The sequence below is a fragment of the Ovis canadensis genome, chromosome 3 (assembly GCF_042477335.2).
Source record: "Ovis canadensis isolate MfBH-ARS-UI-01 breed Bighorn chromosome 3, ARS-UI_OviCan_v2, whole genome shotgun sequence".
Lineage (NCBI taxonomy): Eukaryota > Metazoa > Chordata > Mammalia > Artiodactyla > Bovidae > Ovis > Ovis canadensis.
Window position 1 is genome coordinate 38,486,364 of NC_091247.1, and position 288,358 is coordinate 38,774,721.

Genomic DNA, 288,358 nt, shown 5'->3' on the forward strand with positions numbered 1-288,358 from the left:
GCAGCTCTGTGTGACAGAAGCTTAAGAAACATACCTTTTCCTTTAAAGGTATGTTTATTCAAGTACGGATCCCAGTTACACTGGTGATTTTTTGTGTCATGCCAAGTCTCAATTAACTTCCGTCTATTGGCAGGAATGACATTCCCGTTTGAAGTTCTCATTTCAAACTGTCCAAATAAGAGCTTAGAAAACACATTTTCATAGATCACTTTGTTTTCACAAATCTGTTCTCCAGTGTCTCGGATAATTCTTCAGATGATTATGAAGATTGTGTAATTGTGGTTGTTTTGCTCTAAACAGAGGTTCTTGCCCCCCTGCTGCAGAACTGCCATGTATGCAGGCTACTAACTAGAATTCAAGTGACATGTGTCTGCTTGTGACTATGACTATAAAAACACGCTAAACAGTGATTTTGGCTCAGGAGTTACCCTTTGTTTTTCAAGACACATACTGTGTGCTGACTTTGTTTCAGACCCTCTGGGAGGTGCTGGGGATACAAGGGGAACACAAAGATCTGGTCCTATCCTTGTCTGTACTCTAACATAGTGGATGGAGACAAGTGAACAGTCACACAAACCACGGTCAGATGTCAACTGTGACAAGTCCTAAAGAGAGAGATCCAGCAGTAAGGACCATCTCATAACAGGAAGAAGGCAACTCAGTCATGGAAGGCGTCCCTGTACCATGATACCTGTGCTGAGGTCTGAAGGATGACAAGAAGTCAACTAGATGAAGAAGGGAGGGGAAGAGTGCACCATGCAGTGGGAACAGCATGTGCAAAGGCCCTGTGGTGAGAGAGCCTGACAAGGGCAAGGGACTGAGAGCAGGGCTGGGTGGGGAGAGGAGAGTGTCTGGCATGAGCTGCTGCTGCACAGGCAAGGGGGTGGGAAGGCGGCAGGTAAGGCAGGCCTGGGAACACAGTATGTCCTGAGCAGCCACGGAACACTTTTCCATGTGGTGACATGTTGATTTGAACTTTGGCAGGACTGACCTTGGGAAGCAGGAGATTAGCTTGCAGGAGCCCTCTGAGGAGTCTGCTGCAGTACATGATGGTGTTTATGGAAACAGAGCAGGCTGTGGCATATGTAAGTCTTGAAGGCATGTGGCTAAGGAGCAAGATGATATCAGGATCGAGGGTGACCCTGAGTTTCTGGCTCGTACATCACACGGACAGCTGGATGGACAAGTTAACTTCTGGTTCTCGGGGGTGAGAATTACTTGGTTGGGTGCTGGACAGGTTGAGTCTGTGATTCATCCAAGAGGCAGGTTGGAAGAGTTCAGAGGAGAGAACTGTCCTGGAGATAGTCTCTCATAACAACAAACAAACCCTCAGTGGGCAGGTCAAGACAAAAAGGCACCTCAGGATGCACTTACCTTTATGTGCAATTTGGCTTTTGTTAACAAACTCAACGTAGTGTGTCGATTTGATTCTGGACCAAGTGGCACCAGCCCCTTCAACTTTTCCAGGCACAAGCGAAGGTGGGCCCGTCTACAAAAACAAGATCAAAGAAGCACTCGAGACTTTCATAGCTGGCCAGAAGGCGCCTGGGAGAACAAGCTCTAACAGAGTATGAAGTTGCCCAGACCCACTGATGGCAAATGCCACCAGGGACTTCTGGCCAAGCGAACATCTTTTGAAATTAGGCAACTCTGATAAAAACCAAGGAGATGCAAAATCCATGGTTTTCTAAAGTTAAGTCTATAACACACATCAAGGGTAAACACTGATATCTATACACTATACATGCCAGTGAGAGAATCCTTTGAACCCATATATCTCTTTCCCCTTTCAGGATCACTAAATAATGACAACTATATCTTGCTGTATATAATATTTATCCATGTGAATGACAAATGTGTATGGTTATTTGTTACAATTTTATTAATAATAGCAAAGATTGAAACCCAATCATCAATAGGGACTGGTCAAGTGAATTATGGTGCACCCACACAGTAGAGTGCTATGCAGCTATGAAAGACAATGAGAACATGCTCTATGCATTACGAGGAAAGAGCGCTCAGATATGTTGTTAAGAAAAGAAAAGCAATATACCAAACTATGCCTATAACATGCTATCTTTGAGTAAAAATGGAAGAAAAATAATTTCTTTATTCATGTTTTCTTGTGTGACATAAAGAAAGTCTGAAATGATACATAAGAAACTAGTAACAGCGACTGGGCAGAGAGGCATCAGGGCTAGTCGGACAGAGAGAAAGAGAGGGAATTTTTACTGAATAATTTGTTACAGGTTTTGGTTTTTCAGCCATTCAAAAAGTTAAATGCATTTTCTCAAAAATAAGGAAAAAGCCCATCAGTGGTATTGCTATACCAACAAGCATGCTGAGAGCTGGCAAGGTCCACCTGTATGACTTGGAGCGGGACAGAATGGGAGGAAGGCCGCCTGAGGCAGAAGCTGCAGACACTCAGTGAAGAGACAGCATTTACCACAGACCAGAAGCACAAGAGTCTCTACAATTTTGGAAATGAATACTTCACTGAAACCCTGGAGCCTAGCAGATTCTGGAATGTAAGAAACAGCCGAGGTTCAGAGGTCTTGCTTCAGTGAACCTCCACCTCCTCAAGCCTTCGCAGGCCATTCCAGTCCACAGGGCTTCCGCCTTTTCCTGAGTCCTTTTTATACTATTCACTGGGAAATTCACTGTTCTGCCTGAATTTTTTGGCATTTGTGACTTAACCATTCATTGCTAACTCCTTAGAAAGTTGGGATTACAACTTAACTATTGTTGGGTTGCCTTGATGCCTTCCCCTCTCATATATATGCTTAATACATGTCTGTTGCATAGATGGTGTCTTCTGTTCCACTGGACCAAGTTTCTCGGGGCTTGAGTGGTTCTGAGCCCCCACCTCATCTGCTTCTGAGCCTCCTTCCTCATCTAGCTCTCGAGGTTACCCTGAGCTCTCCAAGGCCCCCTAAGCCCTGATGTCCAGGGGTTAGGAGCTCGAGGAGTCCAGCATTCATTCCTGAGCTAGGAAGATGTAGTGGTACAAATTCTGTACTGTTTTATAAGACTTCTGCTTGCTCTGAAAACCTGCCCGCGTGGAATGGCCGCAAACGAAGAGTCACATAAGACGTTTGCTCCTTCAACTACTACATGAGGAGAAACACAAACACAGGACCTGTGTGTAAAATGTACTTGTTCACCTCTTCATAAAAGAGCCCTGAAAACAGACCCTACTATTAGAAACACTATGAAAAACTATGATTAGGCATATATAGTTATCTAACTTATTCCCACTACAAAGTTTACAAAGTTTTTAAAAGTTCAAAAATTAAAATTAGACCTTTTTTCAGCCTGCTCACTGCAAACTCTGCATGATTCTCTACAGTGCCATGGTAGTCCTTCTATGATGCGGGTTTATCTACAGATATGAGTATGTGAATTTTTAAGGAAGCTTGTTTTCTGATAAAAATAATAAAAGTCATCTTTCCATGCAGTGTCATTTCTAGTTATTCAGGGAGTCGGGCCCAGAAAAGACCATTTCACTCCCCAAATGTGGGTGGCCAAAGAACTATCCCAGTTGTGAAACTTGAAACCAGCCATTTGACCAATTCAAGCTCAGAGTAATACATGTTCGTTCAGTATTTGCTGACCTAGTTTTATGAAAATAGGACCGCAGTGCTGCTGGATTTTTGTAGAGATCCAAAGCCAGCTGGTGTCTTTGGAGTGCCTGCCTCGGCCTGCTCCAGCGCCTCACTGCTCCAGCCCCACGGCTGTCCTGCCCACCATGCCGCACACACATCCGCAGGCTGGTGCCTGGACAGACCTCAGGGGAGGGATGAGGTATGTGAGGAAGCCTCAGTTCTATCATAGAGCAGTGAAATTCAATTCTTGAGCCAGACACAGAAAAGCAAACAGACCCCTCTGTAGCAGCTTCCACTGAGGGTTCTCGACTCCAAGACACACCCCTACCCCCAAGCTGGGACCCAGAATCCTTCAGCCAGCCGTGAGCACCCATGGAGCTCCTAGATCTCAAACACGTAGAACAAGCTCCTGTCTCAGCTTTCTGTCCTCAGTCCTGACCCCTCCCCTGCCCAGGGCTCTGGCCTTCTGGAAGGAGCCTACTGTCCCACCGTGAACCTGGCCTAACCCCCTTTTCCAGGAATTAGCAGGTTTGGCTACATCGCCTCAACAGGAAGCCCCTCGACACTTCCATCTGACCCTTACTTGGATCCCCTCTCATCACATATTCAGACAGACCTCTTCCTGTTGTCAGGAGCTGTCTCCCAGCTCCCCAGCCCCACCCTGCCACCAGCAGGAAAGGGTGGTCAAATCCTGGCCCCCCTCCTGCCCCAGCTGCCTCCTCTTTTTGCACTGATCCAACTGCTTTGTAAGTGATGGACTTTGACAAACCTCATCTGCTGACTCTTCAGAAATATTGCTCTCATTATTGTGAATAGGTTGATATACCTTTGGTCTACAGTAGTACAGAGAAACCAATCTTTGGATGCTCAGAGTCAAGTGTGGCCTATAACTAGTGATAATTAAACTAGATGCAAACTACAGCTTCTCTTTGGCGTGCCTTTTTTTAAATATCTCAAATTTTATTTATTTTTGTTTTTAATTATTTTTATATTCTGAATGTGTCAGTCTATACAACCATAATACAACTATACAACCAAATATTAGCGTAATGATTAAGGGTAAAGGTTTGGGACTCTGGCCTTGCCACTTATTTCCTGTGTGACCTTAAGCAGATTACTTAACTCCATGCAGCATCCGTTTCCTTGGCAGTAGAGGAGGATGACAATGCCCCCTGCGAGGCCTGTCGCGAGTATTGACTGAGATGGGTATGGAAGCCCAGACCAGGGTCTGACGGGAAGTGCTCTGTATATGGTAGCAGTTATTCTTTCAATCCTAGCTTCCTTTGAGGAAGGATAATTGCTGGGAGCAAACACAGATAATTATAACCCTATCATATTCCTTTCAAAGTCAACAGGGAACTCAGAGTGTCTCACTGGGTAAACAGAGGCTGCCTGGTCAAAATCCAGTTCACTCAACTCTTCCTTAAGGAAAACGGACATCTTTTATCATTAACAGATTTAGTGGGAAATCTAATCCATTTTCTATGGAGATACAGATCTTGCTTATGCCAAAGGTACTATTTTTTTTTTTTTAACATTTAAAAAATTAGCAGGGACTTTACAAAGCTAACCCATGCCAAAGGAAAGACTCACTTGGGGCCACCCCCATCATCTGGAGGCAGGACTGGAAGGGACTCAGCAGTGTGGAGGGAACCATCTAAATCACATGAAGACTCCTGCCTACATCTCAAGTAAAAATTGGGGCAAATATGTACTGACCTTGGAAATGCAAGCACATTTCCAAATGTGTTATCTATACCCAGAAAACCTAAAATATTTCATGTACAATAGCAAGGAGAAAGGAAAGCATGTCTAAGTACAGACTTAAAATAGTCTGGGAAGGCTCTCTGGGAAGAAAACTATAAAACTTTTCTGAGAGACATAAATGGAAAAAAATAGCACATCCCTAGATATGAACCCTCAAGGTAAAAATATCAATGTTATCCAACTTTTTCTACAAATTTAACATAATTCCAGGAGAAAAAAAATCCCCACAGCATTCTTTTTAATGCTGGGAAATTAAACTTAATCTAGAAGAATAAAGAGACTGCCAAAATTCTTGGAAAAGAAGAATGAAGAGGACTATGCTATACTAATCATTAAGTTGTATTACAAAGTATCAATAATTAAAAACAGAATATACTAATATAGGAAAAGGTGGACAAATCAAAGGAAGAGAAGAAAAAATTCCCAGAAACAGACTTAGGAATAGATGTGAATTGAGCATATAATGGAGCTAACACTGCAAATCCCTGGAAAAGAACAGATTACTCAGAAAATAGTAGGGGAGTGGGGAATAAATATCCAAAGACATTCTAAATATATTAAACATTTAAATATAAAGTATACTTGGATATGACTTAGTTCTGTTGTTAGTTTTCCTTAACTCATGTCAGCCATGAATTATGGAAAATTAAACCTGCGAGTGAATGAGGTCATCAGTGAAGTGGGCTTTGGCCTTTTGGGGGCACTTCCTGCCACTCAAGCTAGGCACTGACAGAAGGTACCTGGGTTCACCAGTGTGCTCTCAGACAATTCTGAATGCTGCTTTTTTCATTTCTGCTTCCAGACTCAAGCTACTTTGATTCTATCCACACCTCTCTCGCTCAGGTGAGCAGATTTGTAAATTGATGGAAAGATGCAACAAAAAAAAAGTAAGTCTCCAGGCAGAGATGATGCTATTTGCAGACAGTGCTCCTGAATTTACTGTTATCCCTAAAGTTCTTCCTGACTTGTATGTAGCCAAGACCAGGAGGAACGGCATGAAAGCAGGTGTGCAGCTGCGTGTGTGAGTGTACTGAGAGAGAGGCACTGTTATTAGACATTACTCTTCTTTATGCAGGATGTAACTGAACTCTCTCTGCCAAATTTTCACAGTGAAATGTACGACACAAAAACGTACCAGGCTGGGGCAGAGCGAACAGGATGGTAGCCAGTGAAGAGGACAGATAAGTAATGAGGTTCATAGACAGAAATCCTGAAATATACACTTGGTTGTTTCATTCACTTATTAACCTCTAGCATCTCTCAAAGGATTACTATGCACTGCTACCTTCCTAGGTGCTGGTGATAGAATGCTGAGTGAGACAAAGTCACTGCCTTCGAGGTACTAAAAGTTTAAGTTTACTTCAAACATATAAACAAATTATTGCAGAATCACTTATCTCAGCTACCTTCAGGCTGTGCCAAATAATAGCTCTCACTGAAAGTTCTAGAATGGACCCTCCTTTGCCCTCTACCAAACATTATTTTTTTCTTTTCCCTTATCCACATCTTGTTTGACTTAACTTCTCCGTAAGGGTTTTCAAGCTTTCACAGCTTATTAGAAGCTTGTTTCCCTTTCCAAATAGATAAAATTCATTTATTCTTTCACTTGCATGCTGCAGACCTCCTATGTATCTATTTGTTCTGTTTCTTCCATTACCAACTAACAGAAGTGACTGTCTTCCATTTCGTCTTAATCCACTCAAGTCTACAAATAATAAAGCACCTGCAGATGCTGTCCTAAAAGTAGAATCTGATCTCTTTGATAACTCACATGCCTCCTCTTTGAGGAAAGCCATACTTAATGAACATGATCCACTGGACCTCACCGAGTACTAGTTTTAATTAAAACTGGGCCTAGGACTATTACCAAGGAAGAAAATAAGGTACATAAACCATATCTATTTCCTCTCCTACTTTTGTGTGGACACAGATTTAGCCAAATAAATAGTAAATCCTATAGGATAACTGGAGGGTGAAGTGAAGTGAAGTGAAGTTGCTCAGTCGTGTCCGACTCTTTGTGACCCCATGGACTGTAGCCTACAAGGCTCCTCTGTCCATGGAATTTTCCAGGCAAGAGTACTGGAGTGGGTTGCCATTTCCTTCTCCAGGGGATCTTCCCGAGCCAGGGAAGGTTGAATAACTGGTGGATGAATAGAGATAATTTCCAATATGGGTATGTAATATGGGTATGTATGAGCTACATTGTGATTTTAAGAATGAATATTTAGTATAGACTAAGAAGAAATAAATCTTACGGTATCAAAAATTACTCCCCTAAAAGTGACTACAGGTCATGGAGATCATAACCTTCTCCAGATTTTGGGTTGAGACCAAAACTTTACTGGATTACAAAAAAATCCAGGGGAAGAACACAAGTCACTCTTTGAGGGAAAAAAGTACTCTCCTTCTTTTTCTAAAATGGTCCCTTTATAAATATTGCCAAATGCATCCTTATTACTGACTTAAGTGGAATCTTGGAAGGTTTTGAAGATCTTTCATAACTGTGATGGTAACCTTTGTAAAATACACAAAGATAGCCATACATCCTCACTGCATGGGAACATGACACTAAGAGAGCAATGCGTAAACAGTACTTCATGCTGACTACATTTTAATACAGTCAGTTCTATATTAAAGTATTAAGTACATAATTATCTATTTAATATTTCCTTTATAGAGCCCAATTTTTAAAAAAACACAAAATATAGATTATACTTAGTACCTGCTAGCTCTATCTCACCCTTCAACTATTAAGGACAAGAAGTCAAGGAGTGCCTCCAGTGTTCTGGTAGGGAACTGGAAATTGGCTGAATAACTAGCATGTCTCTTCTACAAGTTCTTCCAAGAGGCACAGTCCAGGAGAATGGATTCTAGTAGCACAAATCAGGGTGTACCTCCACACTATCACCAGAGAGATCTGTACACTAATACCTATACCTTTCCTTTGTAATGACCAGGCTGTGTCCTCAGGCCCCTGTGGCAACAAAACAATGTGGATTTGTAACAACATCCTAGAGTGAAATGTGAATGTGGTCAAGGGTGTCCAAAAGCGGAAGAGTGGTGCAATTCACACCACAACTCAGGCCCCCACCCCTTCCGTGGGAGTCTGGCCATTTGAAAAGCAAGACTCCAGAAGAAACAACTCCAGGGAACTGCAGTCTATTAGCATATCTTGCCAAGAGAGACCTGACTGGAATGGCTTCTCAAGTCAGACCAGATGCCATGAAATACTGTTTGACCAGATAAAAACAACAGCTTAGGTCAGGCTGCCGAGTCCTCCTCACAGAGCACACACAGAAATCTTTTGTCATGGGGTCAGAAGACTCTGGCAGAGGTAATCTCTCTAGACCAGCTGCTTAATTCCAGAAAGGCCTGCATGTGTGTACCATTCCAGAAAAAATGGGTGTCTACAATTAAAGGAGATGCTAGAGCCTTCTTTTGAAAAGGAGCCCATTCAAGCACCTGACTCCTGACCCACCGGCTGCAGCGTATTTGCATTCACTCAGCCTCCATTTTGCTGAGCAGCGTATTGAAGGGCATTCAAACCAGAGGAATTACCAGCTAAGGAAAAGAGACAACACAATTATCATCAATAAAGGGCATATCACAGCAACCAAAGACTAAAAGGTTTCCCACATCCCAATAATAATTAATTAGTAGCAGTAGCAGTGGGAAACCAGTAGCAATTTTAAAATATATACACATAAATCCAGGAATACCTTTTACAAGGCATGTGTAAGATCTACATGGAAACACAACAAAACTTGGCTTAGAGACATAAAAGAGATCTGAGTAAATGAACACACACATCAAATCCTGGATGAAAAACTCTAATATGTAAACATGTACTTTTAAAGGTTAATTTATACTGAAATTATTTAGTTTGAATTTTGAAAATCCCCAAAGAATTTGGGGTACGGAAAATTGAAAGACTAACTATAAAACTCATCAAGAAAAATAAACTGGTAAAATTAAAAAAAAAAGGAGAAGGAGGGTAGAATAGGGATTTGCTTCAACAGATCCTGAAGTGTATGAAACCACAGTGATTAAAACTGTACACTAGTGCAGGAAGACAGACAGTGGAACAGAAGAACAAGTCTAGAATCAGACTCGGCCATAAACAAGAGTTTAGTACACACAGAGGCAGCAACTTAAAACAGTGTGAGAACACCGATTCTGTAAAGGTAAATGACAAACAGGGAGACTGTATGACATCTGAAGGGACACCACCTCTTTTTTGGCCACATGGCTTGTGGATCTTACTTTCCCAACCAGGGACTGAACCCACGACCCTGCACTGGGAACACGGAGTCTTAACCGCTGGACTGCCAGGGAAGTCCACCAAGGGGCAACTTCTTTCATATACACCCTTCATATTTTAGAATCTTTTCAAAATAAAGAAAAAGATGAATGCCTCAGTAGAGAATTGGGCAAAGGTTATTTAACAGGCTTCCCTGGAAGCTCAGACAGTAAAGAATCTGCCTACCATGCAAGGAGACCTGGGCTGGGAAGATCCCCTGGAGAAGGGAATGACAACCCACTCCAATATTCTTGCCTGGAGAATGCCACGGACAGAGGAACCTGGAGGGCCATAGGCCAGGGTGTTGCAAAAAGTTGGACACAACTGAGTAACTAACACTTATTTAACAGGCAATTCACATACACAGACACAAAATGTCAAAGATAATGAAAATTGTTACACTGTCTTAGTAATATAAGAACGCAAGTGAAAACAAGTTGTGTGTTTGCTTTTTATCTATCAAATTTATAAAAGTCTAAGCTAAGATATAAACTTGCGAAGGTGAAGGAAAATATGGCCTATAATCTGCCTGGTGGGCAATCCAGCAGTCAACATCAAAAACCACAACCATTTGGATGCCAGTCATTTTACAACCATGAACTTACCCTAAGGAAATAATTATGATGTTGGATAGAGATTTATCTATAAGATAGTTTAAGGAAGCATCAATTATATTAGCAAAATACTGGGAAGAACCTAAAATAGGAGACTGGTTATATGAGTTATGGTACACCATATGATGTAATACTGATTTTTAAAAAGTATGCACAAAAGTCTAGTGGATACAGAACTTAGCAGGAATGTTGACAGCTGTTACTGCTGCAAGGTCTGTTATCAGTGATTTTTATTTTCTTTGTGCTTTTCTAACTTTCCAACTTACTGAACTATTTTAAAAATTTCTTTCCAAAAAACCATTGAAAGATACATTTCAAAGTTTCACTGATCTCCTTGGGCTGCTAGAATTATGGATGACTTAATTTTTAGTATATGATTTTCTGTATTTCTCAAGGCTTTCCCTGTGGTTCAGTAGTAAAGAATGTGCCTGCAATGCAGGGGACACAGGAGATGCATGTTTGATCCCTGGGTGGGGAAGATCCCCTGGAGGAGGGCATGGCAATCTGGTCCAGTATTCTTGCCGGGAAAATCTCATGGACAGAGGAGCCTGGTGGGCTACAGTCCATGGGCTGCAAAGAGTAGGACAGGACTGAAGTGACTGAGCACACAATCCACTGTATTTCTCAGAATTTTCTATGAGGTCAGTTTTAAAAGGGAAAGAAAGACCACACACTCACCATGGGGGCCTGGGGGCTTGGGTTCTGTTGGGCTCTGGATCCCAGCACCTAGTACCCAGCATCTATGCTGCTCCATGAATGCCTAGTCTATTGAATGAAAATTACTGCTGCCGCCTCTGCCACTACCACCTCCATCTCCACCATTCTAGAAATCTTTTAATTGTCCCACCACTGCCAAGATTATTAAACGGGCAGTTTGAATATAAGATCCTCAGAGTGGAGTCCTGATGCACACCAACTATTCAGAATCTCTAAAGAGCCACAGAAAAGGTTTAGGTGTGAAAAAAACTTAATACAAATCTAATTAACTCTGCAATGTTAAAGAGGAAAAAAAATTCAATTATTAGAATTCTTTTCCTCAATTGCTTTTTTTTTTTGAGAGCCATGGCAATCTTTTTTTTTTAATGTGATGTTAAGGAAAAAAATGGCCTAAGTGTATTAGCATTTTGCAAAGTGGTCTTCTTTTGTAGGATTCCGCTACAAAAACCAAGGAGACTGCAGCTGTTCAATTGACCATCAAACCCTAAAATCATAAGCATCTACTCTTTACAAGAGAAGAACCTGACAACTTCAACTCCCTCCCACCCCACCCTGACCACCAATTGCAGCAACCAGCGCTTGGTTAAATTAACTAAATGTGAGTTCTTACTTCCCTCTCTTCTGCTCACATGCTTTAGACTAGAGGATAAATGATCAAGACCATAGAAGACCAAATTCCAAAAAAGGAAGGACAATAAGAGAACTCGATCACTAGCCCTTCAATAGCAAATGCTGACTGGTCACAATCTGAATTATAAGCAACTGGCCCAGTGATGACTTCAAATCCAGTTTTCTAGAACCTTTACCTCCACCGCTTCCTGTGCAGACTGTCTCTGCATCTTTCTCATTAGACAAACTACATTTCTCTAGGATGGAGACCATGCTGATTTCATACCCCAGTATAAACTTACTTAATACCCCAGTACTGAGCACAAGCTCTTAAGACATGGTAGGCAGAAAATATACATTCTTGAACTGCTAAAATAAATGATAAAATTGACATCCTGTGGTATTCCTGCATAGGTGAAGCGCAAAGCTGGGTACACCTAAGAGCCCTTACGTGAAGGGATGACATTTTAATAATACAAATAAATACCTATGAGGAGGAGGAGAACTAGGAGGCTTTTCAGCAGAAACAGTCCCAGTTAACCAGTTCCCCTAAAAACCATGGAGATGTAAGAGAATCTAAAGATGAGAGAGAGAAGCCACATCAGACTACCTTTCCGCCTTCAGAAGAGATACTCTGGAGTTTCCAGTTCATGGTATGTAAATCCCTAATGCATAAAGACGGTCTGATTTCAAACATGGTCAGTCACAATCATAGAGAAATTGAAAGGGGAGGAGAAGGATGGAGAGAAGCACATGTGCGAGGCACACTCACCATCCATCTCCAGCACACACACACACCGTGGAGTAACACTCAATGTTTGGCCTGTTCCAAGATTCTCCTCCCTTGTCAGGTCTGGTCTTCCCTTTCACTGATGAAACAGGCCATTCAGATTCTGACTATCAGAGTCAGACTCTCTTCAAAGAGCGTTTGCATGAAATAACCACATGTGTTTAGAGAACCATCATCACACATCATCCTGTTCATGCAGAGCACCGAGAAAGCCCTCAATCTGGATGGGCAGCCTGTACTTCAAATTGATGGGAGTTCAGAGACCAGAATCAAGCTTGTTCAGTGATCTGAAGCCTTGGCTGAACATGAGAATCACCTGGGGTGCTTTAAAAAAAATACTAGTGCAGGATCTCAACCCAAACCAATTAAATCAGAATTGCTAGGGGTGAGGTCTGAGCGTTGGGGTGTGTGTGTGTTTTCCCCCACTAAAGTTCCACAAAGAATTATTAATTTTTTTCAGCATGATAAAAGCAAGTGGTTATGTTTTGCATTACCAGAGGTAGAAGAAAATGTGCTTTTAAAAACACTCCACAGAGAGTTTATTATACAAGATTGGTAAAATACTGATAATTGTGGAAGCTGGGTGATGGATACATAGAAGCTGATTACATTATTCACTCTACTTTTGTGTATTTGAAAATGTTTTATAATAAAAAGTTCCTCTATAAAATGAGCAGAAATAAAAATGTGTTCTCTTACCCCAAAGAGTACCTGACTGTGTGTGCATGCTAAGTTGCTCAGCTGTGCCTGACTCTTTTTGACCCTGTGGACTGTAGCCTGCCAGGCTCCTCTGTCCATGGGATTCTCCAGGCAAGAACACTGGAGTGGGGAGCCATGCCTTCCCAATTCATATCAGTGTATGTGTATACTATATTTAATGGGAAAAAAAAAATTTTTTTTAAATTAAAAGCTTTGCAAGTGATTCTAATGTGCAACCAGAGTTGAGAGTGACTAGGCCACATCATTTGAAAAATAAGGAGTCAAATCAGCAGCAGAAGGGAAGTCAGGTGAGATGTGGTCAGATGGAGCCCAGGGAGGGTGGCCTGCCTCATCTGAGTGCCTCACCATCTCCAATTTCTGCTTTGCATATATTTACCTAAATTTTGAGCATCTTTATTCACAAGTAAACTTCTGTATGTGTATGTATATATGTCTGTGTGTGTACATGATTTAAGACAGCACTACCAATTATATTCAGTAGCATGTAATTTTTGAAAAACACTATTTGTGGGAACATTACCTCTGAGTTAAAATGCTTTGGCCTTAGAATAGTCAAACGGAAAGCACTGCTGGGGAACAGCAGGCTGCAGGGGTGAGGGTTGGGGGTGTCATCTTGGGAGCCGGGGAGCCCATCTTATCTAAGGGCTTTACAGGCAGTGCTGATTAGAGGGTCCTGAGTGAACTCTAATATCAGGGGCTCACTGTGAGAAGCCAAGAGCAACAACCAAGTGTCAATGAAAAAATACATCAAAGCTCCCCCTTTCCCACACCCAGAGCCCCCAACTCACCTATTCTTCTCCATTTCATTGTGAGTCGATCTGAAAGAGGGAACAATAAGAGAAACATTATTCTTGTTTTAAAGGACTGCTCCAATGCCAACACAATTATTTTAACTTCTTTCTCTCTCAAGCTGGAGGGAGAGAAGACAGAGGAAGGGCTCTACTAAAGAAATTAGTCCCTCTGGGGAAATAGATAAATGTAAGTATCTCAAACAGCATTCAAGGAGAAGTGACAAACTGAGAGGCATGCATTCCCTAGTGGAAAAGTAATCCATTTTAAGAAAGGAAATAAAAGGGTTCTATTTATACAAAGGGAAAACAGCTGCACAATGTGATGCGAATTTGGGTTATATAATACCACAAGGCTTTCTTTAGGCTGAGCGTGGAACACCAGAAATTTGGCATCCCCACCCAGCTCTGCAGTTCTCTAGGTGTACTATATACCAAAATTGTACGCTAAGTTGTCTGACTATAGGATACAGTTTTAAAAGGATAAATATAACCCTTCTTCCCTCAATTTTTCTACTCCTTGAAGTTATTTTATTGCATCCAACCTCCCAAAAGATGCTACTGTTGAAGAGCTACCAAATGCTTTTAGGAAGGGGCTTCCAAAACTCAGTTCAATGTAAAGATGACAGGCTGGTTAAGGCAGCCCTTTGGGTGGAATCTGAGGTCCAGCTTTCCCACTGACTGATACTGTGGAAGAAATAAAAACGCTTACCATCCTGTCCTTGGTTAACTCTTTGGTAAAATGGAAATAAAAATGACTGCCAATTATCTACAGAACACATGTGGGTCAATGAGGTAGCAACTGTAAAAGTGATGAGAGGCTTGATGAAAGCACAGGTGTGTGTGAAATCAGATTATTAGTATGTTTACAGCTGACCTTGAATATAAGGTCTGGCCTATGGATTTATGGACAGGTTTCCACAGATGTCACAAGCAGTCAGTCAGTGTGGTTATCTCAGTGTCCATATCATATAACTCATCCCAACTAGTTAAAAATAAACTTGAGGAAACTGCCAGCATTATAAACGAACTGAATCTTGACCTCACTTTTGGAAATTCTCTAGAATTTAATCAGTTCAGGAGAGATGACACCCTGGCTCAGGTCAAGAATTCTGTGGGGGCAATTTAACTGGAACTTTACTGGGTCTTGGAAATAAATTCTCACAGTAGTCATGGAGAAACCCTACTTCCATGAATGCTCAACCACTCATTCACAGCAAGGGCACCACCATCACGTCCATTCACACCAGAGACTAGTTGTGGGATTTGGGGCATTCTTGAAATGGGAAATTTCTAATCCAGCACTAAACTTCTTTTCCACAAGGCTTCTGGGATACAATTTTCATTCACAAGGAAAAACAAATAATGACAGTATTTTAAATTTTAGAATATTTGTTTTCTAGATAAGGGATATATGAACCTTAAGACTGGTTAATTTAAAAGCTTTAAATTGATTCACTTGGTTACCCTTCAGTGTTTTTCAGTCCTGTTTTTCTGATGTATACTTCACTTCCTGCAATGGCCAGCAGGATATCACAGTTAACAAGAGCCTGGCCTGCAACTGCAAACCTTTGGCTTGATAGCACGTGGCATTCTGGTTTTAACAGAGAATGACAAGTTCAAAGTCTGACACATTTTTTAGATGGATGAAAATATATGATGACAGGTGGTCAAAATTTCCCTGTTTAACTGTAGACAAGGACCATTCTGAGGAGGTGGAGGAGAGAAGGGTGGATATTTGAAATGAACATGGTGTCCGATTACAGAAAAATCAGAACACCACAAGTCACCCTTATCCCATCTGGATTCTTTGAAGATACATATAAAAAATTCAGAATTCCCAAGATAATCTTTTTTTACAAATTCCATAAGCAGCATAACTCTTTCCAAACCTTGAACAGAGTTTTGGAAACTATGGATCCTATTTGATTACTTAAGAGTGTTGAACACATGGTGATTTTTACAAGGGGACTTATATCTAACGGCAAGGGCATTACTGAAATATGTTTGGTTTAGTGAAACTGAATTTGTCTTTAATAAAAGGGAGGCCATTCAAAAAAGGCCTTCCAGACTCCCTTCCAACTCTGTTGATGGGAAAACATTTATATTTTTAATTAAAGCATCATAAGAATATATAGACACCTTGTATCAAAATCATTTTCCATGTGATTACAGAAAAGATTGGATAAATCTGGACTCACTGATAAAGGTCAAATGTCATCACTTAAAAATATATTTTAACAAGAATATTAACTAAGCCAAACCAGTCCCTGAGTTAAAAAAGACTCACCCTGTCAAGTCAGCTATATGACCACTGTCTCATAAAAGAACTGGGTGACAAGGGCTAAACTTCCTCTTTCACATGAATGCCAATGCCTGCTTCACCAATGCAACAAAACACACTTTTAAAAACTCTGGATTTCAAGTCTAATTATTTAAGTAACTGATTTAAAAAATCAGTGGGAAAGAAAAAAAGATTCCATCTTCCTGTAGTTCTCCAGATGATTCCAGAACAATCAATATTCACAATTTCACTTGCTTTTGTTTTTTAACAAGCAATTAGAGAAACTTAAGATCTGCATTTTCAGTTTCAAAGAAGTTTGCTATGTAGCTAAATCTTATTTTTTTTATTGTTGTCCAAGGAAGAGTAACCCCCAGATGCTACAAGCAAAGAGCTCAGCATTTCAACCTGAATTAATAAGAATACACTGTTACCAATGGTTATGTAAACCAGAAGTAATCTATAGCTCTTACATCAGTTCAAAATTCTGACCATACATGGCCTTGGATATAAGTCTGATTCAAATCAAGGGGTCAAACTGCATTCTCTGGGGAGATGTCTCATTGCTCAGGTAAGGGTCATTCCAAACAGGTCATGAAGGAAGTGATTACATTTAAAGAAAACAACCTGGTGTTGCTTCATCTGTTTTGCTTGGTGCAATCTCCAGGTTTAATCATGGTCTCTCAGAGATCCCTGCACCACTTAAATTACTGCACGAATTCATCATTAGTCAAGAATATGGAAAACTGTGAGAGTCTCCCGCTTCTAACCATGGAAAGCAAACCAAATCCATTTACAGAAATAATAGAGCTTTCCCCCAGAGTTACAATCATTTTCCCAGGATTAAAGCTGGATATTAAAGAAAAGAGAAAGAATCTATTTCTTGAATTGAAATTCTCAACTATCATTATTTTTCTTTCCTAATCACCTTTTGGAGAAGGGAATGGCAATCTACTCCAGTATTCTTGCCTGAAGAATCCCATGGACTGAGGAGCCTGGCCGGCTACAGTCCATACGGTTGCATAGAGTCAGACACGACTGAAGTGACTTAGCATGGCAGAGCATGGCAATCACCTTTTGGGGCCAAGCTACTTCTCTTCGACAACATCCCCTTCTTATTCTCACCACTGAACATCCCCTCAACAACTTTTCTGTGAAACTTAGGAGAAAACAAAGTACTAAGGATTAAGCCTTGACTATTAATGTGAACAATTCCTCTCAAATCATGAGTGGACAAGAGTAAAAGTGAAAAATAAACTACACTTTTCCATAAAAATAAAGCAAAAGGCTTCAATGTCTTTTCAAAAAGTTATTTAAAAAATACTGTAACAAAAAGCAACGTAGATATTGTTTTATACCACTGCACACTACAAGTCAGCATTAACCTTCTTCTTGAAGGCAGTCAGTACTCATGCACAGATCTACTTGCTACCACCTTTGGATAATGCCAAAGGTGGGAGGGAAAGGAAAAACCACCAGGTAACTAATTAACAGGTTCATCCTTCCTGTGCCTTCCCATTCAAGAGCTCGGCACATATGTGCTGCTCACTCATATCCTGTGGTTATCCAATGCTAAGGACAATGGGGTGAACCAAGGATAGAAGAGGAAGGAAGAACAAGGGAGTTGAAGGTTTAAGTGGGAAACTTCTGGCTTTTAGTAGTGTGTATAATGTCACAGACACTAACCAAATAGTTATTTGCAGAGTATTCATGAGAATGGGAGATAGACAAGGATTCTAAATCAGTAAGGAAAATGTCAATGATTTTCAATCACTGGAATAAAAGGTATAATTGAATGAGTCTAATAAAAAGATTTCCTAGCTAATGTATATATTAAGGGCAAAGAGGGGAAAAAGGGGGTGCAACAGCATTAATGGAGTACTCATTTATACCAGGAAGTACATTCAGGGTTTTATTATGTGATTTCATTGACCATTAACCAAATACTTTCCAGTGAGACTTACAAAACTTTAAGAATTACAAGATTAACGTAAAAAGCTTGTGGCATGTGAATATTTTAATATCAATCTATTCCTCCATCACCAAAAAGCAGGTTTGAACCTCAATCGTTCCTCTCTGCCATTATAGAGTGACAGATTATCAGACATATCACTGTATTTAATTTACATGTCAAATATGAAAGCCTACCATCTATGCCAAATCAAGACTTTAACATATTTATAAAATCTTCACTATGATAAGTAAAACGTGGGTAATGTCCAGTATTTTCAGCTATAGAAAACTTGCCCTGAATCTGCAACTTCTGAAGGCAAAATATTGTCACTGCTGCTAATCTCACTTGAAGTTTCCACAGATTTTTTATTTCAAAAGGGAAGAAAAGCAAAATTAAGTTCTGGGGAAAAAAGTTCATAAAGAAATAGAAAACACTTCCATTTCTCTTCTCTTCTCAGTCCCCTCAACCCAAATAGAAGGGTTTCTTCCAAAGCCTTAGGACTATGTATACATTACTGAATCACGATTGCCGCTTCATTTACGGGGTTAAAACCCAGTATCATCTGCGGCATAACCTAAAAGAGAAAGGAAAATATTTACCAAATTACCTGCTACTGCTGTTATTCTTCTTGGATTTGCTCCTCCGTTTTAAGGCATCTCTGTCCTTGTTATTGTATGGTAACATGGAGGCATAACCATGTTCAGCTTCTAGAAAACCGGAGGATCCAGTTAATGAATGAACACAGAACAGTCAACACTCTCTCCCCTTCACAATATTTCCTTTTAAAAATGATTTATTTTTTATTAAAAGAAGACTGTGGAAATAATTAAAAGGAGCAAGGTGGAATTCTTAGAACAATGATTGTTTTTTTAATTGAGTGAATACCCTCAGTTCGGAGCAGGTGTAAGGAGCATTCCAGCTGCTCATTGTTGAGAAAGACACAGCAAGTCTCAAGGAGCCTGGGTTTCCCATTGGCAACGTCCAGCAGGTTGGTGTATATTAAGTGGGACCGGCCTCAGACGAAGGTGCGGGGCCAGACACTGGGAGCCAGAGCCGAGGTCGGAGGATGCGGGGCAAGGGAGGCGCTGCTCCGCCGACTGGGAGACCCGGCGCCAGGCCCACTTGGGGGCGGGCCGGGAAGAGCCGGGTGAGGTAAACCAAGCGCTTGGCTGAGGGGGCCCCGGGCATCCCATTCGCGACGGGGTGCGGAGGGGGAAGCACTCAGGATCCCGGGGGCAGTGGTCCCTTTCCACTCCCATTCATTGACTTTGGGGGCAGCGACGGCCTCCCTTCGGACCGCGCGTGGGGAAAGCTGGAGGGGTTGGGAGCGCTCGCGGGTCGCGCTCTCAGCTCCTCCAACCACCCCCGGAGAGGCTGGGCGCCGGGATCCGCTGCCAGGCCCCTCAGAGCTCCCGGGACTAGCTCGGGCCGGCCCCCTCCCGTCCCCGTGCACCTCTCTCCCGTCGCTCCAGGTAGTCGGCCGCCTCCAGCAGCATCTGGATGTTCATCCGAACCGCCGCCGCCATTCTGCACCGGGGGCCGGAGCCACGGGACCAACCCCCACTGGACACGGGCTCGCCGCCGCCGCCGCCGGACACCCGCGCCCCGCTATGGACCCCGCAGAGCAGGGCTGAGAGAGCCTCTCTGGCGACCACGCTCGCTGGAAGGGGGAGGGGACCGGCGAGCTGGGCACCACCGACACCGTGACAGAACCTACAGAAGAGCAGCAGCCGCCACCGCCGCGGAGTGTTTATCCCCGACTCACCGTCCCCCCGCCCCCAGGCCTTTCTCTTGACAGGCCCACTTCGGCTGCGTTCCTCATTGGGCGCCCCAAAGAATTCCCCGCCCCCGGACCTGTCCGATTGGGGGAAGGCACTACGGCCCCGCCCCTCAGAGTCCGCTCCTCTCCCTGGTTGGTCACGCTTGACAAGGCCCGGGCTCCACCTCCTCTTTCCAATTGGTGACAGGATTCTCAACTCCGCCTCATGCTCCTTCTCTGTTTTCCATTGGTTCTATACCAACAACCGGGCCCCCTTTTGCTTTGTTAGTATTGGCCAAGAGATACAGAAAGCAAGCCACTTTGCCTGTCTCCCATTGGTGGGACCTTCCGACACCGCCCAGCTACGATGACGTCATCTCTCCCCTGGCTAGCGATCCCTGAATGGCTAGTGGTTAGACGCCGGGCTATTCCTACCCCAAACTGGCATTGGATTGCAGGGCTGACCCGGGCACCGAGCCGCGCTGATTCACCGACCCCGCCTCGGACCTGTTGCCGTAACCTGTCTCCGAGGAAAAGTTCCGGGGATCTGCTGGACGCCCCTAGGGTGGAAGCTGGCACCGCGCGTCACCTGGGCGCTCTGCCCTGCTCGGGTTCGGGGCCAGATCTCTGGGTCTGCTGGCTGCGGCCCGGAGGTTCCAGGCTTTCCGGGGCCGAAGGCCCCGCCGACAGCCCGATAGGGCGGTGGGCCTGGGGCTCCGGCGAGCGCCACGTGGCTGTAGAGCTCGGCGGGGGAGACTGTGTTCAGTGCTCGCCACCCAGCGTTTTTTTTTCTCTCCCCAGAAAGCACTGGAATCGCGAGGCTGTATACCCCGCCCTAAGTGCTGGCTAATTACTCCCTCATGCGAGTGGATTTTAAAAGCTCAGAAACTTCCTGTACCTGCAGATTGACATTGAATTCTGAGATTTGTTTGACATCTCTTTCAGAGTCTTCCCTTCCCTTTTATTCTAGAGGAAAACATTCAAAAAGAATACTTCCTATTCAAGACGGCTATAAATGGTGTTAGTGTGTGTGTGTGTGGTACCAATATAAATGTACGTAGAACAGAACTAAAATTTTTAAGAATTGTTCCTTAAGCTATCTCGAGACCCAAGTTACACTGTTAATACACTGACAGCTCCATTATAAAAAAAACTGAAATAAAACTCTTGGTAAATTGAGACTCCTGAATATAGAAATGAGTAAAGCATGAACATATTTAACAAAGCTTTTAAACAGTTTATTGTTGCCAATATGTGAAAACAATAGCTTGTCAGGTAATTTACCTACATTATTGCTAATCCTCAAAATAACCCCACTAGATAGGTTAATTATCTACGTTTTGCACTTAAGGAAACTGATGCCCAGAGAAGCTAAATGACTTTCTTAGACATCCTTTCAGACAGAAATGGAAACTGAACCTAGATCTGTTTCACCCAAAGCCCATACTATGGGTGATAGTTTTTCTAAAAAACAGGAATTAAGAACCGGATCTCCATGAGTCACAAATACTGACACTCAAACATGGGGAAAAGAAAGAAAAACGTAATTATGATGGTAAGTTTTAAATATGTCTTTTCTAATGGTTGACAAATCCATTAAACTCAAAAGAATAAGAATAAATAGACTAGCCCAGTCCTGACATATAGAACACATATTTTCTGGTTTTAATGGTTAACTGGATCTAAAAGCTGATTCTTTACAGCAATTAATAGATACACTGAAGATAAAAGTTTTCAAAAAAGCACAAAAAGCTAGAATTGGGAATATAAGTTCATAAAAATTATAGATATAATTTTTAACTGCAGGTTATTTGTAAAACAAACCTGAAAATAGTAATGAATACAGTTTTTACTGACAGTAAAAACACATTTCATTCTTAATTTTGGATTCTGTGCACTTCCATATTTTCTCTTTGATTTTATTATGAACATTTAGCATCTCTTTATTCCTTCTCTTACCCTCAACTCTTTTTTTTCAAAAAGCCAGTCTTATTTCAAAATCATGATCCTTCCCCTGGAATTATCCTTCCCTTGATTGAAAATCACTTATAAAATTAAAAAAAGGAAAAATGGTTGAAATCTGAGTCAGATATAGCAAAGGAACCATTTAAACACCAACAGGTTTAGCTTACATTCCAAACAAAAATAAATTATATAAAATCAGAGAATTAAGACTAAGGAATGGACCTCTTTCTGTTCCCTGGCAGCGGTGGAAGAAATGATCAGAAAGCCAGTAATACCAACTAGGAATTAGTATCATGAAGAACTCCAAAGGGTGTCTGATGCCACCTACTGGACATCAAGCAGTAAGTATAAAACAAAGGGTTTTTTCTTGTTTTTCTAGCAATTACTTTATACAAATATATTACAATGAATGACCAGTTAGATAATCTGAAAGTATAGATTTTGAAGAACTGAAATCCTAAAGTGAAGAAGTGGTTATCCCCAGCATCTAGCACTTCAAAGGCATTACACAAGCACTAACAGATGGACAGGCAAAACCCTCAAAATAAGAACTTGAAATTTTAGAATGTTTGAACCTAAATTTTATGACCAGAATTTTAAGTAAAAAGCAATATGAAATACAATAAACATAGGCTGACAACAGTTTATATCCTTGAGCAGGTATCAAGCTAAACTGATAGAATTGGAAACTAAAAATATATTGAAAATGGGAAGCACAAAAGATTGTATTTGTCAAATTAAAAAAAAAAAAACCAAACCCTAGTTTCTTTCCTCTGAGGGGTTTATACTCTAGGTGGGCAGAGGATAGTAGTAAATACCAGTGCTGAATGGCAGGTTTATTAAATGCAATAGGACTTCTGACAGAGAGGTGCATTTCAGTTGAGTACCTCAGACTGCAGAGAACACAACTGTTGGTATTCTAATCCTTTAGCTGTCTAAAAAGTTCCAGAACTGCTGAATGCTAAATTAAAAAACACTATTTATAATGACATTAAAATGAATTTTGTTTTCTAAGTTTCTGAGGAACTGATTTTATTCTTCGAAGTGTAAAAATCAGGACTGTGATTTACTTAGTATTAATCCCTTTCTTTGTGGCTACTTGGGACACTCTAACATGATATCCAATATCACAAAATTAAAACTTAAAAACCTTTAAAAACACTGCTCTGCAAAAGTTAATTACAAATATTTGCTACTTTTAAAAACAGAGCAATGGCTAAACAGGGGTACATACATTACATAGAACACTATGTAGAAGTTAAAAAAGACTAATATATATGTGTGTGTGTGTATATATACATATATGTGTGTGTATATACATATGTGTGTGTGTGTGTGTGTGTGTGTGTATATAGGCATGGTACATCTCCAAGGCAGTGCTGAGTAAATAGCTGAGTTGTAAGATGATCCCTGCAGCATATTATCTGTGTAAAAAAAACAACAAAAACAAACCAAACACCTCAAACTGGGCTTTTATCCTCATTTCCAACACTAAGTCTGCTACACACACACACATATATATACATATACATATATATCAGTTCAGTTCAGTCACTCAGTTGTGTCTGACTCTTTGCGACCCCATGAATCGCAGCACGCCAGGCCTCCCTGTCCATCACCAACTCCCGGAGTTCACTCAAACTCACGTCCATCGAGTCAGTGATGCCATCCAGCCATCTCATCCTCTGTCGTCCCCTTCTCCTCCTGCCCCCAATCCCTCCCAGCATCAGAGTCTTTTCCAATGAGTCAACTCTTTGCATGAGGTGGCCAAAGTATTGGAGTTTCAGCTTTAGCATCATTCCTTCCAAAGAAATCCCAGGGCTGATCTCCTTGAAGTCCAAGGGTCTCTCAAGAGTCTTCTCCAACACCACAGTTCAAAAGCATCAATTCTTCAGCGCTCAGCTTTCTTCACAGTCCAACTCTCACATCCATACATGACCACAGGAAAAACCAGAGCCTTGACTAGACGGACCTTTGTTGGAAAAGTAATGTCTCTGCTTTTGAATGTGCTATCTAGGTTGGTTGGTCATAACTTTTCTTCCAAGGAGTAAGCGTCTTTTAATTTCATGGCTGTAGTCACCATCTGCAGTGATTTTGGAGCCCCCAAAAATAAAGTCTGACACTGTTTCCCCATCTATTTGCCATGAAGTGATGGGACCAGATGCCATGATCTTAGTTTTCTGAATGTTGAGCTTTAAGCCAACTTTTTCACTCTCCTCTTTCACTTTCATCAAGAGGCTTTTGAGTTCCTCTTCACTTTCTGCCATAAGGGTGGTGTCATCTGCGTATCTGAGGTTACTGATATTTCTCCCAGCAATCTTGATTCCAGCTTGTGCTTCTTCCAGCCCAGTGTTTCTCATGATGTACTCTGCATAGAAGTTAAATAAGCAGTGTGACAATATACAGCCTTGACGTACTCCTTTTCCTATTTGGAATCAGTCTGTTGTTCCATGTAGATGTGTGTGTGTGTATATATATACACGTATATATATGTATATATATGTGTGTGTGTATATATATATATAATATGTATATCTGGAAGGAAACACTATAAAGGATTCACAGTGAATCAGGACTGTTCAAAAGGGATTAAGCAGTCATGTTTTAAAATTTTTATTGAAAAAATGTGTTCATTTAAGAGTTGGATAACTAAAGGTTAACTTAAAAACTTAGGGAAGCTTAAAAACTTAGGGAAGTGGAATGAAGTTTAAGTCAGAAAGAGAAAGACAAATATCACGTATCACTTATATGTGGAATCTAAAAATAAATGGTACAAATGAACCTATTTAAAAAATAAAAATAGAGTCACAGATATAGAAAACAAACTTATGGTTACCAAGAGGAAAAGGAGGGAGGGATAAACTGGGGGGCTGGTACTGACGTATTCATACTGCTATATACAAAATAGATAAGAAGCCACTGTATAGCACAAGGGACTCTACTCAGTACTCCGTAATGACCTATATGGGAAAAGAATCTTAAAAAGAGTGGATACATGTATAATTGATTCACTTTGCTGAACAGCAGAAACTAACACAACATTGTAAATCAACTATACTCCAATACAAATTGAAAAAAAAAAAACACTAAGTGAAGTTGTTAAGTGAAAAATGTTACTAAACTACATGCATGTACAGGTATTCGCTGAATGCTTTACTGGGTGCCAGGCACTTGTGGTGCTGGGGCCACAGCAGCAAACAAGACAGAAGCCCTGCTTCTCAAAGTTCAAAGACATAGTAACACAGAGTGTGTCAGGGAATGAAAAACTAGAAGGAAAAGGAAACTGCAGAGCATGTGGAAAAACTGGAACCCTCACAAATTGCTAGTGGGAATATAAAATAGTGCGGTTGCTTTGGAAAACAGACAGTGCTTCAAAAAGTTAAACATGGAGTTTAACTATATAACCCAGTAATAGCACTCCTAGTTATATACCCACAAGAACTGAAAACATATGTTCATACAAAACTTGGATACCAATGTCCATAGTAGCATTATTCATAATAGCCAAAAAAGTGGAACAACCCAAATTCCCATCAACTGATGAATTACAGATTACAGTGTGACAGGTGGGGGCTTCCCAGGTGGCACAGTGGTAAAGAACCCACCTGCCAATGCTGGAGACAATCGGGTTTGATCCCTGGGTCAGGATGATCCCCTGGAGAAGGAAATGGCTACCCACTCCAGTAGTCTTGTCTGGGAAATTCCACTGACAAGGAGCCTGGCTGGCTACATCCAGGGGGTTGCAAAGGGTCGGACACGACTGAGCATGCACACACACCCACAGAACAGAGTATTATAAACTATAAAAAAGGGACGTGTGTGCGCCAAGTCCCTTCAGTCATGTCTGGCTCTGTGCAACCCTATGGACTGTGGCCTGCCAGGCTCCTCTGTCCATGGGATTCTCCACGCAAGAATCCTGGAGTGGGTTGCCACTTCCCCCTCCAGGGGATCTTCCCAACCCAGGGATTGAACCCAAGTCTGTCTTCTGCACTGGCAGGTGGGTTCTTTACCACTGAGCCACCTGGGAAGCCCTTGATACAAGATGAATCAATCTTGAAAACACTGTGCTAAGCAAAAGCAGCTAGACACAAAAGGTCACATATTGTGTGATTCCATCCATTTGAAATGTCCATTTACATGAAAATGTCCAAAACAGATACATCTTTAAAAACAGTAAGTACATTTAGCGGTTTCTGGGCTGGAGGGTAAGATGGAAGGGGAGGGATGAGGAACAGCTGTTAATGAGCATGGAGTTCCTTTTTGGGATGATGAAAATATTTTAGTGTTACTGGCGATAAACGCACAACTGTCAATATACTAAAACCACTGACGTGGTATACACTATTTATTTCTGGCCATGCCATATAGGGCTTGTGAGATCTTAGTTCCTGCAAGTTAATGCAGGGTCCTCATCACTGGACTGCCAGGGAAGTCTCTGAAATGATATACTTTAATAGGTTGAATTTTATTTCAATTAAAAAAAAGCTAAATAAAAAAGTAAAACAGGGTAAAAGGATAGAAAGGGAAGGGGAGGTTGCTGTTTTGGATAAGGTAGTCAGGAATGACCTTATTTTGGGTAGTGACCTGAACAATATAAAGAAGCTAACCATGTAAATCTGAGAGGTGGGAGGAGGGAGAGGAGGGAGATTCCAGGAGGAAAGGCAAGTAGGAAGACTCTTAAGGTAGATGCCTATCTATTTTTAAGGAACAGCAAAGAGGCGAGTAGTGTGGCTGCATGCAGTAGCAAGCCATGTGTAGAGCCACAGTAAGGACTGGTCTTCACTCTAAATGATGGAAAGCCATCAGAGCCAGAAGCAACGACCACATGTACATTTATAAGGTTCACTTTGTTGCTAGGTGGGGAATAAACTGAGGCAGAAGGGAAGGAAGGAAATCTATTAGAGATGGCTTCTGTTAGTATAGGTGGGTAAAAAATGGTCAGATTGGATGTACATCTAATCACAATATACACTTTAAATATCTTAAACTTGTGTCAATTATATCCCAATAAATATGGGCGGAAAAAGTGGTTGGATTCAAAATATACTCTAATGTTAGAGCCAAAGGGATTTCTAATGCATCAAATGTGCCGCACAGGAGAGAGGAGCGAAGAATGAGGCTAAGGAGTTTCGCTCTGTGCAAGGTGTAGATGGAGAGGCTGCTCACTGAGGTGGGGAAGCCTGAGAGAGGATGACTGGGCAGGGAAATCAGAAGTCAATTCATCTTAAATTTGAGGCGCCTACTAATCCAAGTGCATCTACAAGACTGGAATTCAGTACAACAGTCAGGCTAGAAGTATACAGTGGAGAGCCACGGCAGAAGACATTTGACGCTTTGTGCAGGGATGACTCACCAGAGGCAGACAGGAGAGTCTAGGGGTTGGGCCCTGGAGCACTCTGACATTTGGATACTTGGAAGATTTGGCACAATTTATGTTTTCTGAGAGGAGCAGCCTGTTAGCAGAAGACAAGAATGCTCCATCTTTGTTATTCTTAAAGAATCAGATGATCTGATGGATAAAAGTTCCTTCAAAGCAAGACTTGATCTCATTTCTAGATCTTTAAAGATTTCTTCCTCTTCCATTTCTTTGGAGTTAGCTCACAGAGAGTGAACCTATTGATCTACTAGGTATTCTCAGATTATTTCTTTACAAAGTATGCTGCCTTAAGGATCTCAAGTCAGTGTACTAAAATGATAATCATACTAAACACCACACTAAAATGACAATCCAAATACTCATTGTTTGATTTGGGGCATATTAGACTTCCCTTGTGGCTTAGAGGGTAAAGCATCTGCCTGCAATGCAGGAGACCTGGGTTCGATCCCTGGGTCGGGAAGATCCCCTGGAGAAAGAAATGGCAACCCACTCCAGTATTCTTGCCTGGAAAATCCCACGGACAGAGGAGCCTGGTGGGCTACGGTCCATGGGGCTGCAAAGAGTCGGACACGACTGAGTGACTTCATTCATTCATTCATTCATTCAATAAGACAGCTGGGTGTGCTTTTTAGATGTGCACAAATGTGGTCAGAAACAGTCTTTATCGCAGATACTTTATAGATAGGCTGTATTTCGGAGGGTCAGGGCATGGGAATCTACTCAACTCATTTGGTAAAAGTCTAAGCAAAATAACCCAAGTGCTTGGGGTAGTGACACTTGTGCAGTGGGTACTACAGGTTGTACAGCTGATGTAGCACATTTAACAAACTATAATTGCTACCCTTAAAAAAAGAGGCAGTAAGGTTTCCCTGATGGTTCAGTGGAAGAGAATCCACCTGCCAATGATACACAGGTTTGATCCCTGATCTGGGAAGACGCCATGTGCCATGGAGCAGATAAGCCTGTGCACCACAACTACTGAGCCTGAGCTCTGGAGCCCCAAAGGCACAGCTACTGAAGCCTGTGCATCCTGGAGCCTGTGCTCCACAAGGGAAGCCACTGCAGTGAGAAGGCCATGCACCACAACTACAGAGTAGCCCCCACTCTCTGCAACTAGAGCAAAGCCTGCAGGGCACTGAAGACCCAGCCCAGCCAGAAATAAAAGAGATAAAATCATTTGAAAAGGAGTTGGGGATGGACAGGGAAGCCTGGTGAACTGCAGTCCAAGGGGTCACAAAGAGTCGGATACAACTGAGTGACTGAACTGAACTGAATATTACATACACTGATAAGAAACAATCTTAAGATGTAGCAGTAAATGAAAAAACAATAGGTACAAAATAGAGTGTAAAGTTTGCTTAAATTTGAGTAATAAAAGACATACATACATATAAATTATATGCTTATGTATACATGGAATATCTCCAAAAGGATACACAGTTAGCTCATCAAATTATGTTCCATGTGTTTATATTAGTTACTAAAAAAAAAAAAAAAAAAAAAACAAAAAAACCACCCAAAAAACCCAAATTAAAAATCTAGCCACAAAGCCTCAAATATCAGTGAGATAGGAAACAGAATAGGTAATGGTCATTAGAAAAAGAGATTCCTTCAAATAAGAAAAAGAAAAGCTTGCCAAAAGACAAATGGAGCTAAGGTTTGAAATTAGTATTTCACAAAAGAAATATACAGGGCAAACACATTCTTAAAACATATATCTTCCTTAGAAACTAAACAAAACCAAATGCCATTATTTTACCCTTCAGACTGGAAACTTAAACAACAACAAAAAAACACTTAACACTGGTACACGTATATAAAACAGGAATGCTCATACTTTACTGGTGATGCTTGGGTTTTAGCCTTCTAACCATACATGTATCAAAAGCCTTAAGCATACACACAAAGGGTAAAGCATGCACCTTTCTCTCACCCAGCAATGGCACCTCCAAGAACTAAACATGAGCAAATAAGGCAACAAGTACAAAAGAATACATCCAACAAGGATACTACTTCATGGGTGTTGTGTTTTGCTTTTTTTCCTTTACCCCTAAATAATCTACTCATAGCTTTGATTATAACAGCAAATCTTGGAAGGAAGCCAGTGTTTACCAATAAAAGATTAGTTAATAAATTACAGTATAACCAAGTAACTACTAAAACCTAAGTTTCCAAAGAATTTATACGAGCATTTAACAGATGTTCACAGTACATGGGAGAAAAACGATTAGCAAAGAAAGCAGCATCTCATCTCTTTGGCTAGGGGCAAGAAATATATACCCATAGGAGCCTGGAAATACAAATACCAAAATGTTAATATTCTGGGGGTAGATTATATGTGATTTTTGTTTTTTTTCCTACCTTCTGATTTCTCCTAAGGTTGTTTTTTTATTTAGATGGGAATACCAGACCACCTGACCTGCCTCTTGAGAAACCTATATGCAGGTCAGGAAGCAACAGTTAGAACTGGACATGGAACAAGAGACTGGTTCCAAATAGGAAAAGGAGTACATCAAGGCTGTATATTGTTACCCTGCTTATTTAACTTATATGCAGAGTACATCATGAGAAATGTTGCGCTGGAAGAAACACAAGCTGGAATCAAGATTGCCAGGAGAAATATCAATAACCTCAGATATGCAGATGGCACCACCCTTATGGCAGAAAGTGAAGAAGAACTAAAGAGTCTCTTGATGAAAGTGAGAGAGGAGAGTGAAAAAGTTGGCTTAAACCTCAAAATTCAGAAAACTAAGATCATGGCATCTGCTTCCATCATTTCGTGGCAGACAGATGGGGCAATAGTGGAAACAGTGGCTGACTTCATTTTGGGGGGCTCCAAAATCACTGCAGATGGTGATTGCAGCCATGAAATTAAAAGATGCTTACTCCTTGGAAGGAAAGTTATGACCAACCTAGACAGCATATTAAAAAGCAGAGACATTACTTTGTCAACAAAGGTCTAGTCAAGGCTATGGTTTTTCCAGTGGTCATGTATGGATGTGAGAGTTGGACTGTGAAGAAAGCTGAGCACAGAAGAATTGATGCTTTTGAACAGTGGTGTTACAGAAGACTCTTGAGAGTGCCTTGGACTGCAAGGAGATCCAGCCAGTCCATCCTAAAGGAGATCAGTCCTGGGTGTTCACTGGAAGGACTGAGGTTGAAGCTGAAACTCCAGTACTTTGGCCACCTCATGAGAAGAGCTGACTCATTTAAAAAGACCTTCATGCTGGGAAAGATTGAGGGCAGGAGGAGAAGGGTACGACAGAAGATGAGATGGTTGGATGGCATCACCGACTCAATGGACAGGAGTTTGAGTAAACTCTGGGAGTTGGTGATGAACAGGGAGGCCTGGCATGCTGAGGTTCATGGGGTTTGAAAGAGTCGGACATGATTGAGTGACTGAACTGAACTGAATAAGGATGTACTGTTTTTCAATTTGGGAAATATGGTATTGGGACAGGGGGCAAAAAACACAGAAGACACAAAAAATCCAGTTATATTTTTTCAATATTCTAATCTTTAAAACTATGAAGAATCATGATATCTAAATCTATGTATGAAAAAAGAAACTGTGTGGGGAGATTCTTTTTTTCTAGTTATAAAAATATCAAATACAAAAGGGTAGGAATTATTGCTTTATTTGAGAAACTTACTTCCAAATCACTTTTATGTATTTTAAAAAGTCATAAAGAGCATCCAAGAAAAAAACATATACAGTTTCCATAGGAATAAGGACAAAAAAATGGGGTTGATGACTGCCCCAAACGATATTTCCTAAAGGAAAAAAATGTAATATTTAACTTTTTTTTTGAGGCTGGGTAAGTGAACTACATACATCATAAATAAAATTTTCTTACTTTACAAGGAGGAAGGACTCTGATCCTGTTTTTGATGCACATTAAATACAAAAATCCATTTTTCTGAACAAGATGAGGGAAAAAACATCATTCTTCAATACTTCAGCTCATGCAATGAAATCCAAAGGTCTGTTGAATCCACCTTTTCGATTCATGTACTGCCTATGACGAGAAAATTTATTTATTAAAAAAATTGTGGGTTTGTCTTATAAAAGAAATAATCATATGCTTCAGAAGTGAAACCTATAAACTAGTTCTAAAATGGCAACATCTAGGGCAAGAAGTATTCAAAGTCAAAATCTAAACAAAAGCATGGAAATATACTTTCAGTATTATTTGGGAAGATTCTACAGACTTAAAAAAAATCAATTGAAAATCCATATTTAAGTAACACCAAACGCCTACCACATTTAAGGAAAACAGAGAAGTTTCAAACAGGTACCTATCAAACAAATCTGATTACACACTGTACTAGTTCTCCCCATAAGACCTTATTTGAAGGTAATTTTATAGTGGACTGTTGATTCTAGTATTTCAACTCACAGCAGTCTCCAATCACACTATTCATATTTCTAAAGTAACTGAAGTATTAGTCTAAATTAACTGAAGTGATAAAATTTAGAGAAAAAGACAATGTTTGAAGATGTCTTGACTTTTCTGTTCATGCAGTGAGATTTCAAGTATGGATTGGTTTGTTTTGTGGTATTAATAAAATATGCCTATACTTAACAGATAGGTATTTACAGTTGAAATCCTTAAATAATCAATTTAGAGAAATAATTCAGAAGGAATCTATTTTAAAACCTATAATTATAATGAAATTAAAGTCTAAAGACTTGAGACTATGCTATTTTGAAGAAAGAATTACTTATAACCTAAAATATTTAAGCCAACTACCTCTTCTCTGTAATAGTTTCTGGTTCACAGGTAAATTTAAAATTATTTTAACATACAAGAATATAAACAAGGAAGATTAAATCAAGGAACAATATGGAAACCTAACTAAAGTAAGGGATTGTATGGAAAACTGCTACATTTCCTACAAACATGATTATCCCATAACAAATTCTTTCCCAAGCATATAATTTATATTAGTTCAAACATAATAATGGCAGCTATGCATACCTATACTTCCTCTTCTGAGACACATTTATGGCATAGGCATTTACAGAGCCATCCACCTTTTTCCCCTGGAGAGAAGCAAGAAACAAAAACCAAAACACACACACAAACAAACAACACACAAGAGAAAGAATATATTAAATGCCTTGATCAGAGAGCTGCATTCCACAGACCTCTTCAATGGCAAGATGCATTTAAGCATGACGTAATCCAATGACTGAAAGAATTTTCAGATCCTGATGATATCCCAGGAACTCCTAAGTGTTATAACTCTGTTCACATTTTTATAGTCACATATAAGGAAATACCAATATTCAAACCAACAAATGCTCATATGTATTATGTGCAAGGCATGCAGGGAGAGTGGATAGCAGAGCCTCACCTTTTCTGGTCAGAGAATTCTTCAAAACCAAATACAAGTTACGGATATCTCCTCTAGAAAAATTCATATTCACAAAAATTTAACTTACGACCTGAACTGATGGGATTCTCAAATCAGTCACCATTCGTATCTAATTCCATTTCTTGCACAGGCTTTGAAATTTTTATTTTTTATTTTTTTTTTAAATTTATTTGGCTGTGCCAGGCATTAGTTGTTTCAAACATGATCTTCAGTCTTTGATGCAGCATGCAGAGTCTTTAGTTGTGCCATGTGGGATCTAGTTCCCTGACCAGGAATCGAACCCAGATCCCCTGCATTAGGAGTACAGAGTCTCAGCCACTGGACCACCAGGGAAGTCCCAAAATTTTGATTTTTAAATCAAGAATCAAGATAACAGGTACTAATATTGTATCACTTGTACCTCAGACTTTCTTTTTCATTAATTTCTTTATGGGTCTTTTGATTCAGCAAAATGAACTCACCACTTTCTGTTCCTCATGCCTAAACTGCCTTCTCAACTTCCATCCAATCTTTAACCGTCTGGTTTTTGTGCATTCTTCAAGGCCAAGTCAAATGACCCAGCTGCTAGGAAGAGCTCTCTTCTCTAACTCCCACAGAATGTTAACTGTGCTTTCCTCACAATTCCCTCCATTTCTACCCTCCATTTATCAAGATGTCTGATCATGATGATAGTATCTACACCATCACCATGGGTAACATCACACTGTTGTTGTTTAGTCACTAAGTCACATCCAACCCTTTGCAACCCCATGGACTATAGCCCACCAGGCTCCTCTGTCCGTGGGATTTCCAAGGCAAGGATACTGGAGTGGGTTGCCATGTCCTTCACCAGGGGATCCGACCCACCCAGAGATCAAACCCGGGTCTCCTGCATTTAGCAGGCTGATTCTTTACCACTGAGCCACCAGGAAAGTCCATTCATCTTTTTTACTAAGTTCAGTTACTAAAGGCGAACTGATTTTTGAAAACTATTTGTAGAGTTGTATGTTTTAGCTCTCTTCTCATTTACATGTTGGAATAGAAAATTTGTCCATAAATAAACAAAACCAACTTTGAAATTTTTTAGAATGTTAAAATAGAAGGGAAAATAAGTAAACTAATTTGGCATCTGAAGAGGTTCCACCATGGATTAATGATGAAATATCACAAGATACACATTACTGAAAACTACAAATGAGGTGAGAAACTATAACTGAGAGCCCTGAAGCCAACTGCATATGAATTAACATCTTGATGTCATTAAAAAACAACTGACATCATTTGTTCTTGTGGTACTCATAATTTTTATGGAATATATAAATTCTCACCTAATTTTTCCTTTATAAACAAACATCTTCAGCACAGACTACATTTAAAAGTAGTGTGGCTCCATCTTTACATCTGATACTAAGGAATTCCAAACATAACGTCAGGCAATAGTAAAACCAAAAAAAAAAAAAAAAAAAAAAAAGAACTCTAATAAGGTCCTTCACTATTCTTCTAAAAATAGTGAAATTTAGTTGTCTCATTTTGGAAGTATTTTTATTCATCCAATATATGTATTAATTAAACCAGTTTACTTACAAAACGCTCATTGGAATAGCAAATAAGGAACTGGTATATTCAAGAAAAAAACCTGATACAGAAATTGCATTAAATTTTAAAATGGGGTTCACATAGCCATTTGTGAGAATCAAAGAGCTCATTCTTAATTTTCTCACCTCAAAATAGTCATGCCTCTGGTACTCCTCTTAGGCCACACACTGTCATTTAAAAAATACACAGGAATCCTACAGAATGACATCAGTTAGAAGCTCTTAGAGCATCTGCAATTACCCCACTCCATTCACGACATAATGGAACACAAGATTAGAGAAGTGGATTATTTCTGACACCTCCCCTCAGAGATTGCAACTTCTATTTGTAAAATGAAAAGGACTTAAAATTCTATAAAGAAAGTTTTAAAAATGTATTTTCTCTCCACACACACTCTCCCTGTCTATTCTTAATGGCTTCCTCTCTCTATCCTCCCTTCTCTCTTCATTCAATTTCCTCTCTCCCTTCATCTCCCCTTTGCTCTATTTCTCTCTACCCCATCTCCTTATCTTTCTCCCATCTCCCTGTCCACAACCTCTCCCTCTTTTGCCTCCCCACCTCCTTATTCTTTCCAATATGATGGTCAGGGCTAGAGAACAATCAAATTCCTGTCAATCCCTTTCCTTGAGTTATGAGATATGTATGCAGCTATGCAATGTCATCTCTATCTGGCAGCTGCATTTCATTCTGTTTCATAGCACTTCCCTTTCCTACAATCCTTTCTTTGGTTAACCCTATCAGCCTGACACCTCAACAGTCATCACTGACTACTTGCCTCCATTCCCACCACCACTAACTCTTGTTTCTGAATTGTTCTCAGTATTCCAGCTTCTCTCCTCAGGTCAGGCCTTCATCATCTTTCACTGCATGACTGGGCAGTTCTCCTAGTCTTTTGTTTGTCCTCCATGAGGCCCCAGGTAATCTTTCTAAACATACATATAATCTGTTGCTCCCTTGCTTAAAAAACCATTGCTTCCTCTCGTCATCAAAATAATCAACTTAAATTCCTCAGTATGGCTAAGGATATCAGCCTTCTGTGATTTGCCTCCCACTCTATTTCTAGCCCCATCTATAGTCACCAGCCCATCAACACCCTTTCTCTAGTCACTGAATTTGAACCTCCTCCAATACTCTATGCCACTTCACGCTGACAGGGCATCTCTGTAAGCTTTTCCCTCTATTTCAAATGATCTTCCTCCTCTTCTTTGTCTGATCACCTCTACTGGCCCTTTAAGATCTAATTCAAATATCCCAAGCAAATACTCCCTGAATTCCAATGGCAGCCCACAACTTCCTTCTCTTTGCTTTCAAATCCCTTCACACAGTTACTGTCTTCTAACAGAATAAGCTTGTATCATTGGAAGAAATTACAAGTGATAGTAAAAGAATATGGAAAAATGGGGCAGATCAGTTCACATTAAGAATACTTGACTGGCTACATGTTTTACTTACTTTTGTGGAGTCAAAGGAGGCAAATCCCATTAACTTCATCATTTCTATTTCTTCCTCTGTTTTGCCCTCTAAGTCTTCCTCTACAAAAATAAGTGATACATTTTAAACTCATTTTATACATAAAAAAGAAAGCTGGCAATAGATTAATAGTTGTTCCACTTTACCAGCAGAGAATATACTAAACAACTAGCTAAAGACTTGAATTTAATGAAAAATCCCTCAATTTGGATAGAATATAACTTAAGGTGCCAAGGAAGAAGTGGCATCTCCATCCTCCACTGTAAGAGACTGCTTAAAAGGATATGCTTGGCATCTTTAGGAAGGACCACCTTCAACATCAGACAGTGAAGATACTTCCAAAATAGAATATTTTCATGTTTTTAATTGTCCTTCCTGTATCAAGAGCACCAAATAATGAGTAATTAGGGTACAATTAAAACAAAATCTCAAAACCATATCCAAATGAACACTGTGTGTGTGTGTGTGTGTGTGTGCTCAGTCATGTCCAATTCTTTCACGACAGCATGGACTGTAGCCCACCAGGCTCCTCTGTCCATGGGATTTTTCAGGCAAGAATACTAGAGTGGGTTGCCATTTCCTTCTCTAAGGGATCCTCCCAACCCAAGGACTGAACGTGTGTCTCCTTCATTGCAGGCAGATTCTTTACTGCTGAACCACTGGGGAAGCCCCTAATGAATACTGTCAAAAACTTAAATAGCTAAAGATTCAAAAATCATACTTAATTTTATAATTGAATTTCTAAACAAGGCTATACATTTCCTACAGTTATTTATCTAATATTACCAGTTATCTGGCGTTCTTTGCTCTTTGTTTCTTTTGTTTCTTTCTTCTCCTCATCTCTTCTTTCTTTCAGTCGAGAAGGGGAAGGAGATGTGGATCTATGTCGTCTTGGGGACCTAATATTTAATAGGGAAAGATGTCAGAAACAGAGACATACCTGGTGACTTGTGTTGATGAGCACAGATATACATGAGTGCATGAAAGGTAAAGGCTGAACAAAAGCCGGATTCTAGAGAAAGGAATTTGTTCCTCAAAGCAGAACGGGGAAGAAAGTTCTGCCTCAGCTCAGTTCAGTCGCTCAGTCGTGTCCGACTCTTTGCAACCCCATGAACTGCAGCAGCCAGGCCTCCCTGTCCATCACCAACTCCCGGAGTTCACCCAAATCCACGTCCATCAAGTCAGTGATGCCATCCAGCCATCTCATCCTCTGTTGTCCCCTTCTCCTCCTGCCCCAAATCCCTCCCAGCATCAGAGTCTTTTCCAATGAGTCAACTCTTCACATGAGGTGGCCAAAATACTGGACTTTCAGCTTCAACATCAGTCCTTCCAATGAACACCCAAGACTGATCTCCTTTAGAATGGACTGGTTGGATCTCCTTGCAGTCCAAGGGACTCTCAAGAGTCTTCTCTAACACCATAGTTCAAAAGCATCAATTCTTCTGCGCTCAGCTTTCTTCACAGTCCAACTCTCACATCCATACATGATCATTGGAAAAACCATAGCCTGGACTAGACGGACCTTTGTTGGAAAAGTAATGTCTCTGCTTTTGAATATGCTCTCTACGTTGGTCATAACTTTCCTTCCAAGGAGTAAGTGTCTTTTAATTTCATGGTTGCAGTCACCATCTGCAGTGATTTTGGAGCACCCCAAAATAAAATCTGACACTGTTTCCACTGTTTTCCCATCTATTTGCCATGAAGTGATGGGACCAGATGCCATGATCTTAGTTTTCTGAATGTTGAGCTTTAAGCCAACTTTTTCACTCTCCTCTTTCACTTTTATCAAGAGGCTCTTTAGTTCCTCTTCACTTTCTGCTGTAAAGGTGGTGTCATGTGCATATTTGAGGTTATTGATATTTCTCCCGGCAATCTTGATTCCAGCTTGTGCTTCTTCCAGCCCAGTGTTTCTCATGATGTAGTCTGCATATAAGTTAAATAAGCAGGGTGACAATATATAGCCTTGACGTACTCCTTTTCCTATTTGGAACCAGTGTGTTGTTCCATGTCCAGTTCTAACTGTTGCTTCCTGACCTGCATGGGATTCTCCAGGCAAGAATACTGGAGTGGGTTGCCACTTCCTTCTCCAGGGGATCTTCCTGATCCAGGGATCAAACTGGGGTCTCCCGCATTGCAGGCAGATGCTTTCACCTCAAGAGGCAGGTCAGGTGGTGTGGTATTCCCATGTCTTGAAGAATTTTCCACAGTTTATTGTGATCCATACAGTTTGCCTAGGCCCTGACTATTAACAAAAAATTATTGTTTAATTATCAGTTACATTCAGTATAGCTAGGATAAAAATCTTTTTGTAAGGCAGAAAAAAGAAAACAAAAAGTATATTTGATGGTTATTAAGAATCAGAGTCCACTTCTAGAATTCTTCCAAGATCTCACACTCTTGATTATATGGTTGAATAAACTATTATCACCAAAAGTTTATAAAAAAGTAAGACTATAATATACAAAACACTTTTTTACTCCTGCTAAGTACTTTTCATGTATTATTTTTCATTTACTCCTCAAGACAACTCTACTATGTGGAATGTTATCAACCCCATTTACCAATGGGAATGTTAGGTTTAGAATAAAGTGGGATAAAGTTCCGCTGATTTCATGACACCGTTAAGTCCCTTTGTAAGCGATAACAACAAAGAGCAGAGACTACGCAGCTGTGGTAAAACTTCTGCTTTGCTGCACTTACCTGGAACGCCTTCTGTGTGGGGAGCGAGAACGGCTTCTTCTCCGATCTCGCTCCCGGGACCGGGACCTTTCTCGGCGCCTGCGTTCTCTTTCCCGAGATGTGGACCGGGACCGCCTACGCTCTAATAAAAACACAAAATTGCAGAGTCAAAAATTACTTGAAACATCTACTGGATGCTGAGCCGACCAACAGTAATATAATGTGAGCCATTTCTAGATGTCACATTTAAAAAGTAAAAAAAGACACATGAGATTAATTTTAACAGTATAGATTTAACCCAAACTTGGCTTCCCTTGGTGGCTCAGAGGTTAAAGCATCTTCCTGCAATGCGGGAGACCCCAGTTCGATCCCTGGGTCAGGAAGATACCCTGGAGAAGGAAATGGCAACCCACTCCAGTATTCTTGCCTGGAGAATCCCACGGAGGGAGGAGCCTGGCAGGCTACCGTCTACCGGGTCACAAAGAGTCGGACACGGCTGAGCGACTTCACTTCACCAGCATTTCAACATGCATTCATTTTTCCGCACTAATCAAGGAAAACCTGTGTTCGACACTTAAACAGCAGTTCTCAATTCGGATTGCGAACTTGTTAAGTACTCAATAGCCCTCTGTGGTTCGAGGGCTCATTTAACTTTTAAGATCAACCTGATTAGCTGAAGGTGATAAAAACTAACCAGGGGGCAGAATCGAGGTTCTAAGGGAAATCTTCTCCTCTCACTGCCCCCTTTAGGGGGCTGGGGCCAGAAGTCATTATGAGGTGAGCACCCTGAACGCAAACTCCTAAACGTCGATTTCCCTACTATAAACTGGGGAGGAAACCCTGACCACTTATGAACCTGGCGGCAGCACACGCTGAGTATTACGGAGTGTGGCACGTATTCTCATGTCAGCTTTGAAAGATAATATTTACCCCAGATGTCTAATTACGGGAATTCGGACGCAGGAGGGCTGGATGACTTGCACTAGGTCACCCAGAAATTGGGGGAACCATGGCCTGACTCTAAATTCCCAAGCCACAAGTACAACAAAAGTTATTACAGAAGGCTGACAAAGAGTCGGCCAAACCCCAACTGGGTTAAAAAAAAACACACAAAAAAAGCTGCCTTCAAACCGGAGGGCTGAAGCGTGTACGGCCCAGGTCTTCGTTCCCAGCAGACCCCTCTCTTCTCCTTAGAAGAAAAGGTTCCCCCCTCTCCGCAGCCGTTAGACTGGGAACCAAAGTGGGGACGAGTCTCCAACCGAGCCCTCGACCCTCAGAACCTCCTCTGAACTCACCCCTCCGTGGGGAGCGGCTGCGACTGCGACCCATTTGGAATCCTTCTCCAGTACAAGTCGACCCGGAAACGGCTGTGCAACTTCCGGGAGGGCGGGAACCTAGCTTTCACCGCCGACTGGGAAACGATAAAACGACTCGCCAGGGTTCCGGCTTCTAAAGAAGGGAGGCTGCCCCAACCTGATACCGCCTCATCTCTGCTCCTCCAACCCCTCTTTCCTGGTGGCTTCACTATCTTCTCTCCAGTCTTTCGAGGTGGGCATTAGAATGTGCTTTGTTGTTTAGTCGCTAAGTCGTGTCCCACTCTTTTGCGACCCCATGGACTGTAGCCCTCCAGGTTCCTCTGTCCATGGAATTCTCCAGGCAAGAATACTGGAGTGGGTTGCCAGTTCCTTCCCCAGGTTATCTTCCCGACCCACGGTTGAAATCTGATATCTTGCATTGTCAGACGGGTTCCTTACCACTGACCCACCAGGGAAGCCCCTGCCTCCCTGTTGGTATTCTAGAAATGTCAGGAAAAAGCCATATATAAACCACGCTAACACAGTTCTCACTCCGCCCCGCCCCCATTATTCTTTCCTACTGTCTTGTCCATAGGCAAAAAATATTTCATTTATCAAACCAATCTGAACTTACCATATGCAAAGTTTTAAGTCCACACGGGGAAGCAGTAGGGCGGGTCAGGAGGCAGAGGGAGCAAGGGAAAAGCAAGCATGGCCGAGAGCTTTTGTTGAGTTTTGTTGGAGGAACAGCAGAGGCTGGGAAGCAGGCTAAGCAGGTTCTCTAAGACTGACCAGCGGCTCTTGAGATTTAAGGGCTGTCCAGAGCTGTTGGTACCTGGCCCTGGGATCTGTGGCAGAGGAATAATGCCTTGACTTATGAGCTTGATAAAGGAAGTGATAGGAGAGTAGGGGCTTCTCACTGGCTGGCTTACATATTAAAGTCAAGACTCATAAGGGGACTCATTTGCTATCTCGCACAATTAGCTAGTCCTGGGAAGGGCAGTCTTGGCAAGGCCCCAGATGTCAAAACACCAGAAAATGAAAGCAATTAAAAAGGCATGATTAATACAGTTATTCACAAAAATATTTATTGCACACCTAGTACCAGAGGATTAAAAAAATTTTTTTTTTAACTTTTAAAATCTTTGGTTGCGCTGGGTCTTTGTTGCTCTACATGGGCCTTCTCTAGTTGCAGCCAGCAGGGGCTACCCTCTAGATGAGGTGCGTGGACTTCTCAATGCTGTGGCTTCTCTTGTTGCAGAGGACAGGCTCTAGGCTTTCGGGCTTCAGTAGTTGCAGCAGGCAGGCTCAGTAGTTGTGGCATATGGACTTTGTTGTTACACAGCATGTGGGATCTTCCTGGGTCAGGGATCGAACCCACGTCGCCTGCATTGGCAGGTTGATTACTATCCACTGTATCACCAGGAAAGTCCTGTACCAGAGGATTAACCAATGAAAAAAGCAAGTCTGTTCTTGAGTACTTGCAGTCCACTGAGGGATACAAACAAGTAAACAGTATCCAGACGCACAGAGAGGGGCTGAACAAGATCCTAGGAGTTTACATGAAGTGGATACATAACTCGTTTGAGGGGAAGGGTTCTCGAATGTTTCTAAGAGGAAATGATGTTCAAATAAGACCTTAAGGATGAGTAGAAATTAGCCAGGTCAAATGGGGTGACTTTTGTGGTGGGAAAAGGGAAAGAGATTGTCCAGGCAGAGGATACTGCCTGTGCCAGGACAAGAGGCAAGGGAGCAGATGGGCTAAAAAGTAGAGACCTACGGAGCAAGGAGTGACCATGTGAAGACCAGACTGGAAGCCTTGTAGGCTGTGGTCAGGTTACCCTGTTCGTTCAAGGGCTTTGAGGACTGGAGGGAATCACATTTGAGTTTTTTCAGAGAACATGTTGGGTGATGTGGAGTCTTGACTGGCAGGTGGGGATGCAAAACACCTGAGGAGGATGGACAGTGGTCTAGGTTGGACTCCAGTGACCTACACTAGAGTGGTTTTATCAGTAGGTGATGTAAAAGTGGCTGAATTTGAGAATTGGTAAAATTGGAAAAACTTGATTCTTAGATGTCTGCACAAGAGTTCGAAGATTCAAGGATGATATCCAGGTTTCTGGCTTGTGAGACTGGGTAGATGGTAACATTTGCTAAGATAAGGCATCTAAGTTTTGGGTAAAGGCTATATATATATCTGGACCTACTAATGTGAGGAGCTATTCTGAACACCCAAAAGGAGATGCCAACTATATGCGTATCTGGAGCTTGGAAGAGAGCTCTCAGCTGGAACCACACAGAAAAGGAAGCATCAGAATACAGATGTTCATTTGAAGCCATGAGAGTGCATGAAGCCACTCAGGGAGGCTGAGAGAAAAGGGCCTGAAGTCAGCCGGAGGAAGAGCCCAAAAGGAGACCAAGGGATAGCCCGAGAAACAGGAGTGTTATCAGGTAAGTTTTAGGAGAAGTCTGCTGTTTTTAAGAACAAACTGGTTAATTTAAAATGTGAAAATGAAAAAAAAAAAAAAGAAAAACAAACACCAATCCCCCTACATCTAACCTAAAGGATTTAAGCAACAAAGTCTTTGTTCACCCAGTTTTATGGAGTTGTGAATGACTTTTACAGGGGAGAGAATTTGTATAACCCCCCTTTTTTTGGTCTGTGTGGCTTTTGAGATCTTAGTTCCTCCACCAGGGATTGAACCCAGGTCCACCTCAGTGAACGCTTGGAGTCTTAACCATTGGACCACCAGGGGGTTCCCTGCATAACGCTCTTAAAAAGTTTGGCTTATGCAGGGCAAAATATGAGTGGAGGTAAATCCAGAAGTTTTGTGAAGATGGGAGAAACCTAAGCATGTTTAAAATAAAGAAAAAAAAAACTACAGAAGAGAAAGAGAAAACCAAAGGAGTAAAATTTCCTAAAGGGACAGCCCTGAGATTTACCTCAGGGAGAAAAAAAAGTGCCCCCTCTCCCCTGCCTGAAGATGTGGGACAGAAACTGTGCTCTGCTAAGGCTTCCTTATTTACTGATCAAGTTGCCCTCTCTCAGGATATAGATTCCATCACTGTGTACTTTCAGCACTGTTATCTTGAAGAAAAATCCTGTTTATAATACATGGCTTGAGGTTCCCTCATTCTGATGGTTATTTTAATAACTTTTCAGTGGGGCAGGGTTGCAGTGCTGTCAACACTTGTGATCATACTTACAAGTTCCCTCCCTAACCAGACAGGGCAATTTTCAATAAAGGTAAATTTGTGTATGTTGTTGTTTAGTCATTAAGTTGTGTTTGACTCTTTTGTGATCCCATGGACTATATAGCATGCCAAGCTCCTCTGTCCATGGAATTTCCCAGGCAAGAATACTGGATCGGGTTGCCATTTCCTTCTCCAGGGGATCTTCCCAACCCAGGGATTGAAGGAACCTGCTTCTCCTGCACTAGCAGAGGGATTCTGTACCACTGAGCCACCAGAGAAGCCAAAAAGTATATGTACTTTATAAAAGAACATTAAGCATCTGTGATTCCTACAAATGTACTATCTTGAGCCTTGGTTAAATTGCTTTACCTTTTCTAGTCCTGTTTTATGTAAAACCACCAGCCTTTACAAAAGCATCCTACTTTTATCTTTACAGAGGGCTTCCCTGGTGGCTCAGATGGTAAAGCATCTGCCTGCAATGTGGGAGACACTGGTTCAATCCCTGGGTTGGGAAGATCCCCTGGGGAAGGAAATGGCAACCAACTCCAGTACTCTTGCCTGTAAAATTCAATGGATGGAGGAGCCTGGTGGGCTATAGTCCATGGGGTCGCAAAGAGTTGGACATGACTGGGCAACTTGACTTTATCTTTACAAATGGATGCATACTGTTGAATCAGTAATTTCACCACCAATTAGATGTAGTTTGACCACTAGTTAATAGTGATTGATGATGTTTGAGGCTTTCTGTGTTTGTATCAGTTTATGATGGACTTTCAGACGAATTGCAAACTCTGTGGTTGGGAGGAAACTACTGTGACTTTTTTTTTTTTTTACTGTAGTTAATGGATTTAGGTCCAAATTACTTGAAGTTATGATTCAACACATCATTCTAGGTGATTGCATTCTATTATCCTTTTCTATTCTTTACATGGGTTCATCTTTAAGGGAATATAATTCCTGACAGTTTCAATGTTAACAGTCCAATATTCTAGAGCACCTCTGTTCAGTAGAACTTTTTGCAATGATGAACAGAGTATATTTGCACTGTCCAATACAGTAGCCACTAGTTACTTGTGGTTAACTAAGCACTTGGAATGTGTCTAGTGTGACTGAGGAAGTAAATTTTAAATTCTATTTATTTTTAATTAGCTTAGATAGCCACAGTGACTCTGGTGACCCTATTTTTACATCTGATGTTGAAATTTGCTTATTAATGATGGCAATCAATCCTCTTTAAAGACTTTGAAATGTGATAAAATGTTGGCTACTAAATGCTTGGTAAAAAACCAATGACTACCACTAATCATTTAATTTTGCCTACCTTGCTAAGTTTCAAGCCAAATTTATTTTTTGAAAAAGAAAGGTGTACTTTTAGATCTCTAGTAATTTAAGATGGAACTCTAGAATATTTCCTCTTAAGAACCTCTTCTTTACTGATAGCCAAATAAAAATAATTATTAGTTGGCTATTGTTTTCTAGCCCTTGCAGCTTAAAAAAAGACTTGGCAAAGGTTATAAGGCAAAAGGTGACCAACACAAAAATCTTCATATATATTAGTTTATATAAGACTTCGGCTGACACTTAATACTTTATTAGAAATATTCCAATTAAAAAGAATGAAAAGTATGCAAAGTATTTGGTAAGAAAACAAAAGCAGATCTTTACTATCATTGTGGAGTACCAGCTGACAATTACCGGTTTCTCTAGTGAGAACACAACTTACTTGTGATTTAAGAAATAATTCTTTTGTTTGTAAGCAATTTTTGCTAGGAAACAAACAAGGGACAAGAACCATATATAATTCTACTTTGATTAATTCATACAAGTGAAATGAAATAATTTTACTAATATACTCAAACTTTATCTTTACTCCCAAGATTTATAAAAATTCAGTTATTTAAATAATTTGATTTAAATTTGGTATTTATATTTTTAATATGTAAGGGTAAGGAATCTCTGATGTTACAATAAGACAGGAAAAAAACAAAAGCATCTCATTAAAGAGATATAGCCAAATACAAAAACAAGAAATGTAGTCTCTTGATACAGCCAAACTATTGTATTAAAACCATTCAAACTACAGTTCTAGGGGTGGAGATAGGGAAGGCATTTAAAAGCTTCCTTTAAATTCACCATGAGGATCAATTTTGAAAGGACAAAAGTGATTTATGAATGTATGGACATATTGCTAGGGAATAAAAACTAGCAATTAGTGCTAAAAGTTAAATCTAACTAGAAAAAACCGAACTTGGAAAAAAAATTCTGGTTTCAACTGAGTTTTTTTTTTTTTTGGTTCGTTTTATATGTTATTTATTCTTCCTCCAAATGGGTATTTATTATTTGTACAGGTACACAAAAGTAATTCCCATTTTTCTTAAAACATACTAAAAATATATATTAACCACAAAAAGTACTCACTTTGACTGGAAAGATGATGAGCGTGGCTATTTTCAAACTAGCAGTAAATGCAAGAACCAAACTTATATAAATCATGAAAAATGTACATCTCATTTTTGACAAAAATAAGTTCTATTTATACATTAATGCTTTATTATCAGCTTCTATATGATATCCTCCGACCTTATGTACATTTACTATGAGATTTCTAGTATTATGTGTAACTCAAAGGCACTCAATTCGGAGATTATAAAGTCCTGAGCTTAAGTAGGAAATAGGATTCCCAACTAAAATTTGAAAATAAATAATTCAAAGATCACAGAATATAAAAATGTTTAAAGTATAATATTTGGTACATAAGTAATCTGTGACCTAATGATAAAGTTGTACAGAATGTCAAAGAAAAGACCATAAAAGGCAAAAGAATATCCTCAGAATCAAACTAATTTTCTTCCCCTATTCAAGATCATTTGAAAGCCTGAAGCTGATTTTTTTCTTGTTAAAATTCTAGGAAAGCAAAATAAAAAAGCATGAAAATGCTTAAGCTAAATAAAAGTTCCTCAGTGTAGTCTTCAAAACCATGAAAAAAAATTTAATGATTAATAACATATATAGACTGAAGAATATCTGACTAGTAGGAGGAATCATAAAGAGCAGTTGAAAAAAAATTAAGGACAGCTTTAAATATACCAATTGAAAGAGCATTTATAATTGGCCAGATTATTCCTTTAGCATTCATTTAGTCAAATAAAAATGCAACTAACAAATGGATAATTGAGGGTCACTAACATTCAAAGTTCAAGCTGAAAACTATGTATGGTTGTAGAGAAACATGAAATTTACCTACAGCAATTTTCTGCTGATGCTAAATTAAAAAGCATGAGTTGATATCTTTATTAGCAAATGGTTTGACAGATATTCTCTTGGCTTTAAAATGCTTTTCCATATATGCATAGAAATGTGATGAGGATAAGAATAGTTTTCTGTATTATCTGTACAGTTCGTAAGGCCTTTGTCATTGTTAGTCACCTTAGATGTGAGTATCTGCAGGGCCAGTAAATTAAAGCTGGCCAAAAAGCTTTCAAAGTGCTACTGTTTCCAACTGGTGAGATCTTCAGTTTTCTGGATTTTCTGGATGATGACTATTTTCAGTTCTTTTTTCTGGCGATATATACAGGAAGTTACAGCAGATATATAAAGGGAAGATCAGAAGCCTGCTGTCCAAGTTCATCACTACTTGTTCCTATAAAACAAATTTGTTACTTTAATGATAATAGTAGTAGTATAAAAATAAAACAGAGAACCAAACTGTTGAACTAAGTGAACTAAAGGTTAGTATGGTGGTTAAAAGTTTGCATCTGGAACCTAACAGTCACTGTTCAAACCTCAAGACTTCCACCCACTAGCTTTGTGACCTCGGGCAAGTCACTGACTCTATCAGCTGCAGCTTCCTCACTGTAAAAGGGGAGAATAACCACTCCATAGGATTATACTAGGATTAAACGAGACAGTGGACACAGAGGGCTTAGCAAAGCCAGCTATATATTAAGTAACCAATAATGGTAGTTATTTTCATTACTGGAAAATTTCTGTCAAGTACCTACATATTTTAGGAACAGATACGGCCCAGAAATACAGAGATTTCTCATTTGGCTTCTGTCTGATGGCCTTTATGCACAGCAGATACTTGATGGGAGTCATTATTGTCACCAATAAGCATGGCTTCTTCTCACTCTTGTCTAAGATTTCCCACCATCTCTAATGCAAACAAGTCATTTGTCTCCTGGAACCTAATATACATTACCATGTAAAATCAATTTCAAGTTCAGTTACATCAATACACATGAGAGCAACTTGAGATTTCAGAGACAGGAGTTGATACTACACCTGGGAGCTACAAATGTAACCCTCACTCACTCATGCTACAGATCTCTGGAACCGTTTACCAGTAGGTTTTCGTGAAAAGAATAAATCCTTTTAGAGTGTAAGCAGTAGCCCTGAAATGGGAACTCCTCCATTTTTTCAATAGTTGGGATATATTCTCTGAACTAATATGCATTTGTTTCATCTTTATACATTCTGGAGAATATACTTAAAATTTTTTTTAAAAATATTTATTTTTGACTGTGCCGGGCCTTTGTTTCTATGTGTGGACTTTCTCTAGTTGTGTTGAGTGGGGGCTACTCCTCACTGTAGTACACAGGCTCTAGGCTAGTGGTCTTCAGTAGTCGCAGCTCACAGGCTCAGCCGTCACGGCTTATGGGCTCTAGAGCATGGGCTCAGTAGGTGTGGTGCACGGGCTTAGTTATCTGCAGCACGTGGAATCTTTCCGGACCAGGGATCAAACTCATGTCCCCTGCACTGGCAGGCAGATTCTTATCAGGCGTACTACCAAGGAAGTCCCTGAAGAATATACTTTTAAAATGCTGTTTAAATCTAGAATTTTATATTATTTACTGAAGCATGTGTTCCTACAATGAAGAGGGACTAAAACTGGAACATTTCAGTGACAGACAAAGGCTCAGCTAGATACAGCTTCTGTGTTAGGGGAGCAGCAAGATAAATTTGGATAAAGGCGGCAAGGAATAGAAATGTTACACGCACGCATGGACGCATGCATGCACACACACACCACACACACAAATAGAAATGTTACACACACACACAGAGTACACGCATGGACGCATGCATGCACACACACACACCACACAAATAGAAATGTTACACACACACACACACACACACTCACTCTGTAGTTTCCAAAATGGGCAAAGTGGTATTTTGTTAAGTGAACAAACACACACCACACAAATAGAAATGTTACACACACACACACACACACTCACTCTGTAGTTTCCAAAATGGGCAAAGTGGTATTTTGTTAAGTGAACAAAATGGATATGATGACAAATCAGACGAAGCATCACCTGGCTGACAGTGCAAACAGGGTTGGCAGCAAGCATGTCAAAGCACAGCTGACCTTCAGATGCTTAAGTCACCCTGGACTAGTCAACATCTGTAGCAATAACCTGAGTCAAGGCAGATTTACTAAGTCTGTTGAGGACAAAAGCTTTGATGATGTGTGTACCTGATGATAAAAGCAAGATTCTTTACCCACAACTCTTAAGAAAATTAGCATTCTGTTATCTAAATATAGTTAAGGTTGGTAGGGGACAGTAGGTCAAAGACCCAATTCTGGAGAAAGAGAGCCATGCAGATATCACTTGGGGGCTTAATGGACATACCCATTTCTGACTATTACACTGTACTAATCCCCATTTCCCATCCATTAGACACCTAATTCTTGCTTTGTTAAAACTTTTAACGCTGCCCAATGGCTCAGTTTATATCTATATGTGCACCTTTATCTTTAGAAAAGCTCCATTTTCCTTCTTCCACTATGGCATGGAAGCAGTGAAGTCCATACATCACAGCATCAGACATAGTGATGGCATCTTCCTAGTTTTCATCTGTTTCCAGACTGTTTTTTCTCTCTTCTCTGCGGCTCATGTTACTTATTTCTACTATAGCTCTATCATTTCTAAATTTCAGAATCCTTAAGTCCAACTCCTTATTAGAAATCTTCGCTTAGACATAAAGCGACTCAAGTTTAAATCATCAGCTACTGAATACTCTCTGCGGCTCATGTTACTTATTTCTACTATAGCTCTATCATTTCTAAATTTCAGAATCCTTAAGTCCAACTCCTTATTAGAAATCTTCGCTTAGACATAAAGCGACTCAAGTTTAAATCATCAGCTACTGAATACTACCTACTGTTTCCATTCTTTTTGGGCCATCAGTACTGTCATGCTTGCAACTGGTTTTGATTCCCCATCCTAGTTCTTAAATACCTCACACCAGGTTACTTTTTTTGCCCACCCCTTAAATACCAATGCTCCCTAGGTTTCCACCCTGTCATATTCTCAACATAATTTCCTGTAGGTTGTCTGATCCAATCATTGTTCCTAGCCCAGGCACTGCTGATAAATGCTAGACCCATTTATCTACCAGTGTACCAATTTTTACCTCAGTGCCCTCAAATCAAATACGCTTTAAACGGAATTCATCATCTCTTTACCCCCAAGTCATGTTCGTTTTCCTTCCTGTAATTCAAATATAAGGGAAAAGTTGCCCAAGTCACAAAGCCAGGTACTACTATCTCTGACTACTTTCTTCTTCATCCTCACACACACTTAAGCATCAAATTCTACCAAATGCACCCCTTAATTTTGAGAACCCATCAACATCTCTTCACCCCATTACTATCCTCCTTAAGTTGAGGTTCTCGTTGTTTCCAATCTGGGTTACAGCAAGAGCATTTTTTTTTTAAATTGGATATTGGTTTCTTTATTTTTTTAAAGGCTCTTTAGGTATAAACATACAAGTTACATAAAATATACAATAAGTTCTCCTACATGTATATACACTTGAGAAACCAGCATACTCAAGATAATAGACATATCCATCCCCCTCAAAGTGTCCTTAGGTTCCTGATGCTTCCTCTACCCTCTGGAAACCAACTGCCTGCTTCTGTTCCATAGTCTGCCTTTTCTAGAGTTTTCAATAAAGATCATACGGAATGTACTCTTTTTTGTCTCACTTCTTGCATCTAGCTTAATTATTTCATCCATGTTATTGTGTGTACCAGTAATTCATACTTTGTTTACTGCTGATAATTTGGATTATAGCAATAGTTTCTAGACTGTCTTCCTGCCATTATCACGCCTCTAAGCTCAAAATGGATAATAAAGACCTAAATGTAAGATCAGAAACCATAAAACTCTAAGAGGAAAACATTGGCAGAACATTGTATAAAACATAAAATCACAGCAAAGTCCTCTATGACCCACCTCGGAGAGTAATGGAAATAAAAACAAAAATAAACAAGTGAGACCTAATTAAACTTAAAAGCTTTTGCATGGCAAAGGAAACTATATAAACAAAGTGGGAAGACAATCTTCAGAATGGAAGAAAATAATAGCAAATGAAACAACTGACAAAGGATTAAATTCCAAAATATACAAGAAGCTCATAAAACTGAACATCAGAAAAACAAACAACCCAATCAAAAAGTGGGCGAAAGACCTTAACAGACATTTCTCCAAAGAAGACATACAGATGGCTAATAAACACATGAAAAGATGCTCAACATCACTCATTAGAGAAATGCAAATCAAAACTACAATTAGTTATCACCTCACACTGGTTAGAATGGCCAACATCAAACAATAAATACTAGAGGGTGTGGAGAAAAGGGCACCCTTTTGCACTGTTGGAGGGAATGTAAATTGATATAGCCACGATGGAAGACAGTATGGAGATTCCTCAAAAAACTAGGAGTAGAACTACCATATGAACCAGCAATCCCACTACTTGGCATATACCGAGGAAATGAAAATTGAAAAAGGCACATATACCTCAATGTTCACTGAAGCACTATATATGATAGCTAGGACATGAAAGCAACCTAGATATCCATCATCAGATGAGTGGATAAAGAAACTGTGGTACATACATACAATGGAACATTACTCAGCCATAAAAGGAATGCATTTGAGTCCGTTCTAAAGAGAGGTGGATGAAGCTAGAGCCTATTATACAGAGTGAAGTCAGAAAGAGAAATATCATGTATTAACCCATATATATGGAGAAAGATGGTACTGAGGAACCTATTTACAGGGCAACAATGGAGATGCAGACTTATGGACACGGGCCGCGGGGGAGGAAGGAGAGGGCGGGACAAATGGAGAGAGTAACATGGAAGCGTATACACTACCATGTGTAACAGATAGCCAATGGAAATTAGCTGTATGACTCAGGGAACTCAAACCAGGACTCTACCAACCTAGAGCGGTGGGAGGTGGGAGGGAGGTTAGAGAGGGAGGAGACACGTGCATACCTATGGCTGACTCATCCTGACGTATGGCAGAGGCCAACACAATATTGTGAAGCAATTTTCCTTCAATTAAAAATAAGTTAAAAAAACACAAACTACAGGACAAAAAAAATGATGTTGCACATATACATTTATTGACAAGAAAAGCTACATACAACAAAGTGGGAAAAAAGCAGGTTACGAAGCAGTTTAAGATAAAATTCTGGAAAAAGAATATAGGAGATGAAAGAAGTGTCATCTCTCAGCGAACCATGTATGATTTTTTTTCCTGTTTATTCTCTGTTTTTCTAAAACAAACCTCCATAAGCTACATAAAATACATACATGCAACTCCCATAGCTCTCTACAGATCTCGGAAAAAGTCCAAACTCAATCCATGGCCTGTCATGCCCTGCTCTACTCCTTCTGATCTCATTCTCTTTCAAACCTCTCAGTTCCTTGCAGGACCCATATGCTCCCTGGGCTCCATCTGAGGACTGGTTCAGGTATCCATTTACTTTTCAACTTGTCCAGAAGAGGCTTTCCTGAGCTGTCCCTCACCACTCCCCAACACCCAAAGGTTCGAGATATCTCCCTCAATGTTACAGTCTTTGAGCCCATCTCTCTTGTGCTACTCAGCTTTATAACATAAGCTTCTCTTCATTTCCTCCACTCCTAGCTTAAAACCTAGCATGTAACAGGGACACAAATGTTTGTTGAATGAACAAATCAAGGAATGCTAGGAATACAACTAGGCCTGGTGATTTTTAATTAAGTCTCTGGCTGCTTTGGGCCATGACAGTGTTTTTTTAAGGAAGTTCTAAGTTGAAGGTAAAGATAGACAATGTTCATGCAGCTCCAGAGGGTGTGAGAGAGACCAGTAGAGAATTTTAGTGGAGGCAGATTTGAACTTATTATCTATCTACCTTGTCATTTACTACCTCACATGTCAGAGTCAGCTTTTCATCCCTAAGAGTTCCAACAGTGGTTGAAGACCGTCCATAAGAATGCTGTTAAAGAAGTTCTCATACAAGGCAGGGAGGTCAGAACTGTAACTTCTAAGGCTGCTCCATGCAGTGCTAAATTCTGATATTCTATGATAGGCTCTTCAGTCTGAGGAAAACTGCTAACTTCTTTGTGTGTGTGTTTTTCTTTTTATTTTCTATTTTTTTCTTTCAAAACTGCTAACTTCTAATAATTTATGTAAACTACAGGCTCCAAACCCTTTATAAACACAGTGTGTCCTTTGAAATGATGGTTAGCTTTACTAGAAACAAACTTCCTTGATTTTTAACAGCTCTTTTTATTTTTTGAAACTGGTTTCCTTTGGCATCATGACATTTTTAAACTTATACACGCATGTGATTTATGAAGAAACAAACGGTCTCGGAGATAATTTTAGGAACACTGTAGATGTCTGTCATTTTAGAAACCCACTGTGCTAGCAGAGTAGGTTCTCTTAATATCCAGCATCTATGGAAACTTAGTGGATTGTTTTTAAGGTCTTTCTTATTAATGTATAAATAAATGCAATAATGAACACAATGGAGAAAACAATTAAAGAGTCATAACTTTTTGAAGATCATGTTCAGGATGAATAATTATTTCCGTACTGTCAACTTTTCCCTGCCCCTCCAATCAGATTGTGTTACCTTCTTTTTTGTCTTAGTGACACTTCTGCTAGAATGGAGTAAGCTTTGAATGAGTAAACATGGCACTTCCATCTTTACCTTCAAAAAACTCTCAAACCAATCTCTAAGTCAAATATTAAAATCTTACGAATTTTCAAAAAGGAGTCAAAAGACAAATACTACAATAAAAAATTAACAGAGAAGTAATGAGACATACCTGGTCCTTTTCAAGTGTAAGTATCTGATAGCCAGTTGTTCTACTGCATATTAGTTTTCCACTGCTATCAAAAGAGGCCAAACGTAATCTAGAATACACACACAAGCACAAAAATAATGACTTTTTAAAGTGCAGATTAAATAAGCCCTACTTTACTTTCTACTTTTTTCTTCCATATTCTAATTTTTAAATTTTTATTTACTTATTCTCTAGAAGTCTTTTATTTGATAATACTTTGCAAAGTTTTTTCAAACTATAAACTGATTCCATTTACATTTTTAAGCTTGTGCTATTATATATATCTGGGATATAAAAATAATTTATTTTTTATTGTGATAAAACAGACATAAAACTTACCATTTAGACCAAGTTTAAGTGTATAGTTCTTGACACTGAAGACATTTCACACTGTTCTGTTGTAGTCAATACCACCATCCAGCCAGAATCTTTACTACTTCCCCAGATGAAGCTGTACCCAGTGACATGAATTCTCCATTTCTACCTCAGCCCCTGACAATCACCATCCTATTTTCTGTCTCCATAAACTCGTCTACTCTATGCACATCATGTAAGTGGAATCATACAGCATGTGAGCTTTTGTAACTGGCTTATTTCACTTAGCACAGTGTCTTCAAGGTTCATGTTACAGCACACGTCAAAATTCCCCTCCACTTTAATACTGAATAATATTGTTTTAGGTAAATGCCATGTTTTATCTGTCCATCTGCTGACACTTGGGTTGCATTCCTCTTTTGACTACTGTGAATAATGTTGCTATGTATACAAATATGTTTGAGTCCTTGGTTTCAATTCTCTGGGGGTAAATAACCAGAAGAGGAATCACTGGGTAATATGGTAATTCTATGTTTAATTTTTTGAGGAAATGCCATACCATTTTCCACAGGGTTTGCACCATTTTAACATTCTTAAATTTCTCCACATCTTCACAAACACTTTTGTTTTTCATATTAGCCATCCTAACAGGTGTGAGGTGATGTCTCACTGTGGTTTTGATCTTCATTTTCCTAATGATTAGTGAGGCTGAGCATCTTTCCATGTGCTTATTGGTCATTTGTACATTTTCTTTGGAGAAATATTTAAGTTCTTTTCCCATTTTTGAATCAAGTTTTTTTTGTTGTTGTTGTGGAATTCAGATGTTCTCTATGTATACTGGATATTACTTCATCAGCTATATGGTTAGCAAATACTTTCTTCCTATTCCATGGGTTACCTTTTCACTTTGTTAAGTGTCCTTTGACATGTGATTTAATTTTGATAAGTTGAACAATTTTTTTTTGTTGTTATTGTTGCCTGTGTTTTGGTATCATATTGAAGAAATCACTGTCAAATTTAGTATCAAAAAGCTTGCTTCCTGTTTTCTTCCAAGAGTTATTTTATTGTTTTGGCTCATATGTTTAGGTCTTTGATTCATTTTGAGTTAATTTTTGTGCATGGTGTACCTTAAATATGACTTCCCAGGTGGCACAGTGGTAAAGAATCTGCCTGCCAATGCAGGAGATAAGAGTTTGATCCTCGGCACAGGAAGATCACCTAGAGATCTTCCCACTCCAGTATTCTTGCCTGGAAAATTCCACAGACAGAGGAGCCTTGCCGGCTACAATCTGAGGCCACAAAGAGTTGGACGTGTCTGCGCATACACACACACAAGGTAAACATGAATCCAGGACTTTTAAATAATCTGTTCAATAAGCTATTTTCTAATTTGTCAGCATCCTCTCCAGAAAAATATTGCCAGCTCAACTATTAGGCAAAGTTGGACATCTGAAATCCTATAGAAAGTTAAGGATAATATGAGACATGTTTTCCTATAAAAGTACCTTGTTATATTTCCAGTTTGGACCTTTTAGGATTAGCAGCAAGGCAATAGCTTTAAGCCCAGTATCAACCCTATACCATTTATATTTTAGCACATTCTTTCTTCCTGGTATATTAGATCTAGGTTTTATACTTTTTTTATATACTTTTGATTATTAATACACTTTATAGGAATGGAGCCTTATCACTGCCTTTCCGTTTCACTGTATATTGTATCTTACCAAAGTTCTACCACTGTTGGTATAAATTATGGTTTTATTTCATTTTTATAGTTCTTCTGAGTGAGGAAGAGTGGGGTGGGAAAACTTCATCCTACCTAAATGCTATGCTCCTTCGAGGCTGTAAACTGACAGATCCACTACATGGCTGATTCAGTGTATTGCGTTTGAAAATGATGTATCGATTGGTGTAAGTTACAAGCAGGTCAAAGCCGAAGTTAAAACCTGTCCACCGCCAGCAGTACTGAAATACAAAGGAGAAAAGATTTACTTCAGTTTATCATATTAGCAAGTCAAAAATTAAAAGATCAAAATGTCTTTTCTTTTTTTAATTCATTTCAAATATTCCTGTATCATGGTTTCCTAATTTTGTCAGTGCCTTAAGACTTACCACACAGAATATATCTGTGAGACATATAAAAGGTTTACTACACAGACATGGTATACATCAAAGCCAGCAAAAGCAGCCTTTATGATCATTATTCCTTAAGGTACTTTCTTAATATTGTCTCTTTATGATCTATTTCATCAACTCTCCACACTGTAATTTTATCCCAACTAATATGGCTTTTTACTACAATTCTAAGGAGGTATATAGGTTAGGAAACTAGTAGTCTAGATAAAGGTAGTAAGAATCCATTAAAATTTCTCCTGCTTTAAAAATACTCTGAAATACCTTAAGTGATACCTTGTGTAATCTCTCTTACATGTAAAAATCTAAAAAATATATATATGTATTAAAAAACTCCTAAGCTCACAGTTACAGAGAACAGCTTGGTAGCTGCCAGAGGCAAGGGGTAAGGAGTAATGAATGAACACTGCTTTTTTTAAAAAAAGTTTAAATTAAATTTTAAAAATACTCTAAACTAACCAACAGAATCAACAACTGAGTTATTTTAAATACCATCATGAGGGACTTCCCTAGTGGCTCAATGGTGAAGAATCTGCCTGCCAATGCAGGAGGCACAGGTTTAGATTTCTGACCCAGGAAGATCCCACGTGCTGTGGAGCAACTAAGCTTGTGCACCACAACTATTAAGCCTGTGCTCTAGAACCCAGGAACTGTAACCACTCAGTCCATAAGCTCTGAGAGCCTGTGCTCCACAACAAGAGAAGCCACTGCAATGAGAAGCCGGTGCACCACAACCAGAGAAAAAGCCCACAGCAACAACAAAGACCCCAGTGTAGCCAAAAAGTAAAGAAATAAAACCATCATGAGGCTCACAAGCTTATTCTATCAACTAATAGTTAACAAGACACTATTAAGTCAAGTGGCATGCTACAACGAAGTTGAAGTTAGGGCTTTGAGTGCCTGGTTGACACTATGAATTACAGCATTAAATCAATAGTTCGTTATTTATTGAGCACATATTTTGTGCCAGGTACTGCTCTAGGCATTGAAGAAATGGCAGTAAGTAAGTTTCAGCCCTAGTAAATGTATATTTTAATACATGTATATTTGAGTGGAGGAGGACAGAATGTAATTCCAGGAGAGCGTGACAGGGCAGAGGATGGGAGCTGGCAGCTGGGGAGCCCACTGGTTCAGGCAGGTGGTCAGGGAATGTCTAAGGAGATGCTACATGACTAGAGCCCTGAGTCAACTAAGGAGCGGACCAGTTAGCTATCTGGGAAAAAGTGACTTAGACAAAGGAACAACGAGTCCAAAGCTCTGGAGGAAAAAACATGCTTGGCATATCTGAAGAACAGCAAAAAGGGCTATGTGGCTAGGGTAGTAACTGAGGGGGACAGAAGCTGGAGATGAGTTCAGAGAGCCAGTCAGAGGCCAGAGAATATAGCGCCCAGTGTCCACAGCAGAGAAGAGTTTGGATTTCTTCTAAGTGTGATAAAAGTCTAATGGAAAGTTTTAGAGAAGGAGGTAACATGATCTAACTTGCATCTTAAAAAGATGATTTTGGCTGTTGTGTGGAAAACAGAATGTACAAGAGTAAAAACAGGGAGAGCAGTTATGAAGCTACAATACAGTCCAGGCAAGGGGAAATGGTGACTTGGATTTGGGTCACAGCAGAAGACAGGGCAAGTATATTTTGAAGCTATATATTTAAAGGAACTTCTTACAGACAACAGGTGTGGAATGAAAGAAGAATCCAAAGTTTCGAGCTTATACAACGAATGAACAAAAGGGCTATTTATGGGTTGGAGAATACTTGGGAAGGAGGAATCTGGGAATGAAAACCAGAGTTTAGCTGGGCCTATTCTATTTGAGATGCTATTAGGATTCTAAGAAAGATGTCACATGAGAAACTGGATACAGGAGTTAGAAATTGGTGTTAAGCCATAGGACTAGAGATCACTTAGGAGCCAGCCAAAGAGCAAAGACAAGAAAGAAGTCCAAGTACTGATCCTCCAGTCATATCAATGTGTTGAGAAAGAGAAGGATCTAGCAAAGACTTACAGGAATCAGCCAATTAAGTAGAAAGAAAACTAGCACAGTGTGCTCTCCTGGAAGTCACAGAGAAAATCTCCAAGGAGTGAGTGAGCAGGATACTGCCAAGAACTTTCAGAAGACTAAAAACTACCTGATTTGGTAATGCAGGATCAGTGGTGATAGTGGCACGGCAGTTTCACTTGAGTTTATTGGAGTAAATGAATTGGAATGGAGACAGGCAACTTTTTTCAATGAGTTTTGCTTTAAAATGGTACAGGGAAGTGGAGTGGGAGCTAGAGTGGAATGTGGGGCAGGGAATGGTTTAGGATGGCCGATGCTGTAGCATGTTATAAGCTACATCAGAATGATGCAGAAGAGAAAACTGACGACGCAGGAGAGGGAGGTGATGACTGTATGAACAAACCTTCTGAATATGTGAGAAGGGAAGGGGTCATTACAGGAGGAGGGAATGGACTAGGACGGCAACAGTTCATCCACTCTGATAAAAGTACAACACACGGCTAAGATGCAGGTAGACTGGTAGTATTGTTGGTAGAAGATTCACAGACTCTCTTCCGATTGCCTTTATTTTCTGAATAAAGAAGGAAGGAATGCCACTGGATGAGAATAAGGGCGGGAGCACTGCCCTTGAGAAGGTACGAGAGTTACTCCAAGTGCAGGAGGGTAAGTTCACTAGGGAGACGCAAGGATCACACAGCATTAAAGACCTGCTTGAGGCTGACATTTACAAACAAAACCTGCTGGGGCATATTTGGTGTTTTTCTTTAGTTGAATTCATTTGTATGGAAGCAGGCATGGAAAGCAGGGGTTTCCCTGCCAGCTCAGTGGGAAGAATCCACCACTCCGATATTCTTGCCTGGGAAATCCCATGGATAGAAGACTTAGCGGGCTATAGTCCATGGGGTCTCAAATGAGTCAGATGTGACTTAGCGACTAAACAACAGTAACTGGCATGGAGAGTATGGAAAGGAGGGATTTAACAAGAACTGAGGACTAGCCAGGTGAATTTGACAGAGTGAAAAAAGGAAAAGAGAAATTAAGAGTATAAGCTAGGGACCAGTTTCAAGACATAACATAAATTTAAGTCAAGTAAAGAAAGAAGTAGGGATGTGGTGAGAAGGTAATGGGAAAAAGTAAGAACAATGTAATGTACATTCCAGTGGGGTTAGAAAGATGTTGGGAGGTCAAATACTAGATGGAGAGCGCTACAAAGATACATTCTGCAAATGGTGTGCTTAAAGTGGAGATTTTGAAGGGGGTGTATGAATCAGGCATACAAAAATGGAGGATATGCTTACAGGAAATGGGTACCTGAGATAGAGTGGCACACAAGATCATGGAGGGAAGGAAGGTTCAGGAAAAGACACTAAAACCACTGAGACTGCTAGAAGAGTAGGGAGAAAGCAAACCAGTGAGCCCAGGGAGTGATGGCCATAGTCAGAGTAGTGAGTGGTGAAGAAGTATGCTTGTCAAAGGAGATATCATTCAATTATGACGAGAGTGGAACAAGGTCTGGGAGCAGCAACTAGGATGACTAAGGAATAAAGGAGATGCTATTTCTCATTCATATTCTGATCATTTATCACAACTGTTAACACAAACATGAAATAATAAATCTTTCAAAACTTAAAAGTTAAAATGAGGGGAAATCTGGGAGAAAAATAACCAAATGGTTATCTAAATTAGGCTGGCAATCTGTTTCACATATACTATAGATCGCCAGTCCAGGTTTGATGCATGAGATAGGGTGCTCAGGGCTGGTGCACTGGGATGACCCTGAGGGATGGGATGGGGGGGGGGGGGAGGTTCAGGATGGGGAACACACAGAAATAAAAAGTTTAAAAAATAATAGTAAAAAAAGAAAAACAAACAAAAAATTAGGCTGATTTTTTTTTTAAGATAAAAATTACAGTTAGGATAGAGTTTTTAAAAAATGTAGTTCATGTCTCCTTAATGGCTGTAAAATCACCTTAAATGAGTCACTCAGTTTTTAAAAATAAATTAAGTAGAAACAAAGCTTGGGACACAGCAGCTGTAAGCACCGTCTTCTGATACTTTTGTTTCCCTTGTAAGCATTTGTACTGGGTGGTAATGAAAAACAATTCTTAATGTGGATGACAATCAAATCGAAAGGTCTGAATGTCTTTCATCTAGGGTTGTAACTATAAAACAGAATCACTCAAGACTATGTAACAGCTTTCATTAAAGATATTAAGATATTAATAGGATAAACTTATTTATCTTAATTTCTGGATTACTGAGGGATCTTCTCATAACTCTTATCTAGACTCCAGAGGTTCAACAGTCTCATGAAAGGCTGACAAATCAGTCACCACTAAGCATGTAACTCCTTGCCCAGGAGATCATGATACAGAAACTAAAACACAAAAAAATGCTCTTCTGAGTTGTAACATGTATCATGACTGTTACTGAAAGCATATTTTGCACTAACAGTATAACAATTTGTATAAGACTATACAATTGAGTTACAACCCATACTTACTTCACCATCTTTGGCAAGCTTTCTACCACACCTCATGCTATTTCCCTCTAGTTCTTCTTTATTAATTTCTTGAGGCCTAGAAATATACATAAAACATGAAATCTCATAGAAAATAGGCAACTAATAATTGAAAAATAATTGTGAGTTCAAATCAACAGGAAAAAATTGCTACTAGATTCAAAATTTTGTGGTATAGGTGAAGATCAAAATGCAGGGATTAAATCTAGCCCATTACCTTTGCTAAATAAAAAAACTTTTAATCTTTAGTGTTTTACTTATTGCCTTGACTTCTAGAACACTTTTACAAGAGCAGAGTAAAACCAGAGAAGACGTGGGGGAAATCTATGAGAAAGTCTGCTTACTAAGAAAGAAAACTATTAAAGTCTAACTATTAAATAAAATATTAAATAAAATATAACTATTTTATATAAAATAGTTAACATGCAACTAACTAATAAATAAAATATATAAGATGCAACTTGGTATCATCTATTATTGTTTCACACACAACCCATTTTTTAACAGTAGAAAAACCAAGTCCAGCATTTAACAGAAAACTGCTGTAGAACTTTATCAATTAATCTTTACTTGGCCCTTTAAAAACCACAATCAACTAAGAGAAACAGTGTTATTTCAGTATGAAATAATAAAATGACACTATTACTAGCTTAGAATTCCAAATGATAAAAGTAATATAATATGTTCATTCATATACAGCATTTAGTAAGTACCAAGATACTGGGGCTATCATCATCTCATAAATATACTGAAACAAATACAACAAATAAAAATTAATTAAATGTAGATAAAATAAAACATGCCCTTGACATCCAAGAGCCCAGTCTAGTAGAAAGCTAGACTTAAGTAATAATATAATAATGTAGAGAGAACTAATGTTAAGAGCATGAAGAAGGCACAGGTTTATTGCCTGGGGTTAGAGTGGGATCATCATGGAGGAAGTATTATTTGTGCCTGAGAGGGAGTTTCTTGAGGTAGAGGTCAGGGATGACCTCTACGCAGAAGAAGGCCATTCCAGGCAGAAGAACAGGAGGTAGAAAAGGACCAGAGCATGAAAGGATACCAAATGTCTGAAGAATGTAGTGCAGGTAGAACCTGAAACGAGCATGAGAGACGAAGGAAAAGGCATCTGGGACAGACAGCTGAAGGGCCGCCCCTGCCACACTAATACGAGTTTTAAGATGAGAGAGTTTCCATGTATTTTTTCTGTTACTTAAAATTTTTTTTTATGAAAAATTTAAAACCTGTAAAAGTAAACAGCATAATGAGCCAAAAATTTTTTTTTACCATCTAGTTTCAGTAATTTTGTTTTAGTTTTACTCTCAACCCACTTCTCCCCACACTCCTCCCAACTGACTATTTCTGAGGCTGATCCTCCAGACACCATATCCTTTAATCTATAAATAGTTCAGTATGTACTTCTTAAAGATAAGAACTTTCAAAAAATATTGACACAGATTTATCACACATGAAGCAATCATCCCTAACTAATCTCAAATGTCCCTGGTCCTATTTAAGCAGGGAAGTGAAATTATATTTCTACATAGGAAGATAATCCTGTTGGCAATGTGGAAAAGAGTTTGGAAGAGAAGAACCCTGGAGGGAGACTTTACTAGATTATAACCTAGAGTCCAGGGAGTACACTGTCTTTCTCATTTTACTGGTCCTGCAGTAGCAAGAAGATGCTCAGCATGTGTGGAATAGAGTGCTTCATTAGAGGCAATACAGCCATATACTTCTGAGGGCAAGAAAACCACTTATTCTAGCTCAGACTCTTAGGTAAGACTCTATATTATAAACTCAAAAAGGGTATACATGAGAAAAATCTTGAAACAAAAAAAGAACATCCATCATATAAAAACTGAATATACAAAAGAAGTAGGTAGGATGGTTTATAAAATATTTCATACATTACAAAATTCTTCACATCCGAATTCCAATAAATAATTTACTTTCATTTTTGGGAGAGATTTTTCTTATTCCTATTTCAACTATCTTACTATATTTCTGCAAAATAAGTATGCTGTGAATATATCTGGGAGAAGATGAGATATAAATTATAAGTAAACAGAAACTAAGAACCCTGGATAACAATCTTGTAATCATTATCATGAGTTTATAGAACCCTTTCACATACACCCTGTTTAGATATAAACACATTAGGCTATTATTTTAGTAAGTTTTCTGGTATATAAAAATAAAAGAGACTGGGGCAGGAAAAAAGTTAAATGTAAAGCCCTTCTATAAACTTATAGGTGGACTGTTTCTTCATACTGCCTATACCAAGGAGCTAGTATAAAGATCAAACAATAAATGTGGAAGAACTTCTGTGAACTGCAAAGCACTACACACTGAAAGAACAGATAATTTGCTTCCTCTTAAAATGAAGACAGTACAAAAATATTTTGTAGAGGGGTCATGTGCTTTTGACAAAGGCACCTATATATCTAGATAAGTTAATTCACCTTATAGTCAAGTCTTGAAAAAACCTATCACATTAGTGAAAATTTGACAATATTACCACAAATAAGAAAATCAGCTTTACCTATACATATATATGAAGATCATGCTTTATGAAAGCATAATTCGAAGTAACATTTCAATTAGGTTAAAAGAAAACCATAACACTGAGACAAAGCACATAAATTATTCAATTTTACTAACGAAACAAATGACAATACAAATACCCCATTATACTAACTGACCAGAAAGATAAATATTTATAATACTGACAGTTAAAGAAATATAAGAATAAAAGTTGATTACATGATCTTTTCTCTAACAGCTCTTGATTTTAATACTGCTACTGTTTTTTCAACATGAGTCCATTTAAAAATTCATACCAAAATCCACACACCTGTCATCAATTAATCTACAATAATGGAGGCAATAATATACAAAGGGGAAAAGATAGTCTCTTCAACAAGTGGTGTTGGGAAAGCTGGACAGTTACATGTAATCAATGAAATATGAACACTTCCTCACACTATATACCAAAAAATATATATATATATACACTTAAGTATAAAGACATGATAGCATAAGACTCCTAGAAAAGAATAGGGAAAACATTCTCAGATATAACCCAAGCAATATTTTTTTAGATCAGTCTCCCATGGCAAAAGAAACGAAAGCAAAAATGAACAAATGGGACCTAATCAAAGTCAAAAGCTTTTGCACAACAAAGGAAACCATAAACAAAATGAAAAGACAACTGACTGAATGGGAAAAAATACTTTCAAATGATGTGACTTTCAAGGAATGTTAATATCCAACACATACAAACAGCTCATACAACTCAAAAAGAAAATGAACAACCCAATCAAAAAGTGGGCAGAAGACCTAAATAGGCAATTCTCTTAAGGAAGAGATACAGATGGCCAATGGGCACATGAAAAGATGCTTAATATCGCTAATTATTAGAGATATACAAATCAAAACTACTTTGAGGTATATTCTCATACCAGTTAGAATGGCCATCATTAAAAAGTCTATAAATAATAAATCTGGAGAGGGTATAGAGAAAAGGGAATTTTCCTACACTGTCAGTGGGAACGAAAATTGATGCAGCTGCTATGAAAAAATGGTGCGGAGATTCCTTGAAAAACTAGAGACACTATATGATCCAGCAATGGCATTCCCAGGCATATATCCCAAAATGATGAAAACTAATTCAAATGGATACATGCACCCTAGCACTATTTATAGTAGCCAAGACAACCAAGTAACCCAAGTGCCCATAAACAGATGACTGTCTTAGAAAGATGTGGTGCACACACACAAATTTATAAAGTGGAATATTACTCAGCCATAAAAAAAGAATGAAATAATGCCATCTGCAGTAACATGGATGGATCTAGAGAATATTGTACTATGTGAGCTAAGTCAAAGATAAATTATCATATGCTATCACTTATATGTGGAATCTAAAAAATAATAAAAAATAATCTATACAAAAATACCCAAAAAACTTACTTATAAAACAGAATCAGATTCACAGGCATAGAAAACAAACTTATGGTTACCAAAGGGGACAGGGTGGGGGGGTGGGTAGGGATAAATTACGAGTGTGAGATTAACAGATACAAACAACTATACATAAAACAGATAAGCAACAAGGATTTACTGTAGAGCCCAGGGAACTATATTCGACATCTTGTAATAGATTATGATGGAAAATAATCTGCATATATATAACTGAATCTTTCTGATGTACACCTAAAACTAACACAATATTATAAAATCAACTAAATTCAATATAAAAAATTTTTTTTTTAATAAACAATGCTATGATGTACCATGGGGGCTTCCCTGGTGGCTCAGGCAGTAAAGAATCTGCCTGCAATGTGAGTTCCACCTCTGGGTCGGGAAGATCCCCTGAAGAAGGGAATGGCTACCCCACTCCAGTATTCTTGCCTGGAGAATTTCATGGACAGAGGAGCCTAGCAGGCTACAGTCCATAGTGTCACAAGGAGTCAGACACGACTGAGTGACTAACACACACACACACTGTCAGGAAGCATTTAACAGGAGGCTTCCTGTGTGCTGTTTTGGATCTGTCATGAATCCTCTGTCCCTTATTAATTCCTGAATATTCAGGAATTAAGAGGAGTTGGCAAACCACTCCCCGGCACGCATTTCCTTCATTAATTTTCCCATACACTTATAAGTAACTATTTATGACCCTCTTCCTTTTCAAGAACCATATGGTAGAAGTGATTATTTACAACCCTCTCTCTTTGATATGGATTGCCTTATGATAATTTGTAAGTCTGGACTTTTTATTTTTATCTTTGCTGAAAACAGCTACCTCTTAAGACAGTATATTTACCCACACTATGTTGAATAAAACACCTTTGCTCCATCAGAGCTTGGGTCCCCGTTTCTTTCTCTCTCTCTCTCTTTCTCTCAGGCTAATTCTTGGCACGCAGAAGCCCGCTGAGCTCACTTTCTTGCCTGGGCTTCTAAGACCCTCTCGACAAGGTGCACTGTGCTTTCATCCCCTCGAGAGGGCGTCTGGTGCCTATGTGAAGCAGTGCAAGCCCATGTCAAGGGCTTTATCAGTTTTCTGTGTAAACAAGGAATATCAGCCTCTTTCTCTTTCTCTTTTACTTTCTTATTGTCGACTCCGGACCACCAGGTTCCAGTCCATTAAAGGACCCCAACAACAAACGATACACTATACTTACCCCACCTCACTGTCTTGTTCTGCTCGGAGCATAGCCAGCCACTGCTGTTTATACACAGTAGACAGCCATTCTAAAATGTAAAAACAAATATAATAAGAAATATGGAAAAACAAAAGATTTAAAATTTTAAGACACTGATAAAATTTTTATCATCTTAAAATTCAAATTTAAAATGGCAATCAGTAAAGCTGGTAATTTATATTTTACAAATATGCAACAACAAATTGCACTAATCTCACATGCTAGTAAAGCAATGCTCAAAATTCTCCAAGCCAGGCTTCAGCAATACATGAACCATGAACTTCCAGATGTTCAAGCTGGTTTTAGAAAAGGCAGAGGAACCAGAGATCAAATTGCCAACATCTGCTGGATCATGGAAGAAGCAAGAGAGTTCCAGAAAAACATCTATTTCTGCTTTGTTGACTATGCCAAAGCCTTTGACTGTGTGGATCACAATAGACTGTGGAAAATTCTGAGAGAGATGGGAATACCAGACCACCTGACCTGCCTCTTGAGAAATCTGTATGCAGGTCAGTAAGCAACAGTTAGAACTGGACATGGAACAACAGACTGGTTTCAAATAGGAAAAGGAGTACATCAAGGCTGTATATTGTCACCCTGCTTATTTAACTTATGCAGAGTACATCATGAGAAACGCTGGGCTGGAAGAAGCACAAGCTGGAATCAAGATTGCCAGGAGAAATATCAATAACCTCAGATATGCAGATGACACCACCCTCATAGCAGAAAGTGAAGAGGAACTAAAAAGCCTCTTGATGAAAGTGTAAGAGGAGAGTGAAAAAGTTGGCTTAAAGCTCAACATTCAGAAAAGTAAGATCATGGCATCTGGTCCCATCAGTTCAGTCGCTCAGTCGTGTCCCACTCTTTGCAACCCCATGAATCGCAGCACGCCAGGCCTCCCTGTCTATCACCATCTCCCAGAGTTCACTCAGACTCACGTCCATCGAGTCTGTGATGCCATCCAGCCATCTCATCCTGGGTCGTCCTCTTCTCCTCCTGCCCTCAATCTCTCCCAGCATCAGAGTCTTTTCCAATGAGTCAACTCTTTGCATGAGGTGGCCGAAGTACTGGAGCTTCAGCTTTAGCATCATTCCTTCCAAAGAAATCCCAGGGTTGATCTCCTTCAGAATGGACTGGTTGGATCTCCTTGCAGTCCAAGGGACCCTCAAGAGTCTTCTCCAACGCCACAGTTCAAAAGCATCAATTCTTCGGTGCTCTGCCTTCTTCACAGTCCAACTCTCACATCCATACATGACCACAGGAAAAACCATAGCCTTGACTAGACGGACCTTAGTCGGCAAAGTAACGTCTCTGCTTTTGAACATACTATCTAGGTTGGTCATAACATTTCTTCCAAGGAGTAAGCGTCTTTTAATTTCATGGCTGCAGTCACCATCTGCAGTGATTTTGGAGCCCCCCAAAATAAAGTCTGACACTGTTTCCACTGTTTCCCCATCTATTTGCCATGAAGTGATGGGACCAGATGCCATGATCTTCGTTTTCTGAATGTTGAGCGTTAAGCCAACTTTTTCACTCTTCTCTTTCACTTTCATCAAGAGGCTTTTGAGTTCCTCTTCACTTTCTGCCGTAAGGGTGGTGTCATCTGCATATCTGAGGTTATTGATATTTCTCCTGGCAATCTTGATTCCAGCTTGTGCTTCTTTCAGTCCAGCGTTTCTCATGATGTACTCTGCATAGACGTTAAATAAGCAGGGTGACCATATACAGCCTTGACGTACTCCTTTTCCTATGGAACCAGTCTGTTGTTCCATGTCCAGTTCTAACTGTTGCTTCCTGTCCTGCATATAGGTTTCTCAAGAGGGAGGTCAGGTGGTCTGGTATTCCCATCTCTTTCAGAATTTTCCACAGTTTATTGTGATCCACACAGTCAAAGGCTTTGGCATAGTCAATAAAGCAGAAATAGATGTTTTTCTGGAGCTCTCTTCCTTTTTCCATGATCCAGCGGATGTTGGCAATTTGATCTCTGGTTCCTCTGCCTTTTCTAAAACCAGCTTGAACATCAGGGAGTTCACGGTTCACTTATTGCTGAAGCCTGGCTTGGAGAATTTTGAGCATTACTTTACTAGCATGTGAGATGAGTACAATTGTGCGGTAGTTTGAGCATTCTTTGGCATTGCCTTTCTTTGGAATTGGAATGAAAACTGACCTTTTCCAGTCCTGTGGCCACTGCTGAGTTTTCCAAATTTGCTGGCATACTGAGTGCACCACTTTCACAGCATCATCTTTCAGGATTTGAAACAGCTCAACTGGAATTCCATCATCTCCACTAGCTTTGTTCGTAGTGATGCTTTCTAAGGCCCACTTGACTTCACATTCCAGGATGTCTGGCTCTAGATTAGTGATCACATCATCATGATTATCTGGGTCGTGAAGATCTTTTTTGTACAGTTCTTCCGTGTATTCTTGCCACCTCTTCTTAATATCTTCTGCTTCTGTTAGGTCCAGACCATTTCTGTCCTTTATCGAGCCCATCTTTGCATGAAATATTCCCTTGGTATCTCTAATTTTCTTGAAGAGATCTCTAGTCTTTCCCATTCTGTTGTTTTCCTCTATTTTTTTGCATTGATCACTGAAGAAGGCTTTCTTATCTCTTCTTGCTATTCTTTGGAACTCTGCATTCAGATGCTTGTATCTTTCCTTTTCTCCTTTGCTTTTTGCTTCTCTTCTTTTCACAGCTATTTGTAAGTCCTCCCCAGACAGCCATTTTGCTTTTTTGCATTTCTTTTCCATGGGGATGGTCTCGATCCCTGTCTCCTGTACAATGTCACGAACCTCATTCCACAGTTCATCAGGCACTCAATCTATCAGATCTAGACCCTTAAATCTATTTCTCACTTCCACTGTATAATCATAAGGGATTTGAAATAGGTCATACCTGAATGGTCTAGCGGTTTTCCCTACTTTCTTCAATTTAAGTCTAAATTTGGCAATAAGGAGTTCATGATCTGAGCCACAGTCAGCTCCTGGTCTTGTTTTTGTTGACTGTATAGAGCTTCTCCATCTTTGGCTGCAAAGAATATAATCAATCTGATTTCGGTGTTGACCATCTGGTGATGTCCATGTGTAGAGTCTTCTCTTGTGTTGCTGGAAGAGGGTGTTTGCTATGCCCAGTCATTCCAAGGCCAACTTTGCCTGTTACTCCAGGTGTTTCTTGACTTCCTACTTTTGCCTTCCAGTCCCCTATAATGAAAAGGACATCTTTTTTGGGTGTTAGTTCTAAAAGATCTTGTAGGTCTTCATAAAACCGTTCAACTTCAGTTTCTTCAGAGTTACTGGCTGGGGCATAGACTTGGATGACTGTGCTATTGAATGGTTTGCCTTGTAGACGAACAGAGATCATTCTGTCATTTTTGAGATTGCATCCAAGTACTGCATTTCGGACTCTTGTTGACCATGATGGCTACTCCGTTTCCTCTGAGGGATTCCTGCCTGCAGTAGTAGATGTAATGGTCATCTGAGTTAAATTCACCCATTCCAGTCCATTTTAGTTCGCTGATTCCTAGAATGTCGACGTTCACTCATGATATCTCGTTTGACCACTTCCAATTTGCCTTGATTCATGGACCTGACATCCAGGTTCCTATGCAATATTGCTCTTTACAGCATCAGATCTTGCTTCTATCACCAGTCACATCCACAACTGGGTATTGTTTTTGCTTTGGCTCCATCCCTTCATTCTTTCCGGAGTTATTTCTCCACTGATCTCTGGTAGCATATTGGGCACCTAATGACCTGGGGAGTTCCTCACTTCATGGGAAATAGATGGGGAAACAGTGGAAACAGTGTCAGATTTTATTTTTGGGGGCTCAAAAATCATTGCATATGGTGACTGCAGCCATAAAATTAAAAGACGTTTACTCCTTGGAAGGAAAGTTATGACCCACCTAGATAGCATATTCAAAAGCAGACATTACTTTGCCAACAAAGGTCCGTCTAGTCAAGGCTATGGTTTTCCCAGTGGTCATGTATGGATGTGAGAGTTGGACTGTGAAGAAAGCTGAGTGCCAAAGAACTGATGCTTTTGAACTGTGGTGCTGGACAAGACTCTTGAGAATCCCTTGGACTGCAAGGAGATGCTGGGAGGGATAGGGGGCAGGAGGAGAAGGGGACAACAGAGGATGAGATGGCTGGATGGCATCACCAACTCGATGGACATGAGTTTGAATGAACTCCGGGAGTTGGTGATGGAGAGGGAGGCCTGGCATGCTGCGATTCATGGCGTTGCAAAGAGTCGGACACAACTGAGCGACTGAACTGAACTGAACTGATGGCCTCATCATGGTAAATGTTATCTTCCTTCGCCTTAGGACAGACTCTACTTTAATCACACATATTTAAATCTTTAGTTAAAAGTATATTCTTACATTTAATAGTTTTCTTTTCATAGGTCATACTAATTTTCAGGTGAGAAACATACCAAAAGTAGTATTTTCAGTGTTTACAAAAGCTTTAATAGAAAACTGCATAATCGAATGTTCGTGTACTGAGTTATATAAAAGCAACTAAATAATGAGAAGTAAACCATTTCTAAATTATGGAATCAAGCACACTCAATAAAAAATTCTGACCCCTTAGGTTTAGATAATTATTATAATTAAAATTACTGTAAATGCAATAGATGTTTTCCTTCAGTAATAAGCGTATTAACTTTTCTACAAAATGAGACTCTGGAAGCTGAGATTTTAATTATTTTATATAAAAACATGGACTTACTAAAATCCTAAGTAGAACTGGCTTAGCACCGTGTTTATTTTTTTGTTCTTATTTATTCCCAACTAAAAGGACAGTTTTTCTCATTTTTAAGTGATTTGTCTATCTCTACCAAAAGGCAGGGGGAAAACCCTAGTGCAATTAAAATATGGATTTTCACTTCATAATTCTCTACTTAATAAAGGTATCCAAATGATTTGCACTGATTAGTGTCCTTTCTTAAAATCCTCCATAAATATACTTTTGAGTGTTTCTTTCCTCAAAATAATATTGTTGCTATTATAAAGAATAACTGTTAAATATCTAGGTGACAAACAATTCATCTTTAGTAGGTAAAGACTAACAGCAAAGCTTATGTGACTCAGTGTATCTACAAACATATTCAATCTTACTTGCAATGCATTTGGATTTTTAAGTTTTATTGTTTTGTTTTTTTTTTTAAAAAACAGCTCATCCCTTCCCATTAAAATGATTTCTCAACTCACTACTGCTACTGCTAAGTCACTTCAGTCGTGTCTGACTTTGTGCAACCCCATAGATGTCAGCCCACCAGGCTCCCACACCCCTGGGATTCTCCAGGCAAGAACAATGGAGTGGGTTGCCATTTCCTTCTCCAATGCATGAAAGTGAAAAGTGAAAGAGAAGTCCCTCAGTCGTGTCCAACTCTTTGCGACCCCATGGATCACAGCCCGCCAGGCTCCTCCATCCATGGAATTTTCCAGGCAAGAGTACTGAAGTGGAGTGCCATTGCCTTCAGGTTGTGCCTATAGTTTGAAATTCACTGATCTAGAGATAGAATATGGCTTTTCATGATTCACTTATAAAAATGGAATGAAAAGGTTATACATTCACATTTACAAATATCATATAAGCTATATCCCATGAAAATAATTTAAAACTCAGTTTCAACAACTTTGAATAATCTCCTTTAAAACTAAAAAAACCTTTTTTTTTTGGTTGTGCCATGGAATTTCCCGAAAGCACTTTTAACAAGTTAAAAAATGTGTGTACGTATTTTTGTCCTCCTTTCTTGCCTTAATCTAAAAGTAAAAAGTCAAACTAGAAATCTTTTCAGTCACTGGTAGTTCATCCAATAGCATCAGCCTCAAATAAGTCAACAGAACCACTCGTTCGAATGCAGTGCTAGACAACAGATACATACTGAGAAATCCCTAAAAAAAAATAAGACTGAAAAACATAGGATGAAAAGTGAAACAATTTCCTTTATGTAGAGCTTTTAATATGATTATATGCAGACATGTCTCCAAAAGGCAGAGTTTGCCAGTATCCTTTTCGGCAGTTAGTGTTCAGTGGACAGATTCTGAAAAAGTGCCTTCAAGAAACTTCCACTTAATGAAAACGAGTTCAACCATGTATTTTAAACTTTATTGGACCAAAATCCAAAACAAACTCAAAATGGGCACATCAAGGTGGCACTGGATAGCACTATAAATCAGCAGTTGCAGATGTAATTGATAACAGTCTTAAATGTAAGACTTTTCTAATAGAAAATGTAAGTCAGAATGAATTTATTTAGATAATTTCTCTTGCTTTATACAAAGGATATGCGGAAGGAGGTCTCCAAAGGCAAACTATTTGAAAATCTAAATGTCTTAGATTTACAAAACTTTAAAAAACTAACAGAAAGATAAGATACAATCCTAGCTTGCCTAGTATTTTATTGTTTAAATGAAGACGTGTATATTCAGGTATTTCCTGAGAAATCTGTATGCAGGTCAAGAAGCAACAGTTAGCACTGGACAGGGAACAACAGATTGGTTCCAAATAGGAAAAGGAGTACGTCAAGGCTCCTTTATTGTCACCCTGCTTATTTAACTTATATGCAGAATACATCACGAGAAATGCCGGGCTGGATGAAGCACAAGCTGGAATCAAGATTGCCGGGAGAAATATCAATCACCTCAGATATGCAGATGACACCACCCTTATGGCAGAAATTGAAGAACTAAAGAGCCTCTTGATGAAAGTGAAAGAGGAGAGTGAAAAAGATGGCTTAAAGCTCAACATTCAGAAAACTAAGATCATGGCTTCCGGTCCCATCACTTCATGGCAAATAGACGGGGAAACAATGGAAACAGTGACAGACTTTATTTTTGGGGGCTCCAAAATCACTGTAGATGGTGACTGCAGCCATGAAATTAAAAGATGCTTGGTCCTTGGAAGAAAAGCTATGACCAACTTAGCATATTTAAAAGCAGAGACATTACTTTGCCAACAAAGGTCCGTCTAGTCAAAAGCTATGGTTTTTCAAGCAGTCATGTATAGATGTGAGTTGGACTATAAAAGAAAGCTGAGCACAGAAGAATTGATGCTTTTGAACTGTGGGGTTGGAGAAAAGAGTCTTGAGACTCTTGAGAGTCCCGTGGACAGCAAGGAGATCCAACTAGTCCATCCTAAAGGAAATCAGTCCTGAATGAATATGGAAGGACTGATGCTGAAGCTGAAACTCGAATACTTTGGCCATCTGATGCGAAGAACTGACTCATCTGAAAAGACCTTGATGCTGGGAAAGACTGAAGGTGGGAGGAGAAGGGGACGACAGAGGATGAGATAGTTGGATGGTATCACCGATGCGATGGACATGAGTTTGAGTAGGCTCTGGGAGTTGGTGATGGACAAGGAAGCCTGGCGTGCTACAGTCCACGGGGTTGCAAAGAGTCACACACACTGAGCGGCTGAACTGAACTGATATTCAGGTAAACACAACATACAAAAATCTACTCACAACCAGTAAAGCTTATAGCAAAAAACAGCCAACAGGTTGAACTGTTATATGAAGCACATTGTCGGAATTAGATTATGAAGGTGAAGGAAAAAGTCTACATGATAAAAATTCCTATCTGGATAAGTAAGAGTATCTTATACAGAGCATTTAGGTATATTAGTATAAAAATGGAGTAGTTCAGCTCAAAGATCTTCTTGTATAATAATCTAAAAATCTAGTTCCAAAAGATGACAATTTAACTTACTGAGTATAGTATTTTTCAATAAAACTAATTATATGAATTTCTGTATTATATCTTTCCATTTTGAGCAACTTATTTTCATAAAATTCATACTTTAACATTATCATCTCTACCTTACAAAAATATTAAAAGTTTCCCCATTATACCCTCAACAGTAATTCTTGTCACTAAAAATGTTACAAGGATACCCGTAAGGGAATAAATCTATTTCACTACTTTGTTATCAAGAGCCAAATTAAACATATTTGAAAGAAGGGTGATTCAAAATTACTGCTTAAGTTTATATCATTGGATATGCAATTTTAAAGAGATTAAACATAGCAGAATTCTTTTGAGTAACCAGTAAGTTGCAGTTGGGGACTTCACTATATCTCAGATGGTAAAGAATGTGCCTGCAATGCAGGAGACCTGGATTCGACCCCTGGGTCAGGAAGATCTCCTGTAGAAGGAAAGGCAACCCACTCCAGTATTCTTGCCTGCAGAATTCCATGGACAGAAGAGCCTGACAGGCCACAAAGAGTCCACGAGGTCACAAAGAGTCCAGCATATGCTTACTTAGGCTAAGCAATTAACACACACACAAGATGCAGTTAAGAAAAAAAAAGGCGGTGGCGAGGTGGGGGTACTTTAGAACAGGAAAGGCTTGGGGTGGCATTTGAGCTCTGCTTCTAACTAGCTGTATGACAGGACAGTAATACTTCATGTATAAAATGGGAACAATTACCTTGATAATTTTAAAGAGTATGTTACATAATAGACATTAAATGCATAATCTGGCATATTACTGGGACACTAAAGAATTTACACATTTACTTTTTCTTTTCCCCTTTATAGTTCTTAGGTTAGGAATTAGAATCTAAACTTATTTGATAGAGTAAATGCAGTATTAGGCCATATGGAAGTTAGTATGTTTTAGGACACAATTTTAGTTCACACAAACTGAGTGCCTTACTACCTATCAAGTACCTAAGAGAAAAAGATGAAAAACATATGGCCCAAGAGGGCCACAGATATATTCTGTACTAGAGTAACCCAGCAAGAGATAATGATGCCTTAACAAGGAAGTGGTAGCAGATAAAAAAAAAAAAAAAAAGGTTTGAGAATTATCTAAGGAAAAAATACACAGGACATGGTGAATGGATGTGGAAGAAAAGAGTTTGAGGAGGAATAGGATGACTTCCAGGATTCTGCCATTTTTGTGAGGTTGGGCAAGTTATTAATGTTGATGACTGATAAGCAAATACAGGAAGAAAAAAATATGCAGGGACTAGGACTGGAGGGGAAAGATTAAGTATTCTTTTGAATAGATGAACTGAAGCAATTTATAGATGGCAAGCTATCAGCTGGATATCTAAGTATGAAACTCAGGGAAGAGGTGAGAACTGTATTCTTTCGATAAATCATAGGAATGCAGGAAATCATTCAGGGACACTATGTAGAATGGAAAGATCAATGAGCCAATGGCACCCTTAGGAGGTTAAGAGGTGGGCAGAGTAAGAGAAGCTTACAAAAGAAAATGAATGGTCAGAGAGACAGGGAACGAATCAGAAGAGTATATATAGTATTTCTAAACTAAGTTAGTACTGTACAGAATTGAAAGAAAAAACTAACAAACCATGATATAAAATGGTAGGGAAGTTAAAATAGGACTAACATAAGATCACTAGATTTTAAAAACAGGACAAACCTAACTTTTGCTAGAAAGTTTCAGTAAAATAATAGGGGCAAAAGACAGATTGTAGTGGGTTGAGAAAAGTCTGAAAGGTAAGAAGATAGAGACAGCAACTATAGACTACTCTGAAGAAGGTGATTTTAAGGCAGAGGAATAGTTACCATGAAGGGGACTCAGGGTCCAGATGGTAGTAGGGGGATTTGTTTTGTTTTGTTAATAACAGGTTTGACCATATTTATAAGCTGAGGAAGAACAGGAGGGGCTGAAGATACAGATTATTAAATGATAGCATAAAATTATAGGATTATGAACACAGTAGGAAACTGGCCTGAATAGAAAGGGAGTACCTCAACCTCTGGTACAGGACAGGAAGGAGAGGTGAGTAAACTAGAAATCTGAATAAATCTTTGCCTGATTACCTTGAATTTATATAAAAAACAACAGAGTTCCCATGGGCTTCTCCTTGTAACTCAGTTGGTAAAGAATCTGCCTGCAATACAGGAGACACAGGCTCGATTCCTGGGTAGGCAAGATCCCCTGGAGAAGGAAATGGCAACCCACTTCAGTATTCTTGCCTGGAGAATCCCATGGACAGAGGAGCCTGGCAGGCTACAGTCCACAGGATCGCATGAGTCAGACACAACTTAGCGACTAAACCACCACCACCCACTGATAGTGAGGTGACTGGAGAGGAAGCTTGAACAGAGGGGCAGAGGTTTGATAAACAACTGCTGAAGCAAATTAAAAACAGTGACCAAGTGAAAGTGATATAAGGAGTCGCAAGGTACAAGCTTAGCAATGAAATTTGAGTTTGCAGTGGCACCAATACAAAAGTTACAGAATGTTCTGGAGCAGTACTCAGCACAAAGTACAGGGTATTAGAACAAAGAAAGTTTAGTTTAGTTTTAGAATTTTGTAAAGTAGGACAGAAAGTTGAAGGCAACCGTGAGAGAGAGCGGTTCAGATGATCTAACATGAAAATCAGGTCTGAAAGAAGAAAAAAGGAGACCTGAAAGACTGGCAGAAAATGGAGTTTAAAATGGACTGGAAATCAAATAACAGTGTAAGAGGAATGAGACTATGAACCATCTAGAAAGTTATTTATAGCCTGCAAACTACTGGATTTCTGATGCTGAGAAATTCTGGGTTACAGAAAGATTGAAATGTAGCAAGTGCTTAATGATCAGCAGATAACTGTTACAGAAGTTAAGGTAAAATTACTCTGAGGCTAGTGAACAGTAATGATAACATGGACACATTACATTACTGAAGAAGGGTGGAGAAGCAGAGAGAAATCAAGTGTCCAGGTCTCAAATGAATGTGAAAGAAAAGACTGGGGGTCAGAAGAGAGAGAAGAGAGTATGCGCTGGATCACATGCAACGAGGATTTAGAAAGGGCACTGAGGTGGCTGGGCCCATGACTATCTGGCCTCCTAACCCTTTATTAGCAGGATGTGTTAAGAGAAAGTCCTCCACAGAGGGAAAATACTCTCTTCTGAGAGAGCTAAATAAAATGGAGGGAATATAGGAGAAGACATAAAGAGAAAGGTCTGGGAGAGATGGTAACAAGATAGGTCAGAGGTATCAATGGGGAGGGAAGCATGACAATGAGAGCATCGAACAAAACAGACTTAATGACCGCACCTAAGGTGGCTTCCCTGGTGGCTCAGAGGGTAAAGCGTCTGCCTGCAGTGTGGGAGACCCGGGTTCAATCCCTGCATTGGGAAGATCCCCTGGAGAAGGAAATGGCAACCCACTCCAGTACTCTTGCCTGGAAAATTCCATGGACAGAGGAGCCTGGTAGATGTAGTCCATGGGGTCTCGACGAGTCGGACACGACTGAGCAGCTTCACTTTCACAAGGTAAATCTAATTCATGAGAGCTGGGCTACAAAAAAGGCTGAGCACCAAAGAACTGATGCTTTCGAACTGCGGTACTGGAAAAGACTCCTGAGAGCCCCTTGGACTGCAAGGAGATCAAACCAGTCAGTCCTACAGGAAATCAACCCTGAATACTCATTAGAAGGACTGATAAAGCTGAAGCTGCAATACTTTGGCAACCTGACGCAAGGAGTCTATTCACTGGAAGATCCTGATGCTGGGAAAGACTGAAGGCAAAAGGAGAAGGGGGTGGCAGAGGATGAGAGGATGAGTCACCAACTCAATGGACATGAATTTGAATTAACTCCAGGAGATGGTGAAGGACAGGGAATCCTGGTGTGCTGCAGTCCATGTTGTCACAAAGAGTCAGACACAACTGAATGACTGAACACAACAAATCTAATTCTACGAAATAATAGAATTCAACTGCGCTCAACACAGTTAAATCCTAAAATACTACAATGTTTCTATACAAAGTCTGGATTTAATTTGGAATTAACAGGTGGTTCAGATGGTAAAGTGTCGGCCTACAATGCGGGAGACCCGGATTCAATCCCTGGGTTGGGAAGATCTCCTGGAGAAGGAAATAGCAATCCACTCCAGTATTCTTGCCTGGAAAATCCCATGGACGGAGGAGCCTGGTAGTTTACAGTCAGTCCGTGGGGTTGCAAAGAGTTGGACACGACTGAGCAACTTCACTTTCTATTAAAATTTTAATTTTTTTCTCATTTAATCTCCATTTGAATTTAATTCTGACCTAAAGATAATAGAAAATGTATATATTAAAATTTCCCAGATTACTGAACATATAACTGAATAATGTTAACACATTTGGCACTATTTCTGAAAAATGATCAGCGAATTTTAGCTAAATAATTGAAACTATTTTCACTTTTTTCAAATCTAGGATACATTCCTATTGAGAGCATATACCAAAGTATCTTGAAGATGTGAGCTATGTGGCCACTTTTTGCCCTCTCACAAACAGCATGGGATTTACTTTTATTTATACCCTGCTTTTGAAATGATAATTTATTCAGATATACAGGAAAAACTATTTGTCCATTTATATTTTAAAATGAAAAAAAGTGCCCTCTATTGTAATTTTAAGTCAGAAAAAATCATGGATGAAATCTGGTCAGAAATTTGGGATCTAAATTCTTTTCAATTTTATATTAAAGCAAAATATTTCAGACTAGAAATATTTATGCCCATCTTACATTCCAAAAATATAAAGCTTATCCCCTTGCATCACAGACACACCTAAATTAAACTACTTTAAAATGGAATTTATTTTTTAAACTCTTTAAAAATTCATTAGAGAAAGCCTTAAAAGAAGTATGATTAGAGTGGGAGTATGTAATAAGCCCTGACATCTAACGTCACACACTGCTAGTGTCTGGTGTATAATATATACTAAAACTAGTATAAAGCTGCTATACTAAAGGGGAAAATGATCTTCAAATGAAATGGTGACTGAGCAAACAAACAAATCTCAGACCCACAACCCACACAAATATAATACAAATGAATTATAAAAAATTAACAAAAAAGCACTATCTATAAACCTGCCTAGAGTGATTTTATTAAAAAATGCATTACTTTACCAGAAATGTTAACTCTCAGTTTGTTTTCCATTGAATACCTTTATAAATAAATGTACAGATTTCAACAACAATTTAAATCTATAAACACAATTATGTTAAAAACTAAGGTGTCAAAAATTATAATTTTCAGATAAATCTATACAAATTTACAAGTAAATCTTCAAATGTTACTTTCTATTTCTTAAATGTGAATATAGTACTAAATTTAATCCTACACAAGCACTAGACACTTAACTTAGAAAATTAAAACAGTAATTGTTTCACAAGTTTTAAGTCATAACTAGCAAACATATTACATCTGCTTTGACATAAAGTTTAAGACTAGGATACGAAAAAGAAAACAGCAAATTTAAGGAGTATTGATAGAAAAAGAAGTTGACCTTTAAATAACACTTCGAAAGTCAAAGTCTGGTCCAAAATAGTGTACTGGTAAAGCAAATTAAAGAACACCCACATTATAGAATACTATACAGCCACTTAAATGTTCTGAAAAGTATTTAAAGATATGGGAAGATACTCCATATTTATATATGAAACACAGAAAATTATCTACATGGTATGATTCTGCTTGGTATAGAAATCCTTACTGGAATTAAGGATAACTTCTATTTTCTTCATTATTATTTTTCTATGATATATATATTACTATTACAATCAGAAAGATTTTACTTAAAAATCACAATTATATCCTGTTCTTACCTGAAGGTACTAGAGAATCCTGTTCAATAATTCTTGCGGAGGCCAAATCACTGATAATATACTGTAACCTTAGATGTCTGAATACTGACACAAATGGTTTTCCTTGCTCAGTTTCAAGGAAGGTCATACCTTCAAAATCTACAAAACAAATAAAACCAAACAAAAAAGCTTAAACTAAATAGTTATTATTTTCAAAATTTATTAATTTATCTATTCAAACTTGGGGAGATTTAGGAAAAAAAAGCCCCTAATTGGTCCTAATTAGACCCTTGGGCTGGGAATTCAATTGATGCTTTTCTGAGGACTGGAGCTTACAGCACACAGCCCAGCAAGGGGGGAAAGGAAGGCTTGAGAATGGTGGTTAAGGGTATGATATCTTTCCAGAATCCCTTTTCCCAGGGACTGAACACTTCAGTGGAACTCGAGCCCAAATGCCTCATTCAAGGGTCTTCACAAGACACCGAGGACCCGGAACATTTCTTGGCATCTTTCTAATTTACACTTTAGTTACAAGCGATGAACATTACTTAAAACCTTAATTCTGTACTACAATACAAAATAAGATACAAAGACATTGTAGCTGTGAATCTGCAACACAGGGTAGTATTTATTGTTAAAATAATTCAAAGTTATGGATTTTTTCTTCTAGGGAGAATTTAAGCTTATTCCCAAATATACTCTCAGGGGCATTCCAATATGCTCTCATGAGTGGGAAGGAAAGGTCTGCTGCTATCAAGCATGGACTTGCACATAATCCTTAGCCTGTTTTCTGTTACAAGGTAAACTCATAGCAGTGGACTCAGCCTTGTTGCTATGATAGGGAATTAAAGAAGTAATCCTTAAGTATAACTATGCAGAAAATTTTCTAAATTTCTATTGTTCTCTTGGTCCTGACGTATATCTGAAAAGACAAATAATTAAGATAACCTAAGAGGAATATCGGGCTTCCCCTGGGCTTTCCTGGTGGCTGAGACGATAAAGAATTTGCCTGCAATGAGGGAGACTCGGGCTCAATCCCTGGGTCAAGAAGATTCCTGGAGAAGCAAATGGCAACACATTACAGTATTCTTGCCTGGAGAATCCCATGGACAGAAGAGCCTGGTGGGCTACAATACATGGCGTCGCAAAAGAGTCGGACACGACTGAGTGACCAAACAACAACAAAGAGGAATATACTAAAATATAGTGGGTAAGGGGACTACAAGTGATCTTTTTGGTCTTATTTTCTAGGTTATCTGTCACTTTTATAATTTAAAAACTGTTTGAAATAAACTTCTGAAGTCCTCTTTGAAAAACAAGGGCATCAGACATACATTCTGCCTTATGCAGTAAATGCTTCCCTGAAAAGTTTTCTTAAACTGTATACTTTTATACTACTGAGGCTGGGACAGAGAGCCTAGAGTGGGAAAACCAGAAGGCAGAGGGGACCACAGTTTTCTATTCTAGTTTCTGCCACTTAGGCTACAAAATAATTTCTCTCTTGATGGACTGTTGCAGTTAATCCAATTGGAGCTCAAGTGAGCATAAATTTATGTCAAAATTTACCTAACATCTACTGTTTCTATTGACCATCTTTGTCTTTTTAACTTCTCACCTTCTTTATCTTTTCCAGCTTTTACTTTTGTTTTTTAACTTAAATTTTCTCCTTTACTTTTTTCCTTTACAATTTCTTAAATCCCTCTTTAACTTCCATAAAGTACAACTTAAGACAGGAATTTAGTGTTTTATTCTTGAAGCAAATAAAGTTAGATTTTATTGCTATGGTCATTTATACATTTTTGGTTCATGAGCTTCAAGGAAAGACAATTAGCTAGTAAATCTTACTACATAATTCTAGAAAATTTATTTAAATAAGACTAAAAAAGCATGCTGAATTTTAATATAAGAGCCTCTATTCATCAATACACTTAAAACAATCTAAACTGAAATATAAATGCAACACATATTTGTGACAAAGAACTGGTTATCAAGAATATAAAAAGAATGCCCATAAACCAGTAAGAAAAGACAATTAAAATACTAAAATAGGAAAAAGACCCAAACAGACATTTCACAGAAGAAGAAACATATGCTGATAAACACACAAAGAGCTGTTCAATCTCTTTAGTTTTCAAGGAAATGAAAATCAATACCACATGAAATAGTATGAAATAGTTCAATAACAACAGAAAACAGGATGATATGTTGTCCAGGAGTAGTTGAATCTGGCTTGTACTGGCTCACAGGAGCTGATGGCATGCATTTCTTTCCAACTCCACATTCAGTAGTATCATGTTAGCCTGAAATTAATCATGCTAAGAAAATTTGTTATCATTAAAATTTTTTTTTAATGCTATAAAGAAGTGTTTGTTTTTTTTTTTCAGAAAGCCAGCTTACCAGCATATCACTATGTTATGCATTCATGTTAAGACATGTGTAGAATGTCATAACATTATTTTTTAAAAGCAAGGGAAAAACAAACACAAAACTAAAGACAGTGGTTGGCGAAAGCTGAAGTGACACAACAGGAAAGAAGCACATGAATAGACTGAATTATTAATGTTCTAGTACTTATTAGTTCACTGAGGTTCAATACATTTTTTTTTAAAGAAAAAGGTAATTATGCATAGGTAAAAAATGATAGTGAACTAAGAAAATCATGAACTAAGGACTGTAATTTTTATCCACTCTTTTGCTCCTGATGGCCATTAAAATTTTTTTTCTATAATCTCCTTTATCCAACCTAAATTTTTTCAGTATAAATAAGGGATTGAGTTAGATCATTCCCAACATCCTCTCCAGCTCTAAAACTCTCTATCCATAAATCAGGGTTCAATTTTAATTAAATTTCAATTAAAAAAAAAAGTTCAGAATAACAATTTTAATCACACCTTTTTTCCTCTTAGAAAACCAGACATCTGTTTCAGTCAAAAGCTGTTTTAAAGATCCATTCCAAGAAGGCACAAGTTGAAGGAACATCCACTAGATAAAAAAAAATAGGTAAGAAAAAAACCCTATAAAACTTCGTTATTTTGAGTTCACATTTTCAAACTGCTTTCTTAAAACATAGTATCTAAAAATTTAATTTCCATTTTATAACCAACTGAAAGAAGTACAACTATTACATGATATGTTCATAAGCCTTAAATTCATCATGGCATTAATCGTGGTCCAAAGATAAAAACTAGAGGAGCGTAGAAGGAATAAGCTAATACCTGAAAAATACTTATGGTTTCAAACGCACTACTGTTTTAGTATTAAAAAGGTAAATGTTCTACATGTGTGTGTACATAGATACATATAAAATATTCTATATTATATTATAGAGTGTAGATACAATACATATATACAATATATAAAATATACTAATTTTCTCAATTAACAATTAAGTTTCACTACATACTATGTGAGATTATAAAAGAAATTAAATATGGGAAAACGGAGTTTCTCATTGTCTAACTGCTGTTGAGACAGTATGCAGAGTAATGAAGAACATGAATTTTTAAATCCTGGCCCTGTCAATTAATAGAGAGGGAAATTACCTAATTTCTCTGGGCTTTAATTTCTTCATTTGCAAGATAAGCGTGATAATATGTCAACCTCACAGGACATTAGAATTAATATGGGTAAGATACTCAGAGCAGTGCCTACCTAGCACATATGAACACTCAATACTTATGAGAAAGAATGAATGCTAACAGTGGCTCAGAGAGAGACATGGGCTGTCTACTTTCCTTTAATGACAGGTTACCACATTTACTAAACTTCCTTGAGGAAAAACAGTAATAGGATCTCACCCAGAAGGTGACTCATTCCCAGGCTTCATGACCATGTTAATGTAAACTTGGTGCTAAGGACAAAAGGCTAACAGCAAAATCACGTAGTGGGGAAAGCAACAGACTGGAACTCACAGACCTGGGTTCTGCCTCATGTCTGCCATGTAGTAATCGTAAGAATTCTAAGTGTTACCATCTACAGAACAAAAGCAACAGCCCATTTGTCTCTTCAGAATTGTGAAAACAAAATTATACTAAAAATGTTGAAACCTTACAAAAGGAAAAAAAAAAAAAAAGTGAGACATATGTCTGAAGTACAAAAGACCTTTAAAAGAACCTCAACATTCTCTAGAAAAATTTGTGAAAAACTCATCATGAAGTTATTAATTCAACTGAAGCTCAATTCTGAAAACATTCCTGAAAACCACATAAAATAGTTAACATTTCTGATCATGTAAATAACATGTTAATTATTGGGGAAAAAAAACCTTGGAAAAAACAGAAATGTATTCCTAGAAGAGAAAAGTATACAGAATACAAATAAAATTACTCATGACACCAATTCCCTAAGCCTAAAGACTTAGCATTCTGGCATATGTCCTTTACCTTTTCTTACATGTATAATCACTCTCTCGCCACTGGACACTAGCTGTTTTCAGTTTTTCACTACTATAAGCAATGCTGAGTGGCTATCTTTACACACATCATATTATGGAAATACCTTTTTAAGGGCTGTGTATACATCCATCTCCACTTGCATCACAAACAAGTTAGATGAACCAATGAGTTGTTTCATGACATTTATACTAGAAAAGATAAAAGAGAAGTAGTGAGCCTCTCTTTATACAAAAGTTAAAGACCCTGGTCGAACTGAAAACGTTTTTAAAAGTCTTTTTTTATCAAAAGAAAACACGGAATTAAAAAACTACATCAGTCTTTTTGCCCAAGACAAAGAATCTTAGACAAAAACAATCAATTTGAATGTAAGGATACTTATAATTCAGACTGTATGCTGCAAATGGTTTTTTCTTGCACTGCTGGGGAAACAAAGAGCTTGCTCCGTTGACTAATCAAGGTAAAGCAAAGTTCTAATAAGTTTTAGCATGCTCTCATAAAGTAGCAGCCTCCCCTTTCTTTTGCCTTTCCCTTTCATTCAATTAAAAAAAATTCTGTCAAAATTCACTGAAGAAGATGTATCTTCAAAGTAACCTTTTACCTCTAGGCTTAAGAGAACTGCTTAGTCATAAAACAAGCTTTTATTTTATTAAGGGAGTAATATCAAGAAATAAGTGTTAGTGTAAATTTAGAATGGAAATGGTATTACTAGCTCTTTTCTTTTTTCCCTTCCCCCCCTCACTACCCTCAACAAGCCAGAAGAGCATATGAATTTTTAGGATGACCACTATGATTTATTTTCCTTTTGAAAAAAGCTCAATGAGAATTATATAAGAGAAAAAGTGTTGCTATGCCTTGACATTATTAGGTGATGATTTTCTGGTAGAATACAATAGTTCTCAAATCTTTCTATCAAAGTACCTCTTAAGGGCAGATGAAAGGAAAGGACCCAGGAATCTAGGAGATGGCTAGCCATAAAAATAACACTTCTATTAATTTTGTATTTATAAGCCCAAAGAAACTTGAATTCTCTCTTTTCCACGATGTATTTAAACATAAAAATGTTTACTTCTCTCTTACTCCTCCCTACCCTTTGCCCCTCAAAAAGTCAGCAAAATTGAAAAACCAGTAAGCCACTGTTAAGCCTTTGGTTTTGTACATTTCCATCAGAATGCTATACACTCCCAGGGACATTTGTATCCCTGTTTCAGAAGCACCACTGTCAAGGTACTGCAATCCTGAAAGTGATTATAGAGTTTCTGGCCTTTACAAGTTCATTCCCACTCTGAATTTCTCAGACCCATAGCAAATATGTTAGCTCCATTATTACAAATAAGTTCAGAGAGGAGAGACCATGACATAATCACCTCTACCTCCTTCAAAGCCCTCAACAGAGTAACTTTACACATAGCAGTCATTCAGAAATTACTTGAAGGGAGGAAGGAAGAACAAGCAAACTAAATAAAAGACCACTTTAATTGTGAATTTAATTTCATCAGTCTTAGTAACAAGTTTAAGACTATTTTCTCAAATGTAATTTCTGGATAATAAGAGATGGTGGTTTTTAAAATAAATCTTTAGATTCTTTAAGAGTCCAGCAAAAGTGAGGTAACCCTAGAGACTTTCTATAGTTTTATAGCAGCAATGAATTTTTCCATTAAAATTGATTAAAACAGTAGACATAATATGCACTGTATCAAAAAAATGCATTGTATCATTTGCAACAAAGGAAAGAAACAGATACATTCCATTAAATTTACTTTTTCATAATATATTTTTGTTTTATACAAAAATGTCTTACATACTTTTAACAAATGAAGAACAGTCTTTTAGATAATTATGAAGCTATTTAAAATTCAAATACCTGAGTTCTTTAAAAAGTTCAACATTCTGGTGAGTCATCAAATTGTTTAGAAGCCATTCAAGGCACCTGAAATTAAAACATGGAATTATTTCATTATACATTATATATTTATGATTTATTGAGTAGGACATACAGTTAAAGTAAAAACAGAGTATTAATCTTGCTAGGACATGCTCAAATATTTTAATTTAACAACTGGAAATTTAGTACTGTTTTTGTCAGCAGTTAGTATGGGAATATTCCCTTAATATTAATAAGAGCCTTTCTAATTGAGAAAACTTCATTTTCAAGTTCATGTTAAATGGTTTATGAAGGGCCTTACATACTTCTGTTACCTTCTTTATAATTTGAAAATGGGTACTGCAATTCTCAAGACTTAAAACACTGCCAGTAGTTGCACTGATATACAGTCAGCCCTCGGTATCCGCAGGTTCTGTATCCGTGGATTCAACCAACCGAGAATTGAAAATATTGGAGAAAAAAATAATAACTTCAGAATGTTCCAGAAAGCAAAACTTAAATTTGTCGCAAGACAGCAACTATTTACATAGCATTTACAGTGGATTTATAACTATTTACATAGCCTTTACACTGGTATAATAATAATCCAGAGATGATTCACAGTATACAGAAGGATGGTTATTTGAAAATACTACACCATTAAATAAGGGAGGTGAGCAACCGCAGATTCTGGTATACACCCAGGTCCTAAAGCTAATCCCCTGCGGATAGTGAGGGACGACTGTAGTGGCTATTATGCCTACTGCTTTAAAACATTTGATAGAAATGTACTGTAAAGAGGGACCATAGTTTTTATAAGCATGTATAACCCACCCACAGTCACAGAGACCACACTTTTGAAGAATTTACTAATTAGTCCAAATATAGAAAGGAACCTTTTATAGCAAATTCTATTCTTTTTTTTCCTCTTTTTTTTAAAATAGCTATACATTCTCTTAAGAAACCAAAGCAATCAAATTCCCGAAAGTGGAATGAGGGGGAACACAAGCAAGGCAACTCACTTCCTCTTTACAGAATCTAGTCCATAGGTCCCTGCGGATGTGTAATAGCCACACACAGTTTTCACATTGATTGTCTCCTTCATCGTCTCACCACACTGCTGTATTAAACCATCCTGCAAATATAAATAAGTGCTGGAAAGGCCCATTTCATACGTGAAAAATTAGTTCTGAGTATGTGCTTTCACATATTAAAAAGGAGAAAAAAAAAAAAAGGAAGGAAGAAAGAAAACCATTAAGTGCAGCAAGCCTAAATCTTTTTTGAAAGTCCAGTAAAAATTCCTAAAAAAAAAAATAATCCAGGAAGTATTCAACTAAATACTTGAACTGAAAAATGGAAGGGAGAGGGTAAAAGCAGTAAAGACAGAGATAAAAATTGCTAACTCTTTTCTGTTCTCCTCTCTGGGACCTTTGCAAACTTAAGCAGCATTCTGTTTCACCTGTTCTTTTAAAACTAAGACCTTTTTATATAATCAGACGACTATGTGATGGGCTAGGCAAGTACACAGTATGAATCAAGAGCAAGTTTTTATTAAAGTTTAAAACACCTATCAATATCTAAGAAATATACCTAAGACAAATATAGTATTGTTTTAAACTTACATTGAAATTTTAATCTAAAATGTTTATATAGAAGATTTCAAATAGCTAATTTTATTTATGATAGGGAAAGAATTCTGTCATTTTTTTTAAATTCTGTCATTTTTCACTCCAATTTCTGAGCTATATTCACCATGCAAAAGTATTACTGTTAAATAGCTAAGTCATAAGGATAATGCAGAAAGTGAATTTACTCAAATTTCTGAACTACGTCCAACATGCAAGAGTATTATTGTTAAATAGCCAAGTCACACAGATAATGCAGAAAGTGAATTTAGAATAAAACTGGAAAAGGATTAAAAGTTTAAAAAGTGTAATTATTGAAAATAAGTATCAAAAGGATTAAAACATTAAAAAGTCAAATTACCTCAGCCAAGGATATTTAACAAGCTATTAACTATTATTTCAAATAAACCAGTATAAAAATGCCACATGAAAAGAATCTTAACTTTTTTAAATGATCAAAATAAAATGTTGACTCAAACTGGGATTTTAAACCTTCTAGACTCTGCCCCTTTCCTTTTAAAACCCATCTGTGCCATCAGGTCTAGTGGATAATCCCTGCTTAACCTCGCCAGTATCCAGTTTTCCTCTCCATGCTTTTAACCTCATCTAGACCCTCCCATGGATTACTGCAATAGGATTTATAATCAACTTTCCTTTCAGCTCATTCTTCACATTGATCCCAAGCACTCTTTCTAAAATATAACTTTATCTTTCCTCGGATTAGAATTTTTCAAAATCAAGTATGCAAAGTGTTAACTTTTTAAAAGGTACTGAGGGACTTTCGTGATCTGGCCTCTGCCTCTTTTCCTCCAACCCTTCTTCTATTCTATGCTAGATCTGTGTTCCACTCAGATTCTCTAATGCTCCATTATTTTCTCATTTCTATGTCTTAGTTTTCTGCATGAAATGCTCTCTCTTCCTCTCTCTTCTTACTTCACAAGATAAACACATTTTTAGTTTTTAAGACTCAACCTCAAACACAACTTCCTTCTTTGACACTACCAGGTTAAACTGACCACTTTGCACATCCACTAAATGCTACAGAAAGTTTATCATCATATCTATAATATTGGACAGCTCTTACTTTACTTTTTGGGCCTGTATATCAACTCTTCCTCCTTGACTCTATACACATTATATTGTGAGCTTCTTGAAGGCAAGCTACTGCTGCTAAGTCGCTTCAGTTGTGTCTGACTCTGTGCAACCCCATAGACGGCACTCCACCAGGCTCCCCCGTTCCTGGGATTCTCCAGGCAAGAACACTGGAGTGGGTTGCCATTTCCTTCTCCAATGCAGGAAAGTGAAAAGTGAAAGGGAAGTCGCTCAGTCGTGTCTGACTCTTAGCGACCCCATGGACTGCAGCCCACCAGGCTCCTCCGTCCATGGGATTTTCCAGGCAAGAGTACTAGAGTGGGGTGCCATAAGGCATAGATATCTTTATTTACCTCTGGATCTCTATGCCTAGCTTGACACACTGCTCAATATACTTCTGTTGAATGAACAAATCTGTCATTCTACCAATAGATTATATACATTTAGGTGGTTTACACACAATTATTTCCTAAGAAAACATTTATATAGTAAGCACTCAAAGTTTTCTGAATCCATGAACTATATGAATAATCAAATCATAAGCCACTTGCTTCATAATAGTCAAGATAAGTTATTAATGCACAGAAAGAAGTGAAAGTCGCTCAGTCACGTCTGACTCTTTGTGATCCCATCGGCTACACAGCCCATGGAATTCTCCAGGCCAGCATACTGGAGTTGGTAGCCTTTCCCTTCACCAGGGGATCTTCCCAACCCAGGGAATGAACAGGTCTCCTGCACTGCAGGCGGATTCTTTACCAGCAGAGCCACAAGGGAAGCCCCATTAATGCACAGAAATGTATAAATGGATTTAGACAAGTATATTTGTTTCACATTATAGTCTTGTCTAGTCAAGGCTATGGTTTTTCCTGTGGTCATGTATGGATGTGAGAGTTGGACTGTGAAGAAGGCTGAGCGCCGAAGAATTGATGCTTTTGAACTGTGGTGTTGGAGAAGACTCTTGAGAGTCCCTTGGACTGCAAGAAGATCCAACCAGTCCATTCTGAAGGAGATCAGCCCTGGGATTTCTTTGGAAGGAATGATGCTAAAGCTGAAGCTCCAGTACTTTGGCCACCTCATGCAAAGAGTTGACTCACTGGAAAAGACTTTGATGCTGGGAGGGATTGGGGGCAGGAGGAGAAGGGGATAACAGAGGATGAGATGGCTGGATGGCATCACGGACTCGATGGATGTGAGTCTGAGTGAACTCCAGGAGATGGTGATGAACAGGGAGGCCTGGCATGCTGCAATTCATGGGGTCGCAAAGAGTCGGACACGACTGAGCGACTGAACTGAACTGAATAATCATTCTAAGATCTCTACATAGAAACAGCCTGCATTCATTTTACACAAATATCAAGATCCTCCTCATTTGTAGTAAAATTTTTGGTTAAACATTTTAAATGACTTATCACAAAAGAAATATTTATATATTCATTTTAAAAATTATAAAAAGCTAGGTTTTACTATTGTTTTTGGAAGGGATACCTTGAAACAAAGACACAAGTGTTATTATTTTTTGAGTACTGTGCATACTTACCAATTGCAGCATACAAGCTGCTGCCAAAATAGCAATGACTCGACTTGGCTTTATTAAGACATCATCTCGATACAATGACCCAAATGCCACCTGAAGTGCTGAAAGCAAAATACACAGATAGAATGAAATAACAATTTTAGCTGTAAGAATATTACAAGAATAAGAACAGTCTTTATACACTAAGACATATGTCTAAATCTAGTATAAATGGATAAGATGATCATCACTAATAAAACTACTGCTGCTGCTGCTGCTAAGTTGCTTCAGTTGCGTCTGACTCTGTGCGACCCCATAGATAGCAGCCCTCCAGGCTCCCCCGTCCCTGGGATTCTCCAGGCCAGAACACTGGAGTGGGTTGCCATTTCTTTCTCCAATGCATGAAAGTGAAAAGTGAAAGTGAAGTCGCTCAGTCGTGTCTGACTCCTAGTGACCCCATGGACTGCAGCCTTCCAGGCTCCTCCATCCATGGGATTTTCCAGGCAAGAGTACTGGAGTGGGGTGCCATTGCCTTCTCCAATGCATGAAAGTGAAAAGTCAAAGGGAAGTTGCTCAGTGGTGTCCGACTCCTAGCGATCCCATGGACTGCAGCCCACCAGGCTCCTCCGTCCGTGGGATTTTCCAGGCGAGAGTACCAGAGTGGGGTGCCAATAAAACTACTGGTAACGGTTATGGACTGATGATGCTTTAATAACAATGCTATACATTTCCATCAATTCTATCAAATCATGCTGGATTCTCCTACATCTAACCTTGATATCAGTTAGTGGTCAGAATTAAGACACCCTTGGAAAGAGTTTTATGAAGATGTCCCTGAGTAGATCAATCGTTAAGTACAACTGCACAGACCAAATGACAGTCTTAACCCTGGTGGTTCAGTGCTTCACTGTGGAGCATGGAATATCTCCTGTCCTGTGAGTGAGCGCTCAGTTGTGTCCAACTCCTTGTGACCGCATGGACTGTAACCAGTCAGGCAGTCCTCTGTCTACGGAATTTTCCAGGCAAGAATACTGGAGACTGTTGCCATTTCCTCCTCCAGGGGATCTTCCCGACCCAGGAACTGAACCCGCATCTCCTGTGACTCCTGCCACCACAGCTGTTTGAACCTGAGCATCCTTCTCTCTACTGCCATTCTCATGCATGTCCTGCAAGGTTTGCTTTATAAACATTCTTTGCCCATGAGGTTAGTACTGGGTACTTCCACTTCAGTTATCAGAGAGAGACGCAGGAGCACCAGGACAGGAGTGAGAACTATAGTCTGATCCTACCTCACTAAACTGCTCTGAGACCTAAAACAAGTCTCTTAAATCCTCCTGGCCTCAGCTTCCTCATCTAAAGACCATTATAGCTCTAAAACAATACTGACTACCTGATACATCTGCTTGTTCCCAGAAAAGATCTTTTTGTGTAGGGAATAATCAGTGAATACTGTTTACGGCTTACTGTTTACTGGTCATACTTCTCCTTTCTTCACTCTACATCCTCTATATCCCAGGCAGATATATTTTTAAACATGAAGGAAACAGACTGATGAAGCTGACACGACTAAGTAAGATTAGGGATACACAGAACAGAATCGATAAAGTATAGAGTAAATCAATAAAAAATCCTCACAGTGAGTGTTAAAAGGAGCTTTTTCCCTAGTTAACAAGGTTAGAAGAAAATACTTTCTGCCGAAAGGATAAAAAGGTTATGTTTCTATCATTTTTACATAATAGTAATTATGGTACCAGTTACCTTCTATATCAATATTCTGGTCAGGAATCTCCAATTCAATGGTATTCATGCTGGATTCTTTCCAAGAACCACTGAACATACTAGAAAAGTAGCCAGACTTAACAAAATGAAAAAGAAATTATGATAAAGAAACTATTAGGCTTATCAAAATACTATGTTTTTAATTAAAGAAAACTAAATTTTCATATTACTATCTGAACTGAATTCCTATGTTACTACTTGAACCAACTAAGCTTTTCACTCAGTGGAACAATTTCTGAGTATATTAGATATATATGTTCTCCTTTTCAATAGTATTCCAAATTCAAGCATAGAAATTATATATTTAAGTATCTCATAAACATATGACAGCATATAAGATGGACACAAAATAATACACTAAGGAAGAGAGAAAAGAAACTAAAAACTGTTGAGTCCTTATTCTATTCTTTTCCCCTAACTTTTTCCATTTTTGTCAACAGAAGGCATTAAAATAAGTACCTCTCTGGAATGACAGAAACATACTCCTAGGCTGGTATGACAATGAAAACTCAAAATCTGTTTCCTAGACCAAACTTAAGTTTTCACTAACAATATTAACAGTGTATCTCTTACATAATGAGACTTTCCATCAGACAGGACAAATACTCATGCAAAAGACTACTGTAAAATACAATGAGAAAGAACAAAACTTAAAAGAATTTGAGTTAAGTGACTACCTTTGCTACTCAAAGAGAAAAATAAAATACTTACTTGACATAAATATATTTTGTGTAAGCTCCACTCTTCTCCTAGAGCACAAATCTTAATGTCACTGTTTTCACCATTTAAAAATAATGTTTGATAAATATATTTGGATGTACTCTTCAGTTTTTTCCTGTTAAAAGAAACGCAAACATTATGTATGTGTAATACAGAATATTTTACTTATTTTGCATGTAACTCTAAACACTCCTTTTGCTCAATTTCTATTAAATAGAACCAATCTGCCCACGGTGTAAAAAGATAGAGATATTATATATTCAAATGTGCTTATGTATGGAAGGGCACATAAAAAACTAATAATAGTGGTTATCTCTGGAATACTCTATTCCCAAGAGGGGCAACAGTGGATAGAGAGGGGTGGAGTGGGAGGGAGACCTTTCACTATACACTTTTTTGCAATTTTTGATTTTTGAATTAAGTCAATTACCTATTCAATAAAGATAAGTCAGCATGGTGATTTTGCTTATTTCCTTGTTTAGAAATCAGCACTATGGACAATGTCAATATAGCTGCAACATAGTTCTGCAACTACAAAATAAAGAACAAGACCTACACAAGTATTTAAATAGTAATTTACATGTGATCTTACTTTAGTACCAAACAACTTTTTTTTAATGTAATTTATTTTTATTTTTGGCTGTGCTTGGTCTTCGCTGTTGTGCGGGCTTTTCTTTAGCTGCGGCAAGCGGGGGCTCCTTTCTAGTTACAGCGTGCGAGTTTCTTACTGTGGTGTCTGCTCATTGTGGACAATGGACTCCGGGACACGCGGGCTTCAGTAGGTGCAGCTCTGGGGCTCTAGAGCATAGATTCAGTTGCTGAGGCGCATGGGCTTAGCTACTCTGTGGCGTGTGGAATCTTTCCAGACCAGGGATGGAACCCATGTCTCCTGAATTGGCAGGTGGATTCTTTATCTAAGCCACCAGGGAAGCCCCTAAACTATTCTTAAACTCCTTAAAATGTGTTCTTCCCTAAATTAGACAAATGGTTTACAGCCTCAGACCAAAGATTTTCAAAACTATGCTGAAGGGAGAAGTGTGTCTTAGGGTTTACAAAGGAGAGTGAGGAGTGAATTCTGGGTATCCCATCTAATCTCAACCAGAACTGCATCACATATTATTATGCATCTGTAAATATCCTGGATTTGGGCCTAAGATTTAAAGGAAGAACTATGTAATTTTTGTTTTGACAATCTGTGATCAAGATAGTCCAACCAGTAGGTGAGGAAACCCCTAGGCAGAGGCTGATCAATATTTTTTATACTCCTGGCCAATCCTGACAGCTTTCCTAGTAAAACTTTTAAATGTAAACAAAGAAAAAAACCATTAATCATTGATTAATGAAAAATGTAAAATTAATGATTTTTATTAAATGTAAAAAAAAATCAGTAATCATTCTGACAGCGTCTTATATGTGTGTATTGAATACCTCTTCCCAACAGACAATAAAAATAGCACATGCTTTGGTGATAGACACTGAGTCCCAGCTCTAGAGCAGCTCAGTTACCTTACATGTGAAAAAAAGGTATAAATATTCACTTCACTGGGTTACTGTAAGAGATAAATAAGACAAGTAGTCTAGTGCAGAAAGGAATAAACCCACAACAGGAAAAAGGTGAGGTTGGGTTTATCACGTGATGAGAGAATTCCATGGATCTGGAAGTCAGAAAACAAACTGGAATGGTAACGAGCAGTGAAAGCCACAGCCCAAAATGTATCAGGATCTAGAATGGAGGCTGAAGCCCTTCAGAACGGTGGGGCTGGGAGGATGAGATCTCAAGAGAAAAAGAAGGCTGAAGTGAGGCAGAAAATGGGGAAACGTGTTCCCCTAGTGACCTCCACCACTATGAACACAGAGTACAGATAACTCTTGCAAACAGAATGCAAGGTTTTTCTAGAAAGAATCAGAATATATTTATCAGGAAGAATTAAGACTCTGGTGTAGGTGTTGGGAGCCCCAGACAAAGCTATCTTCATCCTGGCATTTGAGCAATCTGTAACCTGTTACTTACCAACCTATTCATAATCCTGGTTCCCAAACTGTGTGCCAAAGCACCTGGAGCACCACAGCAAACTCAGGGAGGCATGTGAAAGATCCCAAACTTAAAGGAAATCACAGCAACATCATTCAGATACTATGTGATCTACACTATTTACTTGTTTGAACCTGACTATTAAATATTTCTTTAGGGCCAGAGGTACCAAGAAAAACATTATTGAGACACGAAGGATACTGTGAACCAATAATGTTTGGGAATCTCTGTTCTAAAACAGAGCATGTCGCACCCATATACAATCATATACAACTTAGTAGACAGTCTTCCTACTCAAAGGGGAGGCTCAGTAGTAATAAATCTATTTATTCAACACACACACACACATAAACACACAGACACACAGACACACACACGCTACCCATTCTGAGGCAGACAACCAAGGATTTCCCAACATAAGCAAATTAGGAGTATTAAAGACTATTTTTAAAAAGAGAATTTGGCATCAGAGGAAATGTATAATTCAGGGAAAAGAGAACTTAAAAAAAAAAATCCCAACACTCTAATTATAACTAGCACACCTACAGAGTTGAGATTTTTTATTGTTATTCAGTTGCTCAGTCAAGTCCAACTCTTTGAAACCCAAGGACTGTAGCATGCCAGGCTTCCTTGTCCTTCATCATCTTCCAGAGCTTGCTCAAACTCATGTCCATCACATTGGTGATGCCATCCAACCATCTCGTCTTCTGTTAACACCTTCTCCTCCTGCCTTCAATCTTTCCCAGCAACAAGGTCTTTTCTAATGAGTCGGCTCTTTGCATCCGGTGGCCAAAGTACTGGAGCTTGTTTCAGTACCACAGTTCGAAAGCATCAGTTCTTTGGCACTCAGATTTCCTTATGGTCCAACTCTCACATCCATACATGACTACTGAAAAAACCATAGCTTTGACTAGATGGACCTTTGTCGGCAAAGTAATGTCTCTGCTTTTTAATACAGGGTCTAGGTCTGTCATAGCTTTTCTTCCAAGGAACAAGTATCTTTTAGTTTCATGCTGCAGACACCATCTGCCGTGATTTTGGAGCCCAAGAAAATACAGTTTGTCACTGTGTCTATTGTTTCCCCATCTATTTGCTATGACAGTTGAAATTATTACATTTATAAAATAGGATGCTATGATAAAAGATGACTCAGAAGAAGAGGGAGAAAAGAGCTCTTAGGACCAAAAACACAGTTGCTGAAATTAAAAGAAAAAAAAGACAAAGTTAAGGAAAATTTCCTGGAACATAAAGCAAAAAAGACCTAGAAAGAAAAAAAAGAGAAAGAGGTACAGTCCAAGAGATTCAAAATCCACTTAAGAGGGGTCCAAGAAAGAAAAAACAAAGATAACAGAAGAAGGGAATTATAGAAGAAAGCTTCCCCCAGGCAGTCTTTAGACTGTAAGGATCCACCAAGCACCAAGGCCATTCAAAGACCTATACTTAAGTACCTTCTAAATTCCAAAGTACCGAAGAAAAAATTCCAAAAGCACCAGAGAGAAAAAAAAAGACACCTAAAAAGAAAAGAGAATTAGACCAGTATCATATTTCTCATCAATATGGTAGGCTAGAAGACAATGAATTAATATAATCAGATATAAAAAGTTATTTCAGATTAGACTTCTACACGGAGTCAAAAGATGACTAAACTGAGAGACTAAATTTACAACTGGGTAAGCACAACATCTGCTGGATCATTGAAAAAGCACGAGAGTTCCAGAAAAATATCTATTTCTGCTATATTGACTATGCCAAAGCCTTTGACTGTGTGGATCACAATAAACTGGAAAATTCTGAAAGAGATGGGAATACCAGACCACCTGACCTCCCTCTTGAGAAATCTGTATGCAGGTCAGGAAGCAACAGTTAGAACTGGACATGGAACAAAAATACTGGTTCCAAATAGGAAAAGGAGTACGTCAAGGCTATATATGGTCACCCTGCTTATTTAACTTCTATGCAGAGTACATCATGAGGAACGCTGGGCTGGAAGAAGCACAAGCTGGAATCAAGATTGCAGGGAGAAATATCAATAACCTCAGATATGCAGACGACACCACCCTTATGGCAGAAAGTGAAGAGGAACTCAAAAGCCTCTTGATGAAAGTGAAAGAGGAGAGTGAAAAAGTTGGCTTAAAGCTCAACATTCAGAAAACGAAGATCATGGCATCCGGTCCCATCACTTCATGGGAAATAGATGGGGAAACAATGGAAACAGTGTCAGACTTTATTTTTTGGGGCTCCAAAATCACTGCAGATGGTGATTGCAGCCATGAAATTAAAAGACACTTACTCCCTGGAAGGAAAGTTATGACCAACCTAGATAGTATATTCAAAAGCAGAGATATTACTTTGCCAACAAAGGTCCGTCTAGCCAAGGCTATGGTTTTTTCAGTGGTCGCGTATGGATGTGAGAGTTGGACTGTAAAGAAGGCTGAGCGCCGAAGAATTGATGCTTTTGAACTGCGGTGTTGGGAGAAAACTCTTGAGAGTCCCTTGGACTGCAAGGAGATCCAACCAGTCCATTCTAAAGGAGACCAGTCCTGGGTGTTCTTTGGAAGGACTGATGCTAAAGCTGAAACTCCGATAACTCTGGCCACCTCATGCGAAGAGTTGACTCATTGGAAAAGACTCAGATGCTGGAAGGGATTGAGGGCAGGAGGAGAAGGGGATGACAGAGAATGAGACGGCTGGATGGCATCACCGACTCAATGGACATGAATTTGAGTGAACTGTGGGAGTTGGTGATGGACAGGGAGGCCTGCTGCTGCTGCTGCTGCTAAGTCGCTTCAGTCGTGTATGACTCTGTGCGACCCCATAGATGGCAGCCCACCAGGCTCCCCCGTCCCTGGGATTCTCAAGGCAAGAACACTGAAGTGGGTTGCCATTTCCTTCTCCAAGGCCTGGCGTGCTGCAATTCATGGGGTTGCAAAGAGTCAGGCACGACTGAGCGACTGAACTGAACTGAAGCACAAATTACCTTCGTTAGCAATTTTCTTAGGAAAATATACTTGAGGATGTAGTTCCCTCAGAAGAGTTCAGAAAAGACACAGGCTACAGAAAACAGGATCTAATCCTACAGACGGGGTCAATGTCTGTCCCAAGAGAAGTGTTGACCTATAGGACAATGAATCCAGATTGGAACAAGAGGATGAAGGGACCTGGGAGGGAGGCTTGGGTTTAAATAAGACGGGCTCCATGCAAGTGTGTTTGGAACGAGAAAAATCTGAAGACAGGATGAAGGAATTTTATTCTTTTGTCCAATGGGTGGAAGCCAGTCAGAGAAGTCTAAGAAAATAAAAAAGCAACACACACACAAAGAAACAGTATTGTTCTAATAAGCTACAAATGAAAACAGGGTTCGAATTTAAACACTTAGTGGAATGTAAAAAAAAGAAAAAAGATTCAATTTAATTATGAGGTTAGAAGATTTCTCCCAAGAGAAAAACAAGTGGTTGTGACTTTGGACCCAGGAAGTACGATTTATAATCCTAGCACACTACTTGACTCTGCAGTGAACAACGTTTACACAGCTCTAACAACAAATAACTGTTCACTAGATTTCAATTTTGAGACACTCTATGGACAAGAAACTAAAGATGTGGTTGCAGAACAGGTGAGTTTTAAGTCTTGTTAATATAAAACATGTGCTTGACAAAAGGTATTAGGTAGAAAGTGGGCCTGGAGACCAAAGCTTTTCATGGAGTGGTGGCTGAGGCAGAAATGCACACGAGACAACCTCAGGAATCATATTAGTGACAACTCACAAAATTCCTGATCTTAAAATTTTCTTACACCCTTTGTCCACACTGAGCTGAATAAACAAGGCATCTTCTGTTGGTATGCTAGTATAACACACTAGATTCTGATATACACTTTCTAATAACGATTCACTTTATTCGATTTTCCATTCCACTCTACTCACGTAATTTGGGGGTCAGCATACTTTTTCTATAAAGGTCTAGATAGTAAATATTTTCAATTTTGTGAGCCAGACAGCCTTCAAGCTAGTTTTGTTGGCATGCCAGTGGGTGGTTTCTTGCTAGCCAGTCTCAGCCTTCCACATCTTAGCAATCTTTTCTACCATCTATAGGGCCACAACTCCTCTAACAGCTTGGAAAAGGTGGCCCTATCCCAAACTTGTTTCTTCCTTGGATAGTCTGTCTCAGCCCTAGAAGTAGTGACTGCTCCCTATGTTCTCTATTCTTGTATTTTTCAGAGATCTCTTTACTTCAGTAATTTAATGGTTATATTAAACTTTCTCTACTCAAATTACTATTTAATTTCTTTCAAATGGACCCCGATATATATATTTCTATGTGTGTGTGTTAGATGCTTGCTGCTAAGTCGCTTCAGTTGTGTCCGACTCTGTGCGACCCCATAGACGGAAGCCCACCAGGCTCCCTCGTCCCTGGGATTCTCCAGGCAAGAACACTGGAGTGGGTTGCCATTTCCTTCTCCAATGCATGAAAGTGAAAAGTGAAAGTGAAGTCACTCAGTCGTCTCCGACTCTTAGCGACCCCATGGACTGCAGCCTACCAGGCTCCTCTGTCCATGGGATTTTCCAGGCAAATCCTTAGATGCTTAGTCGTGTCCAATTCCTTTCAACTCTGTGGACTGTAGCCTGCCAGGCTTCTCTGTCCATGCAATTCTCAGGCAAGAATACTGGAGTGGGTAGCCATTCCCTTCTCCAGGGGATCTTCCTGACCCTGGGATAGAACCCAGGTCTCCTGCATCGCAGGCAGATTCTTTACATCTGAGCCATCAGGGAAGCCCCATATATTTTTACAGTGACATTAAATACAGTGGTCTAAATACTAATTAATTGAAAGGCAGAGAGTATCCTATCGGATTTTTTTTAAAACAAGATTCAACTAAATGCTGTCTACAAAATACTACTTTAAGACACAAGTTAAAGGGAATCAAAACAAACTGGTACTGGCTATAATAATGTGGATTCCCCAGTGACTCAGAGGTTAAAGCGTCTGCCCAGAATGCGGGAGACCGGGGTTTGATCCCTGGGTTGGGAAGATCCCCTGGAGAAGGAAATGGCAACCCACTCCAGTACTCTTGCCTGGAGAATCCCATGGAGGAAGGAGCCAGGTAGGCTACTAGTCCATGGGGTCGCAAAGAGTCGGACATGACTGGGCGACTTCACTTCAAATGTCTTTATATTTTGTAAAGATAAGGGGAGCCAATTCATCAAGGAGACATAATATTTACTGACTGCTTCCATATCACGCACTGTGCATTGTATGCATTCTAACATCCGTCAAGTCCTACAAGTAAAGTATGAGCATCTCCATTTTAGTCAGGAAGAAATAAGGCTATTAAGTGCAAAATATAGACTAGAACTCAGAACCTGAGCTCTTAAAACTATACTACACTAATTCTCCAAAAAGGCAACTGAACAGTTTGACAGTCGGGGTCCATTTTTGTAAATATAAACATAAAACTGTATGAAAAGATTTAGAAATCAAATTACTTACAGAGGTTATTATGATACTCTTATTTTACATGTACTGTGTAGCATAAAATTTTACTCTTTTGAAGTTTCCCTTAAAAAATTACATCTATGTGACCCAATGATGGCCTTAAAAAAAGGTAGCAACGAGACTGTTTGTGAAAATATATTCAACTTACAAACTACATTTTAGTTCCCAAGTAAATACTCCGTTTTTCAACTCTTCTAAAAAAAAGGTTAAGCAAGCTGCCTTACACATATCCACGGCCAACGACTTTGAGTGCTAGAGACTCTAAAAAGACTCTGCTGCTATAACAAATGTACACACTACTGATAAATTTCACCTTTACAGTTAAAAAGAGCTCCTGTATGTAACCATTTCCCTTCCGCTGTGGGACAACAGGGGTGCCCATTTCAGGGCCTGAATGTACGTGTCTCTTACTATTCAAGGCAGCCGTATGCAAAACAACTTAATTCTACTTCCACCCACTCAAGAGAGGACCAAGGTGTATTACGGAAGGCCGGCTGGCTGGCCCTGTCTAAGGTTTAACGAGGCGCAAGCCTTGGCTTGGCGTTTCTCAGTCTCATCTTGGGGCGGTAGCACCACCCTGGCGGCGTCTGCGGTTTACAAGCCAGACCACGGGGCGTCTCCCCAGGTGCACCCCATCCGGCCCGCCTCGGACCGGCTCCCAGGTCTACCCCGTCAAGGGCTCGTCCGGCTCTTCACAGGCTGGGGAGCGCCGCAGCCCCCGAAGCCCCCAGGGCTCATCCCCAGGCCAGGCCGAGGGAGCTGCCCAACAGGTGCGAGCGCGGGCAGTGCGGGCGTGTCCCCCTCCCCGCCCCGTACCTTCGAGGGGTGTTGAGAAGCCGCTGCTGCTCGTCCCCTTCCTCCTCATCCTCGTCGGTCTCGGAATCCGGGTTACAGTAGCAGAAGGTCCCGCTGTTCCGCTTGCGCTTGTGACTGCCCGGACAGTAACAGAAGCCATGGCCCGGCGCGTCGCCACCAGTCTCGGGCCTCCGGGCAGAGCCCCCAGCTCCAGAAGCCGGCTCCGGCTGGGCTCGGGCTCGCCCCGGGTGGCGCAGCACCCGGCTGCTCAGCGAGCCCATGGGTCACAGCTCCCCGAGACGGCAGGGAGCGCACCTCAGGGAGCCCAACACAGACGGTCTCCCGCCATGGCCCGGGCACCACCGCCAGCCTCCACGGAGCCCGAGTTATCTACACCGCCGCCTTCTCACTTGCGGCCACGACCGTTGCAGCGGACGCCACAGCCTCCATCCTCCGCCCCGCCCGCTGCGTCTGGCCGCCCCTCGCGCGCGGACCGCAGGACCTCACCCCGTCGCTTTTACAACAAAGCGCGTAATGTAGGGCGCATGCGCACGGCGAGCCTCCGGAAGGGGCGGGGGAAAGCGCGCGTACGACACAGGTGGAGCCTGCGCAGAATGGCTTGAGGGCTGGAGCCGGACCGCGCGTGTGCTGTCCCACGGTGTTTACGCTGAGCTTGGGTGGTCTCTCCAACAATCCTGAGTTGCAGGCAGAGCTGCCCTTTAGCTTTAGTTTGGACATATCTTTGTGTTAGCAAGACCGGCAATTCTAGCTCATTCGTTCTTTCTGCAAAGATTCCCTAAATTCCAGATGTCTTCTGGGCCCTGTGATCTGCACGGGGCAAAAAAGACATTGCTGTTTGGTGGTCGTTTTTGGAGGAGCTCATGGAAAAGAAATGCAAAAAAGCAAAATGGCTGTCTGGGGAGGCCTTACAAATAGCTGTGAAAAGAAGAGAAGCGAAAAGCAAAGGAGAAAAGGAAAGATATAAGCATCTGAATGCAGAGTTCCAAAGAATAGCAAGGAGAGATAAGAAGCCTTCCTCGGTGATCAATGCAAAGAAATAGAGGAAAACAACAGAATGGGAAAGACTAGAGATCTCTTCAAGAAAATTAGAGATACCAAGGGAACATTTCATGCAAAGATGGGCTCGATAAAGGACAGAAATGGTATGGACCCAGCAGAAGCAGAAGATATTAAGAAGAGGTGGCAAGAATACACAGAAGAACTGTACAAAAAAGATCTTCACAACCAAGATAATCATGATGATGTGATCACTCATCTAGAGCCAGACATCCTGGAATGTGAAGTCAAGTGGGCCTTAGAAAGCATCACTACAAACAAAGCTAGTGGAGGTGATGGAATTCCAGTTGAGCTATTTCAAATCCTGAAAGATGATGCTGTGAAAGTGCTGCACTCAATATGCCAGCAAATTTGGAAAACTCAGCAGTGGCCACAGGACTGGAAAAGGTCAGTTTTCATTCCAGTCCCAAAGAAGGGCAATGCCAAAGAATGCTCAAACTACCACACAGTTGCACTCATCTCACACACTAGTAAAGTAATGCTCAAAATTCTCCAAGCCAGGCTTGAGCAATACGTGAACCGTGAGCCTCCAGATGTTCAAGCTGGTTTTCGAAAAGGCAGAGAAACCAGAGATCAAATTGCTAACATCCGCTGGATCATGGAAAAAGCAAGAGAGTTCCAGAAAAACGTCTATTTCTGCTTTATTGACTATGCCAAAGCCTTTGACTGTGTGGATCACAATAAACTGTGGAAAATTCTGAGAGAGATGGGAATACCAGACCACCTGACCTGCCTCTTGAGAAATCTGTATGCAGGTCAGGAAGCAACAGTTAGAACTGGACATGGAACAACAGACTGGTTCCAAATAGGAAAAGGAGTACATCAAGGCTGTATATTGTCACCCTGCTTATTTAACTTCTATGCAGAGTACATCATGAGAAACGCTGGGCTGGAAGAAGCACAAGCTGGAATCAAGATTGCCAGGAGAAATATCAATAACCTCAGATATGCAGATGACACCACCCTATGGCAGAAGGTGAAGAGGAACTCAAAAGCCTCTTGATGAAAGTGAAAGAGGAGAGTGAAAAAGCTGGCTTAAAGCTCAACATTCAGAAAACGAAGATCATGGCATCTGGTCCTGTCACTTCATGGGAAATAGATGAGGAAACAGTGGAAACAGTTTCCGACTTTGTTTTTTTGGACTCCAAAATCACTGCAGGTGGTGATTGCAGCCATGAAATTAAAAGACACTTACTCTTTGGAAGGAAAGTTATGACCAACCTAGACAGCATATTGAAAAGCAGAGACATTACTTTTCCAACAAAGGTCCGTCTAGTCAAGGCTATGGTTTTTCCAGTGGTCATGAAAAGATGTGAGAGTTGGACTGTGAAGAAAGCTGAGTGCCAAAGAATTGATGCTTTTGAACTGTGGTGTTGGAGAAGACTCTTGAGAGTCCCTTGGACTGCAAGGAGATCCAACCAGTCCATTCTAAGGGAGATCAGTCCTGGGTGTTCATTGGAAGGACTGATGCTAAAGCTGAAACTCCAATACTTTGGCCACCTCATGCAAAGAGTTGACTCATTGGAAAAGACTCAGATGCTGGGAGGGATTGAGGGCAGGAGGAGAAGGGGACGACAGAGGATGAGATGGCTGGATGGCATCACTGACTCGATGGACAGGTTTGGGTGAACTCCGGGAGTTGGTGATGGACAGGGAGGCCTGGCGTGCTGCAATTCATGGGGTTACAAAGACTCGGACACGACTGAGCAACTGAACTGAAGTGAACTGAACCATATGGGAGTTTGGGGTTGCAGAGTCCTACATGACTGAGCGACTGAACACCAACCATGTGCTAGGGTCACACCCTACTCAGGCTTTCCAAGAGAGGAGGACCTCGAATGTGGAGCTTTGCTAAGCCCTTGAGTTTTTATGTATGTGTGTTTTATTTTTTAATGAATTTTTTAAATCGAAGGATAATTTTTACAGAATTTTATTGTTTTCTGCCAAATATTAACATAAATCAACCATCGGTATACATATTTCCCTTCCCAGCCCTTGGGTTTGTTAAGCGGCACTTCTAGCCTGGTCTTAACTGATTACGGCAAGTCATTCCCAGGACTCTTTTTCTTCTCTCCCAGCGGCAGTGGGATGTCTGAATAGGCTCCATACCGAGTCTGTCACAGTTTAAAGTGCCTGCTGGAGGTCCAAGCAAAACTTACAGGTCTGTGAGCAAAAACTAAAGTTGTATACCTAGAGTATATAGCCATTGTTATGGACCCTGGGCAGTCAGCTTTTATTTTCTTATTACCTTCTGCTAGTTTTTAAATGAAATGTTTATAATAACAGTGAAATTCGCTCTGGTGTGACTCTTTGCGACCCCATGGACTATACAGTCCATGGAATTCTTCAGGCCAGAATACTGGAGCGGGTATCCTTTCCCTTCTCCAGTGGATCTTCCTAACCCAGGGATCAAACCCAGGTCCCCCGCATTGCAGGTGAATTCTTTACCTGCTGAGCCACAGGGAAGCCCTTATAATGACAGTATTTATAATGAAATACCACAAATGGAATACTTAAAATGAATTACTTTAATATGATAAATACCTATGGACGCATAGGTCCATGTAACTTAAATTTCAGTAAAAACTTCAGTATATTATACTAGCTTTGATTCATTCAAGTAGAACAATACAGATAGGCAGAAACTCCCTTTCCCTCTACACTATCCTCAGAATGGTTAGATCATTATTCCCATGCATGTTTTAATATGTGTACCTGTAGCAATATATTTTCTTTTGCACGTTTAGACATGTAATTTAATGGAATCATTCATACCTATCATTCTGCACCTTTCTTCTCTCTCAAAATTATACTTTTGAGACTTAATCAGTTGACCAATCTCTAGTTAATTTTCACTACTCATTGTGTGACTAACCCAAAATTTCTTTATCTTTTCCTTCACTGAAAGAGTTAGGTTGTTTCTACTTTAATGCACATAAAAGCAACAGTGAATACCATGTGCAGAGATTCCCTAAATAGATCCCCAGAAGTGAATTTGCTGGGAACTTTATTATCTATTGCCAAATTGCTCTCTGAAATGATTGCATTAGTTTATACTCCCATCACTGGTATATGTAACTTAGGGTCCCAGTGTACTCATTCAGAAATATGAACTGAGAGAGGCTGGCTGAGGTAGTTTAGAAGGGAAATGGAGAAGGGAGGAGCAGATCCCCTGCTGCACCTCCAGAATACCTTTTGTCGGTACAAAAGGATACACATGAACAGTTGTGGGCCACTGTAAGACAGCAAGTGTAGGATCATCTTAGATCCCGTCTAAAAGGACTGGGTGGCATGACTGACTTTAGCACAGAGCCTGAGTTTCTAGGGGCTGAAAAAGGAGAACTGCATTTGCTTTGCCAAAGGAACCAAAGATGAGTAGTTTATTGATGATGGAGTTGTAAAGGAACTTAGGATTGTGTTTAAGAATTAGCTTTAAACATCTGATAGCATCACACAGCACTGATCATCTACCATCACAGCACTAGTAGGTAAAGTTTCCTGTTCCCATTTACTCTCCTCCTTCCTGCTAGGTTGGGAAGGGGAGGTCTAGAAGGAAGCCAAGGTGAAAAAAGAAGCCCACCAGATCACTGTCTCCAAATGCCAGCTTCCTGCTGGCAGTAAACCAGAGCTGAACAAGGGGAGAAGCCTCAACTGTACATGAAGTTTGGAATTTTAACTGAAAACATTCATTGCTGAAATGACATTATTTTATGACCTACACAGTAGGACTTTTTAAAACCTAAGAATGACCAGAAAAGTCACGACCCTATCCTCTATCTAGAATTTTCATCTAAAGACAGGAGAAGAACTAGACCCAATGAATAAATGTAAATGGATAGTGGGAGAAAAAAACTAAGTTGCTTCCTAAGCATATTACAAAGTCGTGCTTGTTCAACTTAACAATCATTCCCCCCAGGGTGGCTTTACCGCCTCTCTAGAAAGCTTCCCATCAACATATACAATTTGTTTTAAAATTCTGGCTAAGTCATATATTGGGTTGGCCAAAAGTCCATTCAAGTATTTCTGTAACACCTTATGGGAAAACCTGAATGAACTCTTTTGGCCAACAATGTAATTTAAAGATAAAATCACCAAAAATTTGGAGTGCTTCCAAAGCTAAATAAAGTTGACCTGGAGATTGCATGCTCTGCTAGGTAGGTATTGAAGCAGCAGTACTACTTCCTATAATTAACTGCAACGACTAAATATTCATGTAAATAGCTTTCACCAATAGTAAAGCACTTGCAGTAGGCAAGAAGAAACAAATCCCTATATTTCACCCATCAAAATACAATAAATATTACAGAATAAACAAAGAAGACAAATGTTCTTATTTAATATGAAGGTTCTACTTAGTAGAACTGAGATCATCACTCATTTCTAGAGATAAATATACTATTTTCTATCATTAAGTAGAGTTTGGTATATGTTAACATTAGTTTTACAGCTGTAAGGGTAAATATGTTATTTTTCTTAATGCTGTACTTTCTAATAGAAATTGAGTCACATAAATCCTTCAAAAAGATCTCACTTCAGAATCCAGGATGAAAAAACTCAAAAGCAGAAAAGTCAAACAGAGAAAACATATACCTCATTTGAAAGACACCATATTTTATTGGAATTATTTTTCTGTGTTGTATGCAAACTGAACTTTTAAATTAAATCCAAGTACACCTTTACAATAATTCTAGAGTTGAAAGGCACAGTGCAAGTGTCAATCAACAAAATGCAAGTATTCAAATCAACAAAATTATAATGATTTAAAAATTATTTTTAGCACAAAAAGTTGTAAATTCAGAGCACTACACCATCACCAGAATATGCAGTTTGATACTTAATTTTTTCACATTCATCTTCAAGTTGGCTTAAGACCATTATTATTATTATTAACCCTGATACTGTGGAATGTTCAGCATTTATGTTTGATAGTCAGACATATATGATCTGTATAACCACAGAGTTGAATTTGTTCAAACAAGTCAGTGAGTTTGTTATACTTCAACCTGGAGAGTCTAACTGACCTTAACCTAAGATGTGATGGAGGCAATCTCCAATGCTGAACTTAGTACTAAGATCAACTAGCACTTTATATAAAAACCTAAACAAAGCAGATGTGTAGATGCTTTCAAACAATGACTATGTAAAATAGAAAAATGGATAGCTACTCTTACTAACTAGACGCTGACAATTTCAAATCAAGAAATTACTAGCCACTCTTAATAATAGAATGAGGGAATAAAAGAGATTTTAGAACAGTCTTCCAGTCTTCCACTTCAATAGTTTTCTCCAAAAAGAAAATATGAAATAATGCAATATATCCCAATTTCTGTGAAACACAAACAGGAAGAGATCTGTTGAAAACATGGAGCACATTCTTATTTCTAATTTGAAATGTCCTTTTAGGTTTTATGAGCTTTGAAATGCAAGTACAGCTTTAAAGCATCATAGTGGGTAATTATAGATGAATAATAATACAGGCTATATCCTAGGAGGCATCTGTAGGCGTTTTAATTGGAAATAAGCATTCTGAGATAATGCTAATAGCAGTGTAGAAAAATTAAGTTAAAAAGAATTCAAAGTGTAGGGAATCTTCCTGGGCTTTCTGGATTTTATTTTAATCATCTCCTCCACAGAGAATGAGCAGCACCTTCCTGTAGTCTCCGGATGTGTCACCCTGGTGGAGGTGGGGGTGGGGTGGGGAAGAAAAGCAGAGTTACAGTCAGAGAAACAGGCTTCAAAATAGAATATACAGCTCAAAGTCACCTAGGTTAACTTTTCCAGTCTTGCCTGGATTTTTCTAGGAGAGGGTTTTGTTTTTTTTTTTTAATGATATTGGTTATTTTTTATTACAAAAGAACACTTGTTCAATGTAGAAAATAAAGACATAAAAGAATATAAAAATCATCCATAATTCCAACATCTAGAGATCACTATGCCTAGCATTTTAGTTTTTGTATATCCTTCCTGACTTTTTTCTATGCATCTAGATTCCTACATGATGAGATTGTAGGACTCGTCTGTATTCTGCTTTTTTACTTAATATTGCTGATTTCCCATTATTAAATATTCCTCCACAACATCATTCCTTAATGGTTACAGAGTGTTCCATTTTACACAGGTAAAATAATTTATTTGATCTCCCCCCATTGACTGAGCGACTTCACTTTCTCTTTTCACTTTCATCCATTGGAAAAGGAAATGGCAGCCCACTCCAGTGTTCTTGCCTGGAGAATCCCAGGGATGGGGGAGCCTGGTGGGCTGCCGTTTATGGGGTCACATAGAGTCGGACACGACTGAAGCGACTTAGCAGCAGCAGCAGCAGCATTGGGTATTTATGTTGTTTCCAATTTTTCACTATTAAAAACACAGCTGTAATAAACAGACATTTTTGTACATTTTCTTAACACTTTATTCAGAATAACTTTTCATAAAATGGGAATTGCCAGATTAATGATCGTGCACTTTCCTTTAATATGGTTTGCAAAATAGCCTTCTAGAAAGAAGAAATAATTTTTTATGTAGAATTTTTCATGGTCTAAATAATAGATCAGTTTTTGTTAGTGCTTCATGGGTGACTAGAAAAGATGGGATTGGATTCAAAGTTTAATGTTTATTATTTAAACCTTAATATACTCTTGTTGATACTTTGCCTCATTGATCTGTCAAAAGATAAGGATTTGTTAAACGTATCCAGCAAAGTATCCCCATCAACATCTTCTTCTGAAGTCTCAAGTTTCTTATTTGTATATTTGAACGCAATACTGTTTGGCACCTAAAGTTTCATGGTAATTTAATTTTGGTTGTGATGTGTAGTTTTTATCAATATACAGTGATCCACTTTTTCTGTTTAATACTTTTCCCCCTTAAATTCTTTTTTTTTCTTTCTGGCCATGCTGCACAACACGAGGGATCCCAACTAGAGACTGAGCTTGTGCTCCTTGCACCGGGAGCCCAGAGTCAGCCACTGGACTGCCAGGGAAGTCCTGAATTCTTTTTACTTATAGTATAACCCCTGCTTTCCTTTTATTTGTCTAATATTCTTTTCCCTGGCTTTTTTTTTTTAAGCTTCTTATATATCACTGTATTTCTGCTGTTCTTTATAAACAACATGCAGTAGGATTTTGTATTTTTACCTAATCTGGGAGTTTATTTATTATCATAACTTATGTTTTTAACCTCATTTCTGTCTTTTTTTTATTATTTACATATTTTCTATTTCTAACCTGCTCCTTTTGGCAATTGTTATTGAATGGGCCATCTAGTCTTTATTTTTAGACTTTCCAGTGTTGTATGATATGAGTGTGTGTAAACACATATATTTGCATATTTATACATATACAAACACATAATGTAAATATATTTGTTGAGCTGTTTTCCCAAGTCAATATTTTTTACCCCATCATTTTAGGGTCTGTGTAGTATTTCATTGTATGGAATTTCCATAATTTGAGTCATCCCCTATTAGTTAATAAAAATGAAAATAATATGTAATAAACTCTGTAACCACTAAGCAAGAATTTCCTGTTCCCCTCTTCCTCCAGCCTCTTATAACCTCTAGTGTACTTTCTGTCACTATGAATTTACCTAGTCTAAATATTTCATGTAAGTAGAATCATATACAGTATTTGTCCTTTTGTGTCTGGTTTATTTCACTTAGCATGTTTCCAGAGCTCATCCATGTGTCAGAAACTTCATTCATTTTATGTATGTATCTACCACATTGTAAGAATTCTTATCTTATTAGATATGATTTGTAAATATTTTCTCCCACTCTGTGCATTAGGGAACCTTTATCTTATTATTTCCTCTAAAGAAATTCTGCTGCTGCTGCTGCCACTAAGTCGCTTCAGTTGTGTCCGACTCTGTGCGACCCCATAGACAGCAGCCCACCAGGCTCCCCCGTCCCTGGCATTCTCCAGGCAAGAACACTGGAGTGGGTTGCCATTTCCTTCTCCAATGCATGAAAGTGAAAAGTGAAAGTGAAGTCGCTCAGTCATGTCCGACCCTCAGCGACCTCATGGACTGCAGCCTCTCAGCCTCCTCCATCCATGGGATTTTTCCAGGCAAGAGTACTGGAGTGGGGTGCCATTGCCTTCCCCCTCTTAAACACTAACAACAGCTAAATAAGAGGTATAGTTTATTTTTTAAACATTTATTGCCAAATTGCCTCCTAGGAAAGTTAGACTAGTTTACAGTGCTTCCGTAATAGATGGTGAGTTTTCCCCAAGCCTTTCTCAAAGCTGGTTATGATCTCTTTAAACTTTGTTAAGGTATTTAGTGAAAAATGATGATCCGTTCTTGTTTGTAATCTATTACGTATTAGTGAAATTAAACATTGTCCATAATAGTGTCCATTTTGTGTTTCATCTTTCATAGAGCTCATGTTTTCTTTTTGTCCAAGTTTTCCTTTTGGATTTTTTTTCCTTTTTCTTAGTAATTTGTACAAGCTCTTCAGATAGGGATATTAACCCTATATTATATGTTACAAATATTTTCCCATAGCTTCGTTTACGGTCATCTTTGAATCTTACAATTGTTTTACTTACAGCTAGCTAAATTTCAGCACTGCAAAATAAAATGACCTCACAGGTTGTACAGAAATAGAAACAAGTTTCTAAATGCCTTGTAGACATAGTTAGAAACTCTGCAGTTCAAATCACCCAGTAGCTACACCTCTCCAAGCTATGAGTAGGATTCAGAATATTTAATTCACAGATCAAATCCTGACTTGACATTTACTGTGCTGGCAACACCAGCTTCTAGGGACATGAGTCTTGGTTTCACATTTCATATTCCTTCTGGTTTCCTCAAAGGCAAAATCCCAGTAATGAGGGGTTTTGAGAAATGTCAATCATTTCTCATTCGCCATGTTAGGACGAGAAGTCTGGTGCCAGGTAAAGAATAGCAATCCAGGATACCTGTCATGTTTTCCCTTATTTTCAGCAGACCTCAGCTGGCCCAGGATGAGGTTCTGGATGACTGATTCAGTAGCTTACCTTTCACTGTAAGCAGGCAGAAATGGAAATTTTGCTCTTAAGACCATTCATTAAAATATAATCTTTCTCTGTCTTGGATCCACATGAAATAATTACTATATTTAGAAGGCAGATATTTCAGTTTCTAACCAGGCAGAAAGATTCACATCCATGTGAAAAGGAGAGAGACTGGAAATATTTGAGAGTACCATCTTTAAAGGGAAGGATATCTGACAAGAAGGAGATGATAGGAAGTGTCTAAATACCTAGGTCAGAACCTGTTCCTTTCATCAGCATTTTCCCCTGGCTCGCATGACCCACCTTGATGAAGGAGTATAGAGACTTTCCATAGAGTCTCTTGAAGTTTGCCCGGATGTCCAACATGTCAATCTCCGCTCGAGAAACCATCACTCTGATAAGGGTGTCGTCATCGGTGCCCAAGCCCTAAGGAAGAAACCAGATCCCTGCATAGAGAGCTGAGCTGGTTTTCAGACAGGGCCCTTCGTTAGTCTATGAAGGCAAGATTATGTATCAGTCTTCCCTTGACGTCCTTTGGACTACAACCTTAGGGGCCTGTGGAATGTGGCTCCTCTTCACAGAGCTCAAGGCTTTCTCCAACTTATTTTTTCAACCCTCTGTGTGCCAACCAGAGGAGACCACCCTCTGCCCTTCTAGAGACATATCCTGTGTTCTCCAGCCCGCCTGCCTCACCTACAGTGATCCACCCACCATGTCATCCTTCCCTTCACAGCTTCATCATCCTTCCTACCATGTAAAATCCTCTGATGTAAAACTTCCCTTAAGGCTCTGCTTAAATATAACAGTTCCTTATGAATTCGTTTTTGATCCTCACCCCCAAACAAATATTTTTTTAAAACACCCTTTCCTTTGTTTCCTTATTATGATATTTGGATCCTCAGTGACTGTCTTACATTCTGTTTTGTTCTTATGGTGTTTTGCAAATACCTGCCTTCCTGTCAAGGCTAGAAGTTCTCTGAGAGCAAGGACAGAATTTGATCTCTCTTGCCCCTCAGCAAGAGTGCTTGCACAGAGTACCATTCATGGTTAGGCATTGGGGCTCTGAAGCTGGTCTGCCAGGGTTGGCATTCCTGTCCATTAGGACCCTGAGCAAATTGCTTAGCCTTTTTATGCCTCAGTTTTCTCATCTATAAAATGGAAGTTGGTAATGGTACGTGCTCCACTGAGCTGTTATGGGGATAAAATTATACATATAAAGCATTAGGAAGAGTGATCACACATTATATAAGTACTCAATACATATTATCTAGCATTATTATTAGCAAGCACTCAGTGAAGTATTTGAAGAATTTAACTGAATAGCTCAAGCTGATTTTGGCTACTTTGTGTGGGGTATGTAAATACACATATGAAGGTGGACATATAAGACCCTCAGAGCCATTCAGATGCCAACAACAAGGCCATTTACCTTCATGGATTTATAAAGCCTTTCAGCAAAATATGCAGATTTGTTCCTCATGCACTTTACTGTCAAGAGAATAAAAAAAATGAAAAAAATTACAGATAAAATCTACGAGAAAAAAGTGACAGTTGTTCTCATTGTTTCTACAAGGTCTGAAATAGTATCTCTTGATTGTTTTGTTGGAAAAATGTAGCCAACAATGTTTTATGAGCATAGAATATGCTAAATGCATTTTCACAGGTGGAAAGTACCCTCAACTTATTGTCAAGTTCCTGAAGAAATACTTAATAAAGGCCATTAAAGCAAAGGCACCAAAAAATTTCAAACAGATTGTTGTTATCTGTACCATATGAAATAGTTATTAGGTCTAACCATTCACAGACTTGCAAGAAGCAGTTAGTATAGGATTAACCTTTCCATGTATTGAGATATAAAGGCACAAAAGATATAAAAATATATAAAGCCACAATAAAGTACAATATTGTATAAAGTACAATAACAATCAGGCTGTATATAGTATTTCTCACTTAAAATTCTGGCTCGCATATCATGAGTGCTTTAAAAAAGTTTTTATCCCTGAAAAAAAATTTCTACAACCCATGATGACAAATTGAGAACAAGGAGGAAAGCCTGTAAACATTTGTTTCTCCACGCCCCATTTCCTATCAGCTTACCTATGGCCAGCAGAGCATCTTCAAAGCTGCCAGATGTTTCAGATTTAATACTCTGTTCAATATCCTTTTGTGTTATCCTTCTGTATTCATCAAACACTACAAACGATAACAAAATGAAATTATAAAAAATAAAAAAAGAATAGAGGAAACTAAAATGTTTACGAGAAAGAGCATTTTTAACTAGACTTTACTGGTTATTCTCTGGCATTTTTCAAGAGGAAACTAGTTAGCAACGTGGGTGAGAACCAGGGTGCCTATGACAAGTGGAATGGGCCAGAGGAGATGTGGAAGGAATGTCGTGAATCTTGGAAGACATAAGGCAAGTCATTTCCCTTCTGTGGGAATCTGTTTTCACCAAATAAAGTGGAGATTTATGACTGGAGTGTATCTGGAAAGATACACTTTCTTTTCTCATTGTTTCTTTAATAAGCAGAATGTATCTTTAATTTATCCTTTAATTTTTGCCTTGGCAATCACCTGTATATTCATCTTCCTTTCAGCTCATCAAAACTAGAGCAATTCCTATTTACATCAAGACATGGAAGCACCTAAATGTCCATCAACAAGTAAATGGATAAAGAAGATGTGATATATATAAATACACACACACACACATACACACAATAGACTATTACTCAGCCATCAAAAAGAATGAAATAATGCCATCTGCAGCAATATGGATGGACATAGAGATTATCATACTAAGTGAAGTCAGAGGAAAAAAAATATGATATCACTTATAAGTGGAATCTAAAAAAATGATACAAATAAACTTATTTATATAACAGATGCAGATTCAAAGATATAGAAAACAAACTTATGATTACCAAAAGGAAAATGCAGAGGAGGGAAAAATTAGGAGTTTTGGATTAGCAGATAAAAACTACTATATATAACATAGATAAACAATAGTATCCTATTGTAGAGCATAGGGAACTATATTTGGTATCTTATAATAACCTATGAAGGAAAAGAACCTGAAGAAGAATATATATACGTGTACACATACACATAACTGAATCACTGCTGTACAGTGGAAAGTAACACAACATTGTAAATCAACTATATTTTTTAAAAAAATTAGAGCAATTCAACCTTTTCTAACCTTAGTCACATTTGAGAATATCTGGTTGCATCTTTTAACAGACTTTAACATAACTAAAAATTCTCCCCTTTCTTAACAAATATTTTAAAATGTTAAGGGTCTTCCCATGTGGCTCAGTGGTAAAGAATCCAACTACCAATGCATAAGAGGTGAGTTTGATCCCTGAGTAGGGAAGATTCCCTGGAGGAGGAAATGGCAACCCACTCCAGTATTCTTGCCAGGAAAATCCCATGGACAGAGGCGCCTGGTGGACTGCAGTCCATGGGGCTTGCAAAGAGCCAGACACAACTGAGCAACTAAGCACACACAAACACTTTAAAATGTTATATACATTATTTTCCTCTCTTGCTCTCTCCTTTGGAGCCTACTTAGAGTGTGTGTCTGTTTTATCTTCTTAACACTGCTTTCTCTGGAATGCTATCCCACAACCCCATCAGTGATTCTCACAGGACTGTCAAACCAGGGACACTCCTTTCACTGAACATATACCATAAGGTCTAACAACTGAGTGAGCAGTTCATTCAACTAGGACCAATCAGCCTTACTCTCCTGGAAATTTTTTGACTGAGCAGACCATGAGGATGGCTAAAGGCACAGTAATTTTTAACCTCAGAGAATGTAAGCATCACCTGGGAAACCCGTTAAACTACTTGGGTGTCACTCTCAGAAATTCTAAATCAGCCTATCTGAAGTAGGGGTTCAAGAATCAGCATTGTAATCTTATTTTACTCATTGTTGGCTGTCCTGGGTTCTCGTTGCTGCACTTGGGCTTTCTCTAGTTGCAGTGGGTGGGAGTTCTTCTCTAGCTGCAGGGCTCGGACTCCTCACTGCGGTGGCCTTTCTTGTTGCCAGGAGCACAGGATCTGGGGCGTGCCAGCCCAGTAGTTGTGGCACACAGGCTTAGTTGCTCTACAGTATGCGGAATCTTCCCAGACCAGAGATGGAACCCATGTCCCCTGCATTGGTAGGCAGATTCTTGGACCACCAGGGAAATCCAAGAATCAGCATTTTTAATGAAAACCTGATTTTTGAAAACTCTGCCTTAGAAATGAATCCATGACTCCCTTCTACTGAGATTTCCCAGAACTGCCTTGATTTCCAGTCTTTCTAGAGCTGTTCGGCTCTCTTCAGTACAGTGAACTGCTAGCATTTTCCATGTATTTTTTATCCCATTTTATATTGTCTCCTCTTTTCCTATGTAATTATTTAGTGTGTATCACTTGGAATTAAAAAATCCAATTGACACATTTTCTAAGCCTCAGTTTTCTCTACTCTAAAATGGGGAAAAGAAGAGAAGCAAAAGGCAAAGTAGAAAAGGAAAGACATATCCATATGAATGCAGAGTTCCAAAGAACAGCAAGGAGAGAAAAGAAAGCCTTCCTCAGTGATCAATGCAAAGAAATAGAGGAAACAAATAGAATGGGAAAGACTAGAGATCTCTTCAAGAAAATTAGAGATACTAATGGAACATTTCTTGCAAAGATAGGCACCAATAAAGGACAGAAATGGTATGGACCTAACAGAAGCAGAAGATATAAGAAGAGGTGGCAAAGAATACATAGAAAATTCAGAAAAGATCTTCACGACCCAGATAATCACGATGGTGGGATCAATCACCTAAAGCCAAACATCCTGGAATGTGAAATCAAGTGGGCCTTAGGAAGCATCACTCCGAACAAAGCTAGTGGAGGTGATGGAATTCCAGTTGAGCTATTTCAAATCCTGAAAGATGATGCTGTGAAAGTGTTGCACTCAATATGCCAACAAATTTGGAAAACTTAGTAGTGGCCACAGGACTGGAAAAGGTCAGTTTTCATTCCAATTCCAAAGAAAGGCAATGCCAAAGAATGCTCAAACTACCACACAATTGCACTCATTTCACATGCCAGCTTCCCTTGTGGCTCAGCTGATAAAGAATCTACCTGCAATGTGGGAGACCTGGGTTCGATCATCCCTGGGTTGGGAAGATCCGCTGGAGAAGGAAAAGGCTACCCACTCCAGTATTCTGGCCTAGAGAATTACATGAACTGTATAGTCCATGGGGTCGCAAAGAGCTGGACACGACTGAATGACTTTCACTTTCTTTCTTTCACATGCTAGCAAAGTAGTGCTCAAAATTCTCCAAGCCAAGCTTCAACAGTACGTGAACCGTGAACTTCCAGACGTTCAAGCTGGATTTAGAAAAGGCAGAGAAACCAGAGATCAAATTGCCAACATCTGTTGGATCATCAAAAAAGCAAGAGTGTTCCAGAAAAACATTTATTTCTGCTTTATTGACTATCCCAAAGCCTTTGACTGTATGGATCACAATAAACTGTGAAAAATTCTTAAAGAGATGGGAATACCAGATCACCTGACCTGCCTCTTGAGAAATCTGTATGCAGGTCAGGAAGGAACAGTTAGAACTGGACATGGAACAACAGACTGGTTCCAAATAGGAAAAGGAGTATGTCAAGGCCATATATTGTCACTCTGCATATTTAACTTCTATGCCGAGTACATCATGAGAAAAGCTGGGCTGGAGGAAGCACAGCTGGAATCAAGATTGCTGGGAGAGATATCAATAACCTCAGATATGCAGATGACGTCACCCTTATGGCAGAAAGTGAAGAGGAACTAAAAAGCCTCTTGATGAAAGTGTAAGAGGAGAGTGAAAAAGTTGGCTTAAAGCTCAACATTCAGAAAATGAAGATCATGGCAAATAGATGGGGAAACAGTGGAAACAGTGTCAGACTTTATTTTTGGGGGCTCCAAAATCACTGCAGATGGTGACTGCAGCCTTGAAATTAAAAGACGCTTGCTCTAGACAGCATATGGAAAAGCAGAGACATTACTTTGCCAACAGAGGTCCATCTAGTCAAGGCTATGGTTTTTCTCGTAGTCATGTATGGATGTGAGAGTTGGACTGTAAAGAAAGCTGAGCGCTGAAGAATTGATGCTTCTGAACTGTGGTGTTGGAGAAGACTCTTGACAGTCCCTTGGACTGCAAGGAGATCCAACCAGTCCATCCTAAGGGAAATCAGTCCTGCATATTTATTGGAGAAACTGATGCTGAAGCTGAAACGCCAATACTTTGGTCACCTGATGCGAAGAACTGACTCATTGGAAAAGACCCTGATGCTGGGAAAGACTGAAGGCGGGAGGAGAAGGGGACAATGGAGGATGGCAGCACCGACTCAGTGGGCATGAGTTTGAGTAAACTCTGGGAGTTGTTGATGGACAGGGAGGCCTGGCATGCTGCAGTCCATGTGGTTGCAAAGAGTTGGACATGACTGAGTAACTGAACTGAAAATGGGGAAAATAATGTCTGCTTTCATGGTTATGTTGCAACAAACAATACTTATAATATACTAAGCACTGCACCTGGAAGACAGAGAATTAACAAAATTTTAGTTATTATGAATCCTCACTATTGTTGGTTGGTAAGAAAACTACGATGTTTTCTTCTTTCAAATAATGCTTAAAATATTTTCTTCCAGTGGCTTACAAGCACAAGTTACACCACTGACTTGTGCCTAGAAGTGAAAATTGTTAAAAATATATTAATATTTGCATTAAATCCACTTCTGAGAACATGCAGTTCCTGAAAAGTATCACCAGGGGGAGATGTGCTTTATTAATAATCAGGCAAGGGAAGGCAAAAGAATAGGGAGCTGAATCAGAAGTTGGTGGATCTGATGATGCGTGTGTGTGCAGTCGTGTCTGACTCTGCAACCCAGGGACTGTAGCATCCCTGGCTCCTCTGTCCGTGAAGATTCACCAGGCAAGAATACTGGAGTGGGTTGTCATTCCCTTCTCCAGAGCATCTTCCTGACCCAAGAATTGAACCTGGGTCTCCTACACTGGCGGGTGGATCCTTTCTGAGCTACCTGGGAAGTCCTGCATCTGATGATAGTTCATGACATTTAATAACTGGAATAATCACTTACTGTCAGTGTGGAATACCTGAAATAATTGCAACTTTCAAATATATTGTAGTATTCAAATATTCTACAGCTGTATAGTGCCTTTTCCCCAAAGAACTCAAAAGTACATTACAAAGACAAGCACTATCAGAAGCAAAACGGAAACTTTACACATAGGAAACAAAATTTGAAATTATCCACTCTTCATCTTCTGCAACATACTCCCTAAAGAAATTACTTCTATTAGCTTTTACAACTTGGATGCCAAATAAGAATAAATGTCAACAAATATTTCTATTTTAATACTTGCTGATGTACTAAAGACTTTGTCTTATATAACTAAATTTAAATAGAGCTACTTTAGAAAAAAAGATTGACTGTGGAAGTGAGTTTCCTACAAACAGGAATGCCAACCTTCTATGAACATATCTGCTAATTACTCATAATTAATCTTCCAGCAATTGACTCTCACGCATATCATTGCACTCAACAGTTTCCAAGCTAAGACATTTAAGACAGTTCAGTATAATTAGGTCTTTGCACCAAGCAAAGGAATAAAAGTTATCAGTTATGGGTAATATCATTTTCACTGTCTTTCAAATAGTTTCTTTAGAAAAAAAAGCAAGTGCCTTACCATGCAACAGATGATTTCGATTCCGAGAACAGAGAACAGTTAGAAATTTCACCTCATCTGTCCCCCATTTCTTCTCTCCAGCCTCATACAGGTCCTGAAGCCAAACAAAGCACAAGTTTAAAACGCAACAGAGAAGGTGCCAGGACATCTGTAAATATTTCCAGAACTTCAAAGAGCAGGAGTTGGCTTAGTTTTATTTTCCTGGTGACGGGGATAGAATTGGTGTTGGCAGTGAGTGGAAATGACTCAGGATTTTTCCTTAGGTATAAGCCTAATGGAACTCTATGATATCTCCCGGAGAGTCAGAGCAAACATGTGGACTTTGTGGTTTGTCTTAAGAACCAAAAGGAGTTCTTAGACTTGGGCTGTTCCATATGGTAGCCACTAACCACATGTGGCTATGTGAATTTTAATTAACCACAGAAAATTTAAAATTCAACCCCCCAGCCATACTAGCCACATGTCAAGTGCTCAATTGCCACATGTGGCTAGTGACTACCCATACTAGACACAGAAGCTGTAGAACACTTTCAACATTAGAGAAAGTTCTACTGGACACCACCACTCTAGAATGACTCGTGATTTACTTCTCTCTAGTGGCACATGGCTTCTCTCCCCACTGTTCATTTACAACCACCAGCTGGCTTGTTAAATTTCTCAAAACACCCTTCACTGATATATTTTGTCGCTCCTTGGGCTTATCTCCATCTACTCAGCTGTTTCTTCACCTCCCTCTCTGCTCCCACATGATTAAAGAGTCAGTTCTCAGGACCACGGAATTTTATCATTTTACAGTTGATTTACAATGTTGTGTTAATTTCAGGTGTTTAGCAAAATGAATCAGTTATACATATACACACTCTTTTCTAGATTCTTTTTCCCATACAGAGGACTGTGGAATTTTAAAGCTGGGAGGGCACAAAAGGTTTATCTAATTCAGTGTTTTTCAAATTTGATTCTCAGCAGGCTTGTGACTGCTTCAACCAATAAAGTCCAGCGGCAGTGACACTGATTTCTGAGGCTAGGTCATAGAGGTCAGGCAGCTTTGGTTCTCATGGAATGCTGGCTTTCTAGGTGGTCCCTCTTGAAAGGCAGCCGCCATGCTCTGGGAAGCCCACGCCACCTGAAGAGGCCACAGGTAGGAGACCCTTTCGAAGGCTGAGGTGAGGCCGGTTCATAGCCCAGACACCAGACACAAGTGATGGAGACTCCTACCCCCAGCCATCTGAGCCGCCTCTAGCTGTTCCAGTCTTCCCAGCTAAGACCTCTGACATTACAAGATTGAGGTGGTTCATTATACAGCAATTGTAACTAGAACATGTGGGCAAACAAGGAACTTTCCATCTGTCATAGAATGATACTTTTGTAAAATACCAGAAAAAATAACTTGAAAAGGGTAAAGTTTTAGTTATGGGTAGAAAATGGTATATTTTTGTGTTAGTTTTTTTAAATAACTAGTGAGGTTGGTCATTTGTTGGTATATTAGCCATTTCTATTTTTCTTTTTTTTGAGTTGCCTGTTAACGTCCAATGTCTTTTTTTTTTTTAAAAAAAACGGCATTCTTATTCAGAACAAAGATGAATAAGAGTAAGTTTCAATAACAATATTGAAACTGTAGTGTACTTATATATTTTCATATTAAGCTTACTATACATAGTGCGAAATTTCTCCCCATTCTATCATTTGATCTTTAATTTTGTTTGTGGTATTGTTTGGTAAAACAATTCTTTCTTTTTAAAATTTAGCCAAACTACCGATCCTTTTCCTTTATGGTTTCTATCTTAAAGAAAATGCATACAAAATCCCTTCCCAGTTCCACATTAAAAAAAAGAATATTTAACTTTTTACACTACCTTTATGGCTTATTTTATTTATGCTAAAAATTTCAATCTATTTGGAATTTATTATGCTGTCAGGTGAAAGTCAGGATCTAGCTTGATTGTTTCCCAAGTGGTCAGCCAATTTTTCCAACTCCACTGAGTAACCTGTGCTTTCTTCACTGACTTGAAATGCATACATTCTGTATATATTCCTGTATATTCTCCCATAGGCTTGGTTCTGCTCTTAGACTTTCTAATTATCCCATTGACTTCTCCCTATCTTACCCCAGGACCACATGCTTTAACTCATTTGTACATTTATTATTCATTTAACTATATATTAGGGCAAGTCTGTTCATACCCTTCTTGTTGAGATTCTAATCTCCACTGTCTTTCCTCTATAGTCCTCATCTTATGTGATTGTTTTGTCTTTTTTTTCCTGAAAATTGGAGGTATTTTCAGCATTGCCTTCGACAACAATGACTGTTTTGTGCAGTGTCGTTTCTGATCAGTGCCGCTTCTAATAAATGTTTATTGTGTCTTTCCTTGTTTCTTTTTAGAATATTTATTTATTTTTGGCTGCATCAGGTCTGAGTTGTGACACACAGGCTCTAGAGCACAAGGGCCAGTAGTTGCGGTGCTCGGGCTTAGTTGCCCTGGGCATGAGGGATTTTAGTTTCCCACCAGGGACTGAACCCGAGTCTGCATTGGAAGGCAGATTCTTAACCACTGGATCACCAGGGAAGTCTCCTTTCCTTGTTTCTAAGAACACTTCCCTTCCACTCATCTAGCCTTCTCTTTATCTCTTCTTGTTTTCATGTAGCTCCATTTTTAGCTCCATTACTTTCTCATTGCATCTTTTTTTTTTAAAGCTCTTGTTTAGTTAATTAAAATCTGTCCTTCTCTTACGTATGTCAGGATCCAGAGCAATCTGAAATCTGTCTCTTCCTTAAAGTGAGCCCCTGTTTGCCTCCCTTTGGGCCCCAGTTTCTTCACGGGCCACATAGTATTTGAGTTGAGATTAGTGCATGTTCATGATCTTTGGTCTTGAAATGATCAACAGTTTATCCAGACCTGGTTTTCTCCACAGAACACAGTGCAATGGATTCTTCTTTGAGCTCCTCACTTTTCATCTGGATGAATTTTAATCAGGAGGACTTGCTGCAAGTCCAGTGGAAGTGGCTGAGACACAGCCAAGTCTTCCCTGAGCACGGTTTCCAGTTTTGATGCAGATCTCTCTCTATTTTTGTATTTCTTGGTTTGTTTTTCAAAGGGAATCAAATATGTGCCATATTCTAACAAAAGCTCTGAAGGGCATTTTCAATGTGCTTTTAATACATGATGAATTTCTTTTTCAAGTAGGAATTCTGAACACTACCTGTTATTTCCTTGAGTGCAGTTTTCACCTCAAGAATAGATAAAATTGCACATTTAGCTTCTCTATATTTAAAATTTTCTACCTTTGATAATAAATTACTACCTAATTTCACCTGTCCTGATAATTCTTTTCATCACAAACTCATTTACTTGCCTCAAAATACAGTTCCATAATACCCAAAGTCTGCAAATGTCCCTTTGCTGATGTACGTTAAAGAACAAAGCCTGACTAGATTTTCCTCCTGTTTTATTTTGGAAGAAGAGTGGAAACCTTGGACAGTGGTTCTTAAATTCCTTTTTCATTGTAAGACTTGGAGGATACAGAAAAATGAGTTCTAGTCCTTCCAACTTCCCCGAGCCCATATTTGTTGTTAAATACCTTTTCACCTGGTCACTTCCAAGGAGAGCTGTGCTCCTTGAAGAACTCCTAAATATTTGTTGAACTGCATGGTTTTTTGTGTTTTTTAAAAATTAGGTATAATTGACATATAACATTATGTTAGTTTCAGGTGTAGAGCATAATAATTTTATATTTGTATATATTGTGAAATGACCCCCACAATGAGTCTAGTTACCATCTAGTACCGTATATAATTACAAAGTATTTTTTCTTATGATAAGCACTCTTAAGATCTATTCTCTTTGAAACTTTCAATATAGCATTATTGTTTTTTTTTTAAACACAATTTTATTTATTTACTTTTGGCAGCATTGTGCAGCATGCAGGATCTTAGCTCCCCGACCAGGGATCAAACTTGTGCCTGCTGCAGTGAAAGAAGGGTCTTTACCACTGGACCGCCAGGGAAGTCCCCAGTATTATTAGCTGTAGTTGCCATGCTGTACATTACACCCTCATGACTTATTTATTTCATAACAGAGCCTGTACTTTTTGGCCTCCTTCACCCATCTTGCCCACCTCCACCCCTGCCTCTGGCAACCACCAGTCTCTTCTCTGTATCTATGAGCTTGATTTTTCCTTGGTTGTTGTTTGTTTAACTCCACATATAAGTGAGATTATATAGTATTTGTGTTTTTCTTTCTGGCTTATTTTAGGTAACATATAGCTCTCTAGATCGATCCACATTTTTGCACATGGCAAGATTTCATTCTTTTTAGGGCTAGAGAGCATTCTTCTACTATACATATACACAATCATTTCCTTCATTCATCTATTGATGGGTTCTTAGGCTGTTTCTATTTCTTGGCTATTGTAAATAATATCCCTATGAATAAGGTGGTACATATGTCTTTTTGAGTCAGTGTTCTCATTTTTGAGGGGCAGACAGAAGAAGTGAAATTGCTGGATCATGAAGCAGTTCTATTTTTATTTTGCTTGAGGAAACTCCATACTGTTTTCCATAGTGGCTGCACCAATTTATATTCCCACCAACAGTGAACAAAGGTTGCCTTTTCTTCACATCCTTGCCAACACTTGCTGTTTGTTATCTTTTTGATGACAGCCATTCTGACAGGAATGAGGTGATATCTCATTGTGGTTTTGACTTGCATTTCCCTGATGACTAGTGATGTTGAGCATCATTTCATGTGTCTGTTGGACATTTGGATGTCTTTGGAAAAATATCTATTCAGATCTTCTGCCCATTTTAAAACTGCATTGTTTGGTTACTTCTATTAAGTTGTACAGGCTATTTTTATATTTTAGATACTAACTTTTTATCAGATATCTGATTTGCAAATATTTTCTCTCATTGAATGGTTGCCTTTTCATTTTGCTGATGGTTTCTTTTGCTGTGCAGAAGCTTTTTAGTTCGATACAGTCCTACTTGTTTATTTTTACTTTTGTTGCTTTAGCTTTCAGCGTCAGATTAAAAAAATCATTGCTAAGACCCATGTAAGGCAGCTTATCACCTATGTTTTCTTCTAGGAACTTTATGGTTTCAGGTCTTACTTTGAAGTCATTAATTCATTTTGAGTGAATTGTTGTGTATGGAGTAAGGTAGTCAGTTCTGGTTCATTCTTTTGCTTAGGGCTATTCAGTTTTCCCAACAAAATTTACTGAAGAGACTATCTTTTGCCCATTGTATATTCTTGGCTCCTTTTTCATAAGTTAATTGACCATACATGTGTAGGTTTATTTCTCAGATTTCTCTTCTATTCCATTGATCTGTATGTCTGTTTTAATGCCAATACCATACACTTTTGATTACTGTAGCTTTGTAATATGAATGGCATGGTTTTAAAAAATCATACAGACCTAGAGTCAAAGGGCCCAATTCCATCAGTTATGTAATCTTATACAAGTTATTTAAGTCTGAGAATCAGTCTCCAAGTCTATAAAACAGAAGTAATATCTACTTCATAGATTTATTACAAGGAAAAAAATGTAAAGTAGTTAGCACAATGCCTAGCACCTGGCAAGCCCACAAAAAAAGTGACAGTGGATATTAATGTTTCAGGAATAAACTGTTCACTAACTCTTCATTCAAATTCAGGATTCAGGATAAGAAAGCTGTGGTACATATAGACAGTGGAATATTACTCAGCCATTAAAAAGAATTCATTTGAATCAGTTCTAATGAGGTGGATGAAACTGGAGCCTATTATACAGAGTGAAGTAAGTCAGAAAGAAAAAAATCAATACAGTGTACTAATGCATGTATATGGAATTTAGAAAGATGGTAATGATGACCCTATATGCAAGACAGCAAAAGAGACACAGATGTAAAGAACAGTCTTTTGGACTCTGGGAGAAGGCGAGGGTGGGATGATTTGAGAGAATAGCATTGAAACATGTATATTATCATATGTGAAACAGATCACCAGTCCAGGTTTGATGCATGAGACAGGGTGCTCAGGGCTGGTGCACTGGGATGACCCTGAGGGATGGAACGGGGAGGGAGGTGGGAGAGGGGTTCTGGATGGGGAACACATGTACACCCATGGCTGATTCATGTCAATGTATGACAAAAACCACTACAATATTATAAAGTAGCCTCCAATTAAAGTAAATAAGTTAAGTTAATTTAAAAAACTAAATTCAGGATTCACCTGGGCTATGGAAGTTCTTTCCAGCATGCCCCCAAATGGTCTCCTAGAGGTAGCTGAAATTCACATAAGCATCTGAGAGTTGTAATACCTTCTCCTTCCTCAAAGCTTCTGGATTGAAGGCAGTTTCCTATATCTCCTTATGGAATGGGCCTCCCTGAGTCTTCAGAACTCTTAGGACTCATAAACTCCTTTCACTTCTAGTGAAAGCAAAAGGTTCTTTCCTATACAATACTGAGTGCTTCACTGTTGTTCAGTCGTTAAACTGTGTCTGACTCTTTGAGACCCCATGAAGCGTAGCATGTCAGGCTCATCTCTTCTCCACTATCTCCTGGAGTTCGCTCAAATTCAGGTCCATTGAGTCAGTGATGTGATCTAACCATCTCATCCTCTGCCCCTCGTCCTGAATGGGACAAATCTCTCTCTAAGGTCATATACTGGTTAACAAAGTCTAGATCCAAATTGTGTAGGTTCAAATCCCGGTTCTGTCATTTATTATCTATGGGAACTTGAGCAAGATATTGACTTCTTTGAGCCTCAATTTCCTTGTCCATAACATGGGAATAGCAATACTTAGTTCACAGGGTTATTGTAAGGATTTGATGACATACTTCATGTAAAGAGCTTTGAACAGTGTTGGCCCCTGGTAAGGACAAAACCAGGTCCTTACTAGGTTTTATTAGTTATTATTTTTAGTGTTATCTGGTCACAGTAAAAATACCATTAGTTGGTTTCAGGGCAGCCATCAGTGGGCTGGATACCAGGGAAGCAACTGCCTTTTAGGGTTTGGTATTAGTTTTACCCATTTTACATAGATTGTATTAAATATTCTCTTTGGGGAAGTAAAAATGTGAGGTCAACAAAGCACAGACAGGTCCCTTTATCTCCTAGTGATTCAGAAGACACTCTGTGATCCTGTGGGGGTAGCCACACCATGGTCCCAATGTTAGAAAATCTAGAACCCAGGGATGCTTATATACTGATGCCCCAAGCCAGCCCCAAGCCCCAGGTATCTCTGCAAGAAACTTCTGCTATTAAAGTCACCTGTGGGAATCTTTTTTCATAACAAATTTCGGCTTGGCCAATATTCATTGAAATATAAGAAGATGTCCACCAACTCGGCCTGGCAAAAGAGAAGAAAGAAGCTGCAGTTCTACTAACCTGGGCATCCTGTCTCACGAGAGCATCATCCAGATAATTGCTTTCATCCCTGCCTCCCTGAGGATGAGAAAAACAAACCACAGAGATTGAGAGAGGATCCAAGAGGATTTGGGTGCTCTGATAAGACAGAATGTCTGGGAGCCCAAGGACAGGGAAATTAGAAGGGGCATGAGTGCAGCTTAGGGAGAAAGGACAGATGTCCTCAAATGTGTTTGTGTTACTCCCACGGCTCTGATCTGATCAAACAGAGGGCGAGCCTGGCGTGGCTCCCTGATGCTGTGTGGGTGTCTCTGACAGCTGAAGGAGCAGGAGGAAAAATACGGCCTGGTGAGAGCACCTGCACCTTCCAGGACCACACCCCCCTTTTTCCTCCTCTTCCTCCACTCCCATGTCTTCCCAGCCAGCTGACTTAAGTCTCCCTAACTGGCAACTTTATGCTGATCAACTCTGCCACATAGGAGCTGGGAAAAGAGGAGAATCAAGAGACCCTGGGGCCAACAGTGGGGGCCTGAGGAGCACCCAAAAGTGCCCTGTCCCTCACCAACACCAGGAGGGCAGGACTGAAGGGAGAGGAATCCCAAAGTGTGGCAAAATGAGCTACTTTTCTCTGATTTGTTACACTATTTTATCGCTAGGCTATTCCAATATGCTACAATCTAGGCATGGCTCTGCAGTGGTAAATCTGGGAGGAAAAGAAAACGTGGGTAGGAAGTAAGAAAAGCAGGCTGGTTGGGACTTCCCTGGTGGTCCAGTGGTTAAGAATCTGCATTCCAAAGCAGGGGATTCAGGTTCGATCCCTGGGTGGGGAACTAACATCCCACATGCTGCGAAGCAACTAAGCCCAAGTGCCACACCTACTGAGCTTGTGTGCGCTAGGCTCCATGCCACACCTAGGGAAGCCCGCACACCACAACTAAAGACGGCATGCCACAACAAAGAGCCCCACACCACAAAGGAGACCCAGCACAGCCAAAATAAAAAAAATAAAATAAAATGAAGAGAAAAGCAGGCTGGCATTATTAAGTAAACATCAGAGACATAGCAAGGTGGGGGCTGGAGATGCTTTCCAGGCTTCTGCTTTGGTTGTTGCAAAAACAGAAACAACAGTAATAGAAAAAGATGAGGGAGGAAGAAGAGCTGGTTTGGAGGCAAAATGAGTTCAAGCATAGTTTAGGAGGGCTGAGTGGACAGAGGTGATGGCAGAATATCCACAAGGAAACAGGGAAAAGGCAGTGAGAAATGAGAGTCTCACACTCTGGAAGGAGGTCAGGCCTAAAGATAAAATTGTGAAGTTGTGTGACATGCTTGTAAATCCATCTCTCTTTTCTGGCATCCCTGCCCCCACACTGGCCCAGACCTGCTTTCTTCACAGTATCTAGAATACCAAGGTAACCCCTGCCTGGGCTCCCCTCCTCTGGTTCAATTCATTGGAACACCGCTATAATACTACTCTTCTAAGAAGTTCCAATCACATCACGACTGCTTCAAAACCTTCAGAGGCTCCCCACAGCTCTCCGAAAAAAAAGCACAAACTCTCCCCAACATGGGACCCCTGTTCATTTTCCCACCTGACTCCTAGAATTACTAGTCCAGCGGCTCAGCCAACTGTTCCCTGAACCCAATCTGTGTTTCCTGACTCCTTGTCTTGTCCTCACTGTTCTTTCTGCCTGGAATGTACCCCCACACACCTGTGCCTCTTGAAATTCCAGCAACCCTACTAGTCCTCTCTCAGCCAGCACCTCTGCCATGAAGCCTTTTCTTTGTTTCTGCAACCAAAATCTCTCCTTGAACCTTTCTTCTGCTCTGTGCCTCTTTTTTGGCACATACTTTCATGCTTTTATTATAGCAACACATGGGCCTGCTAGATCCCCTTCTGACAATATAAATTCTTAAAGCCCAGGACTGCCTTTAACCACATTCCTAACTTTCAGTGCACTGAGAAATGATTGTTTGGCGTATATTAGGTACTTGTATGCATAAATGAGAAAAAATGGGGATGCATGACTAGCTAGAGTCTCTAAAGACAGAATATAAAATAACAGAGAGGCTTCAGAAAAACACAGGGAAAAATTCCCATTTGGGAGGTTGAAAGGTTGAGAAAGGCTAGAAGAGCCGGTAGAGAGTGAACGTCTCAATAAACCATCCCCCCTGCCCCCATCAAAGGTGGGAGCGACTCACAGCGGACAGAGACACCAGCACGCGCTGGAACATGAATGACGTGTCAGAGCGGATATCGTCTTCAAGGCTCCGCCCATATTCTAGCAAGAGAGTCAAATTAGTGACATCAGAGTGAAGATCTCTGCCCAACACCAGGTCACACCCCAGAGTTTTCCGTCCTCTCCTGGACCAGCCTGATTACTGAAGCAACTCATCGTGAGGTTCTTCAGCCCATACACAGCTGATGAAAAACTAAAGTCTTGGTAAAATGGTCAAGAGAAGTTGATGATTAGAGCAGAGACAAGATGCTCTTGTTGCTTACATTGTGGGTTGAGAACGCGGGGCTGTGATCCCCTCTTTGGTGGTTCCTACTATCTAGGGGTCTGTCCTGAATGTGGTTTGCAGTGACACAGAGCTGGTTAAGCAGCATGAGGAAAGGCAAATAGGATGGAGCTTCTGAACCTGTGTTTGGGGACAAGCAGCGGACTGTCCACAGGGAGAAGACCACAGGCAGTCAGCGCTAGAACCAGACTCCCAGGTTTCCACTCTCCCACTCTGAACACCTACCAAAAAACTCTTACTATTTTGTTTTCTTTCTACTGAACTGTACATTTATTACAGAAAACTTAGGAAAAACTGAATGAGTTAAATGAAGTGGCGGGGGCGGGGCGCGGGGAGGCGTTGAACAAAACCTCATCTAATCACCCAGAAATAATCACTGATAACATTTTGGTGAATATCCTTCCTCATTTTCCCCACATCACATATTATTTTTGTTTCTTTAAGAAATGGGATCACAGCATCTCATTTTATGATTTGTCTTTTCCCCTTATTCGTATACCATACCACTCATTGTAATTTAATAACATCCTCCGATATACATTTTGATGATTATGTTGTATGGATAGCCACTCTGCTGGACATCTTTGTTTAGCCACTCTGCTGGACATTTTAAGCTAATATAGATGACACTGTGGGATCTGAACCTTTGGACATTTTTTATTATATTCCTTAGGTCAAGAAGGAGATTTTTAAGAGGGGAGTCTTGCCACTGGGGGTGGCTGCGGGACCTACAGCCTAGTCTGAAGGTAAGAAATTGAGGAGACTGCTCCTCCAGGCCACTCCCTGGAAAGCTATGATTCAGTGGTGCCACCACATTTGAATAAACATCTTTGATTCTCTGCTTGATACTAAAGAACAGCTTTTCAGCTTTCAGGGTAGTAAACACTTCACTGGATAGCCTAAGAAGAGAGGCAGGTACCCCTGAGAAGTCTCGAAAAGCCAACAGTCATTTGGATCGACAGGGATCTGCCTGACAGCGGAGCTTGTAGCTGAGGCTCCCTCGAGGTCAGTGTTTCAGTGGGTAACCTCCCGCTCCAGTCTACTTCTCAGAGGACAGGGCCGCCACCAAGGCCCCTGAGGATGCTACATACGCAGCTGGTAGGTCTGGTTTATGCGCCGGATCTCCTCGGGCGTCCGGGAGGCCAGGATCTCAATCAAGCAGCCCTCATCTGTGCCAGCTCCCTAAATGTAAAAGCCAGAGGAGAGGGTGTCATGAGTCAGGTCACCAAGTTGAGTCCCAGACACAGGAGGGATACAACCAGAAATCTGCAGAGAATAAAGACAACTCAGCTAGTTCCAGCAACAGGATTTGCTCATTTTTAACTTTCCTATCCAGATTCCAACATGTTTATTAGTCATAACAAACATTTCATGGGCTGCTTTTGGGTGTTGGTTAGGAATAGTTTCCACCCTCTGAGGATTTTGTCTTGCCTTGGTCTCCCCTGTACTTTTCCTTTGAAGGGCAGAATCTTCTGGCAAAGGCTGTTATCTCTGTTTCCCAGTGACTAGCCCAGAACCTCCCATGAACCTGAATATTCATTGACGTGAGGGAGGAGGGGAGTCATAATTGAATTTTGTACTTGGTTGCTAAAAATCGGCAGAGCCTGGTGTAGGGCACAGTGGCTCTAGCATCTTGGGAGGCTGAGAACTCTTGGCAGGTTCTGAGCTTACAGCAGCCCAAGAGGCCCTCACGGTGTCAGTCAAAAGTTCCATATCTCAAAACAGGAGCTAATATGGCAAGAAATTGTCTGGAGTTACACAAGCCCCACTCCAGTACTCTTGCCTGGAAAATCCCATGGACGGAGGAGCCTGGAAGGCTGCAGTCCATGGGGTCGCTAAGAGTCAGACACGACTGAGCGACTTCTCTTTCACTTTTCACTTTCATGCACTGGAGAAGGAAATGGCAACCCACTCCAGTGTTCTGGCCTGGAGAATCCCAGGGACGGGGGAGCCTGGTGGGCTGCCATCTATGGGGTCGCACAGAGTCGGACACGACTGAAGCGACTTAGCAGCAGTAGCAGCAACACAGCAAGCACGAGTATAATCACTCCCCAGTGGGCCACGGAGAAGAAAGAATTTCTTAACTTTTGGGGAAACAGCTTTGAAGTTACAGTCGCTAGATTGTAAGGTCCTATTTTCAAGTTGTCTTAAGGAAAATCCTTCCCCCACACCCTCCTCCTCTACACTCTCAGGCCTCTATCATGGCTTCTTGAGAACGCCCCGTGGGTCCACCTTTGCACCCCCAGCCCCAAGAGCAGGAAGAGAGGAGCACGAACCTTCATGGCCTTTCGCAGCTCCTGCACATCGTACAGCACTGTGGGTGTCATCATCCCCAGGATCACCTGCTCGAAGTTGCCACTCAGTTCCGACTTCAAGTCATCCATCAGGTCCTGGGACACAAGCAAGTGCTCTGCTTAACTGCCCCAGTAACAGAAACCAGCCACCCTCGGTGAGGTCCAGGGATGGCTGAGGTCTCCAAGACTCTCTCAGGGGGCTCATACCCTCGAAACCATCCTCATAGGAACACTAAGACGTTGGGATCTGACATTACACCCTCATCCCCTCACAGCTGTCCGGTGGAGCTTTCCAAAGCCTGCTCAACGCGTCTACAGATCCACAGCTATGTGAAAAGGCTATGAAAATACTCCTCCCCTTCCCAACTACCTATCTGTACAAGACCAGGTTTTCTTCCTACTGTAACCAACACCAGGTATCGCAACAAGGTGAATGCAGAAGCACATATGAGAATCCAGCTGTCTTGCATTAAGCAGACACCAGCAGAGACATTACTTTGTCAACAAAGGTCCATCTAGTCAAAGCTATGGTCTTTCCAGTGGTCATGTATGGATGTGAGAGTTGGACTGTGAAGAAAGCTGAGCAACAAAGAATTGATGCTTTTGGACTCTGGTGTTGGAGAAGACTCTTGAGAGTCCCTTGGACTGCAAGGAGATCCAACCAGTCCATCCTAAAGAAGATCAGTCCTGGATGTTCCTCGGAAGGACTGATGCTGAAGCTGAAACTCCAATATTATGGCCACTTCATGAGAAGGGTTGACTCACTGGAAAAGACCCTGATGCAGGGAGGGATTGGAGGCAGGAGGAGAAGGGGACAACAGAGGATGAGATGGCTGGATGGCATCACCAACTCGGTGGACATGAGTTTGAGTGAACTCCGGGAGTTGGTGATGGACAGGGAGGCCTGGCGTGCTGCGATTCATGGGGTCGCAAAGAGTTGGACACGACTGAGCGACTGAACTGAACTGAACTAAAAGAGATTTGAAAATGTAAAACAACGCTAATCATCTTACTACAATTTTTTTTGTTTTGAAATATAAAGCTATTTTTCCTGAAATTGTTATTTTTGCTAGCATGCAATCAGTTTTTATTGTTTTTCAAAATAAATTAACAAATGCTTGTCTTTAAATATCCTCAGTGTTAATTTCAAATATGGTCAATATTAATAAACGTAACCAGCAAAAACAAAAAAGTCTTCAATAATTTAAGAAGCAAAGGGATCCCGAGATCAGTGTGTTTGCTCACTTATGAACACAACTTGAATATATTTCCAAGTCAGTATTTACCTACAATATTTTTAACAGCTGCAGAAATTTCTATATGTAGATATAATACAATTTCTTTAATCAATACCTGTTTCTATTTTTCTACTATTCTTCTAAATAGGCATTTAGTTGCATCCTTGTAATCATTCATGATTAATTCTTAAGGCTCAATTGTTAAAAAGAAATGTAATAATTACTTGGACAAAGGACCAAATTCTAAACACATTTAGTCACATTTCCTCCTACATGTCAGGGAGTTTAAGAACCTGTTTAAGATCAACTAACTAGCAAGAAGGTGATTTGCTTTCAAGTTCAGATCGCAGATTCTCACAAACTTGAGTCCACAAACACTATATTTTAATCTATTGTAGCTATTTTTATGTTAATCCACATGTATCAAACAGATGAATGATAGCATTCAGTCAATCTGTTAAGGTTGCTCACCTTAACAAACTGCTGTCAGATCAGCTTAGTTCTAAAGCTGAATAAATCAATCCCAAATACGTGGCTACACTTTAGCTCACACACCACATGCATATTCACTAAATTTCTTTGGGGATGGAGAAGACTTTAAAATGCCCAGAAGATAGTCCAAGCAACCTGATGGGTAGAATCTTGTTCTCCGCTGGTGCCCAGCCAAGGTTGGCATGTAGATGGCCCCCAGAAGAGCTGAGCCAGGCCTGTCCTGCCCAGCAGCTTAATGCCTGTCTTTGGGAAGCAGCCTCATCTGACTAGCTTTTATAAATTATCCAGGAACAGAAATACTTATGTAGTTAACAGCACTCTGAGACCTGGAGGCACTCACTGATAACGATTACTCAATATAAAGATTCTCTAATCACACAGATAGGCTTTCAGTGATATAAGACCAGGTGAATGACTCTGATAAGTGAGCTGTTGGAAACGAAACTGAGACAGGGTTCCCCAGGGGTGTGGGATTCAAAGCAGAAGGGGAAACATGGTGAGTGAACCACCTCTGAATGCACAAGCCAGTAAAATACACACATATATATACACACACACAGAACCCCATTTTATAACTGGAGGGGGTGACCCTCAATTGAGGATCATTCAAAGGAATGAATATATGCCACAAATAGGTTTACGTAGAAGAGTCAGAATAGACCCTAAATCCTATGAGAGCCTATTTAGAACAAACTGGATTTAATATTTTAATCGGTTTGGAGGATCTTCGTTCACAAGTGGCCAAAGGAAGCCACCAGACTGAGAGGAGGAACATGGGAAGCAGAGCCCTGCCTGGTGCTTCAGAGCGGGGTAGGGGCAGTGAGTCCATTCCACAACTAAGTCCCTGCAAGAAATTGTGTGGGAAGAAACTAAACTTAGCCTTGAACTTTGTGAATCAAGAGCTCCGTGAAATCACTTCTGGCTATGGACAGTGGAGGAACTCTAGGACGTGTTGAAGCTGTTTGTTTGTTTTCAAGAATATCTTTAAACAAGGCAAAAGATCCATCTTTTAAAAACAGATGGCTGGGCTTCCCTGGTGGCTTGGTGGTATAGAATCTGCCTGCCAATGCAGGAGACACGGTTTCTATCCCTGGTCCAGGAAGATCCCACACACTGAGCAGCAACTAAGCCCATGTGCCACAACTACTGAGCCTGTGATTTAGAGCCCCAGAACCATAACTTCTGAAGCCTGGGTGCTCTAGAGCCTGTGCTCCAAAATGGGAAAAGCCACTGCAGTGAGAAGCACAGCTAGAGAGAAGCCCTCCTCGCTGCAACTGGAGAAACGCACATCCAGCAATGATGATCCAGCACAGCCAAAAGTGAAAATATAGAATTATTTTTTTAAAACCCAAAACAAAGGGCCACTACTTCAGGAACCAAGTAGCAAGGGGTCCCTGCTTTCCTGTTGCCTGACAGATCCCTTGTCAAGGCGGACAGCACAGGCCTACCCTGCCGATGGTGGTCTTGTAGGCTGTCCGGATTTCCTGGCGCTGGGCCGTGCTGCGATAGGCCAGGACGTTGATGATGGCATCTTCATCTGTGCCTGGTGGAGAGGAGACAGGGAGGGAGTGCGATTTGAGTGAGGAATGAGAAAGTGGGTTCCTCTGTGGACACTGGCATAACCCTAACACACACAGAGAGCTTTCTAAGAAAAGAAGTTCTTATTCGGAGTGTTTGTCTGTTTTGAAGGGAAACAGACTCTAGATTTAGTTATATGATGTTGTTGTTTAGTTGCAAAGTCAGGTCCAACTCTTTCACGACCTTATGGGCTGTAGCCCGCCAGGCTACTCTGTCCATGGAATTTTCAAGGCAAGAATACTGGAGTGGGTTGCCATTTCCTCCTCCAGGGGATCTTTCTGACCCAGGGATCAATCTCTTGTCTCTTGCATCTCCTGCACTGGCAGGTGGATTCTTAACCACTGAGGCACCAGGGAAGCCCCACTAGGGATTTACCACTAGACAAAAGGGTTAAGGTCTCTAAGCATTAGTTTCCTTATCTATAAACGTGCATGATCACAGCACTTTCCTACCAGGGCTGCTGCAAGTGTTAAATAAAACAAATCAGCGCATTACTTAGCACAATGCCTAGTGCTTGCTAAATAATCAGTACGTGTTGACCAGGATCACGTGTTTCCCCTTCTCTGGAATTTTTCTCTGAGTCTTTGGATCACCCATATTTATCATCCATGTTCTTACCTTTCGCTCCTCACTTTTACCTCTTTATTATCTCCTCTGAGTTTTGAAACAGTTCAAATTCATTTTCAAAATTCACCATTTGGCACTTCATAGGGTTTGAATTGGCAGCTGATAGTATCTACTCCTTTTTAAGATCTGTAATTGTGTTTTTCTTTTCCAAGCTCTCTTTCCTGATCTCTGATTAGAAAACTTTTTAACTTTATTAAAAGTTTTCATTTGAGTGATTCTTATGGTAGACTACTTCTTATCTTTTGGAAATGTTCACAATAAATAAAAACAGAATTTTGTGCTCTTATTTCCTGAAAAAAAAAAAAAGTCATTTGAACTTTTTGTTCTTGCAAATGTCACAGTGTGTGTGTATGTGCTCAGTTGGTCAGTCATGTCCAGCTCTTTGCGGCCCCATGGACTGTAGCCTGTCAGGCTCCTCTGTCCATGGAATTTTCCAGGCAAGAATACTGAAGTGGATTGCCATTTCCTCCTCCAAGAAACCTTCCTGACGAGGGATCAAACCCTCGTCTCTTGCATCTCCGGCACTGACAGGCAAATTCTTTACCACTGGGCCACCTGGGAAGCCCTGTGCAAACGTTACAGAAACCAACTCATTTTCCTTTTTTTTTTTACACATACATACATTTCAAAAATTATTCTTTTCCATTATGGTTTATCACAGGACATTCAATATAGCTCTCTGTGTTATACATTAGGACCTTTTTGTTTATCCATTCTAAATTGCAATACTTTTTTGCATCTACCAACCCCAAACTCCCAATCCATCTCTCCCTGCCTCCTCCTTGGCAACCACAAGTCTGTTCTCTATGTCTTCAAGTATGTTTTGTAGATTGGTTCATTTGTGCCATATTTTAGATTCCATATATAACTGATATGTTACTTGTCTTTCTCTTTCTGTCTTAATTTCCAGTTGCATCCATGTTGCTGCAAATGGCATTATTTTGTTCATTTTGTGGCTGAGCAATATTCCATCGTATATATGTACCACATCTTCTTTATTGATGAGAAACTTTTATAACCGCCCATGAATTCCCATGATGCATTATTCTACCAAACTTTTTCACTATGAATTCAAATTTAAAATGTCATAAACTTTGTCTGTTTTTTTGCAGCAGCTTTTACAGAGAGACTGTATTCTGATCCTTCAGATCGGCCCCTCATCTTTGTCACACCTGGGTGTTCATATATGTTGGGTGAGTGTTCAATATTTTTTATTGTTTATACTATATGGGGAGTTGTGATGAGTTACAGAGGAGAGTCGATTTAAATATTTCAGGGAGAAATGAAAAATACATACATTCTTTGCAAAATTGCAGATCTACAAAAATGTGAGGTGTAGAGAGGAAGCTATAGAATTTTAAGTTTACATACCTTAGGAATCTACTCTCTGTTTTTTTTTTTTTTAAAGAGGATAATAGATACAACCTCAGATATGCAGATGATACCACCCTTATGGCAGAAAGTGAAGAGGAACTTAAGAGCCTCTTGATGAAAGTGAAAGAGGAGAGTGAAAAAGTTGGTTTAAAACTCAACATTCAGAAAACTAAGATCATGGCATCTGGTCCCATCACTTCATGGCAAATGAGGAAACAATGGAAACAGTGACAGACTTTATTTTTTGGGGTTCTAAAATCACTGCAGATGGTGACTATAGCCATGAAATTAAAAGACACTTATTCCTTGGAAGAAAAGTTATGATCAACCTAGGTAGCATATTAAAAAGCAGAGACATTACTTTGCCAACAAAGGTCCATTTACTCAAACCTATGGTTTTTCCAGCAGTCATGTATGGATGTGAGAGTTGGACTATAAAGAAAACTGAGCACCGAAGAATTGATGCTTTTGAACTATGATGTTGGAGAAGACTCTTGAGAGTCTGCAAGGAGAGCAAACCAGTCAATCCTAGAGGAAATCAGTCCTGAATATTCATTGGAAGGACTGATGCTGAAGCTGAAACTCCAATACTTTGGGCCACCTGATATAAAGAACTGATTCATTGGAAAAGACCCTGATGCTGGGAAAGATTGAAGGCGGGAGGAGAAGGGGAAAACAGAGGATGAGATGGTTGGATGGCATCACTGACCTGATGGACATGAGTTTGAGTAAGCTCCGGGAGTTGGTGATGGACAGGGAAGCCTGGTGTGCTGCAGTCCATGGGGTTGCAAAGAGTCAGTCATGACTGAGCAACTGAACTGAACTGAATAGATACAACCATCCTTTTTCCAGAACTCTCTTTCAGCTCAGGGGAGAAAGTTCATCACCCTTTTGCTTTTTTACTCCATTTCTGTGAAAGGCATCACCCTTCTTCTGGTCTGTTAGACTTGAATCCTCAAAATAGCTTTGATTATTTAAACTGCTCTCTTCCTTCACATTCAGAGTTCTTGAATATGCAAAATCTAGCTCTAAAATCCTTTTTGCATTTGTCCCCTCTTTTTAATTCCTACCACAACCACTCCAGTTCAGGATTTCTTCTTAGATAACTATAAAGTTTACCACTAGTAGTCTTACCTCCTAATTGGTCTTTCCAGAGTCCTGCCAGATTCATTTTCCTAAAAGGACAAACTCTCACAGTGTCTTTCCTCTGCTTAGGATACATGATGGATCCCCACCATCTGTTGGATTTAGTACCAGCACTGGAGTCTGGCCTTTGGGACCCTAAATAGCACCCCATTCACTATTGTAAATATCCACATAACCCAGGTCTCCCGCATTGCAGGCGGAGGCTTTAACCTCTGAGCCACCAGGGCAGACCCCACATAAAAGGATATAGGCAGCCAAATCCAGAGACTTTGCTCTTGAATTCCCATACTTGACCTGACTATACTGTACTCTGTTCTCCTAACCTTTTTACCATACCAACCTATGGGTTATTGTCTCCCTAACCCCCTCCATCTCGCATCCTGATTCTGGCATTTGTTGTTTGCTGGACTATGCCTCTGGGTCAGCCTCCATGTCAGCAGTACCCTAGGACCCCTCTATGGCTCCTGCCTTCCCAGAAGTCTCCTAATCAGCCAACACCTACTTTGCCAGTACACTCCTGCCGCAAACCGTGTATTTATCTTGACTCCCTGAGGCCTCAGCTAAAATGCAAAACAGGGAGATGCTCACTTTCACCCCATTCTTTGCTCATGCAGCTCCATTCACCTGAAGCACATTCTCTCTTATCTGTTTATCAAATAAACTCATCTCCCAAGGCCCATCTCAATTTCCATATCCTCCAAGAAGTTTTGCCTGATGCCCCTAAATGAAATGTGATCTCTCTGACTCCTAATGGGATCTTGTGCTCCTCCGTCCCTATCATATTACTAACTGATCGTATTTCCATGAATGCCTTTGCCACCTAGCATCCCTGGATGATTGGACCACAGGATTAGGTTTATGGTCCTTGTCTCCCCTGACTGTCTTTCTCGCATTGGCCCACACAGCAGGCACTGAAAACGGTTGGTGGTATCAAATGCCTCCTGACTCTGAGAATTCCGAATGCCATGTGGTCTATGCTCCAAATTACAGTGCTCTTGCTATCCACCAAAGAATTAGGATACACCTGAAAAATGAGTAGGCCAAGTACTTTTTCCATTTTATTTATGAAAAAGGGAAAATTAGAAGATAGATACAAGGCAACGTCCTATTCAGAGGTAGGCAGCAGGATAGTACAGCAGCTTAAGCTCCAGTTTCAGAGTCAGAATGCCTGGACTTGCCTAGAATCCTGACTTTAACAAACACATTCTGCCCCAGAGACCTTGGGCAAGTTAGTGGATCTCACTAAACCTCAACTTTCTCATTAGTAAAACAAGCTGCTGTCAGAATTAAAACATAATCTATGCAACATATTGTGCCTGACACATAGTAGAGCTTAATAATGGTTATTGTTGCTGCTGGTAATATTGGGGCTGAGCAAGATGAATTCTTTGTGGATAAAAAAACTGGGAAATAACGCCTCATGGTCAAATGTCTTTATCCAAATCTTAAGGAGATTTTAAATACCAGGTATGAAACAGAGAGCACCTCTCTGGACAAATGTCCACTCAGGCAAGTCTGGAGGGAGGGTATAGGTCAGTGGAACCTGCAGTACCGGGCACGGCTATGTCCATCCGGAGGGAGGCCTTGGCCCTGGGGAGCTCTCAGAGGTTGGTGCACTGGAAGACAAGCCCTTCTGGTCACATACACATAATCTTGTCACATAAAGTCCTACACACTGCCCGGGGGTACTGTCCCAGACACACCTGTCACAGGAGCAAAGAACAGGGGCCTGACTCAAGGGGAAGAATGTGGACTTAGAGTTGGCAGGCCCCAGCTTAAGAAGGGCTCTTTGAGCATGACTCAAGGTTCAGCTCCACTTACTCTGTACCTTATTACATAACTTCTCTGAGTCTCAGTTTCCCGTCTGTAAAATGGGGCAAGAATAACAACTGCACCAGCTGCTCTCATTGTATCATGGGATTATTGTATCTACCCATTCACATAATATTTGTCAAAATGCTTTGTTAACCTTCTGGCACAACATGCATGCCTGGGTTAACTAGAAGACAAATACATTTCTCAAATTTGATAGATTTATAATGCTGGAATGAAATTAATTGGGGAAGTCCAGAATGAGTTCATCACATTTAAAAGTCTATAGTAAAAGCCCTCCACTCCAGTTTGCCTTGAAAAGTCACCTGGTCCCCACTGTGTTTTCTTAGAGTGAGACATACATTTGCTTGTGGACACAACACCCTCTGGGTGACTCTAGGATGTAGGACACACAGGGCATGTTCACCGCCAGTGGGACACTTACCAAGTCCTTTCATGGCCTTCCTCAGGGTCTGGGCATCTTCAGCAGCGTTGAAGCCTGAACTGGCTTTGACAGTGCCTCCCTTGGCTGCCTGAGTGCACAAAGAAAGACAGAAAGATGTGACCAAGAGGTGCCTTCCTACCAGCATGGTGGCATCTCACGCAACAAATGTTTGCTGAGCACCCACCAGGGGCCAGACACTTGTCCAGAGGCGGGGACACAGCAGTGACTGGGAGAGATGATGCTCTTGTTCCCTTGTGGCTGATGTTCAAGTTCAGCCAGAGGTAGACAGTAAAGAAGCCAATAAATTAATATTCCACCAGGCAGCCCGAGGTGAAAAGGGCGACAGCGCAGAGAGAGGTCGTGAGGGGCTGCCCTGAGGAGTGGCATTCAGGCTGAGGTCTGAGTGACAGGAAGCAGCTGACTATGCAGAGATCTGGGGGAAAGTGTTGCAGGCAGAGGTAACAGCTGAGGCAATGGCCCTGAGGCTGGAGCTGGCTTCTGAGGGAGGAGTGGAACAGAGGCCAGTGGGACTCGAGTTGGAGGGCAAGCTGGGGAGGGTAAGATAAGTGACACCATTACCTTTGAAGTATTCTTGTCTCCCCAGAAAGTGGGAAATCAAACCTGAATCCAATCAAGCCTCTTGGGTCAAACACCAATTTATGATAAAGAAGAGAAGGAGGAAAATGTTAGCCCACACAACAGGGCTGTCATCGGCACAATCCAGACTATGAGCAACACTACTTGATGAATGCTCTAGGTTCTTTAACAAATTGCAAGAAGAATTAGAAAAGAGAGAAGTGGAGGGGAAATATAGCTTGAAAGAGATTTAAAATGCACTTCAATAAAATAAACGACCCAATCAAAAAATGGGCCAAAGAACTAAATAGACATTTCTCCAAAGAAGACATACGGATGGCTAACAAACACATGAAAAGATGCTCAACATCACTCATTATTAGAGAAATGCAAATCAAAACCACAATGAGGTACCACTTCACACCAGTCAGAATGGCTGCGATCCAAAAGTCTGCAAGCAATAAATGCTGGAGAGGGTGTGGAGAAAAGGGAACCCTCCTACACTGTTGGTGGGAATGCAAACTAGTACAGCCACTATGGAGAACAGTGTGGAGATTCCTTAAAAAATTGCAAATAGAACTGCCTTATGACCCAGCAATCCCACTGCTGGGCATACACACCGAGGAAACCAGAATTGAAAGAGACACATGTACCCCAATGTTCATCGCAGCACTGTTTATAATAGCCAGGACATGGAAACAACCTAGATGTCCATCAGCAGATGAATGGATAAGAAAGCTGTGGTACATATACACAATGGAGTATTACGCAGCCATTAAAAAGAATACATTTGAATCAGTTCTGATGAGATGGATGAAACTGGAGCTGATTATACAGAGTGAAGTAAGCCAGAAAGAAAAACACCAACACAGTATACTAACACATATATATGGAATTTAGAAAGATGGCAATGATGACCCTGTGTGCAAGACAGCAAAAAAGACACAGATGTGTATAGCGGACTTTTGGACTCAGAGGGAGAGGGGGAGGGTGGGATGATTTGGGGGAATGGCATTGAAACATGTATACTATCATGTAAGAATTGAATCGCCAGCCTGTGTCCAATGCAGGATACAGGATGCTTGGGGCTGGTGCATGGGGATGACCCAGAGAGATGTTATGGGGAGGGAGGTGGGAGGGGGGTTCATGTTTGGGAACGCATGTACACCCGTGGTGGATTCATGTCAATGTATGTCAAAACCAATACAGTATTGTAAAGTAAAATAAAGTAAAAATAAAAATTAAAAAAATAATAATAATAATTAAAAAAAATAATGATAATGGGTAAACCTTACTGGAATCCTAAATCAAACAGTTTAAAAAAAAGTGACATTTATGAGGTAATTGGACAATTTTTTTTTAAGTAAGCTGAATGCTTTTATATTATTTGCCTACTTGAATTTCTTCCTTTTTCATAACGGCATTTAGGGTACCAAATTTAGGCCACTTTGCTCCTTTTCCAAGAAAGGGAGGGAAATAGATACCACCTTACATAAAAGTGGGGTGATGAATGTAGAGGGGCAGTTGGCTCCAGAGGCTTGCTTTCTAGCACTACAACCACACGGAACAGAGCACGCAGCTGCTGCTGTTCCGTGGCTCAGCCATGTCCGACTCTTTGTGACCCCATGGACCGTACCCCACCAGGCTCCTCTGTTCAAGGGATTTCCCAGGCAAGAATACTGGGGTGGGGTGCCATTTCCTTCTCCAGGGAATTTCCCTGACCCAGGGATTAAACCCATGTCTCCTGCACTGGCAGGAGGATTCTTTACCACTGAGCCACCTGGGAAGCCCTGAACATGGACTTGATATTTGATGCCATTAAGCAATTAATGTTAACACTTTTAGGTGTGATAATGTCTTTGTGCTTATATTTTATTTTTTTAGGAGTCGAATCTTATACACATTGAAAGAGTTTACAGATGAGAGGATAAGATGATTGGAATTTGCTTCAAAATTACAGGTTGGGGGAAGTGGAGACACAGAAGAAACAGGTTGACCATGAATGAATAGTAATAATAATATAATATTATTAATATATACGAGTTATGATTATATAACAATTATTGACCATGAGTCAATAATAATTGCAGGTACAAAGCAGTTCTATTTATTATTCAGTCTGCTTTTGTATGTGTTTACACTTTTCCATAATAAAATAAGAGACATGACGAGGGCAGAATGAGAGTCTTCACAAGCTGATGAGAAGTGAAAGGTGTTAGTGGCTCAGTCGTGTCTAACTCTGTCCATGGAATTTTCCAGACAAGAATACTGGAGTGGGTTGCCATTTCCTTCTCCAGGGGATCTTCCTGACCCAGGGATTAAATCCAGGTGTCCCACATTGCAGGCAGACTCTTTACCATCTGAGCTTCCAGGGGAGCACAGAAGTCAGTGAGGATTTTCCATTTTATTCTAAATGTGTTATGATCCACTGGCAGGTCTTCAGCAAAGGGCTGGAGGAGATGAACTGATTTACACATTTAAAAGATCACTTGGGCTACTGTATGGAGATAGAGACCAGTTGAGAATCTGGGCCAAGATCCAGGGATATGATGGTAAATGGTGAAATAGCAAAAAAAGACACAGACAGACTCAGCACATGTTTTGGAGGAAAGGAGGCAGAACCTGCTGATGGACTGATGTGGGAGGTGAGGAAAAAAAAGAAGCAAGTGAAACTCTAAATCATTTCCTTAAGCAGCCAAGTAAAGAGTGGTATCATTTACGCAGATGGGGAAAGCTGGAGACTACCAGATTTGAGATGGCAGTGAGGAGAAGGATTTAGAAATTCTAGTTTCAAAACGTTAAGTTTGGGATGTTCGTTAAACATCCAAGTGGAGTCTAGAATGGTTGGTTGTACAATGTACATCTAGAGAGCAGGTCTCCAGTAACACATTTAGGACATACCAGCATTTGGATGGTAGAAGACAAAATGACCTGGGGAGAAACTGAAGAACAGGCATCCTAGGACAAGCCTAGACCTCTCTAGCGGCATAGTGTTAGCAGAGAAGAACCCGAATGGATGGCCAAGAAGGACTGGCCCTCGAGGGGCCAATAAAAGGAAAACCAGAAATGTGTGCTGTCCACAGGCTGAGGAAGGAGGGAGAGGTCAGTGCCTGCTAAGGTAGGCGTGAGCAGAGGGAACAGAAAGGATGGTCAGATCTGGGAACATGGAAGGTCCTGGTGACCCTGACAAGAGCTTCAGCAGTGGAATGGAGGAGACAGAAGCCTGACGGAGTGGCAGAGGGAAGGAGGGGGCATCATGGGGAGGAGACAGCAGCTCCAGATACCGAAGGTGAGGACTAGCATCACCAGAAATCAGCATGCCTTAAAGTGAGACACACTCTGACGTGTATGAGGGATAAAAAGTTAGTAGAGGCCAACAGATTCTGCAAATACAGACTAAAAACTAAAAATGTCAACAAGAAAAACATGGGTTTTTCTTGACCAGCAGAAACCATTTTACTGAATTCTGACTTAGAGATAATGTACTGATTAAGATCAAGGTGCCCTGAGTATTTCTAATGTATTTACTAAATTATTAATGCTATTTTAAAACTGATGTTATTTATAAGGGCTTCCCAGAAGGCACTAGTGGTAAATACCTTGCCTACCTACCACTGCAGGAGACTTAAGAGACACAGGTTCAATTCCTAGGTTGGGAAGATTCCCTGGAGGAGGAAATGGCAACCCACTCAGTATTCTTGCCTGGGGAATCTCACAGAAAAGCCTGATGGGCTACAGTCCATGGGGGTCGCAAAGGGTTAGACACGACTGAAGTGACTTAGCATAATGTACGTGAGGCGGCATAGAGAAATACATATGATTCAATATAAAATAGATGAAAAAATCAGTGAACGAACAAAGCATAGGAAATTACGGGAAATTGAGTTCAATTCACTCACTCAGTCATGTCCGACTCTTTGAAACCCCGTGGACCACAGCACGCCAGGCTTCCCTGTCCATCACCAACTCTTGGAGCTTGCTCAAACTCATGTCCATAGAATCAGTGAGGGCATCCAATCATCTCATCCTCTGTCATCCCCTTCACCTCCCGCCCTCAATCTTTCCCAGCATCAGGATCTTATCTATTGGAATTTAGGCTTCAGCATCAGTCCTTCCAATGAATACTTAGGACTGATTTCCTTTAGGATGGACTGGTTTGCTCTCCTTGCAGTCCAAGGGACTCTCAAGAGTCTTCTGCAACACAACAGTTCAAGAGTATCAATTTTTCAGCACTCAGCTTTCTTTATAGTCCACCTCTAACATCCATACATGACTACTGGAAAAACCATAGCTTTGAGTAGATGGACCTTTGTTGGCAAAGCAACGTCTCTGCTTTTGAATATGCTGTCTAGGTTGATCAAAGCTTTTCTTCTAAGGAGTAAACGTCTTTTAAAATCATGGCTGCAGTCACCATCTGCAGTGATTTTAGAATCCCCCAAAATAAAGTCTGTCACTGTTTCGCTTGTTTCCCCACCTATTTGCCATGAAGTGATAGGACCAGATGCCATGATCTTAGTTTTCTGAATGTTGAGTTTTAAGCCAACTTTTTCACTCTCCTCTTTCACTTTCATCAAGAGGCTCTTAAGTTCTTCACTTTCTGCCATAACGGTGGTGTCGTCTGCATATCTGAGGTTATTGATATTTCTCCCGGCAATCTTGATTCCAGCTTGTGCTTCACCCAGTTCAGCGTTTCTCATGATGTACTCTGCATATAAGTTAAATAAGCAGGGTGACAAAATACAGCCTTGACATACTCCTTTTCCTATTTGGAACCAGTCTGTTGTTCCATGTCCAGTTCTAACTGTTGCTTCCTGACCTGCATACAGATTTCTCAAGAGGCAGGTCAGGTGGTCTGGTATTCCGATCTCTTTAAGAATTTTCCACAGTTTGTTGTGATCCACACAGTCAAAGGCTTTGACATAATCAATAAAGCAGAAATAGATGTTTTTCTGGAACTATCTTGCTTTTTCCATGATCCAGCAGATGTTGGCAAGTTGATCTCTGATTCCTTTGTCTTTTCTTAATCCAGCTTGAACATCTGGAAGTTCATGGTTCACATATTGCTGAAGCCTGGCTTGGAGAATTTTGAGCATTATTTTGCTAGCTTGTGAGATGAGTGCAATTGTGCAGTAGTTTGAGCATTCTTTGGCATTGTCTTCCTTTGGGATTGGAATGAAAGCTGACCTTTTCCAGTCCTGTGGCCACTACTGAGTTTTCCAAATTTGCTGGCATACTGAGTGCAACACTTTCACAGCATCATCTTTTAGGATTTGAAATAGCTCAACTGGAATTCCATCATCTCCACTAGCTTTGTTCGTAGTGATGCTTCCTAAGGCCCACTTGACTTCACATTCCAAGATATCTGGCTCTAGGTGAGTGATCACACCACCGTGATTATCTGGGTCATGATGATCTTTTTTGTACATTTCTTCTGTGTATTCTTGCCACCTCTTAATATCTTCTGCTTCTGTTAGGTCCATACCATTTCTGTCCTTTATTGTGCCTATCTTTGCAAGTAAAGTTCCCTTGGTATCTCTAATTTTCTTGAAGAGATCTTTAGTCTTTCCCATTCTGTTGTTTCCCTCTGTTTCTTTGCAATGATTACTGAGGAAGGTTTTCTTATCTCTCCTTGCTGTTCTTTGGAATTCAGCATTCAGATGGATATATCTTTCCTTTCTCCTTTGCGTTTCACTTCTCTTCTTTTCATAGCTATTTGTAAGACCTCTTCAGACAACCATTTTGCATTTTTGCATTGCTTTTTCTTGGGGATGGTCTTGATCCCTGCCTCCTGTATAATGCCACGAACCTCCGTCCATAATTCTTTTGGTACTCTGTCTATCAGATCTAATCCCTTCAATCTATTTGTCATTTCCACTGTATAATCCTAAGGGATTTGATTTCAGTTCAGTTAGTCGCTCAGTCGTGTCCAACTCTTTGCGACCCCATGAATCGCAGCACGCCAGGCCTCCCTGTCCATCACCAACGCCCAGAGTTCACTCAGACTCACGTCCATCGAGTCGATGATGCCATCCAGCCGTCTCATCCTCTGTTGTCCCCTTCTCCTCCTGCCCCCAATCCCTCCCAGCATCTGAGTCTTTTCCAATGAGTCAACTCTTCGCATGAGGTGGCCAAAGTACTGGAGCTTCAGCTTTTGCATCATTCCCTCCAAAGAAATGCCAGGGCTGATCTCCTTCAGAATGGACTGGTTGGATCTCCTTGCAGTCCAAGGGACTCTCAAGAGTCTTCTCCAACACCACAGTTCAAAAGCATCGATTCTTCTGCGCTCACCCTTCTTCACAGTCCAACTCTCACATCCATACATGACCACTGGAAAAACCATAGCCTTGACTAGATGGACCTTTGTTAGAAAAGTAATGTCTCTGCTTTTGAATATGCTATCTAGGTTGGTCATAACTTTTCTTCCAAGGAATAAGCGTCTTTTAATTTCATGGCTGCAGTCACCATCTGCAGTGATTTTGGAGCCCAAAAAAAAAAAGTCTGACACTGTTTCCACTGTTTCCCCATCTATTTGCCATGAAGTGATGGGACCAGATGCCAAGATTTTAGTTTTCTGAATGTTGAGCTTTAAGCCAACTTTTTCACTCTCCTCTTTCACTTTCATCAAGAGGCTTTTTAGCTCCTTTTCACTTTCTGCCATAAGGGTGGTGTCATCTGCATATCTACGGTTATTGATATTTCTCCCTGCAATCTTGATTCCAGCTTGTGCTTCTTCCAACCCAGCGTTTCTCATGATGTACTCTGCATAGACGTTAAATAAGCAGGGTGACAATATACAGCCTTGACGTACTCCTTTTCCTATTTGGAACCAGTCTGTTGTTCCATGTCCAGTTCTAACTGTTGCTTCCTGACCTGCATACAGATTTCTCAAGAGGGAGGTCAGGTGGTCTGGTATTCCCATCTCTTTAAGAATTTTCCACAGTTTATTGTGATCCACACAGTCAAAGGCTTTGGTATAGTCAATAAAGCAGAAATAGATGTTTTTCTGGAACTCGCTTGCTTTTCCCATGATCCAGCAGATGTTGGCAATATGATCTCTGGTTCTTCTGCGTTTTCTAAAACCAGCCTGAACATCTGGAAGTTCACGGTTCACATATTGCTGAAGCCTGGCTTGGAGAATTTTGAGCATTACTTTACTAGTGTGTGAGATGAGTGTAATTGTGTGGTAGTTTGAGCATTCTTTGGCATTGTCTTTCTTTGGGATTGGAATGAAAACGGACCTTTTCCAGTCCTGTGGCCACTGCTGAGTTTTCCAAATTTGCTGGCATATTGAGTGCAGCACTTTCATAGCATCATCTTTCAGCATTTGAAATAGCTCAACTAGAATTCCATCATCTCCACTAGCTTTGTTCGTAGTGATGCTTCTAAGGCCCACTTGACTTCACATTCCAGGATGTCTGGCTCTAGATGAGTGATCACACCATCTGATCATCTGCATTGTGAAGATCTTTTTTGTACAGTTCTTCTGTGTATTCTTGCCACCTCTTCTTAATATCTTCTGCTTCTGTTCAGTCCATACCATTTCTGTCCTTTATCGAGCCTATCTTTGCATGAAATGTTCCCTTACGTCATACCAAAATGGCCTAGTGGTTTTCCCTACTTTCTTTAAGTCTGAATTTGGCAATAAGGAGTTCATGATCTGAGCCACAGTCAGCTCCGGGTCTTGTTTTTGCTGATTGTATAGAGCTTCTCCATCTTTGGCTTCAAAGATTATAATCAATCTGATTTCAGTATTGACCGTCTGCTGAAGTACATGTGTAGAATATTCTCTTGTGTTGTTGGAAAGGAGTGTTTGCTATGACCAGTGCATTTTCTTGGCAAAACTCTATTAGCCTTTGCCCTGCTTCATTCTGTACTCCAAGGCCAAATTTGCCTGTTACTCCTCGTATCTCTTGATTTTCTACTTTTGCATCCCAGTCCCCTATAAATGAAAAGGACATCTTTTTTGGGTGTTAGTTCTAGAAGGTACTGTAGGTCTTCACAGAACCGTTCAACTTCAGCTTCTTCAGCAATTCTGGCTGGGGCATAGACTTGGATTACTATGATTTCAAATGGTTTGCGTTAGGAACGAACAAAGATCATTCTGTCATTTTTGAGATTGCATCCAAGGACTGCATTTTGGACTCTTTTGTTGACTATGATGGCTACTCCATTTCCTCTAAGGGATTCTTGTCCATAGTAGTAGATGTAATCGTCGTCTAAGTTAAACTCACCCATTCCAGTCCATTTTAGTTTGCTGATTCCTAAAATGTTGATGTTCACTCTTGCCATCTCCTGTTTGACCACTTCCAATTTTCCTTGATTCATGGACCTAACATTTCAGGTTCCTATGAAATATTGCTCTTTACAGCATCAGACTTTACTTCCATCACCAGTCATATCCACAACTTGGTGTTGTTTTTGCTTTGGCTCTTTTCTCTTTATTTTTTCTGGAGTTATTTCTCCACTGATCTCCAGTAGCATATTGGGTACCTACTGACCTGGGGAGTTCATCTTTCAGTGTCCTATCTTTATGCCTTTTCATACTGTTCATGGGGTTCTCAAGACAAGAATACTGAAGTGGTTTGCCATTCCTTCTCCAGTGGACCACATTCTGTCAGACCTCTTCAGCATGACCCGTCCATCTTGGGTGGCCCTACACACCATGGGTCATACTTTCATTGAGTTAGACAAGACTGTGGTCCATGTGATCAGACTGGTTAGTTTTCTGTGATTATAGTTTCCATTCTGTCTGCCTTCTGATGGATAAGGATAAGAGGCTTATGGAAGCTTCCTGATGGGAGAGACTGACTAAGGGGGAAACTGGGTCTTGTTCTGATGGGCGGGGCTGTGCTCAGTAAATCTTTAATCTAATTTTCTGTTGATGGGTGGGGCTGTGTTCCCTCTTTGTTGTTTGACCTGAGGCCAAACTATGGTGGCGGTAATGAAGATAATGGCGACCTCCTTCAGAAGGTCCCATGCATGTACTGCTGAACTCAGTGCCCCTGACCCAGTAGCAGGCCACAGCTGATCCACGCCTCCCCTGGAAACTCCTGGACACTCACGGGCAAGTCTGGGTCAGTCTCTTGTGGGGTCACTGCTCCTTTCTCCTGGGTCCTGGTGTGCACAATGTTTTGTTTGTGCCCTCCAAGAGTCTGTTTCCCCAGTTGTGTGTGAGTTCTGGCAGCTCTATGGTGGGGTTAATGGCAACCTCCTCCAAAAGGGCTTATGCCATACCCATTACAGTAAAGGAGGGGGTAGAAAGGAAATGGAAATAGAGACTTAGGGGTCAGTGTAGTTTTTTGGTGTAAGACACAGATTTTTCTGCCTAGGAGCCAAAGCAAGACGGAATTGTAATCAATAAGTAGAACTGCAGTGTCCACGAAGGGAAAAGAGATCATCTGCCCAGGAAAAACCCTGCTGTTCTTTGTACCATGTGTGAAAGTCACTCAGTCGTGTCCGACTCTTTGAGACCCCATGGAATAGTCCCTGGAATTCTTCAGACCAGAATACTGGAGTGGGTAGCTATTCCCCTCTCTGGGGGATCTTCTCAACCCAGGGATCAAGCCCAGGTCTTCTGCATTGCAGGCAGATTCTTTACTGTCTGAGCCATCAAGCCCAAGAATACTGGAGTAGGTAGCCTAGCTCTGCTCCAAGGGAATTGCCCCACCCAGGGATCAAACCCAGGTCTTCTGCATTGCAGGTGGATTCTTTACCAGCTGAGCCACCAGGGAAGCCCACGCTGTGTGTAGCGAGAGGCAACCTGAATTAGTGGAGCTCTTCTGGGCTTCCTGATTTAGCAGCAGAAGGAAGAATCAAAGTAGCTTTGGTTTTTCATTTATCTACTCCTCTGTTCGCTGACACAAAATATGACTATAACCTGTTAACAATCTGTGCCTTGCTATTCTGAATTCTGTTTTCTTGTCATTGAAACTGGACTAATTAGTCATAGCCAGCACTTTAAAAAATTGTTCTATGTCTTCACCTTTCCCTTAGTTCATCTGTCAGGTGTGATGTGCATATGATTTGTGGAGACAGCTGGTGGGGGAGGATCTGCCTGATATCCATGGTTCCTAGATGGCAGTGGAGTTCAGATTCATCTGGAAACCTTGCTCTGCTCATAATGGGTGCTATGTGCTTTTAAGATGCTGAGTTGACAAGCTGAGAGTAAGAGATTACCAAGGCTAAATTTAGGGCTGAGGTCATACAGAGGGTTCTTCTGACTTTTCTGATAATGCCTCTTTTGACAAATGGTAGAAGTTACCAAATTACCAGTGGTACAATGTTATGGTGATAGCACAGAACGCCTAGGGAGATCACTATGAATTATTGCAAAGGAAGAGGGTTTTACATCTTATATAAGCCCTGGTTGAAAGGCACCCCCACAGCCTGGTGCCTATGACCCCAGTAAAATCTCAGATTCATGGAGACAGTCAGCTCCATCTCCTCTGCATCACTTGGGAGTCATGAATTCTGTAAAGAGAATCCTAATATTGGGGGAAATTTCACCTGTAGGTCTCTGTGAAGGAGACATGGTGGGCATATTTTGAGAGGTAGTAAGCTTAGTGGGAAGGAGCACAGGCATTGGAGTTGAACAGATCCAGGTCGGAATCTTGGCTTCAATGCTTCCAAGCTCTGTAGTCTAGGGGAAGTTTCATTTTTCTCACCTGAATGTTAAGAATAATAACGACACCAATCCACAGGGCTGTTGTAATAATGAAGGAGGATAATACAGCAAAACACTTGGTACAAACAGTAAATACGAAACCAAAAACTCAACTCAGTGGCCTGAGTGGCTCTCATCAGTATAATTCAACATGACCTCAGTAACATTTCTATAATAAATATAATAGTGAGATTCTTATATCTGTTTCTGATAATATCCCTAACGCAAGCCTATGGGGTAATGTCAAAGCAAAATCTAGAATAGAGCATTGTACAAGGTGGCAAAAATAATGTAAAATAGATCTAAGGCTCTTTTTAATTTGATACAAGGATGTACATGGGGCCTATACAGGCATGGAGGATTTTTATACCCATAGGGCAGTTCTTTAGCAAGTCAGACTTGAGCTCTATGAGCTAGTCCACCTTAGGCTGGACTTCTCATGCCCACTGTGGTCCACATCAAGCCCATACAAAGGCTTCAGGTCCCAAGGGGTGTGGGTCTTATCTGCTGGAAGACCAGCCTTTCATCTCCTGAATATGGTGAACTTCAAAACACTCATCACTTTTCTACACTTGACTGAGAAAAAGAGAAATCAATGACACTAACTTCCTTGGTCAGTGGTTAAGAATCCACCTGCCAATGCAAGGGACATGGGTTCCATCCATCCCTGGTTTCGAAAGAGGCCACATGCCACGCACCACAACTACTGAGCCCACGTGCCAAAGTACTGGAGCTCACATACCCTAGAGTCTGTGCTCCCACAACAAGAGAAACTACTGCAAAGAGAGGCCTGTGCACCGCAACGAGAGTAGCCCCTGCTTGCCACAACTAGAGAAAGCACGCACACCAACGAAGATCCTGTGTACCCCGACAAAGACCCAGCATAGCCAAAAAACATATAAAATAAAAATTAAAAAACTTCCTTGGGCACTGAATTGCATCCCCCCAAAAAGGTGTGTTGAACGTCTAACCCCCAGTACCTCAGAATGTGCCTTTATTTGGAAATACTGTCATTAAATTAATTACTTAATCAGTTATAATAAATTAAATCAAGATGAGGTCCTACTGGAGGACAAGGGTAAGCTGCTAATTCAACGTGAATGGTGTCCCTAGAAAACAGCATGTGAAGACAAAGACACTCAGGGAGAAGACACAAGGTGACATGTTGTTGACTCCAGTCTCTGCTGAAGAATGCCTAAGATTGCCAGCAAACCACCAGAAGCTAGAAAGAGGCAAGGAAGAATTCCACTCTGGATTTCAGAGGGACCTTGGCACTGCCAATACCTTGATTTTGGATTTCCACCCTCTAGAAAAGTAAGACAACAAATTTCTATTATTTTAAGCCACCCGGTTTGTGGAGCTTTGTTATGGCAACCATATGAAATTAATGCAGGCATATTATCTGTTTTCTTCTACTATCTATCAATAGCAACAAGCAAATTGGTGATTGGCTGTCAAAATTCTAAACGGCCAAGCTCAGCCCTTGACCCCCACTGGAGACAGCTTTCTGAGTTGAATGTTTCACAAGGTTCTTTCGGAATTCCAGTATTGAAAGAATTTTGGATGGTATTCAAACACTGCCTTTTAAAGCAAACTGCATTGCTGATGGACACTAAGGAAGTGTTAGTCACTCAGATGTGTCCGACTCTTTGCAATGCCATGGACTATAGCCCGCCAGGCTCCTCCGGCCATGGAATTCTCCAGGCAAGTACCGGGGTGGGTACCTAGTATGGGATTAAAATTAATATCTAACAAGATGAATTGATGCAAAGGAGGACTATGCAAAGATAGCTTATCTGTGAGCATTCTTAGGCACTCTTTTTTTCAGGAACAAGATAAGCTGGGGAAATTTGCTCCTGTTAGCTCTGAAGTATCCATATTGATTCAATTCCAGGGCATAATGTATCATTACCTGTTCAGGGAAGGCGGGGGATTCCCCACAAGGAAGGCTCCTCATGTCAACAGGCAAAGGGAACAGAGGATGTAGGGAAGAATGATGAAAACAAATAGCTAGAAATCGGTATTGTATCACAATCGATGAACTGTTACTCAGTTATTAAAATAATAATGAAGATGCTAAATGTCAAAAGACTGGAACATGATACAAAGAAATATGTAGCAGTGAAAAGGAACGGAGGAACAAACGGCTGATACAGAACCATGGGTGGTGCAAAAAATACAATGCTCATAAAAAAGGAGTAGACGCTCTGTGACTCAATTTATAGGATCTTCTGGAACAGGCAAAACTAATCTATGATGAAAACAATCAGATCAGTGATTGCATTTCTGGAATGGAGTGGAGGACAGGGAGGAGATTGACCTGGAAGGGGCATGAAGGAACTTCCTGAAGTGAGGAAATGTTCTATCTTAAGAAGAGGGCAGACACATGGTACATTTGTCAAAACTCATCTACCAGTAACCATAAGAGCTATGCATTTCACTATATGTAAATTATACCTTTGAAAATTTTTTGTAGATATATGAAAACAATGGCTTTTAAAACATGCTTTCCGTTTAGAAATGGATCATATGGTCATTGTAGAGATTTGGAAAAAAAATTTTTTTTTAAATTAAGAAGAAAATCTGAGTGGGAAGGGGAAGGATAAATTAAGAGGTTGGATTTAACCACTATATGTAAAACAGATAACCAACAAAGACCTACTGCATAGCACAGGGAAATCTACTCAACATTATATAATAACCTATAAGGGAAAAGAATATATATATATCTGAATAGCTGTGCTGTATACCTGAAACCTACATGACACTGTAAATCAGCTATGCTTCAATAAAATTTTTTAAAAGAATTAAGAAGAAAATCAAAACACCCATAACTTCACTATTGAGAGTAAATAATTTTAATATAAGATGTAATATAAACATGTGTTAGCATAGCAAAGGTTAGAGTGAATACACTAACTCTTTTTTATGTTCTTATTACTACTATTTCAAAACCACTATTGAATGAGTAGGATCTAAAACTAAAATGATGGAAAATAATAGGAAATTACAATACTGTGATTATATTGAATGGTTTTCCTTTCCTTTAAAGATATACTTTATCTGTCCAATAAATAATAGTCATAATGGGAAAACAGGGTCTAGGAAGAAAAACAAGAGCAACTGAGGCAGTTTTCCTCAGTGGAAAGCCCATGAAAGGATCACTTGGTTATAGTCTTCACATGTAGAAAGGCTGAGAACTTGCTCAGAACAGGAAGAGCAACCCATCAATTTTGAGTCCCCAGAGCCAAATACCATGCACAAAGTAGGGATACCATAAACATGTCTGAATAAATGTTGTACATGTCCAGGGAGAACCCATCAAGAACAAATAGATTTTAAATGAAAGCATAAGAGATTTGGTACAGACATGAGTAAGCCTTTGACTGTCAAGGATGATGAAGAAAATTCTAAAATATCTAACAAAAAAATGTTAAACGTATATTACTGTTTGTTCAGTATAGTTTACACCTCCATTTTCCTAAAGGAAGGCGTCTAGAGCTGGCAGAATATCCAGGTCCTCTCTGGATATAAGATTCTACTTCTATTATTTCTTCCCAGAAGACCAGGGATTAAGCATCACCTGCCCATTCACTTCTCATTTCTCATTCTCCCATTTGGGCAGGAGAAGGAGAGCAGGTGGCCAGCCTCAGGTAGGGCCACATTTGCAGCTGAACGGCTCAGCTTCCACATTAGCAGGCAGCTTTATGGAACCCTCAAAGGGATCCAATTCCCTGCGTGTCCCAGAGATCAGATAACGAAGGAGGAGTCCAGCCACAGCTAGCAGCAGGAGGTGGATGAGAAGCTAAAACACTATTCCTGATGAGCCTAAAAAGATAAGGTAGCACCCAAAGCAGACCGCAGTCATCTCCTGCTGGGAAATGCAGTGGGATTTTGGATTTTTCCTTTTTATTTGCTTACAGTTTCTACAATGAACACGTCGTGCTTCTGCAGAGAGAAATAAGTTGTTTCTGCATCTCAAGATGTTAGAAGGATTCAAAGGAGTCCCTCTTTGAATTAATTTTCAGGGTCAGGAGACTCACCAGCCCTGAAAGAGGGTTTCACCAGTGTTTCAGGCGACTCACCAGCCCTGAAACGGTGTTTTCGGAAAAAAAAGAAAATACCTTTCCATTTCCTCCTCCCTCCCCTCTGTTGAGCAAACAACCCTTTGTATAAGACAACAGGCCCTGATTACACATCCTGTACCTGTCTGGGGCTGGCACCAAGGAGGGTGAAGCCCATCCCCAACTTACCATGACTATGACTTTATGTCGGGGTCACCGTTCGGTCAGTCAAGCAGAAGTTCCTGTGTGATAAAAGCAGAGGGGATGAGAGAACTGTCATTAAAATCATTAATCAAGACAACTCACAGTTTGCACAAAGTTAGGCCAACAGGGAAATAACACCCAATTTCATCAAGACGGCAGCTATTGATTAGCTAAAGAGACAAGAGCCAAGCTAATCATTAAAGAGAAACTGTTCTAAGAGGCAAGTGAATTATGCCAGACAAACAGTCTCCTAGCTGCTCTTCTGCTTGGAGATAACACATTATAGAAATGATCCCTCTTGCTTAGTTAGGGTGAGCTATATTACTTGAACTCAAGCCAAGCCTAGATTCTAAACTGCAAGTGTTAGTAGATCAGAAGAGGTGCCTCTTGGAGACAAAAGATAATCTGACTACATCAGGGGAAAAGTGCTGCACTCCAGCCTTTACCCTGAATGACTCGTGTGTGTGTGTGTGTGTGTGTGTGTACGCGCAAGCGCGCATTTATATAAAATAGCAGGCCACTGGCCCAACTCACATTAGACCTTTCTTTTTCCCAGTGGCCACTGTCACTGCCACCATCTCAGGACTTAAAGGTGTTTTTTCCCTTTAAGCTACAGCCTTACACACTTTGCCTTTGGTTCTTCAGCACCCCCTCCAACAAGAAGCCTTGAGCCATCACACATGTATTCAGTCATTTAGAATGCAAGAAATGTCTTTATTGTAGATGAGCCTCTGAGGGGCAGCAACTGGCTTCCTGTTTGCACATTCAGGTCCTACAGAGAAGGCTCCTTTTCTGAGCATTTGGTGAGATCCTTGAACTCAAAGAATTATCCCAGAACTAGAAGCATGAGGATCACCTATGAGTTCTTTACAATGCAGAATCCCAGGTCCCCACTCCAGACCTACTGCAAGAATCTGCATTTTAACAAGATTCCCAAAATATCCGTCTGCACAGTGGTTTGAAAATCGCTGGCCTAGATAACTCTGTCATGTTGTTATTGTTTAGTCACTAAGTTGTGTCCGATTCTTTGCAACCCCATGGACTGTAGCCGCCAGGCTCCTCTGGCTATGGGATTTCCCAGGCAAGAATACTGGAGTGGTTTGCCATTTTCTTCTCCAGGGGAATTTTCCTGATGCAGGGATTGAACACACACCTCCTACATTGGCAGGTGGATTCTTCACTGCTGAGCCACTAGGGAAGCCCAATCTTATCAAGGAGCCTTGTTCTATCATTCCCCAGAATAACTGCATCCTTCTTGGCCAACTTTATCACCAACTAAGTCCTGTTGGGCCACAGTCACTCTTCATCTTCCACTTTCTGAGGCTCAGCTTCTTTTTCCTTGATTCCCATCACTCACTGCAGACATACCCCGTTTGACCTGGGGGTCAATCCCTTCCTGCGGGGAATGTCAACTGGCCCTGAGGCACAGATTGAGCAAAGGTGCAGAGGTAGGGATGAGCTGTGGCTTCAGGGCGAGGCTGCTGGAGCAGAGGGCTCCAGGGAAGGCTCAGAGATACAGGTGGAAAAGCAGGCGGGGAACTGATTATCAAGGGCCCTGTGTGTCCACCTGAGGAGTTTGACTTAAAATGTAGGCAGCGGAGAAACAGTGAAAGGGTTGGATTTTGCAGAGAAATAATGTAAGACAAAACATACTTTAGCAAATTACTATTCTAGGGAGTAGACTAGAGTCAAAGCCAAGGAGTCAGGAAGGCTTGAAACACTATTAATGGTACAGGAACAAAGATCTGTACTAAAAGAGGCAAAGATCCGGGCAGGATGTGGCCCCTGGGATAGGATTTACACATGACTTTTTTGGAAGGAAGACGTTATTGTATTTAGTGGCTCCTGAATTATCTGAATTTATACATTCAATCACTAAATATCCGTAACACACCTCTATATCTCAGCCATTGTTTTCATTGATAGAGATACTGTGGTGAATAAGACAAGGAACCTACCTTCAAGGAGCTTACAGTGTTTCAGGAAAGACTGACAAATAAAGAGATGACTACATAAGACAATTTGATACTAGTAAGATGAAAATACAAGAGGATAATGGTACAGAACAGGAATCAACAAACTTCCGCTCAGGGGCCACATTCTAATTTTAAACAGTCTATCAGCTGAGAAACATTTTTAACATTTTCAACAGTTGACCAAAAATCAAAGGAATAATATTTCATGACACATGAACATTCTATAAAATTCAAATTTCAGTGGTGGTTTGAGCAAAGCCTTCTGGAAATACCGAGAGTCATTATTCAATGAGCTAGAAATATTTTACCACAGGAAGAAGCTGTGTCACATTTGAACACAGGGTGCTTTTAGCCAGACAATGTATTTTAAAACTTGGACAGCACACAGAGTAAGTCCATTTACATAAAAACAGCTGTTGTGTATTTATTATTTACTAGTATCAACTGAGTTTCTAAATAGATTTTAGAAACGAATACAGTCAATGGCACCCTTTGATTCTTTCATTAGATAGCAGATAATACATGTAAAGCGAACCTACACAAATGCTGCCTAGCACAGTACCTGGCACCTCAATAATTAGGCAGCAGCCGGGAAGGAATTCAACACACCCCTCCCCCAAGACAGAATTGCTATAGGCCTCTTCTCAACTCCACAGAACCATCAGCCCCCTGAAGATGAAAGGCCCTCTTCCATCTGTAAAAGCTCGCCCACGTGTCCACATGTAGAGCCAAGGATTCTTATAGCAAGGGACCCCCAACCTCTGGGATCAAGTGCCTGATGATCTGAGGTGGAGCTGATATAATAATAGAATGTATTGTCCTGGAACAGTAAATGTAATGTCCTGGAATCATCCTGAAGCCATCGCCACCTGCCCCCGCTTCCAGTCCACGGAAAAACTGTCTTCCATGAAACCAGTCCCTGGTGCCAAAAAGGCTGGGGACAACTGCTCTAAGGAACCTTTTCTGCCTCAGCCTCCTTGATTCTTTTACTCTTTCTCTCTAAGAGCCAGCCTACAATCCCATAAGCTGATCAGTATGACCAAGTTCACAGTGACCCAGACTCTGTTGTTGTATACAACTTTGAGGTTGTATAAGCTCCTTTTGCAGCTCCAGGGTCGGGAGAGGGGCAAATTATTAGCAACTGTGCCTCAAACTTTACATCTGGGAAATGCAGACACATTCAGTTTGGGGCATAGCTCAAATGACCTTAAAAGCATCAGGACTCTTCAAGATGGAAAGATGAAGCCTGAAGAGACCATATGTTTGAGAAGTCTTTTAAAATACCAATATGTGGGTGGGAACCTGCATCTTCTTTGTAATATGTGAACTTCTCACCTAGGGCTTCCCCGAAGGCTCAGTGGAAAAGAATCTGCCTGCAATGCATGAGACATTGGAGACACAGGTTCGATCCCTGGGCCAGGAATATCCCCTGGAGGAGGAAATGGCAACCCACTCCAATATTCTTGCCTGAAAAATCCCATGGATAGAGAAGCCTGGCAGGCTATAGTCTATGGGGTCACAAAGAGTTGGACATGACTAAGCAACTAAACAGAGAGAAACAGACACCTAAGGCTCAGAACAGGGCTCTCAAAGGTTTTAGGACATAGTTTTACAGCAACTGAAAGAAAGCTGGTAACTCAACATAAGAGACTTATCCCAAGGGAATACATATTCCTTTGCATAAGGGAGTAATATGCTGTAAATTGTTGTTTAGTCACTAAGTCGTGTCCGACTCTGCAACCCCATGGACGGTAACCCACCAGGCTTTTCTGTCCATGGAATTTTCCAGGCAAGAATACTGGAATGGGTTTGCCATTTCCTACTCCAGGGAATTTTCCCAACCCAGGGATTGAACCCATCCATGTCTCCTGCTCGGCAGATGGAATCTTTACCACTGAGCCACCTGGAAAGCCTTAAGCTATAAATAAATTCAATCTATTTCAGGTTAAGATTACATGTACTTTCAGAAATAATTTACAATGAATTCATAAAGAAAAATTAGGTATGTCAAGAACACACTCCTATTGTTTTTCTATAAGATGTTCAGAAGGACAATTATTACACTATTCCACATACTGCCCTATTATATCACTGCCAGAAATTGGCAACCCAGTGCTGATTCAAGCATAGTTTCTTAAGTCCTTACAGCAGATTGCAGATGCATGAACAAGGCCCACTCCTGGTAATATTGCGGGAGGCCATGCAGACAGCAATGTGATACATTCCTCCCCACCCACCAAGACTTTGGACAGCAGGCAAATGAGACTGACTAGTAAAATCAGTAGATAATCATTAAAACAATGATATGCAAACTCATCTAAGGAGGAAGAATGGCTACCGAGATGAAGCCAGCTGGCCAAAAGCTGTTAGACATATTTAAAGAAAAATTCTGTCCAACAGCAATGCAAGCTCAACCCAAAACCGTCACTGAGGTTTACTCTAAAATGTTTATCAAAAGCCTGGCCTCAAAAAAGGTTGGCTTGGCCCCACGATCAATGTTCTAGGCATCAGATATTTCCCCACTGTGAAGATGAATTTTATCCATCTAAAACTCTTCCTTCTGATTCCTTGATTGCCAAGGAAACTCTTTACTGGAGTTTGGCTTCCCATGTGGACCTCTCTACAAAGTATTGCAGTATACGGATTTTTTTTCTAAGTAATAGTTATATTTCTCAACATAAATAAATAAATTAACCATGTGTGCAAGCATGTGAGTGCCTATGAGTGGTAAGCCCATAGATACGAGCCCGTCCCTAAGAGATGAACCCCTTTTGGATGTGCTAACAAATACAATTTCTCTGGTCTTGCCGGAGGCAACACCACGGTGAATTCACCCCATGACCAGATGCTTTCTTCGAGACCCCAGCATAACTTGGCAGTTGTTCTCCATTCAGATGCACAACATTGACCCAAGACTGGCACTCTTACCCTTCACTGTGAAGGGGTCTGATGGCCTTGTGACACATTCTTACACTGAATCCTTCTCCTCCCTGGAAGATCACATGTGAGTGACTCATTCACCATTTTTCTTTGGCACATGATTTCACTTTAAATCCCAGAGGATGACAAATTTAAACTTTTAGTCTGTGGACTTGTGGAGAGTGCAACTGGGCCCCACCCAGGCACTAAAGGCTTTTTAAAACTGTCTATGAAATAGGAACATGAAAGCGACTCTTCTTCCTTGGATCTTTGATTCTTCTAAAGTTAAAGGAAATTTTGTTCCCTGGATGGGGTTTTTTATTTTTAAACACTTAATCCAAGCAAAGTGTGTAGGCTAAGCGAAGGCAAAGTTGAAGACTTGCTTGCTAAGCAGTTCTTAGAGAAGAATCTCTTTCAACCCACCATCTGGCAAGTAACTTATTAACAGTCTTTTGTCCAAATTTTAGCCACTTATTCACAGCACTGTTGGAACAGTAATAATAATTTCAATCCACAAATAATTTAAAAACACATTTTACATATAATTTAAAACATCCCCACTCTTTCTCTACCATTTGTTCCCACATCATGCCCAAGTCTATTCAAGTTTTCTACTCCAGTGATTCTTTTGTCCAAAAGGCAGGCAGAAGGAAGGAAGGACATGTCTTAAACACTCCTCTACATGACCTTAATCTACCTAACCTTTGGAGTCCTGACATTATCTCCACTCTACAAACCAGATGGATAATACAATAATGAAAGTTGTTTATGGCGAGTCCTATATTGTATTAAGAGATAAGATTAGAAAAATAAAAAGAGTAATGAGATGGCCTTAATGATTGCTGGGAGAGCTGGCTGGGCCCTGCACTCTTAGTTCACCTTCTGCCCTCCTAAACACCTTTCTACTTCACATTAATACCTCAGTTTCCCCAGGCACAAATCATTGCATATTCTAATAAATTTTATAAATATTTCTCTGGATACTGTTTCCAGTTTTCATAGTATAAAGTTTCAAATTTTCCTAAGTAATTTTCTCTCATTATCCGAGTGACTCCAAGTGCCACCTGTCGACTAGAGATCTTTGGAATTCTGGTCAGTGGGCTTTTTGATGGTGGAGGTGTTTTTTAATTATTTTGCTTTTTAATTGCAGACAAATTGTTTGGATTCCCCTCCTCCTCGAAGGCTAGTTAGCATAGAAACAAGAAGAGATGCACTGCTAACACCAAGTACTACTCTCAGTCATGGAACTAAAAGGATAGTTTCACTGATGTTTCATCTCAATCATTCAACAATCATGATCTGAATGCCTGCCCCAGGCCAGGTACCATTCTAGGTGCTAAAAGGCAACCTTAATCTCTCCATTTGTTACCTTCATATCGAAAATTACCCCCTGTGCCTTGTCTGTTTGAGAGCAGCCTAAGAAAAAAATTCTGGTAGTGGTTGGCAAGAACTCTGCTCAACATACTTCCCACTGCAAGGACTCTACACCCTTTCTGAAAGTTCATCTCCAGCCTTTGGTCTCCTGGTCATGGGGCTCACTGCTCCAAGGGGTAGCCTCTGGCACTGCTCAGTGGCTCAGCATCAGGAAAGCTGGCCTTGTATTCTTTGTTAGGTGTGCTGGAGCTAAAGGGGCTTTATTTTTAAATAAGTATTTACTGACCATCTAGTTACATTGAGTGCTTAGGTGCTTTATCATGGGCTTCCCTGGTGGCTTAGACAGTAAAGAATTTGCCTGCAATGTGGGAGACCTGGGTTCGATCCCTGGATTGGAAAGATTCCCCTGGAAGACGGCATGGCAACCCCCTCCAGTATTCTTGCCTGGAGAATCACCATGCATAGAGGAGCCTGGCATGCGACAGTCCATGGGGTCACAAAGAGTTGGTCATGACTCAACGACTAAGCACACAGGTGATTTATCAACACTATTTTGCTTCCCCTTCTCACTGTCCAGTGAATTGGGCAGGATAACTTAAATTTGAGAAAAGTTAAGCATAATGCCCAAAGTCACTCATGTAGTAGGTGGTAGGAGCTATGTTTTCAGTCACAGCCATTACTCTAGAGATGTACTCATGATGCTATACCATGCTAAATGCATGTATTTTTAGACATGTGTATAATTATACACTAAGGCAGGTGTCAGTGATAGAAGCTTTTAGGAGTAACAGTGGCATCAAAACTTCAAATTGTCACATCTTTTGCTGAGCTAAATGCTTTCTTTTTCTTTGTATCTTTAACAAGCTGGATGAAAAAAACAACAACAAAAACACTCCTCCCGAACCTATCTGCTGGACCCTGGCCCCCACTTGGGCAGACAGCGCCCAATCAAGAGTGGTGGCTCTTTGAAGAGCGTGTTTCTAATTCCCACATGCCCCTGCCCTAGTTCAGCCATCCGACCTTTCCAGTGGAAGAACAAGGCAACACGGCTCTGTGACAGTGTCTCTTGGAGCCAACACATGGCCGGAGTCATATCATCTGCAGCTGAGAGGTACTCAGTGTTTCCATCCAAACCCCATCCGGGCACATTCTGTGCCCCTCCCCTCCATGACAGGGTCGAGCATCCTGTACGCAGTTGGATGCGTTCCACCCACAATCGGAAAGTACCCTCGGCGCTGCCCACATGAGAGACTGACTGACGCATTACACCATGGAGACAGTCAAGGGCTAGAAATACTGGAACCATTTGATTATGTTTATCCTAACATCAGCAATATTTAGACTGTCCAGGGTACACCAGTAGGGAGAAAAAGAAGGGCTGCTAGGAATAACTCTTCCAGCTTATGCTATGAACCAAAAACAGCACGGGCTTTCATTCAGAGTCTAACATGGGGTTTGGCGCAGCTCTGACATGTTTGCTCAAGCCCCAGATGGCAGTTTACCTACGTGATTAGAGGCCCCGCCCCTCCAGGCTTGAAATACAACTATTCTTTTGATCTCTCAGAGTTGATTTTCCCCTAATTCAGATCAAAATGTCTAGCAAACAGCTGAGAGAGCAATTCCCAGGCTGTGCTGTAACTACACAAAGAAAGCAGGAGTAGAAATGGAGTGGAAACGCCTGCCCCAGAAAGAGCTCATTGCCACCACGGTCGGATTATTGAGTAGAGAAGGCTACAGACAGCGCCCAGCCCCACCCTCCCTGGAGACGGGTAACAGCCCCATCTACACCTTAGGTGGTAGACCTGCCTCTGGGTAACATGTGTGATAATAACGTGTGGATTCACTCTCTGACCTAAGGTCTGGCAGGTGCTAGTAGCACGGGTGGGACAGGTTCACGCTAGTGAGGGCGAATCCATGCCGCCCCTCTAATAGGAAACAGCAGTGAAAAGTGAAGTCGCTCAGTCGTGTCCGACTCTGCGATCCCATGGACTGTAGCCTACCAGGCTCCTCTGTCCATGGGATTTTCCAGGCAATAGTACTGGAGTAGATTGCCATTTCCTTCTCCAGGGATCTTCCCAACCCAGGGTTCGAACCGGCTCTCCCGTACTGTAGACAGACGCTTTACCATCTGAGCCACCAGCAGTGGGAAGGTCCAAACCTGAAGCTGGTGTGGCCAACACCACAGCCTAGCTGTCCATTTCAGACAGGACCTCCTCCTTCCTTGGAGCCATCCTTCCTTTGACACCATCCTTCCTCTGTAACCAAGATGCTGAAGCCTGGAGGCCAACCACTTGGGTTTGTAACTCTCCCACACATACTTCCTGACTGTGTGATTTGGAGTAAATTATAATCTCTCTGTACTTCAATGAATTTCCTCATTGATAACACGGAATTCATAATAATAGTAACTTCATAGGAAGGGTTGTGGCAAAGATGAATCAAGTTATTGCATCATATCAAGTACTTAGAATCTCACACATATTATGTACTCAACAAATGTTAGCTATTCTTTTTATTACTATTCTCTCCGAGTAACCTTTATCCACCACATACACATATTCCAACTTACCAGTTTAATGAGCTGTTTTCGGGGTGGGTTACCAACTCCACCCATATTAAAAATATCTGTGGTGTACAGAGTTCAGGCTTTCACTTCTACAACCTTTCAAACCAGATTTCCCTTAGGATCCTTTTGGCCACCAAGTTGATGGGGTCCTGTGTGTGTGTCTGTCCTTCAACATCATCATTGTTTTCAGAGTTGTCTGAATTCTAAGACAGCATCTTCCCTGGAATCTGCTCACCAGACTCCCATCCTGCGCCCCTACTTTCCTGCTCTTAATTCTCAGCAGTGCCTTGCACATAGTAGAGCTGTAAGAAATGCCTGTTGACTTTAACTGAACTGGTTGCTCCTGCAGCCATACGACTATGTTAACTGCCTTGCCTCCTTGCAGAAGGCCTAGTCTTCACGAAGGGCCCTCTTCCCCAGGGGGTCTCCTCCTCTTGCCTTGTTTCTGAGCCCCCTGGTATTCTCTAAGGAAGCATTAGCATAGATTCAATTACTCCAGTCCCACTGGGGTGTACTTTCTAACCACAGAGGAAAATATATTCTCTATCTTGAAATCTTAGGTAGGCAGAGATTTCTTAGGACACAAGACAGCACGAGCTATAAAAGTCAATATAAGTAAAATTCATCAAAATTAAAAAAGATTTGCTCAGTAAAAGACACTATTAGAAAAGTGTCTTTTATTCTCATTAAAAGAAAATTAACAGAAAAGCCATAGATTGGGGGAAAATATTCACAGCACGTATATCTGATAAAGGACTCGAGCTGAGAATATATAAAGAACTAAAAGTCATAACACAAAGATGAACACAGCAAGTTCTTAAATGGGAGAAAGACTTAAGACACTTCACAAAAGAAAACATATGAATGATCAGTAAGTATATGAAAAGGTGCCCGTTACTGGTTACGCAGAAAACACAAATTAAAAGCAAAATAAGATACCATTCACATCCTTTAAGATGGGTTAAAAAAAAGGAAAGAAAAGGGAAGAAACAAAAACAAAAAATGGACACTATTAAATGTTAGAGAGGGACTTCCCTGGTGGTCCTGTGGTTATGAATCCGCCTTTCAATGTAGGAGACGCAGGTTTGATCCCTGTGTACAACCCCACATACCGTGGGGCAACCAAACCTCTGCACCCCAACTACAGAAATGCCCACGCACCACAAAGACCCAGCACAGTGAAAAATAAATTTAAAAATAAATAAATAAATGTTAGAGAAGAGGTAGAGCAACTGAAACTTTCAAACACTAACTATTCGGCAGTTTCTATTCAGGTTAAACATGAATCTTCACTTTGACTCAGCAATTCCATCTTATTTACCTAAGATAAGTGAACACCCATATCCATAAGAAAACATGGGCAAGAGTGTTCACATGAGCCGTACTCACACAAACTCCTGCAACTGGAGACAACTCAAATGCTCATCAACAAATAAATGGACAGATTGCAGAATATTCATGCAATGGATACTTTTCAGCAAACGACTGATACAGTGATACGACAAGTGAATCTCTAAAACATTATTCTGAGTGAATGAAGCCGAGAAAACAAGCTAATGTATAATGCCAGAAAGCACAAAAGTGGTTGCCTAGGGTCAGGGATTGGAGGTAGTGGTGAGGTGGAAGGGCATACCTGCACAGGATTGTGAGGGAAGGAACTTTAGGGTGTGACTGAAATGTTCCTTATCTTGATTGAGGCAGTGGTACCCAACTATACACATTTGTCAAAATACACTGAACTCACTTCACACCCATTAGGATGGCTAATATTAAAACAAAACAAATCAGAAACTAACAAGTGTCAGTGAAGATGTGGAGAAATGGGATCCCTTGTGTACTGCTGGTAGGAGTGTAAAATAGTATAGCCACTATAGGAAACAGCATGGTACTTCCTTGAAAAATTAAAAATATAATAATTACTATGTGATGTAGCAATTCCATTTATGGGTATATATTCCACCTACATACAATCTGGAGATACATACATACATATTAATATACATAGTCTTTCCAAAAAATTGAAAGCAGGGACTCAATGAGGTATCTGTACACTCACGTTCATAGCAGGATTATTCAAAATAGCCAAAAGATGGAAGCAACCCATGTGTCAACTGATAGAGGAATGTATAAACAAAATGTGATACATACAGCAAAATATTATTCAGCCTCGAAAAGAAATTTGACATGGACTTTGAGGACATTATGCTAAGTGAAATAGCCAGACACAAAAAGATCACTACAATATGATTCCACTTATATTGAGAACTTAGAGTAGTCAAACTCATGTAGGATGGTAGTGCCAGAGGTGGAAGAAGGGGCGAGAAGGAATTATAGTCTAGCAGGTATAGAATTTCAGTTCCACAAGATGATAAGGCATGGTAGTGATGGTTGCAAAACAATGTAACTGTATTCACACCACCAAACTGAATGCTTAGAAATAGTTAAAATGGTAAGTTTTCTCTTATGTGTATTTTACCACAATTTTAAAAAATAATTTTTACAGTATTCTTGGCTGGGAAATCCCATGGACAGAGGAGCCTGGGAGGCTACAGTCCATGGGGTTGCAAAAGAGTAGGACACGACTTAGTGACTAAATGACAACAACAAACAATTACAAAGAGAAAGAAAATTTTAAAAATAAAATAAAAGAAGCAATTTTAAAAAGTGAACTCCTTAAGAAAAAAAAACCTCACTGAACTAAGCACTTAAGATCTGTGCATTTTATCATATGTAATTAATACTTCAATACAATAATAAATATGTCTACAGCCAAAAGTATATGATTCAGATAATACACAGGTATCCAGCTTTGCAGGCTGAGGGTGGCCTCTCAGGTAAAGCCTGCCACTGTGTGTCTTCCTTTAGCAATGTCCTCTCAGAGGCAAAATCCAACTCAGTGGAATCCAAAAATCCATATAGCTTTTGCATAGCATCATGGATAAAGCCACGTCTCCTCAAGGATAACAGCTATTCAAAGAGAAAAATCTGTCCAGCATAGTTAAGCTTTGCCACAGGTTACACTGTTTTTCCCGCTCCATTTCCCAAGTTACTTTAAAATCAGAGGCCCTCAAAGAAACGTGAAAGGTCACTTAATTCCATTTTCCTCCTTCAAAAATACTGTAAGTAAACTATTCTGGACAAGGAAAACTCTAAGACAGGAACCCCACTAACTGTTCACATAGGAACCCCAACCAGTTGATCAGTGTTGATCTCCAGCTTTTGTCTCTTTTACCACTAGAGTTTCTGTATGTCCGTCTGCACCCAGGTCACCTGGATCCTACCTTATGAATCACAAACTACAAGCCACCATATCCTGAGACCCCCAATTCCAAGGCTGTACATCCAGCTGCACCCAGGTCACCCGGACCCCTCCTTATGAATCATAAACTACAGGCCACCATATCCTGAGAGCCCAGTTCCAAGGCAGACCAGTACTCCTGATCTCTCTCGTCTCAGCCATCATAAGTCTCAGGGGCAAAGAAGAAGAGCACCTCATCAGAAAAAGGAATCCTGAATCTAACATCTGGTCTTTCTTTTATAATCTGTCCCAGAGAAACTAAAGTCCACTCCATCTTTCTTTACAGAATTCTTGTGAGGCTGGAAGGAGGAGACAGACAGGACCTGAATGAGAAACTCAAGTACCAGAGGGGAGTGATTGGCAAAGAGGCAGTGAGTGGCCAGGCTTCCTATTGTCCTGTTAGGTTTTATTTGCCTACAGGTAGGAAAAGTGTTATTACACAGCCCAGGCTTTTCCTCACCAACACCGCCTCTTCCATTTGCCACAAGGGAAGAAAACTCTCTTCCCAAACGAGCAGGAAAAGCAGCTGGGTTTTCTTCACAGATTTACACTGCTTTGACCCTGGCAATCTGGAATAAGCTGGAGAAGAAACACGGCTCTCTTGAAATGGCACGTTTTCTTCTGGTGCTGCCCATGCCCTATAAATACTGGAGATCTAGCTCTGTGGGCGACTCTCTCTCCCCCTGGATCAGCCACTCCTTCCGTGGACCAGAGCAGGGATCTATTTTCAAATCTTTCCAGCGTTCAAGCTGACTCTGGCCAAACAATACAAAAACAGAACTGTTAGAATTCCTCCACGGTGGATGTCTGATTCACATAGGGAAATTGTTATTTCTGATGCAGCCTCTCCTGTTTGTTTGTTTGTTTGTTTGTTTTTTTCCCATGAAAAACCTCACGAAGGCAAAGCAGGGCCACAGAAGAAACTCGTGACAAAATCCAAAGGACTAGGACTGACATGAGACAAGATCAGAAGCTGAAAGGAACCGAAACTAACTAGAGGCAGATGTGTGTAAGAGACGCACAGAAAAAGCCAGAAAGAGGGGGATAGTAAGGAGCTGAGTAACGTGTCTCCATCAGCCCAATGGGGAATCCCCCCAGAAAACCCCAGCCCTGCCCACCCACTTGAGCTGAGGAGCTGTGAGGTGGACCCTTTACTGATCCTACTAATTCCCCAAGCCAGACACGAAGCAGAGTAGATGCAGGGAAAAGTGACCAAAGAAAAGAATCCTGGTGGAAAGGCATCCTTTATGTATGAAAGAACCAGGCACTGGGGATAGGAAAAGATGCCACCTCAGAGAGGCAGAGAGAAATGGGGCAAACCAGTTGGAAACAGGAATTGGACTGAGTACTGTGCAAACAAAGTTCTCTCCTGCTTAAAGCTGATGCCAACACAAAAAGGACTAAGGTGTTCTGTCCACCTTTCCTTTGACAGACACAGTCGGCACCTGTGTTACGCAACATGGTGGCCACAAGCCACCAAGCAGTTATTGAGTAACTGAAATGCAACTAGTGCAACAGAGAAAATAACTCAATTTTAATTTGAAGTCAATTTAAAATTGAAGCAGTATAAAATATTTTTTCATAACACAGGACAGCAGCATTTTTTGATGGGGCCACGATTCACTGTAACCGTTACACTGTGCAGCATGCTTGTCAGCCACACTGCATCTTTTCTAGTATTATACCGAATCACAGCACCAATCCCCTTGCTGTCAACACATTGATTCACTTTGATATCATCTATGCATTAATGCAACATTCTGAATGTGTTTATTTGGAATATGTTCTACAGGCAGCATGAATTACAGTGATACCTATATAGATTGTAATTCATAATTACATTTAAATACTTACTTTAATTATAACATTTTCTAGTATGAAAAAATAACAATGGATATTTAAAAAATTTTTAAAAGAAGGTGGCTTACTGATGTGGAATTGAGTCAAGAGGCAGAAGCACTGTGACTGATACAGTAAGGAAAAAGAGATTCAATTTGCATATAAGAGTTAGTGAATTAACTGGACAGGTGCAGTTTTATTTTTTAATATAAATTTATTTATTTTAATTGGAGGCTAATTACTTTACAATATTGTAGTGGTTTTGCTATACATTGACATGGATCTGCCATGGGTGTACATGTGTTCCCCATCCCGAACCCCTCTCCCACCTCCCTCCCCATCCCATCCCTCTGGGTCATCCCAGTGCACCAGCCCTGAGCACCCTGTCTCATGCATCGAACCTGGACTGGTGATCCAGACAGGTGCAGTTTTAATCGATACCATCTTATAGAAAACCTCGAACAGACTCTCTCTCCAACCCAGTACTTGGTTGGGTAGGATAATTGATATTATTCATTTCACCTGTCTCGTTTGTTTTTAAATGTGACTACTAGATAATTCAAACTTACATTTGTGGCTCACTTTATATTTCTATCACATAGCACTGATCTACACCTACCTTGTGTAATAATAATTTTTAAATTTCTTCTTTATTTTTAATTGGAGGCTAACTGCTTTACAAAGTTGTATTGGTTTCCGCCACACAACAGTGCAAGTCAGCCCTAAGTGTATATATATATACATCCCCTCCCTTTGAAGCCTCCCTCCCCCTCTCCCTCCCCACCGTCCCACCCCTCTAGGTGGTCACAGAGCTCCAGGCTGGGCTCCCTGTGTTTTGCTGCAACCTCCCCCTGGCTCTCCAGTTTACATACGCTAGTGTATACACTTCAATGCTACTCTCTCCATTCAACCAACCCTCTCCTTCCCCTGTTGGGTCTGCAAGTTTGTTCTCTACATCTGTGTCTCTATTCCCGCCCTGCAAACAGGTTCATTAGTACCATTTTCCTAGATTCCATATATGTGTGTTAATATAGGATACTTGTTTCACTCTTTTTTGACTTACTTGACTCTGTGTAAGAGGCTCTGGGTTCATTCACCTCAATTCAACTGACACATCCATTCCTTTTTGTGGTTAATAATAATTATAATAGCTACTGTTGAGCATATATCTTATTGTGTCAGACATTGTTCTAAATACTTCACATGAATAATTATCTCAGATATCTCTTTTAAATCTCATCAAGAAAATTATTTATCTTCTTGGTGACTTCATTTCCCCCATTTTTTTAAAAAAAGAAAGAAAAACACAGTATGGGTCTATGACAAAAGAATGAGCACCCTGGAATGTGCAAAGGCAAAGCTTATCCCGAAAATAATTCACTTAATTATTCAGAAGAAACATTCAGGGAACCACTGGGCATCCTCAATATTTGATGGAAGAATAGCATTCTAAGTACGAGGAGAAAAATGATTAGCATAACACCAAGAAATCCTTTGAGATGAAAGATTTTGGCTTAAATATTCTGTACTCAGAACATCAAGGCCAAGGTTAATTTTCTACAATCACCCTTTTCCTCCTTCCCAAATAGAAAGAGATTTGATTTTTAAAATGCTTATGTGTATTTAAGAGGGCTTACCAAATCTAATATTAATATAAGAAGGTTTACCAAATATTTAAATAATATTCTTTTCACTACTCTTTGGTTTCAACTATCCCTCCTTCCCCAAAACAGAATCCTCCAGCAAGAGTCCTTCTAAAAGAAATGAAGCATCTGCAGAGATCATGAAAAATTTAATATTAACACCTCGAGAGACCACAGAAAATAGAAAATACTGATTAGCTTAAAAAAAACCTCTTTACTTTTTAATAAAATGTATACAGCAGAAAATTTATTATTTGGTTTATTTCTGTTTCAGCAACCTCAAGACTTTTTGGTTGTAAAAATGAAATATGGATTTGGGATAGTTGGCATTAATTTTATTTGTCGCTATCAACCTCCATATTCCCTCCAGTCGTGGATTGTTTAAGTTGCCTGCCTGATCTGATAAACTTGTTTCCTAAACCCAGCAAGCATGTGGGAACAGGCAGAATGTTCCACTGCAGTGCTGAAAATTATGCCTCTTTCCTACAAAAGAAAAAGATCAACTTTCGTAGGATTTTAGAGAGTATAAGGCCTTTAGCAATCACATCTATTTCCCCCTTTCATTTTATTTTGTAAATTATTAAATCAAATCTAAGCACTGAAAAGGCCATTTTAAAAGTGTAAACATACCATGTACTTTCACTTTTTGTGTGTTCCAATCTTTTAGCAGTTGTAATCACAGTATGTATATCATTTTATGTTCTGCTCTCTCTTCTTAATTTTCCAAATTCTACACAATCATCATATTATTTTATTAAATTTATATTATTCCATCGTATTGATACATTATAACTTATTCAATGTCCCTACTATTTGGTTATTGTTGTGCCCAAGTCGCAAAATCTCCCAATGACCACCAGGGAGCCGATATCCGATGCAAAAGCAAGAGAGTTTTTATTACCAAGCTCGAGCTGGGGCTCCCACCGTTACCCACGCAGCGGCTAAGGAGAGGAGCTCCGAACTCTGGGTTACATTGCTTATACAGGGTATTCTCCCGCAAAAAATTTGCAAAACGGGAGTTTCCGGGTTGGGAGACGTCTAATTGGTTACCTTCTGTGGAAGGGTTAGGTGTTGGGTTTTGATTGGTTTTCATTTCCCGGGCTGGCCACGGGTTCTGATTGGTTCCCATTTCCCGGACTTAATTCGAATTTCCTGGGGAAGGTCATAAGTCCTGAACGTAAAGTCAGGACATCCTGATCTGGGATCTGATCGGCTCGCAGGTGGGGTGAGGTCAGGGGATTTCCAAAGACTTTTTCCTCAGAACTCTAAAATGGAGTCTTTTTTTTTTGGCAAAATGGAGTGGCTTAGGCTCTTCAGTTATTCAGGGTTTTTTTTTTTAATGATATGACTACAATCTTTATAATTAGCTTTGTAGATTTTGTTCTTCTTTCGACCTATTTATTCCTTGTGATACCAATACCTGGATAATTATGAATATCTCCTGTTGTCCTCCAAATTTACAAGGATATCCAATTCTCAGCCAGCCAAAACATGTTCATTTGCTATATTTATTATTTAATGTTTAGGTGTAATACTGAGCCTTATCATAGGTTTAACTCCTTTGAATAAATACTGAATTGTCTCTTTTTCTACTTGTACGCCTTTTTGTGAATTATCTGCTTGCATTTTTTGCCCATTTTAGGGATCCTGATGCTTTACTAACACATTTCCAGGAATTATGCACATATTATAGAACTTAATCTTTTATACCCAGAATTTATTAGCATGCATTTTTCCAATTTCATATTTTCCTTTTAGTAGAGTCAAACTTTGGGAGAAAAATTTTAAATCATACCTATCCATCTTTTCTTTTGTATTCCTCCCCGTTCTTATTACCTCAATGGTTAGAAAAGTCTCTTTTTTTTATGAAAATGTTGATAACCGTTGAACTGGAGGATGAATAGGTACATGAGGTTTCCTTTTACTATTCTGCCACTTTGGGTATATGTTAGGAAAAGTTTATAATAAAAAAATTTTTTTTTTAAGTAGCTCTTTCCCACTGCTAGAATAATCACTTTATTTTATTTCTGCCAGTTTTTCTCCCACCCCTTCCATGTTCCAGTTGAGGAAACTCTTGCCCAGGAGGTTAAAGCAACCCTCTTACTACATGTCTCATCTTGCGTCTCACCCACTAAACTTAGCCACAACATCTGTTTTGGGCTTGGGGAAAACAGCCAGTGACAAGGCTATTTGGAAAGAGCTAGAATTCAGTTTAAGAAAATTTGGCTGGAAGATCCTAAGTAGCTGGTGTTTTATTCCTGCAAGCTTGCTCCAACCCTGTCCCATTAATGAGCCATAATAAGACCAGGGGTGTGCTGATAAACTTAACAGCTGGCTCTCCAAGGAAAGAAAACCCTGATTTGTAGCCGTTTCTTTGGTGTAAATATTTTCAACATGATTCATTTCAAGTTACTTATGTGGTGTTACTTTTAGAGTTGGTAATGCTAAAGCTGAAACTCCAGTACTTTGGCCACCTCATGAGAAGAGTTGACTCATTGGAAAAGACTTTGATGCTGGGAGGGATTGGGGGCAGGAGAAGAAGGGGACAACCGAGGATGAGATGGCTGGATGGCATCACTGACTCGATGGACGCGAGTCTGAGTGAACTCCGGGAGTTGGTGATGGACAGGGAGGCCTGGCGTGCTGCAATTCATGGGGTCGCAAAGGGTTGGACACGACTGAGCGACTGAACTGAACTGAACTGAATCAGTAGACAATGGTATGCCATTATATAGTATTTCCACCATACAGACATAAGAGATGTAAAGAACTTCAAGAACATATGTAATAGTAAAAGGTGGTAAAATAATTAGAAAGTTACAGGGTGTTTTCAATATAATTTACTGATAAATATTTCTACCTTAATATAATTCATTTAATGGATATATTTATAATATATAATGGTTAAATAATGGCTCTATTTAACAATTAGTTTGAAAAAACCCTGAACATTTAACAATCATTTCTGATGGATTTCCCACGTGGCTCAGTGGTAAAGAATCCATTTGCCAAAGCATGAGATGCAGGAGATGTGGGTTCGACCTCTGGGTTGGGAAGATCCCCAGGAGGAGGAAATGGCAACCCACTCTAGTAGTCTTGCCTGGAAAATCCCATGGACAGAGGAGCCTGGCAGGCTACAGTCCATGGAGTTGCAGAGTTGGACATTACTGAGTGACTGAGCATGCACTCTGATGGGTTGATAGAACAATGCCCCAAGACACCATTGGGAGGACAGTAACAGAAGCAGGATTTTTTTCAAAAAACTGTGGTTAAAAAAAATGACAAAACTTACCATTTTAATAGTTTTTAATAGTTAAGAGTATCTCTTCCCCATTGCTAGAATATTTGCTTTATTTTGTTCCTATTTTCTATGTTTTATTCTATTTATTTCATTTTAAAATTCAGTGGCATTGATTACATTTACAATGTTGTACAACCATTACCACTATCCATTCCCAGAACTTCTCCATCGTCCCACATAGAAACTTTCTATGCATTAAATAATAACTCATCATTTCTCCCTTACCCTAGACTCTGCAAACCATCATTCTGTTTTCTATCTCTATGAATTTGAATTTTATCCTATATAGGTGGAATGATATATTTGTTCTTTTGTGTCTGGATTATTTCATTTGGCATAATGTTCTCAAAGTTCAACTATGTTTGAGTACCTATCAGAAATTCACTCTTTCTTAAGGTAAAAGCAGGGTTTTAAGACCAATATTTAAGGCCACCATGAATGCTCAGCCTGGAGGGAGAGTGTGTGGGTGTTGCTCCATCTTCTCACCTCTGAGGTATAAGCTTTCCTCAGATTCACCAACATAGAGAAAATCCAGGGAATCAAGTCCACCCAAAGCATGGCCCCAGTGAGGAGGTCACAGGCAGCTTTAATAGGGAGCACAAAAGAATCTGAAAAAGGTAGAAGATCCCATGTGCATGATTAAAATTCCCCTATGTTTATATTTTCATTATATCCAGACCAGTATTTCAACCTAAAAGAAGTTTATACAACTAAGTGGTTGTGAAAGTGGTTCCATGACCAGGAACATCACCATCAACTGGGAATTTGTTAAAAGTGTAAATTCATAGGCCCAACCTCAGACCTACAGAATCCAAAACTCGGGAGGTGGAGTTAAGAGGCTCCCCGACATGATTCTGATGCATTCTCAGATTTGATAACGACTGCTCTAGAGTAATGATTCTAGATTCCAACTACAGATACCTAAAAGGTTCCCAAACCACCCCATGGGCATTTTGTAAGTATAGGTTCTCATTCATGATCCTTCACCAATAGTAAGTTAATGGGGGACTTCCCTGGTGGTCCAGAGGTTAAGACTTTGCCTTCCAGTGCAGGGGGTATGTGTTCCATCCCTGGTGGGGAAGCTACGAGCCCAAATGCCTCTGGGCCAAAACCCAAAAACATAAGTAATAATGTTAACAAAATTCAATGAAGACTTTAAAAAATGGTTCATATTTTTAAAAATCTTTAAAAAAGAATAAAGTAATAGGGAAAAAATGAGCGAAATTTTATTAATAGAAGGGGGAGTCATAATATTAACATCTTTTAATATGTTATACACAGGCATGTATAGTTATGCATAAATACGACTCAGGATATATGTCTGCTAAAGATTATTTGAATAGTAGAGTTCTCAAAATCATCCAGTGCAAACACACCTCACTCCTGGAAGGCCTGATCTGTTAATTTACAAGATCTGTGAAACTCCAGATTCCAGTCTTCTCCCTCGTTTGAGTGTTGGCCTAGGCTGTAAGGCACGCATTCAGTTCAGGAGATAGCAGGCTGCGAATCCACAACAAGGGCAGAGCTCCAGTCCTTGCTTCAAGATCTAACCCCACCTGTGGGAGCCAGTTTATTCTGGCATCAAGCTGAGGTAGACTACTGTGCAAGATTTCTGCCAGGATTAGCAATCAATCTCTATTACACCCTCCTTCCTCATTGAGAGAGCATTCATGAGTTGAGGGACTGAGTTCGTTAAACCAGGAAAGTGGGACTCTCCTAGAAAGAAAGAATGATTGGTCCAAGGCAAGCCCATTCCAACCGCCACAGTGGTTTATGAATAGCCATGTGACACACTGCGGAGGTTGAGAAGTGAAGGCAAGCCTGTCTAGAGGCTTGGAGAAAGAGCGTTCCCCATGCTAAAATGACTGAGTCAGCCTACCAACTTCCCCTTTTGGCCTTGGATGAAGGCACGACTTGGGCTTCCCTGGTAGCTCAGCTGGTAAAGAATCTACCTTCAATGCAAGAGACCCCGGTTCAATTCCTGGCTTGGGAAGTTCCCCTGGAAAGGATAGGCTTACCCACTCCAGTATTCTTGGCTTCCCTGGTGGCTCAGACAGTAAAGAATCCGCCTGCAATGAGGGAGATCTGGATTTGATCCCTGGGTTGGGAAGATTCAATGGAGAGGGCATGGCAACCCACTCTAGTATTCTCGCCTGAGAATCCTATGAAGAGAGGACCCCGGTGGGCTGCAGTTCATGGGGTTGCAAAGAGTCAGACATGACTAAGCAGCTAAGCACAGAAGGCATGACTCAGTGTCCGGAGCTATGGCTTCAAAAGGATCCTAATTAGTACAGAGGGTAAGGCAGCTGGCATGGTATCTTGGGAAAAGCTCTTAAACTTTAGTGGGCACAAAAATCCCCTGGAGAGTGTTTAGACATACAGATCTGGGGGATGTCAGACTCTAGAGCTTGAGTCAGTAAATCTTGGGTGGGGCTCAGAGACCTTACTCAATTAAGTTTCAGCATGCAGTCCTGGTTATTCTCACACCCAGCTCTGAGCCCTGACTCTCAAATAGGTGGTCTCTGCATGAGACCCGCTGTTTCAAAACTGCCACTTGCTGTGTGTGCAGGCACTCATCGTCTTCACTTAAACATTCATTTGAGGGCTTCCTTGGTGGCTCAGTGGTAAAGAATCCGCCTGCCAATGCAGGAGACCCGGATTCGATCCCAGATCTAGGAAGATCCCACACGCTAAGGAACAATGAAGACCATGCACCACACTACTAAACCTGTGCTCTCGAGCCTGAGAGCCGACCTGCTCAGTCCATATGCCTCAACTACTGAAGCCCATGGGCCCTAGAGCCCGTCTCTGCTTCAAGAGAACCCACCGCAATGAGAACCCCATGCTTCGCAACTAGAGAGTAGCCCCACTCTTTGCAACTAGAGAAACGCCCACACAGCAACCAAGACCCAGCACAGCCAAAAATAACAAATAAATAAATGTAAAAAAAGTTTATTTTGCTCCTATCAGGTACTAGGCATTGTGAAAGAAACAAAGATGAAGATGATTTTGCTCTCAAGAAGCATGAAAGCCAGTAAGAGAAACAAAACTAGTATGTAACCAACCCAATGGCAAAGCAGTTCTCGGCAGCTATTAACATTAGAACTTCAAGGAAGGGAGAGACTACAGACTAAGTAATCCCACCTCACTCCCCCCCACCCAAGAGAGGCAAAGAGATTTCATTTGATTAAGGCTCAGATAGGATTTTAACAGCAAAGAGTCCATAGGCAAAGACAGTAAAAATGAGTCTTCCGCTCTGATTATGACCGATACGACTTATTTGGAAAACAGAATATTTGACCTTTGAGCAATACAGGTTTGAACTTCCCCAGAACAACTTATACCTGAGTTTTTTTCACTAAATGCTACTGCACCATTACACCATCCACAGTTGGTTGAATCTGCAGATGTAGATCCCAAGATATCCAGGCACAAAGATAAGGCAGTAGGGAAGTGGGAAGTGTAAAATGATACGTGGATTTCTCAACTGCACAGGAAATGCATTAAGGGTCAAATGCATTAAGTTTGGAGTTTGGCTGGTTTAAGGATATGATGGGAGTGGAGACAAAGAATGGAACAATCATTTTTAAAAATGGGTCATTTGAACCTCCCTGGCTATCCAGTGCTTAGAACTCTGTGCTTCCAGTGCCGAGGGTGCAGGTTCAACCCATGATAGGGGAACTCCAATTACAAATGCTGTGCAGTGTGGTAAAAAAGAAAAAGAAACTTTTTCAGCAAGTGGATCATTCTGTAGGGCTCAGAGGTTGGAATAAATTTTCTAGGCCATGAAAAATCACACATTCACTCAGCACACACCTTTGGTGAGCACTCACCGGGCAATGGGCCAGAGGAATGGGGCTCTGTGGTCCTGATCTCAGAGGAGCTCAAAGCTGAGAGGAGGGCACAAGTCTGTATTCAAGAAAAAATTAAGCGTGGTGGGGGAATCACAGGGAGACAAGGGCACACAGAGGAGGACCGTCACCCAGATTACATCCAAGACAAACCCTGAAGAGTTGGCCTGGTGTAGGACAGCGAAGCTGGGAGTCTTGTTTCTCTAAGGCTGAATCTCTGCCTTGATTTCCTTCCTGGTACCCAGAGTTTCCTTTTTATTTAAAAATATCTATCACAAAACTGGCGGCTTCCCAGGTGGCGCCAGTGGTAAAGAACCCACCTGCCAATGCAGGAGGCATAGGAGATGCAGGTTCGATCCCTGAGTTGGGAAGATCCTCTGGAGGAGGGCATGGCAACCCACTCCAGTATTCTTGCCTAGAGAATCCCACGAACAGAGGAGCCTTGTGGGCTACGGTCCATGGAGTCACAAAGAGCTGGACAGGACTGAAGCGATGTAGAATGCATGCACACTAGCATGATCATATAACTATGCTAAACATAGAAGCAGATGCAGAAGAAAACAGGAATTTATGACTGAGGCCAGCAACTCATACTATGGGATCCCTGGAATCTCTAAGACCTAACTCCCAATAATTGGTCCTGTCTCCCAGGGGCCCACAGAATGACATTAATTTCTGAGGGCCCTCAAGCTCTGGCCTCTGGACTAGCCCTGCTCTGGCTGAATGGCACTCCTCCATGTCTGTGCATAAGCCCTTCTTCTCCTATTCCCACCTCCAAGATCATTCTCATTCTCCCTCCAAGAAGCCTTCTCTGACCACCCATGATGGGGTTAGGTGCCCCTCCTCAGTTCTGTGGCAGGCTATGCACAGTGCATTGAAGTGCATTCACTTCTCATGCAGTCCTATGAGTTTTTAATTGTTGATATGCTAGTTTATCTCCCTAAGGATGGGGTCTGGGTATTTTACCCTTGAATATATAGCATCTGTCACATTGTATAATAAATAAACGAACCTTTATCCATTTGGTGGGGGCCACTGACATTCTGCCCACCAACTGAAGGCCCTTCCATGTGCATGTCCAACCATATCTTTCAGATAAATTCCTAGTATTCAAATGGATGGAACACAAGTTAATGGACTTTAAAATTTTGAGAAACACTGCCAAATTTCAGGGCAATTCTTAACACAGTGTCTAGGCATTTGGCTGATCTCAAGCATCTTGAACATTTAAGACAAATTCTTCAAAGGTGGTGGTTCAGGTTCCCACGGCAAAGCTCTCTGTCCAGTTCAAACATAACTGAACAAGTTACTCCCAATAAAACCAACACAAAGGCAGATTCCTGGGTCCCACCCTGTCATACTGCATCAGAACGCTGGGGGCAAAAATCTGTATGCTGTGCAAGCTTCCAGGGGGATGCACCCAAAGCTTGGAGACAATGGCTTTGGAAGTCATCTTAGTTTAACCTTCTCCCCTTCCCAGTTCCATCAGAAAGGGGCTGTGGGGCTTCTGCCCAGATATCTCTGGTGACAGAACTCCTGCCAATTCCAAACCCATCCAGCCTGTGGGTTTCAAAAGTCATTTCCTTAAATTCAACCAGAACCTGCCATCCAAAACACTCCTGCCCAGCTCTTCCCAGGGCCACAAAGAATGAGCTGACTCCCTTATTCAAAAGCCAAGCCCCTCCTGAATCCAGGGCCATTAACCTGTATTCCCACTACTGCCAGCTCCAGTTCTTCCCACCGTAGTTTACACATCAGCTTGACCAGAAGAAAGATGAAAAGGAAAAGAATAACATTTGGTCAAGATTAGTTCATAAACCAGGAAGCCACAAATCCAAATGCCAAATCATTCTGAACCAAGCACTGACAGGGCCACAGTAAGGCAGGGAGGCTAAGGGAACAGGCTTTAGTATCCATTGCGTGTGTGTGCACGCACACACATGCATGCTCAGTTGTGTCCAACTCTTTGCAACCGTATGGACGGAGCCCACCAGGCGCCTCTGTCCATGGGATTTTTTCAAGCCAGAATACTAGAGTGGGTTGCCATTGCCTCCTCCAGGGGATCTTCCGGACCCAGGGATTGAACCCAAGTCTCTTGTGTCTCCTGTATTAGCAGGTGGATTCTTTATCACTGTGCCATCTGGGAAGCCAGTATCCAGCAGCTGGATTTAAATCTTTTTGCAAGGAGTCCAACCCTTGTATCACAACTTGGAGCCTTGGGATCTCTTCTGTAAAACAAACTTAATAATCCTGCCTCAGGTTGAAAAAAAAAAAAAAAAAGATCAATGAGGGGACTTCCCTAATGGTCCACTGGTTAAGAATTTCAAATGCAGGGGCACAGGTTTGATGCCTGGTCGGCGAAGTAAGATCCCACGTGCTGCAGGGCAACTAAACCTGTGCGTTGCAACTACTGAGCCCGAGCGCCACAACGAAAGGTCATGCATGTTGTGATGAAGATCCCACATGCCACAACTAGCATGCCATTCAAAGTCCTTCCAGGGAGGACATTGCAGCATCTACCAAACTGCCTCCATAAGTAGCCCTCATTGCAGTGAAAGCAAATGCCCAAAGGTTATGTCTGGGCCAACCCACAGCCCAAAGTCCAAACAAACATTTTAGAAGTTTCTTCTTTTATATAAAGAAAGTATTTAAATTCTGAATCCTGCCACAAAATATACCTGCAATTGTTTTAGTATAAAAAGCATTTTTATCCTCAAATATCTGGATAAAATTGGACAACCAAGGAAAAGCCTCCTATCCTTTATTCTGAATCATCAGGTACTCCTTGGCACAACATCTGTTACTCGAGTGCCTGCCCTCACCTCCATCTCCCTTGGAGAAGAGCAGCCTTAGTCTACCAGCAGATGAGCAAGGACTGGGAAAACAGATGAGCTACAGATAAAAGAAGAGAAACCGGCCACAAGCTACAGTTTGAAGTGATCAGATGGTCATCACCCTTTCAGCATCCCCTTCAGACACTCAGGGATGGCCTGCTTGGACCTGACTACATATGTTACTCTCTAAAAAGCTTTCAGACAAAAAAATATCCTTAACCAAATGCAAGCATATCTAGGAGGGAAAGTCACAGCATTTTTGACCCAGTAGTTGTGTGTATGTCTGTCTGTGTTTGCAGTCAGGTGTGTATCCCCAAAGCAAAAGAAATCTGATCTAAGCTGAGGGAGGCAGCCTGGCCTTGACCAGAAAGGACTCTGGGACGTTAGCTGGTCCTCAACGGCTATGGCAACCCATTTCCTCATTCCTGCCCACTTCCTCTGTTGCTTGCTCTTCCACCTCTGTCATCTGAGAATTCCATGGCGACTAAAGAGCTAGAGCTTCCCTATCAACAGAATTACTTGCAATATAAGGAGGAGGCGGAGGGTTCTAGAATTGATGGGCAATGGGATGCATCACTTTAGACGAGGAGGGGGCGGGGATCCTATTCATTCTTCTCACTGTCACCTGAAGAGAGGCAGACACTCACTTTTCCTGAAAGCTGTGGGTTACTCAGGTCGCACATGCTCCCAACAGCTTACAGAAGACTTTCATCAATTTGGGAAGCACTTACAGTTGGGCAGATTGTTGAAAAGCAATAACCTCTCTGGTTCCAGAGTCTCCAGCTGGTCAAAGCCACGACCACAGAGTAAGACTGGGCCATTCCCAGGCTCAGTTCATGGATCTCACAGTAATGACAGATTCCCATGTGCCAGGCATTGTACTGAAGGCATTAGGTCCACAAGGAGAAAAAGAGTAAGAGACCAGGAGAAAGGAGTAAGTTTCTTAAAAGGAGTAACTGCTACTGCTACTGCTAAGTCGCTTCAGTCGTGTCCGACTCTGTGCGACCCCATAGATGGCAGCCCACCAGGCTCCCCCGTCCCTGGGATTCTCCAGGGAAGAACACTGGAGTGGGTTGCCATTTTCTTCTCCAATGCATGAAAGTGAAAAGTGAAAGTGAAGTTGCTCAGTCGTGACTTTTAGCGACCCCATGGACTGTAGCCCACCAGGCTCCTCCGTCCATGGGATTTTCCAGGCAAGAGTACTGGAGTGGGGTGCCATTGCCTTCTCCATAAAAGGAGTAAAGAAAGAATTAAAAAAGCAAAACGTGGGTGTTAGAGTCAGTTCCAGGGAATATTACTCAATCCTTTCTTTGTAACGCCTAAATCCAGCACAGCGCTTGGCACATGAACTCGATAAATAACTGCAGTGACCTCTGACATTCTAAGCTCCACACACTGCTCCGGAGGTCCTTCTGCAAAGGGCGGGTGGACACGGGCGGTGTCTGCCTTCCGCTTGCCCATCCGGAGCGAGTCCCGGCCGGCTCCACCCTGTGCCAGAGCCGGCACCTCCGCCTGGGCGCGGCGCCCGACCGGCCACCCCCGCGAGGCCCTCCCGAGCTGCTGTACCCCTTCTGGAGCCCAGGACCACCGGCCCGGGTCCCCCTTACCCCAGAGGCCGAGATGGGACGGCGCCCGTTCTCTGCTGCCACGGAGATCACACCCAGACAGGGCCGGGCAGCGGGTCTTATCCCGGACGGACCCGCCCCGCTTCGGGGTGGAGACTGATCCCAAGTTCCTGGTTGTCCCTCTGCCCACGAGACCGGAAAGTCCTCCGCGGGCGAAGCGCACCTGGAGTTCGGGGAGCGGGGGAAGACGCTCCCGGCCTCGTCCCCCGCCGGGATCCCAGGTTGCCGGCCCCGCCCGGGTTCCCGCGAGTCGGAGCAGTGGGACTCTCAGATCGCGGGTTCCCGGGCGCCGGTGCACTCGAGGAGGCCCGCGCCCAGGGCCTCTCCTGTCCGCGCCCTGCTCCCACCGCGGCCGGGATTGCCGCTCAGAGTCAAAGCTTCCTCCCCCGGACACTGCACTTTCTCACGGCGAAGTGGAAAGTGGAACGGCACATTTACATTCCCGCGAAGCTCCCAGTCGTTCCACTTCTCCCTTGAGAAAAACCGAGTTCCCTTTCTTGGGGAAGCTTTTGGGAATGGGAGTTTGGAGCAGTTCTAGAGCTTTCTCTCTTTACCCGTAAATTACCTGGGTTCCCTGCTGGTCCGTAGCTCCCAGGTTCGGCCTTGAAGCCGAGCTCCCTACCCCTTGTTATACAGTCTTGTATGTTAGTATTTGCCTCTCCTGCAGGACTCGAGTCTCTGGAAGATACTGACTGGGTCTACGCGGTCATTGCACACACACCCAGTACCATGCTGGTTCATGGCAGGTACTCAGTGAATGCTTGCAAAATGAACGCATTGGGTATATAAGTAAATTCGGACTTTATTTAACAGAAGGTAGGAAGCTTTGGAGAGTGTGTTTTATATCCAACAGATCAAGTGACTGTTAGCACACTTAAAGCTGTAGAGGTAACGATAAATTATTTCCTTAAGATGCAGCTAAAGAGGGTGACAATATGGTTAAAAGCATGGGTTTTGGAACCAGACTGATTTGGATTCCACCTCCTTTTTTCTGCTTGATACTCTGAAGTTTCTGAACTTCAGTTTATGAACTAACATGGAAGAATCTAAATTAACAAGACAAACAGTGGAAAAAGAATGAAAAAAGGTTAATTCATTTTCTCAGAGGGATTAGAAAGACTACTTATTCCTTAAAAAGTAAAAAATAAAAGGTTAGAAATTGAGTAGATGCACCCTGCCAAGATCACCTTTACTAGGCAAGTGTACCCGACTCACAGCGGCCCTTTTCTTTCCCATGACTGCCCTCATGCCAGGTTGGGAAGCCACAGTCAGTGCTAACTTTACAGGATACAAAAGGCCAAGAACTGATCAATGAGAGCCTTCCTATTCCAGAGCTCCCATGGGCTTAGCCTGAGGCTAGATTTCTGCAGAAACCACTCCTGTGTTTTCTTCCTTGGTGCAATCCTGTTTGACTCACAGGTTTTGCTGAGAATATCCCCTCACTAAAGCACTTACACAACAATCTATATCGTGGGCTTTGCTTCTAGGCCACCTGAGCTACAAGCATTTTATTTTATTAAAAAAAATTTTATGAGTATTTAAAAATTAGTATAATCATTGAAATTAAAGACTCAAGCCTTTCAATTAAGGATAGCAGGGGACTTCACTGGTGGTCCAGTGGCTAAGACTCCACACTCCCAATGCAGGAGCTGGATCCTCTAGATTCCACATGCTCACCCCAACCCCACTCCTCCTACCACTTCCCACATCCCCTAACTTCCCACTGCAAGTAAAATCCACATGGCACAATGAAGATCTGGAGTGTTGCAACGAAGACCCAGCATAGTCAAATAAATTAACTGATTAAAGATAGAATGAGCACATGCATTGCTTCCTCTTGAAATCTGACATAAGCAATAGGAGATTTTTTTTAAAAGAATGAACTAGTGCCATTTGTACCAACATGAATGGACCTAGAGATTTTCCTACTAAGTGAAGTCAGAAAGAGAAAGACACAATATAACATCACTTATATGTGAAATCTAAAATATGACATAAATGAACATAGCTAAAAAACAGAAAACAGACTCACAATTAGAGAACAGACTTTTGGCTGTCAAGTGGAAAGAGGTTGGGAGAGGGAAGTATTGGAAGCTTGGAATTAGGAGATGCGAACTATTAGATATGAATAAGATGGATAAACAACAAAGTCCTACTACATAGCACAAGGGACTATATTCAATATCCTGTCTGTAATAAACCATAATGGAAAATATATGAAAAAGAATATGCATACGTATAACTGAATCACTTTGCTGTTCAACAGAAATTAATACAACATTGTAAATCAAATGTACTTAAATAATTTTTAAGAAATAGTAGATTTGAGAAAACTCACAAGAACAAAAGAGGGAAAATAATTAAATTTTGGAAACTGGAAAGAAGATACTGCAGGTAATAACTGACTTAGCAGACCTGAGAAAACGGACTCCTAAGCCAGCAGTAGGGAAAGCCAAGAAGCAACATGATTTTATAGATTTACCCAGGATAACCCAGGTATTGCTGCACCAGGTCCTTCTAAAAGTAGGTATATAATTAAGACAAAAAACAGGAGGATTTTTCATAAGTACATACTGGAAGCAATGAATCTCCTCCACATACTTCCCAATACTATACAGTTGCCACTGCTCTCTCCCACTTGGGTGGAAAATTGGAAGCATTCTCTGGAGGGGAAAAAGCAGAGAATCTCTGGAATGGGGCATACAAGGTATAGTCAAGATGTTCTGGTTATCTAAGGCTGACCAATAAACTACACAGATTTTGATGACTAAAATCAATGGCCATTTTCTTACATCTTGTGATTTTGTAGGTCTGAATTTGGACAGGACTTGGCAGTTCCCCTGATTTGTGTGACATCAGCAGAAGTCACTTGGCCTCACATGAGTCAGAATAGTTATTATCAAAAAGATAACAAGTAACAGTGAGGATGTGGAGAAAAGGGAACTTCTGCACTGTGAGTGGGAATGTAAATTGGTGCAGCCACTATAGAAAACAGCATGGAGTTTCCTCAAAAAATTGAAAATAGAACCACCGTATGATCCAGCAATTCCACCTCTGGCTAATTATCCGAAGGAAACAAAAGCACTAATTAGAAAAGGTATATTCACTTCTATGCTCCTTGCAGCACTATTTATAATAGCCAAGATATGAAAGCAAGCCAAGTACCCATCAAGAGATAAATGAATAAATTATATATATATATATATGTGTGTATATACACATACACATGGGGTTTCCAGTTGGTGCAGTGAAAAATAATACATCTACCAATGCAGGAGACACAAGAGATGCAGGTTCAATCCCTGTGTGTCAGGCAGATCCCATGGAGAAGAAAACAGCAACCCACTTCAGTGTTCTTGCCTGGGAAATCCCATGGACAGAGGAGCCTGGCAGGCTGTAGTCCATGCAGTCACAAAGAGTTGGACACGATGGAGTGTGCTCACACACACACACACACACACACACACACATGCATACTTATATAAGATTTCATTCACGTGTGGACTCTAAAAGACAAAACAAATGAACAAAGATAATCAAATAGAGCCATAGATACAGAGAACAAACAGCTGTTTGCAGTGGGGGAAGGGGTGGGGGAAGGAGAGAAATGGATGAGGGAGGTTAAGAGGTACAAACATTCAGTTACAAAATAAGTGAGTCACAGTTATGGAGTGAGTCACATTGTGGGGAATACAATCAATAATATGCAATATATTTTTATGGTGACACAGGACAGCTAGGCTTATCATGGTGATCATTTTGAAATGTATAGAAATATCAAATCCTGTTATGTACCAGGAAGTTTTATATAAATGTGTGTGTGTGTGCATGTGTATATGTGTGTATATATGTGTGTGTGTTTAAAATATACACCAGACCAGACTTTTTAGAAATCTCACTTGGTAGTATTCAGCTGGCAGATGGGCCAGTCTGAAGGATTCACTCACATGTCTGGCACCATGGCAAGATAAACTAATCAAGAAGGCTAATCTCAGTTGGCACTGTCCATCAGAACACATACACATGCCCTCTCCGCATGGCAGTATCAGGATGGTCAGATTTCCTACGGAGGTTCAGGGCAAGGTACCCAAAAACGATACTCCCAGAAATCCAAGCAAAAGTCGCTGGACTTATTACCTGGGCTGGGCAGCTCTTGAATGTTATGTCTATTGCATTCTATAGCTCATGGAAGTCACTAAGGCCAGCCCAGATTCAAAGAAGTGGAATTAGGTTTCATCCCTGAATGGGGGGATTAGCAAAAAAATTGTACCCACCTTTAATCTACCACACAAGGATAGGGGAATGGTACTGAAATTGAAGATCTATCAATACATGAAACCTAACATAATGAATATTGAGCTGCTCAGTATTCTTCCTACACTTGACTTCTACAACACTGGCAACCAAGATGAAGAGTTTGAAATATTCTTCTCTGGAGAAGAGTAAAGACCTAAGAGACTGTCATCAGTTATTTAATGAAAACTGGAGCTACCCTTTAGTAAATTCATCATAGTCAAACCCCACCCCTTATACAGGCATACAGAGCTTCCAGGGAGCTTTTTATTTTAAATTTTTTGAATTTTATTTTTTTCTAGTTTTATTAAAGTATAATTGAAATACTACACTGTATAAGTTTAAGGTGCACAGCAAATGATTTGACTCACATCCATCATGAAATGATTACCACAGTAAGTTAGTGAGGATCCATCATCTCATACAGATACAAAATTAAAGAAATAGAAAAAAACGCTTTGTGTGATGAGCATTCTTAGGATTTACTCTCAGTGACTTTTGGGTGTAACGCATATCAGTGTTAATTATATTTATCTTATTGTAGATTACATCCCTAGTACTTATCTATCTTATAACTGGAAGTCTGCAGTACATTTTGACTGCCTTCATCCACTTATTTCTACCAATCTACCTCTGAACTCTGGTACCCACAGATTTGATTGTTTTTCCTGTGAGTTTGTATGTTTTTTGTTTTTGAAATATAACTGACCTCCAACACTATGTTAGTTCCTATTACACAATGCAGTGATTTTTCTGTAAATATCAAAATGATCACCATGATAAGCCTAGCTATGATATGTTGTAATACAAAGATATTACTTAGATCTTGACTATATTCTGCACACTTTCATACCCATGACTCATTTATTTCGCAACTGGAAGTCTGTTCCTTTTAATCTCCCTCATCTGTTTCTTCCCTTTCCCCAGCCCCATTCCCTCTGGTGACCACTTGTTTGTTCTCTATAATTCTGTTTCCATTTTGCTATGTTTGTTCATTTTTTAGATTCATTTACTTTTTTAGATTCCAAATATAAGTGAAATCATACCATACTTGTCTTTCTCTGTTTGACTTATTTCACTTTAACACAGTACCCTCTAGATCCATCCATTTTTTTTTTTTCCAGGTAGCATTTTACACCTCAGTCTTAGGGTTGCTAGATAAAGTACAGGATACTTAGTCCCTTAGGATACTTGACTGCAAGGAGATCAAACCAGTCAATCCTAAAGGAAATCAGTCCTGAATATTCATTGGGAGGGCTGATGCTGAAGCTGAAGCTCCAATACTTTAGCCATCTGATGCGAAGAAGTAACTCACTGGAAAAGACCACGATGCTGGGGAAGATTGAAGGCAGGAGAAGGGGATGACAGAGGATGAGTTTGTTGGAAGGCATCACCAACTGGATGGACATGAGTTTAAGCAAGATCTGGGAGTTAGTGATGGACAGGGAAACCTGGCGTGCTGCAGTCCATGGGGTCGCAAAGAGTCAGACACGACTCAGTGACTGAACTGAACTGACTTAAAATGGAATTTCAAATAAACAGCAAAGAATTTTTTTATTAAATTACAGAATACTTAAATAAGTATGCCTTAAATATTGCATGAGATGTATGTATACTAAAAATTATTTATTGTTTATCTAAAATTCAAAGTTAACTAAGTGTCCTGTTTTGTTTTGCTAAGTTTGACACTATTAAGTAAGAGCAAACAGTCAAACGGCATCAGAATTTAAGGGAAGGATCTCATATGAAACAGAACAGGGAAAAAGAAACTTGGAAGAAACAGATAGAGGGGGAGATGAAAATTTTGAAAAATCTTTCATTGATCTTTGAGAAATAAAAATAGAAGAGAAATAGAATAGATTCTCTGAAAAGTGAACACTCAGAGAACCAAATAGCAGTCAAGTTAAAAATATAGCAAAAATTTAAAACTTGGTAAAGTAGTACAAAGATGGGGCTTTCCTGATGGCTCAGATGATAAAGAATCTGCCTGCAATACAGGAGATCCAGTTTCAATCCCTGGGGTGGGAAGGTCTCTTGGAGAAGAAAATGGCTACCGACTTCAGCATTCTTGCCTGGAGAATTCCATGGACGGAGGAGCCTGGCAGTCTGCAATCCATGGGGTTGCAAAGAGTCATACATGACTGAGTGACTAAATACTTTCACTTTCACAACACAAAGTTGAAGAAATGTCCTAAAATGTAAAGACAGACAGCAAACAGAAGAAAAGGATGTAAGAAAGGATAAGAAAATTCAGAAGCCAGCCCAGGGTTCCTGGGAAACAGAGGGGAAGAAATCAATTAGCTATTAATAATTTAATCATGTATATTTAGAACTGAAGGGCATGATTTTCCACATTGAAAGTGCTCACTGACTCCAACAAAATGTACAAAACCATACCCATGCTTAGGCACACCATGACGAAATTTCACAAGACTGGGTACATTGAGTAGATCTTTCCAAAGGGAAAAATGAGGTTGTGCACAAAGGATCAAGAACCAGAATGGCATCAGATTTCTCTCTAGCAACACACGAAACTGGAAGACAAGGGAATAATGTATTTGCAGTTCTGGGAGAAAATTTCTTCCAGTATAGATTCTTTGCCCAGCCAAGCTATCAGTCAAGTGTGGGGGTAAATAAAGATATTTTCAGACATGTAAGATATTAAAAAAAATTTTTATTTCCCAAGAAACTTTTCTTAAAAAGCTTTCAGATGACATGGTCCGACAAAACAAGGAGATAAACCAAAAATTTTTTTCTTTTAAATAAATAGCAGAATGAGCAATTGAAAATTGAATGGCAGGGAAGGGCAGTTAGTTAACACGATAGTCTTTGAGTCTCATTTTCTTAAACTGTAAAGTATTATCTAACATTTATATAAGTACTTACTATTGCAGGCGGATTCTTTACTCATCTGAGCTACCAGGGAAGCCCTTAGATATAATGTTTTAGCTTGCATGGAGTGTCAGTATTACTATGAATGGCATATAGTCATTTACAAAATTGTATTAAACTTCCTGTGGCAGATTGCATTTTTCAAAACCGGTTGAAATAATATATTCAGTCTCTTGTGCTCTTCCAACCCCACCCTCCCTACCTAGTCAAAAGATGGCATCTTTGTTCCTATTCTTTGGACTTGAGTGGACTTCTTGGGTGAGTTTCTGTAACTGCACAAGAATGTAATGCTTTTGAAGCTGGCTCTTAAAAACTGATACAGCTTCCATCTAGTTCTATTACTCAGAGCATATGCCTGTGGACCCTTGAGGTACAGGTGCCCTGAAGTCACCATGCTGTGGAGACCACACAGCAAGGTGACATGTAGACAAAGTCAGAGGAATCCCAGCTGTTTCAGCCCCAGCAGTTTGAACATTCCCAGACTCAATGGCAAACATGCTAATGAGGAAAACAGATGACCCCTGCATCATCCCTGCCTCACGGCAACCAGGTGAGAGACCCTGAGTGAGAATCACCTAGCGGAGCCCAGCCCATCTCCAGATTCCTGAGAGATGACAATAGTATATGATTATCATTGCTTCATATCATCAACGTTGGGGTGTTATTTCATGTCACAACAGATTGCCAGAACACTTCTAGATAGAAGTGGTGGGTGGGGGGTCTAGCCCAGACTTCTGAATATCCCTCCCCAGTACTCACTGAAATGGTCCACAGCACCTAGAGGGGAAATTTTTACCCTGAATGGCAAGCTCCTCTCTGATAGCCAGTCTGGCTGCTTGCCCAGAAGGAGGTGAGGACAAAGGCAAGGTAACCTTCAGCCCTTTGGGACAGTGGCTTTGCAAAACATTAAGAAGAAACCTTGCAGGAGTGACATTCCTTGCCAGATGGCTCTCTTCACAGTCTTTGTAGGCTGCTGGAAGGTAATCGATCCTCCAGCCTAAGATATTAGAAGAAGATTCTAAGGGCATCCAAACAGACAGGCAGGGAGCCAAGAAGAATTAGCTCATCCTCTTTGGGAACAAATGCAAAGCGTGTATTAATCTTTTAACATTCAAGGATGAGTAAGCATAAAAAAGGATATAAAACCACAAAAAATTCTGGAACATAGAAAAGAGCATCTAAGAGACAGAAGAAGAAACTGATTTTTCAAGTTTTACAATATGAAGCAGAAGTAAGTTTGAAACTGTTTCTTCTATAACTTTGATAGACTGAACAGAACAAAAAACATGGATGGGATCAGAGTAATATTATTTATGAGGTAGAATAACTAGTTATGAACTAGATTGGATTATTCTATATTCTAGAGAGAAAAGAGTTTTTTACAATTATCTACTGAATAGTCACAAAAACTGACAAGATATTTTTTTGCAAAGAAAACCTCATAAAATTTCAAAATGAAAATGCCTGGTGGTTCAGTGGTTAAGCATCTGCCTACCAATGCAGGGACATAAGTTCAGTTTCTGGTCCAAGAAGATTCCACATGCTTCAGGACAGCTAAGCCCACACACCACAATTACTCAGCTGGCGTGCCACAACTACTGAGACCCATGGGCCCTTCAGCCCGTGCTCTGCAACAAGAGAAACCACCTCAATGAGAAGTCTATGCACCGAAACTAGAGAGTAGCCCCCACTTGCTCCAACTAGAGAAAGTCCACGTGCAGTGAAGACCCAAAGCAGCCAAAATAAAAATTAATTAATTAATTTAAAGAATAGCATCTCTGTCCCTACTGTTTGGACTTGAGTGGACCAGCTATACCACTTCTTAGCTGATGACCTTAAGAAAATCAATTATCTTTTCTGTGCCTTTGTAGGGAACAAGGTATAAGGAGGGTTGAGAAGTGCTTGCAAAGGAGACTCTCAACCAGGGCTGAACATTCTTGCAAACGAGATGTTCTGCCCAGTGTAGGGAACTAGGTATAAGGAAGGTTGAGAAGTGCTTGCAAGCAAGACTCTCAGCCAGGCCTGAACATTCTTGCAAACAAGATGTTCAGCTAAGAATCCTCTGTTTGTTCCCATGGGAAAAGAACATTTCTTGCACACAAGGATGTTTCTCTGATTCCTCAAAAGGAACAGACCCAGGGACAAAACGGATTCTAAATTGATAAGGAAGTTCCCCCAAACAAAGTCTTAGCTGCAGTAAATAAGTTAAGGTAAAGGTTATCTCGCCCTGCGCCTGCGCACTGTATAGTCACTAAATCATAGTGCTTGGCAACTTGCCCTGTAGGTTGTTGTGCAAGGGATATAAAATAAAGCAGCTGTAAAAAGCAAGGAGTATAAAGTAAAAAGATTCAAACCACTCTGCAGTGTTGGTGTTTCATTCCGTCGCTAGCAGCCTTAGTTTTCTTATTTGTAGACTAAGGATAATAACAGTACCTATCTTATAGGAGCTATGTTCTAATAATTAAATGATATATATATATATATGTATATACATATAGAGTTCTTGGATCATTGTAATTCTGTATTAATGTTAACTGTTTTCTGATCAGAGTTAATGAACTTAAAATTCAATAACAAAACTTTGAACTAATTCCTTTTTTAAGCCAATAGTGTTTACTATCAACTAATTGTACAAATACCAGGTTTGGGGGCTCTTAAGGAAACTAACTTTGATACCATCCTTCAGAATATTGATACTATTTGATACCATCCTTCTCCATTGCCTCCTAGAATCCACTGATATCAAAGAAAAATCTGATATCCAAATGATTCTTATTTCTTTGTAGGTAATCTGGTTTTTCTCCCAGGAAAAATTTAAGATTTTTTTTCCCTTGAAGAACTCTTTCCTTTGAAGAGCATGTTTAGAGCAAAACTTGTTTTGCTTGTCCTGGTTGGCACTCTTAGATCTATTCACTGTGAAGACTGAAATCTTTTCCAAACTCAGAAAAGTTCATCTATATTACATATCTCTTCCTTTTCCTCCTTTCTTTCATTCTGGAATTCCTATCTGATGCTGCGGGAACTTTTGACTTTATCCTCCAGGTCACCTAAAGTTTCTTTCATTGGTTGCTTTTGTTTTCAGTTTGGTCCTTTAGTTCTGAGTTTGAGAGAACTCTTAGGATTACTCCGAAGTCCATTGATTGCATTTTCAGTTGTGTCCATTCTACTCAGCCCATCTACCAATTTTGAAAAAAATATAACTTTGATTTTTATCAAAGTTGCAAAGGCACATAGTTTTAAGAGACACAAGTAGTTCTATAAAGTTTGGTACAAAAAGAACAGCAATTTTTCATTTCCTCTCTCTTCCATATTTCTACCAGGCAACTAGTGCTTCTTTAGGCACAAACTCGTCTGGGGCCATAGAACCCACTGATTCTGAGGTTATTTATTAGTATGTCCCAATCACAAGTCATAGCAGTGTATTAGGTTTGCTAAAATAACATCTATGCAAGGTTTTCAAGAGGGAGTCTCAATAAAGAAAAGTAGCATTCCCCTATTTTAAAAGATACATGCACCTCCACCTTTATTATAGTATTATTTACAATTGCCAAGATATGGAAACAACTTAGGTGTTCATTGGCGGATGAACAGATAAGGAAGATGTATATATATATGCAATGGAATATTACTCAGCCATAAAAAGAATGAAATCTTGCAACAACATGGAAGGGCCTTGAAGGCATTATGTGAAGTGAAATAATTCAGACGGAGAAAGATAAATACCATACAATCTCACTTATACGTATATATGGAACCTAAAAAACAAACAACAGCAACAAAAACCAGCCTCACAGATACAGAGAACAGATTGGTGGTTGCCAGAGGAGGATGTGTAGGGAGGAGTGTGTCAAAGTGGCAAAGTGTGTCAAAAGCTACAGACCTCCAGCTATAAAATAAATGGGTCATGGGAATGTAATGTACAGAATGGTGATTGTAGTTAATAACATTGTATAACATATTGGAAAGTTGCTAAGAGAATAGATTTTAAAAGTCTTTTTTTCACAAAGGAAAAAGGAAAATTTCTGTAACTGCGTGGTGATAGATGTTAAATAGACTATTGTGGTAAACATGTCACAATGTATACAAATATTAAATCATTATACTGTACACCTGAAAATAATATAATGTCATATGTCAATTATACCTCAATCTAAAAATAAAATAAAGCTAAAAAAATAAGAAAATCTGTGTTTCCAATCTGCTAAATTGAGAGTGCGGGAAAGAACAATGGTAAGAATATAGACAGGAAGACAGGTCTGCTTGGGGACAGCCCCTGTCCAAGGGCAGTGACAGCTCTATCTTCAGTGCTTAACACTGGTTTTCCCTTTTCCCCCTGGTGGCTCAGATGGTAAAGTGTCTGTCCACAATGTGGGAGATCCAGGTTTGATCCCTGGGTCAGGAAGATCCCCTAGAGAAGGAAATGGCAGCCCACTCCAGTATTCTTGCATGGAGAATCCCATGGACGGACGAGCCTAGTGGACTACAGTCCATGGGATCACAAAGAGTCGGACACGACTGAGCGACCTCAGTTTCCTTCCCTTTCCTTTTTCCCCCAGCTCGTCAAACCCGAGCCAGCAGATCACTGCCTCCATGGAGGAGGCAGCGCTACAGCTACAACTTGCTTCACTTCTGGCCTGGGCGCCTGAGAAATTAAAGGCACAACACGGCAGCAGATGAGCAGCCTGCCTAGATTAGGACAATCTGTGAATTAGGGTGCTCTTTGGTACTGTAATAATCTTTACTCAGTGAATGCCTGTGGTGTTTAGAAAGAGGTATTGCCCAATTTATCTCACTTTCAGATACTAGGATCTCAGAAATTTATGTTTACAAAACAAACATCATAAACAATGGCAATGAATCCTCTATGAACCTCACTCCCCATGAGGAGATAGTCTAATCCTACTGAAAATGTATCGGAGAAAAATCTGCAGTATTTGCCATTTTCCCTTCCCCATGCCCCCAAAGAGGAATGTCTTCTTCTCCAAAACCTGTTTTGTTACCATGAGATGCTGCAGCTCAACAAAAAGAGAAAGTTGATTTGGCCACAGAGAGGATGATCATTTGCATTGCATCAATATAAACGTTAGCAAAGTTTGGCAATCAAATAACAATGCATTTGCAGACCTCTGGCTCCAGGGAAGTGCCCACTTCCACCTTTCACCCCACTCAGAAGCCTAGCAGCTGATGAGGAAAGTAATTTTCCTTCAAGATCGTGGAATTTTTTTTTACACAAATAAAAAAAATCTGCTCTTTTGGCTTGTATTTTTCCTGCTGCTGTCCTGCAGGTTACATCTATGCCTCATAAAATCAAACCATCATTATGAAAATTAGCTCTGATCATAGGAATCAACATGGTCTCATTTGTTTTTGCAAATACCCCAGGTGATCGTGGACAGACCTGAATTGACTGCAGGTAAGTTAGCTATCCCAAAAACACAGCAGTTGCAAATAGTATAGGGTGAGTTACCGTGATAATCTATCTTTTCTATACAGCTGTCTCTTGGTATCATCCATGGGGAATTGGTACCAGGACCCCTACAAGATACCCAAATCCATGGATTCTGAAATTCCTTGTATAAAATGGCGTAGTACAAAATACAAGACTGGGAGTGGCCAAGATGGTAGAGGAGGAAGACCCTGAGCTCACCTCCTCCCATGGACACATCAAAATGACTACTTACAGGGTACTATTGATGAGAAAGACTGGAATCTATCAGAAAAGATCTCCTAAACTAAAGATACAAAGAAGGACCCACAACCAAATGGCTAAGAAGGGTGGAGACGTGGTACAGTCAAGCCCTGTACGCCCAGGTAACCAACTCACAAATGAAAAGATAATTACAATTGCAGAAGTTCTCCCCAAGGAGCTCATTGTCTGATCTGCACACTGGGCCCCCAGCTCAGGGGTCTTGCACCAGGAAGATGAGTCCCCAGAGCATCTGGTTTTGAAAGCCGGTGGGACTCACTTTCAGGAGAGCTGCAGGAAATAGAGACTCCAATCTTAAAGGGTATACACAAAATTTCACATGCTCTGGGACACATAGCAGGCGTAGTAATTTGAAACGAGCCTGGGTCAGACTATCTACTGATCCTGGAGAGACTCACAGAGGCAGGAGGCAACCGGAGCTCACTCTGGGGTCATAGACATTTTGGGAGAACTTCAATAATATGATTCTTAAGTCAGCATGGTACTCACACAAAGACAAAGAGATAAATGGAACAGAAGAGAGAGGGCAGAAATAGATCATCACCCACACAGTCACCTGATATATAACCAAGATAGCAGTGCGGTGAGGAAAGGACTTTTCCATAAATGGTGATGGGTCAACTTAGATCATGACAAAATAACGAATCTTGATAGTTAATGAAAGAGAATCAACTGCATGTAAATTGTAGGTCCAAACATGAAAGGAAAAAACAACCAGGAGTCCATGAGTTGCAGTTGCTGAAAGCCATGTGCCCTAGAACCTGTGCTCCACAACAAGAGAAGTCACTGGAGTGAGAGGCCCCCACTCACTGCAACTAGAGAAAGACCCACACAGCAACAGAGACCCAGCACAGCCAAAAATAAATGAGCAAATAAATAAAATAAAATACAATTATACAATAAATGAGAAGACTAATTCTATCAAATATTGTCAAATCAGAGTCACTACTCCTTTTCTACACTGCTGATGGTAGCTAGTACACCCGCACTGGAAAACAGTTTGCCAGCATCCATTTAAGCTGAACCAGTGTAGATCCCATGACCCAGCAATGTGTCGATAATATGCATCAAGAGATATCTTCAAAACTTATATAGCAGCACGGTTGATAATAGCCAGTAACTGGAAACAGTGTATATGTCCATAAGTAGTGGAATGGATGGATAAATTGTGGTATGGTGACCCAACAGCAAGAGCAAGAACAAATTACAGCAAAGCAGCATAAATGTCTTTCTCGAAGAAAACACTGAGTGATAAGAGACATAGAGGATGGACTTGTGATTTCCAAGCGGGCCGGTGGAGTGGGGGAAGGGACGGATTGGGAGTTTGGGGTTAGCAACTGCAAACTATTACGTATAGAATGGATAAACAACAAGGTCCCACTATATAGCACAGGGAACTATATTCACTATCCTGTGATAAACCATAATTGAGGAGACTATACAAGAATATGCATTAAAAAATTCAAAATAAAGTCCTGAAGCCAGGCCCATATCAGTACCTAATCTGATTATACTTAGGTGAAAAGTCCAAAAGCAGATAAAATTCATCAGTGTTCTTAGAAATCAGGGTAATAAAGAGACTAGAAGGGCTTCTGGGGATCTGGTAACTGTCACTTGATCTGAGAGTTGATTACACGGTATGTTTACAAATTCATTGAGCTCTGCACATTCCCATATGTATGCTATGCTTCCATAAAACATTTAAAACAAAGAAATCATCTCTTAGCAGAGATCACTGCATTTCCCTAACAGACTAATACTGTCACAGCCAGGGCAGACTGACAAACGAATTTTAACTCCTGGGCTGATGAGTGTTTTGATGGGTTCTTCTGGAACAATTAATTTCAAAACCAATCAGTGGTCTCACTGAACACTTTTGATAATTTTCTTGGCTCTAGCCCAACCACTGAATAGCAAAAGAACTTTAGGAGAACCGAATAATGAAGCAATGACTAAATACATTTTAAAGAATTTCATATTTCACATATTTATATATCTGGAAGAAAACTGTTACTAAAACACTGGGTAAATGAAATAATTCTTAAATGCCATTTATTTCTTAATAATAAATAGTTGGTTGATTTTACCAGGAAAACACAAAACCATAAGGTTGTGAGTAATTATGAGTTCTATTTAGCTTCTTATAATGCATGTTAACCTCCAGGCCACATATTCTCCATTCAACCCATTGTTTGCGCTCCCCTAGGCCTTGAGTCTTCTTCAGGCCTTGGGAATTGATTTTGAAGGCAGACAAGAGACCTTTCCACCATGATGGAAACATGTACGTCCCAACTGGAGTTGTGGTTACACTGGCGTATATATTTATTAAAACACACTGGACACTACAGTTAAAAATTGCACCTTTAAGTGGGGGGGGGGAAGGAAGAGATAAATTAGGGGTTTAGGATTAACATATACACAATACTTTATATAAAATAGGCTAACAGCAAGGACCTACTGTATAGCACAGGGAACTATATTTAGTATCTTACAGTAATCTATGGAAATAGCAACCCACTCCAGTACTCTTGCCTGGAGAATCCAGTGGAAGGAGGAGCCTGGTAGGCTACAGTCCATGGGGTCGCAAAGAGTCAGACATGACTGAGCGACTTAACTTTCTTTCTTTTCTTTCTATAGTAATCTATAATGGAAAAGAATCTGAAAAAGAATCGATCTATGTACAGGCTTCCCTGGTGGCTCAGATGGTAAAGAATCCGCCTGCAAGGCAGGAGACCCAGGTTTGATTCCTGGGTCAGCAAGAGCCCCTGGAGAAGGGAATGGCTACCCACTTCAGTATTTGTGCCTGGAGAATTTCCTGGACAGAGGAGCTTGGTGGGCTACACAGTCCATGGGGTAGCAAAGAGTCAGACACGACTGAGTGACTAACAATTTCTTTCATATGTATATATGTATAACCGAATCATTTTGTTGTACATTTGAAACTAACACAATATTGTAAATGAACTACAATCCAATAAAAAAAGCACAATCAAAATTTGAATAAAAAATTTCCCCTTAAAAATTTTGTGCTTTTAAGTATAATGTAAATTATGCTCCAATTAAAAAAGAAGAATGCTTAAAATTAATAGCCATTGGCTGTCTGGAGTTAGAATTTATGAAACCGATACCCAGTTGTGTTATCAATAAGGTCTTCTAGAATTTTCCAGAAATACTAGCGCTCAGGGAGTTGGGTTCCCTATGGCTTGTCCTGTGCCTCCTGGATTTGAACATTTGCCGATGGAAACAAAATCAGGTGAACAAGAAAAAGAGAAGGGGCTCTGTATGAGCTGGGTGAGTGCTGTGAAACTGTTATTCCATTTAATGAAATTACGTGACAGGATGATAAGGCATTTCTGAAACACATAATAAAAGAGCTGGCATCAGTTCAGTCGCTCAGTCTTTGCGACCCCATGAATCACAGCACACCAGGCCACCTTGCCCATCACCAACTCCCAGAGTTTACCCAAACTCCTGTGCGTGGAGTCGGTGATGCCCTCCAGCCATCCTCAGGAAATTCTCTTTCTAGTACCTGGGGGAGGGTGCCATCTGGTGGCAGGAGAAGCAGCTGCAGGCCACAAACTGCATGTGGGTAGTTGAGCTTAGCGTTGCCTTTCTCCAGAACTCAGAAGGTAGTAATTCTCCATCTGTGGATTGCCAGTGATGTGTTAGTCATCCACCAAAGGGCTTGAAAAGATTGTCTGAAACGATTCTTTGAAGCTGAAGGAATTGAGGGTGCTCCTTTATTTATTTATTTATTATTATTTTTTTTTTTTGAGGGTGCTCCTTTAAAAGGCCATTCAGGGAACCTCTCAAGCATGACTCTTGCCCAAGCTGGAGCAGCACACCGATGACAGCCAAGGACACAGGGCTGCAGTGAGCCTCTACTCACTGATGCATTTGTGCCAAATTTTTTAAAAAGTCTTCTTTCACCTGGGTGGACAATGCCCCTGGCTGCACAGCTCGGTAAGTGGAATACCAGCTTTATTTCAGCCCTCCTCACCACCTCTGCCAGGACCTCTTGTGCAGTGGACAACCTGCACAACCATCACTGCAGCCTGGATGCAGCGAGAGAATCTTCTCCAGGTACCTCAGATGCCCAGAGCAAACACCAGTGCCCAAAAGCTGGGGCAGAAGATGGGGGCATCCCACCCTCATATGTATCCTTAAGATAGTTAGGCAGCTACTGTTACGTGTGAATTTCAGTTTTCTTTCCAACAGGCACTATCAATTTTAGCTTTCTATTCAGGCCTAGGTGTCTCCAGGTAAAATGGGAAAAAAATGTTGGGAGTCTCTAATGTAGTGTCTTTAGGAAAACAGCATCACACTGCTTTGCCATGAAAGGCTGTGGCATAGAATTAAACAAATCCAAAAGTTATAGGTAAAGTGCTTAGGAAACTACATTTGTGAAACTCTGGACAGACGAAAGATACACTGGGGAACGACTGTGAAGATGCTTATTCATTTCGCAAACATTCCTTAAGCACCCTGGTTTGAGATGTTGGCCTAGGAAAGGGTTACCATGGTGTTAAAACAAGAGTGTCTTTGCCTAGTGATCACACACACACAGACACACACTCTATGCCCTAGAAAGCTTCTCTCACAAGTTCACAGTTAAACTTCACAAAAAGCACATCTTTGTGAAGACCTCTGCTTTCCTCTGCATTTAGGAGTTTCTTCATAGCATTTTTTTAAAGGGATTTTTTTTTCTATTTTTTATTCATTTCTTTTTAAATTTGCAGCATGTGGGATCTAGTTCCCTGACCAGGGATTGAACCTGGGCTCCCTGCATTGGGAAGGCAGAGTCTTAACCACTGGACCACCAGGGAAGTCTCCTCTTCACAACATTTTTATAACACATGTTGCATTTTATTATAATTACTTCCTTTGTTTGTTTATATTTGATCTATTAGCTTTCCTCTCCCACTGAATCAGCTTTTAGTTTGTTGATTTTTTTTATTGTTTCTTTGTTTTCTATTTTATTAACTTCTGTTTTATTTTTATTATTTTTAATATACTTTTTAGGAAAGATAAAGGGATCAGAGTCAAAATCACTTAAAATTCCAGACCTTTCGCCTTTAATTAAATTCCATTTTCATCTTATCTTATTATTTGCTGTTCTTAATATTTCTGAAAAATCATTGGTGAAAAGTGTCTCTTCTTACAAAAACTGATTATAAAAAAGTAACAGATTATAAGAATGTAACAGAGCAGCAGGAGGCTGAGGGGTCTTGATTAGTTTTCATTATCTAGTACAGTGGTTCCTGAGCTTGGAATATAAACAATCCAGTGCTCATGGTCAGTCACTCAGTTGTGTCTGACTCCTTTCGACCCCAAAGTCCGTAGGCCACCACATCCATGGGATTTCCCAGGTAAGAATACTGGAATGGGTTGCCATTTCTTCCTCCAGGAAATCTTCCCGACCCAGGGATCAAACCCACAGCTCCTGCTTGGCAGGGGGACTCCTTACCACTGAGCCAAATCTGATCAAGTCACTCTCCTGTTCAAATCTGCCCTTGGCTGCTCCTTGTTGTCAGGATACATTCCTTTGCACTATTGGAAGGTTCTTTGATACCTGGCTCCTGCCAAGCTTTCCAGCCTCATCTGTTTCCAGCACTGTCTCTGCTCCTTTCCAGGATGAATATGCTTTGTTCCAGCTAACCTGAATTTCTTGATTCTGGATTTTCGATGGATTATCATGTAGGCACAGTACTCTTTCACCCAACAGCCTTTGAACACATACAATTGGAGGGGCTTGAATAAGAGTTGTCACAAGGGAACTGCTGGAAAGAGACGTGATGTACTACAAGGAGGCAGCCAACGCTAGGACCATCCTTAAAAAATGGAAAACTCCTTATAAAGGCAGAGATTACAATTAGTATTGCTAGTCTCTCTCCTATCCCTCAAGGGCCAAGCCTTGAGCATATGAAACAAATTCTAAATTGAATTTCTTTCTCTGGAAATATTCTCTAGTTTGCTTAGTTATTTTGGAAGGAAGCAGCAAGTCAAAGGCTCCAGAATGAAAGGAAGATGTAGCAGGTTCTGGAAAGTACAAAGAATTCTGCAAGTCTGAATCTGAGTGATTCTGTGACCTCTTCTAGGGATCTCAAGTTCTGGCTGCACATGGCAGAAATAGCATCTAATTGAGAAAATTAAATATAATTTTGTTAAGAGACTGTAGGAAAGGAAAGAAGAAAGGGTGAAATTACAAACATCCAGAGGTGGGGGTGACATTTATATTGCAGTTTATAACCTTCTGTGGGAACTCTAATCCTCAGGGAGGCCCTTTGCCCAAACACTTCAAGCTTTTATCCAGCAAATGTGGAGTCCTTGCTTCGGTCATGTAGATGAAAAGCAGGGTTCTCCTGGGGTCACACAGCAGGAGCTTTGACATTTGGGGAATGTGATTGATGAGTTCTGTCCTCCCACAGAGGAGTTCCATGGTGAGAGAGGACTCCAGAAGCCAAATAGCCAAGGGACCTTCCAAACCAAACATCTGGAGTGTAATTCAGAATCTGCTGAGCTGTGCCAGACCCAGCTAGACACACAGCCCTGTGTTCCCATGAGGGCAGCCCCTAGCCAGAGTTTCCACCATTAAAACGGCTCTTTTTCATTCCGGCTTTCTCCCTAGAAGACTCCTTTGACAACGTCCTAGGGGGAAAGGATCCCATACATTGTGTAAGTTTCTCAGCTTTCCTGCCCCCTGGAAGAAGGCCAAGCCCCAAGGGCATGCACTGTAGAGGTCCAGGCAGTTCAGAGTTTAGGCATCCCCAGAGATGAGTTAATCAGACGAGATACCAGTCCAGGGCATCATGAGGGCTCAGAGTACCAGATGTTAAGGCAGGGCTTTGGTGGAGAGAGGCCACAGGGAACAAGATATTCCAAAGGAGGGAAGCACATGAGCAGGGAGCTTCCTTAGTTTTCTCTAGGAGCGGCCAATGACTCAGTGTCATTATCAAATCCATTATCTTTGTTCCTCCTCTAACTCTTCTTTTAGGACTCTATAGGAAAAAAATATTAATACCACAGATTAGACCCAGCAGACATCAGCAAGACATTAAATTTCACCCTGATTTTTTTTCATCAATGAATTGCTTAAATTATCTACATTGTTAAATTTTTATTTTAAACTTTTAAGAATTAAAGTATGACATTATACAGGAAATGGAATAAATCACAAGCTTGAGAAATATATATATGGGCAGAAATTATTATTAAATAGCCACCTACCTTCCAAGCCAAGAAAAAGAAAATTACCTTATCCCAAAGTTTCCTTGTGTGCAGTTCTTTCTATTTTTTTATTTGTTTTTGTTTTGTTTTTTTTTGGTTAACAGTTCATTGGTTTTAAGTAAATTCATCCTGTTATGCAACCATTACCACAATCCAGTTTTAGGACACCTCTGTCATACCAAACTTCTGTCCATAGTTCCTCAGGCACTCTGTCTACCAGATTTAATCCCTTGAATCTATTCCTCACCTCCATTATATAATCATAAGGGATTTGATTTAGGTTATACCTGAATGGCCTAGTGGTTCTCACTACTTTTTTCAATTTGAGCCTGAATTTTGCAATAAGGAGCTCCTGATCTGAGGCACAGTCAGCTCCAGGTCCTGTTTTTGCTTACTGTATAGAGCTTCTCCATCTTTGGCTGCAAAGAATATAATCAATCTGATTTGGTATTGACCATCTGGTGATGTCCATGTGTAGAGTCATCTGTTGAGTTGTTGGGAAAGGGTGTTTGCTATGACTAATGTGCTCTCTTGGCAAAACTCTGTTAGCCTTTGCCCTGCTTCATTTTGTACTCCAAGGCCAAACTTGCATGTTTTTCGAGGTAACTCTTGATTTACTACTTTTGCATTCCAATCTCCTATGATGAAAAGGACATCTTTTTTTGGAGTTAGTTCTAGGTGGTGTAGGTCTTCATAGAACTGCTCAACTTCAACTTCTTCAGCATCAGTGGTTGGGGCATAGACTTGGATTAATGTGATGTTGAATGATTTGGCTTGGAAACGAACCAAGATCATTTTTGTCATTTTTGAGGCTGCACCCAAGTGTTGCACTTAGCACTCATTTGTTGACTATGAGGGCTACTCCATTTCTTCTAAGGGATTCTTGCCCACAGTAGTAGATACAATGGTCATCTGAATTAAATTCACCCATTCCCGTCCATTTTAGTTCACTGATTCCTAAGATGTCGATGCTTAATCTCACCATCTCCTGCTTCATTACATCCAATTTACCTTGATTCATGAACCTAATATTCCAAGTTCCTATGCAATATTATTCTTTACAGCACTGGACTTTAGTCTCACCACCAGACATATTCACAAGTGAGCATCATTTCAGGTTTGGTCCAGCTTCTTCATTCTTTCTGGAGCTATTAGTAGTTGCCTTCTGTTCTTCCCCAGTAGCATATCGGACACCTTCCAATCTGAGGGACTTATCTTCCAGTGTCATATCTTCTTGCCTTTTCATACTGCTCTTGGGGTTCTCCTGGCAAGAACTATAGCAGGTTGCCTTTTCTCATCCAGTGGCCCCTGTTTTGTCAGAACTCTTCACTGTGACCCATTGGTCTTGAGTGGCCCTCTTCATTAAGTTATGCAACTCCCTTGCCATGACAAAGCTGTGACCCATGAAGAGGACCATCTCAAAAAAAAAAAAGGAAAAATAAGAAGGCAAAGTGGTTGTCTCAGGAGACTTTACAAAGAGCTGAGGAAGGAAGAGAAGCGAAAGGCAAAGGAGAAAGGGAAAAGATATACCCAACTGAATGCAGAGTTCCAGAGAGTAGCAAGGAGAGACAAGAAAGCCTTCTTAAGTTAACAATGCAAGGAAATAGAGGAAAACAATAGAATGGGAAAAGCCAGAGATCGCTTCAAGAAAATTAGAGATACTAAGGGAAAATTTCATGCAAAGATAGGCACAATAAAGGACAGAAGTGGCAAAGACCTAACAGAAGAAGAAGTGATTAAGAAGAGGTGGCAAGAATACACAGAAGAACTATACAAAAAAAGTCTTAATGTCCTGGATAACCATAATGGTGTAGTCACTCACCGAGAACCAGACATCCTGGAGTGTGAAGTTAAGTGGGTCTTAGGAAGCATAACTATGAACAAAACTAGTGGAGGTGATGGAATTCCAGCTGAGCTATTTAAAATCCTAAAAAATGATACTGTTAAAGTGCTGCACTCAATATGTCAGCAAATTTGGAAAATTCAGCAGTGGCCACAGGACTGGAAAAAGTCAGTTTTCATTCCAATCCCAAAGAAGGGCAATGCCCAAAATGTTCAAACTACCATACAATTGCACTCATTTCACATTCTAGCAAGGTTATGCTCAAAATCTTTCAAGCTAGGCTTCAGCAGTATGTGAATCAAGAACTTCCAGATGTACAAGCTAGGTTTCAAAGAGACAGAGGAACTTGAGATCAAATTGCTGACAGTTGCTGGATCATGGAGAAAGCAAGGGAGTTTCAGAAAAACATCTACTTCTATTTCATTGATTTACCCTAAAGCCTTTGACTGTGTGGATCACAACAAACTTTGGGAAACTTTTAAAGAGATGAGAATACCAGACTGACAGCTTCCTGAGAAATCTGTATATTAATGTAGGCTATATATCCATAAAACTTCCTGCTAGAAAGTGCTTTACCATAGCAGTTTACCATAGCAGAGCTCTGTTTTTGGAATAACAGCTTATTGGCAACCCTTGAAATGAGAAATTTGGAAAGAAAAGGACTCAAGAGGTAGGCATTAGGCTGCTGCTGCTAAGTCGCTTCAGTCGTGTCCGACTCTGTGTGACCCCACAGACGGCAGCTCACTAGGCTCCCTTGTCCTTGGGATTCTCCAGGCAAGAACACTGGCGTGGGTTGCCATTTCCTTCTCCAATGCATGAAAGTGAAAAGGGAAAGTGAAGTCGCTCAGTCGTATCTGACTCTTTGCTAACCCGTGAACTGCAGCCTACCAGGCTCCTCCGTCCGTGGGATTTTCCAGGCAAGAGTACTGGAGTGGGGTGGCTAGTTGTCACTATTTAGTTGCTGGTAAAGAAGCAAAAGTTAAAACCAGATGTGGAAAAACAAACTAGTTCAAAATTAAAAAAGAAGTATGACAAGACTATATATTGTCATCCTGCTTATTTAAGTTATATGCAGAGTACATCATGCAAAATGCCAGGCTGAATGAATCATGAGCCAGAATGAAGAGTGCTGGGAAAAATATCCGCAACCTCAGATTTGCATATGGTACCACTCTAATGGCAGAAAAGGAAGAGAAACTAAAGAGCCTGTTGATGAGGGTGAAAGAGGAAAGTGAAAAAGCTGGTTTAAAACTCAACATTCAAAAAACTAAGATCATGGCATCTGGTCCCAACACTTCATGGCAAACAGAAGGGGAAAAAGTGGAAGCAGTGAAAGATTTTCCTTTCTTTGGCTCCAAAATCACTGCAGCCATGAAATGAAAAGACATTGTCTCCTCTGAAGAAAATCTAGGACTAACCTGACAGTGTATTAAAAAGCAGAGACATCACCTTGCTGACAAAGGTCTGTATAGTCAAAGCTATAATTTTTCCAGTAGTCATGTATGGATGTGAGAGTTGGACTATAAAGAAAGCTGAGCACCGAAGAATTGATGCTTCCGAACTGTGGTGCTGGAGAAGACTCTTTGCCAGGAGCCAGCATGAGGAACTCCACCCATGGAAAGGTCATGAGGAAGGAGGCTTCGGCATACACAAAGGTGGGATCGAGCCTCAGGAAACACCCTGTTCCCGAGCATCTACCCCCAAAACCAGAGTCTACCTACTTTACTGTTTTATGCTCTCACCTATACCTCTGACTTTACGGGGGGCTGACCCCCATTACCTCTCTCGGAGAAGGAGTTAACTTACAGCTCCAAGTCAATAAAAATTCCTGGGCGTGACAAGAGTGTTTCAACTTACGAACTCCTCTGAAGGTTATCTAGCCTGCCTGTACAGGTTCGTCCGGCCACATGTGATTGTTTACAGCCTCCCAACCGTGAGAGGCATGAGATGTTTTAGACTTACTAAAGGCAAATTCTTTTGGGGAGTTAGAAATTATTAGTATAGTGGGTTGGTTAGGAATTATACTGGTGAAGGGTTTTTCATTTGTTGTGCCAATAATTGCTGCTAATTCCCTGCCTTGGGTGTGACAAGGGTGTCTCAGGTCAAACCTCTCTGCTGACAGACTAGCTTGTGTGACAACCTCTCAACCATAAACAGCACAGAGAGTTTGAAGTATTTTGAAAATCTTAATTAGCATTTTGAAAATCTTAATTAGCATAGGGCTTTTCTCATTGTTAAGTCAATGATTGCCACCAGGCCTCCATATCCTTAGGCACCTGGGAATATATTAATGTATTTGGAATATAGAAAAGGAAATACAGTAGTTTTTGATGTTAGCAATACTAGACTTTTTGAGTTAATGAATTTTCTCTTTTGTTATAGATCACTGTACTTTGTTATAAATCACTGTGTCCTTGCTATATAAAAATGTAGCTTTATCACTATCTTAAGACTAAATAGATCTTAAGGGGAACATTGGTGAAGGGTTTTCATTTATTGGGCTGATGTTTGCTGCTAAATCTCCATATTCCCTGCCCTTATAATGATTATAACTAGCATATAGGAGAAATAAGTATTAACCTTTAAGATTAATCATGTTAACCTTAGGTTAAATAAATTCCTTTCTTAGTTGTAACCCACTACACCCTCACCCTATAGGAATGCAACTTTATCTGGACCTTCAGAGGGTGGCACCTGGTTTAAGGAAAAACACCCTTGGAAAAAATAAGTTTTTTGGTTATCAGAAAGAAAGGATCATAAAATCTAAGCAGGCCTCATGGCCATAAGATGATGTAAAACCCATAAGACCTTTGTATACGTTTATATGAAGCACCTGATTTTGACAAGGGTCAGGTTTGCTGACCCCCACATAACTCTGTATTCATCCCTATGTATAACAAAAAGTATATAAGCAAACCTGAAAAATAAAGAAATGGGATCAGTTTCTGGAAAGACTGATTCCCCCATGTCATTCTTTCTTTCCCCTTCTGGCTGAATTCCCATCTGGAGCATGGATGCTCACCACGTCTACTTACTTGCCTGGCTTTTAAGTTCCACTCGAGAAGGAGCCCAAGGAGGGGCACCTTCTGATATTCAAGTGGCACCGGTGGCCCAATGTAGATGGTGCAAACTCCTTGTCTTGGAGTTTTATTGGTATTCCACATAAACCAAGTTATTCAGTCTCTTTTTCTCCACGAATATTTCCTACTACACTATCCGTTTCTAATCTCTCTATATATCTGTAATTAAATAAGTTCTTTCCTAGGACGCTAACTACATCCCCGCTTCAAATTACCCTGGATCCACCGGGGCTGGACCCCGGCAACTCTTGATAGTTCCTTGGACTGCTAGGAGATCACACCAATCAATTGTAAAGGAAATCAACCCTGAATATTCTTTGGAAGAACAGATGCTGAAGCTGAAGCTTCAATTCTTTGACCACTTGATGCGAGGAGCTGGCTCATTGGAAAGGACCCTGATTCTGGGAAAGATTGAAGGCAAGAGGAGAAGGGGGTGGCAGATGATGAGATGGTTGAACAGTATCACTGACTCAGTACAGAGGAGTCTGGTGACTGAACAACAACAACATGCCAAACAACCCACTCCAGTGTTCTTGCCTGGGAAGTCCCATGGACAGAGGAGCCTGGCACGCTATAGCCCATGGGGCTACAAAAGAGTAAGACACTTAGTGACTAAATGGCAACAACAATCATGCCACAACTTCCCTCCTGCCCATCTGCAGTCAGTCCCTACTCCTGCCTTCAGTCCCAGGCAACCACTGATCTGCTTTCTCCCTCTATGATTCTGCCACATCTAGAAATCTCACATAAATGGAATTATATAATATTTGGGTTGGCCAAAAGTTCATCCAGTTTTTCTGTTTCATCTTATGGAAAGATGAAACAGAAAAACCCAGTGAACTTTTTGGCCAACCCAATAAAGAGTCTCTTTTCCTTAGCATAATGTTTTTGAAGTTCATCTTTTTTTTTTTTTTTTTTTTGCATCCACCAATGATTTTTTCCTTTTATTGTTGGTAACTATTACATTGTATAGATACAACACAACTGTTTGTCTCTTCACTAATTGGTGAGCATTTGGATCATTTCCGATCTGGGCTTCTTAAGAATAGTGCCACTTTGAACACTTGTGAGCAAGTATTTGTGTAGATACGTATTTTCATTTCTCATGGATACATACATAAGACTTTGGAATTACTATGTTGTGAGTATATTTAATTTAAGAAACTGCCAGGTTTTTCCAAAGTAACTCTCAGTTTACATTTTCACCAGCGATGTATGAGGGTTCCTATTTCTTCATAATCTCAACACTTGTCATATTCTGTCTCTTTGGCTTATAGACATTCTAGTGAGTCTGTAGTGGATTCTCTGGAGTATTAACTGGCATTTCCCTAATGATTAATGGCAGTTAGCATCTCTGCATGGGGTTATTAGCTGTTTGAATATTTTCTTTGATGAAATCTCTGCTCAAGTCTTTTGCCTATTTTTTTTATTAGACTGTCTGATTAAGTTATAATAGTTCTTTCTGTGCTCTATATACAAGTCCATTATCAGATATATGATTTCAGATATTTTCTCCTAATCTATATCTTAATTGTTTTATTAATGTTGTCTTCTGAAGTGAAAAACTTAAAATTTTAAATTGATGTATAATTCACACCCCATAAAATTTACCCTCTTAAGTTGTACAATGATGCGGTTTTTAGTATAGTTGAAGGTCATACACCCACTCCTGCTATCCAATTCCAAAGCATTTCCATCATCTCCCGAAAGAAACCCTGTTCTCATTAGCAGTCAACCCCCTATTCCTACCTCTTCCCACCCCCTGAACCACTAATTTATTTACTGTCTCCATGGATTTGCTCATTCTAGACATTTCATATAAATGCAATCATATAATATATAGCCTTTTTTTTCTGGCTTCTTTCACATAGCATAGTGTTTTCAAAGTTGTAGCATGTATCATTACTTCATCTGTTTTTATGGCTGAATAATACTCCATTGTATGGGACAGAATAAAGAGCCCAGAAATAAATCAACACAAAAATGTTCAACTAGTATATAAGAGAGGCAGCAAAAATATACCATGGGGAATAGATAATCTCTTCAATAAGTGGTACTGGAAAAATAGGACAACTACATGTAAAAGAATAAATAAAACATTTTCTCACATCATAAACAAAATAAACTCAGAATGAGTTAAACACCAAATGCAAGACCTGAACCCATAAAATTCATAAAAGTAAACATAGGCAGAACATTCTTTGACATCAGTATATCAATATTTTTTTTATTGGCTCTACCTCCTAAGGTAGAAGAAATGAAAAATAAACAAATGGGACCTGATTAAACTTATTAATAAAAGCTTTTGCACAGCAAAGAAAGCCATCAACAAAAGAAGCAGACAACCTACTGAATGGGAGAAACTACTTGCAAATGGCATCATGTATCCAAAATACATGAACATCAACTCAATCTCCAGAAAGTGAAAAACTCAGTTACAAAATGGGCAGAAGACCCGAATAGACGTTTTCCAAAGAGGATACAGATAGCCAACAGGCACATGAAAAGATGCTCAACATCAGAGAAAGACCAGTTCTCTATGTTGTCACTTACATACAGAATCTAAAAAACAAACAAACAAATATAATAAAACAGAAACCCATCACAGTGGAGGGGCAAGATGGCATGGGGAACTAAGGGGTACATATTACTATATATAAAATAAGACATAGGAATATAATGTACAGCACAATAATACAGCAGATATTTTATACTTTAAATGCGGGACAATCTATAAAAACATTGAATCACTATGTTGTACACCTGAAGCTAATATAATATTATAAATCAAATGGACTTTGATAAAAATAAATAAATATTTCAACAACCATAAAATAAAATGGTTAATGGTTACTTTTCTGTTATGTGAATCTTATGAAAAAAATTAGGATGACATTTGGGAGACGTATGCAGTGAGAGAGAATTTAAATGCTTGGGACTTTTGCCCAGCAGAAATGCCTTCTAAGCTACTCTTGATTCGAACTGGGCTGCATATGTTAGTTAACAAGTATGCTTTGTTTAAACCAGGAAGTAAGTTATTAAATCCTTTGATGCTTCTAAACAAAGATGAGAATTTCACCTCTTCTCTAAAAAAGTTGCATAATTAGTAAAATTTATATGCTGGAAAAAAAAGACTGCAGCTTTCATCTTGGTGCTCTCCTTCTTCCTCCCTCAGATCACTCATTCCAGGGTAAGCTAGGTGCAATGAGGCGAGGTAGCCCTATGGAGAACTTCATATGCTGAGCAAAGGCTTCCAGCCAATAGCCAGCAAGGAACTTCGGCCAGCCAGCTGCCACCTGAGTCAGCATGAAAGCAGATCCTCTCCTAGTTGAGTCTTCAGATAAGACTGCAGCCCTGCCAACAGCTTGACCACAACCGCATGAGAGACCAGAGGTACCCAGCTATGCCATTCCTGCATTCCCGATGTATGGAAACTATGAGATGATAAATGCTTGTTGTTTTAAGCCCCTACATTTTGGAGTAATTTGTTACGTAGCAATAGATAAGTAAAACTATAGACTTCCACTGTTCCTATCTGAAGGTCTAGCAGTTTTTCAAGGAAAAACGTTTCTCAATTTGTTTTCTGCCTGTGGTCAATTTCCAGAGCCCTAACATTTCATTTTTAAATACTTTTATCCTGTCTTATACCTCTTGTTTTTGCAAAGAAGATTCACCAACCTCTTCACATAGACATAGCCAGAAGTCTGTAAGGCTGCCTGATTTTTATCTTTTTTTAAAAATTTTTATTTCTGAAACCAATTTTGTTCACTCAGGGAAACAAAAATAATGTCAAATAATTATTGACATGCCAGAAATATGAGAACAATATTAATTTTAAAAACTATTAGTATGTAATACATAGTACTTGAAATTTTGCGTCCTTTAGATTTTGCACATAAGATAGAAATGATAATTTGTTCTTTATACAAATGATAATGTGCTTATGAAGATTTTTTCCTTTTCTGAAAAATTTTTTAAATTGTATTTATTTTTAATTGGAGGATAATTATCTTATGCTTAAACTCCACTCAAAATAATCTCACGCCAATCCTCTTTAGTTTGCATAAGCATTTTCTCAAGAAAGAGAAATTGTGTATTTTACTGACCAGGTTTCCAAGGTAATACCATCATTTCCTCACTATCCCAAACAGTCAGCCCTCCAGCTGGCAACCTGAACTTCCTAACTTTGGAGGAAACCAATCCTTTTCTATAAAATTCTTGCCCAGGCAACCTAGAAACATAGGAATTTACCTTAACTACTTCCTGAATTTTGTGCCCTTATCCAAGGACCCCTTAAAAAGGAAACAACTTGTATTTTGAATGTTACATAGCACTTCAATTTACAGAATGTTCTGAGGAAGACTTTCCGGGTGGTGCAGTGGGTAGGAATCTGCCTGCCATTGCAAGGGACAATGCAATTCCTGGTCCAGGAAGATCCCACATACCGCAGAGGAACTAAGCCTGTGCACTGCAACTACTGAGCCTGCCTGCCCCAACCACTGACGCCCTCACTCTAGAGCCAGCGGGTTGCAACTACAAGTCCCATAGAAGCCGCTGCAGTGAGAAGTCTGAGCACCGTTGCTGGAGTAGTCCCTGCCCCCCACAGCTACAGGAAGTGCACATGTGGCGCTGAAGACCCAGCCGCCAAAAATAAGGAAACAGAAAAAATAAATAAAGCAGTGTGAGCACGTCAAAAGAGAAAAAGAACTGGCTTCAGTAGAAACGCTGGTTGGCTTGAGTACAGACCTGGAGTAGACAGGATAAAGTAACTTACTTCAAACCCCTTGAAGAGAAATCAAGTTTTTAGATGCTTGGATTCAAAGAGGAAACCATTGTAATAGATATGGTGATAGAGAGTCCAGAAAAAGAAAGGGCTGGACACCAGGTGGGGCTTCCCTGGTAGTTTAGCTGGTAAAGAATCTGCCTGGAATGCAGGAGACCCGTTTGATTCCTGGGTCGGGAAGATCCCCTGGAGAAAGGATAGGCTGCCTACTCCAGTTTTCATGAGCTTCCCCAGTGGCTCAGATGGAAAAGAATCTACCTGCAATGCAGGAGACATGGGTTCAGTCCCTGGGTTGGGAAGATCTTCTGGAAGAAGGCATGGCAACTCACTGCAGTATTCTTGCCTGGAGAATACCCATGGATAGAGGAGCCTGGCGGGCTACAGTCCATGGGGTTGCAGAGTCAGACATGACTGAATGACTAAGCACAGCACAGACATCAGGTATTTCTGGTTCAATTCAAAGTAAGATCCTTTGACTCACAAATAATTTTGGCTGATGCCCTTTATACCTTGGCTTTTGTAGCCCTCATTTATGATTCAGGAATAATGATCAAATACAACCCACTTGTGCCAATGAGCCAGGCCTGCCAAATACAGAGCAGATGCCAGGATGGGCGTTAGAAATGGGGGATGAAAGGCACTGGGTAAATGAAGAAACATTGACAGGAACTTCCTGCGCACCAGTCTCAGTTTTCCGCCCTGAAGCCTCTTGCCACACAATGGCCAACCTTGAGGGCACAGCCAGGCAAAGAAGGCAAATCTATAAAACAGATGGATTTTTTTTTAAGGGCATGCTCCTATTTGCATGGAGTTGAGACCATGCATCTTGTGGCTGCCTCCTCCACCCTCAGGAATTCTGTACTTCCGTACTTCCTAGCAGCTGACCACCTAAACCAATGAAGCCCCCACTCCACATCCATCTCTGTTACACAGTGCTGCGTTGTTTACCAGGCACTTCCTTGTTTATTTGTCTACGTGTTTATTATCTGTTTTATCTTCTCTGGAGTATAATCCTGGGGCAGCACGGATTTGACTGTATTCTTCTCAGCACAGTGCTTGCAGTAGTAGGCATGTAGTAAATAGTTGAGGTGAAGACTCAAAGAAACTTTTTAAAAGTCTCTGGTTCAAGCATCTTTTTTAATATACACACTGGACAATACTACTTCAATGTCTGACACATACTTCAACCTTGTAGTGACCAAAATGCAATTATTTTTGTCCCTGCACTTCCCTCCAGGAGTTGTTTTCCACCCTGACCTCTCTCCTGGATTCTTGGCCCAGCCTCCTGTTATAACTGCCTCCTGTTGTGTTCCCTTAGATTTGTTTCCTGAGTGACCTTCTGAAGCTTAAACCTGATCACATCATACCACTGCTTAAAACTCCTGGGCGGCTCCACGTTGACCTCATACAAGGCCAAATTATTGGGACTTCTCTCATGGTCCAGTGGCTAAGACTACACGCTTTCAATGCAGAGGGCCAGGGTTCAATCCCTAGTCAGGGAACTAGGTCCCACGTGACGTAACCAAGCGTTCACATGCCACAACTAAAAAGATTCCACATGCAGCAACAAAGATTGAAGACCCAGTGTGCTGCATTCAGACCTGATACAGCCAAATAAACAAATGTTAAGCAGGGCACTAAGGCCTTCACTGGTGTGACTCTTGTCCATCTGTCTACCCTCCACGCATCTCAGCCCCAGCCACACTGAGCCGCCTGCAGTTCCCCAAATGTAACTGCACCTTGGCCTCTGTTTTTCTTGCCTTCCTGTCTTCTGGTGAGTCCCTTCTTTCCTGGGTTACCTCATCTATGAAGGTTTTTGTTTTGTTTTTACCAATATTGTATTTCTCAAGACTCAATTTTAAGTGACAGAAACCCACCACAAACTAACTTTAGTGAAAGAGGGATGGCATAACTCATATAAACGATGACCAGTTGGAGCTGGCTTCAGGAATGGCTGGATCCAGACACTTGAATGATACTGTTAACTGTCTATCTCTGTGTACACACACACACATACACACTCTATACACATTTTGGCTTCCTGTTAGAAGTTGATCTCATTTTCTGTTGCTCAGGGAAAAATGTCACAAGATGCTCCAGACTTAAACACAGTTTAGACATCCCAAGGGAGAGCAAAAATTTATTTCTCCTGGTTTCAGCTTATAAAAATTACGGGAGGGCTTCCCTGGTGGCTCAGTGGTAAAGAATCAATCTGTCAAAGGCAGGACACATGGGTTCTATCCCTGGGTTGGGAAGATTCCACCTGCCTCACAGCAGCTAAGCCCATGCACCACAATTATTGAGCCTGCGCTCTAGAGCTTGCGAGCCACAGTGACTGCAGACCAAACACCCTGCAGCCCATGCTCAAGAGAAACCAACACAAGGAGAAGCCTGTGCACCACAGCTAGAGAGCAGACCCCGCTCGCAGCAACTAGAGAACCCTGTTCAATAGCAAAGACCTAGCACAGCCAAAAACAACATAAATAAATAATTTTTTTAAATTATGGGAAACACTAGCTTGGCTGAAGACACATGACTGGTCATTGACCTGTGGATGGAGGGACAAGTTATGGTTGATCAGGCCTTGACCATCCCTCTGTACCTGGGGAAGGAGGATGAGTACTCCCTTTGATGGAGAGCCATTCTCCAATAAAAGAGAAGGTGCTGTTATTAGGAAAATAGACTAGACCACTCCACTAATGTCTATTATGATCATCTTCTCACCTTCTCTCCTGCTCTGTTCATGTTTCACTATCTTCTGTGCAGAAACAGTGGGCTTAGTGGGGGACAGAACAGAATTTTGAGTCAGATGAACATAGATTCAATTATTGGCTTGCTAATAACTCTATGACCTTGAGAAAATTTTAAACCTTTCTGTGCCTTTATTTTTCATCTGTGTAATATTTTGGTCTTGTTGTGAGGATTAAAGACAACATAAACAACATATCCTACATACAGTAGGTAGCATTATTAACAACACTCATAACAATTGATTATATTTGCTTATCTTTTCCTTCTAGATCATGAGTTCCTGAGGCAGGGCTTTTAGGTACAGTAAAACTTAGCTATAGTAGCAAGGCTCAAGTATATCATAGACAGATATATCCGTTTGCTAGCGCTGTCTTAACAAGTACCACTGTATGGTTGGGCCACCAAAGATGGATGTCCTATTGCTCTCTGTTCATCCCCTGCTCTACCAGTGTCTGCTTTACCTACCTACACCCTTCTCACTTCCCTCTTAATCATAGAGCCTAATCAGTAGGTGTTGCTGGAGAAGACTCTTGAGAGTCCCTTGGACTGCAAGGAGATCAAACCAGTCAATCCTAAAGGAAATCAACCCTGACTATTCATTGGAAGGTCTGATACTGAAGCTGAAACTCCAGTACTTTGGCCACCTGATGTGAAGAACTGACTCACTGGAAAAGACCCTGAAGCTGGGAAAGATTGAAGGCAAAAGGAGAAAGGGGTAGCAGAGGATGAGATGGTTAAATAGCATCACCGATTCAATGGCTATGAATTTGAGCAAACTCTGAGAGATGGTGGAGGACAGAGGAACCGAGCATGCTGCAGTCATGGGGTCACAGAGAGTCGGACATGACTTAGTGACTGCTGAGCTGAACTGCATTAGTAAGTACATATGTACTTGCCTCTGGCGCCAGCCAGCGATTATTCTAACCTTCAGCTCAGAGCTATCTCCACTAGGATAGTTTATCAAAGAGGTGGTGAGAGGTGCACCCCTCTACTGGTTTCCCTGGCAACCAATGAGCCAACCTGATGTCCCTTCCTCCTAATCTCCCTCTTCCCCTGGGAGCAAAGACTGCTGCCACGTCCTGCCCACCATCTGCCACACACCGTGGGGTTTCCCTCCAGGACCTTGCTTCCGACATGTAAGATCTCCCTATCCATTAAACCATTGTTGTCTTTGTTGCTGACTCCAGGCTCTTTCTTTGGCCTTGAGGCTGGGTAAATACAGGGCTTACAAGCCTGTGGGATGCAGCCCAACAACCGCAGACTAGGTGACTAGAACAGCAGAGATTTTTCTTACAGTTCTGGAGGCCAGAACTCTGAGGTCAAGACATTAGCAAGATTGATTTAATCTTAAGCACTTCTCTTTGGCTTGTAGCTGACTGTCTCCCCTCTGTGTCTATTCAGTTCAGCTCAGTGGCTCATTCCTGTCCAATTCTGCGACCCCATGGACTGCAGCACGCCAGGCCTCCCTGTCCATCACCAACTCCCGGAGTTCACTCAAACTCATGTCCACTGAGTCAGTGATGCCATCCAGCCATCTCATCCTCTGTCGTCCCATTCTCTTCCCAACTTCAATCTTTCCCAACATCAGAGTCTTCAGATGAGTCAGTTCTTCTCATCAGGTGGCCAAAGTATTGGAGTTTCAGCTTCCACATCAGTCCATCCAATGAACACCCAGGATTGATCTCCTTTAGGATGGATTGGTTGGATCTCCTTGCAGTCCAAGGGACTCTCAAGAGTCTTCTCCAACACCACAGCTCAAAAGCATCAATTCTTCTGCGCTCAGCTTTCTTTATAGTCCAACTCTCACATCCATACTTGACTACTGGAAAAACCATACCCTTGACTAGATGGACCTTTGTTGGCAAAATAATGTCTCTGCTTTTTAATATGCTGTCTAGGTTGGTCATAACTTTCCTTCCAAGGAGTAAGTGTCTTTTAATTTCATGGCTTCAGTCACCATCTGCAGTGATTTTGGAACCCCCCAGAATAGTTTGTCACTGTTTCCACTGTTTCCCCATGTTTGTGTCTATTAATACATCCTAATTTCTCCTTCTTGTAAGGATACCAGCCCTACTGAATTAGAGCCCACCCTAATAACGCCATCTAAACCTCACTCCCGCTTTGAAGGTTCTGTCTCTCCATAGAGTCATATTCTGAAGTAATGGAGGTTGGGACTTCATATACATTTGGGGGAAAACAATTCAATCCATTACGATTAATTTCTGTTCACTGAAATAATTTACTACTGAAAAGGTATGCATGATAAGGCAAATTTTGAAGACAAGGGAAGAATTTAGTTCTGTCTGCCCCAGTCTTGGCTTTACAATTACGGTCCCTTGTATTTATGTAGTCTTGCTTTTTTGGTTCTCCAGGGCCTCTTGACATCTATTATTTGACTTCACGGTGTCATCCTAGGGGCCTGGATGAGGTTTCATGAACAGAACTGACCAGGGATCCAGAAGGAAATGGCAACCCACTCCAGGATTCTTGCCTGGGAAATTCCATGGACAGAGAAGCCTGGTAGGCTACAGTCCATGGGGTCGCACGGAGTCGGACACGACTGAAGCGGCTTAGCACGCACACACGCCAGAAGACGAAAGGTTAACGAGAAATGGTCAGCAGGGGGCGCTGTGAACAAGTCCTGAGAAATCCGAGGAGAAACCCGCTGTGATTTTGCCCTCAGACCTGGAGCTGGCCCAGCGTCCTACCAACTGACTCAATTACCTCTGCACTTCGGTGCCTGGCTATTAGTTGGGCTCAGGCCATAGTTTCATCCCAGGGCATCTCACCACAAATTAGGTCCCAGCCCAGGGATCTGGTCCAGCGTAAGCACACTTTCATGCTTGGGAACCGAGGGGACAATGCGAGTTCATTGGGATCCCAGCCAGTCTTTCAACCCTGCCTGGGTCCCAGGAAACATTGCTGATGTTTGGAAAAGCCTGTATCTCCAGGGGTAGCTGTGGGCCCAGCAGTGGTCACACTGTGAACAGCAGGCTGGGTGAACTGGATTTGTACCTGGATGCCCACCCTGAAGAAAGCTTTACAGTGCTTTGAGAGGTCTCATTCACAGTCCCTCACTGAAGCCCACTGATCTTCTTGGGCATCCCTTCTCGGGCTTTGATTATTGGAAGTAGATGCTTGTATTCTGTCAACTCATTTATATCTGAAGTCCTGTGGTAGATGCCTTTGGTCTTCACGTCATCCTTCGTTTTTTCTTGAAACAGTATACTGCCCTCCTTCAGAGGAATTCACCTCCCATTCTGTGGGCTCTGGATAGGGCTGCCCTCACATATCTGCCCTGACCCCTAGCCTCAACAGATGGGAAAGATCCGGGCTCGTGGGATGGCAGACCTGGCAGGAGGAGAGCTTCCAAAAGAGGGAAGTCAGAAATGTGCTCAGAGATCAGGCTGGCGTCTCACAAGGCTTGGCGAGAGGTCACCCATCACTGAGAACTCACTTAGGACAGAGGTGCAGCATGAAGGCTGTCCTTGTCCTTTCTCTTGTGGAGGACAGGGAAGCAGAGAGTGAAGTTTCTATGAACTGAGCTTTGTGCATGCTATCTACGATATTAGAATTTTCCTTCTGTTCAAGGCAGGTAGCCTGGCCTTTGTGTTCCTTCATCAGATGAAGTCTGTGCTATATGGTAGAAAGCAGAAGCTGCTGAGACACAACATTTCTTTAATCGTGCATGTCGTATGTGGGGGATGGGGAGGGAGGGGATGCCAAACCTCTCCAAGTCCCAAACTCCTTAAAGAGTTAGGTGCCCCAAGGAAACAGGCAATGCCTTTCAGAAAGAGGTCGAAGCAGTGGAAGGACAGAGGAGTTCTGGGGTCTGTTAACAGCAGGGAACTGAGGCCCCCACAACCATTTATGTGGGTATTGATGTGCTGGAGCCACATAACAGCTCACGGGAGGTGAATGTTCAGTTTTCAGGAATTTTGCAAACGCGTTGGTCTTATTTCAGTAGCTTGAAATCAGCCAGGCTGGAGGTGTTTACACCATGGAAACTGGCCCAAGCTGAAGGCCAGGGTTCTTCTTATTGCTGTGTGTAAGAGTGAGCTTTCTCCCAATCTCATCATTTCAGCATACGGCTTCTTCCTTGGGGAGAATGAGTGACAGGTGGGAGAGAGTGTTCTCTAAAAAGCAGACTGAAGGTTCTTTATGGAAACACATGGAAAATGGAGAGAGAAGACACTCCCTCTTTCACTCTTCCTTCCTCATTCTTTTCTTCCTTCCTCTCTTCCTTTTTATTTTTTACCTCATAATCATACCTATACTGGAAATTTTAGAGAAGAATAGGAAGCAGCAAGGTATGATGGTTGAGAGCAGATCTTTGCAGTTAGACAGAATTTGGGTTCACACCCCAGCTCACACACTCTCTAGCTGTGTGATGTCGTATAAAATAAAGTTGGAGTGAGAAGCATCTTGTTATGTACCTGGGGCAGAAGTCAGGCTGCTCTGCTCATTGGCTCTTTCAGAAGATCTCAGAGATTCCTACCCTCTCCTTGTGTTGAGCCTCTGCCACCATGGGTGATAGCAGTCACAAGTCTGGTCCACAGAAGGTGGGTATGGTCTCGGTGCTATCCTGACAACTCATGCAGAACCCACGCCTCAACACCCCAAGAAGCTCATCTGCCTCTTCTAAGAACAAAATGCCAACTGCTCTGAACATCTGTCCTTCAGTCTTTTTAATGAGGGAGTAAGTAAATTCCACGGCTTTTCTGAATTTTGATTTCTTCATCCATAAGATGGATAAAATACAGCCTTATTGCTTTTTGTGGATACAGATTAACGGGCCCAGAACCACTGCAAATTTGTGACTGGAAGTTTCTGGAGTTTCCCACTTGGATTCAATTAGGATCATGACTGGCTTGGTTGCCTCCCCCAGGCTGAAAGAAAAATACCATCATTAACCTTTAATTATTCACAACAAACCCAAAGGAAAAGTCCTTGGCCCAGGTCCTAATGGAGTTATTAAGGCTCTGTCTCTATTCAGCTGATTAAACTCAAGGCAAATAACCTGGCATTTTTCTGCGGCTTCTCTCCATAGAATGTGAAGAACCAAGAATAAACCCTCCCTACCAGTGCATGCTAGTGCCGGAACCAAACATCTTTGCCGTCTTGGTTTTGCTTGCTTTACTTTTCCCACCCACTGTTCTCATTTAGTTGTGTTATTGGAGTGTGTGTGTGTGTGTGTGTGTGTGTGTAGGAGTACGTGTGTGGTCTGTGTAGAGGGAAACTTTGGAATGATCACACATGGTGTGTAAGGCTCTCCACTCTGCCCAACTCCTGAAAGAGGAAAGACAAAAGGGAAAAAAAAGAAATTAAGATGAGACAAAAACAGGCGATATAATAATAATAAAAAAAGCCTATGTACCAAAGTCAACTCTTTCCTTTCCTCAATTTTATGCTCTTTCTTCTTTTTAATGCATATGAGTTTATTTCTCCCCTTCTCTTTTTGATGTTTCTTTGCTCTCTCTGTGCCCTCATTAACTCAACCTCATTAACATGTCCAAATCCAGGAGTCATTATCCTGACACCATCCTCTGCATCCTGCAAGTCCTACTTCTCTGTCTAAATTTCCCCAACTATTCTCAGGTTCTACTTCAGGTCAGCTGCCCAAGTTTAAAACAAACAAACAAACAAACAAAACAAAAAACCCTCAGAATTCTTCCTTATTTAAAAATACACTTATTGAGATATAATTTACGTACAATGAAAATTCATCAGTTTTGATTATAAAATCTAATGCCTTTGAACAAATGTACATAGTCACGTAACCATCACTACAATCAAGACTTTTCCACTGCCTCAAAAAGTTTCCTTCCTATCACTGTAGTTTTGCCTTTTCTAGAATGTCATATGAATAAAATCATATAGTAGTCTTTTGTATCTGGCTTCTTGTCTTAGCATATTGCATTTGAGATTTATCTATATTGTTGCATGTATCAATAACTCACTCATTTTTATTTCTGAGAAATACTGCATTGTATAGGTATATCACAACTGTCTGTTTACCAGTCGATAAACATTGGCATTGTTTTGTTTTGGGTTATTATGAATTAAGTGCTATGAATATTCACATACAGGCCTCTATGTGGACATATATTTTCCCTTCTCATGGGTATAGAATTTTATTTCACTTCTAGAAAGCAAATTGCTGAGTTGTCTGGTAAGTGTAATTTAAGTTTTTAAAACACTGATAAACTATTTTGCAAAGGGGTTGCATGATTTTTATTCCCACCAGCAAAATATGAGGATTCCAGTTGCTCCTTATCATTGCCAACACTTTGCACTGTCAATCAAAAAAATTTTAGCCTTTCAAGTAGATGTGTAGTATTACCTTATTGTCCTTTTGTGTTTCCCAGATAAATCATGTTGCTAAGTATATTTTCATGTGCTTATTTGTCTTGAGGATACCTTCTTTGGTAATTTGTCCACATTCTCTTCTCATTTAAAAATTAGGCTGTTTGCCTGTCAGGATGGCTATCATCAAAAAGAATACAAATAAACACAGGAAAGGAAACCATACAAAAAATGAAAGAAAACCCACCAAATGGGAGAAAGTATTTGCAAATGATGTGACCGACAGGGATGCAGTTTCCGAAGTATAGAAACAGCTCATACAACTCAATATCACAAAACAAAAGACCTAATCAAAAACAGGGGACAAGATCTAAAAAGGCATTTTTCCAAAGAAGACATATAGATGGCCAACAAGCACATGAATACATGCTCAACATCACTAATTATTAGAGAAATGCAAAACAAAACAACAATGAAGTATCCTCTCCCTCGGGTCAGAATGTGTGTGTGTGCGTGTATTTACGTGCATACTCGGTTGTGTCTGACTCTGCGGCCCTATAGACCACAGCCCGCCACACTCCTCTGTCCCATGGAATTTTCCAGCAAGAATACTGGAGTGGGTTGCTGTTTCCTCCTCCAGGGGATCTTCCCAACCCAGGAATTGAAACTGCATCTCTTTGGTCTCCTGCATTGGCAGACAGGTTTCTCGCCACTAGCACCACCTGGGAAACCCCCCTGGTCAGAGCCATCATCAAAAAGTCTGCAAATGATAACTGCGGGAGAGGGTGTGGAGAAAAAGGAGCCCTCCTACACTGTTGATTGGAATGTAAATCGGTACAGCCACTATGGAGAGCAGTATGGAGATCCTAACAAAACTAGAAATAGAGTTACTATATTATCCTGCAATCCACTCCTGGACATATATCCAGAGAAAATCATAATCCAAAAAAGATACATACACAAAAAACATACAGTGTTTATTGCAGCACCATTTATAATAGCCAATGCTTGGAAGCAACCTAAATGTCCATGACGGATGAATGGATAAAGGTGTGGTATATGTATCCAAAGGAATACTGCTCAGCCAAAAAAAAAAGAAATAATGCCATTTGTAGCAACATGGATAAACTTAGAGATTATCATACTAAGTGAAGTGAGCCACTAGGTGAAGCAAACAGAGAAAGACAAATAAATACCTTATGATATCAATAATATATGTGGAATCTAAAATATGACACAAATGAACTTATTTACAAAACAGAAAGAGACTCACAGACACAGAAAACAGACTTATCACCAAAGGGTAGGGAAGGGATAAATTAGTAATTTAGGATTAACATATACATACTACTATATATAAAATTGATAGCCAACAAGGAACTACTGTGTAACTCAATATTTTATAATGACCTATAAGGAAAAAGAATCTGAAAAAATATATTTGTATGTATATATATATATGTATATCTGAATAGCTGTGTGGTAAACCTGAAATTAACACGACATTTTAAATCAACTATATTTCAGTTAAACATAAAGAAGGCAAATAAGAAACGTTGACAAGGATGTGGAGAATATTCTCACTATTGGTGAGAATGGAAATTGGTGTAGCCACTGTGGAAAACAGTATGAAGGTTTTTCAAAAAAATTAAAAATAGAAATAGAATTACTATATGACCTGGCAATTCCATTCCTGGGTATATAGCTGAAAAAAACAAAAACACTAACTCAAAAAGATACATGCACCCCAATGTTCATAGCAGCATTATCTACAACTGCCAAGATATGGAAGGAATCTAAATGTTTGTTGACAATTAAAGGAATAAAAAAGATGTGTATATATACACATATAATTGTCCACACGCACACACAATGGAATACTATTCAGTCTTTAAAAAATGAAATTTGGCCAGTTATAGCAACATGGATGGATGTGGAGGGTTTTATACCAAGTGAAATAAGTCAGACAGAAAATGGCAAATCTGTACGATGTCATGTATATGCAGAATTTAAAAAATACGACAAACTAGTGAATATAACAAAAGAGAAGCGACTCACAGGCATAGAGAATAAATTAGCGGTTACAGTAGGGAGAGGGAAGGAGGGAGGGGCAACATCAGGGCAGGGAATTAGGTACAAAATACTAGGTATAAAAAAGCTATAAGCATACTATTGTACAACTTGGAATATAGCCAATGTTTTTTAAAACTGTAACTGGACTATAACCTTTAAAAAGTATGAATATTGTAGACCTGCAACATAAAATATTTATATCAACCACTCTTCAATTTTTAAAAAATGGATTTTTTATTTTTATTGTTGATTTGTAAGAGTTCTTTGAATACTCTGGATAGGAAATTCCCTGGCAGTCCAGTGGTTAGGATTTGGTGATTTCAGGGCCATTGTCTGGGTTCAATCCCTGGTCAGGGAACTAAGGTTCTGCAAGTTGTGTGGCAAGCCCCCCAAATTCTGGATTATAAGTTATTTATCAGATACACATTTTTCCTATGGAAATAAATCAAAATTCAAAAAGTCTTATATGAGGTTTTTCACTTCAATGTTATTTACAATTGTGATGAAACTGGAAAGAAGTTACAATCTAATAAAAGGGAAACTGTTCACTTCCTTGAAATTCAAAGAAATGTTTCAGTCATTTATTAACACTAAAAATATAAAGACATGGAAACCGCTTTTTATGTAATGTTAGACAGAAAATAAAATTATGTATCATATCAGCTATGCATTAAGAAAACTTGGAAGTATATGCCAAAATAATAAGGGTGCTACTCTGAGTGGTAAGATTATGGCTGGTGTTTAAATTCTCTACGGTTTTCTGTTCTTTTCAAGACTGATAACAGAAAGAAGCCTTAGTTTAAAAAAAAAATCTCATAAAGAAGTAAATGATTAACACTGTGGTTGGCGCTTCCTTTACATGCTCACCTAGACTGCAGCATGATTTGTGATACCATTAAAAACCAAGTGAGGGCTTTCCGAGTGGCTCAGCAGTAAAGAATCTGCCTGCAAAGCAGAAACCGCAGGAGATGGGGGGTTTGATCCCTGGCTTGGGAAGATCCCCTGGAGGAGGGCATGGCAATGCCTTCCAGTATTCTTGCCTAGGAAATCCCATGGACAGAGCAGCCTGGCGGGCTATGGTCCATACGGTTGCAAAGAGTTGGACACGACTGAAGTGACTTAGCACACATACGAAAACCAAGCGAGTTAGTTAACAGCATAACAGACCCCCCAAAATCTTTGAACTGTAATTCCAGCTTTGCCCTTGAACTTCAGACAATTTTTTACTCCTGTTTAAAATGGGACTCAGAACTGTGAAGCTAGCATAGCTGTCATTTAGCTTTCTGGGGAACTGCTTCCCAGGTATGTGCTCTCAAATAAACACAACAGCTCTTATACTTTTGTTCACTGACTTGGGGAGATAATCTTGAGAAATCAGGCATGCCTTTAATATTTAGAAGACAGAGCCGTTGTGCTCCTGGTGATACACAGATACAGAGAGCTGGAGGGCAAGCAATGAAGGCTATTAAAGAGAAAAGTCTTGAGTTGAAGAAAATACTGGAGGCAAGAATAGAAGAATAGGGTGAAATGAGGAAATGGAGGAAAGAATTGAGAACCTAAGTAAATAAGTCTCAGGACAGAGAATTGACAGACTTTGAATAAGAATTTTGTAGCTATGGCTGTGCCTGTAATGTCTTATCCTGAAAATAACTTGTGTCCTTTTATTCATGAGAGCTTCCCTGGTGGCTCAGAGGGTAAGGCATCTGCCTGCAAGGCGGGAGACCTGGGTTCGATGCCTGGGTGCGGAAGATCCCCTGGAGAAGGCAATGGCAACCCACTCCAGTATTTTTGCCTGGAAAACCCCATGGACGGAGAAGCCTGGTGGGCTACAGTCCGTGGAGTCGCAAAGAGTCGGACACAACTGAGCGACTTCACTTTCTTTTATTCATTTTCAATATTTCTAGTTTTTCAGCTATTTATGTTATCCTCTGAAGACTGGAAAGAGAGGACAATTATTCCTGGGTTTATTGAGAGAAAGGGATTTAAGCTGCTTCTGCAGGGATGGGCCCTCATAAGAAGGCAGTTTCCTCAGGAAACATATTTTGTGAAGATTAGTGATTCAGCTCATATCAGAAATATTTTTGAGCCAAGTCAGTTACTTTACCAAAGACAGGCACATGATGTATGTTTTCTGATGAGTAATCCATGAACCCAAGAAATAATATTCAAATGATTATTCAGAAGATCAAATAGAGGGTTTAAAAAAATTTGGTAGCCAAAAAAATCTAACCAATTTTTTTTCCTGAAACTTGATAATGTGGAAATACAAAGGGCCTAGAATAACTCACAAAATCTTGAAGAAAAGAAAGTGGGAGAACTTCCTCTGTTATATATTTACATCTATTAGAAATTATTTTGGCACAAATATAGGCATACTGATCAATGAAATAAAGTATGAATCCATAAGGAGATCAATGAATATGTAGATATTTTATTTATGACAAAAGAGACACTGCAAAGCATTAAAGAAAAGATAATCTTTTCAATAAACAGCCCTAGGAGAATTGAATAAATTATGGGGAGAAACTTGCCCCTTACCTCACATTGTATATAAAAATTCATTTTAGATGTATCATAGACTAAAATGTAAAAGGCTAAATAAAGCTTCTAGAGGAAGAAGAACTTCATGACTGCAAGACAAGGAAAGATTATTTAAGCACTAATCATAAAGAAAATGATCGTTTGAGTATTAAATACATTACAATTTAAAGCCTCATTAAAGGTAAGGAAAGGCTTAAAAAAATTTTCTGTTTATTTATTTTTGGCTGTGCTGCATCTTTGTTGCTTTGCGTGGGCTTTCTCTAGCTGCGGCGAGCAGGGGCTCTGCTTCATTGCAGTGCGCAGGCTTCTCCTTGAAGTGCCTTCTCTTGCTGCGGAGCACAGGCTCCAGGTGCGCGGGCTTCCGTAGTTGCAGCGCGTGGGCTCAGTAATTGTGGCTCCTGGGCTCTAGCGCACAGGTTCAGTGGTTGTGGCACTTGAGCTTAACTGCTCCACAGCATGTAGAATCTTCCTGGACCATGGATTGAACCCATGTCCCCAGGATTGGCAGGCAGATTCTTATACACTGAGCCACCAGGGAAGTCCCTGGCAAGACTTTTAAGTTAGGAGACAAAAAGAACTGATTGTAAAGAAAAAGATGCATAAATTTGAGATTAATTTGACATTAGTATTAAGAACTCCTCTTTACTAAAAGATACAGAAAATGGAGAAAATATTTGTAACACCTATAACCTACAAAGAGTTCATGTATGAAATACATAAAGAAAGCCTACAAACCAGTAAGAAAATGATAGTCAACACAAAGGAAAAATGGGAGCACTTGAACAGATGCTTCTGCGGGAAAAGAGAAAAAAACGATATCAAATGGACAGAGACATATGAAAAGATACTTAAAATCACTAATAATCAGGGCAATACAAATAAAAACTATAACCAGACATCATTTGATACCCACTAGAATGGCTAAAATTAAAAGACCAACACTACCAAGTGTTGATAAGGATGTGGGTAACAGATACTTTTGGAGAAGGCGATGGCACCCCACTCCAGTACTCTTGCCTGGAAAATCCCATGGACGGAGGAGCCTGGTAGGCTGCAGTCCATGGGGTCATGAAGAGTCGGACACGACTGACCGACTTCACTTTCACTTTTCACTTTCATGCATTGGAGAAGGAAATGGCGACCCACTCCAGTGTTCTTGCCTGGAGAATCCCAGAGACAGGGGTGCCTGGTGGGCTGCCGTCTATGGGGTCACACAGAGTCGGACACGACTGAAGTGACTTAGCAGCACCAACAGATACTTTTATACGGTCCTGAAGGAGTGCAGATTATGACAACATTTTGGAAAATTTTATAGTATTTAATAAAGTTGAGGGTACATATAACTTTCTACCCATCAGTGCCATATATAAGTGCCATATATAAGAATATACCCAACAAAAATATGTGCACACATTTTTAAAAAGACATATCCAATAACATATCTTTTAAAGTTCATAGCAGCTCTATTTGTAATCATCTCCAACTATAAACTCCTTCAAAGTCCATCAATAGAAGAATGATTAAACAAATTCATAAAACAAAAATGCTATTATTTTATTGGTATACTTAGTGGTTTTAGTTTAGTTCAGTCACTCAATCGTGTTTGACTCTTTGCTACCCCATGAACCGCAGCATGCCAGACCTCCCTGTCCACCACCAACTCCCTGAGTCTACCCAAATCCATGTCCATTGAGTCGGTGATGCCATCCAACCATCTTATCCTCTGTTGTCCCCTTCTCCTCCTGCCCTCAATCTTTCCCAGCATCAGAGTCTGTAGTTTCAGCTTCCACATCAGTCCTTACCAATGAACACCCGGGCCTGATCTCCTTTAGAATGGACTGGTTGGATCTCCTGGCAGTCCAAGGGACTCTCAAGAGTCTTCTCCAACACCACAGTTCAAAAGCATCAATTCTTCAATGCTCAACTTTCTTTATAGTCCAACTCTCACATCCATACATGACTACTTAGTGGTACGTGAAGTGAAGTCACTCAGTCATGTCCGACTCTTTGTGACCCCATGGACTGACTATAGCCCACCAGGCTCCTCAGTCCATGGAATTTTCCAGGCAAGAGTACTGGAGTGGGTTGCCATTTCCTTCTCCAGGGGATCTTCCCAACCCAGGGATCAAACCCAGGTCTCCCACACTGTAAGCAGATGCCTTACTGTCTGAGCCACCAGGGAAGCCCTTATATGACTTGGTGGTATAGTCATATAAAAAATACTATTAAATTGAATAAACCAATACCCATAGAAGAAACTGAAATGGTAGCCAAAGACTGACTTCCTAAAAGAAACCAGATCCTGTGATTCTATGACTAGATTCTATCAAACTTTTAAGAACAAGTATTTCTCATCTTATCCAATTCTTCCTGTGCTAGAGAAACTCTTTTACCAGAACTAAATTAAAAAGCAGCAGAAATTTAAAATATAAACTCATTTATAAAAAATACCAAAATTCTAAACAAAATACTGGCAAATTGAATCTTGCAATTCATTAAAAGAATAATTACTGTGACCCAGAATTGAAAGGATATTTCAACATTGCAATATCAAGAATGCAATTCACTAGAAAAGCAAAATAAAGGACGATTTGAGCATGAACTTGGTAGATGTTACAAAAGCATTTATGTGTGGTATAGCCATATAGTGGGCTATTATTCAGCCATCAAAAAAGAATGGTGTACTGATACATGATACAACGTAGGGAAATCTTGAAAACATGCTTAGTGAAAGAAGCCATACACAAAAGGCCACACACAGGCATACCTGGAGATACTGCAGGTTTGGTTGCAGACCACTACAATGAAGCAAGTCACATGAATTTTTTTATTTCCCAGTGCATATAAAAATTTATGTTTACTGTACTGTAGTCTAATAAGTGTGAAGTTGCATTATGTCTAAAAAAGCAATAAAACATTTTAAAAACATTAATTAGGAAATACTGCTCTTGGAAAGATGACATCAACAGATTTGCTCAATGCAGGGCTGGCAGAGACCTTCAATTTGTTAAAATTAAAAAAAAAAAAAGCACATACGCAATATCCGTGAAGCACAGTAAAATGAGATGTGACTGTACGGTACAATTCCATTTATATGAAATGTCTAGTTTAGGCAGATCCATGCTCCTGCTCCTGCTCAGTCGTGTCCAACTTTTGCAACCCTGTGGATCACAATAAACTGTGGAAAATTCTGAAAGAGATGGGAATACCAGACCACCTGACCCGCCTCTTGAGAAATCTGTGTGCAGGTCAGGAAGCAACAGTTAGAAGTGGACATGGAACAACAGACTGGAAAAGGAGTACGTCAAGGCTGTATATTGTCACCCTGCTTATTTCACTTATATGCAGAGTACATCATGAGAAACGCTGGACTGGAAGAAGCACAAGCTGGAATCAAGATTGCTGGGAGAAATATCAATAACCTCAGATATGCAGATGACACCACCCTTATGGCAGAAAGTGAAGAGAAACTAAAAAGCCTCTTGATGAAAGTGAAAGAGGAGAGTGAAAAAGTTGGCTTAAAGCTCAACATTCAGAAAACGAAGATCATGGCATCTGGTCCCATCACTTCATGGGAAATAGACGGGGAAACAGTGGAAACAGTGTCAGACTTTATTTTGGGGGCCTCCAAAATCACTGCAGATGGTGATTGCAGCCATGAAATTAAAAGACGCTTACTCCTTGGAAGAAAAGGGATGACCAACCTAGATAGTATATTCAAAAGCAGAGACATTACTTTGCCGACTAAGGTCCGTCTAGTCAAGGCTATGGTTTTTCCTGTGGTCATGTATGGATGTGAGAGTTGGACTGTGGAGAAGGCTTAGCGCCAAAGAATTGATGCTTTTGAACTGTGGTGTTGGAGAAGACTCTTGAGAGTCCCTTGGACTGCAAGGAGATCCAACTAGTCCATTCTGAAGGAGATCAGTCCTGGGATTTCTTTGGAAGGAATGATGCTAAAGCTGAAACTCCAGTACTTTGGCCACCTCATGTGAAGAGTTGCCTCACTGGAAAAGACTCTGATGCTGGGAGGGACTGGGGGCAGGAGGAGAAGGGGACGACAGAGGATGAGATGGCTGGATGGCATCACGGACTCGATGGACATGAATCTGAGTGAACTCTGGGAGTTGGTGATGGACAGGGAGGCCTGGCATGCTGTGATTCATGGGGTCACAGAGTCGGACACGACTGAGCGACTGAACTGAACTGAACTGGACTACGGCCTGCCAGGCTTCTCTGTCCATGAGATTATCCCAACAAGAATACTGGAGTTGGCAGCCATTTCCTCCTCCAGGGGATCTTCTCAACCCATCTCCTGCATCTCCTGCGGCTCCTGCATCTCCTGCGGCTCCTGCATCGACAGGCATATACTTTACCACTGAGCCACCTGGGAAGCCCCAGGCAGATTCATAGACACACAGTTTTTCTATCAGCTGTAACAAAAAACGCACTTCAGTCAAATGAGACTCATGCCAGAAATGAAAATATGATTCATTATTAGGATTTTTATCAATATGCTACTTACTATATTAAACCAAAGGAGAAAAGCAATATAATCATCTCAGTAGATACTGAAATACCATTTAGCAAAAGTGATTCTTTGTTAAACTAATCAAAACAAAAACCACAAAGTCTTACTGTTTTTAATAGCTAGATTTTTTTAAAAAATTTATTCATTTAATTTTGGCCGTGCTGGATCTTCGTTGCTGCTGAGCTTTTCTCTAGCTGCAGTACACAGGCTTCTCATTGCAGTGGCTTCTCTCATTGCAGAGGATGGGCTCTAGGACAGAGGCTCAGCAGTGGTGGTGCATGGCCTTGTTGCCCCGTGGCATGTGGCATCTTCCCAGACTAGGGATCAAACTCGTGTCTCCTGCATTGACAGGCAGATTCTTTAAGCAACTATGTTTTGGAATGGTTTGTCATGTAGCAAAAGTTGGCTGATAGAGAAATTATAAGTAAGTTTATTAAAGTGGTCAGCTACTTTTTTTTTTTTTTACAATTACTGTACAAAATTGGCAAATGGTAAGAAAATAAAATGTAGGAAAAGATCACATTTATAATAGCAACACTACCAACAACATAACTGAAAATAAATGTAACCAAAAATAGGACCTGTATAAAAAGAATATAAAATCTCTATTAAAGGATAGTAATTCTTGCTAAATTAATCTACAAACAATGTGATCTCAATCAAAATGTAAAAAAGAAATTAAACATTAAAAAATGTTACTGGGTTCATTTGTAGGAATAAACAGGAAAATATCTGAACAGAAAGGTATTGTAGAGGGAAGTCAGATTAAATATTCTACTGCATTTTGAAGTTACAAGAATTAAAAATAGTTTGGTTCCAGAAGAAAATGTAGAGAGACCAATGGAATAAAATAGAGAATTCAGAACAGATTAAAATACACTTGGTTTTAGTAAATGGTAATGGTGACATTTCCAATCCACGAGAGGAAAGATAGATTATTTTTAAAAGTGTTGGGACTAGTTTGGGGAGGGGGGAAATTCAAACTGTATAACTCCACTTCTTTCATCAAAGTAAATTCCAGAAGGAATGTAAGGTATAATGTTAAAATGAAACTCTAAAGGCACTAGTAGTAAAGAAGCCAGATGCAAAAGGTCACCTTTTGTATGATTACATTTATGTGAAATGTCCTAGGAATCCATAGAGAAAGAAAGAAAGTAGTTGTTGCCTGGGGCTTGAGGCTGGTGTAATGGGGAGTGACTGATAACTAGATCTTTCGAGATGATGAAACATTTGTAAAATTAGATAGTGGTAATGATTGTACAACTGTGAAAATACTAAAAACCACCTGCACACTTTACAAGAGTGAATTTTATGGTGTGTGAATCATATTTCAGTAACACTCTTCCTTAAGAACAAAAGAAGAAGAAAATGGAAAAAAAAAAACCCAGAGACTGGAGAGTCCAGGAAAGCCTCTGACCCAAGTAGAGAGGTCACGTACAGTGGAGCTGGGTCTGGAAGGGTGTTTTTCAGAAGTAAATGTTTTATACCAAGAAAGGGAGCAAAAGGAACTATCTCTTCTGGCTCTGATTACTCTGTCACTCTGCTTCTTCCCAGGACTTATGGACTCTGCATGCCCCGGACAATTCTTTTAATCTTAATAAATGGTTTTTATTGACTGAAAAGATTACTAGAAGAAACCATGGGTGAATTTGTTTGAAATCTTGAAATCAATACATTTCTAAGCATGGCAGGAAACCCAGAAGTCAAATGGGAAATAACTGATCCATTTGTATAGAAATTAGCAGTTTTTATATTTAAAATACCATATTATAGTTACGTTTTTAAAAGGTTTTGAGGGGGCTTCTCATGTGGTCCAGTGGTTAAGAATCTGCCTTGCAATGCAGGGGACACAGTTCAATCCCCGATCTGGAAGACTCCTTATGCCTTGGGGAAACTGAGCCCATATACCACAACTACTGAGCCTGCACCCTGTAACCCAACAGCTGCAGCTACTGAGCCCATGTGCAGCAACTCCAAAGCCTGCTAGCCCTAAAGCCCAGGCTCCACAGCAAGAGAAGTCACCACACTGAGAAGCCTGCCCACCACAACTGGAGAGTAGCCCCAGCTGGCAGCAACTAGAGAAAGTCCTGGAGCAGCAACGAAGAGTCTGTGCTCCACAACAAAGACCTAGTACAACCAAAAATAAATAAAACTTAAAGCTTTTTCTTGTATTTAGAGACACATATTAGGAGAAGGCAATGGCACCCCACTCCAGTCCTCTTGCCTGGAAAGTCCCATGGACGGAGGAGCCTGGTGGGCTGCAGGCCATGGGGTCGCTAAGAGTCGGACACGACTGAGCGACTTCACTTTCACTTTTCACTTTCATGCATTAGGAAGGCAATGGCAACCCACTCCAGTGTTCTTGCCTGGAGAATCCCAGGGACGGGGGAGCCTGGTGGGCTGCCGTCTGTGGGGTCGCACAGAGTCGGACACGACTGAAGTGACTTAGCAGCAGCAGCAGAGACACATATTGACACACATGTGGATGAAATAATACAATGTCTGGGATTTGCTTCAAAATAACTTGGGGTAGAGGTGCAGCTTGGTAATGAGTCCATGGGATACTTTGCTCTCTACCCATTTACATGTTTGATTTTTCTGTAATAAAAAATTAAACAATAGATTGCAAGAAAATGTATGATGTACAAAGCAAAAGATAAACTGGGTACAGATATTTGCAGCATAAAATATTAAAAGGGCTAATTCCTTAATTTATAAAAAGTTCATACAAATCCCTAAGAAAATGACAACCTAAAAGAAAAAAGTGGGTGAAGACATCAACAGGCAGAACAATGAAAAGGAAACAAAGCAGTCAATAAACGAGTGAAAAATTAATCAGCCTTACTCACACAAGCAAAGGGAAGCCATAATGGGATGCCATTTCCCACCAAGCCAAAAAATGGGAAGAGGTGTGACACTTAGAGAGTATCTGTCAACATGTTAAACACACACACAATAATCACAGCAATATTGTTTTTGATCCACCTCCTAGAGTAATGAAAATAAAAACAAAAATAAACAAATGCTGCCTAATTAAACTTAAAATCATCTGCTCAGCAAAGGAAACCACAAACAAAACAAAAACCAACCCACAGAATGGTATAAAATATTTGAAAGTGACCAACAAGGGATAAATTTCCAAAAGATATAAACAGCTCATGCAGCTCCATGTCAAAAAAAATAAACAACTCAATCAAAAAATGGGCAAACGATCTAAATAAACATTTCCTCAGTGAAGACATAGAGATGGCCAAAAAGCACAGGAAAAGATGCTCAACATCATTAATTACCAGAGAAATACAAGTCAAAACTATAATGAGGTGTCACCTCACACAGTCAGAATGGCCATCATCAAAAAATCCACAAACAATAAATGATGGAGAGGATGTGAAGAAAAGAGAATCTGCCTTCATTGTTTGTGGGAATGTAAATTGGTACAGCCACTACGAAGAACGGTATTGAGGTTCTTAAAAAAAAAAAGAAAAGCTAAACAAAAAATAGAGCTACCATATAATCCTGCAATCCCACTCCTGGGCATATATTCAGAGAAAACCATAATCCAAAAAGACACATGCACCCAGTGTTCACTGCAACACTGTTTACAATAACGAAGACAGGGAAGCACCCTAAACGTCCACTGATGGAGGAGTGGATAAAGACGTGGTGCATACGCACAGCGGAATTACTCAGCTAGCAAGAAGAAGGAAACAATGCCATCTGCAGCATCATGAATGGACCTGGAGGTTATTGTACTAAAGTGAAGTAAGTCAGAGAAAGACAAGTATCACATAATATCATTCATATGTGGAATCTAATTTCTATAAATGAAGTTGCTTACAATACAGAAACACAGACATCAAAAACAAACTTATCATAACCAAAAAATGAATGTGAAGGGAGAGGGATAGATCGGGAGCTTGGGATGAACAAACATGCATATCATATATATGATAGATAACCAACAAGGACCTACTGTGTAGTACAGGGAACTCTACTCAACATTCTGTGATAACCTATATGAGAAAAGAATCTGAAAAAGAATGATTGTATATATAAGTGAATCACTTTGCTGTACACCTGAAACTCACACAACTACAAATCAACTACATGCCAATAAATTTTTAAAGAAAAAAGGCTTTCACTTTTATGCTTGTTGACAACTGAGACATTAAATAAACAGTTTCCATACGTTCCATAAACAAACACACACAACACACTTACAAATACAATGGAAAATTTATTCATTCCAAAAAAATGAAGAAAATTCTGACATATGCTACAACATGGATAAACCTTGAGGACATTATGCTAAGTGAAAGAAATACTGTATCATTCCATTTATTGGAGGTATCTACATTATCTATTGCAAGTCTGTGTGCTCAATGCACAATGAGGCCAAACAATACCAAAAAACCAGAGTTTGGAGCAGAGAAAGGTTTACTGCAGCGCCACACAAGGAGACGAGTGGCTCATGCCTCAAAAACCCCAAACTCCCCAAAAGCCTTCAGCAGAGCACTTTTATAGGAAAGGTGAAGCAGAGGCGTGGTTTAGTTGTTGCTGAAGCTGAAACTCCAATACTTTGGCCACCTGAATGCGAAGAGCTGACCCATTAGAAAAGACCATGATGAAGGGAAAGAGTGAAGGCAGGAGGAGAAGGGAACAACAGAGGACGAGATGGTTGGATAGCATCACTGACTCAATGCACATGAGTTTGAGGAAGCTCCAGGAGATGGTAAAAGACAGAAAAGCCTGGCGTGCTGCAGTCCATGGGATGGCAAAGAATCAGACATGACTGAGCAACTGAACCACAACTTGGTGTCAGATCCTTACCAAGTTCCTATAAACCTCACCAAAACAAATGTTATTCTCTGTTCTGACAAAAAAGAGCAAGGTCCCAAGGCTCAACTTTCACCTTCTGAGATCCAGGTCCTGGCTAAGAGAGGTCCCTGCCCAGGCATGTTCATCCAGGACCCAGGCTGGGTCCTCCTGCCAGTGCCCAGATCCAGCTAAGGAGACAGACCTCAACTGGTGGCACCCTCAGTGCCAGGTCTCCAGACCCTGCCCAGCCATCTTCAGTGAGGGAGTCAGATGCCCAGGACACAGCTGGCCCTCAGGCTTTTCAGTTAAACTGGGGAGAATCATTTCCATAGGAGCAATGGGAATATATGTTGTAGTAAATACCAATCAGGTTAATTCCCAGTTCACAACTGCCCCTCTTTGAGAATAGCCCCAACCACAGATGTGGACCTGAAGTCACGATGTCCAATGCCCTTGCAACTTCACCCTGACCTCTGGCCACCTCCTAGAAGTAGACAACCCATCTCAACTGTATTAATTTTTGAAACGAATGGGGAAACTGAGGCTGGTTGAAGCTGTTATCTTAATGGCAGTGTCCATACACTCCAGTTGCTGAGGATTCCACTGCCCACAATCCATGGAAAATGCTGCTGCCATTAGGTGGCAGAGGTGGAGATAGGAGAGAGTTTCCATTGCTTCAAGGCTTGGGCCCAGCCAGTGGGTGGCTGTGGCATGGGCTCTAGAGTTCTGCAGCACACAGCCTTCAGCCTGTCCCTGGGCCCCCAGCTCACCTGCCAGCCCTGCCCCTCACTCCACTTTCTGCCACAATGACCACTATAAGGCAGACTATTGGCGGAGCAGGACTCCTAATACTGGTGCTAATAGGCACCCACCCATTCCACCTCGATTACATCTAGAATAGTCAAAATCATAAAGACAGAAAGTAGAATGGTGGTTGCCAAGAGCTATGGGGAGGGAGCAACGAGAAGGTGCTGTTTAACAGGTATAGTCTCAGTTTTGCAAGGTGAAAAGAGTTCTGAAAATAGATGATGGTTGCACCACAGTATGATTGTACCTGATACTATTGAACTGTACACTTAAAATTGGTTAAGACGGGGGACGTCCTGGTGGTCCAGTGGCTAAGACTGTACGCTTCTAATGCAGGGGGCCCGAGGTTCCATCCCTGGTCAGGGAGCTAGATACTACACGCCACAACTAAGAGATTGCCTACTAGAAGATCCTCATGCCACAACTAAGACTCGGCACAGCCAAATAAATAATAAAAATAAATATTGTAAAAAATGGTTAAGATGATGTATTCCATGTTGTGGGTACTTTATCATGATAAAAAATAGGGAAAAAATACATACCCTTTGACCAAGAAATTCCACTTCCAAATATTTACCCTAGGTTAGATGAGCAAAGATATGCCAAGTGCATTCATTTCTATTGTAAAGGCAAAAACTTCAAACAACGTAAACGCCCAGCAATAGTAAATTGGTTAAATAAACTATGGCATAACCACACAGCATTCAATCCTGCAGGAACTTTGAAAAGCTGGGTTTGTCATCATATTGAACTTGAATCCTCACATGCTATGCATAGCTTAGCCAATCCACTGCCACAGGTTGTGGTGAAGGAAAGTGCAGCATTTATTGCAGGCACCAAGCAAGAAGAAGAGGCACCTTGTGCTCAAAAGACCAGAACTCCTACATAGCTCTCAAGGAAGGGTTTTTAAAGACAGCATGAGGGAGGGGTTCAGAGGGTTACATGATCAGCTTGTGTCCATTTCTCTTACTGGTTGATGGTGCAATAACATGGAATCTCAATTTATCAACCCTCTGTTTCTAACTGGTCTGGGGACCTACATGCTGATGGTCAGCAGGCAGTTAACTTCCTCCACGTGGTGGGGATTTTAGGATCTGTGAAACAAGTCAGGGATATGGCTCAGGATATTATCTATAGTTTTTGAGGGGTAACTAAAGATCCTTAATTTTGTTTTATGGTTAAACTATTATTGTTTTGTTTTGCTCAACTGCTCACCTTTGTTTCTGCATTTTCTCACTTCTCTGGTTAAATTTGTCTTTGGAACAAGAGGAAAGCCAAAGAGGTTAAAACTTTTCCACAAATAAGAAGCAGGGGGCACAGGGGTCTGTCCCTGGAAAAATGCTGCAGGATCCTGCTGTGTTTCATGTTGATCTCTAGGATTATATTATTACATAATCAAGATAGTAGAGTTTCACAGAGTGTGTATGATTTGGCCTGTGGGTATAAATTTTAAGAAAAGTGTGTGTTGCCTGTGTATGTGATATGTTTACCCTAACTTCTACATAACCATAACAAATTTTTCTGAAATTCTAAATGAATTGCTAATTGTAGGGAAAGGAGTAGTCTTGAAGGTGGTGAGAGTATGATTTAATTTTAAATCTTTTTGTAGCGCTTGGATTTTTTTTCTCCAATTTGCATGTATTCATTTTAATTTTTTCTAAGTTTAAAGGAAATGGAATCTTTTGTGCTCAAAGGCCGTGAACCTTGGAGTATGGTTTACAAATATAGCTCCATCTGGGCATAGTAGCTAACCATCCTTTTTAACAGACAAAGTTTAAAAATCATAACATTAAACATTATTTTTGCCCTTCTTCCAGTCTTCTCTCCTTCCATTCCCCTTAGGTGTTCCCTGTCTAAACACAAAACCACTGAGTCTGTGGCTATTACACACAGCATCGAGGTATCTTTGGAAGTGCTGCCTCACATTTTCCACCACTCTCCTTTCACTTGGCACATGCAGAGCATGAACTGGAAGTTCAGTACCTATTTGAAAAATAAAATTTTCTTGGTTGCAAGCGATGCTTCTGTTTTGAAAGTCTCAAAACTGTAGTTCTGAATCCTTCATTTGCAGCACCCCTTCAAGTATTTCACCTAAACACAGGACCCCTCAGTGTTTAGGGTATCATGTCCATTGCAAGTGCCAAGCCCCAACTTCTCACTATGTGAGCATCCTCTAACCTTTCAGATGGTTTTCCATGTCTTCATGAAGGATCCTTTCACTTCCTTCTCAGAGTGGGATCAAGTAGAGAGAAGAGCCCTGGACACTTGAGCAAGGGAGAGAGAGAGCCAAATTCAGCCCCAACTTCTAGCTTGGCCACTAACTTAGATTCAATGTTCTCATCCATGAAATGCAGATAAACTCTAGACCCCTGACCCCTATCCCCTATCCCTGAGTTCTCACCACTGATGCTGGTACTTTGCAAAGAGCATCAAGAACTCTTCTGCCCTCACCGTGTATATCTCAGTTATCCCCCTCCCCTGAATGTTTCCTTTAATTTACTAACTCTTTAAGATATTAGCATAGTATATTTCCCAAGCTTTGTTGTTTAGCTTTCCCCCCTGTTTTCTCTCCTTATCCTCTTATTTTGTGCTGAACGATGTTGCCTCAATGTTTCAAATTATAAATACCAACCTATTTTTACTGTGTTTAGGTAGACACCTCTTCTTTTCCCTCTTAAGTGAAATCACAACTCAAAGATACCCCCTCAGAGAGCATTTGTGATTTATATCATAGTCCTGAGAAGCAGGGATAAAGCTTGATGGGGCAGAAAAGATGTGAGTCTTAGAGGAACAAGAACAAGAACTGATTCCTAGCACAACTACTTCTTCTCTTAACCTGCCTGAGCCTCAGTTTTTTCATCTGTATTATGGAGGCAATAATAGTTCACTCTTGCTCACCTCCCAGGCCTCCCTGCTCCACCTGGTCAAAGCGCACAACTCAGTCTGTCCTGAGGAGCCATCATCTCTATAGGTGACGCCCCCGGGGCCCAGAGGGCTTCCTTGGTGGCTTAGTGGAAAAGAATTCTCTGGCAGTGCAGAAGACGCAGGTTCGATCCCTGGGTTGGGAAGATTTCCACTCCAGTATTCTTGCCTGGAAAAGCCCATGGACAGAGGAGCCTGGCGGGCTACAGTCCATGGAAGTAGCAAAGAGTCAGACATGACTGAGCAACTGAGCACAGCACTCCGGGGCCCAGGCCATCCAAAAGTCCTTCTCTGCTGCTGTAGTTCCCCACCCGCTGCCCTACATGACTTGACTCACTCAGCCCGTCCTCCTTGAGGAATCAGAACTCCCTGCAGTGGCAAGTGGAAGGAAGCCACAGAGGAGAAAGATTGTGGAGAGTCTTGAAGGGAAGTTTTTTCAGCTTCAAAAACCTTCCCTGTGAAGAGAATCCTCATGCAGTCACTGTTCCCCCAAATGGACATTTAGAATTATCTCAGAGGTAGGACTGCTGTGGGTCTGCAGGTGAAGCTTATAGCACGCGATGACTCATGCTTTCCTTCTAATGTTCGGGAGGCCAGCGGCTCCCCCGTGAGCAGGTACTAGCTCTCCCCGGGTGGTTTCTCCTTCACTAGGATGCCTACCATCTAGTCACCGAAAAGAGCTGGTGGGTATTGTTTTATTTCACACTCACGGTGTGCTGTTCTGTGTTGTTTGCGCCAACGCTTCCCACAACTTTCTTTTTCTCCCCCGGCTCCAAAAATAGCAAAAGACATTGCTGACCCGGATTTTCCACCTAAGTTTGTTTTTCACTTTGAGAGAACTCAGCACCGGTGCTGAGTGCTGCCTCAGCACCAACTAAACACTGGTGTTTAACTCCAGGACAAAGTCAGAGTTTATCCGTTTCTGCTGTGCGGCTGATTATCTCTCTTCTTGGCGTGAGAAGAAAGAAGGTTGTTTATGGTGTAAGAACTACATATGGTAATAGCTTGGATGTGCCTGGATTTTGGCACTAAATGTGTTCCTGAAACTTAATGTGTACATAGATTTATCTTAGAGCAAAGTCAAGCTTAGCCAGAATGACTAGTAATCAGGGTTTCCATGAAAACAAGTATATTGAGAGAGGGGGATCTATCCTTTATATGACATATGTGTAGCCTGGTTTCCGTAGCTCACACCAGCCAGGGCATTCAAATGGGGCCACAGGACTAGTGAGAACTCAAACAATACTGGCTTCATGGATGAGCAACCCATGTAGTTGCCAGGGCTCCACACTCCAGAGAGTCCTTGTAAGGTGTTGCTGACACCATCATGAAATCTTTAATTTTAAAACAAAGGATCTATATCTTAATTTTGCCCTGGGCCTTGCAAATTCTGTAGCCAGTCCGGTTCCCTGGCTCTTGGTCCATCTACTTTTGTTCCCCATTGCTACAGCTGCTTGTTAAATTCAGCATGCTTGATGCCCACGAGTCCTCTGGGGATGAGTTTCACAGTAGTGGATGAAGCCATCCAGTCACCTACTTTGTGCCCACTTCATTTCCTACCTCTCTGGCGCCCACAGGCACTGTGGCCAGGCCTCGGGGAACTGCAGGCAGGGTGCCATGTCCTCTGAAGTCACCAGACAGCTGCATGTTCCCACAGAAGTGTTTTTCACTTCCTTGGTAAATACATTTTACCTCTTGCTCCAAGGCCAATTTGCTTGCGCCCCAAGTGCCTCACACAGCTTAGTGAAAAGATTGCTCAAATATCTGTTTGTGGTTCCTCTCCTCTTTCTCTCTTGGAGCTTCCTAGGTAGCTCAGTGGCTAAGAATCCACCTGACACTGGAGACCTGTGTTCAATCCCTGGCTCAGGAAGATCCCCTGGTGGAAGAAATGGCAACCTGCTTCAGTATTCTTGCCTGGAAAATTCCATGGACAGAGGAGCCTGGCAGGCTGGCAATATAGTTCACAGGTTGCAAAGAGTTGGACACAAGCTTACAAGCTTGCTCCCCACTCTCAGTCCCTGGATAGCAATCTGCTACCTTCCCAGTCTCCTGGCCACTGCCTCTCCTCCAAACCTTTCCTTCTCCCCTTCCAGGTACCTCCCACCACTAGAAATTCACCAGCCACACTTTGGCTCTTGTTTCTCTCGAACATCCTCACTAAACATGGATGAGCCCTTTTCAAAGGACCACTTCATTTCCCGACTCGCTATGGGTTTTGCAGAACACCATTTCTGGTGTATGTTAATAAATGCAACAAAACAGAGAGAGTTTCACGTATCATATGAATCTGGGAAACATCTCATATTAGATGCTTTTCTTAGGGATTTAACTAAGCACTGTTAAGTGTATTGAAATTTCAGGGAAGAAACTATTTAACTTAATGTTTACCAAATTGAGTTAGGCATTCAACACTTATTGCAAACGCACACAGAGACTCACAATTAAGTTAACATTCTGTAGGTAGTATATTTGGGGGATACTCACTAAGAATGTAATAAAATTAATTTATGTAAATTCATTCTGAACATAATTCAATCTTTCTTTGAGAATACATGAGGTACCAGTATTTATCTTTTGATCTCTGGATAAGTGGAAATTGCGCTCTGAATCACACATAAAATACACTAAAGACATTTGGCCTTACACACAGCTAGGTACATAGTAAATACTCAGCACAGGCTTGCCGTTTTACTGAATTTAAAGAAACCCTTTGGGCCTCAGTTTCTTATACTTAGAGGGGTTAGGTGGTGGTGGTGGTGGTGGTTTAGTTGCTAAGTCATGTCCAACTCTTGTGACCCTATGGGCTGTATGTAGCCTGCCAGATTCCTCTGTCCATGGGATTCTCCAAGCAAGAATACTGGAGTGAGTTGCCGTTTCCTTCTCCAGGGAGAGGGGTTGGGTTGTTGGTCTCTACTGCTAAGTTATGTCAGTCGTGTCCGACTCTGTGCGACCCCATAGACGGCAGCCCACCAGGCTCTGCTATCCCTGTGATTCTCCAGGCAAGAACACTGGAGTGGGTTGCCATTTCCTTCTCCAGTGCATGAAAGTGGAAAGTGAAAGTGAAGTCATTCAGCTGTGTCTGACTCTTTGAGATCCCATGGACTGCAGCCTACCAGGCTCCTCTATCCATGGGATTTTCCAGGCAAGCATACTGGAGTGGGGTGCCATTGGTCTCTAAGATCACTTAATAAACATTGGGTCTTTTATGCCAGGCACTGAAGTGTGCAGAATAGTCTCCTCTTTCAAAAGAACTCACAGTTCAGTAGAAAACAAGCAAGAGACAAATAATGATAATACAAGATATTGTTACAAGAGATATATAATTAGTGCTATAGGACATGAAATTGGGTCTTAAAGAGTGAGCAGGGATTTGCTAGGATGTGAAAATTCAAGGAAAGGGGATTCCAAGCTAAGTGCACAGCACTTATAAATACATAGAGGTCTAAAGCACTAAAATTTTTAGAGACACTTTAGGTGTAAATTCCTTGACTTTATAAAGTTTCAATAAATTTTAATAAATTGCATATTGCAAATCATCATGCCCCAAATCAGGGTTGGATATATTAAGTCTCCTTACAGCAGAATATTTTGAGCTTTCTAGAATGTAGGTAATATTCTGAGGTTTCCTCAAGAAAGATAAACTATTGAATACTAAACAATCCCACAGGGCTTCCCAGGTGGCTCAATGGTAAAGAATTCGCCTGCCAATACAGGATACATGGGTTTGATCCCTGGGTCAGGAAGATCCCCTGGAGAAGGAAATGGCAACCCACTCCAGCATTCTTGCCTGAGAAATCCCATGGACAGAGGAGCCTGGAGGGCTATAGTCCAAGATGCCGCAGAGTCAGACACGACTTAGTTTCTAAAGAACAGCAAGTAACCCACACCCCTTCAAAGTCTACGTATGCTAGGAAGCCCAGAAACAGTGGCCAAACAGCTCTGATCCTGCAAATGGTTCCCATTCTGCAAACATTTCTTCTCACGTGACATTTGAATGGCTCAGCAGGATTGCTCTAGAGTCTCACGTCCCAGGCTTTTTCCAGCTGTGCTCCACTGCTCCCTGGGTTTCCGTGGCAGTGTCTAGGTTTTAGTGGCTTGTTGCGACAAATAGCTTGTGTTTGTGTGTGTGTGTATATAATTACTGCAGCTTCTCAATATTTGACCTTTGAGCCTACAATTTTGTTTGTTTTGATTGATTTTATTTTTTTAAAGATTTTTTGATATGGACCATTTTTAAAGTCTTTATTGAATTTGTTACAATGTTGTTTCTGTTTTATGTTTTGGTTTGTGGGCTGAGAAGCCTGTGGGATCTTAGCTCCCCAACCAGGGGCCAAACCTGCACCCTCTGCACTTAAAGGTGAAGTCTTAACCGCTACACCACCAGGGAAGTCCTGAGCCTATAATTTTGAATTTGGTTCCTTTTTCTCTTCTATCTATAAACTCTTACCTTCATTCCATTTTAAGTGTGGCATCTTATTCAGTGCAAAGACTGAAGTGAAGTCGCTCAGTTGCGTCCGACTCTTTGCGACCCCCTGGACTGTAGCCTACCAGGCTCCTCTGTCCATGGGATTTTCCAAGCAATAGTACTGGAGTGGATTGCCATTTCCTTCTCCATGGGATCTTCCCGACCCAGGGATCGAACCCAGGTCTCCTGCATTGTAGACAGACGCTTTACTGTCTGAGCCACCAGGGAAGTCCTCTGGTACAGCAAAGACTGTACCAGAAAGATTATGGTTCAAGTGATGGTTCTCCCGGGTAGAGTATTTGTAAAATTTGTATTTCTGATAACCACACAAGAAATATTAAAGGAAGTATTAAAATATAAAACACATCATGATAATGCAGTCATAAAAATCTATAAGGAAAACTGCTGCCACAGTCTCCATTCCCAGCATTCATATGTACCAATGACTTATCATTATTCTTATTTATCAATTATTTCAGTGTGTTTCTTCCCAGTGAGGTCCCAAGATACATTTTGATTGTGAATTGCTTTGTTTGCTTTATAGACAGTCCTCAACTGCTAGCAACTGAAACATGGTGCTTAATAAAGCAACCAGCGATGCCTTGATATATGTGCATTTGAAGTTAGGGCCTCAGGTTACTTCAGAGAGGTGACTCATTAGGAGGTAAAGCTTTTGCAGGAGTTATTTTTAAATGAACTCTTTGGCATGCACTGTCACCTATTAAAAAAAAAAAAAAGAAGCAGCAGCAGCAGTGTTTTAAGAGGATGGACAAAAAAAGAGCTAATTTAGAAACCTGAGAAAACTGAGAAATACCGGCCATTTGCTAAGGCTAGAGAGGGTGCCCCAGGGGTAAGGGTATAGGAACTAGACAAAGAGAGCAAGGTCCCAAATAGAGGGGAGAGAGGAACTGAGGGAAAAATTTGAGAGGTGCCTAAATTTTTTCTCTGTTGACCATGATCAGTGTTCAGTTCAGTTGCTCAGTTGTGTCCGACTCTTTGCGACCCCATGAATCGCAGCATGCCAGGCCTCCCTGTCCATCACCATCTCCTGGAGTTCACTCAGACTCATGTCCATCAAGTCAGTGATGCCATCCAGCCATCTCATCCTCTGTCATCCCCTTTTCCTCCTGCCCCCAATCCCTCCCAGCACCAGAGTCTTTTCCAATGTTACAAGGCTTTAAATTTTTATTTTCATGAATGTCTAACATCCAAGTCACATTATGTTCAATCCACACAACAGAGTACAACACAACTATAAAAATCGATGAGGACTACAGGAAACAATTCTGCGAATATAGGGTAGGAGAAGACAAGGCAAGGTAGGAACAGAATCTATGTGATACCATTGTTTCATCTAAAAAGGGAGATGTCAATACACAAAAATATCTGATTTTCTTTTTTAAATAAAAGAATAAACCATAAAACTTTTTGTTTCTTTGTTTTTTTAATATTATCTCTTTTGGGGAAAAGGATCAGGTGGAGGGGACTGGAGAAGACAACACTGTCATCTGAATATGCCTGGTTTGAGGATTTGACTTCAGAAGCTGGTAAATATTTCACACAATTCCATTAAAATTTTTTTTCATCATTTTAAAAAAAAATATTAAAACCAAAATGAAACAAATAAACTAAAATGTAGTTGGAGAAGTAACAACACAGAAAGAAATTATTTCAAGTGACTTTAGTTTGATTTTCTTTGTTATGACATACTTTAAAAACAAAAATAACTACATAATGGATTCCAGTAATCCAAAAAAATGGATTCCAGTAATCATATTATAGGTGGAAGTATTAGAACAGTTATTCTAAGACAGTTGCATGTCTATTGTAAAATAAAGCAATTTGTGTTGATATATTTGAAGATTGGGATTTTTGATAAGAAAGAAAATACAAATGTAACATTGGTGAAATTAGGAAACACCCTGGGAATTCCCAGAAGATTCAGTGGTTAGGACTCTGTGCTTACACTGCAAGGGGCACACGTTCGATTCCTGGTTGGACAACTGAGATCCCATATGCAGTGCAGTGCAGTCAAAAAAAAAAAAAGAAAGAAATATCCTGTAGTCTTGTTTGAGAGTGTCATTTGAACTCATGACATAGCTATTTTTAAAGACTAGGAGTATTTCCTAACTCTTTCTACTGAGATGGCCTAGAAACTGTGATCAACCCAGCAGCCTAAGAACCCTAGAGGCCAGACTATTGTCTCTAAATTTCACTGCCCATTAAAAGGAATCAGGGCCCTTGAGGTAATGACTGATTCCATATCTGAAGCTGAAAATTCATGAGCTGAGGCTAGAATATAAGTAATCTTATACTAGAAAATAAGAAAATTACCAGGATCATGTAAAAAAGACTCAGAAGCCAACCTGAATAAACTCCCACTGGCCAAATTTGGCACAAATGAATATTAATAGTAATAGTAATGGAAATGGATTGAAATGTATTAAAAAAAACTATGAGTTCATAATGATACTCAAAACAAAATCAAACATCTCACCAGTCAAATTCAGCAGATGATAGGGAAGCAATTCATTATTTTGAAAATTAATGAATAATTAGGCATTCACTTTATATTTCTTGTATAATCTGTACTTCAGAGTACAAATAATTGATGGGAGATATTTCTCTTTAGAGAAGTATTCCAGCTAATAAATGAGGAAAGAATAATAGAACATCACCATTTGAAACTCTTAATATTTAATGGACTTATTAGTGGCTGCTAACACAGCAAAAAGAGAGCCAGACATTCTTTGCTTCCTAATGAGAAATACACAATACCACACAAAATCAAACATAGATTGGATCACAGGAAATGTAGGGGACAGAGGAACATGTTGAACACATCATAATAAAGTAGTCAGAAAAATCCAGGCTGGGAAATTCTACAAGACAAGTGACTCAGCATTCTCAGCAAATAAATTGCCAGGGAGAAAAAATAATGTTAATGTAAAACCTACAGATTAAAAGAAACTTAAGAAACACAACAACCAATTGCAATTGTGGACCTTAGATAGATCTTGATTTGAGCAAATTCAAATTTTAAAATGTATGAGACAGTTGGGAAAATTTAAATGCTGACTGGATATTAGATGATTTTAGGGAATCAGAATTAATTTCTTAAGTGTGATGAAAGTACTGCGGGTATATTTTCAAAGAGTCCTTATATCTTAGAGATAAATACTGAAGTCATTATAGATGCAGTGAGATGAAGTCATGATTGTGTTTCACAGTTATCCAGGGTAGGTATATAGATGATACAAGATTAGACACAATTGATAATTATAGAAATTTGGTGAGGCGATGTATTCTTTGCATGATTCTTTTTACTTAAATTTTTTTTTCCTTAATAAAAAAAACTTTTTCAACTAAAAGTAGAGCTACCCTGCAGTCCCACTCCTGGGCATATATCCAGGGGAAAACATATCTGAAATGATACATACATCCCAATATTTATTGCAGCACTATTTACAATAGCCAAGACATGGCAGCAGCCTAACTGTCCATCAACAGAGGAATGGATAAAGAAGATGTGGTATATATATACAATGGAATATTACCCAGCCATTAAAAAGAATAAAATAATGAAGCAACATGGAAAGACTTAGAAATTGTCATACTAAGTGAAGTAAGTCAGACAGAGAGGGAGAAATACTGTATGACATCACTTATATGTGGAATCTAAAAAAAAAAAATGATACAAATGACTTACTTCAAAGCAGAAAGAGACTCACAGACTTAGAGAATAAATTTAGGGTTGCCAGGAAGGAGGATAGGAAGAAGGGACAGTTAGGGAATTTGGGATTAACATGTACACACTGCCATATTTAAAATGGATAACCAACAAGGACCTACTGGATAGCACAGGAAATTCTGCTCAATTTTATGTGGCAGCCTAGATGGAAGGGAAGTTTGGGAGAGAATGGATAGATGTATATGTATGGCTGAATCCTTTTGCTATTCATCTGAAACTATCATAACATTGTTAATTCTCTATATCTCAATACAAAACAAAAAGGTCAAAAAAAGAAAAAACAACCTTTTTCAAGTGCACCCTGTATGCATGCGTGCTCAGTTGATTCAGTCGCGTCCAACTCTTTGCGACCCCACGGACTGTAGCCCATCAGGCTCCACTGTCATTGAATCTCCAGGCAAGAATACTGGAGTGGGTGGCCTTTTCCTACTCCAGGGGATCTTCCCAACCCAGGGGTCAAACCCACGCCTCTTGCGTCTCCTGCTTTGGCAGACGGATTCTTTACCACTAGCGCTACCTTGGCACCCCACTCCAGTCCTCTTGCCTGGAAAGTCCCATGGACGGAGGAGCCTGGTGGGCTACAGTCCATGGGGTTGCTAAGAGTCGGACACGACTGAGCGACTTCACTTTCGCTTTTCACTTTCATGCATTGGAGAAGGAAATGGCAACCCACTCCAGTATTCTTGCCTGGAGAATCCCAGGGACGGAGGAGCCTGGTGGGCTGCCGTCTATGGGGTCGCACAGAGTCGGACACAACTGAAGCAACTTAGCAGCAGCAGCAGCAGCAGCGCTACCTTGGAAGAGTGGTGCATCAAATTTAGGAACTCATAGAAGGCAATGGCAACCTACTCCAGTACTCTTGCCTGGGAAATCCCATGGACGGAGGAGCCTGCTTCTGCTGCTGCTGCTGCTAAGTCGCTTCAGTAGTGTCCGGCTCTGCGCGACCCCATAGACGGCAGCCCACCAGGCTCCCCCATCCCTGGGACTCTCCAGGCAAGAACATTGGAGTGGGTTGCCATTTCCTTCTCCAACGGAGGAGCCTGGTAGGCTGCAATCCTTGGGGTTTCGAAGAGTCAGACACGACTGAGCGACTTCGCTTTCACTTTTCACTTCATGTGCTGGAGAAGGAAATGGCAACCCACTCCAGTGTTCTTGCCTGGAGAATCCCAGGGACCGCAGAGCCTGGTAGGCTGCTCTCTATGTGGTTGCACAGAGTCGGACACGACTGAAGCGACTTAGCAGCAGATACCACCCTTATGGCAGAAAAAGAAGAGGAACTAAAAAGCTTCTCAATGAAAGTGAAAGAGGAGAGTGAAAAAGTTGGCTTAAAGCTCAACATTCAGAAAACTAAGAACATGGCATCTGGTCCCATCACTTCATGGCAAATAGATGGGGAAACAGTGGAAACAGTGTCAGACTTTATTTTGGGGGCCTCCAAAATCACTGCAGATGGTGATTGCAGCCATGAAATTAAAAGACACTTACTCCTTGGAAGAAAAGTGATGACCAACCTAGATAGCATATTCAAAAGCAGAGACATTACTTTGCCAACTAAGGTCCGTCTAGTCAAGGCTATGGTTTTTCCAGTGGTCATGTATGGATGTGAGAGTTGGACTGTGAAGAAGGCAGAGCGCCGAAGAATTGATGCTTTTGAGGTGTGGTGTTGGAGAAGACTCTTGAGAGTCCCTTGGACTGCAAGGAGATCCAACCAGTCCACCCTAAAGGAGATCAATCCTGGGTGTTCATTGGAAGGACTGATGCTGAAGCTGAAACTCCAATACTTTGGCCACCTCATGTGAAGGGTTGACTCATTGGAAAAGACCCTGATGCTGGGAGGGATTGGGGGCAGGAGGAAAAGGGGACGACAAAGGATGAGATGGCTGGATGGCATCACCAACTCGATGCGCATGAGTTTGGGTGAACTCTGGGAGTTAGCGATGGACAGGGAGGCCTGGCGTGCTGTGATTCATGGGGTCGCAAAGAGTCGTACACAATTGAGTGACTGAACTGAACTGAGACTTGGAGCGGACCCTATTCCCTCCTCTGAGGCTTGAACCACCTCTACATTGTTCCTAAATATTGTTGCCCACATTTTGCAGGATTACTCTCAGCCCATTCCGCTTGTGACAGCTTTGAAAGTTCTTTCTTATCCTGAGCAGAAATTCATCTCCCTGTATCTCTGCCACCTGTAGATTATAGGACCAGCCCTTCCTCACACAATAGCCTCTCAAATGTTTGAAAATCAGCATTCACCTGGCCCTTTTGTCCTAATCCCTCATGAAGATCTTTTGAGCTCCAGCTCTAATTCTGTCCACTGTTCTGTACACCCAGGACTTTGGTTTCCTGCCATCCTGGCTGCTCTGCTTTCCTCTCAGAACAGTTTGACTTGTAAATTTGTGCTGCTCTGGAACGAAGTGATCTGGGTGTGGCCTGACAACTGCAGAGAACAGGGATATCACCTCCCTTATTCCAGTTCCCTCATTTTTTTGTTACCCTGGGCTGGAGCCTGGATACACAAAGTCCCAAGAGCTGAGTGCTCAATTTTTAAGAATTCTGTGGGCCAGTTGTTATAAGCATCCATAATTAAAAGTTAAATTACGTAAACTTAAAATCACATATGTTATAATAAACAAAAGTGAAAATACTTAAAACATCAGTTACTGATCATTTTATTCCATATTACTATTATCTCTTCTCTTGAGGTTATTTACATTGATCTCATTTGTGTGGTGGAAATACTGTCATGTACTGGGGTGCTCTGGGCTTCCCACGTGGAGAAGGAAATGGCAACCCACTCCAGTATTCTTGCCTGGAGAACCCCATGGATGGAGAAGCCTGGTGGGCTACAGTCCACGGAGTCGCAAAGAGTCGGACAAGACTGAGCGACGTCACTTTCACTTTCACTGGCGTGCTCTGGGCTTCCCAGGTGGCGCTAGTGGTACAGAACCCACCTACCAACGCATGAGACACAAGAGACATGGGTTCAATCCGTGGGTCAGGAAAATCCCCTGGAGAAGGGCATGGCAACCCACTACAGCATTCTTGCCTGGAGAATCCCATGGACAGAGGAGCCTGGTGGGCTACAGTCCATAGGGTCTCAGAGAGTTGGAGTTGGACACACTGGTGTGCTGCTGCAAATATCTCCCAAGCTGGAAGTGAGATCATGCTGGTAGTTTGAAACTGGCCATGGTGGGAGTACTTACACTACAGAAATTGGCAGGTGCTATAAACCAAGGTGGTTTTTTTTCCTCCAGAGTGCTAGTTGTTACATTTTACCACTGCACTCCTAAGTGAAAGTGACGTTGCTCAGTCATGTCAGATTCTGCAGCCCCCATGGACTATAGCCTACCAGGCTCCTCTGTCCATGGGATTTTCCAGGCAAGAATACTGGAGTGGGTTGCCATCCTAGATGCAACCTAAAATCTTCGTTATTTTTGGCAACCACTTTATACTTCTGACTCAGATTGGGCTAAAGCTCTTAGCTTCTGCTAAAGAAGTATAACCCATTCTCATTGATACAAGTTAGTTCATCAGACCTTATATTAATAGCTTTCAAATTGCATCCTTTTAGATTCAGCTCATTGATCCTATCATCCAAGTATTCATTACACCTCCAACTTCAGGTCACCTATAAATTTAATGAGCATACTTTTTGTGTATTATTCTGAAAGCATTTGTGAGGGGAAGAGGGACACAACCCTAGGACTCATCATTATATGCTTCCTTGCAGTTTGATACCAATTTGTTAGTCAGCACCTTCTGCATATAATCTACTGGTTTACTAATTATCATCCAGAATGCCATGGGACATCCCTGGTGGTTAAGACTCAATGCTGCCAATGCAGGGGGCTTAGATCTGATCCCTGGTAGAGGAGTGAACTCCGGGAGTTGGTGATGGACAGGGAGGCCTGGCATGCTGTGATTCATGGGGTCGCAAAGATTCGGACATGACTGAGCGACTGAACTGAACTGAACCGAGGGGAGCTAAGATCCCACAGCCAGATGGTGCAGACAAAAGATAAAAAGAAAAAGAAAAAAAAAAAGAACACCAGAGTCCAGTTCATATTTCCCCATCTCGTCTGGAAGAATATCATGAAAATCCTCATTAGATGTCTAACCGATGTTGAAATACTCTCTCTACAGGGAGTTTCCCAAACTACTGGGTGGATAACCCTGTCAAAGAGGGAAGGAGGTTGTCAGGGAAGGAGGCTGATTCTGAGCAAATTCGTTCTGAGTCCATTGCTTCTTCACCTCATACTTGAAACTTACTCTAGTATGGGTTCTAGAATTTTGCCTGAGATTGAAGTTACAGACAGTGGTCTCCAATTTTTCTGGTGCTGCCTTCTTTTAAAAAATTAAGACATCCCACTGCTATGCCTCTCTTGATGATGTCCCACAAGTCACTGACAGTTGTTTGGTGATCCCATACAAAGTTTTTCTCAAGGCTCTAAGGTATTATTTCTCTGAACTGGGAATTTGAAATCACTTGGAGCAGCTCTGGACTTTTTCACATTTCATCACTCTATCTGGGGCTTCCATCTTCCCTTGCCAAGGTTCATTCATTTGGCTGCTTCTCTTCATCTCACACCCTCGGTGTGGAGAAGAAATGGTCTCTGCCGTGAAAATCAGAAACAAAGAAAATGGAAAAGCTCTTTCCTTCATATCCCCCATTGGCAGTGGTCCCAAGATGAACATCCTGTCCTTTCCTTGATGTTAGCCATCAAACTTTACTAAAATGACAGCCATAACAGAACGTTTTAGAATAACTTGAGCATATAGGGAGCTTTAGCTTTTCTGATACTAATAAATGTGTCCCACAAATATTCTAGCACATGTAATGACAATTTGATGGTAGGATAGATAAATGATGAGATTCCTGACCTTTCATAAGCTATGACATCATATCATTATCTGAATTCGCAACAGTCTCCCTACCTCCTCAAGTATAGCATGATGTATATTAATCTTTACATTTTTGATTAATTTGGTCTTGAGAATTTTTCATCTTAAAGTATTTTAGTAAAACACTGCAGATAGTTCTGATATTACAAAATTACAATCAAGGGGAAGTGCAAACATGGAAGAACTCAGTACATTTGGGAGCTTTTTTCTTTAATTTTATTTAGTCAATCTTTGTTATTAAAAAGAAAAACTATTAATATAACCAAGTCCTGTTATTCAGCAAGAACAACCTGGAACTTTTACCTGGAACTCTTTAAGTTATGCTTATACACAGTTTCAAAAAATGTAAACAGTGTTTATGAGTTTTAACTCAAGGGCCCTAAACTAAGAGATATGAAGCCTAGGTTTTCTGTTTTGTTCTACTACTAATCAGCTGTACAATCTTGAAAAATCCCTTTGCCTTTTGTGTTCACATCTAAATATTGTCGTAAGTCTCTTCCAGATCTAAGAGCAGAGAGCAGTAAAATGTCCAGCCATGCTGTCTATGGGTTCTTGGCTGTCTCCTCTCCTCTGTAGTTGAAGTCAATATGTGGGTATGTAAGGGGGAAAGGGAAGAACAGTTTAAGTTCGGAGCTTTGGTAGGAGTGGAGAAGGAGGAAGATAGCCCATATCATTCCTCTTAGGTTTTTTACAAGAGGTACTTTCAAAACAAAATCAAGTCAACCTATCAAAACAAGATAATGACAAGGGAGAAAGTAAAAGTTTTTGGCCAAAGCCATCTCACGATCACTTTTTCCTGTCCCCACAAAGCTATCTGAACTGAGATCTTATTAGTGAACCTCCATTTCCAGTAAATATCACTCACTTAGAACAAAAACGGGAAGCTCCCACATGTAGCCACTGGAAACAGTCCCAGATGCAGGAAGAGGTTTGTATGACATCATCTAGAAAGTTATGTATTGGGAAGGTCTGCAGATTAGAATAGTTCACTTAAGAGTTCTTTTCATTAGGAATTATCCAGTATTTAGAAGTCCCAAGGTTCCTGTAAAATACATTCACTGATAAGCATGTATATTTAACCCATACATTGAAATATATGTACATATATCTATACTTTTCTGGAAATTGCACAAATATTAAATGCTGTTCATGTGTGTAAACATTTGATTAAAGAGTAGGAAAAAATAGACAAGTATTATTGTTCTCTTATATGTGAAAAACGTTTTGCTCATGCTTTTAAAAATGTCAGTTGTTTTAGTAAAAATAATACGTGCTCATTGCAAAATATTGAAACGGATCAGAAAAGCACAAAGAAAATAATAAAAATCCACTGACGTTTCATGAGCCAGAAATAAACATTGACAGAATTTTGGTAGTCGCTTCAGACATTTTTCTGTGCATATACATGTTTAATTTTACAGGAGTGGATTGTTTTGTCCTTGCTGCACTGTGTTCTTCCTTCCTGCTCAATAATGTCACTACCATCTTCACGTGTCACCAAATATAGGTATATGGTGTGACTTTTAAGGACTCTATAGTTCTTCATTTCGTTTGTTACATATAGTTAGTCGATTCCATATGGATGAAAATATAGGTTGTTGAGAAAGAGCCTTTTTAAGCTTCAAAAGAACAGTTATGTAAAGAATGTAAAATTATGTTAAGTAACATATTTGCACAAGAATCTGGTTTGGTTGTTCCTCCTGCAAAAGCCTGAAATATTATAAATGCAGTGAGTGTTACAGACTTGTAAAATGTATCTTATTTATTACTGAGCTGTTAATACAATTAAATGTTTTAAAGCAAAAATGAATCATGAAGTACAACTAGGTAGAATTAACAACATAGAAATGTAAAATCTCACGAAGAAAATTAAAAAATAAAATAGAGCTCAATATCACTAATTATTAAATACATGAAATTAAAACAATAGGCCACTTTTTCACCAATAATATAAAAGATTTTAATGTTGAGTTAATACATACCAAGTAATGAGTTTGTGTAGTCACTAAGTCATGTCCAACTCTTTTGCAAAGCCATGGACTGTCACCCACAAGGCTTCTCTGTCTGTGAGATTTCCCAGGCAAGAATACTGGAATGGGTTGCCATTTGCTTCTCCAGGCGATCTATGGTGCAGTTGGTAAAGAATCTGCCTGCCAATGCAGAGACACAAGAGACCTGGGTTCGATCCTTGGGTTGGGAAGATCCCCTGGAGGAGGAAATGGCAACCCACTCAAGTATTCCTGCTTGGAAAATTCCATGGACAGAGCAGCCTGGGGAGGTTATGGCCCATGGGATCACAAAGAGTCAGACACCACTGAACATACGCAGGGATTGAACTCACATACCTATATTGGCAGGCGGATTCTTTATCACTGAGTCACCAGGGAGAATTTCAGTTCAGTACAGTCACTCAGCTGTATCCGACTCTTTGTGACCCATGGACTGCATCACACCAGGCTTCCCTGTCCACCATCAACTCCTGGAGTTTACTCAAACTTGTGTCCATTGAGTCGGTGTTGCCATCCAACCTTCTCATCCTCTGTCATTACCTTCTCCTCTCACCTTCAATCTTTTCCAGCACAGAGTCTTTTCAAATGAGTCTGTTCTTCACATCAGGTGGCCAAAATATTGCAGTTTCAGCTTCAGCATCCACCCTTCCAATGAATATTCAGGACTGATCTCCTTTAGGATGGACTGGTTGGATCTCTTTGCTGTCCAAAGGACTCTCAAGCATCTTCTCCAACACCACAGTTCAAAAGCATCAATTCTTCGGTACTTAGCTTTCTTTATAGTCCAACTCTCACATACATACATGACTACTGGAGAAACCATAGCTTTGACTAGGTGGACCTTTGTTGGCAAAGTAATGTCTGCTTCTTAGTATGCTATGTTGGTCTTAGTATGCTATGTTGGTCTTAGTATGTCTATGTTGGTCATAACTTTTCTTCCAAGAAGCAAGCATCTTTTAATTTCATGGCTGCAGTCACCATCTGCAGTGATTTTGGAGCCCCCCAAAATAAAGTCTGTCACTGTTTCCACTGTTTCTCCATCTATTTGCATGAAGTGATGGGACCAGATGCCATGTTCTTCGTTTTCTGAATGTTGAGCTTTAAGCCAACTTTTTCACTCTCCTCTTTCACTTTCATCAAGAGGCTCTTAAGTTCTTCTTCGCTTTCTGCCATAAGGGTGGTGTCATCTGCATATCTGAGGTTATTGATATTTCTCCCAGCAATCTTGATTCCAACTTGTGGTTCACCCAGCCCAGCATTTCTCATGATGTACTCTGCATATAAATTAAATAAGCAGGGTGACAATACACAGCCTTGATTTACTCCTTTCCCTATTTGGAACCAGTCTGTTGTTCCATGTCCAATTCTAACTGTTGCTTCATGACCTGCATAGAAATTTCTCAGGAGGCAGGTCAAGTGGTCTGGTATTCCTATCTTTTGAAGAATTTTCCAGTTTGTTGTGATCCACACAGTCAGACTTTGGCATAGTCAATAAAGCAGAAATAGATGTTTTTCTGGAACTTTCTTACTTTTTCGGTGATCCAAAGGATGTTGGCAATTTGATTTCTGGTTCCTCTGCCTTTTCTAGCAGAAACATCCAGCTTGAACATCTGGAAGTTCACGGTTCATGTAAGGTTAAAGCCTGGCTTGGAGACTTTGGAGCATTACTTTGCTAGCTTGTGAGATGAGTGAACTTGTGTGGTAGTTTGAACATTCTTTAGCATTGCCCTTCTTTGGGATTGGAATGAAAACTGACCTTTTCCAGTCCTGTGGCCACTACTGAATTTTCCAAATTTGCTGGCATATTAAGTGCAACACTTTCACAGCACCATCTTTTAGGATTTGAAATAGCTCAACTGGAATTCCATCACCTCCACTAGCTTTGTTCATAGTGATGCTTCGTAAGGCCCACTTGACTTCACATTCCAGGATGTTTGGCTCTAGGTGATTGATCACACCATCATGATTATCTGGGTCGTGAAGATCTTTTTTGTACAGTTCTTCTGTGTATTCTTGCCACCTCTTCTTAATATCTTCTGCTTTTGTTAGGTCCATACCATTTCTGTCCTTTATTGTGCCCATCTTTGCATGAAATGTTCCCTTGGTATCTCTAATTTTTTTGAAGAGATCTGTAGTCTTTCCCATTCTGTTGTTTTCCTCTATTTCTTTGCATTGATCACTGAGGAAGGCTTTCTTATCTCTCCTTGCTATTCTTTGGAACTCTGCATTCAAATGGGTATATGTTCCCTTTTTTCCTTTGCCTTTCTTACAAACTTACACAGGACTGGAGAAACAGACTCTTGGAGGGCACCAACAAACCTTGAGCATACCAGGACCCAGGAGAAAGGAGCAGTGACCCCACAAGAGACTGACACAGACTTGTCTGTGAATGTCTGGGGAGACCTTCAGTTCAGTTCAGTTCAGTCGCTCAGTCGTGTCTGACTCTTTGAGACCCCATGAATCGCAGCACGCCAGGCCTCCCTGTCCATCACCAACTCCGGGAGTTCACTCAAACTCACGTCCATCGAGCCAGTGATGCCATCCAGCCATCTCATCCTCTGTCATCCCCTTCTCCTCCTGCCCCCAATCCCTCCCAGCATCAGAGTCTTTTCCAATGAGTCAACTCTTCGCATGAGGTGGCCAAAGTACTGGAGTTTCAGCTTTAGCATCATTCCTTCCAAAGAACCTTAGTATCCAGTAAAAACTAGAGTCTAATGAATATTAGGCCTTATTTGTACTCCAGTGGTGATAACATATTTCTGTTGAAAGTATAAATTCATAATAACTTTTCAAAAAGCAATGCAGTAATATAAACCAAGAATCTTAAAAATATTTATAATCTTAACCTAGTAAACCTACTTATAGAACTTTTTCTTAAATAATAACTTAAAATGCAGACAAAACCTTTGTACGAGGAAAGTCACTATATTACTGATAACAAAAATGGAAATAGCCTAAATGTCCAACAGTAAAAGAATATTTAAGCAAATTATGAGGCAACCATAAGTCAGAATATCCTAAAGACATGTAAAATTATATTTATGAAGAATATATTGTAATACTAAATGAAAAAAAAAGACAAAGAATTTTTGTATAGCAATTTCAACTATATGTTTAAGAAATAGCCTAGAAAAAAGTACACCAAAATATTAACAAGTATTTATTAGGGGTGGGGATATAGGTGATTTTTAATCTTTATATACTTTATTTTCCAAATTTTCTACAAAGACCACATATGCTTTTATAACCAGAGAAACAATTTTCTTTAAAAAATTGAAACTAATTGATGCTTTCTAACTGTGGTGCTGGGACTCTTGAGAGTCCCTTGGACAGCAAGGAGATCAAACCAATCTTAAAGGAAATCAACCCTGAATATTCACTGGAAGGACTGATGCTGAAACTCCAGTACTTTGGCCATCTAATGTGAAGAGCTGACTGATTGGAAAAGACCCTGATGCTGGGAAAAATTGAGGGCAGGAGGAGAAAGGGGTGACAGAGGATGAGATGGCTGGATGGCATCATCAACTCAATCAACAAGAGTTTGAGCAAGCTCCAGGAGTTGGTGATGGACAGGGAGGCCTGGTGTGCTGCCGTTCATGGGGTCACAAAGAATCGGATAGGACTGAGCAAATGAACAACAACAATACATATGTAATAAATTTTAAAACAACTTCAAATCCTATGTGACATTTAAAACATAACATTTAAAAACCAGATCCATGGAATTGAAAACCTTAATCCTTTTTTCCAGTTTAGTAAAAATTACCTGGGTTTTACATGCCTCTGTCATTTCTAAGTGTGAGACTTTGCTACAGAATGGATGTTTGTGTCCTTCCTAAATTCATATGTTGAAATCTTAACATCCAATGTGTTGGTATCTAGAAGTGAGGGCTTTGGGAGATGATTAGGTCATGATAGTGGAGCCCTGATGAATGGGATTAGTGCCCTTATAAAAGAGAATGCACAGAGCTCCCTACTCACTTCTGCCATTTGACGATACAAGAAAACTGACCAAAAACAGGGTCCTCACCCAACCACCCTGGTACTTTGATCTCTGACTTCCAGCCTCCAGGACTGTGAGAAATCAGTATCTGCTGTTTGTCAGTCACCCAGTCTCTGGTATTTTGTTATAACAGCCTGAATGGACCAAGACAGACTTTGGATGAGTTAACTAATCACCAATTCTGGGTCTCCCACAGCTTCAAAGTCTTCTTCATTTCCCATGAATCTACAAATCACATCTGTTAAGTTTCATTTTAATTTCCTTTTAAGGCAAAATTCCTTTATTCATTTGTTTCTGAAACTACTATTCTGAAACCCAATGCATTTTAACATTAATGTATTTATTATTTACAAATCATCACATTTCAAAACAAGTTTGAGGCAGTAAATGTTAGTAAACTAAATGTTAGTTTAGTAAACATTTAGTTTACTAATTAACTGTTTCATCTTTTAAAACCTTTTTTATGGCAAAAATACACAAACAAAATTTACCATTTTAATAATTTTTAAGTTCAGTGGCTGTAAGCACATTCACATTTTTATACAACCATCACCACCATCCGTCTCCCGACCTTTTTCTTTTCCCCAACAGGGACTCCTGTTAAACAGTAACTCCCCAATCTCCCCTACTCTCAGCTCCTGGTGACCACCATTCTACTTTTTAACTTTGTGATTTGACTCAAATAGGTAACTCAACTTCGTTTAGTTTTAAGCCCTAAGTAAATTTCTTCTCTATCTTTGAGAGCTCTGCTAGTTTGAAAGAGCTAACTTTAAAAAATCCAAATGGGACTTCCCTGATGGTCCACTAGGAATCCAGCTGCCGGACTTCCCCACTGGTTCAGTGGTTAAGAACCCTCCTGCCAGTGCAGGGGACATGGATTCCATTCCCGGCTGGGGAAGATTCCACATGCCCCGGGGCAACTGAACTTGAGCACAACTACTGAGCTCTGCTCAAGGGCCTGTGCTCGGCAACAGGAGAAGCCACCACAATGAGAAGCCTGAACACCTCAACCAGAGAGTAGCCCCCACTCACACAACTAGAGAAAGCCCGCTTGCAGCAATGAAGACCCAGCACAGCCAAAACTAAAGAAATTAAATAAAGAAGAAGAAAAAAATACCCACCTGCCAAGGCAGGGGTTTGATCTCTGGTCTGGGAAGATCCCACATGCCCCCAAACTCTAGAGCCCACATGTCTCAACTGCTGAGGCCCCATGCCTACATCAAAGAGTAGCACCTGCTCTCTGCCACTAGAGAAAGCCCATGCATAGCAACGAAGACCCAGTGCAGACAAAAATAAATAAATAAATAATTTTTTTTAAGTTCAAATGTTTCTTCCATGGAGGTGACATTTATTTACATCCCCTGGAAGAGGACATGGCAACCCAATCTAATATTCTTGCTTGGACAAGTCAATGAACAGAGGTGCCTGGTGGGCTACAGTCCATGGGGTTGCAAAGAGTAGGACAAAACTGAGAGTGTACACACAACATTCGCATATACAACAAAATGCATAGAGATACTTCAAAATATACAAAACTTTACCTGTCTATTTTATGTGAATGTAGATGTGATAATATATTATCAGCGTGATTATAAAGTCATGAGACTCATGTGCCATTTTATTTTGGAGTCATGTTATACCCTAAATGACATACAAATCTATACGCTGTAATTCACTAGGTAAAAAGAATACCTTTGTATAGAATAAGACTGGAACGTAAGAACGTAGGAAAAGAAAAATGGCTTACTTTTAGAGTGGTATAATTTTTGCAATGTGATCTTTTGAAAAAAATTATCAATAGTGTTATCAAGTTGGAGAATACGTAGTTTTTGTTTGTAAAAGGATAGCAGAAAATAGATACTAAATTCACAGATTAATAAAGTAGAGGAAAAAGGGCTGATATTATTTTATATCTCAATGTTCCTAGAAAATCATTCCCATAAAAACTTTTCCCAAGTCCAACAAATTTAAATGTGGAAAGCATATTTTTTCCTCTCTTGAAAAAGACAGAAATAATTGAGTACCCCTATAGAAAGGCTGACCCAGAAAATGTACATTATACTTCTATGCATCAGGTACATTTTCCTTCATTATTTTGCCCAGGAACAAAAACAAATGGAAACAGATTGCTCTTATCAATTCATAACGCTCCATTTCTATCACAGTTGGTTCCCATTGATTACACATCAGAATAGAAATGGAAAAGAGTGAGATGGTGCTTTTTGCCAGTCTCTCAGATGACTTTCTAAAGAAGAAAGTTGTATATGGGTGGATGGTATAAGAACTTGAGATGTTGAAAAGGCAGAAAAAGACAGCAGAATCTGTTTCTCATTGGCACAGAGCCCAGATTATCCTGCTTATCTGAAATTAAGCCCAAATCCTAAAATTTTTGAATACCTGCTGTCAGCTTCCTGCAAATGGGCCAGACTTCCCAGAGAATGTTAGCTAGAGTGCTGACCGAACTAGGGAACACAACAGAGGCTGGCACACACCACATCACCATGTTAACTGTTTTCATGTCCTACCAGCAGCTCACTGATGTGCTGACAATTTCTCAGGTCGATTCAACAAACACATCTTGGACGCCTTCTTTGTGCTGGGCTCAGTACGAGAACCATAGCAGAAAGCTGGCTAGGGGAGTAAGTGAAGGGATCCAGTGTCCCTTCCTCTGGCCCCAAAGCCCTACTGGCTAACCTTAGGGATGACACAGAGCAAGGAACTATGGTGTGGGCCAGGTTCAGTGCAGTCTCCTGTTTCCATGAGTGCTTCAGTCTGCAGGAAGGAAGAACCGCAGCAGAAGCCTCGCCGCCTACAGTCATGATTGTAGGCCCTCTGAGCAAAGGAGGAAAACATAGAGAAGTCAGCTCCCACCAGGAAGGCAGGGATCAGTGTGTCCCTCTTTTGCATTTTTTATTGTCTCTGAAAAGATTCATTACGTACGCCAACTGATCGTATAGAAAAAAGAAAATAATATACTGAGTACCATATATTTACTACCAGCTTCATCTCACATTCCCACCACCAGCTTCATCCCACATTCCCATAAATGTTTCAGTCTTTTTTAAATGTTTCAGATTTTTTAAAAAGAAATAAAGTAATAACATGGTTGGAACATGAATTTCTTCCCCAATCCATTTCTTTCCCTCAAAGGGAAAGTGAAAGTGTTAGTTGCTCCGTTGTGTCTGACTCATTGTGCCAACTCTTTGCGACCCCATGGACTGTAACCTGCCAGGCTCCTCTGTCTAAGGGATTTTCTGGGCAAGAATACTGGAGAGGGTATCCATTCCCTTTGCCAGGGGATCTTCCTGACCTAGGGATCAAATCTGGGTCTCGTGCATTGCAGGCAGATTCTTTACTGTCTGAGCCACCAGAGAAGCCCTCTGTCCTCAGGGGTAACTATTATTCTGAAGTGGTCATTCACTGGCATGCTTTTATGCTATTTCTATACATGTAGATTATCACAGAAATATTGGTTGATTTTGCAGTTTTTGAAATGTGTATATTTATATAAATGAAATTAAAGTGTTCTTTATTTCTTAGAGAATTTTTTTCACTCAGTAATGTTTTGCATTCAACAATTTTGATCCATGTAACTGCAGTTCATGAATATTCCACAATTTATCTCCAATCTGTAAGTTTCTAATTGCTTTGTTCATAATGTGATTTTTAAAATTTATTTATTTTTAGATAAAGGATAATTGTTTTACAGTATTATGTTGGTTTCCACAAAACATTTTGTTTGCTATTAAAAAGAATGCTTTAAGATCATTTTCACTTGTTTCTGGTCACATGTGCAAAATTTTCTCTAGGATGTATACCCATAAGAAAGAATCACTGAGTGGTTATTTTGTGCATCTTTAACAGAAAATACCAAACTGTTCTCCAAACTTGCCCAATGTACAGTCTCAAAAACAGTGAATGAAAGTTCTAACTGCTCCACGTCTTCATCAATGCTTGACAGTTTGTGACTTTGACAGTTTTAACTTTGTACCAATCTGATAGCTGTGATAAAAAATATCTTACTATGGTTTCATATTGCATGTCCCTGATTATAAATGAGATCAATCATCTTTTTGTGGACTGATTGAAATTCATATTTTTTGTCCTGTTAAATGTCATGTCATGTCTTTTTCTGCATTTTTCTATTGTGTTGAATTCTCTAGTTGATTCATAGGAGTTCTTTACATATTCTGGATCCCAAACTTCTGTTACTTGAGTTGCAGATATTTTAATTGAGTTTGTAGCTTCTCTTTTTACTCTCTTTGTGGTATTTTTTTATAAACAAAAGTTATCGATATTAATGTCATCAAACTTATCAATCTTGTTTCCTAAAGGTTTATTTTTTGTGTGTCTCATTTAAAGAATCTTTACCACCTCAAAGTCATAAAGCTCTTCCACTCATTTTTTTCTAAATATTTTATACATTTGCCCTTCACACTTGAGTCAATTCTGAATTAAATTTTTATGATTGGTGTAAGGTAAAAGTCCACTCCACTTTTATCTTTTTCTACATAGATAACCAGATTTCCCAGGATAAAATACTCTTTCTTCACAGGGTCAATAATGTATCAAGTTTCCATTTATCCTCTGGTTAGTTGGGCTATTCTGCCAATGGTCTATTTATCTATCATTGTGCTCACAATGCATTGTCTTAATTACCAGCTTTATGATTAGGACAACAGTGCTTCAGGTTTAGGGTGGTCCAACTGCAATCCATTTTGACATTTGTCTCAGATTTGTCACTTTTCAAAACCACATACTATTATTAATAATTGCATTACAATATGCTAGAAGGAGTTTGGTAAACTCATGAGTTTTCACTTTGGGACTTCCCTGGTAGTTCAGTGGTAAAGAATCTTACTGCCAATGCAGGAGACGTGGGTTCAATCCCTGGGTCAGGAGGATCCCTGGAGAAGGAAATGGCAACCCACTCCTCTATTCTTGCCTGGGAAATCCCATGGACAGAGAAGCCTGGGGGCTTCAGTCCATGGGGTTGCAAAAGAGTCAGACACAACTCAGGGATTAAACCACCACCGCCACACTTTGCACTTTAGTTTCTGCCATGTCTTGTGTGTGATGCATCAGCAGCAAAAAGAACTCTCACTGCAACTCATGGTTAAAATTGAATATAACAAGCAATAATCTGGTTAGCTCTTTTCCCAATCCTTTCCGGAGGCAAGGTAGCTGTGAATTTTCTTTCAAGAACAACATGCTGGGTACTTACTGATAAAATCAGGCCAGGACAGTGAACTCTGTGTGACCTTGGGGGGGCAGTGGGGGAAATATTAGATGTGGCAGTCCCTGAGGGTTATTTGGCATACCACACAATGGTGCCAGGCCTGCTAGGCCACCCGTCGGTAGGAAACCTGGGAAATTCCAGGTTAGATTATGTGAATTATGTGCAGGAAATAGAGACTGAACAGTGCTGCAATAGAATGTATTGAAAGTAGATTGGACACGCTTGTCACAGAGGTTTTGGCATTCACTGCACGATGATAATATACTATTGTTTATTTATGCTATTGTTTGGTAACACTTTTACCACTGCGCAATAAGATCTTTAACAAAAACAAGTTCAAAGGAAAAAAAGTGCATGTTTAATAAAAATTCAATACTTCTAATTTCTCAATAAAATGTATGATAAACATATAACTTCATAAAATGTAAACATTTAGCATCCCACAAGGCATGTAGTAACATCAGTGACCACATGAAAACCAGCAGATACAATTGCTAAAGAGGCATCTCATTCAAAAGATGACAGTTGCATATAGTATGAGTCTGTGCCTGAAGACAATAATTTTCCATGAGCAGATGAATTTTATATATCATTCTGTGATATATTTCACAGAGACCTAATTCTCTTTTCATCGAGACCTAGTAGCCATTCTAAATTAATTTTTATATTAAATAATTTTAAAATAATTCCATAACCAATCTAGACATAATCATACATACATATACAGAGGTAGAGAGAGACAAAAATTGAGAAGACTATTCATCGAGTGGTTGTCTCTGTGAGGGTCATTATCATATTTCTTTACATTCATTTTGTTTGTCTATTCTGATTTGTTTCTTATATGTTTCTTAAATAACAATAGAAGAAATTTTACTTTAAGAGAGGGAATGACAATTGAAGATGAAATGAACTATATGGAGTTTATTAAACAGATAAACATCCCTGGGTTGGCAAGATCCCCTAGAGAAGGAACTGGCTACCCACTTTAGTATTCTTGCCTGGAGAATCCCATGGACTGATGAGCCCGGCGGGCTACAGTCCATGGGGTTGCGGAGTCAGACACGACTTGTTGTTGTGTTGTTGTGGTTGTCGCTCAGTTATGTCCAACTCTTTGTAACTCCAAGGGTTGCAGCATGCCAGGCCTCCCTGTCCTTCATCATCTCCTGGGGCTTGCTCAAACTCATGTCCATGGAGTCGGTGATGCCATCCAACCATCTCATCCTCTGTGGGGCCCTTCTACTCCTGCCTTCTGTCCTTCCCAGCATCATGGTCTTTTCTGTGAGTCAGCTCTTCGCATCAGGTGGCCAAAGGCATGACTAAATAACAACAACAACAAAACAATAATAAACACAATTTTGTGTTCTGTTAATTCCCCCCAGTAAGGACTCTCTGTCTTCACAGCCTTTGCCATGTAACTCTGTAGTCCCCTCCTCCTCTGACTATGGGTTTGGCCACATAGCTTACCTAGGCCAGTGCAATGTTAATAGATGCCAACAAGCAGGGGTTTAAAAACATTTCTTTCATGTCTAATTATTTTAGGCATACTCATTTTATATTCTTTTTTAGATTATCAGTCTAATATTTCAGAAATTTAGGGCTTTAATTCTGCTTTATGTCTCTTGAGTAAGCTCCTGTTTGATTTCTTTTTTGTGTATTTTATCCTCTTTTATTATAAAAACTCTATTTTGCCTGGATTGGCTTTATTCTATGAGAACCTCATGTGCCCTTAGGGGAAGTATCATCCCTTCAGGATGTTACATTTGCTTCTGTAAGTGCCTCAGGGTTTTCCACTGGCCCAGGGTCAATTTTTATGTTAATTTCTTAACTTAGGGATTGCTGGACTTCCAAGGCAGTGTTAAGTCAAAGTCAAAACTGCTGTGAGAAGCAGGCCTGAGTTTTCAATGCTTCAGTGAAAACATTTTTCCTTAACCAGTGTATGGGCAAAGGAATATAGATTTCCTTGTTACCTCCCTGTGCTGCTGAGCAGATTTTCTTCTACCATCCTTTCACTGAGGGTACTACCCTTTGGCAGTTTCAGCCTCTCAGAGAGATTTCTGTTCTGGTTTCCTTTCCTGGTACAGGACATAGCCTCTATTCTGGTCCTGAACCCTGTCCTCTATTTTTGCATATGCCTTAAAACCCAAGTCCCTAACTTAGGTAGTTCCTTCTAACTCCCCCACTACTCATTTGCAATAGTCACTGGAATCTTTTTCATCAGATTTCAACGCCTGCTTCCTCTCTTATTATTTGCAGACTTCTTTCTTTCAAGCTCACCTATATTTTTAAAGACTTTTTCCTATATTTTGTCCAGCATTTCTAAGTATTTGTAATGGGAATTGTTCCACTATAAATACTATCGCTTTTTAACCTATTACTTTTTTAACTTTTGAAAAATGTCTTAGTAGCATAAGTAACTGCAAAAAGTTAGGGACCAGAGGGAGAGGGGAAAAATGTGGGATGTTCACTACGGAGGGACTTTCTTAGTGGTTCAGTAGTCAAGAATTTGCCTGCCGAGGTGTGGAGAAAAGGGAACCCTCTTCCACTGTTGGTGGGAATGGAAGTTGATACAGACACTATGGAGAACAGTATGGAAATTTCTTAAAAAACAAGGAATGAAACTACCATATGACCCAGGAATCTCACTACTGAGCATATATCCTGAGAAAACCATAATTCAAAAAGACACACGTACCCCAGTGTTCACTGCAGCACTCTTTGCAATAGCCAGGACATGGAAGCAACCTAAATGTACATTGACAGATGAATGGATAAAGAAGTCGTGGTACATGTACACAATGGAATATTACTCAGCCATAAAGAGGAATAAATTTGAGCCAGTTGAACTGAGGTGGATGAACCTAGAGCCTGTAACTGAGTGAAGTAAGTCAGAAAGAGAAAATGCATATATATGGAAATTAGCTGGTGGAGGAAATGGCAATCCACTCCAGTATTCTTGCCTGGAAAATTCCATGGACAAAGAAGCCTGGAGGGCTACAATCCATGGGGTTGCAAAGAGTTGGACTATTGAGCAGCTGAGCACACATGCACGCATGGAACATAGAAAAATGGTCCTGATGAACCTATTTGCAGGGCAGGAACAGAGGCGCAGACATAGAGAACAGTCTTGTAGACACAGCAGGGAGAGAGGGTAGCATTGAAACATATGCATTTCCATATGTGAAATAGATAGCCAGTGGGAAGTTGCTATATAACATAGGGAGCTCAACCTGGTGTTCTCTGACAACCTAGAGGAGTAGGATGGAGGGGATGGGAGGTAGGTTCAAGAGGGAGGGGATACATGTATACTAATGGCTGATTCACACTGGTGTATGGCAGAAACCAACACAACATTGTAAAGCAATTATCATCCAAATACAAAAAAGTTTAAAAAAAGAAAAAGAAGCGAACTGATAGTCACTCAGTTGTGTCCAATTCCTTGTGACCCCATGGAATGTAGACTGCCAGGTTCCTCTGTCCATGGGTTTGGGGTGTGGGATTGATCCCTGGCCGGGAAATTAAGATCCCACATGCCCCGGAGCAACTGAGCCTGCACTCCACAACTTCTGGAGCTCATGTGCCACAACTAGAGTCCATGTGCCACAACAAAAGATCCTGCATGATGCAGCAAAGATCTTGTGTGCTGCAATTAGGACCGGATGTAGCCAAATAAATAAATATTAACAACAACAACAACAAAAGAATCTTCACTGTGTAGTAATTCAACAGAAGACATAAATTGTAAGCCAAAGGGAATGTGGACATACAATTTTAGGAAAATTAATTCAAGATTTTTCCATTTTCATACGAGTTGTGTCCTAAAATTGACCTGCCTACGGAGAAGGCAATGGCACCCCACTCCAGTACTCTTGCCTGGAAAATTTCATGGATGGAGGAGTCCGGTAGGCTGCAGTCCATGGGGTCACGAAGAGTCAGACACAACTGAGCGAATTCACTTTCACTTTTCACTTTCATGCATTGGAGAAGGAAATGGCAACCCACTCCAGTGTTCTTGCCTGGAGAATCCCAGGGACAGCGGAATCTGGTGGGCTTCCGTCTATGGGGTCGCACAGAGTTGGACATGACTGAAGTGACTTAGCAGCAGCAGCAGCAGCAGCAGCATGTGCTGACTCTCAACCTGCCCTTTCACAATAGTCTTTCTCCCACTTTACAAATGGAAGGCATAGGTGTCATCATTTACCTCACTGTATGAAATCCTCCAGAGATCCAAACAAAAGGACTATGGGAAACAACTGGTTTGGGAAACATCTTATTACTTTTATTTATTTATTTTTTAAATTGAAGAATAATTGCTTTACAGAATTTTGTTGGTAGTCACCAAATGCATGCTCTAAGGCTTTGTATGTTATAGTTATTTCTGTTGAAGGTAAAGCTTGGGGTTAGAAATGGAATATTTTGTTCCCATTGGGATATATCTAAGTCAGTGTGAATGCAGGAGAGGAATGACAATTTTCATTTAATGACTTTGCCTCTTCTATTCCTCAATGATTGTCAAGGATGCATCATTTTTAAAATATTTTTTAATTGGAGGGCAATTGCTTTACAATATTGAGTTGGTTTCTGCCATGTATCAACATGAATCAGCCACAGATGTACATATGTCCCCTTTCTCCTGAACCCCCCCTCCTATCCCCCTCTCCATCCCATCTCTCTAGATGGTCACAGAGCACCAGGTTGAGCTCCCTGTGTCACACAGCAAATTCCCACTGGCTATCAATTTTACATATGGTAATGTGTATTTTTCCACGCTACTCTCTCAATTTGCCCCACCCTTTCCTTCCTCCACTGTGTCCACAAGCCTGTTCTCTAGGTCTGTGTGTCCATTGCTGCCCTGCAAATTAGATCATCAGTACCATCTTTCTAGATTCCATATGCATGCATTCCATATGCAAATAATATACATTATTTGTCTTTCTCTTTCTGACTTACTTCACTCTATAATAGGCTCTAGGTTCATCCACCTCATTAGGGCTGACTCAAATGTGTTCTTTTTTATAATTGAGTAACATAGGATACATCATTTTTTAGGAGGAGTCCCATGAGGGGAAAGCAAAGAAAGCATTGGTGAAAAATATTGAAGTCTATAAGCAGCTTTTTAAAATACAAGCAATTCTTTTAGGAAACTCTTAATAGTAATCCTTAGATTATCTTGGCTGAAATAATTTGTCTGTTTTCTGGGACTACGATATATGATTTTAGATGAAGATTTTAATTTGTTTAAAATTCAGTGTGAATCAATACGTTAAAATCTATTTTATAAAGCAGCTATAGTCAATCTTTATCTTATTTCATCTAATTATTTAATATTTCCTAAAACTGACTAAAAACAAAAACTAAAAGTGGATGTCAGTTGCCAGGCCAATTAGTTTTATACTTTGGCCACTTCATGCGAAGAGTTGTCTCATTGGAAAAGACTCTGATGTTGCGAGGGATTGGGGGCAGGAGGAGAAGGGGACAACAGAGGATGAGATGGTTGGATGGCATTACCAACTCAATGGACGTGAGTTTGAGTGAACTCCAGGAGTTGGTGATGGACAGGGAGGCCTGGTGTGCTGCAATTCATGGGGTCGCAAAGAGTCAGACACGACTGAGCAACTGAACTGAACTGAACTGAACTGAAATATATGGCAGTTTGTCTGCATTCTATACCTTAAAAGGAGTGATGGAATAGTTTCATTTTTAAATGACAGTACTTATAAGATGGCATAAATTATATCCTTTGTAATTATTTGGATTTGTGATGAAAATTCTTATATGTCAGCTTTAAAATATATGAAGGATTATAGGGTTTTTAAAAATGAACTTAGTGATTATGTTAGTGAAAACATTTGAAGACTACTATAATAATTCCCAAGAAATGCATGATATTTCACAAATGCTCCTAGCAGAGGGTTGGCTGAAAAACTGTTGATTTTTCTCATTGTCTGATCTCTGACTTCTTGTTAAATCTGCCAGGACTATTTAGAAAATATTTGCCAAGAAGCACTTAAACTCTGAAGTTTCTAATGAATTGAAGCTACTGCTGCACTCAGTAGTTTATTTAATAATCATGACCATGAATCGTATTTTATGACTCCTCATTGCGGTATGGCTGAAGACTGAAGCCTGCTCTCAGAAATACCCTCTTGGGGGAAGACAGTCACTGGAAGGAAGTCTCAGAATGGGGCAAGTAGGCAAGACAGCATGTCCAATTATAAGCCAATTTCCAAGAATGGTTTAGGAAGTGGTGGGCAAAACTATAATTGCTGGGCTATCTTATCAGGGACATGGGGCCTGGAATTTGGAAAATAAGGTAGCAACTAAACTACTACTACTACACTCAGGAAAAGAGAGGCTCAGGGGGTCATTTGAAAAGCATACCACAGGGCTCTACCACCAGAGAAATCTATGAAGGAGGTGACCATATGTTCCTGCTTGCCTGACAGTCCGGGTAATATCTGTTGTCCTGGCATAATTATTCAGTTCAGTTCAGTTCAGTCACTCAGTCATGTCTGACTCTTTGCGACCCCATGAATCGCAGCACGCCAGGCCTCCCTGTCCATCACCAACTCCCGGAGTTCACTCAAACTCATGTCCATTGAGTTGCTGATGCCATCCAGCCATCTCATCCTCTGTCGTCCCCTTCTCCTCCTGCATCAGAGTCTTTTCCAATGAGTCAATTCTTCGCATGAGGTGGCCAGAGTACTGGAGTTTCAGCTTCAGCATCATTCCTTCCAAAGAAATCCCAGGGCTGATCTCCTTCAGAAGGGACTGGTTGGATCTCCTTGCAGTCCAAGGGACTCTCAAGAGTCTTCTCCAACACCACACTTCAAAAGCATCAATTCTTTGGTGCTCAGCCTTCTTCACAGTCCAACTCTCACATCCATACATGACCACTGGAAAAACCATAGCCTTGACTAGACGGACCTTAGTCGGCAAAGTAATGTCTCTGCTTTTGAATATGCTATCTAGGTTGGTCATCACTTTTCTTCCAAGGAGTAAGCATCTTTTAATTTCATGGCTGCAGTCACCATCTGCAGTGATTTTGGAGCCCCCCAAAATAAAGTCTGACACTGTTTTCACTGTTTCCCCATCTATTTCCCATGAAGTGATGGGACCAGATGCCATGATCTTCGTTTTCTGAATGTTGAGCTTTAAGTCAACTTTTTCACTCTCCTCTTTCACTTTCATCAAGAAGCTTTTGAGTTCCTCTTCTCTTTCTGCCATAAGGGTGGTGTCATCTGCATATCTGAGGTTATTGATATTTCTCCCAGCAATCTTGACTCCAGCTTGTGTTTCTTCCAGTCCAGCATTTCTCATGATGTACTCTGCATATAAGTTAAATAAGCAGGGTGACAATATACAGCCTTGACATAGTCCTTTTCCTATTTGGAACCAGTCTGTTGTTCCATGATGCTGTGATTTATAATAAGAAATATATACTTGGTCTGCATCCCTGCTTCTGGCATAGAACTCCTAAAACCATTGGAATTTCCTAAGAAATAAGACAAAAGAAGTGTCTTGATAATCACAATAAATCCCTTTCAATCATATCTGAGTTCATATTAATGAAGTGACTTTTGGAAAATTCCTAAGGATGAGGGCTGGTTGTCAGAGGAAACAATTGTGTGATTGGAGGATTGGAAATTTCAGTCACCCTGTCCCCTTCCCTACCCACTTCTTGGTAGGGGATCAGGGAAGGAGGTTGCAAGTTGAATGATTGCCAATGGCCAATGATTCGATCAATCATGCCTATGTAATGAAGCCTCCATAAAAACTCAAAACCTGGCGTTCTAAGTTGGTGAACAGCCAGCTGTAAGACAATGGTGTGAGGGTGGATGATGCTCTAAGAGAGGGCATGGATGCTCTGAGCCCCTTCCCACATATTTTGCCCTATGTGTATCTCTTTCATCTGACTGTTCTGAGTTATATTCTTTTATAATAAACTGATAAGCTAATAAGCAAAATGTTTCTCTGACTTCTATGATCTGCTCTAGCAAATTAATGGAACCCAAGGAGTGGGGGTCACTTAAACCTTTGATTCATAACCAGTCAGTCAGAAGCACATGTGATGACCTGAACTTATGATTGGCATCTGAAACAGGGGTTTCAGTCTTGTAGGACTGAGTCCTTAACCTGTGGGATCTGATGCTATCTCCAAGGAGATAGTGTCAGAGTAAAATTGAGTAAAATTGTAGGACACTAACTAGTATCAGTGAGTAGGTGGTGAGTGGAAAAACCCAACACATTGGAACTGGAGGTGCAGAATCATATCCCCCTTTTCATTTCCAAAGTGTTTCAAATATTCTGTAAATAATATGTAATTTATATAGTATAAATGTTTATTCTTAATTTCTGTACTTATCTTACCATGGACCAGTCAATGGGCTGGTACTCATCTATAGAACACACACTCTAAGCATCATAATTCTAAAGAGTCAGAATAAGACCTCTAGGAGGACATACTAACTGTGAGTGTTTGAGTGTTCGCTCAGGCAATCAGGGCTGAAGTTCTGAGACCAGAGTCCTAGAGTTAATGCCTGTGTGAATGAGATATAGCTTTCTGCTGTTCCCTAGACACAGATCACATACCTAAAGTCAAAATCCAACTAAGAGTTTATGGACTGATGGCAAAAAGATCTCAAGGATACATCTCAACAACTGAGCCTGAACGCTGCAACTACTGAAGCCCACGGGCCTAGAGCCCAGAGCCTGTGCTTCACAACGAGAAGTCACTGCAATGAGAAGCCTGTGCACTGAAACAAACAATAGCTTGCAGTCTCTACAACTAGAGAAAAGCCCAAGCAGCAGTGAAGACCCAGCAAAACCAACCAACCAACCAACCAACCAAACAAACTATGCCATGCTCTTTTCAGGCCAGGTGTTGGCCAGGCAAATGAGTGTTGGCCTCCTTAGAAAAGATTAGGCTATGTTCAGTTCTGAGCTTCCCTGGTGACTCAGAGAGTAAAGCGTATGCCTGCAATGCAGGAGACCTGGGTTCAATCCTTGGGTGGGGAAGATCCCCTGGAGAAAGAAGTGGCAACCCACTCTAGTATTCTTGCCTGGAAAACCCCATAGATGGAGAAGCCTGGTGGGCTACAGTCCATGGAGTCACAAAGAGTCGGACATGACTGAGTGACATCACTTTCACTTTCTTTCAGTTCTGAGCACTAAGACTGTGAAGCCCAATGGCAAGAAGCAGGGGTTGGAATCTGGCATCTCCCAGGCTCTCCAGGAGTTTGAGATCAACTTGGAACTCAGGGCTCCACTAAGGAAGCTGAATACAGCAAGAGCCAAGAAAATGAAGTTGGCGGTGGTCAGTAAACTATTACAATCTTTGTTCCCATTCCTCAACTGAAATCTTTTCAGAAAACCCAAGTCCAGTTAGTACGTCAACTGGAGAAAAAGTTCAGTGGGAAGCATGTTGTCTTTAGTGTCCAGAGGAGAATTCTACCTAAGCCAACTCAAAAAAGCTGTACCAAAAAATAAGCAAAAATATTTCAGGAGCTGTGCTTTGACAGCTGGGCACAATGGGATCCTGGATGACTTGGTTTTTCCCAAGTGAGATTATGGGCAAGATAATCCAAGTCAAACTGGATGGCAGCCAGCTCCTAAAGGCTCATTTGGATGAAGCACAACAGATAATGTGAAACACAAAGTTGAAACATTTTCTAGTGTCTATAAGAAGCTCATGGGCAAGGATGTTAATTTTGAATGCCCAGAGACTTTCAGTTGTAAACAAAAATGACTAAATAAAATATTTGCAATTAAAAAAAAAAGAGTAAGTGATTCAGTAAGGATGGGACAGGGACTCTCATACTGCTCTCCTGGACTATTTCAGAAACCTCAATTTATGTTTTATGTCAATTGTAACAAGTACATCTTAGCTCAATTCTTTAATGTGTCCATTTCAGTGAATACAACAGGTTTCCAAAATGAAAACACTGAGTCCCAGTTAAAGAAGGCAATTGGCTAGGTGTCCATTAGCTTCTCCCAACAACCCATAAAATACCTTAAAGAAGTAGTTTGATTCTCTCCCCCACACTGAGTGACCCAGTGACTGTCCCCTCCAGCTCTGGAAAGACACTGGAGGTTTATATCTGAAAAGGGTAAAACAAAGGGCATCTTCTCTGGAAAATACACGGCAAAGCGGAAGGCCAAAGTACAGCACTGAAGCTGAGCAGATTAGGGGACGGTTGTATGGTGCACACGGGCTCCTTTAGGTCCCTCTCCCAACTGGATCCTCCAACACAGGGGACCAGGTCTTCACCCACCAGGCAGGATATTTGAAGTATCTTTTCTGGGAAAATCTGACCAGCCTAGTTGTAAAGAAATGGACTCTAGATATTTAATATTAGATAAAGAGACTAAGTCAATCAAATAAATAGTAAAAGACAACTTGAAGCAGAATATGTATGGAAAAGAAAACTTTAAAAATAATCACTAATATTTGAGGAGATATTATGTCCATGAAATAAGAACAGGATTATATCAAAATGTTTAAAGAACAAAAAAAGAGCTCTTAACATTTAAAATATGATAAACAAATATTCAGTGAAATAATTGAAAGAAAGTGGTGAGAAAATACTCCAGAAAGTAAACTCAATCCAAAAAGAGAAAGAGAGAAAAGAAAAAAAAAACATGAACACAGAGAGATGGAAAATAGAAGAGCAAATTTAGGAGGAGAAAACAGAGTGATGAAGTCGCCAATGAAATAATTTAAGAAAAATTTCCAGAACTGAATGATACATATTTTCAGAATATTACTAAGGACAAATAGAATATCCTGTAAGGAAAGAGAGAGAGAGAGGCTGATTCACTTACAAAGAATCAGAAAGGTTTTATACTGTCCAAGTACAAACCTGGAGGCTAGAGGATAATAGAGCAATATCTTAAAATTTCTAGAAAAAAAATTTCTATCTTAGAATTTCATACTAGTCCAATAATCAGTCAAGTGTCAGAGTAGAAAAAAAACAAGTCAGGAATAGTAATTTTCCAAAAATTTACCTCTGTGCACTGTTCTGGAGAAGGTACTAGAGGTATGCTCCATCAAAATGGGAGGATAAACCAGGAAGAAGACATGGGATAGAGAAAAGAAAGGCTCAAATATAGGAGAAAGGCAAAGGGAATTCCTAAGATGATGGTGAAAGGAAATCATAGGATGGCACCTAAGCCAAACTGAAGTAAATCAGAAGGTTCTTAGAAAGAAAATGAAATGGATAGAAAACCTAATGTGAATAAACATCTTGACAGCTGGTTAAGAGTTTGAATTAGTAAGAAGGAAAAGCTAAGGAAATGAAAAAAAAGAAGATAATTATTAATGCTAGGAAAACCAAAAGGTTATGTGAGGAAAGAAATAATGATATCATATAGCTCATCTGTGAATAGTGTTTGAAAGTGTTAGTCACTCAGTCATGTTCAACTCTTCACACCCCATGGATTGTGGCCCACCAGGCTCCTCTGTTCATGGGATTACCCAAGCAAGAATACTGGAGTGGGTTGCCATTTTCTTCTGCAGGAGATCTTCCTAAACCTAGGAACAAACCCGAGTCTCCTGCATTGAGGGCAGATTTTTCACCATCTGAGCCACCAGGCATGTACCCTGTGAATGGTGTTCACTTATTAATGATAATGTAAACACTGACTATTAAATCTAACCAAAATTATGATTTAGTTATACCAGAAGATGGACATGGGAAGGGTAATTAAACTTGGAAGATGCTGGAGGAAAAAAGAAAGCAAAGTTCTTTCTGTACCACAGTGGGAAATCAATAGGTAGGACAAAGAGTAAAAAGTCTAGGAGTAGCAATAAAGATATATTGCTTAAATACAAGGAGCTAACAATCAAAATAATCAGCTAAGAGAAGTGAAAATAATTAATTCCTGGAAGGGAGAAATAGAGTAAAGTGAAGAAGAGTGCTGTTTTGCACAACAAACTAGAGGGAACTTGATGACTCTTTAAATTATGCCAAATATAACTCTGACATAAATGAAACCTTAAAAAGAAAACTAAAGCAAATAGTAAACAATTATAATTTAGCATATAATAGAAGAAAACTTCCATGAGGTAAAGAAATACCTTAATCTGCAGGCATATTTAAAATAAACTATTACATAGACAAGGTTTCCCCTGTGGCTCTGCAGTAAAGAACATGCCTGCAATGCAGGAGACACTGGTTTGACCCCTGGGTCAGGAAGATCCCCTGAAGAAGGGAATGGTTGCCCACCCCAGTATTCCTGCCTGGAGAATACCATGGACAGAGAAGCCTGGCGGGCTACAGTCCATAGGGTCTCAAAGAGTTGGACACAACTGAGCGACTTAACATGCATGCACGTATTACATAGACCTATCCTTGGGAATTTAAAATTTTAAGGATAAAGCATCCTACATTAAAATTTACTGCAAAGAGACAAAATTAGAGGATAATGGAGAAATTTCTAAAGGTTTGAGGAAAAAAATTGTGTCCAGGAATTCCATGGCAAACCAGTGCATCTTCTCTTTCACTTTTAAAAGAAACAAAAAGACATTCACAGATAACCATGAAAAGCATATCATTCTCATATTTCCAGCTGAGAGATGACTCAAAAAAACCCTCAAAGATTATGCTATAAAAGGATATTTTGGTGGTATTTAAATAAAGCGAAAAATTTCATTAATATATTTTAAAATTGTGGTTTCAAAACAATTCAAATGGGGAAATCTATTACTGAAAGACAAAATAATGATTTCATAATAGTAACAACTAACAAGGTGAAATAGATGGGGAAACAGTGGAAACAGTGTCAGACTTTATTTTTTGGGGCTCCAAAATCACTGCAGATGGTGATTGCAGCCATGAAATTAAAAGATGCTTTCTCCTTGGAAGAAAAGTTATGACCAACCTAGATAGTATATTCAAAAGCAGAGACATTACTTTGCCAACTAAGGTCCGTCTAGTCAAGGCTATGGTTCTTCCTGTGGTCATGTATGGATGTGAGAGTTGGACTGTGAAGAAGGCTGAGCGCCGAAGAATTGATGCTTTTGAGCTGTGGTGTCGGAGAAGGTTCTTGAGAGTCCCTTGGACTGCAAGGAGATCCAACCAGTCCCTTCTGAAGGAGATCAGCCCTGGGATTTCTTTGGAAGGAATGATGCTAAAGCTGAAACTCCAGTACTCTGGCCACCTCATGCGAAGAGTTGACTCATTGGAAAAGACTCTGATGCTGGTAGGGATTGAGGGCAGGAGGAGAAGGGGACGACAGAGGATGAGATGGCTGGATGGCATCACCGACTTGATGGACGTGGATTTGGGTGAACTCCGGGAGTTGGTGATGGACAGAGAGGCCTGGCTGCTGCAGTTCATGGGGTCGCAAAGAGTCAGACACGACTGAGCGACTGAACTGAACTGAACTGAACTGAACATAAGGTGAAAGCTTTTTCCTGGAATTAGGAATCTCTGGTTACCTTAGCTTCTGTTTTTGTTTTTTTTCCTTTTAGTAGTCCAACACCTGTGTAAGTGATTCCTTGTATTTAATACCTTCTTTTTGATATACTTAGTGTGGTTTCTGCTTTTCTGATTGAACCTTGACTTATAAAGTTAGTAAATGACAGGGCTGAGATTCAAATCCAGTAGTCTGACTCCAGAGCTTATACTCTTATTGTTATTTATATTATTCCAAGCTCTTAAACACAAAACGAGAGAAAAAACTGAACAGGACTTTAAATAATCTTTGGGATAAAGAGGGACCAAAAATTGTAAAATGTAATTAGAGTACTTAGATCTTAAATAAGGATTAGAGAAAAATTAAAACTTCTGTGACACATGAAAGCTCTATTTATTGTAAGCAAAGCTTTCAGCTTCACATAGTTGTATTTTGAAACAAGAAAGAAAAAGCAAATACACCAAATATTTGTCTAAATAATTAGAAACATAAAAATTAAGTAAATAAATAAACATAAAATAAACCAAGGAAAAGCCAAAAGAAAAATAAAATGTAAACACAAGTAGAAAATATGCAGGACTCATGCCTGTTTTTGCTTATGATTTTATAGAATCTGAGAAAATTTTCCTCTGACCTCAGAGGTCCTTCTACATAGTGGAAAAATTTGGTTTTAATGAAGTATTTTCTCTATCAACTAAAGCTAGTCACACACATCCATAGGTTATATACATACATACTGAAAATGACAGGAAGAATATCCATCTAACTGCTGTAGAGTTGACTTATGAGTGGAGTTAGGGTTGGAGAAGGCGGGATCCGACCAAGAAGGATGGAAGGCAAAATACAGAGGCAGGGTGAAATCACAGACTGTTGCCCACTGGACTCCTCTGTCCATGGAATTCTCCAAGCAAGAATACTGGAGTGGGTGGCCATTCCCTTCTTCAGGGGATCTTCTTGACCCAGGGATCAAACCTGGGTCTTCTGTATTACAGAGAGATACATCTGAGCCACTAGGGAAGCCCTCTCAATAATGAAATTAATTATTTTTATTCTTCTTCTTCCTTCTGCTTTTCTTTTTCCTGCTCTTCTATTTCTAGATTTTACAAAATGATCATGTATTATTTTACCTGGAAAAAAAATTTTTTTAATAACCCTTCATCAAAGATTCTAAAAGCCTAAGATCAACCTGGGGGAAAGTGTTTTCCATGTACATGACAACAGGTTTTAATGAACATCATTAATACATAAAGAACTGCACATCTAATCTTGGAGAAGGCTATAGCAACCCACACCAGTACTCTTGCCTGGAAAATCCCATGGATGGAGGAGCCTGGTGGGCTGCAGTCCATGGGGTCTCTACAAGTTGGGCAAGACTGAAGCAATTTAGCAGCAGCAGCACATCTAATCTAAAGTAGTCACTCAGACAATTTCTATTTATCATTATCCAATATTTTTCTTGACTTTGCTTATTTACTGTGTTTTGCTTACCCTAATCCTAATGTAGGCTCTTTTACAAGCAGAAAACTTGTTTATCTTGTTTCACATCATATTGCCTATGCCAAGAACAGTGCCTAGTATATGGGAGGAGTTCAGTACATACCAAATGAATAAATAAAAGAGGATTTGCAATCAGTTCTTAAAAATGAATGCCCCAACAGAAAAATTAACAACACAATTTTAAAATGAAATATACATAATCAATAAGTTTTAGGCTATAAATTCTGTAAGGAATGGAATATGTCTACCTATTTGTCATTATATTTCCCGTATCTAGCATAGTTTTGGCAAGAAATAGGTGCTTAATAAAACAACAAATGAATAAATGAGCGAATGTAACGTTAAAGAAAAATTTTTCATGACACTTGTCAAAGACAGTAAGGAAGACTTATTCGAGAGGGACTATTGCAATTAAGATTTGGTACTAGGGGAGAGAAAGCGACAGTGAAGTCACTCAGTGTCCGACTCTTTGCTACCCCATGGACTGTAGCCTATCAGGCTTCTCAGTTCATGGAATTTTCCAGGCAAGAGTACTGGAGTGGGTTGCCATTTCCTTCTCCATGGGATCTTTCCGACCCAGGGATCAAACCTAGGTCTCCCGCATTGTGGGCAGACACTTTACCATCTGAGCCACCAGGGAAGTCCGGTAGGGGAGGGAGACCAAGCTCAAATCCAAACAAACCAGGATAAGTGGAGGTTTATAGTTAATGAGCAGGGTGGGGATCAGTGAATGGAAAATTACTAGAGGAAGCATCAAGGCTAGGGGGATTCTTGCTGATCAGACTCAGCAGGATTCTTGCCTTAAGGCAGCTTAAGGTGATAAGATGTTGAGAGTGAAGGATAAGGAATTTGACCAGATATCCAGAGTAATATCAAGGCTGGAGGATTTTCACTAAACTGACTCAGCAGAATTTTTGCTAAAACTGGACTAATTGGGCCAAGGACAGAGCACAAGGTCAAAGTCTAGTTAAAAAAAAGGACTCCAAGGCACTGACTCAAGTTTGGTCAAGGAGAGTTTTTATCAAAGAAAGTCTTTGAAAAAGTCTTCACTGACTTTGGAGAAGCCTCTTGAGAGTCCCTTGGACTACAAGGAGATCAAATCAGTCAATCCTAAAGGAAATCAACCCTGAATTTTCACTGGAAGGACTGATGCTGAAGCTAAAGCTCCAATACTTTGGCCACATGATGTGAGGAGCCGACTCATTAGAAAGGACCCTGAAAGATTGAAGGCAGGAGGAGAAGGGGACGACAGAGGATGAGATGGTTGAATGGCATCACCAACTCATTGGACATGAGTTTGAGCAAGCTCTGTTGCTTCCTGATCTGCATATAGGTTTCTCAAGAGGCAGGTCAGGTGGTCTGGTATTCCCATCTCTTTCAGAATGTTCCACAGTTTATTGTGATCCGCACAGTCAAAGGCTTTGGCGCAGTCAACAAAGCAGAAATGAATGTTTTTCTGGAACTCTCTTGCTTTTTCCATGATCCAGTGGATGTTGGCAATTTGATCTCTGGTTCCTCTGCCTTTTCTAAAACCAGCTTGAACATCTGGAAGTTCACGGTTCATGTATTGCTGAAGCCTGGCTTGGAGAATTTGGAGCATTACTTTACTAGCATGTGAGATGAGTGCAATTGTGTAGTAGTTTGAGCATTCTTTGGCATTGCCTTTCTTTGGGATTGGAATGAAAACTGACCTTTTCCAGTCCCGTGGCCACTGCTGAGTTTTCCAAATTTGCTGGCATATTGAGTGCAGCACTTTCACAGCATCATCTTTCAGGATTTGAAATAGTTCAACTGGAATTCCATCACCTCCACTAGCTTTGTCCGTAGTGATACTTTCTAAGGCCCACTTGACTTCACATTCCAGGATGTCTGGCTTTAGGTGAGTGATCACACGATCATGATTATCTTGGTCGTGAAGATCTTTTTTGTACAGTTCTTCTGTGTATTCTTGCCACCTCTTCTTAATATCTTCTGCTTCTGTTAGGTCCCTACCATTTCTGTCCTTTATTGAGCCCATCTTTGCATGAAATGTTCCCTTGGTATCTCTAATTTTCTTGAAGAGATCTCTAGTCTTTCCCATATACTTTAGATCATCTGTAAATTACTGAAAATACCTAATACAATGTAAATACTATGTAAATAGCTGCTGGCCAAGGTACATTCAAGTTTTGCCTTCTGGAACTTTCTGTAATTTTCTTTTCTGAATATTTTCCATCTGTACTTGATTTAATGCTCCAGTGTGCAACCCTCAAATATAGGGGGCCAAATGTACATCCAAAGTGCCATAGTAACAGTAAGTAGCAGGACACAGCAGAAGGCGTAGTTGAAAGATTTACAGGGCAACTGAAGGGAGAAGGGGTCTTAGGTCTACAATAGAGCATTGGACTGGAAAATGTTGAGAGATCCTTGAAAATTTGAGCTGTATAAAAACAGCGAATGCAAAAAAAAAAAAAAGTCACTAGTAAATATCTCCGAGTGATTTTATTCTGAGTTGAATTCTATTCTTCACAGTCTTTGATGATTAATTACTTTTCTACTCAGAAAACAAAACCAAAAACCAAGAAATCTTTTTAAAGAAAATAAGTGGTTGTTACTCTGTCCCTTCTGCTAAACAAGGGTTCTCAAACTTGAAAATGTATCAGAATCACCAGGATGGTTGGTGAAAAGAGACAGCCACCTCTGCCCCTCCCTCCTATTCAAAAGATCTGGATGGGGCCTGATAATTTGCATTTCTAATAAGTTCTAAAAGATGGCAACATAGAACGGCTATGTGGTAGAAAATGACTGGGTTTTGAGGTCAGTCAGATTGTAATTCCAGTTCTGCCCTTACCAGACTGTGTGTAGCAACAGTTGACATACTTTAACCCCAGTTAGCCTGTTTCCACATTGATAAGTGTCTTGTGAAGGCTGCATGATATGATTAAATATCCACTGCAGTGCAGGCCTTAGTTAATGTCCTTAAATAATGTTGGCCCCCTTCTCTTTGACTTCCTGTAAGGAATTAACCACACATTGGCCATAACTGGGTTTTACTGTGACATGGTTTAGCCATATCACAGGCCAAATTATTTCCTCCAAACCCAACAAACCATGTGCATTCCTGTTACTAATAAAATTTCCATTGTTCATTTATGAAATTGGGGAAAATAGTATTGATAGAATAGTATCTACTTTGATATAATCGATATCAGTATCTACTTTGCAGAGGTGCAGATCTGCATCCATAAGGATTAAACAACGTAATATGTTAAGTGCCTAATTCAGCAGTTAGCATGTGGAAGATACATAGTAAATATCAATTTCTTTTCCCTTTTTTTAAACAATTCATTTATTTATTGGGCTGCATTGGGTCTTTAGTTGTAGCATGTGGGATTTTCATTGCATCACATGGGATCCTTCTTTGTGGCCCAGGGACTCATGGGCTCAGTAGTTGCTTTGAGGCATCTGGGACCCTTAATTCCCCCAACTGGAATCAAACTGTGTCCCCTGAATTGCAAAGCTGATTCTTAACCACTGGACCAGCAGGGTAGTCCCTCCTTTTCCTTTCCTTTTAATTGGATATTTCTCATTAGTATCTCTTAGAGCAAGTTCAAAATGGTCTATAATACCTCAAAACAATCTTTCCACCCTAATCAGATTGTTTTCTGCATCACATTTAATTTGAACTTGATTATTTGGTTTATTTAAATACTGGTAAGGACACACTCTATATATCATATTGGATGTTCAAGGAGATAAATAGATGACTGTTACCTGATTCTGAGTAGAGGTGACAATATACTTGAAAAGTTGAATAGAAATGCAAGGCCAGGTAGGACAAATCATACTTTTGTAAGTGTGCTAGGAATTTTGAGATTACAGTGGTTGATCTGACTATCTTGCACTAAGAACTAGAGAATTACTAAGCGTTGTAAGAGAGCTATCGCTTTTTGGCTGAGAAAATAGGTCTAGAGGTCTAAGTGGTCTAGGGGCACAGCTATGGAGTGGTAGAGGTTTCCTGTCCCCTGGTCCCATGCTGCTTATAGATTTGCTTCTTACTTTAAGTAGGCAGTATGTTGTTGCTAGTTAAGCACTGGGTTCTGTAGCTAAAATGTTTGGATTTGAGTCCTGGTTTTGCCAGTTACTATTTGTGTGACTTTGGGCAAGCCACTTATCTCCATGCTTCAGTGCCCCATCTATAAAGTGAAAATAACAATAGTACCTTATTTCATAGTGTTGTTATGAGAATTCACCAACTTAATACATGTAAAGCATTAAAAACTGTGGTTTTGTCAGTATAACTGCCATTAGTCTCCAAGAGAATGGAAGACAAAAAAATCTAGTCTTCTGTTTTTTCCGTCTTTGTCTTCTTTGTAAAACTTTTTCCCTCAGATTCTGATCAAAGCATCCAGATGAGCACTCAATGAATACATGTTAGCTACCTTAACTCTACAAGATAAAAACACATTTTTGTATCTTAGAAGTAAGGGTGGGGATCTGCCGAATTCTGGCCTAGTCTGGTTAACAGGAAAGTCTAGAAAAGTAAAAACTGAGAGAGCAACAGATTCTAGGACCCAACAGGTCTTCTTTAAAAAAGCCAAGATCAGTAGGTGCAGAGAAAGACGGAGGTCAATGAATCTAATTTCAACTTGGCTCTCAAATCTATTTCAAGACCTATTGCAAACTTCCTTGGGAAAAAATCTAGCCTTTTAAGGAAAGTGCAGAGAACATGTCTCCCATGGGTTTGTTTCCAGGGACTGTCTTAGCAGGTGCTGCGTTCTGCCCTGGAGGTGGCTGCGCGGATTTGTGAACTGAGGTGACAGCATCGACTCCCTCCGGAAGAAAAGATGCTGTCTCTACACAGGAAGTTTAACTGATAGTTTAACTACGATACTACTTGAAACACGATGAACAAAAAAGAGGAGGAGGACAACAGGGAGAAAGAAAAGAGGGAGGAGAAAAAAGAGGAGGAGGAGGAGGAAGAGGAAGCAGCAGAAACCTCTGTCAATTCAGTCACAGTTCAGTTTAAAATTTAAATTTCACTTAAGAGAAACCAAGAACACCATCCCCCTAACCTCGCCCCCCACCTCCGTCGCCCCGCCCTGGAGCACCTTTCTCTACTCTCTTCAAATGCCTGCAGAAAAAATTCTAGGACTAATTTACAAGCCAAAAGGGCGGTCTCAGAAATAGGGAGCAGGTGGAGGTGAGAAATAACTTACATTCAGGATTTGAAAAATTATGGATCTGGGGAGGGGGGATGGGAAAGGATTTGGCACCACTGTCAGCATCACCTATCAGGAAATCTAGGGATGGAGAAGGATACCAAGAAGGGTCCAAATCTTCTGCCTTTGGCAGATGCAAACCACACTGTCCACCTCCATTCTGCTCACTCGGCGAAATCAGGGTAAAAATAAGCATCAAAACAGGAATATTGAAGAGGAAAGATATAACAGTCAGTCTAGAGTTCTCGTGTGGGCGGGGGTTAAATGAAGGTTAGGCAAAACCGCGGCATCAGAAAAGGTGGAAGAATTAAGGATCACCGTCACACAAGCCCCGAAGTTTGGGGTCGAGCCAAGGGTTTGGGTCACCTGGTAGCCTACGATTGGCTCCGCACAAACGCTCTCTAAGTTTCTCAGTTTGAGTCTCGCATGCAAATTTCCTGAAAAGGCACCGTCTTATTAAGGGTTTTCACAGTGCCTAGCTCAGAGCTGACCGCAGAGCCTGTTCTCAACATCTGTGAGCAAAAGCTGCTTTTGAAGTTGGGAGGAGGAAGGGCTCTGGTTTTATTTATGTTAGGGTTAGCTTTGAGGTGTGGCCAGGCACCAACGGCCAGCGAAAATTTCCCGATCGCCCTCGGTCTTCCACCTCTGTCCAGGTGACGTCGGTAAGCTCCGCAGGACCCGCTAGGGGCTAAGCTGCTAAGCCGCGTCCTTCAGGTGTCAGCCTCGATCCGTTTGGAAACCACAATCCCCAGAATCCCTTGTGCAGGGAGGTCAAGTCGCAAATAAGATGGCTCCAGAAGGGTGGAACATGCAGCAGGGTGGAAACCCTAGTCTCTGGCAGTTTCTTTCCCGGATGTGTTTAAATAACCGAATCCCACAAATGCACCACCCCGCTAACCACCTCCGTGGCAGAGAAGGCCACCGCAGCCGCCTCGCTCGCTCTTCCAGGGCATCCTGGGAGTTGTAGTCCAGCCGCTAGGCTGCAGCGAACTACCTTTCCCATGGTGCCCCACGGGTCGGGCAATAACAACGTTCTTTTCCAAAACTCTCTCCGCACTGAGACCCCGTTTCCCCACTCCCCTTCTCTCCGACTAAGCGTTCTCATTCTTGGTGACAGAGTGGAGGCCTCCAGGGGCCTCAGCCGCTGGCTCTGCCGCTCGAGGAGGCACTTCCGGCGGCGGTTCACTTCCTGGTTGGGTGGATGGAGCCGGGCGGGAGCGCGCGCGGGGGAGGGGCGGCGGGTCAGTCTCCGCCGGGCGCTCCGGGGATCAGCTGGCGGGCGGGCGGGCGCCGAATGCGGCCCCGGCTCTCGCTGCAGCGCCGCCTCCTCTCCGCGTCGCAGGCCGGCCCGGCGGCCGTGACAATGTTGCGGGGCTGATAGCTGGGCGCCGGCCGCCGAGTCATCTCAAGTGGGTGCCGCCGGGATGCTGCCTCGCGGGGCGGCAGGGAGACCGGGGAGGAGGGGAGGTACTGCCCGCTGGGTCAGCGCTGCCCGAGGCGGCCCGAATTCCTCCTTTTTCAGAGCCCAGGGCACGGGAGTCCCGGGTTCTGGGGCCGGGGACGCGTTTTCAGCCCCAGGGTTTTTCTCTCTAGGAAAATTCATGAAGCGTTTCCCCAGGATGGTGGCTTCTGCTCCCCCTAGGACTCAGCAGTTGAATTTTTAAGTGTGTTACTGATTCATCCTCTCTCTCCCTCTGTCATCACAGGTTTAAACTTACACGAATCGCTCTCTTGAGGAGGAGGGAACCGCCGCGCGATTGACACGCATATTCCTATAGGCATCCTCCCTCAGCCCCCACCCCCACGGCCGGATTCGGGTGGCTCCTCTCCGAGCTGAAATCCGAGAAGAAATCTCCTTGGATCTCTTGTTAAAAAAAAAAAAAATCCAGAAACCGTCGGTATTTTGCTTTCCTGCTTCCTTTTCGCATGATGAAGAAGTTTTTCGACTCCAGGCGAGAGCAGGGTGGCTCTGGCCTGGGCTCCGGCTCCAGCGGAGGAGGGGGCAGCACCTCGGGCCTGGGCAGCGGCTACATCGGACGGGTCTTTGGCATTGGGCGACAGCAGGTCACTGTGGACGAGGTGCTGGCGGAAGGTATGGTGGGACTCTTTCGGTGCGCCGTAAATTAAAATCTTGTGCTGATGCAGCAAGACTCGGTTTCCAGTTGTTGAATGTATGAATGGCTTTTGCCCAGTTGACCCATCCTTCTCCCTCCCCTTGCCCTGTGAATCCTTGTCCTTGAGAAATGTGAAACGGGGATTTCAAAGTGACAGGGCTTTATGGGGTGGGGGGAGTTTGCCAGAAATTGTTTACCTCGGTGGCCTTTTATTAAAAAAAAAAAAAAATTGACAGGACAGTTCTTGCCTGCCTCATGGAATTGAGGATCAGATGAGAAAAACGTATGTGTGAAAGTGCAAAGCTTCACATCAGATGTAGGGTGTGGGGCTTGTGATCCTCCTAAAACTTGAAATACTGATGTGAGGGCTGCAGGGTGGGGTTGGAGAACCTTTAAGAGGGGTTTCTCCTCCCACCCAACTTTCCCTCTCCCTTGACCAGGGCTTGGAAGGAAGAGAGGGTTTTCAGGGAATCAGAATGTGTTTTTCCAAGAGCCAAGGCTCTTGGTGGGTTTGACTAGGTTTATTTCCTGACCTAACTGTAATCAGGTCCCCAGGATACAGTTCGGATAACAGAAATTACATGGAATGAATGTGGTTATTTTGAAATCGGTCCAGTGGGCCCCTCTTCTTCCTATTCTTGTCTTTTGATTTTGGGGTGTGTGTGTGTTTTGCCAAAAGAATGACTTGAGAGTGGCATCTGATTTTTGCTTTTTCTCTGTTGGAGAGAATGTTATTTAGATCTACTGTGTAAATTCCCTACATGTGTGTTCCTCTCTATCTACAGACATGTAGGTATATATCTTTATCCCCCAGGCTTTCTGCATGTCTCTTTTGGTAACCTTAACCTTGACCTTCATAATTATGCCAGACTCATACTTTTCACAGCCCACTGCCTGCCAAGTGTGCTTTTATTTTTAATAAAAGCAGCAATTTCCTTGGCATGAAGCTATTCAAACTAATTGGATGGGGCCAACCTGCTGTAGGTTGTTTTATCGGCTGACAGGGAATGGGGGAAGGAGAGGCCTGTATTACTGCAGCATGGTGGGGAAACAGTTCAGTTGCTGGGGAAGGAGGCTTTTTTCAAGCTAAGGTTGGAGCAAGGGTCCTGACCCGGGCCTGGGAACTGCCTGTCACGGTGAGTGTTGCTGCTGGTGGGCTCGGAGGAGGAAGAAGCTGTGTGAGGCTCTCAGCTTGAATCAGCATGGGATTCAGCTGGGCCCAGTTTTCTGGGGTTATGGCTGAAGTCTTTACTTTAAAAACAGTGTCTTAAAAAAAACATCTGGCAGTGGATGTCCTTATGAAATTGTCGCGCTTTTCCGTTCTCTGTGCTGCTCTAGCTGGACTTGATCTGGGGTCTGAGTCACTATCCCTTTGGATCCTTCCTTGTGGGCTTTGGTGCAGGATGGGAGATGCTTCTGTGCCCGCTGCCAGCTCCGCACCCTTGAGTCTGATCTGTCTCATCCCTGTGCCAGAGCCCTGGCCCGCAGTGGGATGGAGAAATGGAGAAGGAGTGTGTCTGTGAGAGAGAAATTGGGAGCAATGAGGGGGCACCGAGCTCCTTCCTTCCCTCTCAACAGCCTCTGCTGACCTTAAAGCCCAGAAACATTTTGTTCAGCTAGGATGTTGTCTCCTTAGAGAGGAGGTAACCCTAAGCGGTGCCACTTCTCAGAGTCTGAGTTGATGGGGAAGAGAAAAGGCAAATTTTTCATTTATACTGCCCTTTTCTTCCCCAGAATTCATCCCTGGAACTGTACATCATGCCCTTTTATTTTTAAATGGAACTGAGAGCTTGCAGCTCTGTGTTCATTCATTTAACAAACAGTGATAGAGTGTCCACAATGTGCTAGGCACTGTGCTAGGTTCTGGGGAATATAATTTAAAACTAGCTACTAGGATTTACATACTGCTTTGAGAAATGGAAAACAGCCAGTTAAAATCAAGCGATATGAGCCATCATGGAGAGTAACTTAGGGTGCAGTGGCTTCCAGTTTTAGAGTGCCAAGAATTGCTTGCTGCAGGAAGTGACTGACTGAAGGATGAGTTGGAATTATCCAGGTTCAGTGACGGCACAGACACTCAGAGTAGCAAGAGGGAGGGCCATGGAAAACTTGGTTTGGCAGTGTTGCCCTGTTTATGTTCTTTGACTCTAATTGAATTTGAATTTGTGGCTCTTAGAAGTATATTGGGCTTCCCAGGTGGCACTAGTGGTAAAGAATCTGCCGGTCAATGCAAGAGATGAAAGAGACATGAGTTTGATCCCTGAGTCGGGTAGATCGCCTGGAGGAGGGCATGCCACCCACTCCAGTATTCTTGGTGGAGAATTGGTGCTAAGCATTGGTGGGTCAGTGGTAGAATTCTTGCCTGCCATGTAGGAGGCCCTGGTTTGATTCCCAGCCAACCCAAGAGCACTACTATTGGGGCTTCCCAGGTGGAGCTAGTGGTAAAGAACCCTCCTGCCGTTGCAGGAGGCATAAAGAGACACAAGTTTGATCCCTGGGTTGGGAAGATACCCTGGAGGAGAAAATGGAAACCAACCCCAGTATTCTTGCCTGGAGAGTTCCATGGACAGGGGAGCCTGGCAGGCTCAAGTTCATGGGGTCACAAAGAATCGGACACGACTGAGACACACACACACACACACACACACACACACAGAGCTATGGAGGAGCCAGTATACACACATACACACATACACACACACACACACACACGTATATAGCTATGGAGGAGCCAGTATACAAAGTACCTGTGAAGTACCCACCAAGTACAAAGGTACTACTAGGGTCTGAGAAGGAGGATATAGGGAGGTTTAAAGTGTAATGCCTGCCTTTAAGGAGCTGTCAGTGAATTTAGGAAAACAAGACAAAGGCAGACTTTCACTCCTACAGTGAGGTGTTTACCAGAGCTGTCTGTGGAATCAGGCAGTGAAAGTCGCTTAGTTGTGTCCAGCTCTTTGTGACCCCATGGACTGTACAGTCCATGGAATTCTCCAGGCCAGAATACTGGAGTGAGTAGCCTTGCCCTTCTCCAGGAGATCTTCCCAACCCAGGTATTGAAACTAGGTCTCCTGCACTGCAGGCAGATTCTTTATCAGCTGAACCACAAGGGAAGCCCAGCAGTGCTAGAGTGGGTAGCCTGTCCCTTCTCCAGTGGATCTTCTTGACCGAGGAATCGAACCACGGTCTCCTGCGTTGCAGGTGGGTTCTTTACCAACTGAGCTATCAGGGAAGCTCCCAAGGAATCAGGTAGCTGCTGCTGCTAAGTCGCTTCAGTTCTGTCCAACTCGGTGCAACCCCATGGACTGCAGCCCACCAGGCTCCCCCGGCCCTGGGATTCTCCAGGCAAGAACACTGGAATGGGTTGCCATTTCCTGCTCCAATGCATGAAAATGAAAAGTGAAAGTGAAGTCAGTCGTGTCTGACTCTTTGCAACCCCATGGACTGCAGCCTACCAGGCTCCTCCGTCCATGGGATTTTTCAGGCAAGAGTACTGGAGTGGGGTGCCATCGCCTTCTCCAAGGAATCAGGCAGATCCAGATTCAAATTCTGGATCTGTTCTCGACCAGCTGTGAAACCTTGGGTAAGACATTTCCAGCCGCTCTTTGATCTCTCTGACAGTGGTAGTCAAAATGTGGTACCTGGGTCAGGAGCATCAGCATCATGTGCAGGAGCTTGTTAGAAATGCAAATTCGGGCCTCACCCTAGAGGCTGTGGCTGTGGGGCTTTAACAAGTTCCTGGAGAGATTCTGCTGCAAGTTGAAG

General features: G+C 40.7%; 5 protein-coding genes, 1 long non-coding RNA gene, 2 other non-coding genes and 1 pseudogene across 24 annotated transcripts in view; 3 read left to right on the plus strand and 6 right to left on the minus strand.

Moving 5' to 3' along the window:
* The window catches only part of MXD1 (MAX dimerization protein 1), a 25,666-nt gene extending 5,730 nt beyond the window's left edge, over positions 1 to 19,936 (minus strand). For 2 of the 6 annotated variants that reach the window (XR_011255586.1, XR_011255585.1), the window contains exons 1-4: positions 19,599 to 19,932; positions 18,753 to 18,852; positions 13,911 to 13,940; positions 1,375 to 1,489 (exon numbers count right to left, since the gene is read on the minus strand). Coding sequence is in view for 2 of the 6 variants with exons in the window: in XM_069582934.2 (XP_069439035.1) it covers positions 1,375 to 1,489; positions 13,911 to 13,940; positions 18,753 to 18,852; positions 19,599 to 19,671 (318 nt within the window). In the remaining 4 variants the exon portion in view is untranslated. Of the gene's footprint in view, positions 1 to 1,374; positions 1,490 to 13,910; positions 13,941 to 18,752; positions 18,853 to 19,030 lie in introns of all 6 variants that reach the window. The other 4 variants (XR_011255588.1, XR_011255587.1, XM_069582934.2 and 1 more) reach the window with 3 other exon arrangements.
* A 10,932-nt stretch (positions 19,937 to 30,868) lies between these two features.
* SNRNP27 (small nuclear ribonucleoprotein U4/U6.U5 subunit 27) lies at positions 30,869 to 39,751 on the minus strand. The gene is made up of 6 exons (XM_069582936.1): positions 39,648 to 39,751; positions 38,374 to 38,494; positions 36,460 to 36,572; positions 35,656 to 35,735; positions 32,229 to 32,293; positions 30,869 to 31,265 (listed from the first exon to the last, which is right to left on the minus strand). The coding sequence occupies exons 1-6, from the start codon at positions 39,679 to 39,681 to the stop codon at positions 31,211 to 31,213; spliced, it is 468 nt and encodes a 155-aa protein (XP_069439037.1). The 5' UTR covers positions 39,682 to 39,751; the 3' UTR covers positions 30,869 to 31,210.
* Positions 32,889 to 32,961, minus strand: TRNAR-CCU (transfer RNA arginine (anticodon CCU)). Its single transcript has one exon. It is a non-coding gene; the product is annotated as a tRNA-Arg (tRNA).
* Positions 39,752 to 39,772: 21 nt separating the features above from the next.
* LOC138436785 (uncharacterized) lies at positions 39,773 to 42,185 on the plus strand. The gene is made up of 2 exons (XR_011255602.1): positions 39,773 to 39,900; positions 41,887 to 42,185. It is a non-coding gene; the product is annotated as an uncharacterized lncRNA (long non-coding RNA).
* A 2,232-nt stretch (positions 42,186 to 44,417) lies between these two features.
* On the minus strand, positions 44,418 to 100,588 carry GMCL1 (germ cell-less 1, spermatogenesis associated). Its single transcript, XM_069582917.1, has 14 exons — positions 100,037 to 100,588; positions 91,688 to 91,811; positions 90,956 to 91,052; positions 89,222 to 89,319; positions 85,990 to 86,102; positions 84,968 to 85,033; positions 83,210 to 83,294; positions 81,604 to 81,694; positions 78,734 to 78,871; positions 65,137 to 65,206; positions 59,930 to 60,005; positions 55,118 to 55,263; positions 52,966 to 53,053; positions 44,418 to 46,482 (listed from the first exon to the last, which is right to left on the minus strand). Exons 1-14 carry the CDS (start codon positions 100,294 to 100,296, stop codon positions 46,354 to 46,356), a joined length of 1,581 nt encoding a protein of 526 aa, XP_069439018.1. The 5' UTR covers positions 100,297 to 100,588; the 3' UTR covers positions 44,418 to 46,353.
* Positions 100,589 to 105,686: 5,098 nt separating this feature from the next.
* On the minus strand, positions 105,687 to 181,899 carry ANXA4 (annexin A4). Its single transcript, XM_069582930.1, has 13 exons — positions 181,411 to 181,899; positions 154,188 to 154,240; positions 138,696 to 138,783; positions 133,162 to 133,256; positions 129,966 to 130,079; positions 128,781 to 128,871; positions 127,369 to 127,448; positions 125,191 to 125,247; positions 117,827 to 117,920; positions 112,183 to 112,278; positions 111,515 to 111,573; positions 110,389 to 110,511; positions 105,687 to 106,766 (listed from the first exon to the last, which is right to left on the minus strand). Exons 2-13 carry the CDS (start codon positions 154,188 to 154,190, stop codon positions 106,707 to 106,709), a joined length of 960 nt encoding a protein of 319 aa, XP_069439031.1. The 5' UTR covers positions 154,191 to 154,240; positions 181,411 to 181,899; the 3' UTR covers positions 105,687 to 106,706.
* A 16,362-nt stretch (positions 181,900 to 198,261) lies between these two features.
* LOC138435149 (small ribosomal subunit protein eS7-like) lies at positions 198,262 to 283,860 on the plus strand (annotated as a pseudogene).
* On the minus strand, positions 199,074 to 199,146 carry TRNAG-CCC (transfer RNA glycine (anticodon CCC)). The gene has a single exon. It is a non-coding gene; the product is annotated as a tRNA-Gly (tRNA).
* Positions 283,514 to 288,358, plus strand: part of AAK1 (AP2 associated kinase 1) — a 167,862-nt gene continuing 163,017 nt past the window's right edge. For all 12 annotated transcript variants that reach the window (XM_069582949.1, XM_069582940.1, XM_069582943.1 and 9 more), the window contains exons 1-2: positions 283,514 to 283,891; positions 284,189 to 284,574. In XM_069582949.1, the coding sequence (XP_069439050.1) occupies positions 284,409 to 284,574 (166 nt within the window). In that variant the 5' untranslated portion in view covers positions 283,514 to 283,891; positions 284,189 to 284,408. The remainder of the gene's footprint in view (positions 283,892 to 284,188; positions 284,575 to 288,358) is intronic.

Coding starts and splice junctions, on each gene's coding strand:
- SNRNP27 (XM_069582936.1), bottom strand. CDS start 39,681: ATGGGTCGCAGTCGCAGCCGCTCCCCACGGAGGG. Junction 35,736..36,459: donor CAAAGAACGCCAGATAACTG/GTAATATTAGAT, acceptor TTATTTTTGTAG/AGGAAGACTTAGAGGGCAAA. Junction 31,266..32,228: donor TCTCAGAAGAGGAAGTATAG/GTATGCATAGCT, acceptor TTCTCGTCATAG/GCAGTACATGAATCGAAAAG.
- GMCL1 (XM_069582917.1), bottom strand. CDS start 100,296: ATGGGCTCGCTGAGCAGCCGGGTGCTGCGCCACCCGGGGCGAGCCCGA. Junction 81,695..83,209: donor TATACACAGCCCTTAAAAAG/GTATTTCCATAA, acceptor TTTTTTATCTAG/TGGATGTTCCTTCAACTTGT. Junction 65,207..78,733: donor GGATTCTCTAGTACCTTCAG/GTAAGAACAGGA, acceptor TTTACATTTTAG/AATGGCTGTCTACTGTGTAT.
- ANXA4 (XM_069582930.1), bottom strand. Junction 127,449..128,780: donor AAACCAGACCTACCAGCTGC/GTATGTAGCATC, acceptor CTCTCTTGCTAG/AATATGGGCGGAGCCTTGAA. Junction 111,574..112,182: donor AGATGCTCTGCTGGCCATAG/GTAAGCTGATAG, acceptor TTCTCTTGACAG/TAAAGTGCATGAGGAACAAA.